General features: G+C 39.8%; 5 protein-coding genes and 4 long non-coding RNA genes across 23 annotated transcripts; 3 read left to right on the top strand and 6 right to left on the bottom strand.

The window, feature by feature from the left end:
- Window positions 1-15,229: 15,229 nt before the first annotated feature.
- Window positions 15,230-26,692, top strand: LOC125321953 (T-cell receptor-associated transmembrane adapter 1). 4 transcript variants are annotated; one of them, XM_048295411.1, is made up of 7 exons: window positions 15,248-15,365; window positions 18,251-18,332; window positions 20,434-20,544; window positions 22,121-22,157; window positions 23,520-23,581; window positions 24,864-24,922; window positions 25,964-26,692. In XM_048295411.1, exons 3-7 carry the CDS (start codon window positions 20,442-20,444, stop codon window positions 26,222-26,224), a joined length of 522 nt encoding a protein of 173 aa, XP_048151368.1. In that variant the 5' UTR covers window positions 15,248-15,365; window positions 18,251-18,332; window positions 20,434-20,441; the 3' UTR covers window positions 26,225-26,692. The 4 variants fall into 4 exon arrangements, with proteins under 4 accessions (XP_048151369.1, XP_048151368.1, XP_048151367.1 ...); XM_048295412.1 differs by lacking the exon at window positions 18,251-18,332 and having other exon boundaries at window positions 15,230-15,303; window positions 20,432-20,544; XM_048295410.1 differs by lacking the exon at window positions 18,251-18,332.
- Window positions 26,693-30,613: 3,921 nt separating this feature from the next.
- Window positions 30,614-48,045, bottom strand: LOC125321952 (Holliday junction recognition protein). 4 transcript variants are annotated; one of them, XM_048295408.1, is made up of 14 exons: window positions 47,923-48,045; window positions 47,034-47,100; window positions 45,651-45,715; window positions 44,673-44,700; window positions 41,714-41,769; window positions 41,066-41,105; window positions 38,287-38,342; window positions 37,052-37,150; window positions 36,237-36,297; window positions 34,096-35,257; window positions 33,669-33,789; window positions 33,092-33,155; window positions 32,831-32,918; window positions 30,614-30,754 (listed from the first exon to the last, which is right to left on the bottom strand). In XM_048295408.1, exons 1-14 carry the CDS (start codon window positions 48,004-48,006, stop codon window positions 30,709-30,711), a joined length of 2,037 nt encoding a protein of 678 aa, XP_048151365.1. In that variant the 5' UTR covers window positions 48,007-48,045; the 3' UTR covers window positions 30,614-30,708. The 4 variants fall into 4 exon arrangements, with proteins under 4 accessions (XP_048151365.1, XP_048151361.1, XP_048151362.1 ...); XM_048295404.1 differs by having other exon boundaries at window positions 33,669-35,257; XM_048295405.1 differs by having other exon boundaries at window positions 33,669-35,257; window positions 36,285-36,297.
- Window positions 48,046-63,752: 15,707 nt separating this feature from the next.
- Window positions 63,753-104,199, bottom strand: GUCA1C (guanylate cyclase activator 1C). Of its 2 annotated transcripts, none has more exons than XM_048295177.1 (4): window positions 103,892-104,199; window positions 72,061-72,210; window positions 69,306-69,393; window positions 63,753-66,266 (listed from the first exon to the last, which is right to left on the bottom strand). In XM_048295177.1, exons 1-4 carry the CDS (start codon window positions 104,093-104,095, stop codon window positions 66,136-66,138), a joined length of 573 nt encoding a protein of 190 aa, XP_048151134.1. In that variant the 5' UTR covers window positions 104,096-104,199; the 3' UTR covers window positions 63,753-66,135. The 2 variants fall into 2 exon arrangements, with proteins under 2 accessions (XP_048151134.1, XP_048151136.1); XM_048295179.1 differs by lacking the exon at window positions 103,892-104,199 and adding an exon at window positions 89,662-89,941 and having other exon boundaries at window positions 63,950-66,266.
- Window positions 104,200-115,124: 10,925 nt separating this feature from the next.
- Window positions 115,125-145,266, bottom strand: LOC125321857. 8 transcript variants are annotated; one of them, XR_007201712.1, is made up of 11 exons: window positions 144,405-145,266; window positions 143,263-143,379; window positions 138,982-139,107; window positions 137,788-137,993; window positions 136,224-136,465; window positions 133,340-133,469; window positions 133,121-133,260; window positions 130,984-131,040; window positions 123,841-123,934; window positions 122,443-122,484; window positions 115,125-121,114 (listed from the first exon to the last, which is right to left on the bottom strand). It is a non-coding gene; the product is annotated as an uncharacterized LOC125321857 (long non-coding RNA). The 8 variants fall into 8 exon arrangements; XR_007201708.1 differs by adding an exon at window positions 137,017-137,242 and having other exon boundaries at window positions 122,443-123,934; window positions 144,405-145,262; XR_007201707.1 differs by having other exon boundaries at window positions 122,443-123,934; window positions 144,405-145,261.
- A 2,831-nt stretch (window positions 145,267-148,097) lies between these two features.
- Window positions 148,098-151,091, bottom strand: LOC125322092. Its single transcript, XR_007201833.1, has 2 exons — window positions 149,862-151,091; window positions 148,098-149,688 (listed from the first exon to the last, which is right to left on the bottom strand). It is a non-coding gene; the product is annotated as an uncharacterized LOC125322092 (long non-coding RNA).
- Window positions 151,092-152,685: 1,594 nt separating this feature from the next.
- Window positions 152,686-154,169, top strand: LOC125337837 (collagen alpha-1(I) chain-like). Its single transcript, XM_048328025.1, has 3 exons — window positions 152,686-152,707; window positions 152,875-153,547; window positions 153,853-154,169. Exons 1-3 carry the CDS (start codon window positions 152,686-152,688, stop codon window positions 153,857-153,859), a joined length of 702 nt encoding a protein of 233 aa, XP_048183982.1. The 3' UTR covers window positions 153,860-154,169.
- A 4,164-nt stretch (window positions 154,170-158,333) lies between these two features.
- On the bottom strand, window positions 158,334-235,254 carry LOC125322029. Its single transcript, XR_007201814.1, has 4 exons — window positions 234,727-235,254; window positions 187,845-187,945; window positions 185,443-185,534; window positions 158,334-158,430 (listed from the first exon to the last, which is right to left on the bottom strand). It is a non-coding gene; the product is annotated as an uncharacterized LOC125322029 (long non-coding RNA).
- On the top strand, window positions 180,555-190,973 carry C2H3orf85 (chromosome 2 C3orf85 homolog). Its single transcript, XM_048295552.1, has 4 exons — window positions 180,555-180,641; window positions 187,764-187,912; window positions 188,116-188,201; window positions 189,980-190,973. Exons 1-4 carry the CDS (start codon window positions 180,593-180,595, stop codon window positions 190,077-190,079), a joined length of 384 nt encoding a protein of 127 aa, XP_048151509.1. The 5' UTR covers window positions 180,555-180,592; the 3' UTR covers window positions 190,080-190,973.
- A 22,370-nt stretch (window positions 235,255-257,624) lies between the features above and the next one.
- LOC125321615 lies at window positions 257,625-268,452 on the bottom strand. The gene is made up of 5 exons (XR_007201611.1): window positions 268,367-268,452; window positions 267,983-268,144; window positions 267,138-267,314; window positions 266,116-266,236; window positions 257,625-260,155 (listed from the first exon to the last, which is right to left on the bottom strand). It is a non-coding gene; the product is annotated as an uncharacterized LOC125321615 (long non-coding RNA).
- Between the last annotated feature and the right edge of the window lie 19,906 nt (window positions 268,453-288,358).

The raw sequence follows: 288,358 nt of genomic DNA, 5'->3' as shown, positions 1-288,358 counted from the left end.
TTGATCCCCAAACTTCCCAGGAGTAGCTTATAATAAAAGAAAAGTAATTCCTAGAGGAAATTCAAGTTTCAAGACAAATTTTAAGTTTTGCGAGTCACTGGCATGGAGCAAATGACAAATACACAGCTAGACCACTTTTGTGTTTCTGTTTAGCCTTACTTTGTTGGAGTGTTATACCTTACAGGTGAAATCTTTCCTTGCAGTTTAAGACCAAACCCTCGAATCTTACAGAAGAGAAGTGTCATGAAGTAGATTATTTCACACTGCTGTGCCTAAAACATCACCTTTGCTTCAAGATCTGCCTGAGCTTCAAACCTGAAGAAAGAGATACAAAGTTAAAAAGCCCCCAAACAAATGTGCTTTTTTTATTTTTTACCTACACACGTTTTTTAGGATAATGAAACAGTTTTAAAAATTGAACTATATCATTAATTCCTGCTAGTCAATATGCAAAGATACAATAGCTGCACTACTCATTGTAAAAAACAATATAGATCACAAACTCTTCTATCCAATCTGGAGATCAGTTTCTGGTCCTAAATATATTTTGTTGTGAAATATTAAATTATTCTAGCTATGGAAACTCTCACCAATTGTCCATTTGATTTTCTTTACTAGAAAAATCAGTTACTACCACCAAACTATTTCGTACAGAAAAAAGAAGCAACAAAGTCTTCTTTCAGTTCACTTGCTGAGTAAACAGGAATCTGCAATGAAGTCTTACAGTAAAATAAGAAAATAGCCTAAATAAAGCACAGAGCAACCAAATGATGCTTCTGTCTGGCAGGTTTTGCCAGATAACTGTGAGACGCTTAGAAACTTTACACTGTTGCATCTCCACTCTTCCCTACTCTTGTATGAAAAACAGAGGGTATGATGATAGTTGAAACCAGGTGTAAATAAATAATTATATAAGCATAAGGGCTCTTCCATAGTGAGTTACTCAGTACTTTTGAACATATTTCCCTTCACAGTGACATAAAAGGAGCCAGTGCTTTCCTCAGCTCGATGCATTTTCATAGATGAAGGTAGTTAGGCCCTAGTCCCTCACTGATGCATGACTGCTGGGCGCGCTAAATGAGAGCAGTCTCCTTTTCCCCTGTGCCCTGATCCCAAAGATCTTGCTGTCCTTCTGCAGCTGTCGCCTCTGTACTTTGCTGTTTTCTACTACACATGGGTACCAGGCCAAGGAGGCTTTTGGAGAGGACAATGGAGACTATTGGCACTCACAAAGCTGCGATCAAAACATCCGGATATTGTCCAAACATTTAGAACCTGGCGTGCCACAAAGAACAATTTCTGCTGCCTGCTATTGGGTAGGGGAGCTCTGCTCAGGTGGCCTGTGCTCCCTCTCCCGGTTTTCCTTAGGCACTACTGCTTGCAAACAAGCATTAGCTGGCGTTTCCTTGTTCAGAAAGTGACCACCCAATGCTCTCTGTGACAATGAAAGAAATAATTTTCTATGAATAATCTCAAGCCTGTATTCAAAGTGGCACATTTAAATATGTAAGTATTTATTAAGCCAGAAGTATCATTTGGCATAAAACCTATGATGCATAAAATCTTACATATTTCTTTTTGCTCATGTTTGTTTATATCTTGGAGCAAGGCAAGGCGGCAGTAGCTTCATCCAAGTCTCACATTCCTCTGACATTAGGAAGAACATGTTCAGAAGAGTTGAATGGTTCACTGGTTTACTTATCCCTTTTTCTCCTAGGAAATGCGATGCCACTATGGTTCCAGATACCTTTTTTAATCCAGTTCAGAGATAATGGACATAAGCAGGTAAAAAGATCCTTGCCCCTCTCTGTAATCATCTGCACTAAACTGAACTCACCAGATTGTTCAGTTTCTGTAAAACAAGGTTTGTAAGAAGAAAATCCCTCTACTAAATCAGCTGATTAATGGAGGAATAAAAACCCAAGCTAAAACAAACTCCAAGCTGATAGCACTCCACTATCCTGAAGATCACTTTTTGGTTTTTTACCAAAGAGAATAACCAGTTCTAAGATTCTCTCTCCTTTGCTAATATTCTGACTTTATTCAATCTGTTCATATCTACTAGATTTTACAGAAACTTAGAAACACAGAACACCCAGAATCTTTAAATTTGTAACTGGCTGATAGCTGGCAAGGGGTGGCCCAAGACATGAGTTGTACCCTAGATTCCAGTGAATAAGCTGTGTACTTGCAAATATACCGCTCCAGTAGGAAAAGGTGCTGTAATTTCTATGAAGTGGAGGTAGGCAGGGAAGAAAGAGCAAAGACAGAGCTAAAAATAGTTGACTGATAATACAAAGCCTCACTCGGGCTTCGCTTAGAAATTGAATATGATCATATGTGAACATATTTTTCTATTAGTGACCTCTGGAACATCTCAGCGCTAAGTGGTGCTGGTGTACAACAAAAGAGGGAGCCTTGTGCTTCTGTAAAATAGGAAGCAAGGCCATGCTCCCTCTTCATACATCATCAGGCAGTAACAGGATAGAAAGATTGCAACACCTGAGACACAGACATCTGTGCAGGTCTAATAGTTCCTGTCAGAGCTCCCTTAAGGCAAACTCAAATTAACTAATTTGAGATTTCTGAATGATGCAACTTCATGCCCAATCTAACACTGAAAAAGAGGCCCTGATGATGGAGCACTAGTCAGTGATGAGGAAACAAGATTGAATATAGACTTAGTCCTCCCCAGCAGAAGGGGTAAGATCGGGCTGACTGAGATCCAGAGGAACAAAAAAAGTGCACTTTAATTTTAAGATGATTCCAAATTTCTCAGGTGTACACAGCATAGTCTGCCTAGGAGCTGACAGCAACAGGACCTTCATGATCCACTCCTATGCACAACAAAATGTGACAGTGTCAAGTCCCTAAAGTTTGTGGAGTGTTCCAAGCATGGAACACATAAAGCTGTCAGGTAAGGTTGTGACAAATCATTCAGCTCTCAGCCAGGAAGCTGAGGGGAGCTGGCACTGGAAAGAGACCATGATGGCCTGTGGGAGCTCAACGTGCTTTTCTAAGCTGATACTGAAAGCAACTGCCATGACAATAAGGACTGGGCAGCCAGCTGATATATTTGGCACACATACCTATGCATATCAAGTGTGCTAACAAGGCCCCTTTCTTTTCTGGGATTGCTGAGTGTCAGAACAGACCACGTACAAACACACCCTCTTCTCTATCAGCACCATTAGCAAGGGGAGTCAATAGTTAAAACATCTTGCTACTGACAATCAAAACCCAGAATAAAGTCTGCATTTAAAAAGCCACGAACAACTGGTCTAAGGTGAAGGAAAAGAAAAAAAGGGCTTTGTATACAAATGGTTCATTTTCTTCTGCATCAGTAGATGGTGCTCTTCATTTTCTCTTACAGGCTACTTCTAAGAACAGTGCTTCTGTGCCCGGGGGTGAAATCTCTAAGTGCTTTTTCCAAACACCCTTCTTCATCTCCTTAAATTGCCAGACCTTCTTCCCTTTAAAGTGGCTGGGCAATAACCATATTAGTGCTCAAGGGGTTCAGTCAGGAACTTCAGAATTATCTGTCATGGTAAATAACCAAAGGAGACAAAGAACATGTAGGATTTCTATGCCTTTCTGGAAGGCTACCACTCAGTAAATACTAATGTGATCCTTCTTTTGTAAGTGCTTCTGAAGGCGTCTCACCATCCTTCTGTCCATGGCTGTCCTGGCAAGAATGTACTGAGCAGCAGAGTGACACCACCTCTGACAAGTGCTTGTGGGTGCACAGTGTTTACAGCCACCATATAAATTTGGCACACTGGAGGTGCATGAAAACCACCTTGCACACTTCTGTAACACCACTTCCTCCTATTAGGCTACTCAGAATCCTAAACACTGCAAACAGTCACATTCAGATAAAATTTCCAAGTGCAGAATGAGGGAGGACACATCCTAGGAAAGCAACACAAATACCATCCCATTTTCTGATGCCCAAAACAGAGACATCCATGATCTATCCAGTAGCAAAACCAGCTGTCTTCATCTCCACAGGCAGGCACAAATGCCCTTTCCTTACTCTGGAAATGGAGCATCTGGGCATTTGTTCCACTGCATTCACTGTAACTCAGGCAGGTGATGGAATATCACACGGTCTGTAAAGAGGCATGACAAAAGAGAATCAATTTCTGGGATAATAGGAAGAAAATAACTCCAAATATACATACACATAAATCAAGGAAGCTGGTACACTTACATAAAAGTGCTATAAATGATGCAGTACTGAGCAGAACTCTGTCCTTTCCAAGTCGCCTTTTAAGTCTACAGACTTCTATAAACAGCATTCTTTTTTTTCATGGCTTCCTTCTGAGTCTGGCTGTAGAAGTTGCTCTAAAGGCAATGTGTTGTATGAAATGATGTAAATTTATTAAGAATATTGCAAAATTCAGCTAGCCCAGAACAACAGTGGTAAGACCACAAACCACAAAAAGTGGCACTGACACCGCTGAGGTAGCAATACACTGCAGTACTTGTCCATGAGTTTCCCCATCAGAGGGAAAACAAACTAATAAACAAAATGGGCCAAAAATTTCATCCCTACCCCAAAAAATCCCCAAACCTCAAGGGAGTATCTGTAACCTTTACTGCTGCCTTAATTCCAAAGCACACCTGGTCAGAGGCCTGAGACTGAGTCTTTAAATCTCTGGCACTGTAGGTAACCCACAGCAAACCACACAGAGAGTATTAAGACTTGCTCAAGAATTAGCTCCTCCACAGCTGCTCCCTTTTTAAACCCAGAAAAGCCCCTCTTTTTTTTTTTTTTTTTTGTTTGTTGTTACTCATTGCCATTGTTTAGAGCCTGCTCTGTGTCCTTGGCAGGAGGCAGAGTATTTCCTTACAGTAGGTGAGGAGTAGAAGAATGTAGTTGGAACATGGATCTCTTTCTACAGTGGCAAGATTCAACACTGCCACAGACTTCTTCCACATAAATGGATATGGTTTATATGTCCATTACCTGTTGCCCCTGCCCTTATGTAAGGGCTCAGTTTTGCTCTTGCAGCAGGGCTCCCAAAGATTTCAGGAAGGATGCTATCCAAGAGCTCCACCACATAGCTCAGCACCATCATCTGAGGCTCAGTGCCTCTGGCTACTTTACTGAAGCATGGCTCACATCACAGGGGCCTTTGTTATCTTTCCTCTACTGAAATGATTAGAGTTCTGTTCTTTCACCCACATATCTTTCTTTATTTGTTACCTGTTTCTTGTCTTAAATCTTGCCTCTCTTTTCCCTGCAGTATTGCCCAGTTGTCCTTTCCAGTATGACTCATGATCCCATTCAACCTTTGATGTAACAGAGTCATCGTTGAACTCAAGTATCCATAACCTGAGGAATTTCCTGAGAGCAAAGGAATTCAGCTTCAAAATGTGCGGCTGAAAAGCATGCACCGAGACTTTGGAACTCGCTGTCTCAGTCTGCATTCTCATGATTTCTTTCTGAGCTAGAACAGTTGCCTTGAGAAAGCACTGAATATGGCATGAAGATAAATACAGCTTTGGCACTCAGTGCACTCTGCTTTTTCATTTGTTATTCTAATGAAGCGACACAAACCCCAGTATTTTTCTCCTGACAGAAGCCATGTATCTGAGAGCCCAGAAAATCTCTTTCTGTACCTTAAACACGTCTCTAGAAATGCCACCCTGCTGTGGTAAACTGAATTATGTATCTTGACCTGATGTTTACTGAACATATATATTGGTTTGTTTTTGCTCCATGCTCTGCTCTCTCTAGATAAGACATGCTTTGAAGAGAGAAGGGAAGAGGAAATGGTAACAAAAGATTATAAGAATTTACTGACACTGGGAAGGCTCTAGCTCCTGCTGCTGAGGGCATGGGACAAGTTCTATTCTTAAAGGTAGAAAGATAAGTACAGAACAGAGCTGACCTGAAAGAAAGGAGCTTGAAAAGCTCTCCAAATTAAATCAGATGTCTGCTGGAAGGATCTAATGCTCTGGCTGCTCAGCTTATCATCATAAGAAAATCTTTGCACAGGACAGATGGATGTATTTACCACTTTAAAATCCACTAATTAAATCTTAGTTAGGGTTAAGCTAGCAGAAAAGTCCTTATGCTTGCCAGAAATCACAGGCATTGGATATAAAGTAACACAGCTATTGATTCCACTCCAGGATAACAAACATCTCCATCTCTGAGCTACAGCAAGGCAGCTATCAATTAATTGACAGCATCAGTGTGCTGGTGAGGGAAGGGAAGGATATGGCTGATCTGAGCAAAATAACCCTGAAATGAGATAGGATCTCTATGACCACTAAAGAAATCAATTGGCTCTAAGAAATGCTAGTTTCATAGGTGACACCTCGCTATTTGATCCGCATTTACTAAGTTTAAAAGATTTGCCAGGTGGACTCCCCTCCACCTTCTATTAGGAGACATCAGTGACATGCTGCTAAAGGCTCATGCATGCAGCCAAGCCTCTGTTCTTTTTCCTATTAAGGCTGTCAGGTCTCACATCTGAGGTAAGACAACCTTGCCCAATTTTCTCCCATCATATGCTTCACTGTCATCAGAGCTTTCCTTTGTGAATCAGTGCAGGAGAGACACTCCAGCTCTCCTCTACAGCTAGGGAAGCAAGACATGTCAGGAAAGACAGTGCTCAAAATGTAGCCTGCCCATAGCAAACTACCAGCTGTTCAGCCCAGGGTGAGTCCCTCACCCACCTCAGGATGCTCAAAGCAGCAGGTGTCACATCAGAAAAGCAGAGACATAAAAGGATGGTACTGTAAGTACTGCCAGCCACACATTAGCGAAATGCCTGATAACAGTGCTCTGCTCCCTCCTTTGTTTCTCCACACCTGAAATTTAACCATCTAAATCATCTATATGACATCTTTAAAAACGTTGGCATCAAAGTGAGAAGTACAGGTAGTATTTCATAGTTACTTTGTCAGGCTCTCTACAGCCACAGGGAAATATTACCAAGTCAATACGTAAGTCATGTTATAAACCACAAGCCTGTTAGGTAGGGTAGAAACTGCCTCACTCCAGGAATTGCGGAAGTACTAGTACAATGCCCTCCTGAAAACCCCCACACGCCTATCTATAAATGCATTAAATCTTCAGATTTCTCTAGTGCTGAATTAGACACGAATTAATGCTCTCAGCAAGCCATTGGAGACCTGAACTTGCAAATACAGTAATGCTCAAGGGAAATGCAGAGCCAAGACTGCATATATACCATAGATCTGTTTGCACAAAGAGAAAAAAGCTACTCCAGTGTGTGAAGGAAACTGTGTGTAATTACCGGCACTCAGCAGAAGCCAACCTGCATTCCTCATTGGGTATCACCCTCCCATCATGCCTTTAAACAACCTCACAGAGCTGCTGCTGGGTAAGGTGTGCATTCTAATTCAAGGTTGGGTGTATGATCTTACTCTGTATGGTGCACAGTATTTATTGATTTCACTTTATGAAGAGTTTTGATACATTTCAAAGACAGACAGTCCTGTAATTATACCAGGTTTTAAAATGCACTTCAGTACAGATTCTTTTTTGTATAGCTCGTATCTGGATTTCATTGCCTAAAATAAGCAGGCACATTAAAAAACCGAACTCCATTATATGATAGCAGGGAAAAAAATTAGCTTCAAGTCACAGCATTAGCGCATGAATCATGCACCCAATTATACATCTAACCAGTGACATAGAAAACTTAGTGAGGCCTCAGAGCTTTTTTCCTCCAAATTGAAGAAAAAATAAGCTATCAACAATTTCTTTAAAAGAACCTCCTCAGCCTCCAGTTATGGAGAAAGAAACTGGGTTTTGGTGTCAGCATTGCATGTTTGTTCAACAACGTTATCAGTGCAAACTTTTGATGTATACTGCAAGTTAACAATGGTTAAAAGAAAACCAGTTATGTATATATGGAGAAAATTCCAGCTTTTCTTTCCATGCCTCAGTTTTGCTATTGCTACTGAGCTGAGCACCACTCCAGGAAAACTAGTGCAAAGCATATCAGAACCTGTCATCTCGGTGTGATCTAGTGACCCTCTGTGAACTGTCCCATGATGTAAAGTCATGATGTGCAAGGTTTCAAATGCAGAATAAAAGCATTCAGTAGGAGAAAGCCACAAACCAGAATGGTCAGCCTTTACCTCATTTTTTTTCTCCTGAAGTGGGTGAAAAACCCAGGCTGTGACTGTTCAGCTAAAATGGATATTTGCTTTCAAAACGGACAGAAAATAATTTCAAAACGGACTCTTCTCTCAATTTTAGCATGGCGCTCTAACTCCTAAAAAATGTTTCACTTCAAGTAAAGGGTACAGCAATATATGAAACCAATGCTTTATCCAGGATGCTTGAATCACAGCAAAGATGAACAGTTTTAAGCATGCATTTAGTTATGTGCGGAGAAGAAAATAAAGCTCCGTGTACAAAGATCAAATACTAACACTAACACTGTTCTCTTGCTTGTTTCCCTTCACTTTCAAGCTTCAGGCATGCTGGTACTTTTTTTGTTCCCTCACTGAAGTGTGGGTACAGCATTTAATCCACTTCCCTATTCCTCTCTATCCCCCTATACTACTTAATAACATACTACCTCTTTATTAGGGAGGTGTGGGTAAGGTTGGAAAATGGCTTGATCTACCTGCCTCCTCTGCTTGAAGGGAATACCATCAAGATCCTGAGCTCCATTGAGAAGAATCTTTCTTTTCAGCAGCTGCAGAGCGCGACCTAAGGGGTATTCTATGAACTACATAGCTATGGCATATTTTCTGCTGAAATGACAGCCAGTTTTAAAGATGGAAATGCCATCTATTTCTGCAGCGCTCACACAGAGGGATAGCATTGCTGGCTGCTTTGAAGTCATTCAACTCCCATCTCAGCCACAACCATCTTTGCTCCCCCTGGCCATATCTGACATGGAGAATGGAACCTATGCACAGGTGTACATCAGTGGTGATGTAGAAGGATGTGCATTTTATTTTATGCATCAGTTACATCAATATCTGAACAGAAATCTCTAAATAGCAACCAAATCACACAATTTGCTGTCACCTTTAAATATTAAGTAATTTTGTTCTTTATATTATAAAAAGAGAAAATCCACTCATGCAACTATTTCTTCATTCCTGGTGTCTTGGTTTTGGAGACAAAAGTTGAGGAGGAAGCGCTCAGCAATGAGCGCCTCCTCCAAAGGGACAAGGGCCTCCCCTTTTCTTCTGTCAATGAGACAAATGGGTCACAAGAAGTGAAAGTGGGAAATAAAACACAAACAAAACAGGGTAGAACAGGATTAAAAAACCCCTCAAAATACAACAAATTCCCAGAGAGGGAACAGACACAACAGGACCAGCTGGGGCCAGCTCGCAGGCCCACTGAGGCCACCCACAGGCTCCCTGGACCGGTGAGGAGGGAAGCGAGGCAGTGAGGCAAGGGGGAAGGAAGGGAAGAAGAGCAAGAAGAACCAACAGAACCTTTTTCCCGCTAGCTGGAACACAAAGGAAACCCCAAAAAGCAGCACAGCGCTCCCGGTGCAGTCCCTCCCGAGCCCAGCCGAGCCCCAGAGCCCCCGAGCCGTTGGGCTGAGCCGTTCAACCGCCCCGCACTCGGTCCTGTGGCTCCGGCCCCACCCCCGGGTCCATCTTAAACAAACAGCGTCCTTGGGCACTGAGCGGATGGTTAAGGAATAAATAACATCATAGGCTTCATAACATCAGCCCAGGACACCTGGACAGTGCTACAAATAAAGCACTGACTAAGCAACCCAGCAAGAATTTATTTGCACCAATAATAGCACACAGAGCAACTCTTTCATAATCAACTACGGAAGTGGGAGCTGCACATACACAATAAAGAAGACAGAAAATACTCCCGAGGAGCATGTTTCATAAAAGAGAAAAACACCTTTCCTAACTAGTCTATCTCAAAATAAGACTTGTTAAGGACAGAACATGAATAGAAAGAACTTTAGTAGCCAAGATTAGAACCAAAACAAAAACTGAAGTCATGGGATTATTCTGCTAGTTCAAGGTAGCCACAACAGAGCTTGCTTAGAGCTTATCCGTGTTTCAGCAATGCCAGGCTTCTGAAAGTATATGGTCTTGTTAACCAGGAAGCTTAGTGAAATGTGTCATGACATTTGGGAAAATTCTCTCGGAAAAATTTGCCATAGAATCATGGAATGGTTTGGTTTGGAAGGAACATTAACGATAATCTAGTTCCAAACCAAAGTCCTTCCTTTGCAGCTGCAGCATTTGTGCATGACAAAGTAAGGCCCCCCACGATACCTAAAGGGGTCCATGACTGCATTTTTCAGCTATCACAGACAGAAGTTCTGTCCATGCCCTGCTTCCTTCACTTTAATCCAAGACTCTCATGCCCAAAGAGAACTCCTAGAACAGTACCTACTTTGGCCTCTGAGAAATGCCAAAATGTACATGCCAATGTAGGACAGTCACTTCATAGGCTTTCAACATCTTGTGGGACAGGACAGCCATTTCCCATGCACCTGTGTTCTTACCTTCTGTAAATGCTAACAAGTCTCTGACAGTTTAAACTACAAGAGAAGCAGCACACATTTTGCTGTGCCCAAATGTGCTGCTCAACAGGAAGTAGTAAGAAAACAATGCTTTAACAGCCGTGAATGTGGCAAGATGAGCACCTTTTATCTGCTTACCAGAAACTTCTTTAAATAGAGATGCGACCACAACACTGTTAAGCTGAAAGGTTCAGTAGTTAAGTGATTCAGTTCAATTTCACTACTCCAATGCATCACTGACCACTTTTCAAGGCTTAGCTTAGCTTCACAGTCATTATTTCAAATCTTACTCTTAACCTACACACAAACTAATTAGATCTAAGCGGCCATTAAGCTGCACTGCAGAGATACCTTGTCTTACTGGTAAATATTTGCATTCACAGATTAAGTTGAGGCAGGCTCATACATTTTTTCATTTCCTTGTCACTGTTTCTGACTCGGAAGACATGTGCATGACCTGCACTTGACTCCCAGTTCAGTGGCTCTCCTACTGCCCTCTGGCAACTGTGTCATGTGAGGGAAACAGTGTCCCTCTGGATATAATGCAGGAAGGATTTTAGAGGAGAAAACCACGTGCTTCAAGTGCTTTCCCCTGCAATGTCCTGGCAAAGGGAGGTGGGAGCATTCACATACACACCAGTCTGACTTGTAACAAGAACCCTCAACAAGACAGCCTAGACTTGGTCTCCATCAGGTTTTAAAGAGCTCAGAACTTTTCTTGTGCCCACAAGGACAGGCCAACATGAACCATGCTGTGATAATACAGGCTTGAAAAAGTGGTGGAAGACACAGAGTTCAAATGCAGAGACAGCATCCTGAGTTACAACAATTCATTTCCTGAAATACCAGTCACTCAGTAGAGCGCAGTTGTTTTGCTCAAAGCAAGGGCTACTTTCATTCAGAATTGTGGCTGGGAACACTTCACTCAAGGTAGAACAAGTTTGACTCATTGTAACAAGGAGAACAAGCTTCTGACATTCTTTTAGCCACGATGAGAAAGTCCACTATGAAGGCTAAGCTGGTTAAGGACACACTGCAGAGCAGGAGTCAGCTTCATCACTTCAGCAATGAGGACAAGTGTGGAGTCAGTTTATTAGTTCAGGCCACAGCAAGGGGCTTAGACTGTTCAGGGAGATTCTCCACAAGGCTTCAGGCCACATGTACATGAGTTTGGGTTTCCTACGCTAGCTCCAACAGAGCCACATGGACATGCTTGTGGTAGTCCCAAGAAACTTTTAAAAGAATAAACTTAGTATTTTAGGGTCACTATCTTGCTCACAAATTCTTCTTGTGCTTCGGTCAAAGTTGATAGAGTTGTAAGCTTGCTACTAAGCACAGAGAGGGACCTGCTGGCTTCACTAGGGTGTCTCACATGAGGAATAGTTGCAGGGTCAGGTCTTTGGCTGCCCAGGGGAAAGTATTTACCCGCAGTCTTGTATAAGTGTGTCAAGAGGGAACTAAAAAAATCCTAAAACCAGGTAAATGGATTATAGCACTTTAATAGGAAATTCATTCTTCTTGTGGCTATTGAAAGAAAAATCACTAGAGATTACATCTCTCTCAGCATATATTGTCTATGTGAACAGAAAATAAAATCTAGAGAACTCAATGGAAAAGCCACACTTTATTTCTGCAGGTTCTGATGAAGTGGCATCTGGTCTGTTTTCTCTCTGCTAAGTACACAGGGACTGCTCTGCTATCTTAAATCATCCAACACAGAAAACCCCACCCAAAGCCTCACAAGTGTGCAGTGCTAGCTTTCAATGGAAAATTTTCAGTGCAGAATTATCAAGATAAGAAATTTTCTCTTTATAGTCCTTGATAATAAGGTTTTGTAGCATTCAGAAAAAAACCCACCCAGTGGTTTCCCCACAGGAAACCCATGATACTGCTTTTAATAGGAGCCATAATTTCAGGGACAGTTAATGAGACAGCATTCTGCTTAACAGTGGTTTAAGTGAAGCGGTGATTAAAGACAGACTTTGTCTACAATGCACAAATGACCCTGATTAGTTTTCTAATTTTATCATTAAGTACAAAATTCACTGTAAGAGATAGAAGAGCTGTCTGCAGCATTTGAAGCTCACTTGAAAGGCCTCACGCTTTCTGGCAGCTATTTTAAACCAACCTCTCTCCTGTAGCACTGTTGCTCATTTGTGTTCACTGCACAAAGAGCACCAGGTCTGCACCCGACATCGAAGTAAAGAGTCACGTGCTTGGCTTAAAAGAACAGTTCTACTTCTCCAATATGTTTGTGAGACTAGAACCAGCGCAGACTCCACTTCAGCATAAACCAAATTAAAAACATTTCTGCTGTAGTTACTTTGCCCAGAAAATTCTGAAATCTCATGATTAAAAATAGATTTCCATTTCAGACAGAAATAGAATTTACATCTTGCAGGAATACCTATTCTTTCCAAGACTTCTACTACAAACAGTGTCTTTCACATTCTTTGGAAGGGGATTTCCACTACAACACTTAGCAGAGAAAATGATATGATTTTTCAAAGAAAGGTTGTAATTTGAGTAGTAATAGAGAAAGTAGACATTTGACGCCTGATGGTGTTGTGAGCTGTGCAACTTATTTCACCTTCAGGAAGCCAGAAGAGACACGCATTCTGCGGTCTTAGAAAAGCACTACTTGCTGGCACCTTGCATACATTACAAAATGTACTTACGTACTGTTTGTTTGACTCCATTTCAGCACAGAATTATTCCTTCATATTCATCTGTGCACACCAATATTTAATCATGCTATGTTTACTGTCTCCAAGCAAGAGCTATTCCCAGCCAGTTAAGCAGGCAGTAGTTCCCAGTAGTTAAGCAGGCAGAAATACCTTCCCAGAGTATGCACCCAGGAATATATAGCTTGGGGACTTGCAAAAGAGGAGGAAATGCTTTCATATGCAATAGATGGGGATGAAGTAGCATTACCTTATGTCCTGTCTTTCTAAATATAGTCATGATTTGTCCTTGTCTCTGTTATCCTGAATAACAGCACTTTAAGCAGACTACTGGCTCCCTAAGTTTTTTAACATAGCAGTGATACAAAAGAAAGGAAAAAAAGAAGCCTCATATTCACAATGGATTTTACTGCCTGAAGCAAATATTTTCTTGCTGTCTAACAGAGCTTTCTGTCTCTTGCAGGTTGCCCAAAATAGCATACCAAGTTAATGTTCATTCCAATAGACTTTGCTTTTGCAGCCACTCAAAGCTGATACAGTACAGCAATGATTTGCTCTTGGAGAGCAGATTTATTAACACACCAGCAGGACTACAAACCCAGAAATTCCCCACTGCATTCTCAGGATTCACCTTTCCATTATGCTCTTAATTATCTCTGAAGGAATTTATTTCTTGTAAGCTTCTTGTTCAGGCTGATAAGCATTTTATTCTGAATTCTCTGCAGATCTCAGATTTACTCCTTGTGCTCTTAGCTGAGAAACGAAGCAACTGCCTTCATTTTTGCAATGCACATCTTCCACCATCTCCAGTTTCTCTCTCAATTCAGTATCCTTCTATAAGAATTCCCACCATTTTGAGTATCTTCACATTAATTCCTCCTACTCTATTCACTTCATTATGATAAAGCTTTGAGTAGTTAAGTCTATATCACCCTTAGACTTGAATGGAAGGATATATTATATTAACCAAGACTAATCCGTTATTTCATGTTCAACTAAAATGCTAATCCAATAAATTATTTCTTAAGCATTGATCTAAGGCAGTTAATATAAAAATAATATTTCAGACTTATAGCACCCTAAGTAAATATAGATTGCAGAGGACATTTTATCACATTAGAGTCTTTCTTGAAGAGCAGAGTTTTACATTGCTTCTTAGACTACACTGAGGGCTATTTCAATTCATGTATTCCAAAAAGACAAACATGTTCATGTGATTCACTTTTTTCATAAGAAATGCTTCCTATTTCTACATTACACACAGTAGGAAATAAAACCGTTTGCTCTGAAGAAAAACCCCCAAACCCATACTATACCTAAAACATCAGAAGTTAACAGAAGGTTTCTTTGACAGTACTCAGTGTGCAAGCTTCCTCTGGAAGAACCTACTCCGATTCTGAGAATAAAATGGCTTCTCTGCCTAAACACAGACATGTTTCATTAAATTTTAAAGACAAATACACACAGCAAGCCACATGCTGATTTATCCTTTCTTTCCACAACTGTACAGGACTGTGGCCCCAGATTCATAAACTCTAAGGAATGGAGGAATCACATTATGTTATTCTGATCTGACCTTCAAGAGCTGGTGGTGTTATAATTCCTTCATCATGCCTCTGAATCCTGTTGTTGCTAAACTGTAGGCTCTCAGCAATGGATTTTCAGACTTGGCTTAGAAACTTCAAGAGAGGAAGAGTTATGTAGCACTCCTAGGTAAAATAGTTCTGTAATTTCGTTTAAGAGGTATCAAAATACTTCTGTTGAATTCAACATAACATTAAACCAAAGAAGATTTAGAATATGAGTCTCATATGAATATTACAAAAGTAAGTTTGTATCACATAAATGAAACTAATAGTCCTGTACATGTTCTTCTGTGGCAAGACAGGTGGATAATGAGTACAAGGGTACACATAAATACTTTAATTCTCTCTTGGAGGCAAACACTGAAGAGGAACGTGAGTTTGCTTCTTAAAGCTGAACCACATTTCCTGTTTGTAAGAAAGGAGACGAAAAAAAAAGACTGGAGGGATTTGAGATTGACGACAACTAGAGACAGGTTCATGCTGCCGGGTCCGAAACAAAAGAGTATCCAATATCTGCCAACATAACTTGATTTCCTGTTGGATAAAGGGGAGGGGAGTATTCCTAGAAACAACAAAACCAGGTAAGCCTTATTTTTTAAACTTGCGAACATAGGAGCAGTAGAACCACACTATGGTACATTAGCAGTCTTCCAAGAAGGTGGCTCACGGTGCTAAACCTTCATTAATTAAGTTTTGATAATGAAGACTAAGCATTGGCATTAGTTTTATGCTGAAAATACTGTGCTGTGGGCCTTCTTATTTTCCAATGTGCTGTTTCCCTTCTGAAGTATGAAGTTGTTACCTTACAAAGCAATTAGTTGTGCACTAATTAATTGCAGTTTAAGGAATCTTTTTTTCAGAGAATTAATCCTGTAACAAAAGCTCACAGAGGTGGAAGCATTTTTAATGCTAATTAAACATTCATCAATCTCTTAATGGGTTTCTTTTTCTAAGGGCCATTAGTACAAAATATTATTTATATCAAGATTTAATTGGAAGAGGGGAGGAAAGACAGTTTTATCTCATCTTTGACAAATTTGTAGACAAAAACAAGAGGAAAGAAAGGAAAGAAACCATTTTGTGCTCCAGATCATCCCCATAAATCTGGTAGCAATTAATCTGCCTCTGTGGCTAATGCGTTGATACCACAGATGGCATGTCCAGCTAGATGGTATCTATATTCCTTGCCTCATGTTCCTTTTCAGTACAAAAACCTGTTAGATGTATGCTATCTTCCTGTTATCCTTTGTAATGGATTGTCTAAACAAAATACATTAGAGCAAGGAGGAACAAAATGTAGCACCCCTGCTACCTATTCTTATGTTGTTAGGAGGACAAATATCCAACATGAATTGTTAAATCTGGCTCCTGTCCCTGCAGGTAAGTACGTGATTATGTCCACTCCTTTGAGTTGCAATAAATTGAATTGCACAAGTTCATCTGGAAAGATTAGAATGTTTTGGAGGCTTTTGGTTTTTTTGGTTGTGGGTTTTTTTTGCCTCTTTTGCCTCACAGCCCTCCAGTGACAGTATAATGCACCCCATAAGGAGAAAACCTAAGAACAAATAACCAAAACTCTGTATTTATTCCCATGTCTTGTCTCTGTTGGTGGATAAAGTTGTCAATAGATTTTTAAAGAGAAAAAGTACAATTAACTACGCATTTAGAAGGTATGTTGTTTGTCTGTGTTTTGTGGTGTGAATATGGTAGCTTCACTTTATAGCATTGTAAAAGATACTAAGAGGTGGAGAGTAATCCCATCCCTAAAGTCAGTAAAGTAAAAACATTATCCAAATGAAGTAACTTACCTATGTTCTAGTTGGATGCTACTCCAAGTTTAACCTGGTTTTCAAATAGAAATGGAAGAATAGGAGCATAAGAATGTATCATTAATACTAAAGAGAAACTGATATTAGTTAATCAAAATACTGTAATCTTTTAAATTATTTAAATATACTGCTTCTCCACTCACACATCCCAAAGTCTTCTAACGATATAACAAGAATTGTTGTTCCTCTCATGAAACCTTTGGGTGTATAATGAACTTTTTTCCTTTCACAGAGGAGCACATTACTTTAAGAATATTTCAGTATTATTTCTTTTAACAAACTACTACCACCCTTAAGTTTTCCTATCGCAGATAGAAAACTAGTCAGATAGACTGTCACAAAAAACCGTGATGGAATTTGAGCTTAGCGTATTAGAATCATAGTGTACTATTCCCAAGGGGCCTAATTATTCCATATGACTCTTTTCCAAAGATATAACAATTAAAAAAAAAAAATCAGTTTGATTGCTTGAATGAGAATGCCCTTGTGTCATGGATTCTTTGGACTAACCATATAATATGTAAAAAAGAATAATCTGGTTTTGCTCCATTTGAAAATAGATTACTTGAATGAGAATTAAAATTAGAGAATAGAAGACACCATTTCAAAATAGAATATAATTAATCTAATAGACTTTCTGTTTATTTCTCACTCGCCATCTACAATCTCCTTATCTTATTTTTGTCTTTAGCACAACCTGTTAACTGTGAGAGGTTGCATCTGCTGTTGTACATTTAGGGACAGCAGTGTAGCTATCTGTGGAGACAAATTGTTCTTCACACAGTCAGTCAGCTTTCCTTCTAATGCTGCTGTTGTCGAAGTAGTTAATATTGATAAAATGCAGTTATAAATATAAGTGTCATATGGGAAACACCTATAACAACAAGAAGACATGGGAAGATCTGGGAGTTGCATATCTGTAAAGCTAGGATATAAAACCAAAATTTTTCATATTTTGTATCTGGGTAATAAGATTAACTTGAAACTGATGTTAGAATGGCATAGAGCTCTCAGAACAGCACCATTACATCTCTGATCAAAGTGTTTACTGTGGTTTTATGGGCTAAAAACTGTTGTTGTTTCTCCAGTATAAGTAGTGTTGTCTGACAAACAAATATCTAGTATTGCAAAAACAAGCAAAAAAATTGAAGTCACACATATTGTTTGTATACATTCTACTGAAACACAAGCAGATGTTTAAGTCAGTGTTGTGGAAAATGAATTTAAAAATAAACTAAATAATGTTCATCCAGGAAGAAATTTAAATGTTCTTCTCTTAATCTACCCACACCCATGAAATTTCCTAAATTGTGTTTAAGAAAGAACTATAGATTGTGACATTTAAAACATTGGTATAGTTTATTAGAAATCCAAGTTTTATATGGCTTTTTTCCTAGAATGTTTTTAAAGTTCTTGAAAAGTGGGATTGCTCAAATACTATAGAATTTAAATCTGAAAACTGAAATGAAAAAAATTGTATCCAGCTTTTACTATTTCCCAGGTAATAACTTCAATTTAAATCAGAAGTTGAGACAGGAAAATAATACTTGACAACAAAAAGTGGGTCAGTTAAGGGTTGAAAATAGTCAAATGGAAACTAAGAGTTTTCCTTCTACTCTGGAAACACCATGGAAAAGTTGGATTCCTGGATCAGAGAGAAAAATTACAACATTCTATATGAAGCAAAAGGAACAACGTTGGATCCTAACTGTACTTTAGGTACCTGCTAACTCTTCTTATTCTAATGAATCAGAGTTGTAGCTTGTGGAATGGGCTGCCCAGGGAGGTGGTGGAGTCACTGTCCCTGGAGGTGTTTCAGGAAAGACTGGACGTGGCACTGAGTGCCATGGTGCAGTCGGCAAGGTGTTGTTCAGTCATAGGTTGGACTCGATGATCTCAGAGGACTTTTCCAACATAATTGATTCTGTGATTCTACCACAGTCACATGTGCTTCCCTTCTCGCAGACCACAATACTGCTTTTGCTTTGAAAAAGTGTTTGTAGGAAAAGAAATATGAAAGGAACATGAGAAGAATGGAAAATAATCACATCAGAAAAGATAAGACAGGAGAAGAATGAAAGATGATTCTGATTATTTAGGGACAACAGTGAGACTTGAAATTTCTTGTCCTGGACAGACTTGTAGTTTTGGACAGGTTGCATGGGATGCAATATTGAGTGACTAATTGCACAGTAACTAGGTTCCAAAGACTGGTGATTCTTGATGTAGCTTGATAACATCTTTTCAGTGTAGGATTTCCCATTCTTTTAATTCCCTTCCTGAAAAATTAGAATGATATATAGCTGCTTCATGGGGGTGTTGTCTCTCCTCAGGAATGTCAGTATCTCATTGCAAAAAAAGTGCCTTTCAACATGAAGAGGAGTATTGCAGTGATAAACAATCCTCAAACACCTTTGGGAGAACTCAAGTGGTAGAAAGGAAGGGAAACAGGACATTCAGTTCAAAAAGAAGGATAAATGGCCACTAAAAGCACCACATGCAAAAAAAAGTTAAAAGCCTGTCAGAAAGTTACAGCTTGTTTGTTCTGCTTTGTTCCTTTTAAAAGAGAGTTCTGGTCAGGAAAGAAACCTACATCCCAGAAGCCCAGGTGATCTGTGATTTTTGCTACCACGGTTTATCTTGTTTTGTCAAGACAAAGAGTTGGAGTAAAACAAAACGAAAAGAGCTTTGTCAACACCAGCACAACAAGGGAACAAAACCTGTAAGGAGGTTTTGAGCCGGTCAGTCACGAACAAACATTCCAAATCTCGGAGAACATGAAACATGTCTGGGGAAAGTGAAGAATCAAGCTGCAAGCTCCTTTCACTCATTTATTTGGCTAAGTGTTTTTTCCTCTGCCAAGGAAGGGTCCATATGCAACAACGCTGATAATTTCGGCCACTGGACTATCACAAACAGGCTATTTTCCTCAGCATGGTTTGTGATGGAAAATTTGTATCAACTAGGTTAATCAAAGAATTAATTAAATGAAAAAAACAGATTTTGTGCTAAGGGGGGTTCTTTCCTGTCTTTCTTATTGCAAGGAGAGGCAAGTTTAGAGCAAAAGAAGACTTTGTTCAAATAACTGGACCCACCTTTTACCAAGTGATTTTCCAGGAGCTGTTTGAACTTTTCTCTGCAGTAGTACTGGGGGCTTCATTGGTTCCCCCAGTGTCATTCACTGGCGATGATAAAGGATGCTTGTCCTTTATCATCACCTCCTCTCGTTTTTCAGGCAAAAAAATGAGTACAAGTAAGCGGTTTTAACAGCTGTAAAACAAGACAAGAAAACACAACCAAATTTTGACATATTTTGCAGGGATTATTAAAACGTTACAGTCTTAGGTATTATTCAGAGACACATCCAGTGAATTTGTTTTGACTGAATTCAGAACTACTTTCATGAATTCTAGAATTTAGCCAAGAATTTACTGAATTTACTGCAAATACTAAGTTAAAGACAACTGCAGAAATAATTTCACAGCTATCCAGTAAAATTACTTTTTTCTTTATTAATATCTTATTTTTTACTACAGCTTACAGGCAAACCAATAGCCTAATCTTTGGCTGAATTCCTATGAAAAAGTATTTCTGCTAACAGTTTATTATAATTGCTTTCTTATTATTTAGCATCTGGTTTTGATATTAATTATTTTGATATTAATTATTTTGATATTAATTATGTACCTTGTATAGCAATAGCTGTCAGAGAGTAAACAACAAAATAGCAGCTTCAATTACAGAAAGCAAAAATCAACCAAGCAAAAGGAATACAGTAAAACTGTTAGACAACACAAATGGTAAAATTATTTTCTTTCAGTTACAGAAATGGACTGCCATTTTTCTGTCTGGGGAGTTTTGGCCTTCCTGACTTTGGCTCTGGTTGTTTCATTGACACTGAATATTTCACACTGTATGAAAAAGAAGCAAGGTAAGTAATGTCTCTTTGTAAGGAATGGAGTTTCAATATTTAAAGTCATCCCTGCTCAGAGATATCAAGTCGACAAATTGATTCTTCTGAATCTTAAGGTACCTTTTGGCAAGAATGATTTTACTAGAGAGCATTTAGCTTTTGAAAAATTTTAGGAGAGTCAGGTATCATTACAGAATGATTGATAACTGCCCAATCCACTGCTAAAAACAGCTACCCAAATCCATTCTCTGAAGGCAAACCAATACAACAAGAAGAATTTAGTTCTAAATTTTTACTTTTAAAGTATATTTTTAACACCTGCAATTTCCTTTCCTAGGAAGTACACTTTTCCTCTAACTGGTTATTATCTATTCTTCCATTTAAAAATTGTTTTAAGTAGATGCACTGATACGAAATACATCTGAGAAAATTTTCTCCCCCCCCCAAATTCCTGACTGCTCATTTGAATTTCAGATTTCATACAGATTTCATGCCTTATCAGTGTATTTTGGAAAAACATTCTAATTGCTTTTCATAATGGGATCCTACTGTATTTCTTAAACCAATGTGTCACTCGTATGACTACAGTCATACTCTGGTTTTGGTTGAAATTAACTTTTACTTTTTTGACAGATTATGCCAGTGCAACCTCTCTTACGTGTGCAATTCTATGGTTAGGAAGTTGTACAATCCTCACCATTCCATTCACACAGGGAAAACTGCACCTGTGCTGTACATGTAGGGGTGGGCAGGCCAACACTGGTGACTTCAAACCAGCTAAATACACCTATGTATATAATCTACGTAAACAGAAGGCCCATGCTTATAAACTGCACTCACCAAGTATTAGAGAATCAGACAGTCACAGGATATTAAGAGAGTTGCTGGAGTGTTTTGGGATGGGTGTGGGTTGAGCTTTTTGGTTCATTTTGTGTTTTAGGACTACTAGGCAGATATTTCTATGAGGAAGAATCACAGTCATTTACAAAATTAACCTGACCAAGGTTTAGGTCAGAGGGGCTGATGCTGCATTTCTCATTGAATTGGAGCTTACTGAGCTAAATTCTGGAGTCCTGGAGCAGAGTTTAGAAATTCAGGCATTCCTGAATTATTAATCAAGTTCTAGCAAGAAATCTCCTTGTAGCCATTGCCTCTCTGCTTCAGTTTCTTCATCTGTGTGGATCACAAGATGTCTTTTTCAGACGTACACGCAGAACTAATAAAATAAATAAACCTCTCACTTTGTGATATAAACACACGATGCACCTCCCCAGACAGGGAAAATCTGATGAGAGAAAAAGATGAGGGAGAAGCAGAAGGTGAAGGAAATCAGGAATGAATCACATGTGTTGCAATACACTTTTTGGATACTGCAAACTGACACAGACTTTGCAGCCACAGCACAGGGCCATAACACAAACATTTCTCATATTTGAGAAAAGTAGAGGGACAATTGAAGGTCCTGAGAGCCAGAGCTTTCAATTGTATTCTCTAAAACAAAATCAAAAGCATGTCTGTTGAGACAATTATCTGAAGTGTTCTAAAATAGCACGTTTCATTTTCTCTTAATTTTTTTTTAAAACAAATTTTCCAGCTAAAATGCATAAAGATTACGAAGAGAACAATCCAAGGTAAGTTGTACAAAAAGTTTCTTTCTGGCAAGGGTGAAATAAGCAATAAATAATGACAGATGGCTTGGGAGGGATGGCATAGAGGAAAATTCAGTATCTCATGCAGTCTGCCTGGAAATGTTGGTGGTGGAAAAAAGTTTTTAAGAAAACACAGGAAAAAAAATTCATGTGGGAGATACATCCTCCAGTCATTTTATCAACAATGAAATAATTGCATACTAATACTATAATTTTATCTGAAAGTGCAAGATATTGAGCTAAAGCACCATTACCTATCACTTAAACTCAATAATTCCATAATAATTTAAAAGAACTCTCAGCTCTCACAAAACAGTGAAAAATTATAGTGTGATAGTTAATACTTGTGGAGCAATAATTTACATGTATTTACATTTCATAACCATCTTTATACATGCCATCCAAAAGCAATAAAACAGTCTGTTTACAGCTGCAGGATACCATGAGCTGTTACACAAATCTGTTTCAGGTCTCTCTCTCTTATGCCATACAGAAAAAAACCCAACCCAAACCCAAACTTTAGAAAACAGAGATGGAGAGTCTCATCCCAACCCAAATATAAAAGGCCACTGAAATGAAAATACAAAAGACTGCACCTGTTACTCAAAACCAATTCTCAATTACAAATTTTCTTGAAGTTGGGAAGTCTCTATTTGTCTATTAGTGCCTGTTCAGATGAAAAATACCACGGAATGTGGTGTTAGAGCACGACTTCAACCCCTTGACGAGAGGCAATATAGGGATGCAATGGAAAGGTTACACAGTGCTTCCCACTAAAAATTCCCATTTTACAAACCCACTTAGAAGCATTTTCAAGTAACACCAGGTAATGAAACACAACATAACATTAAAAATCCAAAGCTGAACTTGTCTTCTTTGGTCTTCTCTGTTTGTATTGTCATGAGTATTTTAGTTGAATCAAGAGGGGACCTTTTAAGAACATCACTCCAAAAGACATATATAGTGCTTTAGTTTGTATTGCAGAGTGGTCTCAGAGGACATCAGTTGGGTTCCTTTCAGTGATCATCAACATTTCTTAACCTACATCAAACTGTAGCTTAATAGTTTTGAGATTAGCTTTGTGCTTAATGAAGTTACAGGAATGGAGAGTTCAGTCCTGGGCTAGGTGACAAATCTCTCTTGAAAACACCCATATTGCCATTTCTGCCCCCTCCAAAATTTTTGATCTTGTTTATAAGATCACAAACAATCTGCTATATATAGATATATACACACAATCTGCATATTGCTACATGTGCATAAAACATTTGCTAAAATAGAATATTGGGGTGCTAAATAAAGCATATTCTGTGAATTAAAAGTATTTTTTCATTCCCCTTGTAGCTATGATGGCTATGACACAGAAGATTATCCAGTTTATGGCAATCTCAACCAAGATATTTTAGGTAAGCTTCATTTTAGGAACATGTGTCTATTCAGTGGTTATAGAAATATATGATTAGAAACTGGCTGACTGACATATTTTGTGTTTCTCAAATGGCAAACCTGAGAATCTACATATTTTAACTATTAATTAAAATTATTAATAGATACTTGGGATAGAAATGCAGACCTTCATACTGCACTACTATGTATAAGAACAGACCTCATACTGAATTTGATTTTTTACAGTCCATATGGTCCTGTTCAGCTAAGTATCTCAAAACAAAGAGCTTGTCTAAATGTGAAGCTCACTAACTGAAATAACAGCTTGGTCCATGTCTCTTAAAGCAATCTAAAACACATATTACTCACGGTCCAAGGTCAGTGCTCCCACAGAAGCAGGCAGAAACAAACACATAGCAGTTCTCTGCTGTGGCTATCCACAGATCACCAGCAATACTGACAAATGTGCTGAAGCCCAGCAGCTGAATGGTGGGCAGACAGCTTTGCTTTGCTTTACTGGGCTCAAGTTAACAATCCTTGGCAGAGAGACACCACATTAAAGGCTGTAGCATCATATAACTGCAGCTAGAGATAGGTGTGCCGAGGGTTTGTCTTTTGAAGTCTTTCTAGAGTTAAAGCAGCATTTTTCTGCATATAACTTATCCTGCAAGCTTTAATTGGGGTTAAGCAAAACTAAAGCACTTTAACTGAAGGGGAAAAAAAGCCCAAACAAACCGTACTTTTTCACACATAGTTTGCATAAATTTAATCAAGTCAACACTCAAATGCATTGACATTGTAAAACTTTGAAAACTGTAACGAAGTAACCTGTTTTACTGGTGGTTAAAATGAGATATAAAATGAGAAAATAACTAGAACCATATTTACAGAACACTGAAGTAGACTCAGGAAGAGAATTTAATCCCCAGCTGCTGCAACTCACAACCTCTTTCTCAGCCAAAGAAAAGGCTGCCTATGCTGAAAAATAGATCAATATGTGGCTACCTCTTACTTGCAAGAAGTCCTCCCTGCACTCTAAAATAATGCCCGGTTAGTGAATAATGAGAAACCTCCCGTCCATATGAACAGAAAATGATTTTTTCACAGTGTGTGTTTGAATTTCTTAGTTATTTGCCTCTCTATAATTAGAAGGAGAGATCTGTGTGTGATTTCAAGACAAACATCCTACCAAATAAAACTGGGGGGAGTTCATTCTCTAAAAGAGAGGATCTGTTGGTCTGATCTTTTAAGACTCAGTAGAATGTCTTAATAAAAAGATTTTTCTACTTTGATAAATTACAGAAGAATGTTGTTACGAGCAGATGAAGTCCCAGCCTCAAAGACCAGTTAACCAGCTACAGGTATCTTTCATTTTAGTTATGGATTTCTGAATTAGGGTAACATGGTCTGTCTCAGAGTTCCTTTATTTATCCTATGATAAAAATCTTCACACTCTCACAAAAATTACCATGCATATGGCATGATAAAGTTCAGCCACAGGCATGCAGATCACATGGAACTAAATCCACATCCATGGCCATAGCTTATCTAAAGAAGTAATTTTATTTGGTTTAGTTATCAACCAAGTGAAAACACAAGCTGCATCACATGATACTCATGAGTTTGACTGGCTCTCTCCTGTCCTGTGCAAAATCTATATGCTTTAACCAGTGAAAGTTTGTTTTCTATTGGTTCGTATTTTGTTGAGATATCTGTATGCCTAAAAGCATGAAAGCTTCAAATGAAATTTTCCTGTAATTGAAGCATTCCTAGCATCAATTTCCCAAGTAGATTGCCACATATTTCATAGGGATCGATTTTCAGCCTCTCTCTCAGGGTATTTCCAGCAGGTATAAGAATATCTTTTTTAATCTAGACATTCCAATGTCAATAGTCATTGATGGTTTGGCTTGAAAAGCACTAAGAACCAAGGGAAAGACACAAAAAGCATGCATTTTGCACTGGAAATGAGATCGTATATACAGACAAGAATCATCCCTCTTTGGTTTTCTGCACAGACAAAGCCTGTTAATAATGTTGTTAATAACTGGATTCTAACTAAAAAATAAAAAAGTGAAAAGAAAACCAGATCAAATAATGTCTTGCATCCCAAAGAACCTGGACTGATTACATAAGCTTCCCTCCTTCCCACAGAGAACCTTTCCAATGATACCTTGATGAATTTTTCCATATTGCCACTATGAGTCATTTACCATTAGGTTATATTGATCTGTTTTCCATTCTCCCACAGTTTAATCATTTGTACTTTTAATGAGTTGTTTTACAGCTAGCTTAGGCAAACTATAGGCAGAATTATGATTACAGTGTAGACATACTCGAAGTCTTAGATATAAATTTAAAGCAAGGATAACTACCGGATGTTAAAGTGAATTTTCTTTTAGGTGGAATCTACCAATCAGATGTGTTATGCCTCACTTGATCACAGTGTCAAGGGAAAATGCAGAAAACCAAGGAGAAAGAAAGATCCTTCATCAGAGGAAGATGAAGAAGAAAGATCATCTAACCCCAGGGTGGCTTCCAAAGTTAGCATTTACCTTAACAGTGAGCAGCTGGCTGCTGAAAACATGGCAAAAGCAGAAGCCATTCATGATGATCCCATCAGACTAATGGGCTTGATTCATAATACAAAAGGAGAGAACTGAATATGTAATGAACAAAATACGTAACAAACCAAGTATGTAACCATAAAGTGAGATTTGTTTTTTCATTCTGGAGGAACAATGAATGATTAGAGATAATATCCTGGAAAACTGACATACTAAACAAAGGTATGAAATGTTCCAAACTGTCTTCCAAGCATATTTATAGACTAAGCAAGACATAGGTCCAGGCTGCCACTCAGATGGATCTGCCCTTCTGAAGATAATTTGAGAGTTGCAGAAGCTGGTAGCTCAGTGTTCGCATGGTATGGATTCCAGTAAAAATTGATCCTGTTTTAAACAATCATCAGCTTTCAAGCAGTCCTAAAAGACCCCCTCCTTGCCTGTAGAGCTCTAGCAGAGTACAACTACTCTATATTAACTTCAATACTTTTGAAATGAGATTGTGTTTTGTACTTGCACTCTTGGTGATTAATTGTTTTACCAATTAAGAACTGATCTGCTGTTCCACACTGTGACTGGTCTATGGTAATGACTGGAGAATAATTCAAGAGCTGATTTAAATTTCACATGATTTACATCTCACAAGACTTAGCAGTATCTTCATATATCTTTAGTTTCCTTTAGCAATACTAGAATACATCTCAAATCTCAACTCCTCTGCTAGTGGAATATTGTATCCAGCTGTATTCTGGAGTCCACACAGATATTATCAAACCATCTGTAACAATAAATCTTCTGGGGAGGATTTCTTCCTTCTAATACTCTATGTTATGCTTACATTCCTATTGGGTTTTCCATTGCCATCCTTACTAACTATTTTACAAAAACAAAAAGAGGTTTTTATTTCCCCAGACCCTTCATTTACTGTGGGCACATGCATCTGAAGACTAAATTCTTTAAATGGTAAGTTTTATAGAGTGGGTATTTATTTCTATATTCTGGGAGTCATTATGTAGTTGCAGCAGGAAACAATAAAGCAAGTTGACATAATATGCCTGCTTCTAGGTGTCAGACACTTCTGCCTTCTCAAAAACCCAGGATATTGGTGCCTTTAAAATCCACAGAGCAGCGGCAAGGAGCTTGAAACTCTGAAGGACACAGAACCCTACAGCTGTTTCAGGTCCTGAAAGAGATCGACCTGGAAACAAAAGGCCCATAGTACAGAGAGCCAACATCTCTTCTAACAGAAATGGATGAATACATCAAGGGATGAGACAAATTTATGAAAAAAAAATATATAAAAGAAATAGTTGTCTGACAGCCTGGTTAATGTTTAGTTTTGTTCATATTTAATGCTCTTATAACTTCCATGCTGGACCAAAAGGGGCTGAGTCCTGCCAGTGCTTATTATCCTGTGCTGGCACTTGCTTTTGTGTGCAGAACTCAGGTCAGGGTTCTTGGCTGCTACATCCCAGAAACAAGGCAGACATGGAATGAAAAGTCGTGGTATCAAGGTCTGAGCCCAGCTCCCACCGGATTGGCAAAAATAAATACTGCTGAAGAAGCTACAAAAACCACTCTGAGGGAGAACCGTATTAAATCATGACACTGAGGAAGGCCCTAAGGGGGGAAAGAAGGTAGACAAATCCAAAATCAAATATCCAAACATCAAGATACAAGTGCATGAAACATTAATTTAATTAGACTGGGAGGAATTGTACTTTGTTCTGTAGCAGGGACTAAGTAAGTAATGAAATGCCTATCCATATACTCTTTCTTTCATGTACATATTGAGACTGAATACAATGCATACACAAAATACTTACATAATGTATTTTAATTTAGCTGGTACCAATCAGATGCAATATTTACACCTCTCAATTAAAGAGAAAGCTTTCTTAATCTCTCAACCAAATAAGCATAGGCTCAAGAGTCTATTTATTATTATTTTCCAACATATACATGTACCAATGGATACTGTATTTTTAATAACTTGTGCACACTTTGTACAAAAGTTAGTTTCCTAATTTTCTCACAGAATTTGCACTGTTGATTATGCCTTACTTCTAAAAATTTAAGAGTCAACTTGTACGAGATGCCTAAATTCAACTTCTCATTTCAATCTGGTAATTAACAGAAATGAAGTACACACTTCTCTCATTGTGTGTACATGTAACAGTAAGTTCACTTCATGGGATTTAGGTACAATTATTTTCCTTTCTATTCTCGGTCTTCATTGTTTAGTCCAGCTATGTGCTTATGCTAATATTCATCAGCTGCTTTCCCTTGCAACGCAGTTTGTTCGAAGAGCAGGGCATTTTTGTTAATATTCTCCTCTATATATATATACACACTTCCTTTCCATATTTAATCACTGCCTCCAATAACTTATTGATTGTGGCTCTCAGACAGGATGATCTTTAATGGCTTATCAGCTATTTTCAAGGCATTTCTAATGATGCCACATTCAAATTTAGCTTTATTCTTTTGGCTCTTTACCCTCCATCTGCTTAAATAAGCAACTGAATGACCTATTTTTTTTTTTTAATGAGTGTTGGGGTAGTTTTCAAATGACTACTGAATCCTTACATGAAAAAGCATGTTCAATATTGTTCCACTGTCAAGTCATTAGAGAAAGACCTACATAAACGATCATATACTAGTTAAATTCTTTACATATAAACCAAGTTTCAGCTAATTACAACGTAAGAGGAGGTGCTAAGTTCTAGGTTTATACTGTCTCAGTAACCTCATCTATTTTTCCAGTGTTCCTTAAAAAAAATATAGCAAAGAGAAGCAGTGTAAAGCTGTTTTTATTAACAGTAAGTTTAGCATTCAAGTATCATTTCAATGGAACAGTAAAGAATGAGTAAACAAGAAGAAATATGGTGGAAAAAGCAAAACTGCTTGGAAGGGAAGGATGGAACTCAAAACACAAGAGAGATCAGGTACCAACATGACACCTTTGTAACCTGACACAGATATATTCCAGCAGTAATTATAGCATTTGATAATCACTGCAGATGTACCTGGCTTAACAGTGGTGTTAGGAAAAACAACACAGACTTTTGCTTATACCATACTTTTAAGAGTCTGCTGACTCACATGGTGTAGGAAGATCAACTCTCCCTTTTTTGCTACTGCTAGCACTCAAAACATGGCACAGGCATGATCTTATCTTCCAACACTGCAAGGTTTTCCAAGAATGACTGCTTGAAATTATTTTGAAGTAATTTTCATGGAGACAATTTTGCTATGTTGTATAAACAAATTTACCTTCCTGTGTGAGCTGCATTAAAGTTGCTGCGTAGAAGTCATATGTAGATTCAAAACAGGTCCAAAACCCAACTGCAGTTGACTTCTAAGTTACTTTGGAACAGAAAACAATGAATTATGCAATCTCTCAGTACTGGTGTATCAAGAAATATTGGGAAGTAATTACCTCAACAAATCCAAGAGGAAAATACTTCATAAAACATATTCTCTACAGTGTATCCATGTTTGAAAAAGGAAGAAAAATGAGCCCCAATACCATTTCTAGAAGACAATCTTTTGCTGCTGTCATTGAAAGAAATATAATATCCAAATTATGAAGAATGGAATGTGTGTGCAGAAGTTCTTATTGCAGAGAAAACCTTAATGGAGCTGGCTCCTTGTCCTATTCAAGAGCAATACTTAAGACAACAAGATTTTGATTTTAAGAGCTAAAATAACATAAAACCCTCCTGTGCATCCAGAAATAAAGTAAAGCCAAAGAAAACCAATTTCTTCCTTTTCTGAAGCTCAGAAAGCTGACAAGGGGCAATGCTGATAAAACAGCAAGTACTTGATCTGACGCTCACCACTAACACAATCTCCTTGCCAAGGAAGGCCACAGCAGTGAAAACCTGTGGGACACTCACACCTCATTCTCCTGGATTTGCTCATGTAGGTACACAAACTCCTCCTGAGAATTCACATAGGTGAAATAAAAATGTTGGAAGCAGGTATTTGTTCAGAACAGTTTTTTATTTAGAATATATATTGTGTCAGGTAGAACTTTGTCAAAACACAGAACATAACTATCAAATCCACTAAAAAGTACAAGATTTTATTGAACAATCAACTTTGGTGATCTACTTAGAAAATTTTAACATTAACATTGCATAGCAGACATAAGTCACAGCATACAACAGTGAATTTGGGTCTGAATTGATACATCCAGAAAGCATGAATACAGCAATTTAGGTAAATGAGCTTGTTCCTTATTATTAATACTTTAGGAATCAAAGCTTATTAGCAAATCAAAAGAATACAGATTACCTTCTGTTATTATAAACACTGTCAAATATGTAACTCCAACTTAGCCATAAATCGAGTAAGAAGTGCCCTGTCAAAAGGGACGAACCCTTTCCCAAACATTTCTATTACAAGAAAGTATAAACCAGAACTAGTTGTGTATTTCCCACATATAACTATAAATCCTTGATCTTGGAAGAAGAAACAACACTGAATAAAACCCAACCCGTGTAAAACTGTTTTATCTGTAGCAGTCCATGAATGCTTCTTGGTGAGCTTTAACCAGGGAGTCATCCAAGGGATTCCTACAATTGGTCTTTCCCATCAGTGTAGCTTAGTTTTCTGTATACCCTAAGGAAAAAAGCCCAAAACCCCTGTTTAGATGATGAAGCAAATTACACAAAAATACTATTATTTGCTGAAACTCCAATGAACAGAATGGAATTGAAACAAATTGTCAAAGCAAGATATCTCAACATCTTGATTGTGAACAGCAGCAGGGCTCACTGTCTGCCTCCCTATGTGCTTTCAGATGGAGAGGAAGCTTCTCATACTATGTCATTTTAGTGTCTCAGTAGTGCTACTACATCAATCTGTGTATATCTATCAAACTTTGAGATGCAATCTTTGCATGTATTCACAAATAGCTAAAAGTTAAAGACACAAGTGAGAACACAATTATTTACTTGCATATTACTTAAGAAATTGCATAAATTTTCTCTCATATATTTTGAACTAATTTGGTTTACATCTGACAATTAAGTATAGCAGTAAAGCTGTAGGACAGCATTCACACAGAGCTGAAGAAAAGTTCACTAGTTATGAACATTTCCTTTTCAGAAATCTCTTTCATAATCATCTTCTAGATAAAGGCAATCTGGTTCAGACAGAAAGACAATATTCTTTTTCTTTTCACAACCATTCATAACAACATACAGCATTTTGCCACATGGCTTAGGCATAAAAATTCTGAGGGATCTGAAGCTGTTGAAGAGCTTCACTGCTGGGAACCAAAGAAAGCTAAAAATATCACACCACAGGCCTAAGGAAGCTTTCCAGCTGACAGTCCATTTTGGCTACAAATCAGCAAACATGTCTCTGTGTAACTAAAGAACAAAGAAATAGATCTTATTCCAGATGACTTGGAAGAAAACGCTGAAATCTTGATTTCTCTACTTATATGCATTAAAGAAAGAAAAACCTTTTCCTTTAGAACAGTAACTCATCTTATAGGAATGGCTACTTCGTATGGGGAGCCAGGATATTGAGGAAAAACAAAAGGTAATCCAAGAACTGAGCAGAACTTTGCTCAGCTAAGTAGGCATACTCAACATCAAAGAAATGCCCTAGCATACTCATCAGCTTGTCTCCAATCCTCCAATTATATCAAAAATAATCCAAATATAACCTTTATCAATATTGTATGTATTTGTAATACAAGCCTCTAAATTTCAACTCCATCTTTGCTTAAACTGAAACTTTTTTCTTTACATCATTAAGCCTCTTTTCTGGTTAAATTCTCCACACAAGTAGTATAAAAATGCTTTCAGCCTTCCTTTGAAGTTCTAATTCAAACACTGTCAGAAAATGTTTATATCAGCTGTGTGATAATCTCAAGCATACTGGATGTATTTCTTGACCGAGTTTGGGAAGCCAGCATAACTTGTGGTGACAAACTTGACTTTATGGCAAAAAAGTGAGTCAAAAATGTTTTGGTAAATAAAATTAGGACTTGTTTAGAGAGGTTTTAATGCTTTTTAAATCCTGTTGAATATTAAATGTTTGTAATTAAAAATCCAAGAGATCTGAAACCTGATAATCCTTTAAAAGTTACGTATTTCCTAAGAAAAACAGACATAGTAGGGCAGTATTCAGGGAACCGGAAAGAGTGTCTTGCTTCCAGAGATCTAAATACACTGCCAGTAGTGATAACAGCAGGAGGAGAGGATCTCTGATATCTTCCAAGCAGAGCCACTGCTTGTTTACACAGAGCCAAAATGCAGGTAATGATGCCCAGCTGCACAGGAGCTAACTTTTGAAAGTCCTTTTAAATGACAGTATACTGCACTCTCCACACTCTGCAGATCTGAGAGGACTTGTCAGCTGAAACACACAGCCACAGTCAAACAATTCTACAACATATATAAAAGAATAAATGCCTCTATAAAAACACCAAATCAGGACTACAGTAGCTATTCAGCTAGGTCATTTTACTGTCTTCTGCTCAGCAGCTCTCCTTTCAGGAATGTGGCTAGTTTTGAGCACAGACACTTGTCTCTAAGTGTTTGAGCCTGCAGGTGTGATTAGCTTGGGCTCTCCCATCCTCATTTTCACTCTACAAGTACACGTCACCTCCATATCTTTAATACAGGCGTAGAGGAGTAGGAATTCATTTTGGAATCTCTTTTTTCAAGAAGCTATTATTACCTTTTGTGACACTTCCTCACATTTCTGGGAGAGCTGCAATTCTCCATTGCCCCAGGCCAACCAGAGTGTGCACCTGCACTCCCAGATTCTGGTGATGAGAAATGAGAAACAGTAGTATGAAAAGGACAAGAATAATGTTGAGTAGCATGAACATTACAGAATGTTAAAGTATTAGCCTCTTTAAACATTGGATATACTTCAGTGGACAAATTTCTTTAAGAAAATATTCTCATGCAAATTAATGAAGTGTCTGAAACTAACCTTGCAGGGAAGTGCCAGGAATACCAAGAAAACCTTTATCTGAAGAATCATGAAATCCAGAGTCCTGAAGATAAAGCATTGACATATAACATTGATGAAAAAAACCATGCTATTTCACAGCTTGCCTCAGAAGAATTAACTGTGAATGTGAAAATAAGTGTCTGTTTAAACCAACAAGTCTAATGATTCCAGTGAAACCCAGAAAAACTTAATTTGTTTGCTTCATCTTGCCCATCCATAAAATTAATGTCACCATTTCAGGACAACACCATAACTGAGTCACTATTTGAGACCATTTTAACCAGTGACATTGTCTATTAAAATGAAATCAAATCTTTAATTTAGAACCATTTCAAAGTCATTAAATACAGAGAGCTCCTCACATGATCCAGGAGACCTGATACAACTTGTATTTTATCAAATAAATATCCCCAAGCCCCCAGAGCTGTAAAACCTCCCTACTGACCAAAGAGCACCAGAAGCATGCTATCACTAGTTCAAACAGCTCTAGTCCATTTTTAAGCCCTTCTCCAAATATCTAAAGTGTACAATTTTTTTCCACAAGGTCCTTAAATACCTGACAATGACAGCTGTGACCTGCAAAAAAGCTGGGGTTGCTGCAGTTGTATGTGCTCAAAAAATCCATGCCAGCTGTCTGAAGATTAACCATTTTTCTGTGGGAAAAATCTTGACATTTCCTTGAAGAAAAATAATGTTCTGGTATAAGTTTCAGCCGCTTTGTTGGTGAACAAGGAAGAGAGTTTTGAAAATGTCCTGCTCTTTTAATTCTGGAAATTGCAGAATAAGTTCGAATAGGAGAGTTAACAAGAGCATTTACAGTTTCAGGCATCTGTATTTCTTCATATTTCCTTAAATTTGAAGCTCTCTGAAACCCAGGAAATTTTGGAACAGACTCCCTACCCAGCTGCTCATAGATCCTGTCAAATTCTGTATTACACTGTTTAGTGGACGTCACAAAATCACTTAAATTACTCTTCACTAACCTTCCTTTCTCTTCAAGGTCCTGTGAGTTTAAAAGAGGTCTTGTCAATGTCAAAGACTTTTGGAATTCTTCAGAACACACTTTGTAGTAGAGTTCCTCAAATGCATCTTCATATTTATGGGGCATCTTTGAAGGACTCTGATTCATAAACTGTGAGGAAAATGAGTGTTTGTGCTGGAAAGTAGTTTGTCTTTCAGAAATTATTTTTTCAGGATATGTGAGCACAGTATTTGATGATCTTGCAGGGGAATAGTTTGTGATAGGTACAGAATTGTTACTATTGCCACGGGAACTGCAAGCAGATGAACACAACTCTGAGGTATCAACACAAGAAACGTCACTTTTCTGAGTCTTACTCTCTTTTACAAGATGAAGTGCTCTTGAATCTGAACTGGCAGGTGATGTTATAAAACTGTATTCTGAGAAATGTTTGCAAGCCATTTTTTCACTTTCTGTGTATTCTAAATTCTTTGGTGAGGCAGTAGTCAGTAATTCATCTTCAACTAGAAACGTTTCTCCCATTCTAGCCATAACATCAGGAAAAGCAGTGTTGTCTTTGGAGACTATTTGGCCCTTTCCAGATGCCAAATGTTGTTCCAGACTTGAGTCACAGTAGTCCATTTTGATTGCATTTGTATCAGTATAAGGTGCCAGACCAGATGAATTACTAATGAGGCAATTGTCATAACAAAATTCTCCGCTCTCATTTCCAAAAGTTGGATTCTGCTCGTCTTCACTTCCGTAGCTACATATGCTGTGAAATGGTTTCTTCAGTTTACAGGCTCCTAACCTCCTGGTATTGTCCACAGTGACATTGAGCTTTGGTCGTCTAGAATGCCTCTTGCACCTTAAGTGTCCAAACATGTATTTTAACGCTTTTCTCTGAGACCGCTTGGCCATGAGCCTTGTAAATACCTCTACCATTCCTGGATACAAGTCTGCAAGAGTTGTATTGCTCCAGGAGCATTCCTCATCTGCAGATTGGTAATCTCCATGGATACTATCACTCAAAGTTTTGCTCAGTTCTGAACAAGGTTGATGCCTGGGTGTGGTTATTGTATTTGATGAAATGGGAACATCAGAATGTTGTAACTGTAGATACTTGGATGAAGAACATTCACCTGACAACTTTAGTTTCTTTCTGCGAACAACAGCTTGATCGTCTATTCAAAAAAAAAAAAAAAAACAAAAACAAAAAAAACCAAAAACCCCAACAATTGAGTCAAAAAACAAAAACAGCAGACAGAAAAAAATCCAAACCTATTAAGGCACTTCCAGTAATACATTGTATGACTTAAAAACAATTGCATGTGATACAGATAGTCTTATTGTAATAGCATATTTCACTAAGCTTTAGTGCCAGGCTAAATAGATGATTAACATGCAATCAATTAGGGAAAAAATTAATACACTTCCATAACCATATGGAATTCACAGATTATAGAGGACAGAAATTAAATATATTGGAAAAAAACCCACTATTTGAAGTAGCATAATATACAGATATTCATTGCAGAGGAAGACTTCTTTGCCCCTTCTGACTTCTGGTCAGAAGTAACAGCCTTATCCAAAACATTTGGTTACTTTTTTCCTGTGTTCCTTTAAAGCTTTGTATTCAGCTAGTGTGAGTGCAGCTTTAGCTTTCATAAACCATGAGGAAAATAACGCTTTGTGTAGCTGTTAAGGTTAAAATAATTACACCAAAACTCTTAGGTTTGCATCAAGTCCAGAAAGCTTCTGAAGAAAGTTTGCTAGTAAAGTACCACTTTGACTACCAGTTACCAGCAGACTCAAAGCCACTGTATTACATTCCTTGAATTTAAAATAAGTAGAACTAAAACCCACTGCTTTCAGTGAGCTAAATGCTGCTGAAATTTTCTAACTAGGCATATTTTTTCCTGAGGTTACATCAGAAAAGCTGGATTTATGTACACAAGTTATTTATTTTCTGTTTTTCAAATACATTTTGCCATAAGAAAATCATGTCTAACTTCCCTTTAAAATCCAGCCTATTGAACTTTTCAGATGGATAAACAATGCCCTTGTGTTTACAAAAAATTAAATATTTTTTCTAATAAATGTTAATAAAACCACATTTTGTAACTAATATATTTGACCAACAGACAGAAGACTTAATTGTACCAATCAGTTCTTGCAGTGGTGAAGTTAAATGCTGACTTTTCAACAAACCTGGAGATGTTACCTGAAAAACAAATAAAGAAAAAAGCAACCTAATATTCTGAGCTTTTTGCACATTAAAGATAACATCAAAACCTTACTTGTGACTCCCCCTCCTCTTGCTATTCTAGGTGTCATGTATAGTTATGGTCTTTAGGGGCTCAGCCAAGTTCAGACAAAGTGGAAAACATCTAGTCTAAGACTTCAGTAAGAAGTTTTAGGAGTTATTAGTTTAATCTTGGAAAGCTATTAATCATTTTTTCAACTTATACATTATGTATCATGTATTAATTCCTTTTCCAAATATAAGAATTTAGACATGGATATATATACACACACACACCTGGATAATCTAGACATCTCTGGCAGGTCCAGCAGAAAACAGAAGCTGTACCATGTATCGTAACACTTCACCTCTGATCTTCCTCAGCCCCCAAATCAAAACAAAGCTAATTGTTTTTTTTCTTTACAAAGCTCAGATTTAGACTTGTTGGAAAACTTATAGATCAAAGATCAACTTGCGCATCAGGATTCAAAGAACAAAGTATAAAAGTAAAAAAAAAAAAAAAAAGTGAAAATAAATTTGTAAATAATTTTCTCTGTTTCTTACATACCATTGCTGACAAAACCCCAAATACTATAATATTTTACAGACATGAAGCAGAAGAACAATGGGAGAACCACAGAGAAGTTGTGTTAGAATTCATCGTGCTACGCAGTTAAAGAGTTCTTATTTTACTCTAACTAGCTAAAAACTTAAAATAGAAGACATATGTTACCGTTATCCATTTGGGAATGTTTCTCTCATCACCTTGTACTATCAGATCCACTTGAACTATCTCTTTCTTTAGGACTTGTCCATCATCTACATCCAGATTCTTAGAGGAAAATAAAATTATTAAAAGACATAGAAATTATTGGCACAGACAACCCCAAACTTATTATTCAGATTTATTGCAAACTAGTATTTTTCAGATGAGGATATGCAACCAGCATAAACTTATTTTTAATGTATACATTTTATGCAAAAAAAAAAAATCCCCCAAAACCCCAAAAAAAGCCACAAATCCCAAGAAGAAGCTATATGTGAAGATATATAAAAAGAAATAATTACTAGTTTGTTCAGGGAAAACCACACATTGCCTTGAAGATTCACTGATAAAAACAAACAAACACCCAAATAAAGAGAAAAAAAGGAAAATGGTTACAAAGCTGCAATTACAGCTGCAAATCTTTATGTGTATTCTTAACAGTCCATGAGAACTCATACAGGTCTACTCTGCAATGCCCCTCTGTGTAAAATCTAAGAGAATTTGGTAAGAAATGGTAATTCATTAGTTAAACTGTCACTTTCTGAAGCAGATTGTATTAGCTGTTGTCAGAGAGAGGACACCAGCACTATGCTAAACAAGTAAGGAAAGCAAATCACATTTTTGGTAATGGTATTTGAGCAAGCAGAACACAGGATTAAAATGGCTGCACACACAAAGTGTGTTATATTTTTCTTCAACAGTGTAAATACTCATGGTAATCCTGACAAACATAGTCCAGGTCTGGGAAGCGAGAGCAGAAGATTCCAGTCTGCTTTTGTTATAGCAACCATTATTTCACATTTACCTTTTGCTTTAAATCACGTTATCTATTTATGCTAGACTCTCAGGTGAACGACCATGTTTTTCATAAGTATTTTCACTTTATGATCTGTCTGGTTACTGTTTTTCCTTACCTATAAAAGCGTTTCTCAGGGTTGCCTGTTGACACAGTACATTGTATGGCTTTCTCTGGCCCACTGGTATTACCAAGACAGTATCATCACTTTCTATTGGTCTTCGTGACATTATTTATTGAACCCCTCACTTGCTATACTTGCTAAAAATGTGCATTAAGATGCAGACTATACCAAGTCTTCTGCTGACTGTATCAACTCATCAGGCACGTATAAACTATTTAAATAATTAATAGTTTCTATTGAACACAAAACCACTACATTATATTAGACACAGGAAATTTTTACCTGGAGGTGAATGTCTTCAAATTTTCTTCTTACTGAAACTATATCACTTTCTTCACCTGCAATTTGAAGGTAAATATTAAATAAAATATAGTTGAATTCAAAACCAAAATGTTTTTAAACACACGCTGTGTTAAGTTATTGACTACAGTTTTCATTCTAGAAAACAGTTTTTTACACTATAAATTTTAGCTGTATTACCTTTCCTTTTCAATTCCAATGGAACAAACAAAATATTTTGTCCAGGGAATCTGAAAGTGTTTTTAAAAGCCAAAAGGGAAATTCAGTAACACCTTTGCACCTCAAAGGCAGAACAGAGAGGAAAAAAAGAAAACTTCCACCTTTCTCTCTCAAATATTTGACATATAATACAGAAAGCTATTTCACTGGAGATGCACCCAAACACTATTATTGCCTAAGTTATAACTTATTTATCCCTTTCTCCAAATAAATTCATTTTTCTGTGATCGTATCCTGCTAGATACAAGTAATTGTTCAGATATACTCTGCCATGCTACTTCCTGTGAGAACAAAGAGGGTAACCCTAATAACTCTGGTAATGTGATATATTTACTGTATTTTCGTATGTTCTCTGTACCCTGATGGTTCATCCCTACCTTCCCCACTTCCATTCCCAGTTGGTTTGTCCCATATCCAAGCCGCTCCCCCGGTGTTCCCTATGGCCGTTCTCCTCCCCTTATTCTAGTTGGTTCCCCATCAATCACCCAAACGCCTCCCATTATTCCCGAAAGTTCAGTGTCCATCACCTAAGCCCACCCTGTTTATCCTTATATGGTCCTTGTCAATCCCCTGAGATCCTGCCCCTTCTGATGCCTCCCCTCTGGAAATCCCCATAACCTCGACGCCCCATTGGGGCATGTGATCCCTTTCCCTCCACCCCTCGAGGCTATTGGCCTATATGAATGTCTATCCCTGTCCATAGCCCTCCCCTAAAGATCCCTATAGGTCCCCTATTAAGCCATCCCCACTGTAGTGCCTTCCTTTACAAGGTATTGCCCCGAGCTGCAGCTGCTCTGGGCTTGTCCTCTGTGGATATCATCCAGTAAAGTTGGATTACCTCCCGTAGCAAGCCTCCTTCCTCACTACTTTTTATCTCTCCCTTCATCGGGGGCTGCTGACTGCTACAGTGCCTGGAGCCTGTGCTATGCAGGGTAGAGCAGAGGCTTCAGAAGAGCAGCTTTAAAGCTCCGTGCCTCTGGCTGCTCCCCACTGCTGCCGCACACCGCTGGAGCTAGCCTGGGCTGTGGTCAGTAGTGGTCACTGCGACAAATAACTTTCCCTCTTACAGGCAGACTAACACTTGGAGGTCCAGGTGAGAACTGTTCCAGTTTACTTTTACCTGCTGTAGACAGGCATTGCATACTTTCAGCACAAAAATAGTGTATAATACCTGACAGAAACACTGCCTTCACTAAGAAGTGCAAAGTATTCTGTATGAATACTAAAATGGAGAACACCTGCCAAAACTAAAGTAAAACAGCTAAAAATAGAATTTTTTCTTAAGTTAGTATGCCCTATTGATAACCTTTTATATATTAAAAAATACCAAAACTGAACCAACAAAAAGAAGCCCTGGAAAAAACCACCAAAACAACCAAAAGCCAAAAAATCCCAAATCCCAAACAGCAGGGTGAACTCAATTTTTTATGTGAGGCATCCAATCCCATATCTCTTAAGAATCTAATTTCTACATCTTGCAGTATTTGGAGATAGCTGGGACTCATAGAGGTTTCTATAAATCCTCTCCAGTCTCTTCGTAGACCATTCATAAGAGAAGGAGAAGTGGATAATCATATTATTGTATGCTGCTATGAAGATACCAGAGTCTGAAGCACTTCATTCATTTATCCCACAAGTGCAAAAAGACAAAGGACACTTACAGAAGCCAAGCTACAAATACCTTTGAAATTTTTTCCTGTTTCATTGAGTGGGTTGAGAAAAAAGTAGTGCTTTCTAAATTGGAAGAAATGATTTTATCATTCAGTTATTTGAAGTTATCCTCTCAAATGATAGTAGGAAACATTTCCCTCAACAGAGAATTAATTGTCTACCTCAGAGGCAGCTATGGAGATAAACAACCTAACAATACCAGTATACCTAAACCCGAGCTAAACATATTTTACTGCAAATGCTACTGCTGGCTACCACCTAGACATAGTTTAATTTATAAAAGATGCGTAAGTTTTTATTTGCTCAAGAATTAAAAATGTTAAGTAGTACCAGTTTTAAATACTTAAAAAAAAACCAGTCTGCTGCCACTAAGAAATATAATCAAATAATTATTTGGGAATACAAGGTCAAAACCTCCCCAGAAAACTTTGCAGACCAGCCACAAGACTAATGCCAAACCGTTTACAAATGCTACTGAAGAATTGTTGCAACTGACTGCAAACCTCTGTTTACTGCTCCCCTAATATTTAATGCATCTATTTTAACTATTAATAAAATACTGACATATTGGCCAAGGTTTTTATTTCACTCTTCCTTTCTTTATTAAGAAAGGATAGTTGAACATATTCCACATCAACTTTCCAAGGTATCAGGGAATCAGGACTGAAATTTCAAAGAGGAATATGAATATTGATTTCATAGAACTACCAGTACCTCAGGCTCTTGCTATTCCTATTCTTTTGCTTTCTGAAAGGATACCGGATATGCATAGAAACAAATTTTACTATATTAGAAAATGATGGAAAAGTTATTTGCAATTTTCTCAACAAGTTAAAAGAAGCATAGCCAAGTAGTAAATTAAAAGACCCACCTGCATCAGATGTATCCACACCAGAGTTCTCAGAAGATTCCTTAAAAACACATGCAAGGAATTTTAATACATGGTAGATTAAGCTATATTAATTAGTCTGTAGAATTTTCTGCTTTCACTACAATTTTTTTGGGGGGAGGGTGGTGGTGAAATAAGCACAGTTGCATTCCACAAATTCTGTCCAAATCACACCATCTTTATTAACAAATCTATACAGAAACTTATTTTGAGTCAAAAGAAGCTTTTGACTCAAAATAAGAGATTTTTGGTTACAGATACACAGATTTTACAAATAATATAAAAAGTTAGACCCACATATTGCCTAACTAAAAAGGCAATTGATGGTTAAAAGCCTATATCCAACTGCTCTCTCTCCCCTTCAAATAAACTTAATAATTCAGCTGAAATCCATGACTGATATCATGGTACAGGACCACCTGCTCATAACTGATTTCTTAGTTTATGACTAGATAAATCCATTTTCCTAAAGAGGCTGTCATAGAATGGTTTGGCTTGGAAGGGATCCTAAAGATCATCTAGTACGAACCCCTCTGTGATGGCCAAGAGACCTTCCAATAGATTGCACAAAGCCTCATCCAGCCTGTCCTGGAACACTCCATAAAAGCAGATGCAATGTGGTGCCCATACCTGAGGTACTGTTGAGTGTTCATCTTCAAAATCACTGCTCTGTTGCTCTGATATTTCTTAGAATGAATAGGAGGGAAAAAAAAAAGTTCTATTACTTTCATAATCTTTAGCTTCTCTTATTCTTTTTTTAAAAAAATTCTTCTGTTTTTCTCTCTATTTATGTCCTATCAGTGGCTTTAGTAATTGGTTTCTTTTTCTGACTGACTCCACCCAGTCACACTACTATGAAATACAAACCAAAATACTACAGCACACGCTGTATCACTGTTGAACAGTGCAGAAAACCTGTTTTGTGTGCTTTACATTCAAGGCACCTGTGCAAATCTTCTAGCACAGTGCGCGCTACTTTTACAGCGGAGTGTGATGTCCTTGGCTGGCTCAACCAGCTTTCAAAATTGTCTCTTCCTGCATTTGATTATTCCCAAGTAAGGCTGTTACTTTGAACTTCTTTGCATGAAATTACACAAATTTTACTTTTAAGTTTTAGCCCAAATTTGTCAGACATCTTTCTCAGTGGTCAACCCTACTTGGTATCATCTGAGAGTTAATTAAGGGTATACCCTCTTTTACTATTTACTTAAATAAAGTATAAACCAATAATGTGCACAGGACAAATCCTGAAAAAAAATCCCCTATATTTCCCTCAAGTTTAGACACAGACCATTGATAATTGTTCTAAGCACAGTTTTCCAACCAGCGGGCTATAAAACCACTCACTCATATAAAATTCATAAAGCATGTTATATAACTAGAAGGGTCTGGCTATTGTCATTATTTTGCAAAATACTACAGTAATACTACTTCCTTTAGAATATATTTTTTTAGAAGCTGCATGGTGCATTTTCCAAACATATCTGGATTGGGAACGCAGGAAATTAGAATAACACAGTAGTGTCCAGTTGAAATCCCTTACTGAACAAGGTCTATGAAACACTACAGAAGATGTTTTGTTTCAAAAAAATTTCTCAAGGAAAGAAAGCATTTTAAGTGGCTAATATGACAGAAATATCACTTCTCTTGGAGGTTGAAATTTAATATACCAGGTCCTCCCTTATTGAGAGCTGCCACATATAAAAAAAAACGGCCACCATGCAAAGGATTGCCCTTTTAATCAGTAAAACTCGATGAGGGTGCTGGACATTCTATTCAAATAGTATAACTCAAGTCTAGCAAAATTCAGAACTGTGAGTTGGAAAAAACACCACTACTTATATTTCAAGGGGAGGGGTTCATTGATAGATATTTGGTTTAATGTTTACACTTAATAGCACAAAACTTTATGTATCTTGATTGAAAACACTTAGGCCCACTTAAGAGTAAATGAATAAGTAAAATTTGTACATTAGCTTTAATAAATCCATACTCAGAAGTAATTTTTTTGGTTGAGGGTTTTAGCTGTGGGGGTTTCTTGCTGTTTTTTTGTGTTTTTTTTTTTTTTTTTTAAGGCTAACAGCAGCCACAACCAGACAGTTCAAGTGTTTACTCACGTGCCTTTGTGTTTCAAATAAAAAACTCAGAGCAAGCTATGGTTTAAGCTGGATAAAATCTATGAGATTCTATTTGGTATGGAATACGTAAATATACATGTAAAAACACAAATCTATGCAGGATTGTTTTTTTATAAGAAAAGCTGTTCACCCAACTTTAATATTTAGTTAAATATTTAATATTTCTTCCCTAGGATAACAAAATAAAATTAAATACTAAAAAGTTCTCTCAAGTTATATTAGAAGCTGAAAAAGGCATATTACCAATTTTTCTGCTCCTCTATGTCATCTGTAAGGCAGTACACTAAATTCAAAATCAATAGATCAAGACTTCATAGCATTAAAGAACTCCAAGTAAACTCCTTTTTTTTTTTAAGAACTTATAAGACATTCAGATCCTGAATTGAATTAGCAAAATATTTCTCCTAAAAGACCTCAAATACCGTATCTTCGAAAAAACTTACTTTCTTTCCAACTTTTACCACAGACTATAGCAAAATTTTTTGTACTACTTGGCCCCATCAGCTGAACGGAGAAATTAGAGGTAAAGGTCTGGACCATCTGAAACTCATTTCCCAGCCCTACATTTAAATTTCTTAGGCTCATTCAAACCCTGTACCTGACCACTGTACAGACAAATTTTTTGGTGTTGTAGAGGAAGTGAGGTGCTAGGCAGTGTTTTGTCCTCTGATGTTCCAAATAAAAGTTTCTCAGATGAATGTCATAAAATAACACCAAAAAACCCTCACTTCAAAACCTTGAGAGAATAGAGCCCAACATGCCTTCACAGTACTACACTGGAAATTTCCCCCCCCCATCATTTATCCCAGTAGAAATATATATTTTATTGGAACATACAGCTCCTGTTCAGAAGAATGTTCAGATGTTACACACCCCACTGAGTAGTATCATATTTACACTTTGGTGTACAGACTAGTTTCAATTTCCGTCCTGGAACTTGATTTCTGAGGAAGTAACTGTATGCTACTTTTTCCTGGAGGCAGCCTGATTCACTGAGTATACTGAAAAATCTCCTAAATTTTGATAGCTCATTATGCATCTTCATGAGATTCTTTTAGTACATATTTTTTAATATGCCTACATATCTAGTAATTTTTAAAAAGCTAACAACATTCATATTTCTCCAGTCCATGCACAGAAGGCAGGGTTGGACTTTTTAAGATTCCATGATTATCTGACAAAAACAACAAAAAACCCTTTGTTGAATTGATAAGGGGAACTTATTTTAATCAGCTTATGATAGCACCATCAATTATGATGTATTTATTAATCTTAAATATTTTAAATTATATTTTTGAATCCTTATGAACATAAGTATTGCTGATTTATTAGATGGTTCCTCACACAAAACCCAGTGAGTATCCTAAAGGGTTTAGCATGAACGCGAATATCTTCCATTAAGACTCTTTGGACAAGGTAATTTATAGCAGAGTTTTTTTTAAACACTTTACCTCTATTCCTTTGACTTTGTCTATTATGCTGCAATAAAAAAAAAAAGAATAATCTTAGAATAGCAAAATTATTTTAACCATTACCTTTATTTACTTTGGTATAGCCCACAGCTACATAGCCATTCAATTTCCTCAGGTTTCCCAAGGCCCGACCAGAAAAGCCATAAGTATCTAGCAAAACTTACCTCATCATTCACTTTTTCCTCATACTGTTGATGCTAAAATCACTACAAGAACATACCCTGGCCCACATAAGAGGCTAAGACAAAGGATTGCTCTTTCAGTCCGTAATGGATTTAATTGGGAAACATGTGAAGCAATGCTTAGTAGACTGTGCACAAGGTATTACCGGGAGTGGAAAGGGAATCATAAATACAGCCTTTTTTGGTCTCCATTAAATCCACTCTTGCTCCCTCAGACTGAATTTCATTCCTCATCCCCTTATTCTGTGGGGCTCAGAACAGCTTCTGTGTTAACTGCCCAGGCATACAATACAGGCCATGGCTTTACCTGACACAAGGAGTGCTAAGACTACAAAGATTCTTTAATTACTTTGGCATTGTTTTACAGGGGAGAAAAAAAGAAACTAAAGATGAAACCAGGAAGCCCTGTGGAATTGAAGAACTGATTACCTGAACCAAGATAAATTGATTCAATGCAATAACTTCACTGAAAACATTCTGATGAGTTCCAGAAATACACATTCCCAACAGAGAGCAATTAAAAAAAAAAAAACAGCCTTTCTCCTGGTTTACAAGTGGTGCTAACCACTGATTAATGGTCATCTATTTTAGTCTATTGCATTTGAAAATCTTAAACAATCCTAAAACCCTATTTTAATGAAGATACTGACCTCATTAATACCTCTGAAAATGTTATATGGCACAGCAAGATTAGAATATAATCCTTTTTATCTATACATATATAAGGAAGTACTGCTACATTTTAACTGCATAGTGTGACTGTATTATCAAATACCTTAAATATTTTCTTCTTCCATTTTTTAACATCCTTCTTTGACACTTGTCCCCATCGTTTTGGTCCTAGAAATAACAAAAAGTAACACTATTAACACAGGTTTTCTTATAACACCATCTATACTGAATATCACTCTAACAAACAAATATTTAGGAAGAATATATTACAGAATAACAAAGCATTATCAAATCTGAACAGTCTCCACCACAATTGCTGAAATAAAAATTTAGAGGAAAATAAACCATGAGAATATGGTAACTCAAATTAATTGAGAAGTTAGGCAGGGCAAAAAAAAAAATCACATGCTGAGTCTAACAAGACTGAGCTAAAATCCAAAGAGCATTACAGCCCCATGTGCTACCAAGAGGAGAAAAAAGGCAAATACTTTTAGTTTTTAGATTTTATTTAATGAATGCAGACTACATGGTATCTGAGGTTATTTAAAGCCATAATGAAGGCTCTACAGGTGTGAGATCCATATTCATTCCATATTGAATCGAAGTTACTAAACCAAAAGCATAACCAAACCTTTATAAATCCAAAGCTGTCTATTACAGTACTGTATGAATATTTCCTCCCTCTCCCAATGCACAATGTATATAAAATGTAAGCCTGCCAGTCTGTAAAAACCTTTGGTGCACAGCTGGTAATTCCCCTGTATGTGTAAATTACAAGAACTGATATGGCAATTTATGTATCATAATCCTCACTTAGGTGATAATAAAACCTGCCAGAACATTTCATTTCCCAGAAAAGCCACCAAGATACTAAGTCACAAGTCCCACTAAAACCCTGAGCAATACATTTTAAAACAATAGGTTTTTTCTTCAATAAGCTTTCCATAAGCATTACTGCTTTGTAATGGATCAACCATTTCAATGCAAGACTGGATAAATATTGTCACGGGCCCACATGGTGTAGATTTATGCTAACCACATGGGAACAGTCAGTGAAAAGCTAGAGACTGTCTACCTACTCTGCCCTGATATTTGGCATAACAGAAATTTGTCAGAGCAGTATTCAGAATACTAAGTGGAGATGAAAATACATGACCCATTCATGCATATCACCTCCTCCTAAAATCTCCATTCCTTTGCTTCCTCTCAGTCTTTTCCATTTTGATTCTTCTAACAAGTCACCCAAACATTACGCATTTTTATCCTGAACTTTGCTAATAATTCTTGTCTTGTCTAAAATGGAGCATGCAATAGACTAAAACTGCACACAGGAGTAAACTCTTGGTATTGTACCGAAGTCTACATATGAAATGTCATACCTAAGTGAACAAAATTCAGTATCTGTTGTATTTGAATGTTCTATAGCTGTCAACGCATGCTTTACTAAGTCTAAACATACAATATTGTAGCTTTAAGAAGTTCTTACCGTCAGGTGTATCATAAGTGAGGGTATCCATGGAAACAAGTAAGTCATCTTCAAACGGATGATTATACTAAATAAAGAAAAGTATTAAATATTAGAATAAACGATCAAAGCAATGTTTTTAACGTGTATTTAACGTATTGTTTTTAGGACAATTTTGCTTTATCCAAAACATGAAATTATCAGTATGTTGTTTTATTGGCTAAAGCTAGAAGTCATCAATCTGGAAATACTAACTCCTAGAGGAAATCGGTATGTTTTAAGCATGTGTGCAAGCCATTCAACCTCAAGGCGTAAGCCAGCCAGTGCCAAACCAGCGCTCCAGAGTTCTCAAAAGCAGCTCTCTTACACTTTCACCCGAACTTTCTCTGTAGTAACTAAAAGCAGCCCTCACCAAAGACCAACAGCTCATGACATGTAAAAATATCCAGTGTGGCACTAGACGAGAAAAACCTTCTCGAGCCCGCCTTAGGCCGGTGGCAGCCCCGAACATCTGTAAAGGAAAGCCCGCGTGCCGGGATAAACGCATGCGTCGGGGCACGGAGGGGGACCATTCCCACACCTCCCAACACAAAATGACTCTCGGGAGAGGAGGATTCACGGAGGGAGTCCCCACTTTCTGTACTTTCATTGAAAGGCCCCCGTCTAACGCGAACGGATCGGGGTTAAGGACACTATCAAGTCAGCGCGCACTTGTGATTAAGTCGCTTATCCAACACCGGCAGTGCGTTTTGTGGCTGTATTCCGGGAGCTGGCTCTTGCTAGCTCCCTCCTGCCAAGGCACAGGAGTGCGCGGCTCAGCACAGACGGCACCACTGCCTTCAGTCCCCGCTTCCCCGCCCGCCTCAGGACGGCGCCCGGAGCCCGCGGCCACCCCGGCCCAAGAGCTCACCCGCTCCAGGATGCTGTTCATGGAGGCCATGAAGCGGGCGTTGCTCCGCCGCAGCCCCTCCTGCACGGCCGCATCCCGCTCCATGGTGCGGTGCGGGACCGCCGCCGCCGCGCGCCCCCGCGCTCGCCCAGCGCGGCCGGCTACTCCCACCCCGCGCCAATTCAAACCGCGCGCCACCACCCCGCTCCCCGCCTCCGATTGGCTCGTGCTCAAATCAGTTCCGGCGCTGCAGCCAATCGAAGCGCGCGGTGGGCGGGCTTTATAGTCTGCTGCGTGGCCGATCACCCCGCCTCCAGTCCGGGCTTGAAACGTGAAGTCGCTGTTCTACCTGGCAACAGCGGCCAGCCGCGGGCTCCCACTGGCCGGGGGCTGGCTGCAGCGGCCGGCCGCGGGCTCCCATTGGCCGGGGGCTGGCTGCAGCGGCCGGCCGCGGGCTCCCATTGGCTGCGGGGCGCGGCGCCGCCTGGGCACAAGGCCCGTGCCCCACAGCCAGGATGAGCCGCCGGCGGGGAAGGAGATGCGGCGGGGCTCTCTCCGGCCTGGGCTGCTCTGGGCAGAGCTCTACAGAGCGTTGTCTCTCTGTGGGATTCGGCACGGACGGCCAGAGGAATCGGGGCTGGGAAATTTGGTGTTCAGTGGCTGCCGGCAGTCACGCTCTCCCCAGTCCCGCTCCAACCGGTCCCCTAAGGCTGCAGGCTGGAGGCCTGTGAGGAAGAGTGGAACTGGCAGAGACAAAGCGTTACCTGGCCACTGGCACTGGGCATTTTGTTCCTTCTCAATATTATTCAAGTAACCATTGATTTTCTATAAATAAAATTTTTTAAAAAGCAAAATACTGTTGTAAACGAGGCTGAGACTTTTGAAAGGAAAAGTCAACTCGTTTATTTATTAACTGCTGAGAGCGGGAACGCAGGATAAGCCCAGGCTCCTCGCGACAAGCCAGAATAAAACAATACACCAACAAGACAGTGAGACCCACTCGGTACTCGCTTGGACCCCAAGTTCCGCAGATGAACCCCTCGGTTCAGGTGGCTTCTAGAGTCTTTGGTGCCACCGGACTGGTGCCTTTCTTAATCCTCGTGCTGATTGGTCCCTTTCCTGTTCGCTGGTTGGCCTATACCTCCGTGCATTCCTCACCAATCATTTCCAAACAAGTCCACTTCATTGGTTGGCTCGTTCTCCAATCACAGTCCAGGGCATCGTCCTCATCCCTTGTACCCTACGAAGCAATGGACTAGAAAGTTCCTTCTATTAAACCCATTGGGTCCTTGATATATCCCATCCAGTGGTTACATTGCAGCTTTACACCCGTACAGTCTCGCAACTTAATTAACATGTCCATCTATTCCACCTTCAACTCCCCTCTTTTATATCTCATTTAAGCAGTAATAACCAACACCCTGAAACCAATTCATTTATTACAATACCATCATCACATCAGATTCCTTGGAACCTCCCATTACAAAAACATTTGGCGTTTTGGTAATGTAAAGACGGATGCATTTTTCATAATCCCTTATTGTTTAAAGCTGATCTGTATTTACTTACTATTTATTCAATTGTAGTAAACGTTATTTTTTCAAATGGCAGGACTTCAGAAAAATAGATAGTTTCATCCACATTTAAGTATTCTTACTAGTGTGTGACTGTGAAGTTTTCACAGCTGACAAGTTCTGCACTAAAAGGCCTTACCCTGTTTATGGCAGGTCTTACCCTTTTTCTGGTTCTTTATTAAGGCCTTACCCTTTTTCAGGGTATGATTTTTCTGCCACTACTGCATGAAATACTGTGCTCAGTGGTTAAGTCATGTGTGGTGAGCAAGCTAGCTAGAAGAGTACTGAAGTGTTGATTTCAGTTTGCAGGAAGAGAAAAGATGAGTGTCATAATTCCAAGGTGACAAACCAGATCCCGCTCCTACATTTGTCACTCTACTACCACCAGGATGACTGCAGGACAAGTCTTCTTAAAAAACCCAGGGTCTCACTGAGGATCACCTAACTTCTTGTTATTTCTGGATACATACCTGGGAGTACATTTGCAGAAGCTCTCAATGCTTTCTCTTTATGTTTACTTTGATGGAAAGCGTGCTTTGAATATATCAAAGCTTATATAAACTTCCTAAGATTTAAAAATAGGGGGGGGGGAAAGTGTAACTACTCTGAATAAATTAGAATATCTGTATCACAGATTGACAAAATTGATGGGCTCTCAGTAGTTTGAAGCAAGTCCCTTTAATCCTTCCTTTCTCATAGGTGAAATATACTTCTAATTTTACTCCCTTGAATAGATGAAATATAATTTCTGTGCTACTTTCAACATGGTAAAATATTGGGATAGTTTGGAATAGCAGTAGGGATTTTATTAGTAGACAAATAAATCTATACATATTCAGGGCAAGCTTTACATGATGTGTAGAGAATGAGACCTGGAGCCCCACATTTAAAGAAGAGTAAAAGGAAATAAGAGGTAACTAACTATTCAATACTTCCAAATTTCAAAGTGCTAATCATATGGAAAAAAATGCATAATTAAGTCGCTTATGGGGAAAAAAGAAGCATCAGAATATCTCTCTTTTTTCACCGGAGGGTTTAGGGTCATCATGGCCTTTGTTGTGGTGTTCTGTGATCCCCTTGCAGTGCTTTGATAACTGAAGATTGAAATACAGCGCACACAGGATGAGATTAGTTACTTTCCTCTGACATTTCCTAGCTTAGGACTTACTCACTTTACAGCCTTAATGTCCTTTAATTCCTTTATATGTAATTTTATACTAGAAATAATAGAAGTAGTCCCTGACTTATTTTATATTTGAAGTAATGACCAACCTAGGAAAGCAAGGGTATGATCCAGTTATTTCAGTTTTATCCACAAGTTACTTTTGCCTGTTTTGAATTCATGGTACACCTCAGTAGGGTGACGAGAGCACTCAAATGCAAATAATTTCTTTTACCACCTGTAGGAGAAAATGAGAGTGACATTCAGCAGTTGTGCATGAAAACTGTCCTAAACCAGCAGCAACTGGTACATTTGATAATGTGTAACCAAAAAAATTCAAACTGCATGACCTTAAGAACCACAAAGTCAACAGAGATTAGCTAATGCCTGGGTGAATTTATGTAGATGGCAAAGCAAGGTCGTGGATCAAACTGTTGACAAGCTAAAGAAAGAAAACAAGGAAGAGCTATAGTGTAAAAACACTGATGTAAGATCCATATAGGAAGTAGCATCTGTTAATTTGTCTTTTGTGACCAGAATGGCCTATCTTTTCTAACACTCTTCTGTAGTCCTTTTTGTGTCTGCTACTTTTCATCCCTTGTTTAATAGTTGAGGTTGTAAATTAACAGAGACTTCCCATTTGTCTTCTATTTATGCAGCACTAGGCTTAACAAAACCCCTGTCTCAGGTTCTGCTCCAGTAAAGATACTTAATAAATCATTAAACTATTTCTGAAGCCATGAATAAGCTGAGTCCTGAGAGCAGTGGTTTGCAGTCCTCATTTGGGTGGGGATGCTGGGGTTGTAAAGGTGTAGTTGTGCTGTGTGCCATGAGGAAGCAGGGGCCTTGGGCTGTTCCAGTGGGGAGATGGAAACGTCCTGGTTCCACAGGCAGTACACAGCCAGACTTCTGAGTCTTGGCTCTTAGGTTGTCACCCTTGCTCTGCCACTGGGAAAGGGCACACTACTGTCGGCAAGAAATTTCCTATGGTATGAAGACAGCCAGCATCTTTTTAATCTTATGACTAAGTAAACAGTGAACATTGTGCCATTTTTTGCTAGAAAAGAGAATTCATTTCAAGAAAGAAACAGACATTTCAAGAAGAAAACCTCTTTGGTGCCTGTGTAGCACCAGAAGCTCATCCTCTGTTCTGTCCGAGCTCTACATCTTCTGCTTTTCCATTGAGTAGGTCTGTGCAGAAATGTTTGACAGAAGATTTAACTTCAACTATTCTTTGATTAGTTTGACTTGTAGAAGAATAATTTGTGGCTCTGAGTTGTGTGTGTCATTGTTTACCCTATGGTTTACTGCTATGTGTAATTGTTTTATTTGTGGTGTTTATTCATATTTGGAGAGGCCTGTGTCCTCCCTAGCTCATTGTTTAGTCTAGCCTCAAGCTCCATTTTATCTCTTTAATCTTTTCATCACTTAAAAAAAAAAAAAAATCAAAACATCTGCACTAAGTGATCATTTTTACTCTTCTGCTCTGGACTCTTTCCAGTTAGTCAGTATCCTTGACTACCTAGGCATCTGGAATAATAAATAATTTTCTGAAAGCAACCTCTGAAGAACCATATAAAAAGCCATTTACACATCTATTTTCAGTAAATGTTGATCTTCAGATAGAGCCAAAACATGACATTGACTATGGAAATGACAAACTCCTCTCTCTTCAGTGTATTTCTTCCGGATTGCATGCTGCTCTCTCTCTTTGTACAAGGGAGTATGAAAGCATAAAATAACTGCTCCTTTCCAGAAAGCCTTGCACAGCTCAGCTTGTGTCAGGCCAGTGAATATAATTAGAGATTCAGAGACTGTAAAAAAACACTGAAGAGAGTGGAGGGGGGTGTAGCGGTAGCCATGCAGGAGAGCTATGGAAAAGGGAAGTGTGAGCATTCCAGGAAAACACCAAAGTAAAAGAGTCAGCACAGGTCAGGTGCTGCAGCAGGCACTTTGTATCCTCCCCTCTGCAAGGAGCCTGCTCTCCAAGAGGTAGGAGGGAAAGCTCTATTTTACTCCTTTTATGTACAACTCCATCCAAAGTCATAAATTAGTTTCTTCACATAAGGCAGTCCCCGCATGAGTGTCTGTTAAACAGACAAATGTTTCCAAACCTTATCATAATTAAACACACCCAACCACTCCATAACTCTGCTTATATAAAGCATAAAAGAGACGAAAACAAAAAAAGCAACCACGCTTGGCCATCAGGAAGGCATCAAAAATCTTGCTTGTCAAGTCAAAAACTTTGCTTCCAAACACAGTCCTGGGCTGAGTAACATTATTTAGGTCTCTATTTCTGAAAATTGTGTGCAGGCCTGCTGGAATCACATTTGGAGCAAGCTCTAAGGCTGCACTTGCTGGATTGCTTGTTTTCTGAAGGCTTTGTACTGTCCTCAGTTGTCAAGAGCATGTGTACTTTTCTTTGGGAGTAATTTTATTAGTTCCAGTTTAATCATTCCTCTGCCAGAATAGGTGCTTTGCTATTTTCATTGTTTTGGTCCTGTTGTACTGGATCTGGCCGGGATGAAGCTAGCCCTTCATAGCAGCCCTTTTGTGCTAAGTTTTGGGTTTGTGGCTAAAGAAAGTGGTGTTGGTAAGACAATAATTGTGTGGCTGTTGCTGAACAGTGAGTACAAACACAAGGCTTTTGCCTTTTTCCCCGCTGCGCTGCTCTTCCCCGACTCCAGTGAGTATGAGTAGGCTGGATCTGTGCAAGAATTTGGGAGGGGACCCAATAAGAAATCTGACCTGAAATGATCAAAGGGATGTTCCATGCCATACAACGTTATGCTCAGCAGTAAAACCTGGGGTAGAGGAAGAAGAAAATAAGGGCTTTTTTCTTTCATATTGGCCATTGCTTGGAGACTTCTCTTGTGGGAAATAGTGAGTCATTGGCTACGCATCACTTTGTTTTCACAGGATTGGTTTCCCCCTTCCGTAACTTACTCAAGTGTCTTTATCTTGACTCCTCAGTTTTCTTACATTTTCTCTTCATTTTATCTTCCCTGTCCTTGGGTGCTTGTGGAGGCTTGGCTGCTGGCAGGATTAGGCCTACAGCAGGTTATTTCTGCTGTATAACCTGGTTATTTCTGAAGCTTTCTGATCACTGAAATGTGTCTGACTGCCAGCTCATTTATAAAGACAGGTCCCAAGTTCACCTCCCCTGTCTGTGAAGAGAGGAATAAGGAATTACTAGGACAACAATCACCATGAAATGGTGAATTCTTTCCCCATCACATGTGGGAATGCAGAAGTGAGAACAAAAATAATTTTTAATCATTTAGGACTCAGGGCACAAAGCTCAGGAATCTGACCTAATAGGATTGTATTACCATTGAAGCAAAGGATGAGAATTTCCTTGAAAAGGAAAGAGCAATTCTTGTCCCTTTCACTACTCACCACTGTCCTCAGTTTTCAGCACCTGTTGAAACTGTCCAAACTCTTCACTCTCTCTGGCATTTTGTAGAAGTAGCTCTGTAGCTCCTGCTTGGGTTGGCTAAGAACTGAGTGTCACCAATGTGCTGAACAAATGCCACAACTCAACAGTCACATCATGCCTCTCTCTTGAATAGATTTTAAAGTGCTTCACAAAACATGGCAAGAATTATTAACCTTGCCTCAATAGGCAGAATACCTAAGGCACAGTGCTAAGTGATTTGCCCAAGGTTGTGCACATGCTGTTGGCTCATCAGTGAATAGGCTGTAAGCGCACCCTAAATTCTAGTCTAGCATCCCCCTGCTTGACAGTATTAACATCTAAATAATCATAGCCAATTCCCCTGGGTGGTCCCACAGACATCAGTATGGAAGGCTCAGGATGTCTCCCCTGGATGCTTGTCCTCCTGAGGCATCCACGGCTGCCTGTCGTGTCCCTTTCAATCTGCCTTTGAAGGAAAGTGTGACCCCATTTGTTCCTGCCAGCTTGCACAAATGGATGATTGCAGTTGGATACATTGGAGGTGATATAAAAGCACATTCATCTGTAACAGAGGCCACTAAAAGATGTGCTGTAATCATCACTGCTACCTAACCTCTGTCCTGCATGAGCAGATTAAATTGTTTTAAAATGTTTGAACACAGCACTCATTGTGATCAATGTCATTCTGTTGATCAGATCAGTGGGAATGAAGAATAAAACCCCATTTACTGAACAACAAACATTGGCAGTGTTTCCAAAACAGGACAAGGGCTTATTGAAAAGAATATTGATTGAGCCAAGAAAACATTGAGCAGTTATAAAAGTTTAATCATATTCTCATTCAAGCCTGCCTTCAGTGCCAGGAATTAAAATTCTCCCATCTCCTGAGGATGGAAGATACATTTCCATAATGTTCTGTAAACTTCCAATGCTTAGCATCTGTGCTGAATGGTGGAATTATTCATTGCAAGTGGTTTAGCTGAGATGCATGGCACTTTCTGCACCAAGTGTACAAATTATGCACAAACGAGCTGTGATTTCTTGAATGTTTCTCATTTGCAATTGTTTAACAAAGAGCTGGGCAAGCCAACGTTAGTCCACAAGGTATTTTTGAAGTGGCCAGAATAAATATTTGATCTTCATGATTGAACAACATATGCCTGGTCCCTCAAATCAGATGAAATTATAACGATTCCTGAGCTAGAAAAGATTGGTTTCATTGCAAGGATGTGTCTATGTCTTTATCAGAAAACTGCTCATAAGCATTTACAGTTGCCTGAGAGAACTGCTGTATGCAGGGAGTGAAAGGCCATGTTCAGAATGGTACAAGTGCTGTGGCAGTGTCTGGTTATAGAGGCTGTGTGGGGTTATAGAGGCTGTGTGGGGTTAGTTAGTGTTTGCCAGGAGAAAACAGGAAATTGTTTTTCTGGGCTGTGGTTGTGAAGACTTACACCTTTCTAAGCTGAGCTCACTGCTGTGGAGAACAAAAACAAAACAGAGCTATGTCTGAGCTAATATTTCCCTTCTGCTTTCAATCCTCTGCTTCTCTTACAGCTGTGGCAATCTTTATGGAAGTCATGTGTTGCTGGGTCTGCCCTGCAAAGGGAGATGTGAGTGTAGCCAGGGCAACGGTATCTCAGTGGCTTCCAAATAACTGAGACTGCAGCATTAGCAAGGATGGTAGGGTTACACAGGGCATGGACACCATCTCTACACACCAGAAGTCCTCAAACATGCTGCTGTATTTTCAGGGATTCTTGTATAGGTACCTGGCTAAGTCAGAGTTATGTGGCATGTACACCTATGTGTTGTAAAACTGACCTATATCCTACCCAAAAAAGCGTGTGCTGTGCATCCTTCCCCCTTTGCAAAGCTTGTAAGAATTCATGGCTACAAGGTCAGTGGGCAGCATAGCTTTACAGACGTGTCCTGATTGTCTTGGAGGTCTGACTTCTGATGACTGTGAACTGCAGAATGAGGAGTTAAACCTGTCTAGACTCAGAGGCTTCAATGTTCTTTGTCTGGCCTGTCACTTCTGAGATGCAAAGGACAGTTGCATTGGTGCATGGAGTTCTGAATTTCTGTCCTTTCTCTTTCTGCCCCACCCTTCAGTTGCCTTCTTCTGTGAGATCTCTTCAAGAAAGTGGAAGGAAATTTCATACTCGAAGAATACTTTAAAATTAAGATAGGGTCTGTGTGAAGGTAGCTGAAGAATTGGGGTGCAAAAAAAAATATCAAAAGGGATAAAAGACCTGGCAGCAAGTGCTAGGTAGAAAATAAAAGCCTGTGATGCCTTGGTAGGGGTAGCTTGGGTGCAGGTAGATACAATTAGGAGCAAGGTCAAGAGGAACAGGGAAAGCCTTGAAAACCTCCTTTAGCAATCAACAGATGTACACAGTGTGGATGCATGGAGGCTCTTTTCTCAAGGCAAGAAGAAGGAACAACCTTTCCCTGCTTGAGAAAAAACCAATAAGCAACACAAAACCAACAAGAAGATATAAATTAATTCTTCTTATGTTTTATCTGGGAAGGAAACAGTCAAAGTAGCAAGTCCAGAGCACAGGGCTCTGCAGAGCTGTGTCCTGAGGCACCTTGCCTACATTCACTTGTCCAATCCTGCGTCTAACACTCATGGATTCGTAGTAGAGTACCTCTCGCTGCAGCTGTACACCTGCTTCACAAGCCAGTATAGTGCTTCCTAATGGAACCTGTGCTTGGAAATGCCCCATTTGAGGACATGTTCCCAGTCTACACTGTTATACCATGGTCCTTGACATCATCCAGCACCCCCGGTGCCTTTTGTGTAACTCTGAGCTTGCTCTGTATGTGTTTGTTGTGCTGCTTTGACAAGATGAATGTTGTGCTCCCCATCACTTAACCCAGAGATTCAGTTTGCTTTTTGGCACAATTAAATCAAATAATTTAGAAAGCAAACAGAAGTATTGCTTTTTCTGCCTTATTCTTATGGTGCATGAGGTTAACATTTATTTGCTTGGACATTCCTCTGTGATTAGAGGAGGTCTGGTAAGGTCAACACAGACCTATACTGTGAGGTTGGGGGGTAAGATTGTCTCAGTAAGGAGACAGGTGCTGGGAGGGAGCAAAAGTGCTGCTAGTGAAGGGGTTGTACCTTTTGCTTTTGTGTTTTAAAGGATTACGTGGATTAGCAGCATGTGGAGAAACAACAGCTAATCAGGCACCATTTACAGATTATTTATGGAGGGGAAATTAGAGCTGGATTTATACAGCTCACTGTATCTGGTCCCCATATTACTACAGAGGTTGTAGTGATAACGAGTCTCAACAAAATCTCCTTTAAGAAAAATTTGTGATTATTTGGGCTGCTCTATCTCTGTACTCTTTTCGGTATCACAGAAACATGTGGAGATAGACTTGTAGCCAAATACTAATCTCACAAACTCCACGAAAGTTAACTAACACCATCTGTGGCAGTTTTTACTGCAAATTACCACAACATGTGAAATGCTTCTCAGTGATTAGTAGAGCCTTGTCATGGGAATAGTGTCACAAGGCCTCCTTGCAGCATGGCTCTCATTTCCAGATGTCTTTGTTTTAGATATATGGGAAAAGATGCTTGATTATATCTCTTCAGTAAAAAATAAGATTCTTCTTCTCAGTGTGCCTTGAATGTTAATGCAAAGCAGAAATGAAAGAAATTAAATCAAGCAGTGCAAGTAGCACATAAGTAAGTAAGAAGTTTTCTCCATTACAAAGCTACTCCCCAGATGCTGAAAAGCCATTTTTTTCTGTCCCCTCCTGCTTGTTCTCAGGGTCTGATTCCCTCTCCCTTGATCTTGCAGTAGTACTTTTGACAAGTAGAAGAAAGCAGAAAGGATTTGGAGGGGGAAAAACCCACCTCAGCAACAAGCAGACCAAAACAGTGGGAACAGGAGAAAAGACACGAACAGTCAGTGAGTCCATAGGAGGAGCCACCAAAATTCTTAAAGGGATGGATCACATTTTCTAGGGGAAAAGCTGAGAGAATTGAGATTCTTCAGCCTAGAGAAGAGAAGGCTTTGAGGTGACTTAGCTGTGGCCTTCCAATACCTGAAGGGTGCCTACAAGAAAGATGGAGAGAGACTTTTTACAAGGGCAGGTAGTGACAGGACAAAGGGGAACGGCTTCAAACTGAAAGAGGGCAGGTTTAGATTAGATACTAAGAAGAAATTTTTTTCTGTGAGGGTGGTGAGACTCTGGAACATGTTGCCCAGAGAAGCTGTGAACTTCCCTGGAAGTGTTCAAGGCCAGGTTTTGTGGGGCTTTGTGCAACCCGGTCTGGTGGGAGGTGTCCCTGCCCACGGCAGAGGCGTTGTAACTAGATCATCTTTAAGGTCCCTTCCAATCCAAGCCACTCCATGATTGTGTGATTCTGTGATTGGTTGGACTGTTACCCTCTAACTTTTATACCTGCATTATATTCTTGCACGTCCATCCTCCTTTTGTTTAAGATCATTGATTAGCACTTCCCTTTAGTCCTGGCAATTGCTTCTTGCCTATTGTGCACATTTGGCTTCTCTCCAAAGGTATGGCAGCATCTGGCACTTTTATAGAGAGGAGGCTGTGAAGGTGACAGCAGAACGCATCCTGTATCTGAGTGGGCACAAATGTGCTTTCTACAACAATCAATACCACTAGGAAACAGCAAATTAAGATTTATAATTGTGTTCTCCAGAGACATTTACTAACTCTGGCAGACAGAGCACATCTTTCTGGGAGCTTCCCATTTTGGGGAGCAGCACTATGCTTTTATTTTGCTTGAGTTTTTTATATCAGCTTCTCAAGATGCTGGGTCTCGTGTGCTGACCTACCACTACAAGAACTTCCTCTTTCTGCTGATAGTTCCTAACTTGGGTACTTGAGAATCTCACCATCTTAGATAATGAAAAAAATTGATTGATCCTTTATAAGCTTGGATATTTTTGTGTATTTTTGTGTATTTTTTCATGACTTAGAAGATCACTAAGTTATTATAGTCTTTCCTAGAAGCTGATTGCTAACTGACACTGCCATTAGAGGCTGAACTCTTGAACAGGATATGAAAGGGAAGACTGACCTAATTAAAAAATAAACAAGGACAAGGGAAAAAATATTCTCTTTTGATAAGAGCACCCTTAGTATAATAAGAACAATAAAAACATGTTTAATTGCAAATATTAAACTTTTTCTTCTGTTAGCAGCTTTTTAAAAGCGAGCTGTGTTTTAAATCTGAGGGGATTTGAAATCCTCCAGGATAGAAGCAGTTTGTCAAATATTTGTAATTTAAATAAAAAGAGAAGGAAAAGTGCAAGCTCTTCCAATATTGTCCAGAACCATTAAAGCTAAGTGCCGGAGGTATGCTGCAAGTGTAAAAAAAAAGAAGAAAAAACCCACATAATTTTTATTGCTTTGGGAACAAGGATGGAAGGGGCATGTGAATGGATGGTAAGAATGAAAAGCTGTGCCTGAAGCCTGATGGGAGTTTAGTCTCTTTTGATACCCTCAAAACTGTGTCAACCCTTTCCATGAATATTTCATTGGTTTTTAAAAGGAAAATGATAATGATTCTAATACATCACCTGTTTTTAAAAAGTGTTTTCAAAATACTTATTTCATTCCTTACATGCATCCTTCAGCAGTAGCCCACAGAAATACATAAAAGGTTAATAAAAGTGCTACATAAAAGGTTAATAATAGTCTGAATAAATCAAGAATTTCATATATTCTTTAGGTGTTAGTGAAGAAATTCTGTTCTGGTTTGCAATCAATGGGATCATTGACTTATATGGGACCATAGATGGACCATAAGTTCATATTCATTTATCATTCTGAGTGTACTTTGAGTTTTCCAGTAAAGGTGAAATTTAAAACATCTATAATTGCAAGGTATTTACAAGTGACTAGATGGCTTATGGGATAGGAGAATAAAATACTAACCATTTTCTCTTTATATCAGTTGCTCAGACTCAGCTGCCATTTGCCATTCAGAGCTCATGCAGTGACTTGTGAGGAAGAATTTACTGTGTTTCCTAAATAAATAGCAGTTTTCCACAGCATGGAAAATTCTGCATGCCAACACATCAGTTGCTACCTTGCTAACTTTCACAGCTAATGAAAATAATCTACAGAGGAACAATGAAAAGTACCTTTGTTTTATTGAGCTGTTGGACATTCTCTGCGAATAAAGAGAAGACATCTTGAGTGGTTAGTTCCCTTGGTATTTGAGAAATCAGGTGCAGTACAAGTGCAGAAGAAACTGCTGGAGAGGTTATCACTGTTTCAGAGTCTTTATTTGTAACATTGCAAATCTGATTTCTTCTGAATGCTAGAAAATTTCAGAAGACAATTTTAGTTTGTACCCTTGTGCAGGAGATGATAAAGAGATGACAGGCTAATGTATGTGACCTCTTTTGAGCTTTACCTTCAGTGCATTGTTGGAAGTTCTTCAGTTCCATTAGGGCAGCAAGGAAATCCAAATTTTAGACAGACCCTCAGATTAAGTACCATATACTTTCTGGTTTTGTTGTGTAGTTGTTGTTAGGTATTATCTGAGGCAGAGAACATGAACATGCCTCTTCATAGTCTCAGTCTCTTCTTCCTTTTCCTCTTTTCCATACTTTGACATTTAGACTTTCCTTTAGAATATGTCTCTTAGGGACAGAGATTGTCACATCATGATATTCCTTTGATGACGCCTGATCTTTGCTACCTCTTTTACTTTTTAAGGTTTCTTGCCCTGCTTTTTTTCTCCTGTGGTCATTTTGGGTGTTCTGTGACTCCATCCAGTCCTCTCTCCCAGCGTTTCCACTATTCTGCATAGGACATGAGTTTTTGTAAAGAGTGCAGCTTGAAATGAGACAAAAAATTCAGGCCTTACTTTCAAACTGGAGCCAGATGGTTTAGCAACTCAAAAGTTATTGTTTCAATACAGTGGTTTTTTTAAGCACAGTAAAAACTGCCTAGCAAGGTGTCTTAAATTTTCTTACATGTTGTGGATTCCCCGTCCTTGGAGGTGTTCAAGATGAGGCTGGATGAGGCTCTGAGTAAACTGGTCTAGTGGAAGATTCCCTGCCCATGGCAGGGGATTTGGAACTAGGTGATCTTTAATATCCTTTTCAATGCAAATACTTCCATGATTCTATGGCAGAGGAGGTGGAAATAAAAATTAAGTAGTGATACAGCAACGCCTTTACATTAACTGTCTAAGTTACCTTTGATGGCTGATTCTTCTCTCACATGGCTGCTGTAACACAAAAATCAGTGCAGGCCTAAGCAGAAGATGTCACTTTTCAGGTTGATCCATGTAGCCCAGTGATGATCCATGTAGCTGAAGTCCAGCCCCTGGCCCTGCACAGGACATCCCCAAGAGTCCTACCCTGTGCCTGACAGCATTGTCCAATCGCTTCTTGAGCTCTGTCAGCCTTGGTGCTGTGACCACTTCCCTGAGAAGCCTATTCCAGTGCCTGACTACCCTCTGGGGGAAGAATCTTTTCCCAATATCCAACCTAAACCTCCCTTGACACAACTTAAGGCCATTCCCTTGGGTCCTATCCCTGGTTACCAGAGGAAAGGGATTGGTTCCTGCCCCTCCTCTTCCCCTCACAAGGAAGTTGTGGGCTGCAATGAGATCTCCTTTCTTCTCCAGGCTGAACAGAACGAGTTACCTCAGCTGCTCTTCAGATGGTTTCCCCTCAAGGCCCTTCACGAAGCCCTCCTTTGGACACTCTCTGATAGTTTAATATTTCTTTTATTGTGGTGCCCAAAGCTGCCCCCAGGACTTGAGGTGAGGCTGCCCCAGTGCAGAGCAGAGTGGGACAATCCCCTCCCTTGCCCAGCTGGCGATGCTGTGCCTGATGCCCCCCAGGACATGCTTGGCTCTCCTGGCTGCCAGGGCACTGCTGACTACATTCAACTGGCCATGGACCAGGAACCCCAGGTCCTGCACAGCACTGATTTGCAACATCTCATATCCCAGTCTGTACCTATATCCAGGGTTGCCCCATCCCAGGTGCAGAATCCAGCACTTGCCCTCATTAAACTTCATACTGTTGGTGATTGCCCAGTCCTCTGAATATTCTACCATATTTAGCAGAAGTTTTCTGAATGGATTTTAAAAATCCCTCCCTGATATCTTCAGCAAATTCTATAATCATGGAAGACTTATAGAAATATCTCCCTGTGAAAAATTTTATCAAGTAAATGGACATATGCCCTTGCATGCAGGGAACTCCAGCTTCGAGTATTTAGCTGTTGTGGTTTGTATGGTACAGCTAATCTTACATAAGAGCAAAAATGAAATTCAGCTATGAGATCTCTTCCACATCACAGAAAGTTATTATCCCACTTTGTCATGAATGCATAAATATACCGCAAGGTTTAATCCTGCCTGTTAATGCTGATGTCATATCTACAAGGAATGCAGTTTGCTTGTGGGTTTGAATTCCCATGTTTCATATTCTCAGGAAAAACAACCCCAAACAAACCTATTTATTTTCTTAGCATATTGAGCAACTAGAAAAGGAGATAGTTTTATGACAACTAGGAATTGTTTGAAAAAGGAGACTGTCAGGCTAATTACCCCTAGCAGTTTGGCTGCAATGAAACATAAAATCATAAGGATTTCTTAATATTAAAAGAGATTATATTAGAAGAGAAACTATCAATTATCCTGTGGATTGGCAAAGCTCACCCAGCTACACAGAAAGAAACATGTGATTCTTTCCAAGGTGAATGTATTGACAAAACGATTAGCTGTTCTCAGTGCACATCTGTCTTTAATTAAAGCCTGATGATGATGCAGGCAGTCCAGCTTCTCCAGACAGTCACAGCTGGCATCTGCATCAATCTTGTTGACAAAAGACACTTCTTGAGAGCATGTGCTTTAATGTCTTTTCTTCTAAGCAAAACCACCCTGTGGACTCAGGCAGCCCTCAGGATCATCAGGTCAGCAATGCCCTAAACCTCTGAAGTGAACCTCTAAGGTGTGTACGTAACATGCACTAACAGTGGTCTTTCTTTTTCCTTTTCTGCTCTCTGTTCAACCAGCACTAGGCATTCTGATAGTCAGGTCAACTTACAGTATACCTTTGTGACTATAAATTGCCTCCAGAACGATGAGTTGCAGCTTCATGTTGTTTCAGAACAAGGTTTAGGGAGGAGGGGTCACACTTGACAGGTTTTCCATGTGTCACCTGATTTCACTGATACACTTGACAAGCAGCTGACAAGTTTAGGTAGAAGTTGTGGCCATATCGCATTTATCTCAAGCAGCTGTTTATCAAATTGTGTTTAAGTCATCAAAGGAAATGTATGTTAATCAACTTACAAAAAAATTATTGAAATGATGTGCCACGGTGTTTACATTAAAATACACAAATATTTGCTTCTTAATTACACAGGTTTCTGCTAAATGATTTTAGATTAGTATAGGAAATGAGCATTTCAACTACACCTTCTTAATTTGGTCTAACAAAATTTGGCCAAGAATTTCCTTACACACATCGTTTTTTAATGCAACACAGAACTGGTAATTCAGTTCATATAATTACAGTTACGCAGAAAAACTAGGTGAATTTAAATGGAAATAGTCTTTTAAAAATACACTTATAAAAAAAAGGAGTCAGTGTACATAGATAGTAGCTACTTTTCCAAGCCTATCACTTCATTAGTTTAAAACCAAAAATCCCAAACACAGCTGTTTCCATATGCCCAATCTACTTAGATTGGACCATTTTATTTTAAGTATTGTAAAACCAGTTCGGAAGGACACCACCCTCCTAGGCTCTAAATACAAAAGCATTAGACTAAGAAAAGTGACTTTCTGAAGTCTGGATGTGAGAAAACTGACAGTGACGTATTTATGTGTCAAAGATGAATAAATACAAGAACTTAAAATTCAAAGCACCAGCAATCTCATACATAATTTTATTTTTTTTTATTAAGGACATAAAAGATTCAAATGTCAGAACTATAATGTCAGAACTGTTTATAATGTCAAGTAATGCATGTTGCATATTCTTTCTCTATTCCATTGATCAACCAGAACCTGGGATAATAATTGTAGATGATGGAGTATATTTCATGTGCAAATGGTCATGGATTTGAAGTGAATTTGGAAGAAAAACACTTTTGTATTGAAGTCTTAATAATGGTTTTGTTCAACCTGCACCAATCCTTGCACTATTTATTTTGCATAATACTAATGTTTCTAACAATAATTAGTGTGATGCCTGCAGGGCATTGTCAGGCAAGGAGAACTTAGTCTTATGATATAATATAGTAATTTTGTTACAGACTTGAGAGAGAATCAATTGTGATAGAACCAGAAAGAATTACAGTTTTCCCTTTGCAGACATTTCATGCCATTCCATTTCAGCTCGTAGAATTAATCTTGTTATTTACAAAGTAACATTGTGTTGTTTTGAGCCTAGTTTCCTAAAAAAAAGAAGAATATGTGATCATGCCATCTGCAAATGCCTTCCCTGCACTCCTGGCTACCACCTTCAGAGATAATTGCAAGCCAGTTTGACAGGAGGTAGAAGTCTCAGAAAGACTCAATTGCTGAAAGCTTTCACCCAGGTATTTGGGCAGGGCAAACAGACCTAAATTAGTCAGGGAAAGGCTGTCTGTTTTGCAGAAGTACAAGTTACCCTATACCTCTTACCTTTTGTCTCATGCAGCCATGGCAAAGAGTTCAGTAAAAACACTGTTTTGCAAAGGAGGACATACAAGTTAAAGGATGCAAATCTCTGGGAGTGCTTACAGAATGATTCGGTTTTTGCTATTCTTTGAACTTCTAACTTTGCATTACAAAGATAACAGAATTTAATTCCACCACTTTAATAAAAGGTTAATTTGAAAGAACAGTGGCTGAGCTCTGGAAAAAACATCAAAATATCACATTATTTTAACTTACAAATGTAATAAAATCAAGAGTAGTAGAGAGCTTGTTAAGGAGGATACACATCTTTGGAATATCAAGCTAACTGAGGTGTTTCCCAGAGAACTTAACCCAACTTTGAGTACTGATCAGAGCAAATGTTAGGTTAATACAAAGCAGGCTTTGTTCTTAATTCATGTGGATAGAACCAAGTCCTACCCAAAAGCTTGTGTCCACACTTTAGATAGTAGGTTAAAGAACACATTATTAAAAGAAAAAAATTATTAACTTTGTGTCTTCTAGAAAAGTTGCAGTTTGTGTTATATTCATTATTCTATTGATTAATCTGAACAGAAGAGAATGTGCTGGTTTCAGTTTGGATAGTGGTAATTTTCTTCATAGTAGCTGGTGTGAGGCTGTGTGTTGGATTTGTGACCAAAACAATATTGCTAAAACCAAGAAGTTTTCATTACTGCTGAGAAGCACTTGCACAGTGACAAGTCCTTTTCTGCCTCTCACCCCACCCCACACCGAGTGGGCTGGACATGCACAAGGAGTTGTGAGGGGACAGAGCCAGGACAGCTGACCCCAAGTGACCACAGGGATATCCCATACTATGTGGAGTCACGCTCTGCTGTGTGAGAAGAAGGAGGGGAGGGGATGTTCAAAGTGATGGCATTTGTCTTCTCAAGTCACCCTTATGCTTGATGGATCCGTGCTTTCCATGGAGATGGCTGAACATCTGCCTGCCTGTGGGAAATGGTGAATTAATTCCTTGCTCTGCTTTGCTTGCGTGCCTCTTCTTTCTGTATTAAACTGTCTTTATCTCAGCCCACAAGTTATCTCACTTTCACTCTTCCAATTCTCTTCTGAATCCCACTAGAGTGGAGTGAGTGAGCAGCTAGCCAGGGTTTGACCACAACATGTTCACAGAACCCAATTAAGTTACTTTTACTGCATGAAATACTTTTTCTATTATATGCAGGCAAAGTTGGTTTTTTTTTCCTGTGTCTGCCACAGTCATTAGCAAGGGAAAGAATAAAGAAAATAAAAGGATATATATGAAGAGTGAAAACTGTTACTCCTGGAGAAGGCTGCTCAGTATTGCCTGGGCAGGCTTTGACAACATCAAGCTCTCTGAATAGATCAAATATTTGTTCTTGAAATGATGACACAGAGACCACCTCCATGACTGGATCCTTCAGACACTGTTTCTCCTCCCGTTCTGTATGACTTTGAGTACGTTGGAAAGGTCAAAACTTTTTGTAATCAATTCCATTAGGTCCTCATCTCTTTCCACACCATTGATAAACTCTTCTAAAGTCAGCTCCCCTAAAAGAAAGTCAGATACTCCTTAGAAAATGAGAAACCAAGCAATCTCTCTAGCCAACACAAGACCATTCATGGGGGATTGAATCCCTTATGAAAGTTGCTGATAGGCAAATGCAGGTAGAGTATTTGCTAATGTTTTCTCACTTTGCATCAGTCAGGTCCTAGAACTCAGACTCACTTGTTTTTCTGTTAAAACAGGTCAAACACAGCTTTCAGTGAAGTCTGAGACAATTATAAGTGCTCTTAAATGTGTGTAAAGGGGCACTAATGAAGCCTGTACTAGGGCTGAATTTAGATGTACTGGCCACTTCTCTCTGAGCTAACTGGAATTTATCTTAGAGCTGGTTTTAACAGAGATTAGGGTGTGCTTTGCTAAGGATTACTGGGCATAGTCCCTGTGTTGACTAGTAGGATTATTTAGAGCCATGATCAGATGTAGGGAAAAAAAAAAAAAAAAAGAAAAAAAAAAAAGAAAAGAAAAAAGAAAAAAAAAAATCAGCTAAGTGGCTTGATAGATAAATTCTTCCAAGAAGTGAAATGGCCATTTAGAGTGTGATTTTTTTGGCTCATATCAAAATCAGCTAATAACTTGGTAGTTCCAAGACAACGATAAAATCTCTTTCATTGAAGAGTAGGGATATTGTTTAGTGTTATTCCTGCTTTTTTTCCTGTCAGCAAAGCCAGTTCTAGGCATGTGTCTGTTTGCATAGTACACAGAAATGTACACAACTCTCTTTCTAGGGGTTATTCCAGTGATGCTGCTTTGAGAAGAGAAATAAAGCTTGGTTTAATAAGAAGAGCCAGATTCTTTCTTCTGAGAATGGTTTAAAGTTTCTTATTAAATTCACAACAATGAATGGTTTCTCAGTAAAGTAAGAAATTACAAGGGCCAGGCAAAGAGGAAAATAGCGGGATGAGTTAGGGCCCCAGGGTGCAGGGGAGCAGCAATTCAAGTCTGTCTGCTGAATGCCTAGCTGGCTGACTTTTGGCTGGTTTCAGATGTAAGTACTCCTTGTAGGGTTTTTTTTGTGTCTTGGTTTTTGTCCATGGCAGCCTTGGAAACTTCATCTGATATGAAAAAGGAAAATTATCAGCATTCAAAAAATGTGAAAACCACTTTCCTAGCCATGGTCAGTAAAGGTTGCTTTCTGTTTAGTCACTATGTCCTTGCTGCACTGGTGACAGGCTCATATAAAGAGGAAGGTCATCATTTGACAGAAGTCCTGGTTCTCAGGCTTCACTGAAAGTACTAAGACCCTCTCCAGGAGCTTGCCTACAGAGCCCTGAGGAAGTTTGTACTTCTTTTTTCAATAACAGTGGCCTTAAATAATCATTCCACAAGCATAGACAGAACAAGCCATCTCTGTACACTTGCATGCATCATCCTGCTTTGGCACTCATCCACTCACTTCCTCTGAACTCTCCTCCTATCCCAGGTACTCCTCTAGTTCCCCTCTCCTTCCCTTTGTATTGCCTTTGATACAGGTCTTTGGGTGGATGAGGTTCCTGGACTCATCATGTGGACATGCTGCACCATTTTCCTGCTCATTCAGGTCAACTGGTTATGGATTGCCTCCTCTTGATCCCAAGCTGTACATTTTGAAGTACCAATAGCCATCTGCAGGCATACAAACCACATCTGTAGTTGCCAGATGTTTGTTACACTGCAGCCCAGACTCACTGCTGCTGTGACGGGCCTCAGGTTTCCGTGAGATAATGAAAATAAATTGCAAAACAAACAGGAGATTGTTTGAAGAATTGTTCTTTACAACCCATGGGATTATTTATTGTATATTAATGTAAGGAATGACTTTGCAATTTATTTGTCTGTTTGCGCTTTTCTTTAGTAAGCTACAGGGAGGTAGCATAGTTGAAGCTAGACTTGGTAAAACTTGGCCCATTCCTCAGGCTGAGCTAGTCCTGTTGCTTTCCAGCAATTTAAAAAACTAAGAAACTATGGGAAACAGTTTGAAAGGGAACTACTGTGAAGATAATCCTGAATATGTGATGTTCTGGCTTTCCCTTGCTAAAATGTATGACACAAAAGTTATTTTTTCAGCTGATGGTCTAGCTCAGATACAATTATTACTTGCAGTAAATGTATGGCCAAAACCGTGAATAATCATAGAATTTGGGCTAGATTTTGACTTTGTTATTTGGACTCCTTTCATAATTTGTCTTCACCCAAAGACTGGGCCAAGGAGGTGGGTCAAAAACATCCTCCACTAGTGCATCCTCCACATGCATCACAAGACCACTGTTCATACTCTGATTATATATAGCAAACAACTTTTTAAAAGAGTAACCTCAATATACTAAATAAGACCATAAAAATGCCCCTCCCTTTGCCAAACTGCTGAAAATTCCTGTCTGTGACCTGACTTCACTCTGTTTTGCTTTCCGAATATTCCTAATTTATCAATGATCACAGCAATTGGTGTAAAACATAGTTGCCGGTGGAAGGAGGATCTTCATGATTGGAAGTATGCAAGGAAGGTGGGGGCACATTCATGTGCAACAAGTTTTCAATTGGAAACAACTCTGAAGCAGTGAAATGAAGTTTTCGTTTCCAAATGCAAGTCCAGTTGGCTTAATGTAGTATCTTGAGGAAAAAGCAGGAGCATGTGTCTTAGCATGTGTTGATGGTCAGCCCTCAAGGAATATCCAATATGCTGACCAATCTTTAGAACATGCTGGAGCATATGCAACCATGCATCTTATTTGTTTTTTTAAATTATTTTAAATAGATTATACCAACACAAATATATTACACCCCCACCACCAATCATGCTTTCATTTTGCTGTGCAAACAGAGAACTGGCATTTTGGATGAACAGTGCAAGACCTCTGTTTTAGCCCTTACTGCATGTGATTCCTATGTCAGTTGATTTACACTCCACTGTAAAGCTGAAGTAATAAGGGCAAAGAAGAACAGATTCAGACTTTCAGTTATCTGAACCAGTCAGTCCTTCAGTTGTGTCTTCAAATCCTTTCTTGCAGAGGAGTCCCTGCCAATGCCAACAAAACCTAGGTCCTTACCGTCATTGTTCACATCTATCTTCTGAAATATCATGTTTGTGAACTCTTCAGCAGTCATGTTGGTGTAGCCATTAATAGCCTGGATAGCCTGAGAGCGGAAACACAGGAAGTTCTTTCAGAGTTTTTTCCATCAAGTTGTGAAAACAATACACTGGCAGCAGCACTACTTGAAATGCAACTCTTTAGTTCACCAACCCTTTCAAAAAATCACTAAATAAACAGCTATTTCAAGTAAATCTTCAGTAATGAGGATTGGAAATTTAATTAACATAACACAGCCTGGAGATTACAGAATAATTTGCATATCTCTGAAGGTCTGAAGAACCATGTGGCATCACTGCTCTGTAATACACTTTAGATTCCACACCAGCATTTTATCTGGCCCTAGAGAGTTCTGTGCCTTCAGAGAGTGCCCTATGGTCTGTGTGATTTAAATGCAGTATTGTTTTTCCCAGCTGAAAGCACATGCAGAGAAAGCCAAAATCATTTCTATGTTAAGACATGTTTAACTTAGTCATTACAAATAAAGTCAGACCAGCAGTCCTGGAAGTTGAAAGAGTTTACTTGTCCTCCAGAGAAGTTAAGAAAACCAGAAGAATGCCCTCTGCTTTTTTTTTTTTTTTTGGTGGCGAAAGGACTCAATATTTGGAGTAAAGGTATAAATGCATGTTTGTGCAAAATTGTATCCCATTGCCTGGGAAAATATGTGTATGTATAAACATGCATATACATTATATAAAGGGCACACTAGAGAATTTGTTTTTCTTCACTTGAATTATCTTGAGGTGAACTGTGTTGTGTAAGATAAGTCACTGAATGTGCCACTTGTTTCTTTTGGTGTCTCTTTCCTAATTATATTAGACCTCATTATATTTTAAAACAATGTAAGGTATACCTATTCAGCACTGATGTGAAATTCTTGATTGTCACTGTCTTTATTTTGCTTTTCAGCTTTTCATAAAAGTAACCTTAATACACCAAATAAGACCATAAAAGTGCCCCCCCACCAATGCCCAGAATTCTTATCTGTTTCAAAAAGCAGCAAGAATTTTATAAAAATAGTTACATAAACTTTTTTCTATTACTAATTTGTACTTTAGGTACTTTTGGTGTTTTATATGTCTGACCGTCCTGCAGTCTTCAGTAGAAAGTTGTAGCCCTTCCACGGTTAAATTTTTTGCAGTGCTAAGAGTAAAGCAACACTGAAGTATTTGAGTCACTGACTACCACAGAATCCCCTTAAATAGTAAAATACTGGGCACTGAAAGGGTGTATAGTTGTCTGGAAGGAGTTCTGATGATTGATAGTGATATGCTGGTCCATAGTTCGCATAGCTGTAGAGACAGATTTAATTTTAATAGGACTTCTGTGTTTCTAAATTAACGTCTCAGATATGACACATCTTTTTGGACAAGCCCTTGTTTACTGATGCTTATTATAAGCTGGGCACCCCCTAATGGCTGCAAGCCCGTTTGTTCTCTTTTAGAGCCCACCATTTTTAATCTAGTCTAGGTCAATGACTTAGGCAGGCTTAAGTTAAAGTTCTTATGCTCCAAAAGAGATGAAAACACACAGAGTTTTAAACTGGTTTTAAAACCAGATAAGTTGAAAAATAAATCTTCTTTACATTGAAAGGATTTTAATTTTAATTCTCATTTTGGATAAAGCCCCAGACAAAACATAATTGACTCATTGGCTCTGGGTGAAAATTAATGAAGAATAGCTGCGAAAGAAAGATTTCATTAGTCTCAAAGGAGAAATCTGGAAGATTCAATCTCTCCTTCTACCTGTAGAAAGCTGCTCTTTAGGTAATAGCTTTATTTGTTTGACCCGGTAGCTCCAGTTTTTTTTAGTTTTGGCAGCAGCTATTTAAAGTCTCTGACTGTGACTGGCTTGGCACCAGCAGTAATGCAGAATCCAGGAAAAGTACATTCCTTATTTGTTATGACATTAAAACTCTATGTAGGTCTGATGCTCCCTGCAGCAAAACTTTGATCTGTAGTGAGTCCTGTACATTTAGGGAGCAGTGTTGAGTCATGTATACTTGTAAGGAGCCCTAACATACCTCTTGGATGAAAGCAGCTAACGAAGAGCATGTTATTTCATTAGAGAAAGCTGAAAATTATGAAGATCGTTTTAAAGAATGAATTGCACTTCTTTGGTTTTATGGGTTTGAAGGGGACCCATTTTCTGCAAAATTTTGAAAGTCTTTTTATCCAAATGTCACTGCATGATTTAATAGTAAAATTATATTTCCATGATTTCATTTTAAAACAGGGGTCATGGTATTTGTAGTAAACAAATCTAAAAGCCTTCAAAAAAGTTAAAATATCATAATATTTTGATGACATCTATATTTTTCTTGCTGCAAGTTCAGTTTGAGTAGCCAGTTTTCCACAATAGACTGGCACATATACTTGTAACCAACTGTTTTATTCATCATGCTGCTACAGTTCTACCCTGCCTCATAGTATAGTTTATCACAGAAATGTCTCTACTGTTTCTGCAGTATTTCACTTTCAGTAAAGTATTTTATCTGTAGAGCTGTGGTTTAAAGTAAAATACTACTTAGATGTGTTCAATAAGGAAGAAACTAATGTCAGGACTGTCACTACTAGCCACTGTTAATTCTGGTTTTACAACTGTAAAACAACAGATAAAGTACAGACAGTCCATTTACAGCACATGATGAACCACTGTTTCAGGAGCAATGCACTATATCAAATGCTCTTGCTATTGGTCATAACTTGCTTACCCTGAATATGCTTAATAGCTCCTTTTTGTCAATGCATCCGTTTCCATCAGCATCGTACAGCTTGAAATACCATTTCAATTTTTGGTCAATTTTCCCTCGTATAACCAAATTTATTGCAGCTATGAACTCCAAGAAGTCTATAAATCCATCCTAAGAGAGAGAGAAGGAGAGAAAAAACCACACCTATTTAACAACATTGGTTTTCTGTTCTTTCTGGCAATTGCACAGAAACAGGTCATCAAATTCCCTACAATACACATTGATTTATGAAGCACCTTAGCATAGAAATCTCCTGTGGTATTAAAAAAGGATAAAAGGGTGCACTCAACTGGAAGAACTTTAGGAAGAGGTGTTAGGAAAGACATTTTTGTTCTCCCCTGAAATCTGGAGGTAGTGAAGGTGAAGGGCAAATCTGTTCCGAGCAATTGTTATTGACAGTTCTTAAGAGGAAAAGAAACATTTTGTGGCAGACTGCCATGTGAAAAAGAGGAGTCTGAGATATCTGATTTGGTACTAATGAGATATCTACAGTGGAGTTGTTTACATCTATACTGCAGAACTGTGAATGATCTCCAGTGCCACAGAACTGGTCCATATGAGACATCATGTAGTATGATATAATTCATATGAGTCATCATGTAGTAAGTGTTTTAAAATTGTAACCAATACTCTGGCATGAACCCTAAGTACTGTGGTTTATCCAAATAAACATCAAGTCTCTTTGATGGACATTTTGCATGGGATATAAAGCCTTCAAATCATAAACTAGTCTCTAAATATTGAGGATTGGGGATATTCATCGGGAGAGAGCATTTCGGATTTATTTAATTCATTATTTTCTGACTCCTTCACTCAAGCTACTGATAGAAGCCTGTCAAGGACAGACCTCCATAGTCAGGTTCTTCTGTTTCTGTAAAAATGTGCTTAGGATGGAAGAAATAGTTGCTGAATTTGGAGAATACTTGCTCCAACTGTTTCTCATGTGCATACAAAAAGAATTAACAGCTGGTAAATTTAGTCTTGTGATCTTTACATTGGTCAGAATCCAATTGCTTGGAAAACCTTGGAAAGACTGTTGTCAGTTTCAGATGGCCTTTGACTGAAAAGAGAAGGTTGGATGAGTATCCAGTAGGTTTAGCATGTTAGTTTTATTGTCATATATCAACACACATCTTGCCAGTTGAGGTTTACAACCAGCAGGCATTAATGAGTCCTCAATATTGTACTTAAGGAAAAGAAGACCTGTCAGGATGCGGTTTGACTCATTGCCAAAATCAGAATCCTGAAATCACTTAGGTTGGAAAAGACCCTTAAAGTCATCAGGCCCAACACTTAACCCACAACTGCCAAGTCCATCACTAAACTGTGTCCTTTAGTGCCACACCTTACATGTCTTTTGAAGACATACAGTATATTTTTGTGACAAGGAACCAAACATGTGAGCATGCAAAGAATGACGACAAACAGGAATTTATAAGGGCTAGAATATACTGAATTTGAGAGCTCTGCTGACCAACCTTCCATTGAAAAAAACCCAAAATGCCTAAAACCATCCCCACACATCTACCTGCCTAGATTCAGTCACGGCAGTTTGTGGAAGTGAATGTGGGTTCTCAAAGACTGAATATATAATTTTAAATAGGGGTCCATCCTCTTGTTTTTCTTTTCTTCATTCTCTTTTTATATTCCTCACGATTGTGCCCTCATGATGCTGATCTGGGTCAGAGCTCCTGGGAGCCCCCTGTAGTGCTTGTTTTGATTTCTGTGCAAGGCTGATCAGCAGAGTGGCACCTAAGAGATAAATCCAATGTATTCAAACACACTGGGTTCAGCGTTCATCCAGAAATGGTGTGTGCGTAACTTGTGCAGACTGATCATTGCATCACAGACCCTCTGCAGGTTCTCCGGTGGTTGCTTGTTTTACTCAAATTGCAATCACAAGCAAATGCAGCAAAGACACCATTCAACCACTGTTTAAGATTAAGTGAAATTTGACAGTAACTACATATAATTTTCAAACAAAATTAGGCCCAGTATTAAAAGCAGATACTTAACCAAAAATGACATATTGTGCACCACAAACATAATCTTTGTTTTGGCACACTGGCATAAATTTCCATTTTGCAAGTATTATTTCAAGAAGGATCTCATAAAGTATTTTGCTGGAGGGCAAAATGTATTTTGCTGATTACATTTCCATCATCTGAATTGATAAATCTATTAAGAATGTAGTTAAATGCATTTCACATTGCTGCTTTTTTACTGCATTTCATACTGCTTATTGCAACTACAGATTAATTTTAGGATTGTCAGATGCCCATGGCCAGATTAATTTTCTTTTTTCTCCCTTACATTTCACTCGGGATTTTGGAAAATATTATTTTGTTTGCTTTCTTTCTACATCTTGGTGTCACTATGGTTGCTCTGACAAAACATCAGAAGTTTGGACAATGTAATAACCAGCCTAATGTGTTTGGGTATGTAATTCTGATCTGGTGGATTATATGGCCTATCTCAAACAGGAAAGGACCGAAGGCCAGGGCCAAAAAACTTGCACCTCTGAAAAACACCTGGGAGAAATTGTGATTGTCAGGAAAGCCCTTGCCAATTTCTGCAGTCGTGCAAAAACTACTGGTGACAGGGTAGCCAGCAGCCAGTTTCTATTTCTCAGGAACAGAAATACTGAGAAGGTAGACATGTTTGTCTACTTGATGTGGAACCAGAAGCATTTCATAAAAGCATTGATGAGAAATGTACTGTTTTCCTTTCTACACCAAAAACCATACATTGTAGGTAAAAAAGAAAACATTAATGGAATGCAGAATGCTACAGGGATCTTGTTGCACATACACAGAATTTTCTGAGATAAATAGAAATACTGCACTTTTTATAGTAGCATCTCAAAACACTACATTAAACAATGAAAAACATCATAACAGTAACCTGTGAAGATCATCCTGTGGTTCTGTGAATACAACAAATAATGCAATAAATGTGTTATGATGTTATTAAAAGAATACTGCTGTGCTGATTTACCCATCTGCTGCTCTATAATCATTCTCAATACAAGTATCTAGGTAGGTCTTTATGTGTCTCTGGGCTCTGTAAAACACCTCTCTGCAGCATGCACAGTAACGTATCTGTTGTCTGTTAGGAAGTCATTAATTCACAAAGGACTACCAGAAGAATAATAAAATAAATTTTTAAAAAATGCCTAACAACATAATAAGCAGAGCTGATTACCAGTGGCGGAAGATATAAATTATTTACTTTTGTTGTTTTACTCTGTAATTGTCAAAAGGCATAGCTGTAATATTTTTATTAAATGGAATTAATGCCAATGAAACCTGCTTATTCATCAGCTTAGGATACAGGACAAATTTGGGTGATGGACAGATTGTTCTGTGTGAAGGTTTCTTTTCCATGTCTGTATGGTGCTGGCTCTGCCTTTCTTGTCTGCAGCACATTGCCATGGGCACCTGTAGGGATGGTGAAGTCCTGCACCCTCCCCTGCCCAAGTGAACAGAGGCACATGAAGTCAGTTCACAGGGTACCCTTCTGGATATGGTGTGAAACAGAGGGATAGAAATCTCCCAATGTAGTTATGAGGAGTGGGCTGGAGAGATACCAAATGGATTCAAAATTTCTTTTACATGCCCCATACTCATCTGTACTTTTATAGATAGTAGGCTTAATAAAAAAGTATTTTTTAAAAATGTATTTTTATTCTTTTAACAGCTTGTCTGAATGAACTAGAAGCTTAAGGACACATTAGGGGCATGCATCTGTTTGTGCCCTTTGATGTTGTGCTTTTGTAACTTGTTTTTGCCTTCGCTGATGAGTGATTTTTTTAAGTCACTTGCAACAGATTGATTCACACAACAAAGACAAAAGGAGGCTCCAAAATTGGAAGGAGAGCTTGATGATGGTATGAAATTGGTCCTCAGGGCACTACCAACTGTGACTGTCTAGGGCCCAGAGCCCATTTCAGTTTTTCATTAGCTACTGGATCTCCTGAGGAAAAAGGAATTTATTTTTGTCTTTTTCTGAGAGGTTTTTGCTTCAGGCTGTCAGTCTACGTGCCTTTGCTGCAGGCTGCTCACCATTATTTGGTGAGGACAGAATGTGTGTCCCCTGGGGCAAAGCTGGGCAATGAGGGATTGCCACATTATACAACGGCCATTAATACCCCAGCCCTGGAGCTGTAGGAGGGCATTACCCTTTGGCTCCCAGAACAGCACTGCTAATCTTCACAGATCCTTAAAAACCTCTTAGGACTTCAAAATATAGAGATTTTTAAAAAGCGACTTGTCAGCTATGAATACACACCTGATCTGAAACAGCATGGTTATCCAAGGTTGTGCCAGGGTGATCTGAACTTGGTGTTTCGGCTGCCTAACTCTTCCCTGAGAGTGATTTCCTGGCACTGACAATGCTACAGGGATAGTGAGCCATCTCCCACCACACGCTGTGGCCACGCATGTGGAAAGGGACAGTTTCTGTCCCTGAAAAACCCTATGGTGAGTGAACTCATTGTCTTACTTGGACCACTGTGGGCTCTACCAGGAGTCTATACACAATAAACAGTGTCTTGTTTCCAAAATTTGCTCCTGAAAAATCTCTAAACTCTATCTGACAGCAGAGGAATAGCTCAAATTGTTTGTCGGGATTAATGTGTGCAAACATAGATGGTCCAGGTATTTCAAACCTAGGGCTTAGGTCATTAAGCCACCTCCCTTCCCAACCGCCTGTCTTTCAGAATAGTCCTTAAACCTCTTAAGGCAGAGGGAGGAGGCATGGGTCGAACAGCTCAGAATAACTGTGAAATTTATATCTAATCCTGTGTGCTTCTTTCTTTCTCTCTGGCCTTGATTTCAAATATAGCACTGCTTTATCTGCCCTCAGAAGCCTAAAGGAGGATTCAATTCACTCCATTTAATCTTCCCCCATTTCATGGAATCAGAGAATAATAGAATCATGTAGGTTGGAAAAGGCCTCAAAGATCATCAAGTCCAACCATCCTTGGTTTGTTTTTGCTTCTGAGTACTTTCAGCTGTTCCTCAAAGGTTGCATATACATTATTGAAGAAATAAAGAGCTACTTGTAACTCTGTTATTTTGATACATCCCTAAGATCCAATATTAGAGTTTGGGCTTGGACGGAGCTGCAGATACCCTGCAGGCTACAGCCCGACTCACAAGTTTCATAAGTAAACAGAGCTGGCATTTGTCATGGGGCAGGGGAGACCTCAGCAAGCAAAGATTATTAAGTAAGGATGAAGAACAAAGCAGGAAATTAGGAGCTGCAGATTGTTAAGGGGTTTTGTAATCATTGCGTTCTCACTGTTACATAAAGAGATGAGGCTGTATTGACCAGATTGTTACACAAGGTTCTGCTTTGCCCAGATGAAGAGGATCTGCGAGGTTTGGGGACTTAGAAATTACCAGGACCTTTGTGTTGGAGGAGTTGGAAATGCAGAGCCAGCTATGTGTCCCGGCTCTCAGACTTGGAGGCTACCCGGGTAAAACCTGGTGAAATCCAAAATATTAAGATGATGAACAATTTTATTTCTTTAAAGTTAACAACTACCCCCTAACTCCCTGCCATCATTGACAATTTTCTTTCAAGATTACTGCAGAAGACAGGGAAGTCACCAAGGCATCAGGCTGGCCCCTCTACCCAGGAAGGCTGTACTGAAAAGACCTAGCCTTCTGCCCTCTGCCATCCTCTCCTGGATGCTGGGGTTTACCTTTCTGCACTTCTAATTTTGAGCCTTTGCCTGTGCTTTTAGGATCATCTTTCTCAACTTAAAGCAGTAGGCAAGAAGGAAAAATACTAAAAACACAGCCATGACAACATAACATATTTTCCAGCAAATTCCTTGCTAATAATTCTAGCAAAATTATCTTGTTTGACAAATCCAAAACCATAGCAGGACAAACCTCCAGGAAAAGTTGGCTTGGTTTGAAAGACAGGTGTCTGTCAAGGAAGGCAGGAAAAAATATGACCCACTTCCGTCTGAATTATTATAACTTCAAATTACGGGGCTTTCAGGCAGATATATAGGAAAAGGAAGAAGAGTTCTTTACTAGTACATATATGTATAACAAGGCAAACAAACAAACAACACAACCACCGGCAGCAGCCACAAACAGAACCAGGAACCCAGTGCCAGCCTCTCTCGGCTGTCGGGCCCTTTCCCCCTCGGTGCAGTTCCGCTCACAGCCGGCAGGGGCGCTGGTGGCTCCCAGCCGGGCAGGGCGGGCGCGATGGTTCCCCGCGCCTGCAGGGGGCGCTGTGGCGCGAGCTCAGACATGTCTCCCTCACGTGGTCTAAAACTTTTAGATCATAACTCAGAACTCATAACGTTAAATCCTACAGTCAAGAATTCAACTGTACTTGCATTAAGCAAGTGATGATTTTAATGATAATGTGGGCTTTTAGTTGGTAATGACACTATGTTGTAGCGTAAGTTTGTACTATCACAACAGTGTTGGCTTCAGACCCTCTGTAACTTCAGCTCCAGAATCCCAGTGGTCGGCCCTGAGTCTCACCAGGCACCTTCTGCCAAAGGCTCCAGGACAGACCCTTGTTCCCAGCTGCAGAGTAGAGCACGTTCTTCACCTCCAGTCCCGTCCTGACTGGGCCAAGGGCTACCACATGAGCCATCTCCTGCATGATCTGGGTGAAGGCTTGCTGCTGTTCAGGACCCCAGTGGAAATCGTTCTTGCGGGTGACCAGGTAGAGAGGGCTCACGATCTGGCTGCACTCAGGAATGTGCATTCTCCAAAAACCTATGGTGCCTAGGAAAGCTTGTGTTTCCTTTTTGCTGGTTGGTGGGAACATTATGGCGATCTTACTGATGACCTTGATGGGAATCTGATGCCATCTGTCTTGCCACTTTACCCCCAGGAACTGGATATCTCAGGCAGGCCCCTTGATTTTGCTCTTCTTGATGGCGAAGCCGGCTTCCAGGAGAATTTGGATGATCTTCTCTCCTTTCTCAAATACTTCCGTTATCGTGTTCCTCCACACAATGATATCATCAATGTATTGCAGATGTTCTGGAGCCTCACCCTTTTCTAGTGCAGTCTGGATCAGTCCATGACAGATGGTGGGACTGTGCTTCCACCCCTGGGGCAGTCGGTTCCAGGTGTACTGCACGCCCCTCCAGGTGAAGGCAAACTGAGGCCTGCACTCTGCTGCCAGAGGAATGGAGAAGAATGCATTGGCAATGTCAATAGTGGCGTACCACTTTGCTGCTTTGGACTCCAGCTCGTACTGGAGCTCCAACATGTCTGGCACGGCAGCGCTCAGCGGTGGAGTCACTTCATTCAGGGCACAATAGTCCACAGTCAATCTCCATTCCCCGTCAGACTTGCGCACAGGCCAGATGGGGCTGTTGAAGGGTGAGTGGGTCTTGCTGACCACCCCTTGACTCTCCAGCTCACGGATCATCTTGTGGATGGGGATCACAGCATCTTGATTTGTCCGGTACTGCCGGTGGTGCACTGTCGAGGTGGCAATTGGCACTCGTTGCTGTTCCACCTTCAGTAGCCCAACTGCAGAAGGATTCTCTGACAGCCCAGGCAAGGTGTTCAATTGCCTAATGCCCTCTGCCTTCACAGCAGCTATTCCAAAAGCTCACCTGAGTCCTTTTGGGTCTTTGAAATAGCTGCTCCAGAGGAAATCTATGCCCAGAATACACGGGGCCTCTGGGCCAGTCACAATCAGATGTTTCTGCCACTCCTTCCCAGTCAGGCTCACCTCAGCTTCCAACAGGGTCAACTGCTGGGACCCCCGTGTCACCCCAGCAATAGAAACAGGTTCTGCCCCCACATGTCCTGATGGCATTAGGGTATACTGCGCACCAGTATCTACCAAGGCTTCATATTTTTGTGGCTCTGATGTGCCAGGCCATCAGATCCACACCGTCCAAAAGATGTGATTTTCCCATGCCTCTACTTGGCTAGAGGCAGGGCCCCTCTAGCCCGGGTTATAATTTCCTCCCCGGGCATACATACTAGAGGTTCCTTCAAGGGGATCTGACATATCATCTTCCCTTCTGTAATACCTGGCAGCTTGGTCACGGGAGGCTGAGGCTACCTTCACTTTGGCAGAACTCCCTCGGTTAGTGTTTTCCTCCTTGACTTTGTGCACCCGCGCTGCCAGGACAGAAGTGGGTTTCCCATCCCACCTTCTCATGTCTTCCCCATGGTCCCACAGAAAGAACCACAGGTCAGCTCATGGGGTGTACCCCCTCTCCCAAGCTGGGGGATATCAGGCTCTGACATTGGGGCCTGTGACTTGCAGTGGTGCCACACTGTTCTTCCTCGCCTCCTCCCTCACCTCCCTAATCTCCTCTTCAAACTCCTCCTTGAGGTCCTTAACCACAGCAGAGACGTGGGCCTGCATCGGGCCATTGACCATACTCTCATAGTACCTGAGCCTGTTGGTGATGGAACCCACTGTCTTGCGGTTGTCCTCAGCATTAATCATTGCAATGATGGTGGTGTACTGGGATGGCCCTAGCTTTGCCAGGTTCCACGACATCTGCCCCGTGCACCTGACCTTGCTGGGGTCATTATCATGCTGTCTGTCCCTCCCAAAGAATACCTCTAATACTGCTACCTCTCTTAGCTGTGGGATCCTTTCCTCAATGGTCTTCCAGGGCATTCTATGATGGTGATCCTGCATTCTGTGTTTGTGAACAAACGTCTCTCTTACACCTGTTAAAAGTCGCTCCCAGAGAGAAAGGGGGCCTAGCTCCCTCACAAACACCTGATCAATACCCGCATCCTGGGTCAGGAACCCCAAATACCTTGCCTCACCAGTATCCAGTTGCACACCTGTGCCCATAAGGTCCCAAACCCAAAGCAGCCAGGTTGTATAAGCCTCTTGCCTCCATCGCACAATGTCTTTTTGCAGATTGTGGAGACTGTCGTACGACAGGGACTCAGCGATGATTTCAGGCTCTGGCCCCCCTGCTGGTTCCCCAGGGTCCCCATCATCATTAACTGGGCATACTGATTTGGTCTTACACTTCCTCCTCTGCACAGGAGCGACTGCTGCTGGGTGTGGGTCACTACTGGAGAATTATGTTTGGTCTAAAACTTTTAGATCATAACTCAGAAATCATAATGTTAAATCCTACAGTCAAGAATTCAACTGTACTTGCATTAAGCAAGTGGTGATTTTAATGATGATGTAGGCTTTTAGTTGGTAATGACCCATTATTATAGCATAAGTTTGTAATATCACAGCAGTGTGTCCTGTGCAAACCACTAGAAAACAAAACTAAGATTATGAAATTGCACCAATAACTGTGGGAATTACTTATAATATTACAGAATCCTTTTTTTTTGGAACCAATATATACAATTGAATGTAAAAATTTGGGAGGTAGTTTAGAATGAGAAAAAAGGCATTCTTTAGTATAGTCTGTAAAAAAATAGAGTAGTATTTGCAAACAGGTGAAATATTTATAGAACATGGAATTTTTTATCAGGGCACTGCACCTTTCAAAGGCACTTATGCATACTGAGAAAAATTAGGTAACTAACACTGCCTTGAACACAGCAAAGCATAATTTAACCTCCGTATTTACAGTAATCAGGGTAGTTACTTTACATTTGAGATAATTTTATGCAACATTACTCCAAATTAAGGAGAAGCAAATGATTTGGCTTTGTTGCTTTTGTTGGATTGTGTCTGAAACTAATGGGAACAGGATTTTTATATGTTACCTTCAAAAAGTCCAAATATATCAGGAAGTAAGAGCTGTAGATTTTTTTTCTTCTGACAGAAGAATACTTGCTGTCTAAGACATATCTAGAGCCTTATTTTCTTCTAGCCCTTGGTTTAGAAGCTGATTAGTTTTTTGACATACAGGCTTTTATTTCTGACTACAATGTGATCACAATGACTGTCACAAAAATAAAATAAGTTTTCTCGGCTTTTCTTGTTGTGGAGACATTTATGAGAGTAACAAAGCCTTCAAAATCAGAAAAAAGCAAGTGTTAGACTTCTCTGGGCAAAGTAGAAGTGCTAGCTACATGTGCTGAGCCAATACAAGAACCATGGAAAAGGGATAACGTAAAATATCCTGCCTCAATACAATATCAGTTTATATGGTTCTTGGCCCCACAGTGTAATGCAGATGTTTCTGCTGCAATCTTGTTGCCTTGGCTAAGCTGGTTGGTTAGAATAGGCTAAGAAAAATGTCCAAGGAGTCGTTTCAGGCTGAAGACATCCCTAAAGTTATGTGTGTTGGTGAACTTATGTTTGCACAACTATTCAGAGACTTACGACACAAAAGAGGAGTAGTTCAGGAAAGCTTGGGAAAATATATCTCCGATTATCATCCTTACTATCTATTAACTATTTAATTCAATTTTATTGTGTCAGCTTTGGTAAAGCTTGCAAACATGTACGGATGCAGCAAACGGGCTAAGTGACTCCTTAGGCAGCCTGACAATTCATACCACAGCTGCTATTCCCCAGACTGTCAACAGAGCAAGACAGTATGGGAAAGGAAGGCCAATTTAAGATTATATTTTCCAGGAAAGGGGACTCAGCAAAGATGTCCTGAGCCATTATAGTTAATCCCACAAGAAGTGGAAATAATTGAGATTTAGGTTCCAGGTAGTTTTTGAAGCATTGCTCTCTAGCACCCATTTTTTTCATCCTTTAAGAGCTCTTCATACCCTCTGTGATCATGTGGAAGGCAGCTAACACACCGTGCTAGGTAACAATTGCTCAGCTGGGCCCTGCTGTCTTTAACAAAATTATATCTTCACTAGAATCTCTAGACTAGTTGCTTCATAGAGATGAAAATAATATTCCTCTCTCTCTCACAATTCTTAAGGTGGGAAAAGTAGAAGGAAAAAAACAACTGAAAGTCAAATGAAGAATAAATTACAATAATCAGCAAAAGATCTCTGAAAAATATGGCATCTTTCTTTGGACATTTGTATGCTTTTCATGGAATATAAGGTGCAACCACTTCATGGCCAAATGAGTCTCATTTGCTTTTACTACAATACCAAAGATGTTGTACTTGGCTAACCACATTCATGTCCATATAACCAAAAGAAGATAACATCTATTTATATCCAGAACATAAAATCAGATGCTGAAAAGACTACATGAAAATCTGAATTAAAGACACAGAAACACAGTGGGGAAGGAGCTAGGATGGGAAAAAAAGAAAAGGTGGTCTTCCTCCCAACACTTATCATGTTTGTTCAAAGTACAAGAAGTGAAGGGAATCCGTTACTCTTCAGGAAAAAAAGAAATGTGAAAAAGAAAAAAAAAAGATTTAACTTGAGATTTAGTTTACATTGCTATGTAGTCATCCCTACATGCAACAAAGTTCTATTGAAGTAACATATTTTTGCATTTCTTATTATCTGTTCTACATCAAACATCCTTTTAAAACTTTCTTCTTTATATTTTAAATGGATTCATTTTAAAATCTTTTTTTTATCATTCTAATTTGCATAATGATGTCAGATGAACTCTATCAAAGAACGACTTTACATTTTAAATGAAAAATACAAAGTAGAAAAATGATTAAAGGTTGACATCAGCTGGTGGCTCCTTATCTAAAGATTTCTAAAACTGCTGTGGAGTGTCTGTGTGCATCTACCAACTTTATCTCTGCATAAGAAGTGTAGTAGGAAATAGTGTTCTCTGATGTGGTCTGTCCAATGCTTTATAAATTTTAACAGAAAATCCTTGAATTTGTGTAATTTTCCTTCAGTGCCAATTCCTATTAATCTTCTTTACTCTTCACAGTAATCCTACCTTTTAAAATCCAATTTTCTTACAAAGCAACAGACACTTATTCCTGTAGCTAGTTTCAATTAATGCCAAAAGAAGCAGTAAGAGACCTACAACAGCAGCATCCCATTTTCTGTACATTGCTTCATGTATGCAAATGGCTATGCAAATTTTGTCCTGCAGAGGTCATAAGAACCCAATCAATCAATCAATGTGTTTGATTTTCATTTTTAGTGGTGTCAAAAGCTATCTGCAAACTAGCAGGAAATGAATGACAGTGATCTGGGTTTCTGATTTAAAGAAAGAAAATATTTTAGAATAAGTATTAAATAGTTGCAGTGATAACCGTAGAATTTTTCCTTATTTTTGCCTAGAGCAAATAACACTTCCAATGTATTATGGATACACCAGACATTATTTTTCTATTTCCATATTTCTAGATATGTTTTCTCCTTTAACATCTGTGAAACCTTGTTTTGACAGATATAACAGCACTGAAGTATGATACATAGTCTCCCTGAAAACCAAATATACATCAGTATACTTGGCAACTACTGAGATATTTTAGGTGAACATAACTATTTCCTCTCTAAAATTCATCACTAGGATGCATGGACTAGGACTGCCAGTTATGTGTGGACTGAGATGCAGGGGGAGGAAAAAAAGTAGGAAGAATTAAATGTATTTGTATGTGCTTGCAGATTTATAATTTTTGTATTACAAATAGCTTAAGGGCGAAGAAGACTGAGATAATTTTTCCCTAAGAGGGGACTCTTCAAGTCTAAGAAAGGGAATACTTAAAAAAATTAACTTGGTTGCACTTATATTTTAATAAACACATTATTTTTGGAAGTTTTCATTGGGAAGCTGTGACAAAAGATAAACCTTCCACTTATTATCCTGCCAATGTCATTATATAAGTAATGCTTACAAGTGTTAATGTATGAGTCATCAATAAAACGTTTCCTGAAATGCTACCTTCTGCACTCCTTGTGATAATCTCAAGGAAAGTGAACTTTGCAATTACAGTTCCAAACATTCAGCATCTTTATTTTTCAATGCTGTTAAGAATGATGAAGAACAGCTTTCAAACTTCACTAGCATATTTATTTGCTTGCTTGTTTGTATGTTTAATTATTAGCAAAGCATCCCACAGCGGGCAAGGAAGGGCTGAAAATCTTCACATTATAGCCCCTGTTTTTAAGGAACTTAAAAAAATTAAAAAGATGACTCTGTTCTTGGTGTATAAGGTCATTTAATTATGAAACCACTGGTAGTCTGCACAAGAGACACACTAGAAAGGGTTAGTGCTTATTTAGTATGTTTCTGAGAAGAAAGCTTTTCAGACACAGCCTTGGTCGCTAACCTCACACAGAAACAGGCCCTGCCTGGAAATGTCCTTTGTACATTGAACAGGTGCACTCTGTTGAGCTGGAGTCACGAATACCTGTACAGTGCTGATAGGTGTACCTGTACCTCACAGGTGTAACTTACCTCACAGGTGTATCTGTACCTTACAGGTGTATCTGTACCTTACAGATGTACGTTACCTTACAGGTGTACCTGTACCTTATAGATGTACCCGTACCTTACAGATGTACCTGTACGTTACAGATGTACCTGTACCTTACAGGTGTAGTTGTACCTTACAGGTGTACCCGTACCTTAGAGATGTACCTGTGCCTTGCAGGTGTACATTACCTCAGGTGTCCCTTACTTTATAGGTGTACCCGTACCTTACAGGTGTACCTGTTACGATACAGGTGTACCTTACCTTATAGCTGTATCCATACACACATTAGCATGTCAGATAACTGAGCCCAAGAAGCCAAACAGCCACAGCACCATTGCCTCTTTGGCATGAAATGTTCTGCCTGCTGCCGGGACCAGAGGAGACCTCAATCTCCACATGGCATTAAATTGGTCTGTGAAGATGTCCCCTTCCCTGTCATACGTCCTCTGGCCATAGTGACTTCCATGAGTGGGGAGCTGAACTACTTTATTATGTCCAACTTAAAGAAAGGCAGGGAATGATAAGGTTTGGTTTGCAACTGAATTCCTGTTGGTATTTATATGGATGACTTGAGTGAAATGAGTTTTGACTGAGCTTTCAATCTATCACAAATTGTCAAAAAAAAAACTTACCATGCTGCTATTATTCCTTTTTAACTATTTTCAGTTTACTAGAAATTTGGGGTTTTTACTGGAAATCCTAAGAGGGAGCAGGGTGTTTGTAACAGGCTTCAGCTGGAAGCAGCAAAGGCAATGAGAAGGTGAAATGCAATTCACAACTGTAATTACATCCCCTCACCACAGTCCCACTGGCAGCCTATGAGGTTAGTATTCCACACCTTACATGCTAGAGGTTTTAAACTGAGTACACATGAAACACAGAGGGGAAAGTCTATTTCACCTTTCAAGAGTGTTTTATCATCTGGTTATATACCTGCAACCGTGGATGTCCTCAGATTAACTCGAGGCATTAGGCTGCTATAATTGGAATTGTAGATTACTCACAGGACTAACTCTTTAGCAGAGCTTTCTGAGCAGATTCCTATTTTGAGAAAACGGAAGCCTACATGTGAAAAATATATTTTATGCTTAGAAGACCGTATTAGATGACTCAAGTTTTCCATAATGAGTTTCTCTAGATTTAGATCAACTGTAAAATAGTCCCTAAACTATATGGTTTTTAAAAGCTTCAGCAATAGAAGTCATAACAATTTTAAACTGTAAAAGTCCACTATTAAACCATGGTTAGAGCAGGAAAAAATCAGGTCATAAATGCTTCCCCCATCAGCTGGGGGAAGCATGGGAGAAGGTTCAAGTTTGCCAACCATCTAATTATAACAGCACTTCTGTATGAAGGGTACTTTTAAGAGAAAGGAAATAATTTCCATCAAGAAGTTTTGTATACTCTGCCACTCACTGAGATAATGACCCCTTTATTAGAAAGCAAAATCCAGAAACAAATGCAGTAGAAAAGGAAACAAAATTTTGATCTTCATACCTCAGAAGCTGTTAAAGTACTGAAGGAACTGAATGCAATCAAAAATGACCAGATTATTTCTGAATTTGTGCATTATGCACTTGCATCCATTAATTTCTGTGGCTTGGAGATGAAAGATTCTCATCTGTTTAATACAGCAGAGTGCCTAAATGTTCTGCATAATGTCACAGGCCCCTTTTTTGTACAATAATAGTTGCCATTTCAGAGCCCACAGTGTGATACCCTCAGTCAGCCATCCATTGGCCACTCTTCACGCATTGGTACTTAACTAAAAACTTCTCAGGATCAAATCCTACATTTTTGCCAAAAATCCTGGGGTAGAGAAAAATCTGTAGAAAGGTTATAGAACAAAAAGTGAGTATACGGAATAAAGAGATCCTCCTATTTTATCTCATCAACAACATGCAACAGTCTTTTTTTCCTGCCCTAAGAAGCTGTCTGTTGCCACTTTATTCTCATCTTAATCACATAAAAAACATCACAGCCATGTACTTGAAATGCGTTTGATCGATGCTACTTGTTTCTAAAAGTATTCCTTAAACATAGAGGCCATTTGTCTTGGTAATAAATGAAAAAAAATTCAAATTTATGAAAACAGAGTGCCTTTAACAATGCGAGGAAAAGAAAAGGAATACAATCATTATACTGAATAGAGATTAAAATACGGCAAATCTGTAAAGCTCTGTAAAAAGTTGCCATGGGCACAGGAGCTAAATCTTGCATCTTACATCTTAAATTGCTCCTTCCCATTTTTTTCTGAATAAAAATATCTGTTGGTCTAGAATATGCCAGTGTTAGTTTCATTTGCCTGACATCCTTCCCTAGCAAGGTTGATCTTCTCAATATCTAACATACCTTTACAAATGCTCACAGGCTATTGATCAGCATAGATTTCTGAGCTTTGCTGCACTCTGGCTTGATTCCCAGATGCTCTATTGTTTAATACCTATTGCTCTACTCTGTTTTCTTGGGACTTTATTTCCTCATTTTTCTTTTAGCTTGGGAACTGATCTAAAGGTTGGGATGTCCTTGCTGTAACCACAGTTCAACTCCACATTACATGGAAAGCTGAAATTTTCAGTAAAACTAGTTATGAAACACCTGAAAAAAAGGGATATCTGTAGGGACTGGTAGAGGTGTCATACTAAGACACCATCTGGACATATATGGCCTTCTCTGACAAAGGGACTGCATTCCAACCACCCAGTTTGTTTAACCAAACAGGTCACCCCTCATTGGTCTGGTATCTGTGACCCCAAGAATTATAAAATACAGACAAGGGAGAAGGAAGTGGGGGGGAATGCTTTCTCCTGTCTTGACTTTACAGCCATACCCTGCAGTCCCCCAAGGATATGTTCCTGAAAGTTGTGATGGTCAGCAATATGATGGGCAATGAAGCGGTTTTCCTGCAAGACTGACTTCCTAGTCATTACCCTGCTTTCCCATTCTTTAGCCTGTGTTGATCTTAGCTCATCTGAGGAAGACAAGGATGAAGACAAAAGTTCAGAAAGATGCAGCAAAAAAGTTCCTGATAAAAGAGGGAGTTCAGTCACAGAGATGAGGCAGCTGAGATCTTTGAGGACGGTGATTCTGAAAGCTGTGCTGAAAAGGCAGTGTGTTCTCCAGCTGACAATCCTGGTGCAGCTCTTCATGCCTCTCTGTTCTTGATGCTATACATACAGCCCATCTACATTTAAAACGCGTATTAAGTCCCTCCAAGCATCTATCCTCTACTTCTCATGAAAGCGGTTGCTTTAATATCTGGCAGCTTAACCACTTCATGTACAGGTGATGACAGCCTGCAGAGCAGGGTGACACAACTCTGTAACACCAGATAGAGAAGCACCAAATAACCGATGGTTCCTATTTTAAGTCTTTGGCCATTGCCACAGCAAAGAGTGAGCAAATGCTCTTTCTGTAACCTGCTTTGATTCCACTCTCCTCACTTTTATATTAATCCACAATCTGAAGGTCTCAACAAATCTGAAGGTTTCACGGTACTGCAGAGTGTGTGCCCCAGGCCACAGAGCATCACAATGAGTGGAGGGCTCAAGGTGGCCAGCTCCAGGACCTTACAAGCATGAGGCGGTGCTCAAGACAGACCTAGAAAAGGGTGCTACACGGAAGTACCAGATGACTGTGTGTTCAGCCTTGTCTGTACTACTAAGGAAAATATATCTTGTCTGTCTGGGAGCCAGCTACATTACAGAGAGCTGATTGCAATCATAAGCAGTTATTGCAGTAGAAAGGAGGGTAAATTAGAAGTGTAGCCTGGAGAAACTGCTTGACCATTCAGTAGTATTTGGTCTTGTGACTTGTACACTGCATGTGAACTGATCATCTGAGTTTTCCTCTCTGCCACACATTCAATATAGTACTCTGAGAAAATAAATTTAAATCCATTTATATACACTGCCCTTCATCTTCAGTTAAGTGCGGACCGTATTTCCCCTTTGTCTAACATTGTTGTAAGAACTTATTAACTTTGAGCACACCAACGTTTTCATATGCTTATATACAAGCACAGGAAAAGCAACAAATAGAAGAATAACCAGTGAACTGGAAATTACACCTCTTTTTAAGAATTGCTTCTTGACTTTTTTTTAAGTGCTCTAGAAGGTACTAACAAAAATCCTAATGCAAACCCTCAAAGCACAGTCCCACTTCTTTACCTCTAGTGCACCTTTATGGCAAACCTGTCCTCAAGAGCAGTTTTGGGAGCATAGCACAAAGAAGAGCCTGCAGGCTACAACTCACTAACAAAGCAGTTGTATGAGATTAAAAAAAATAAAGAAAAGAAGGTTTACCTGATTCAGATCAAAGATATCAAACACTCGTTTAATGTATAGGTCTCCCTCTGGATCCAGCCCTTGAAGGCCCAAAAGCTTCTTGAATTCGTGCAGACTAAGCAGCCCAGACGGACATTCTCTCATAAATTTGCTGTAATAATGGTGCATCTCTGCAGGGGCATCTTGCAAGGGTGATGATTCTTGGGAGCCCATGTTGTTACACAGTAAGCGTCCCTTTTAGTCTGTTCACATTTCTATCTCCCAGGTTCAAAGTCTTGCTCATAACAACCACTCGGGTTAATATGGCTTTTAAATGGCCACGTTAATCATCTTACACGTAAGTCTCTATTTTTATTTAGTGCCTATCTCTACTCATGAGATTACCTTTAATGCCCATGTCTAAAATAGAAAGGATTTCAAATTGTGGCTAAAGTAGAAGCAAAGAGCACCATAGTCAAATTATAGTTCATCACTCTCCCACTGACTACAAACATATCTGTTACAAAAAGAGGATATTCTAAAAGTGATTGATTTTGAATTATATACAACCCATTAGCAACACATAAGAGTCTAATCCTGGAATAGCTGTAAGGAATAGCTATAATTTTTGCGGCAAATAAGGATGGAAAAGGTTGTCAGTGCAAACAGAAATGACTATTATTACATCTTCTTTGCTGTAAGTGGATTAAGCCTTTCTAAAAATTGAGCCCTTTGGACTCCTCCTTGATGTACTTTTTATCATAAATATGCTGTGTGGGATCTTGTATTTGTGTGCAAATCGCATCCTATTTCTTCCCTCTCAGCATGGGTTTCCAGATATAACATACAGTTTTGGTCATCAGCCTTGTCACAGAACTTGACTGAAAGAGGAATCTTTTACAGTAACTTCCTTAAGAGGAATCGACTTAGTCTGGTAAATAAATTAAAAACAGGTTTGCTATTGGTCAGTGCTGTAGTCCTGCTTTTTATTTTACAGCTTTCAGGAGCTGAATTCCTTCTTCCTTCATAAGCTCAGGGAAGGGGTTAGGTATCAGTAATACTTCTGTACTGATTAGTACAGAAGTCCTTTTCTACAAGGAGATGAGCGGCTCAGGAGCCTTACTATAGGACAAAGAAATGTGGAGCTATAAATATCAGTGTAAACATATAGGATTTTAGTGACTCAGAAACAAGGCACTGCCATTCATCCTTTTCATTTATAATCACACAGTGGAGTTAAAGAGCACAGTCCTGTGAGGTGGTGAGTGCCCATGAAAAGTGGCAATCATCCTCCAGCCCGACTTCAGCCAGAGAGCAATCAATACCTTATAGGATCAGGTCAGTTTCTGAGAGGGACTCCCATACTCCTTTGCTACAGCTCTCTCCACAAGGACACCAATAAGTTTATCATCATATACTTCAAAATATGGCATACAAGTAAGAAAGCTTGAACACTTTCCAGGTGCCCATGAACCTCTGAAAATCAAACAGAAAGACACAGACATTGCCATCAGTTTAGCCAAAACTTGGTTCAGTAGGCAAAGAACATAGAGCAAAGTCGGATTGTCAGTGTGTTGCCTTTCCTCTAGAGACCACATCTGAGCCCTAGAGATGCTGTGTGGTCGCAGTGACTGAGGGAGAATGGAAACACACCCTGTGCAGGCATTTCATCTGCAGATGTGTGCTGGCTAGAACAGTGAGGGTGAATGAAGAGGATGCGAGGACAAGGGAGGTGAAAGGAAAGCAGACAAACATCTTGACTATGCACAGTCTGACAATAATCCTGAATTTTCTTCTTCAGCCATCATGCCCTGCTCTTTAAGGATTGACCAATGATTGTGTCAAACAGCAAAAACAGGTGTTGTGGTTTTATCCCAAGCAGCAACTAAGTACTGTAGACAGCTGTGCTCTCACTCTCATCACCCCCACCCTCCCCCTGGTGGGATGGGGAGGAGAATAGGAAAAAACTCGTAAAACTCATGAGTTTAGACAAGAATGGTTTATTTATATTTATATAAATGAAATAAAATAAATAACTACTACTACTACTATTACTACTACTAATAATAATGTGAGAGAGGAATAAAACCCAGCAAAACCCAGTGTAGTACAATACCATTACTCACCATCTGCTGAGTGATGCCCAGCCCCTCCCAGCCAGCTCCCCTTAGTTTATATACTGAGCATGACATTCTATGGTATGGAGTGTCCCTTTGGCCAGTTTGGGTCAGCTGTTCTGGCTGTGCTCCCTCCCAGCTTCTTGTGCACCTCCTCAGTGGCAGAGCATGAGACACTGAAAAGTCCTTGACTTAGGATAAACACTACACAGCAACAACCAAAGCATCAGTGTGTTATCAATATTGCTCCTACTAAATCCAAAACACAGCATTGTACCAGATACTAGGAAGAAAATGAACTCTATCCCAGCTGAAGACAAGACAACAGAGTACCAGGAACAAGACTTAAGCAGGCTGCAAATTTGACATGATATGGTTAGGTTAAGAACTGTCCATCAATAACTCACCCAGTGCTAGTCATCCTTCCTCTTTTCTCTCTTTCACTCAGGCAATGACAGCTCTCTCCCATCTCTTCACATGACCTTGTGCAGACACTGGTCACAGGATTTCACTTAGGCACAGGGAACTTGGGAGCTGCTCACACATAACTGATCCCCCTCCACTCCCTCCTCTTTTCTCCCCCTTGAAAAATCCACACACTACTTCTGCTTGTTGCTTCCAGATAGCAAGTCTTGGGGAAGTGTACCCACAGTGATTGAGACACAGGAGAGACTGCTGCACTGCCTTAAAGAAGGGCCTTTGTCAGATTTTGTACATTCTAGCAAAAGACTTATAAGAGAATGTTAAGTTAAAGTTGGAATGCTTTTAAAGTAATACCTATTGTCAGAATCCCTTTAGCTTAATAACTAAAATACCTGTAAAGACAGCAAAAATGCCTGGGTAAAAAATCATCTGATTTATAGCTCAATCTCACAGCATCTCTCACCCCTAGAAGGGAACTAGAACAGTATATATTGGTTGCTATAACACCTGACATAAAAAGAAAGGTGAGTTTTATGGGGCACAAAAAGACTAAAATTTATAACCCTCTGCATAGTTTGACGACACTTAATGAGCTGCAGACAAAGCATGTGCTGAGATAGTAGAAATTCTATAGAAATCACCTGTTGCAGAAGCCAAAGGCATCAGAGCATTTCTATTTATAAATAAAAATAGAAAAATTGATAACAATGTGGAGCTGAACTGAATAAATTAATATAGGAAAGCCATTTCAAAGAATGCTGAAAAAATGGCTGTAGAAACTAGTGTGTGTATAGGAAACCCAGTGAAAAAATTCCTAATGAGCTATCTGTACCAAACTAAGCTGATTCTAGAAGATGAAGATAAAATTATCTATCTGAAGATAAAAGTATCTACTGAGATGCCAAGAAGCTTTCTGGAATCTGTACAATATTCTGGGAATAAAAAAACCCCATACAAACAGGCAACAGTGGGACTATGCACTTACACCAAAAATGACAGTCCTGTAATAAAGATTGCTGGTTCAAGGACAATCAATGCAACAACGTGGGCACACATAAAATGCACATTGCAGGTAAAGCAAAACTGTCTCTGTAGGGAACCATGAGAAAAAAAAGATCAGTTTCCTTAGTTCTGCTCTGAAAATGATATAAAAGCTCTTAGTTTTAGAAGGGGTCATGTAATTTAGATTTCTTTAGAAGTGAAAAAAGGTAGTTTTTTGATGGAGGTTGAGAATAGAGTTTGAGCCTTTTAAAAAAAAAACAAACCACATCACAACAAAACAAAACTTCTCAGCAGGGTGATCAGGAACTAACTTGATATATAAAAAAGCAGAAAAATAAAATAATAAAGATGACTTTCTCTTGGGTATTGTGAAAACAGTGGTACCTTGGCAGTAGGCAGGCAGCCCTGTGTTGTGAAACAAGGAGGCCACACATCTTTGTTCAGCTGCATCTAGATGCAGCTGAACGCTACCTCTTTGAAGTGTAATACAAAAAAGAGAAGTGCTATCACTTGAAGTGGCAAATGCCAAGTTTTACATGTATTTGAATAAAAAGCTTATCTACAGATTTTTGTCTAAATTTATGTCATCTTTGCCAATTAAATTTTTGTATCTGCTCCAGCTCAATCCAGCCCCACTTTCTGTTTCCTTCCTCAGCAATTTCTGTGTGCCATTTTCTCCGAAAACAGCCACTTTTCTCTCGAGTTACTGAGTTCATGCTTCTATACGTTGCCCCATTTCTCTCTCTCCATCCTGTTCTTTCCAGCACCCCGTTGCCATCGGATGCTGGATCCTACCAGTGCTGGGTGCGCATGGAGATCTGCCACTGCTCATTTCAGTTGCAGAGGGGAGCTGTGTCAGCAGGACCAGAGGAAGCAAGGTTGCAGGCATTCCCATGTCCCTGACTTTAGAGCGTGGTTTCCTTCCCCTTATCCTGCCATCTCCCTCTAGTAGCTGCCTTGCCAGCTCCCCATAGACATGTGGCCACTCATCATCTGTAGCCAACTTCAGAGTCCATTTATGTCTCTTAAGGTAGATGCAACCTACCTCCCAGCTCAAGCAGACCTGGGTGAGGTGTTTTCAGAGAGACTACCTAGCCAGTCCAAATGAAAGAGAGTCATCTGGACAAGACACAAAATTTTGGAAAGAGAAGGTTATCTTTCCAGAAGAGCTGGAACGGCTTATCCCAGTCAGAAAATTTATCTATGAAGGCTTTAAGTGTTTAGGGTTTTTGCTTTTTTGTTGTTTGCTTTTTTTTTTTTAAGATCCAAACTATTAGGTCCCAACCATCAACATCTTCTCCCTATGGACCACTCTGCAGTTTTCTAACTATTTGAATGAGTGTTTAGCTTCTCAGTTCTGCATTTCTTCTCCTATGCATGATACAAGGAGGAAGACCAAGCTGGCCTTTCTTTCTTTTATCTTCATCAGAATGCAGGTTGCTTTTAAGGGCTGTATTCCTCTCCTTTATAAACCAGAAAGGTTTTGCCCCAATGAGACAAATTTCTAGTAGGACACAACCCCTAATCTCTCTGTCTGACATGAGAGGACTCACAAATTCTTGCTAACTCAAGCATGGAGATGGGGAAAAGAGAGGTCACTGCTGCTTTCTGTGGTGTTTAAACCCTGGCACCATTGTGGGACACACAATTGCTGAATTACTCTCTCACTGAAAACACTCATCAAGCACTGGCCCAACTTTGCTAGTTCACAGCCACATTCCTTGTGTGCCTGCTACTATAGTTCTACAAACAATTAACTCCTTAAGTTGTTGTATAGCCTTAAAACTGAAAAAGAAGGCAGTGACCATTAAAACAATACATCTATAGGAGCCTGTTATGTCTGATTTCTTTTTGTACTACTGCTTCATTATTGCTGATGTGGAGATTATGAGTATAGCTCAATGATACACGTCTTGGTGATGAGAAAGTCAACTGTGCTTATCTTAGTTGTGCAGAGCCTGGTCTAGGAGCTTTTTTTTTTGTCATTAACCCAATGACAGACGTAATTTTGTGGGTGTTGTTAGCCACACATGCTACAGTGCACCCGTATCTATAAATAACCAGCAAACCATGCAGAATGAAATAACAAGTCTTATCCTTCCCACAGAACCATTTGTAGCACGGTTCCTTTAGTTTTAATGATTATGGGAAGTGCCCTGAGATACCAACTTTACATTTTGCATTTGGAGTTCATGACTTAACACAACAAGCACCCACTGATGAAGCTGTTGTTTTCATCAGGGTTTCTAGTTGCCTTTGTCAGGAGGATAAATCAGGAATACTTTCTTTCAGTAGCTATTTTGAATTCACTGATTTTCCTAAACTCAGAGTGGGCAAGAGCTTGGCCTGCACCTTCTCTGGTAGGCATCAGGGAACTGCAAGGTGGACTAACAATCCCTGCTAATGCTAACATGCTACGTTTCAGTGGTCTTGTTAGAAATGAAGGGAAAGGGTTCTCTCATCCAGGGAAAATCTGAGAGGCCAGTGAAATGTCCTGGCTCCAACCGGGACAAATAACAAGAAAAGCAATCATGGAACTTTTCTATGCTGATGAACTAGATGGGAGGATCCCCAGAAATCTTCATGTTAATGGTAATAGTTCCAAATTAATGCTCATCCCAACATTTTAATGCCACAGGCTGTTTTCATGAAGGATTTCAGCTTAGACAAATTGGATTTTTCCAGTTAATAATGCTACATATAGATCCTTAAACAACTCTAAATCCTGGCTTCCTGTTTTTATCTGCCTACACAGCACAGCTATTTGGAAGAAATTTTAAATTTTTTTTTTCTACTAGCAATAAAATCCCCTAAGTACCTTGGAAAAAGGAAAGCCAAGCCAATAGATTCATCAGCAAACATTTAATTAAAAGACGAGGCTGACTTCCCTAATTAAGTGCTGTTGTTTTGATTGGAGATGTTTTCCTTCCTGGTGCCTGAAGTCTTTCCCAAGGTGAGCAGACACTGAGCCACTGGCATCTCCTAGTGGCCTGGGTTTGCAAGACAAGGGCTGGCGTTCTTGCTAAAGAGCACGGTGATATTTCTGTCCAGTAATCCCTGTTTCAGTGCTTTTCTGGGACACTGGAGAGGCCTTGTGGAGAGACACCTTGAGGGATCTTGTGGCTGCCACTGCCAGCCCCCTCTCCCTGTCACTGCAGAGAGCAAACAACCACATTTATTCCCGTATGTTGTTTCTGTCCAATTAGCAGCTCTCTTTCTGATGGAGAATGAATCTCTTGTTAAGATTTTAACTATCTTTTCAACACTTTTTCTCCACAACTGACATTTCAGTTACATAAGGGTTTCAATAAACGTACAAAGAAGGGATGAGGCACTATTTCCTCCTTCCAGTCCTTGAACATTTATTTCCATCTCTTTATACTTGTGCTTTGATCTTTTAAATTTTGCTTTTTGTTTTACATTTCACTTCTTTCTTCCTTCTCCTCAAAAGCTGTTATCTACTTATTTCTGTCTGTTCCTGTGTTTTTGACTGCACTTTTCCCACTCCATTTCTCAATTCTTGCTATTTATCTGCTTGAAGTACCAGAATCTTCTTTCTGATCTATGCAATAATTGAAGTCTTCCTTCCACTACCTAGCTTTAAAAGTTGTTTTTTATAAGAGGTGGATAGGGAAGTAAAACAGCTGTCTAACTCTTTTACAAGCTTTACAAATAAAAATAAAAATGGCAATGATAAAATAAAGAAGAAAACCAGAAAAGATTAATTGTAATTGTCTGACAATGCAGCTCTGAACAGAATTTACTTTAGAAATGGTGGGAAAGTAATTTTTAAAAAGGAGAGTGAAGACAAAAATATTCACACAACCTACCAGTAGTGAAAGGGGAAAACCTGAGGGTTTTAAGGCTCTCATCCAGCCCCACCTCCAAGGAAACAAACTCATTTAGGAGATTTTTGAAGAGCTTGTCAATAGGCGGGTCCTTCCCTTTGTCTGGAGTGACCTTGACGTGTTCTCAGGTGCTTTTCCATGGTCTCTCTTGAAGACAAGACGTTATTTATGCTCATGTTGTATAAGAGCTTTTGCCAGGTTTGCAGCCTTGGTACTCTTGCTAAACTTCAGATAGACCATACCACATCATTAAAATTGGGGAAAAGTGTTCAGATCTGACAGAACTCTCTCACAGAGAAGATCAGGTTATTTAAATACAAACACTGGTGAAAATCACATGACAGCACCTGAAGAAAAGATGTAAATCAGAGCTAGTGAAATTCAGGAAGGGGACTTCTTACTGAAAACAGACTCCTCATGAATCTCCAATTAAAAGTACATCCTTTGAATTAACACCACATCTAAGGCAAGCATGGGTATAAGTACTTTTCCTAATACAATCCTAAAGTTAAAAAGAACTAGCAACATGTCTTTATGTATATAATTCTGAAACTGTGGCGATCTGTTCACCCATTCCTTTTCCTATCCTGCATTGTTTCCCACCCTGTTCCTTGCCCCTAGCCCTTGCCACTCCCTCAGGCCCTCCCTATTGGTTCCTGTACCCCAACTCTGCCCATGTACCGCCCTGGAGCCCCCGAGAAAAGACCCCTGCACCTGGATCATGAGGTCTCTCTGCCTCTGGAGATCACGGAGACAAGATGTGATTAAAGTCTTCTCAAACCCTCATGGAGAGACCCTTCTCTGCCTCCTTTGCCATCACTGGTTGTAGCGCTGCTAGCTGCTGGAGCAAGAACTGCGGGGCTGTCCGAAATGGACTACAGGAGCGGGACCATGGTCACGCTGCCCTAAGCATCCCTGCTGAGCTCCCAGGAAAGCTGCAGCCTGCTAAGCTAAATCTAGCGACTACAAAAATGGTGCACCAATGTGTGGCATCTGAGAAGAGGTGCCCTGGAGAGCCTAATCGCCTTTGGGAAGCCATTTCCCTGACACAAAGCTTGTGTTTCAGTGAGACGACCAAAAGGACAGCCAGTAGCCTCTTGAGAAGAGTAGCACTCTTAAAAGATGTCTGGCAGTGATGGACCACATCAAGTGCCCTAATTTGATTCCCCATTCTGGAAAGCCCTGAAGAGGAGCCTGGCGGGCCTGGTAAAAAGAGTGTACCAGCACTCTTTGTGCTGGTAAGCCTCAGAAGGGAGCCGGCTATTGCCTGGTTCGGGGGATCATTTTTCTTTTAAGTTTAATCCTTTTACCTCGGTTTGGGTGGAGGGTTGGGGGTGGGTTCTTGTCGAGGTGAAGGAGGTCGCACCTCATGTGAAGCCCTGGCAAGAAAAAACCTATTCCTAACAAGAGAAGATGCAAGTTCAGTGCCCCCAGTTTGGGAATTTAAAGATTCATGGTGTGTGGGGGGGTCCTTGCATGCGAGAGAACTAACCTTTGTTTCACTCAGTCATCTGGAAACAGAGACCTCCGATCCTCTCCCTCCGACCCTCAGGAGAGATCAGAAAATGTTCTGGCCCTTCCGTGTCTCCCCTGTCCCCTTACTGTGCTAGGGCTGATCACCCCGGCCCAGGAGCTGCCCCTAAACCCTCATCCCGACCCCCCAAAACTCCCGCCGTGTAGGCTCTAAGCAGCAGCCAAGATGGCCGCAACTGCGTATTCGGCTCCGCCATGTTGCCTTCTACTGCTTGTACTCCATTATTTTCCCGCGCGCACGAGAACCCTTGGTCCCTCCTTAACCCCGCCCCCTGTGTTGTTCGGTGTTGCTGCAGGCTCTCCCCCTCCGAAACACGGAGTGCCTTTATGCCAAGTCCCTGCTCCACAGGCGTGTGTGCCTCCGACAGCCCCTCCGCCCTGTCACCACGTGTCCATTCCAGCCGTGTGCCCGCCGTGGTCCTGCCCCTAGCCACCCCCGCCTCCCTCTCCGCCAGCTGGCTCCGACCGAGGCACGACAGCAGCACCCGCACCGAACGTGAAATAAAAAGCCGCAGTGGCTCGGCAAGAGGCGCCCCAGCCCCCGCCAGGCCGTCCCTGGCCCCAGGACTGGGCCGGGAGGGCCCAGCCCCAAGTAGTATCACAGTGGGAGCGGCAGCTGCACCGGGGAAAAGGCCCAGTTCTGGACCAGACCTGTGGGGTGGGCCTGGCGTGGGGACTGTGCAACCCAGCCTGCCCCAAGGGTATCCGCAGCTCCGCACGGCTGAGAGAAACAGCAGCTGCATCCCCCTTCCCCGTTTGCCACGCCACCTGGACCGAAAGCCGCAAGCAGCAACCGAAAAGATGCCATCCCAGCAGCCCCAGCAGAAGAAGCTACAAAAGCAGCTGTTGTGTGAGAACTCAGCTGGCACCGATCTCCAAAGCCAACAACAACCAGCCACCTCATCATTTTAATTAAATTATTTTGCACTGTTTTACCATTTTTTCTGTTGTATAAAAATTAAGCCCTTCCCTTTTCAATTTAAAATGAAAGGGGGAGATGTGGCGATCTGTTCACCCCCTGCTTTTCCTATCCTGCATTGTTTCCCTCCCTGTTCCTTGCCCCTAGCCCTGGCCACTCCCTTGGGTTCTCCCTATTGGTTCCTATACCCCAACTCTGCCCATGTGCCGCCCTGGAGCCCCTGAGAAAACCTACCTGCGCCCAGATCACAAGGTCTCTCTGCCTCTGGGGATCACGGGGACAAGATGTGATTTAAGTCCTCTCAAACCCTCATGGAGAGACCCTTCTCACCTCCTTTGCCATCACTGGTTGTAGCGCTGCTAGCTGCTGGAGCAAGATGGCGGGGCTGTCCGAAGTGGACTACAGGAGCGGGACCATGGTCACGCTGCCCTAAGCATCCCTGCTGAGCTCTCAGGAAAGCTGCAGCCTGCTAAGCTAAATCTAGCGACTACAACAGGAAACAGTAAGGGCATGGGGAGAAACTGAAAAGTAATCATATTGCTTCATTTGCATAATCCACTTAAAACACATGTTCTGTTCACAGGCTCAGTGATGAGTTTTCAGATAATAAAGTGATAGAAATTTGAATATTTAAAGCATAGCACTTTCATTATCACAGAAACTGGAAGCTGACAGAGTCCTCTTCAGCAATTTAAGGTTCAGGAAGAAGCTTGCAGACACCTAAGTCTGTTGTTTGCTTGGAATCTCACTTCCTAAAATCTAAACACATGCATGCTGCAAGGAATTTAATCCCAAAATCTTTTCCTCATACACTAATGTCATAGATCTGACAATGATTTTTCCACCATGGCAGCAGAGAAAACCTGATCCTCTATCAGAGGAAAATTAATATGCACGATTCAGGCAGGACTGTGTTTGGAGGGGACAGGGTGAAGAAAACAAAAGAAAGTTAATGCTGCAATTTTCAATGTCAAAAAAATAAAATTGCATTATGGCTTTTTGCATCTGTACGTGTTACGCCACTTCAGAACCTAGATTTACATGTAGGATGTTTTCACAAACTGATTAAAAAAATACCTGCTTTTTCTGTCAAGAAAGAGTTAGTTTCCACTGACTCAATCAGGTAGGTTGTTATTTCATTGATGTATAAGGCAGGGCAGAGAGACTTGGTTCATCTGACTTGGAAAGAGCTGAGCCATCTTGAAATAAGATCCTTTGTCTCTGCTAAGCATAGAAAGGAGTCTTGAGCTGGATTTCTGCATTAAGACCAGAATCCAAACGACAAGTGCTTTTCCGTTGTAGTCTGCCTGAGCCATGCTCTTGTTAGAAGGGTTGATGCAGTGGGAATGACCAAGAATGCTATGAGGATACTGTTATTGAGAAAGCCATGCCAAGCCATAAAACTCCCAAATGCATTTCTATTGGCAAGCTGGTATGGCCACAGCTCATTCTGCTTGTTACGTAAATCAGTCCCCTAAGACAGCCTGAAGCCCCACAGAATGACTTCACAGGAAACATACATTACAACAGATAAATATACACATCATATCTAACTAAACAGAGGCAGTGTGAATGCCATAGAGGAAACTTATGAAATCCTGGCACATTATTTGAGAGGTCCCGGTTCTCATTTGCCACAGGGTTTTCAATGAGGCTTCCACAAGACTTTATTCATTGCAAGAGAAGAATAAAACTGAGTTACAGCTTATCTAGATGCTATGTGCTATATCTGAATAATGTAGCTGTTGCAATTTCATTAAAAATGGTACTGTTGCTGTTTAATCAAAAATAGATTTTTAAAAAAATTATTAAAAGGGAAAAAGTAAAACATTCAGGTAAAACATTCTGGTTCACTTGATTCAGTTCCCTAAGTGTTTAAGCCTTTCCAAACATTAAATTATACAGATAGAGTGGGCAGGGATTAAAACTTGCCAGCCTTTTATCTTGGAATAGATGCTACATTCTTCATCTTATTTCCATATCCAAATGAATATAGACTATACAATCTTATGTAATTGACAATTCTAAACGTGCTATTCCTGTTCTGCCTTCTAAAAAACTTTGCTTGGTCCTACTGCTGCAGCTGAGCAACAGCTCAATTAAGAAAACACACAATAAAATCTATGCCTCAGATTAGCAGTAGCTAGTAGAGGATTGCTACAACATCTTGCAGAACAGGAAATGAATATCAGATATTTAGTGGGAGCACATTATTAAATAATGAGGTTTTAAGCCCAGCATAAGCAGTTTTATAGTGGATTTTATGAAGCCCTAAAGGCCAAATCATTGTTAAATTTCATTAAAATGGGGGAAGACTTCCAAACTGATAAAAAATTGAAGCATCTTTTTCTGTCTAACACGGAACATTAATTAAACAAGCCCTTCTGGGAACAGCGAAACAAAAGCCTAGACCCATACAAGCTATGTCTTTTGTCCCCTAAATCCTCACATCCAGGTACCCCAGCACCACCCTGTATTTTCTCTAGGCAAAAGGAAACAAGTGCCTGATCATTTTGTCAGCCAACTGTTGCCTTAAACGATGAATAAAAGCTTAATTCTGCATGAATGGGGCATTCATTCTGGGTGTGTCCCTGCTACCCAGCTGCCAAATTTTATGAAAACATTAGGAGCTAATTAACTGAAATTCCTGCTTTTTGAAATTTGATGGAAATATACCAATTGATTAAAACGTTGTGGGGATACCAGAGAAGAGGATGAGAGATTGGTAGTAAGAGTCAAACTCTGATGTGTATATAACCTGACAAATTTAAGGCATACATCTTAATATTCCTCAGATAACTTGAGCAGACTACTCCAAGGGTGATAAGCTACTTGTAGTGGGAGAAGGCAATTAGGAATTTTTAAAATGCTGACAAACCAAAAGACGTTCTCCCATTAGAAAAAAAGCCAAAATCCCCAACAGCCAAAGCTCCCTGTACTTTTCAAGTGCACTGAAGTCAAGGGCTTTTTGCAATACACATTAATGCTAAACTGGAATAGCTCTTAGGTGAGCTCAGACACTGTCTGTGTGCATCAAATTATTAATTGAAAAGAACATAGCAAATTAACAATTTCTGCAAGTCAGGTTTCATGTTTGTAGACTGGAAGTTTGCTCATCATCTGTAATTAGCACATTTATTGAGTTAGGTGATGCTACTTAATCAAATTTCAGTATGTTTAACCATCTGGTAATTGGCTGTGGGAAAAAAAGAGCATGCAATGAGCCTGATTTTATAGGAAGAGTCCTTGAGGATAATGGAAGAAAGAATTACATAATTCCAAAAAAAGCTAGCTGAATTGGGGGTGGAGGTGTGTATGGAAACACAAGAAAACAGTGTAATAGAGGTACTGTTGCATGTAAAAACACATGGTACCTTATACTCTCAGCATTTTCTGAAGCAAATATAATTAATTCCATAAAGAAGAACAGAAAGTCTATTTCTAGAACGGGAAACTGTCTGGAGTAGTTATGGCTACTATTTGGACCAATTTTAACCTGCTGTTAAAGTAATTTGTGTAATGTAGTAACACTTTTTTCATTGCATCTCTGAACTCATTGAGATAAATGCTGTGGGTAGAGAACGCTAATGCTTTATTGTTTTTTTAAATATTTTTTTTATACCATGATGGGCCCTTCTGTTCTCTTATCTGAAAGCTGAATTTGTATTATTGACAATTCAGCCTAAGCCTAATTTCAGTCACTTTTGTAGGGATTACAGATGACTCTTCACTCCTTTTGTCACATTTGGTAGAAGGTGTTGCCTTGGCTTAAGGGGAAAATAACTCTGGCTGAGTCTCGTGGCTAGAAGGAAGCTGTATGAACACTGCATTGGAATAACAGAGACAGCAATGCATCTAACAGCTGCTGGACATGTCTTTAGGAGGACCTAGGATGTTAAGCAGTAAAACTGGGATGATGGATCAAAACCAAACAGATGTGCCTTTGGAAAAGGGGGATTGACTGATACCGAATTAAGCCACAGAAGGTGTTGAGAATTAATCCCGCGACAGCCAAAACATATTGTGCCCATGTTGCATAATCTGAAAGCATTAATACCTATGGATCCAGCCTAACACTTTCTGCTTGCTTACTTACTGCTTTAGAAAGATTTTTCAAGCAGCTATGTAAATAAAAATTTCAATTATTAATGCACACTGAAAATAATAATAAAGATCTGGCTTTCAAAGATGAGAAACCGTCAGCATGTATTAGAATAACTGTATGAAACTTTCAAATTGGCAAAATGTGCTGGGAACAGAGCATTCAACATTTCTCGCCTCCACTCAGGTTTATGTGTTCAGGGTTTTCTATTGAATCACCTCTGAATCACTTCCATTACCTCTGTGTAGGGAGCTTGCAGCTCTCTGAGACCTGTCTCAAATGAGACAGCCGTAAGAAAGCCGGGAAGTCAAGAATGAATTCTTACCTTATTCATGTCAAATGTGTGAAATACTTGTTCCACATAGTTGTTAGCTTCAGGGCTAAGTCCGTGTAGATCCAGGACATGTTTAAATTCATGCAGGCAAAGTTGTCCAGATGGGCACTCCTTCATAAACTTTGTGTACCAGTGGTGAACTTCCATAGCATTAATGTCATCCACTGATCCAGCAGCACCCATTGCATCAAACATACCAGGTAACCTTTTTCAGTTTTTATTCATCCAAATGTTGATTCTTGCTTCCCAACAATGATCATTCAAACACCAACTCTGCCTTTGAGAGCTACTTTAAACCTCTTACAGATCACTGCCAAGATAGACTAGGTAAATATAGCACCCTAGCAAGATTACTGGCACACAGTTTTAGTGCCCCGTGGCTTTATCAGCTAATTACAGTCTTTGTGCACAGTCAGTCTGCAGAGTCTCAGGTGAACTGATTATACTGGTTCTCATTTTGAACTTGCATCTGTGGTGCTAAAGGCATCTAAACTGGATGAATATTGAAAAAGAAACATGCAGGAACTTTGAGGCTAGTTTCTAAACCTTAATTTTAATAATTTATAAAGTTTTAGTAGAACTTAGAACCATTTTAAAACTTGGATACATTTTGTGCAGCTGCCTTGGAGTAACTGACTTTTCATTTTCATTATTTCTGTATATACAGTGATCCAAATCTTACCTTACAAGTCAAAACTGCAACACAGTTTGTCTTGGATAACCTGAAATACTGAAAGCGGCCGTACACCAAGCACAAAAAACTTGTTGTCTTTAGACAGCAGTTTTACAAGCATCTGAGTCTCCTGTAAGCCAATGTTGTCCTGAAAATCACTTCCCTTGAAAATTACTGCCATTGCTCTTTCAATCCCATCCTTTCCCTTCCTTTAGGCCAGCAGAAATGTTTGTGGTTGCACTTGGAAACAGGTGTTAGAACAGATCCAGGCAAAAGCTTGCAATAAGATCAAATACCAAAAAATAAAGCTAGCTTTAGAAAACATTGCTTACATTTTTGCATTTCCTGGTGCCACAATACTGGGTTGTACAAGAGAACGGATAAAGTGAGGGTGGAAAAGGGTGGCCAGCAGTACAGGGGGTGCAGGACTGCTGCTTCTGCTGCTTCAAATTGCTTGTGGAAACTTGCAGTGTCATAACGTCTGTGCTGTATTGCAGGGCATAGCAGTGTACAGGTTTACAGCATTTAAGCCCTACAGCAGCATGCAATAGTTAAAGACTAAACTAGTAGAATTAAAAAAATACAGCTGTTACCTCTAAGCCTACTGCAAAGGTGGTGTCCCACCAGTGGCACTGCAGTGGTGTCTCACAGGAGGAAGGTGAGCACCACCTGAGCAGCTTTGCTCTGCAGAGCAGGGTGCAGTCCCATTGCTCTTGAGTGCTGTGCAGCTGCATGAGATGAATTTTCCTCTGGCCCTAGGCTCCTGCTGGTTCAGTTGCAAAAGCAGTGTCAACAGTCAGGAGAGACAAATTTGGTTTTAGGACGGCAAAGGAACTGAATGCTACTGTTGGACATGTCATGCAACCTGGTTTTCAGGTGCCAGGAGCGATGAGCATCATGGTGGTGCATCCATGGGGTGTGCACTGGTGGCAGAACCAGCAGGGCAAGCTGCCCCTGATACATAAAGTTTAGGGCCATGGCACGCAGGTTCATGTGGTCCTCCAGTATTCTGAAATCATTCTTTAGGCACTTAAAAAGCTGTGACGTGCTAATCATGTAAGATCAGAATTGCAAGGTATTTTTCAGAAATGGGTACAAGCCTTCACTGTAAAAAGACAACAAGCTGGGCTGTTGCTGGAACAGTCTTTCAGCACATATTTGCACCTACATTGCATAAACCAGAGTCTGCAGCCAGTCAGGGCAATGCTGCTGAGGGGGGAGAGATGGGGGAGAAAAGTGCACAGGGATGCCTGGAGGACTTCAACAGAGACATATACTGTAGATATTATTAAAAGGTGATTTTTTCCCCTAATCTCTAGTCATTCCTTGCATCACTTTTAACAGTCTCCCCAGAGCAAAAATAGCTGCCCACTAACATCCTGTTAGTTATAAGATCAAGACCTTCGGTACTGAGAAGCAGCAGGGATTTTCTATATGAAATACTGAATAAAACCAGAATCTGAAACATGTGAAGTGGTATTTGGAAATACTTAACTTCAAAATATCACTAGCAGGCAAAGGATGCCGAATTTTTAATAACAAACAACAGCAAGCAAAAGAAAGGTAGCTTAAAACGGCAATCTTCAGTATTTTATTGTTCTTCATCAAATCTAAATTTTCAGTAGTTAGGAATTGGAAATGCTGACACAGAATTTCCCAAGTGTATATCTACCAATTTTCTTGTTCAATGAAAAGAGGAAGTTTTAAAAAACTCAAATGTTACTCAGCCTTCCTTTCCCCCCACCCCTCAAAATCACAGCAGTATTCAAAGGGAAAAAATCAAAGGTTTGAACCATAGGTTTCAGAGGCTGTAGACAATTTTTTTTTAGTAAATAAAGTGACCTGCAATTGGTTTTGTACATTTTTATTTTCAAACCTTCTTCTGAAAAAAGCAACAGCATAAATGGGAATATTAAAAGTAAGCCATCTCAGTCCTTGAAAATGTGCATATTTCTTTCTATGGCATGGAAAACTCTCCTAACTCTTGTTGTCATTTTCCTTCTGGAAGACAAGGTTAAAATGTCAGAAAAATCTACATTTTATTTAAATAACTATTCAAGATAATCATCAAGCTATTCTAAATTATGTATTTGATGAATCTGAAAAAAACCCCTCAACTTTTACACTGGAGAATTTGACAAAATAAGCATGTGAACAAGCATGACATGCTTATCAGCAAAGGTCATAATTCAAAAAGAATGCCCAGAAGACTTGAAGAAGCAGTGCAAAAACCCAGAGTAAAATGGAAACATGGAAGCTAGAATTAGGTGCAAGTAGGAGAAGAAGCTGCTTTTCAGGGAGTTCTTGTTGGCCATGTTCCTGCTAGGAGTACTGAGGGATTATAGTGATGAAGTGCACACAGATTAGAAGGGCTATGCTGGCAACACTGTTCTTTTTAGCCGTTTAATATCCTCACTTTCACTCTGAGGAAAAGTTACTTTTCTATTTAAAGCACAATTTTCTCAGATTTATTACATGTCCACATCCAGGTTAGCTGGGGAGTACATTTTTTCATGTGTATTACCCTCCAACAAAGTCCAGAAGTAGAATGAGGGAGAATGTAGAAGCAGAGAACTCACATTGTAGGTCTGCAGGCAACGTAATACAAAAGGGAGGAAAGGCAGATGGAAGAAGAAAAGCAATACCTATCAGAGGGACTGACAGGGCTTTGAGAATGCAAGGCACTTCAAGAAAGGATGAAAAATTATATATTAAATTCTGCCATAAATGTGAGGCCTGAAAAGAGAAAACTGAACTTATGCATTACAGTAAAAAACAAAATTTAATTCCAATTACTTAAATCTAGCATCAACAGTTACACACAGAAACCTATTGCCTGAGCATGCCTCTATCAAAGAAGCATGTGCTTATTTGCCTCTGAATATGATTGTAAAGGACCACCCAGGTCACCTGGAACCTCCTAGCACTGTTCCAGATGGTACCTGCACTTAGACCTTCATATGTGATGGTGGGGACACATGGCTACTAACATAGGTTATGAAATATAAACCTTTGAGGGGATGGCAGACTGTATCTAGGACATTTCAAGTTTTCTATGGATGATGCTATAAAATATAGGGGAAAGTTTAATGAAGCATTTGAAACTTAAGAATTGCAGACAATGAAGACAACAATATCAGGACAGAGAAATCCACGTCTCTTTTAGGAAGAAGCTTCAAAGGACTAAACTCTGACCCCAGCTTTTCCCCAAAGCAAAATTCTCGCTAAGTCTCTCTCACTGTTATATATTAGCATGATCAGTCTTAGCAAGCCACAGGAATAAAACATTTGGACTTAAAGATGTAGGAAGACAGCACCATTTAGAAGTTTTATCTGATACCCTTACTACAGTGACAGGCAATGATCTTATCTGTAGCCATGAAAACCACAGGTCCCTGAAATGAAAAGTCTTATTTTCCTTTAACCTCAAGGCAGTCTTTCTGCAACTCTTTGAAATACTCCTGCAAAATAATCTGAGAAAGAATTAGATTTCTTAAAAAATAAAAACAAACCAGAAGAATGTGTGATTATAATGTGGAACTGATTATCACTGATGGAGGCTAAAAGGAAATGTAAGTTTAAAAAAAAATAGATAATTTTGTGGAGGAAAAGCCCATTTAACCCATTCGTTGAACCTCTTATTTGAATGATTGGCCATAGGCTGCTGGAAGCAGAGAGGGTGACTGAGGGGTACCTGTCCCCTAGGCACATGCTCCTGGCTTTTGCCAGAAACAGGAGAGTGGAGACAGGAGAGTGGACCTGAAGTATCTTTGTCTAGTGAAGTGTGGCTATTTTTATATAACAGACATGACTCAGAGAGTGTTTAACTGGCTTATCTTTATCCAACCAGTGGTCAGACTGACTGACTGAAGATCAATCATTTTGGAAAAATTATGGTGTTCTGAAGGTCCTGTCTTAGGTGGATGTCTGGGTACAATGCAGGCAAATCCACTTTATTTGTAAATTGCATATTTATCATAAAAGCATTCATGTAAATTATATTTTCTGTACAGTTTCTATTTGCATCTTCCGATAATTTTTTTACACAGGTTTAATGCTTCTTTATTAGGACACTTTCTGATTTAATTTGCTTGTAAGTTTCTTAGTGTGCTTGCATGTGACAATACACAACTCTGAATACACAATAATAAACCTGTAAATTAGTTATTTACTGCCTTGTTGCTGTCTTAGGTCCTGTGTCTGTTTTCTTATGTAACAAAATAATACTTATGCAGAAATCTGTCTGCTACCAAAGTCATGACACATAAAGGGACAACAAGGTTCTACTGATATCAGCTAATAAGAGAATAATTTTTTGTGATAGCCTACACTGAGGAGATGATTAGATGGCAACTAAAATTTAATTCTTCCTCTTCTCTAGTTATCATTAATAATAATTTTTTGTGGTTCTCAAACTTCATTAGATGCCTTTTAAAATTAGTTTTCTAAGTAGGTTCTGAATTGTTTTTAAGGTTACTTAAGTAATATTCTAATGCTACTAAAGCCCTTTATGAAGTCTTAAGGTGACACCATAATCTTTCTGGGACTCTTACACAACACACACTCCTCTGTATTAAAAAAAAAAAAAAATTAGGCAACCATGCCCTTTCCTCTACCTAGTAGAAAAAAGAGATAGGATAAATAAAACTTATTTCTTCTTCAGAAGGATAGTAAATATCATAAAATTCACCAAAAGGAATTAATGAAACAATTTAACAATTAATATTTGCTAAGTGATAATATAAACTCAATTTGAAGAACATCTATAACATGCTTACACCACTAGTCTTGAAAAGAATTCCGACATTTAGTAAGTCATAATTTGGTTTGATACCAGTAATTGCATGTAATCTGTCGGTCCCTCCCTGGGATAGAGTCTGGGATTGTCTAAGTGGCAAGATTAGTGCAGTGTGAACAGGCAGGGGAATTCATGGCACACAAAGCATCAGATTCTCTCATGAACCCAGAGGGACTCAGTGGGAAACACGAGCACATTCAAGTAGAGTGCAGCAGGGGATGTTTCCCTATGAAAAATCCATAGGTGAATATCTGTGCTATCTGTGTGCAGCTGTGCTTATAGATGAACATGCTACTAACTCTGGAAGCCCAGAACCAGCCACATTCTTCTTCTTTTGTTAAATAACAAGAAATACTTGAAAATTAAATGTAATTTAATGTAATTTACCCTGTGAAGGGACTTTAGTAATTCTGCCATCTTTCCCCTCAGACAACTAAGTTTTCCTGGAAAAGCTATGTTTGCAGTTCACAGCTTTGCTGCAGTTTGCAAGCATAGTCTGCTTTGTAGACATGGCAGTGGATAGAATTTTTCTCTTTCATTTTTAAAGAGTATGAGATCTTTTCAATCTAAACAGACTGTTTCATTTTATATCCTGAATATAGGCAATCCTAAAGTCCCTTTAAAATATATTTCTACTGAGAACTCCTTTAAATATTCATTGGCACGTAGAGAATTACTAGCTAATAACTCACCATGGTTAATAATCCCTGACAGAGGACATGCAAACAGTGGCCTGTAAGGTCCATCCATGGTTCATGCCTGGTCAGCAGCAACCGATGTAGAATGGACTCATGTAATTCCAGTAACTTACTTAGTACCATATCCAAAACGTTTGGCCAGCCACGATGCCAATTTTTTACATTAGTGAGTTCAGAGTGAAAAAAACTTGTAACTTTTGTTACTAATGTTTTTTGTCTGTCAGAAGGACCCTGAATAGTGGAGAGCAAGGTATAATAATGGGATAGGACAAAGAAAACAAAAAGGAAAATAATATCTTTTTATCTTACTATCAGCATTTGGTATAACATTCTGAGAGGCAATGCACAAAAATAAAACCAGCATGGAATTTAATTTAAAAGAAAGATGCATGATGGTCTTTCAACCCTTTATGGTTTATATTCCTCAAGAGGAATTTCATCACCACTGTGCTATGCAGCTCTGACTGTGCTCTAAAGTTGTCTCATGCTGCCACAGCAATCTCGAGGTAGTTCCTGGCTGCTGTAATTCTTGACAAACTTTAGGAGATGAAAAAATACCAGTAGGCACAACACTTATTCGAGTGGTTTTTTAACCAAGTATTGAGAAAGAGTATTCCTTTGTGTTTTAGTCTGAAAAACTGATAAAAATACACATTAGAGAACTTGCACAGAGAAGCTGCACTCTGAGTAAGAAGGCACAGCTCCAGTGTATTTAGAAGAGGAATGTACGTGCTTAATCAGCACATGCAATTAAAATAAAGGCAAGCAAATCTGTTAGAGTTTAGAATGCAAAGATCATTGTTTCCAGACAATTTTGCTGATGTATTGCAGACTTCTTTTTTTGCGTTTTTAAAGTGTTTTCATCATCATGGAACAGGTCATAATATCAGCATTCACTATTAAGAGTAAATCACTTGAACTCTAAGCTCTGGAAAATTTGACTCAGACTTCCAATCAAAATTTGAAAAGAAACTAAGGGGAAAAAAGATTGGGGTCCCAAAGCTGTCTGGAGGTTTTATTTAATGAAAAGAAATGTGCTCTTTAGCTTATGAAGTAGGAGTTTCATATTCTGTTTGTGAAACCAGGTATGCTCCCACAGCTGTTAGACTTAGACCCTTTAACAGACTAATTTTTCTTCTATCACAATTCTTAAAAATCACCATGTTGATATGATTTGTCTAAAACATAAGATACACCTCTTAGAGGATTTCCTCTCAGTCTGATGAGTTACTCAATATTAATCCTTGCTTTTGCATTAATGAGTTTGAGACCAAATTTTCCAGGCTGTTAGCAAAGAAATTAATGTATTCACCCCCACCCCCCAAAAAAAAAAAAAAAAATCACAAAACCTAGTTAAGTGAACTAAATTTTTCATTAATCTTTTGCTAGTTTTGACTGCGAAAATATTTTGCAACAGTAACAGAAAGCTAAAGCTGCGCTCAGATTTTCTGAATTAGGCTTGACCTGTTTGTCTACTTCACATAATTTAAGAAGCCTCTTTGAAGTATTAAACATACTTTTGTTAATAAATTCAAGAATATAAATAAAATCATGCTCTTTTTCTTGGAAAGAGCATCCACAAAGTATTATACCACCTATCTAGTAGCATGTTTTTAAAGAAAAAATTTTACCTGGATGTAGCATGATTTTAATTGTTTAGAAGGAATGTTATTCAGAGAGAAAAAATAATTAGTATTTACAAGGTGTTGCATGTGTATAAAAGGAGTCAAAAAAAGTTTGTAAAGAAGAAATAACTGAACAAAAGCTAATACAGAAAGGAGAGAACAGTAATTAAATTCAGGAGGGTATAGAAGCCCTAGCTGAGCAAATTAACTCTTTATCATCAGTGGGTGAATAATGACAACTGATTTGTCCTCTTATGCCTTAAAGGCGACATTGGAGTATTTAAAAATAATAAGTCTGCAGTATTGGAGTAAAAGGCCAGGACAATAGATAAATATGCCCTCTAGTACTATTACAAGTTTCCTATCCTTTGATCTAAAAGGAAACTCAAAAGAAGAAGGATAACAGGGTGTTTAATACTGTAGATCAGTTCCTGGAAAAGTTTAAAAGCCTGAAGTTTGTTTCTGTGAAAAACCTCTAAGAATGTGAATGTGCACTTTGGACAAGCAGCTGCTGGCATCTCCCAGTAACATAGGCTCCTAGTAAGCACACACAGGTAGTGAACTTTCCTGATGCTTTAAGGCAGCATAGGACAAAATATGAAAAGATCCCTGAAAACAAATTCTTGTGTCCTTGATGGGGAAGCAATTCAAACTTCACATGCAAATGTTTGATCTTTACTTTTCACCTTAAAGGCATCTGAAAGCTTTTACTTCTAAATTGAATTAGCAGTTTGCAAAAACTGCAAAAAAGCAGCTTATTAATGGGAACAGAGTGACCTGCAGCTTCTCTGAATGGTGCTGTAGCCCTGTCTTCTGAGTTCATTGTACATCTGCACAGTTGTAGAAACAACTGGGTGGCAATTTGGCCACAGAGGAAAACATGGCAACTAAGAACATGTAACGTGGAGTGGTAAAAATAATCAAGCTGAGTAGCTGTACTTACCCAGAGTGACTCCACAAGTGTAACGATTTCTAAGTGATTGTGGTGGGTTGTCTGTGTCTGGCTGCCAGATGCCCACCCAACTACTCCCATTCCTCCTCCTCAGCAGGACAGGGGAGAAAAGAAGATGAAAAAGCTCAAGGGTTGAGTTAAGGGAGGGAGTTTGCTTACCAATTACTGTCATGATGAAAACAGACTTGACTTGGAGAAAATTAATTTCGTTTATTCTCCATTAAAATAGAGTACCTTGCAGAGAAAGAAAGACAAAACAAAACCTTCCCCAAAGCTCCTCTTTTTGACATGCTCAACTTTACTTGTTCATTCCTGACTCCTCTACTTCCTCCCTCCAAGCAGTGCAGGGAATGGGGGCTGTGGTAAGGCCGTAACAGCTCCTCTCTGCCTCTCCTTCCTCTGCATTCTTTTCCTCTTCTGCAGGGTGGCTCCTTCCCATGGGCTACAGCACTTCAGGATCAACCTGCTCCAGCATGGGTTCTCCATGGGTCACAGTTCCTTCGGGGCATGTCCACTTGCGAGTTGTGATCTTTTCCTGCAGTGTGGATGCCTGCTCCAGTGTGATCTCCTACAGGGAGAATCTCTGCTCAAGCACCTGGAACATCTTGTTCTCTGACTTTGGTGTCTGCAGGGCTGTTTTTCACAGCCTCCCCCTCACTCCTCACTGACTGTGCACACGGGCTTTTCCTGGGGCACTGCCATTGTGGCTGCAGGGTTCAGCTGTGCCTCGTGATGGGTCTGGTGGAGCGAGCTGGAAGTGGCTGTGCTCAGCACAGTCCCTGCCACTCCCCATCAAGGCCACCTTGCAGCCCCCGCCACCTGTACATTGCTTCAACCACAATTTCAGTGCAGCTGAGGATTGGGACAAAACCAGACATTGTCTGCATGGAAAAACAGGATAAACAATCACTTCCCATACAAAACTCACTGGAAAAGTTGTGACAATGCCACAGTCAGGGTAACCATGGTTTCCCATGAAATGGGAACTCTGCATTCTGAGTGAATACAGTCAGGCAGCTGTAGGTTCCCAGACTGTTAACATAGATGTAAAACCCCTCCAGGTGTGCAGGCAAACTGTTCTCCTAATAGCCTATGTTTGGAAAACAATAATGGCAGATCTCTGAGAAGTTCAGTGACAGTAAAAGCAAATACACATCAGTGATGAAGATTTTGAAAGCACCAAGGCCATGTCCTGGTCACTCACTCAGGGCACCTTTACTAAGAACCACAGCTTGTAGTGCAGCTATCCCCTCGTAGAGTGGAGGGAAACAAACTGTATGCAGCAAATGAAACCAATGCTTTCAAGTGCTGCAAGGCTTTAACTTCTTGTAACTTGGTCAGAGCCTTTATAGAGAAGGATTAAAATCATACATACAAAGTCTGCTTACAAGACTTTGGTGCACACCATTCCACTACAAGAAGTAGCAGAAAATTTCCTTAATGGGCAGTGTTTAATTTAGTACACTTTTAAGTAGCTGAAAACTTCTCAATTTTTCTGATAATTAATTCTGGGTTTTTTTTCAACCAGCTGTATAAAGTGATACCAAACCATCTGGCCACCATAGTGTATAATTTGCTGTGATTAAAATTAAGAAACTGGACTGCAGGCCAACTCTCTTTGCTATCCCATGTGTCTTCACACTCTATCTGTACTAGCTGACACCATCAATGTGTCTTCCACACAGTGCCAGTAGCAGAAGAGAAAGCTTTTTAATTTTAATTTTACTTCAGTGAGGGAAAGACTCCATGATTTTAAAAACAATTCCTTTATTTCAGATAAGAAGCTACAGCACAGAAAGGGATTTGTCTAAGAGCTGCAGGAAAGCCACGCTGGTGCCAGAATGTGTGCAGATCTGACACCTGACTTAGTCACTTGGCATCTTGGGGATGAGATCCCCTCCCACAACTCTGTCTCCATCCATGGAAGGGGTGATGAAGAGCTGCATTCTGCTGCGGGGCTGCAGTAGCCCCCACTGGACATTTTAGGCTGTATTTTCTCAAGGCTCTGCTTGCACAGTGGTTGTGAGTTCAGTCAGGAGGGTAAGAATATCAGCAGAGAAAAGGGGTGAAGGAGGAACTTCTTTCAGACAGAATATTCATGTTGCCTAATCTGCATTGCTTAATAACCCTGCTTGAATTACTGAGTGTCTTGAGATGGAAGCAAAGAAATCATGGATGTCATTTCAATAAATGAAGTGCAACCAAAGCCACAGATAGAGACTAAACGCACCTAGAAACTGTACTGCAAGCTTGTGTGACACCTTGCCTTACACACTGAATTATTATGCCACTGCACTCAGAGTAAGGGAAGTCAGCTTCTTGCAACTTAGTGTTACCTGCAACAAGTCTGATGCTGGTAGCACCTCAGATCCTGTGATTTTGGCCTTAAGGCTGTTGTCCTTTCCCACAGAACTCTGTTGAAAGGCTGGGTCTAGTGCATTTCTCCCTTTTGGCAGAAAAGTCACTTTAGGGAACCACTGGTATTTCTGGCAATTTTATTGGACATTACTCAGTTTCAGACACATAATAATGATAGGGCTGCTATATCATGCTTATAACACACATTTGAAGAGACTGCTTAATGCATGAACTAAAATCTGATGGTTCAACTGCAGAGTGCTCTTGCTCTTCTACGAACTGCATTTACTGAATAAAAGAGTAACAAAACAAAACACAGCTTTTCCTCTGTCAAAATTATGAAAATGTTTTTGAGCGACTTCAACATTCTTCTAATTAAGAAATTGTTTTTCTCTCTCAGAAAATAACTTAGAGTAATTATTTTAACAATCTAAAGGAAGTAGTTGCCACCATTTTGCTATTATTTACCTTTAAAACTTATTAATATCTCCACTTTTTTATTTCATAAGTTGATAGTCCTTAAATAAAAAACCTGGTTAAGTTTTAACATTTTGATCTTAGTTCCTGACTATGTTTTTACTTCAAGAAGAGTCTACTAAACTATCCAGTGGTTGAATGTAAAAGACTCCCGGAGGGCAGAAACCTACTGTGAGACTGGGTACTCTTTAGACCTGACTTAGAGCTTCTTAGTTTTGATGGTCAGTGTTAACAGAAGTGTGGAATATGCCCCTAATTCTGACATTTGCTTAGTATACCACCCCTTTTTTCTCAGGGAGTAAATGGGCTGAATATATCTAAAACTCTTATTGCTCCTGTCTTCAGAACCTGACTTAACACTTTGCTTTTTACTACAGACCAGACAGTCTTATGAGACCAATCTGCCAAGTGAGTAAGTTTGGTATTTTATCCCTATGCACATGTAGTGCATCACAGGCTAAATTAAAAATGCAGTAAAAAGTGAAAGAGAGTTACAAAGACAATTTAGATAGCACTGCTGCCACAATGCATCCATTTTAAATTCTAAATGCAATGTTTCAATCGTATATTCTCAACTCCTTATTCCTCCTCCATATCTGGTAGAAACACAATATCTGCCAAAAACTTACATATTCAACTTACACCACTTCCTGAGCCCTGAGTTCAACAATAAACCAAAGATTTCCTCCCTCATCCAAGGACAAACTACTTGCAGCTTCACTTTTAATTCAACTCACTGTCCGGAAAAAGGAACAGTCTTTTGGCCCCTAAACACCAGTCCTGAACACCCACAGGGGGCATGACTATTACTGGCTTCAGAGACAGGCATAAGAAGTAGTAAGAGATGAAAATCCTCACTTCACCCTGCTAAATCCACCATTACACTGTGGTTATGTGACAGGAAAAGAGCCAAATACCTGCCACTTTCATCCTGCTGAAGTGCTGAAACAGGGATTAGAGTTATATAATGTTGTAAAATAGGAATTCAGTGTGCTAAGGGAGGAATGTCTCAGTTCCCTTCCTTATTAAAATCACTGCTCACATGGAGGAACAGCACTGCCCCTATAGGAAAAAACGACAGCCAAGCCCTCAAAACTAACTCTCACCAGAGCACAGTGTTACAAAATCACATTCCAGAGTGATCACTGTGTGCCTGAGAATTTCTGCTGAGAGTAAAACTGTACAGCACGTGCCCTAGACTGGTGGAAATGTGGTCAGAGGTTTATTATGTTCTGGGTATTTTTCACAGTGCTCACATTTTGTTTATATTTGTGCATAAGACTCTGAAACAGACTGAAAAATGATTGAAACCAATCTGTACACAAGGTGAGCACAGCAGGATTTCTAAAGCATTTGCATAGAATTTGCCTTGGATGAGAAGTTGGCATTTCCAGTGTTCTCCTACACTTGCACAGGGACTTCTTCATAAATAAGCAGAGAGCAGAAAAAGAAGAAATTAAGGACTGAAAGAAAGTTAGAAGTCCTCTTCCTTAGCAGTTCTTAAGGCTTCTTAGCAGTTAACATGCTAAAGCTACCACAGTAGGTGTCAAACTAAAACTTGAAATCAGGGAGACCACACTGTCCTTACTTTTGAGTCAGGGCTCTGGAAGCAGGTGAAAGCTCCAGTGGGCTGAGGACACTGTTCACAGGGCTCTGGACTAGGGAACTCTGGTTTTCTCCAACCCTGCAGCACAATCCTAAAGCCCACTTGGTCCAGAAAGCAGGGAATAATGGATGACTATCCCAGCCAATTCAGCCAGGCAGAACAAAATTAGGCATCACAGCAAATTGAAAGCAAAGAGCTGACAGAAAACTTGCTAATAAGTTCAAGTAGGTTTGAGCCCTTCTACATGATGGTGGCACTAATACTTCTCCAGAAGAGAAAGGGTTGGAAGAGTTTGGAAGAAGTGGAGTGAAAACAGCTCGGGTATTAAATGTCTGCTTGTGCTTTGGGAACAAGAGGATATGTTTCTTGGAAAAGCATGGAATCCTTGACAGCCTGGCTGTGTAGGGTAGAGTGTAATACACACAGTGCAAGCCAAATAAATGTTGATTAAATAATCTGTTTTGTCCACTGGAGTTCAATAGTATCAGCCAGGGATGAACAGAAGTCATCCTTCAACATATTCCTTTTGTAGCAGGGAGACAAGTGAATTAGAGTTGCAAATTTTATTAAAGAGCAAATAAGAAGTGGTTGGTGGAGTGAAACTTTAGAAATTAATTAACTTAAACATGCAAAATCAAACAATTAACAGGCACTTTTGCACAAAAATAAGGAAAAATTGAAACAGACTAAAACTTTTAAGAAACACCTAGTGTTCTGTATTTTGGATTTTAAAAAAATGTTGGATATTTTACACTAAAATATCTAGTATTTCAGTGCTGGCAAGTCAGTATTCTGACTGGTGCCATCTTCAGAAATATTACATTACTTGAGAAATCTGCTAAAACAAAAACTTTATTCGGTGGGCTTCCTTTCAATGACTTTTAAGAGAAGCACATGAGAAAATTCAAAGCACCAATTCCCAGTTTCCATACATACTCTAAAGTACAGAAATTGATGCTGCACACAGCAGCAGTTCAAGATGCCACATAAATGATTGAGGTACTGCAGGAAAATTATTTGTCCAGATACTACCTCATTCTGATATAATATTATTTTAGTACCTGCATTAGTGTTACTGAAGTGCCATTTCCATTTATCTTACCTCTGCACAGCCACACTCTACCTGACTTTACACTCATCCATCCAAAAAAGAACAAGACAGTTGGTGGAATGCTACATTGCATTTAACCACCCTGACAAGAGCAGGGTCAGACATCCAACACTCCGGTCGAGGGAGTCTTATTATAGCAAATTTATGAGAGCAGATGTTGCTCCAAGCCTTGCAAGACTACGTGTTGTATTTGGCACACTGGAGTTAAGCAGCTACATTTTCTTGCAGCTGCATGAAGTAGCAATTGTACTGTTCTAACTACATGCTAAAAATGTACCACTGAAGCTAAGCTAGCATGATTAAGGGATCTGAAACCTTGGACAAACCCTAGATTTTAATACACTGGGTGAATAGCAGGGTCTTAGAATAACCCCTTCTTTTGGGTTTTTTTTGGCAGTTTAGAGAATAGGTGTTTAATCACTTCTTTTAAAGTCTTCTTTCTGAAAATAATTGAGGCTGTTTTCCATAAACAATGTCAGATTTATTGTCTTAACCCTATATTTATAAAATAAATTACCAGTAAATGAAGATGAACAAGAATAAATGAGAATTCTGTAGATATAATTTACATCGAGGCATTTATTTACAGAAAAATGTGGCTTGTAAAATTATTATTAGTTTTTCAAAATTGACTGCACTTACGATTTAAATCTTTAAAACAATAAAATAATCATTTCAGTGGGTATGGAAGGCAAAATCCCATGCATAAGATTCAGTTAAGATCACACTCAAATCTAGGAAAAACCTCATGCTGAAGTAAGTCTTCAGATTCATCTTGAAGTTTACAAAATGCCATGTACAATAAATTCAGGTTTTCCATGTGTTAATCTACCCTACTTTTGATTAAAAACAAGACTGTAGCTAACAAGTGTCAGATGCTACTGGTTCATCAGGTGCAACTGTCTCCTACTTTACCTTTGATTCTATTTTCATCAGAAGCAGGTCCACTGATGTTAATGGGTTTAAAATGGTGGAGCTGAGCTAGAAATATTTCCTTATTATTTATTTCCCATTTCAATCCAATACATTTTCAAACAGCAGCTCATTGTTATTATAAAACAGATTATGACACTGTCGTTATCTTGAACCACATATTTTTCTCACTTTTACTCTTCCTATTCTTTCCTCCAGCTCCTGGGGGATGGATGCGGTGAGGGTGTGAGAGAGTGGCTGGTGGGTAGCCGGTTGCCGGCCACAACTGCAGGAACTCAGGCCTTCTGATCAATGAATCAATATGATTATGCAGAAGCATCTTATTGTTTAAAATATACTCCACTAACACATCTCACAACTTTGACATAATACCTTACTTATACACTTTGCTTACTTATACATTTCACTTGCTTATCTTATGTACTTATACATGTACGTATCACTCTACTTACACATTTTCTTACTTACACTTTTTACAACTTCTTTGTAACACAGTACTTATGCATTTTACTTACTTACACATCTTACAATCTTTACATAATACACAACTTACACATTTTACAACTTATCCATAATACAATACACGTACATTTTGCAACTGCTGTGCATGAGATCACACATTGCTTGATTGGTTTCTCTATTTTGTCCCTGAGCTCCGCACGCACTTTTCTGATAATATGATTGGTTTTAATCCAGTGGAGCACAGTCCTTTTTAGCTATTCCTTGCTGTCTTGGAATTCAGTTTTTCAGCTTTTTCTTTCCCAATTCAGCATAGTTTACCTTTCAGTCCTTGATGAATTCCTGAGGGCTCTAACAGGTGGGGCTCCTGAGCCAGGCAAGCAGCATCAAGATGATGACAGCAACAAAACCCATCCAGTGATCAGCAATCAAGTTAGTCCAGGAAACCAAAACATCAAAATCTATACCTATCCCACCCCCAAAACCTTCAAACTGGAGCTTAAAAACCCTTTTGGTGCTGATGTGCTGCAGCTGAAGGTGGAAAGGGCAGGTGAAGCCAGTGAGAGTAATTCCAGCCTGGTCCTACTCTGAGGGCTCTGGTAAAAATAACTAAAAATGGTTTGGCTGGGGCACACTAGCAAGCGTTGTTGTGTGTTACAACATGCAACATAGAACAAAGGGATGTATATATGTAAGTACATACAAAGCATTTTACTAGATCTGGTGAAAAAGATTAAACTTTTTGCAACTGCTTTGACTGACTTAATTATCTTGAATTGTCTGTCTGCTGCTGGTTACTAAATAACATCATAACCAGATACAGAGACCTGTAAGAGAAATGGCTGAACTAATGAGAATGGAAGAACCCTGTTCACAGCTGCTGTGAAAATCTGAAGAAACAGAAGCAGCTTAAGCCTCCCAGGGCAGTGCGTGGTCAGCCTCTTTGCTCATTCTGCCCTTGGACATGCTAAGTCCAAAAGGAAGAAGCAGAAACAAGACTGATTTTGCAGGGAAAGCACTCAGTGGAGTGCAGGCTGTCTACTGGAGACAGAAACTGAAAACCCTGCTTGACCAGAGGAACAGATTCCTACCAGCCTACAATTTCCTGTCATTTACGTATGGCACATAACTGCTTCAACTGCCCTGTTTTATTGCCTGCTGGAAAGTGAGTGGGTAATTTCACACTTGCTCTTGGATATTACATTTATTATACAAAGCTTTATCTTAGAGAACTGTTATATATTTCAGAAGAACAGGGATTTGTAACAGAGCTTGTAGCAGGCCTTTATTACAGAGGTGATAGAAGTTACCATTTGAGAATAGCAGAGGCTTTTTCGCAGTGTAATTGGCATTGATTATCTTCTGTCCATGTGCACTGTTGCTTATCAGTACAGATGCCCCAGAAAGATGGTTTTATGTAGTTTCTTTGTGCAGTACTGTAACTTTCTTTGCCGTAAGAGAAAGTTGATTATCAATCACAATGAAATCAGACCAGCTACAAAAGTTAATCATAGAGCTAGATGTCTGGTGTAGAAGTCAAGGAAAGTCAAGAATTGTTAGTTCACAAAACAAGACAGGCAAGCTTCTAACTTAAGGCAAAAAAAAAAAAAAATCAAAACAAACAAAAAAACCCCACTCCCCCACCAAAGAAAACCAAACCCAAACACAACAACAGAAAACCAAACCCAACACCAAAACTGCCCTCAAATCCCCCAGAATTAAAGAAAACAAAGAGCTCCTGAAGAGCAAGGTGCTGTCAGGGGATGCAAAGGGCCCAGCATGAGGAAGAGCATGAAGTGCTCTTGTTCCTCTCTTGTGGCCACAGTGAGTTTTCAAGTGAGTTTTGACAAGGCTTAGCTATGCCATTTCCCCAAGTGTGTTGATGTAGCTATTGCCAACAAGGCCCAACAGATGATTAAAGGGATGAGGAGAGGAAGCAATGTCATGCTTTCCAAGGAGGGAAAGGATCAGGACAGATGTAACTTACTCCAGTTCTTAACAACACGTTCCTACAAATAGAAAGCAATACTGAAGCTATTACTGTCACCACTCAGGCATGATGAGAAGTGTTAAAAGTAATGAACTACCTATCTGAACACATAAAAATGAGGTAAAGCATGGTATAATGGTTATCAGACATGTCAGCTAGTTCTGAAACAGGGATAATATGTGTTCTGCAAACTATCCATCAAAGCTATCCTACATTATTCCATGTGACAGTTTAAATGGCTGATCTCAGTGCATGCAAAATTGCCAGATATCCAGGAACTTAAGAAAACCCAGGCCAGCTTTAACAAAGAGCCTGGGCTTAGCAGTAGTAAAAATTACTACCTTATTTTATTCTGCCAAAATGCCAGAGTTTGCATGGCTTAAAACATAAAAATGAGAGAAAGACTCTGTGCAGACAACCAGGCAAGGAAAAGCAAATCACAGTGTAAGATGTGTATCTATGTTTTAAACAGAGGCAGTGATAAAGGGCTAAAAGAAACTCCCATGGAATCACAAAACATAAGCATTGTGGGGGTGGCATACCTGGAGAGAATTATGCAGTAATTTTGAAAAGTTAATGTTTAAAGCATAACCATTTGGAATGAGTTTATAGCTATTCACCATTTACAGTACAACCAGAACAGTATCTAAGCAGGAATTAAAGACAGACTGGGATTGAATGATACAGGGTGGGTAAAACTTGTGTTATGGTGAATGCTTAATTAAAAAAAAAAAAAAAATAGTGTAACACAAAAAAGTGTCCTCAGGATGTAGTTGGTTTCGCAGCACCAAGTATTGTGTATAGATTCAACTTTTGTTTGCACATCAGCAGGCACAGGGGCCATCTATTACAGAAAGGATACAGCTAAGTGGGGAATTTCATTTGTAACATGATTTGGTAAGACCTGCAAAAATCAGGTGAGATGATACTAATTTATGCTGCAATTCTATCATTCATGCTGCCTCTTAAAAATGAGTTTATTTGCATACAGACAGGTATTCAATTGAAGGAAAAACATGGAACAAAATGTAAACAAAAGTAACACAACTATGGTTCATCTTGACAAAAAGGACTGCAACCAAAACAGCTTCCTGTGATACCACCCCAAAATGGATGAATTCCAAGGTCTGATAAAAAATGTAACATACCCTTGGAGCCTTGCTCAGTGCCAAACTTTGTATCCCTTATGAGAAACAGTTGTGGGCTATAAGCACTCAAAACTTTGCTGACATTTAGTTTGATGGACTTAGTTTGCTTTCAATCAACTCAGGAATGTTCTGCTCTTAAATTAACTGCTAATTCCTAATGCAAACCTACTGCTACTACTTCTTCTTGATTTGAATGTCCTTCTCTTTCTCCACCAAAGTTGCCAGAAATTGGTGCAGATTTCTTTTGTTCAATTAAAAATGACATTAGGATTTTTTTATGCTCTTTGTACTCTAAAAATCCTGTTTTGTACTGTGGTGAAATGCTACAACTAATTAATGAACATAACCTGTTAATACTGTCTAAGCTTTGCCTGATTTAACTTCTTCCTACACTTTGTCCTCTTGATTCTGGAGCATTCAGTTCTAAATATTTTCAATAAATTACTTTTGCAGTATTTCTTTATAATTTTGGAAACTGGCCTCTGCCTATCAAATTTCCATTTCTGAAAGTTCATACATTTTGGATGTCTTTATCTCTGATTTACTGTATCAGTAGCTTTTCTTTTTTTTTTTTTTTTTTCCTTTGGAAAGGGGGGTAAAGAGAGAGTAAAAGATAAACCTGCTATTTTGAGGGTTTGATATTTTTCTAAGTTGTTTATATTTGTGTAATTACTTGTAAGAAAATATTAATTGAAGTTATAGATCAGATTTTTCAGTTGACTTTCACTGCATCACCAACCTTATGTTTTCAGGAACAAGTCAGCACTTTAAGACAGATGATCCACAAGTAATTAAGGCAAATGATACCCCAAGCCAGAGACTTAGAGTGCTCAGTCACCATATTAAGAGTATTACTGGCTTTTAGACTTTCAAAGTCCATCCGTGTTACTTTTCCTGCCACAGCACAGCCTTTTGTCATGGTTTACAAGAACCATGGTAAATTCATATTTATGCACAAATGCTTTCAACCGGCAATGATAGTACAGCACTGTAAGACACCAGTTCAAAAAATGTTTTTTTAAGCAGCAGGAGGTTTAGCATCACCCCCGTGTTCAATTCTGATACAATTTGTTACCATACAACAGCTCTGGCGTTTTAAAGAAATTCCTCACACAGATAATTTCTGGATCATTGTTTTCCACATCAATTTTAACAGCATCCGCGGTTCACAAAACAGGTGATTTCCTTGAGATTGGGAAGAGGTACCTGCAAAATTACAAAGGAATTAAGCTAGGTTGGAGCTATTTTTACCTTAAAAACATGTATCTTGATAGCCTTCACAATCTGAAATCAATCCCTGGGATGTCTCCTTCTCTGTGTCACATTACAGAATATGTTTCTTTTTGAAAAAGTCTTGAGATTTCTAGAGGACATTCCAGATGTGACTTACTTCTATGCCTGGGGTGCATAGAGATCTTAAATACATTTCTGGGTAATGAATGAACACATCTCCATGCTAAAAAAATCCCAGTTCACAGTTCTGAAAGTGACAAGCTTTCAGGAGAGAGGCATTTCTTTAAAGCACCATTTTCTTGTGCAACATCCTGCTTGCAGTTTTCCTAGAAAAACATTGAGTGAAACTGGATGCTTTTACATTTCACTGATTGACTACTATCGGAAAAAAAGTTTTCAATTAACAGCTTATTGGCTGGCAAGCCTTTATCTTCTTGGTAGCACTTAGGTTAATGACAGGTTAATCTTCCTAAGACAGATCTGACACACCTCTTTTTCAGGAAATCAGAAAACCAATAAAACCCTTATCAGTTCACATGTGGCCACATAATGCCTCTCTACTACTTGCTGCTAGTATGACCAGGCATTATTTTATCAGGCTAAATCAATATTTCTCGTAATCTTCAGCTGGAGTCAACAATAGGGAAAAACAAATAAACCAGAATGCAAACAATCATGCTCATACTCAATAAAGTTGCAGTGAAAGGAGGATAAATTAAATGCAAGGGGATAAATGTTTCTCAACCTTTTTGAGTGATCAATGTACATCCTGAAGCATGAAGACTAACAGCATCTATAAGTTTTTACCCCAGCCAGTTTAACTAAAAGCATTACTCATGCCATGCCTTATAATTTAGACTTGTATTAACATACAGCTTTATTTACTGCTCTCTGGCATTCTATTTCTTCTAGCACAACAGAGAAATGTGGGGCAAGGTGAATTATAGGAGCTGTAACATCGCATTATTTTCCCAATTGTATATACATTAACGTTCTGATCCCTTTCAGGAATGAAATCTGTAGTGAGAGAGGCCTGGTCTCTATCCAAGACAAAGCCATTTGCTTAGTTCACACAGACACCCTTCCCCTGTCTTTAATTGTTCAAGATGTATGTGTGGGTGGAGTTTTCAGCCATGTGAAATAAAAGCACTTCTATCTTTTTGACACTTGAGGGAATGTGAGAACAATCTAATTGAAGAAAAGTTAATTTTTTGTTCTGAATAAAAAAAGGCAGCAAAGTACAATGAGCTGTCTCTAAAATGGTTTGGGAGCTTTTCTAATGGAAAAACATAAATATAATAAAACCTTCACAGATGCAATCCAATTAGTCCTCTTGTCAAAAGCATGACCTGCAGTAGTGTAAGAGGTTATTGCCAAATCTAAGAAGCTTTAATCCTGAGTTGATCCAATCACCATAATAAAATTACCACGGCAGAAGATGAGCTTCATCATCATTTGTGTGCTAAAAGATGAGTGGAAGTATTTGTGTTTCAGCAAACAAATGGCCTTTTCCAAAGCACTTGCTAACTATACTCTATAAGCCATACAGGTGCTCCTGAATTTGGTATTTCACGCAGCCTTTGTCAACAGCAGTAAGAAAAGTAAACGTCTTGCTCTCAACTATGAACTGGTTTCAAAATGAAGATGTTAAAACATGTAGCCAGTATCTATAATTACAAGAAAACTTTTCACTGAGAAATGAGATACAGTAACATATATCACCATATTTGCAATTTTAAGATCAGTATACAGGGTAAAGGTCCTAGGAGACCAGTTTTTTAATAGACACCAAATTCTGCATGCTTGAGGGAAAAATATTAATGGCTCCCTGAATGACCACTATGACAATTGTGTTTTGATGTGCAGCAAATGTGAGTGAAACAATAGAGAGTTACATGAAAATAGGTGTGTAACAACAGCAAAAGGAGTACACACCTCTTTCTGGGAGACTTGGATATTTTTCCAGGGAAGTTAATGTCCATTGAAGTGCTAAGAAATGCCATAATTTATACACTGAAACCTAACCAAACCAGGTCAATATTAAATGTGTTAATTCTTCCTGTAATGCCAAATACCACTTACAGAATACAGAAGTTTCTGCAACTGCACCTTAGGCTGCTCTTTGTTCGATCTGATTTTTTGGTCTTCCCTACGTGGTATTTAACAGAACAGATTTAAAAAAAAATTTATTTTACTGTATTTCCTCTTCCATGTGCCTCCATGTGTCAAATGACAAAGGGAAAAACTTGTGTTTCAGTGACACTCTGGCCTGTGTACACAAACGATCCCCTGGGAAAAATCAGTGGTTCTTTAATTATATAAAAATTACCTCAGAATTTGAAATGAGGTTTCTCATGTTCTTGGAAAGCACAAAAGCATTTACTATACACACTCAAGCAGCATTTTAAGGCCAGGGTTTGTTTTGTTTGTGCAAGAACCCTTTTAAAAATACTGAGAACAATTTCTCTTTCAAAAAACTTACTCTTCAATGAGTCTGAAACAAGCAAGATTCAGTACATGGGGCCTCCTTACATCAGCCCCTGCTTTGTCACAAATGCCTTTTAGAGGTCTGCCTTGCCTTAATCTCTCAGTATTTAGTGCACGAAGCTTTAGTGAAGCTACCATGGTGGCCCAGCACCTTGAGAGCATCACAAAACCCAGCTCAGTGGCAGCCCAGGAGACAACTGTGGTGTGCAGACCTGTGTGACTCTCACCTGCATGCCTCTTCCACAAGGTGCATGTGTCAGCCATCGAGCAGGGCTCACAAAGAAAGAATTTGCCAGACTTCTGATTAGGTCTGGCAAATCAGTTTTGACAGCATTTGCACAATCTTCACTGTTTCAAAACCACGTTTGAAACTGCTTGGTTACAAAAGAAACACTTCGCCAGTGCAGAGCTAAAGGTAAGGTGGGGAATGAGGGACTGCAATACTGTATCTCAGGAGCAAGGGGATGATCCCCACGGTTCAAAAAGAAAACACAATATGCTCATCATCCAGGTGATCTAGTTTTCTTTGGAGATGGAAAGTCTCTATCCTGACTATGGTACCTTTTAGAGTCCACTTTTTGCATGTGGCCCTTTTTCCCTTACATTTCTGGGCAGAGAAATGACAGAATTGATCCCTCAAGTAAAATTCGTTTGGTGCTTGCTTTTGTGACCATCCATGTACTCCTCAGAGAAAGGAAGAGGCCAGCTATGCTGAGATCTGCACCACTTCTGCTTGGTTAGTCTACTTAAGAGTTATCACTGTTTGATTTTACAGAGTAACTCATGAATAAGTGCAAAGTTTGACTTTTTCTAGTTCCCTGCTAACACTAAATGGGTTTCCAACCAGGTAGACAGCCCCTGTGAGACACAGCATGATTTTTTCTGGGGACGAGTTTCTATTTTGCACAATGTAAAGCCAAAAGCCGCTTGTGTGCATGGAGTATTTTAATTTTTATTCTAGCACTGTTTCGTTAGTATTTGTCAGAAAGCATGAAACCAAACAAAGACATTTGTTCATGGGGCTATGCTGCCTCCAGAATGAAGACCTAGCTGTTTGTGGCCCTAGTGAAAAGCCCTCTAGGAAAAAGGTGCACAAAATTTAGGCACTTAATTATGTATGCCTGTCGTTAAATAGTAAAGACTCACTGAAAGACTGTTCAAAAGGTTAGTGAGTGACATTTTAAGTTAATGCTCAGATTCAGCATGCCCCCTGATGTAGCAGCACAAAGAAACAACTACAGAAATAAGCTGCAACCTGCCTTTCCAAACGTCTAACTACCCTTATAAAAAAAAAGGTCACTTCAGCTGTGGACACCTGCTTTCTCAGAGATCATTCACCCTGGGTCTGTTCTGGTGACATCAAACCACCTTTCCCCTGCAGGGCAAACATACAGACTGCAGGCATACAATTTCCTGGGCATTACCACCTGAACTCTGTATTTTCTGTTTTTAGGAAACTTAGGAAATGAGATTATGAAATGTCCCTTCACTTTTTCTTCTCAAAGGTCTTGAGGTTGGCTGTTAACTAAACTCTCCAGAAGACTGGAGGATGAGCAGAATGAAAATTTATCAAATAAAAATACTTATCAAAAATGGGAATAGGACATGAGCAGTTTGAATGGTAAATTTTCATAGATCACACTAGTCCAACACTAAATTATATCTCTCCTTGGGATTCCTTAAGAGCTATTTTGCATACATTTTCCACACATAGAAAACACGTTATGCGCAGAAGGTATTTCTGTAATATTCTTTGCATGAAGAATACTGGCTTTGTAAGAGTGGTCACTCAGCATAAAATTCTATTTGGACTTTCTTGATGGAACAAATGCATGTATCAATTTTGTAAGTGTAAGGCCAAAATACTACAGGTAAATTTGTGATCTGGTTCAGCCCAAGGGCCCTTCTCACCACCTAGTCTGTTCCCAGAAGTGCTATAAGAAAATTCTAAAGGGAGAACAGGAACATATTACCATATGTAACATTGCTGTAACAGCTTTCAGCTACTTTCAGCTGATTTTTTTTACGTGAAACTTCTCTCCATTTAAAAAAAAAAATAGCTAAAGTATGTTTATACATGAAAATGAACACAAATTCTCAAAAATGCGAATGCATTTTTACTTCCTTTCTGGGAAAAAAGTTAGTATCACTTAAACTATGTGCTACAATGGCTATTGTCTCTTCTTTTTTATCTTCTTCTTTCCTAAGAATAAAGGTTTGCACTGCATTTTGAAAAGTATATATTATGCATCACTTTTCTGCATTGTGCTATCACTACATTTTAGGAATTCATTTACTATTCTTTGATAAGTGATTTAATTCCAAGAAGCATGCAATAAAGAGCTTAACCCCTCTTCACTTGAAAATCCTCAAAAGATTTTGTCATTCAAGAGAGAATTTAGAAAAAATGGACTCTAGCAAAAGCAATGATTCTTTACTTGAAAAGGCTGTGTGTCTTGGGGTGACTTTTTGATGTATATCCCATATCGCTGCCCTATGCCCAGAAATTAATTTTTGTGCCTTTCTATGCCTTTAAACTGAGCTTGAGAGGGGGGAAGAAAAACTGAGCAAAATTTTTTCAAAGCAGTTTGCAGCTTGTTCAAGGTCACACAGAGACAGAGACTTTTTTCAACTGTGGCAGGACAGCGAGAGGGAAGGGAAGCACCCAGCTTGCTTTCTTTCCAGCCAGCTTTCAGCAGCCTTTTTTCCTCAGCTCCTTTTCCTCCGGAGAGCTAAACTTTTGTCTTCCTGGGACTTTGTTTTTTTCCTTTTCTCTCTGCTGGACTGTTTCAACATCAGAATACATTGGGAGGACTTTCCACCGAGTCCTTGGCCCTGGAGGTGGGCCCACCACCCTGTCCCAGCTCCAAGGAGGGGGGAAGAGAGAGACTACAGAGGGACTCTGAAATTTTCCCAAGTTTCTCTCAGCAGAGCAAGAGGTTTTATTATTTAGCATCATAATCCCTTTTCCTGTGTGTTTGTTAAATAAATAGTTTTTATCTCTTTCACTTTCCTTCAAGGAAAATTTTTTTTTCTGAACCTGGGGCGGGGGGTGGTTGTAGCCTGCCTTCTCTCAGAGGATATATTTCTAGATTTTGCCAAACTGGAACACTGTGGTATAAAGAGGTAGTATAAAGCCACCATGATAAAATGCACACGTTTGTCAAAATTCCTTTGGATCCATGCACAGCTGAAGTGTTATTCCTTATTCCTTTGTACAGTGGAAAAACCATTTATCTTAACTGCAAGGGTCCTTTGAAGGTATTACCACCAAGATAAAGGGAAATTCAGAAGATGTAGTTATATTTAGATTTTTCAAGAGCAATTGGCAAGGGATTTCAATCAAAGAAGGTACAATGGAATATGGAATAAAAGAGCTGTCCAAAGAACAAAAAGAAAAGCTTCATAGCAGGAAGCTTTCAGTTCAGCAGAGGTGGCTCCAATACCTGCACCTTTTCTATCCTCCGGAGAGGCAGTTCTAGGAGCTAGAGACTGCCCTCAGACTGAAAAGCCAATAGTTTATATAGTTTAGATAAATGTGAGATATACTAAGAAAAAAATATTCAGTATGGCAGTAACACAAGTGTATCAAGTTAACTTTTAAAGTAAAGTTTCAGCACTTGTATGATAGCTGGTTCTTGGTGATTCATGAAACCTTTATTTGCTTCATTTATGGACCATCAGTGCATTCCTGTATTCTACATGCTCTAAACTCTTAACTTTACTAAATCCTTCTTTCATAATTCTTTTGGGAGAGCTAACAACTTGGCATAAATGAAGCAGGATTGAGTAAGAGCTGCAAACATTGGGCTAAATAGAATGTAGAGATTATGCTACTAGGCAATTAAATACCAAGATACAGAAGATATGCACAACAAAACCAAAGTAATCAATGCTGGAATAGACAAACTTCAGAACAAAAAAGAAGACTAGATGAAGACAAAAGTAATCTGTTGGTTAACTTGGTGAGAAGCAACAATCCCGAAAGAAATTTTAAGGAAATAATACTAAGAACAGAAGAGGTGTGCATTTGGTAAACTGAAGGAGAAATTCTGAAATACAAATAATTTGACTTGTAACTTAATTTATTGGTAATTTCTGATCAATGTATCAACTATATAGGGAGATGTAATTTGTTCGAGAGAAGAAAGAAATATAAATGGAAACTTTGATATTGAGGAACTTGTTTGTAAACCCCTTAAGAAGAGCAGAAAAATTATCAAATATACAGATGAGCTGAAGGGATAAAAGAGAAGAGTATTACCAGCCTTGCAAAGAACATCACAAGAGCTGGAGTCAATGTGCTTTCCTGTAGCTGGAGTGATTTCAGCTTTTCTATTAGAAACAGATTCAAAAATAATCAACACAACTACTGACCATTCTTATGTGAGCATATTTCTGGCTGACGACTTGTGCAAGACTTGAGATGTGTCCAAGAATCTGATTCTTATATAAACTGTAGTCAGAAATCCTTAATAAACCAAACAGATTTTGCCCAGAGTGCAGTGGTGAAACCCTAAACAAAACTAACTTACCTGAAATGACATGACTTGAATGGAAAATCTGACAAAGCAACAGGTAGATAGATGTCACTATGGAGATAAAAAACACATGGGCTATGAGACTGAGGACAGGCAAAAAGGGATAATTCAAAAATTTAGGATAGCCAAAAATGCAGTTAACAGTGAAGCAGAGAGAAGCGTCCATGATGTAGAAGGAAAGCCTGATCTTCTGAAGTGAGGCATAATGGAGTGAGTGGAGTTGGGAAAGAAAATGAGAGTGAGAAGATACCAAACCATACCCTGCAGAACACCTGCAAGTCATGAGTAATGGTAGAATGGTGCACTCTTTAATTCCCACTTTACCAAAGAGCTGGAAAGAAAGCAAACATTTAAGAAACAGTGTGCAAAATCCATCTTCCTCAACTACACATGTTCAAAGAGATAAAAGCATAAATGGGTCCCAGCAATGGAATAAGGCTCTTGAAAAGAGAGTGCTTACTGCTCTGGAAAGAGAAGTCCCTCTTTCTGAAGGAAGCTCCAATAGCTGTCCCTCTGTCACAGAGCAGGCTGCGGTGCTGAGACCCAGGCTCTGGAGGTGCAGCCCTGTTCAGCTAAAGAGCAGGTGGTGCCAAGGCACAAACACTGCAGCTCCAGCTGCTGCAGGGGGCAGAAGGGTTTGTGTGACACTGCACAGCTGTGAGCAGACAGTGCAATGGACACAGGAGAACTGATTTCATATGGATTAACTAAATCAGCTTCATATTCGCTTGTGAGGCTGTAAAGACAAATAAAATATGAAATATTTTCCTGTCCTTTTATCGCTACCTAGCAATGGGTAGAAATTACCTGAGGTGCTGTGTCTTCATTGTCTTCATCTCTGATTATTAATACCAACTCTGTCAAGCATCTTCTTGGAAAATAGCAGAATAGTTTGAAACAGAGCATAACATGACAGAAAGATGGAATGAGGTAGTCTAAAAATGAACATGCTAAGTAATTTTTAGAACTATGCAACCACTGCATATCTAGTCGATAAGGAAAATTTCAACTGTTAAGACAGCAATTAGACATTAAATATATTTAAGGAAAGTCTTATGATCTCTTTTTCCCTCAAGAAAAGACAGATCCAGAAATCAGGATTAAAAAGAATGGTATTATGCATCACAAAATTATAATTTGACCAAACAGTAATTTTCTGTTCCCTAAATATGGCAGAAACAAGCAGATGTCCTTGTTCACACTATTAGAAGTTTGTTGATGAGAACAAGAACTTTGTCATCTGAAAAACACTAAGCTGTACAGTTTTGTGATGCAAATTCCTGTGAACAGCAGATGTTTATTTACCCCTTGTCCCTTCATCTAATGCAACAGTTCTTAATGGAAGAATTCTCCTTGGAAACCAAATGCTGGGCTTAGGCTCAAGATCCTGAAAGACATACTTGCATTTGAACTTTTTTTTGACCACTCCAGACTCAGGAAGACAATTCCATAGCAGCATTTAGGAAATGGCTTGGCTGTAAACTACTAATATATCCTATTCCTTAAAACCTAAAATCCCTAAACTTATTACTACTTTAAAGCAAACATTGACTTCTGTATTTCAGGTTTAGGAAGAAGAAGGTCTATGTCTTTCAAACTGGTCAACATCTGTTTCATTCCCAGCAAACTTGGTGTTTGGCAATAATTTCAGATGTTATTAGCATCTGCATTGCATTTGGATAAGAGGTTACAGCAGCTGATTGCACGTTCCTAATGCCTATATGAAAACTCCTGAGTTAAGAAAAATTTCAAAAAACATTCATACATTAAATGTAGTATCATTGTTTCAATGCTTGTACAATCAGAATATTTTTTGTGGATGGATTTAGAAACTTTTTGTAATTTTTAAAAAATTTTATTTTAATAAAAGGTGTGTTCAAACAAATAACCTTTAACTAGGCAATGGTAACCCCACAGTTGCCATGGTACAAGTACCATGTGGCCCACAATCCCTTTAATCATGCTGCTTTTTTATCTTTTTTTCCCAGGAGATAGGGAGGGAAGGGAGCCCAGAAAATAAACAAAAAAATTCTGGTGCTCAGTTCTCAAATACGGACTGCGTTCAGCAGAACTTTTCAAAGACAAACCACAGATGAGTCGAAAGCTGGATAATCTTCAAGTAACAGCTCACCTGGGACTGCAGATTTTCCAGTTGCTTTTGATGTATCTCAATTGACTCTCTTAAGATGATTCTTTTTGTCATTTGACAAATGTAGTAGTTTCTTCAAAGTGCTCAGAGGAATAGAGTGTAAGCACCCCAGTCTATCACACCTACAGGATATAGCCAATCAATACATGAGAAAGAAGCAGCAAGAGAAGAATATTATGTGCTATCATTATCTCGCATTACCTGGCAAGAAGTTATCTTTAATGATTTAAAGCACAGCACTGTTCTCACACGGTATTGTTCTCCAGAGTGACTGGAAGAAAGGCTTTGTTTTATACAATAGATCCTTCTCTGAATGCACTCCGCATCATTCCTGTTAACATCAAATGATAAAGCAGGCATTTTTAATTTTAGCTGTCAGCTCTAGGAAGCATATGCTTCTCAGAGACAGGCACTGCATGCACAGTACCACTGGTTACTAGGTCTGCAAGAAAGGCTAGTTGTTAATTGCACTGAAGGCAGGTAAAGGTCACTTTTTTGTAAAGATGGTGCTAAAATTATACAGCCAGAATAAAGCACTGATGTGAAGAGACTGGTTGAGCATCACAGGGACAACAGCTTTTCCATGTCACTTAGTTTCTTTTAGTAGAGCAACCAGAAGCAAGGTTTCATATGATATTTTGTTTGCAAAGTTAATTTTCAGACTAGAACTACACCATGCATACAGGTCTCCATCATGACTTTGTACCCTCTGCCCAAAGAAAAGGGTCCCCAGCTCTCGCCGTGGACAAAAAACGGGGATGCATGTCTCCTCCACTTCCCACACAGAACAGTTTTTGATAAGATCCCACAAAGCTGCCTGGTTTTCAGTCACATATCCATTTACCCTCAGCAGAATGAGGCCCTGGGAACTGAAACTATGAACATGAGAGAAAGAATTGGGTGACTCGAAAGTTTAAGTTCACTGTTAGGCTGGGTCCAACAGCAGCCATCAATATTTGGTGTATGTTTGCTGAGATGGAACAAAACCACACCCTATTATTAGGTCATGAGAGTGAACTCATCTGAGGGAATTTGCTGTCAGCTGTGGCTTGTCAAAAGATGCTGTGTATTTTACTCTCTATAGCTATGTATAACGGTATATGTATGCATTAACAGAGCAAATCAGAAACACAAAACGTCATTGAGCTTCCACACGTGCTTTTACTGGGTGTGATTTATTACTGTAGCAACACTGAAGGTAACCAATGGAGAAACAGCTATGTCAAAAGGACTCAAGTGATGAATTAGAAGATTCATTTCCTCCAAAGCCCTGGGGATTTTTGCACAAGTCCTTAGAACCTCTGCCTTCTACACTAGAGGAGTATGTTTGAACTCTCCATGTAAGACATTAATCTGGGGGCAACCAGAGAGAGCAAACCAAAGCAGTTACCAAATTATTGTAAATGTGGGAGCTAATATCTAACCCTGTGCCCCATTTTTTTATTTCTTTTGAATAACATGCTTAACTGCATCCTTCATGACCAATCATTTCTTGAACTTTGTATTAATTTAACATATCAAGATGAATGTAAGCAAACAGCTTACATTCAAAGCTCCAGAGTAGCCCATCAGAGAGGAGCCTGTTTTTCATATTCCTTGACCTACTACCACATCCCACAATGGGTAACATTTAGGGTGGATGAAGTGCCATGACTTGAAGTGTGAGAGATGATGATGGCCCATCCAGGAGTAGGAATGACTGAAACCTGCTGTCAGCCTTCTCATTAAAAAGCCAGGAACTGGGACCACAAATCCTTCGAGGACAGAAAATATGGTGCCATAGAAATGACATGACATATAAAAAACTGGCTGAAGTAGTTCCAAAATGTTTCCAAGAGTGATGTCCCCAACAGGAATCACATTACTAAAGAAGATAACATATATAATTCCGTAGCTGGTGCAGTGTAGCCCTGGTGCCCAGTACATACTGTATTGCCATGCTAGCAGCACTATTGAGTTTGCAAGGCCTCAGGACAGCAGCTTTTCAAGTTTACTTTGTCTCAACTTCTCTTGATCTGCCTGCAATTTCCCAGCTTAGCTATAACAGAATTTCTTCTAATGACCATGTGGTGATGCTGAATTTGCTGTATTTTTTCTTATCTTAGTATGGTACAATTTTTTTATCCTGATATTCTCTGTAAAAGACATGGCACGATAGCAGAGACCTTGGAAAGCAGGGACACAGGAGATGGTCTAGAGAAGTGCAAGCATGGGATGGTAAGAGATGGGACAGTCTCACACAGGAGCCCCAGCACTATACACAGCTCACCAGTGCTCAGCTGGAGAAATGCAGACTGAGAGCTGAGCAAAACCTCATGCAGAGGCACAAAGAGAATGGAGAACAAACATGCAGCTTGTTGGAGTAGTGGAGGGGAGTTCACTGCTTTTTCCCTGGAGCGTCTCTGGCAAGAGTTCGCTTCAGGTGCAGCCACATAGCATGCTAGCAAGCTTCTCCCTTTCCCCTGTGTAGCTGTTCAGGCGCTGATATCACACACACACACACTCAAGCCAGATGGCTCAATATTACCAGAGACAAAGAGTCAGGAGGGCTCGCTGCATGGTAAATTCCTCGACTGAGGTTTACTCCGTCCTCGGCAGAGGAAGCCAGAGACGAAGCCGAAGCAGGCTGCTCGTAAGCAGACTTACACAGTGTCACAGAGCCAGTGATGTGAGGGCACGGGGGCGGTACAAAGGCGGGACCAGGGAAGGGAACCAGTGAGGGGAGGGAAAGGGCAGAGCCGGGAAGCAGGTCAAGCATGCAGCCGCACAGGTCGCTGGGAGATGGGCTTTTCCTTTAACCAGGGTCTGGGGTGTGTAGGGTTACAATTCATTCCTAAGACATTGTGGGAGAGGCTTTTCCTTTCTTTACAGAAGTAAGAAGGCTATTTCAAACATCTGACTTTTTCCACCAGCAGGCCTCTGCTACCTCGGGGCTCTCCAGTCCCTCAGCCATCACAGCTGCTGGCTCGGTGACCCCAACAGCTTGTGTGAAATAGACCGTGGATAGGAAATTCAGCTGCACCATGAACTACTCAGTAAAGAGGAAGCAAGGTGCACGACACATTAGCAAACACAGAAATATTACCTCAAGAAGCTCCCAAGATGAGAAGGGAGAAATCAAAAATATCATATTCTTCATGGTCAAAGATTTGAGCTGCATGATTCTCTCTTACTTCTGAAAGCTTCAATGCCCAAGGGGCACTGGAAGGCTGAGCATAATACCAGGAGAAGTAGCAGATACTAGGAAGCAGGAGTATGACAGGTCTATACTATTCAATTTCTTTCTTTTAAAGTACTTATTTTTTCCATGATGACTTCTGTGGGCTTCTGTGGGATAATAAACGTTATTTAATTAGACAGGTAATTTTCCATTTGGACTTAAAATAAATTCTTGGCATTACACATAACGTGCTTCTTCTTTTGCCCTTAATTAAAATGTGAGGGTAATGATATGTAGGTATGGTTTTGCTTACAGAGGCGATTCCATGCCAGGATTTTGCATTATTAGTATGTGTTATTCAAAATAATAATAATTTCCTTCCTTCACCCATCCAAATTTAAAAGCAAAACTGCTCAAACATGTGATTTTTTTTCCTGGTAGATTTTTTGTAAGTCCACTGATATCTAGCAGTAGTTTAAATGCCTACACTCTTCTGGTTTCTGCTTGGTCAAAACTGAGTTAATTTGTTGTTGCATACAGTCTGTTTGTGTGACTTAAGCAGTAATATAGGGAGCAGAATATTTTCTAAATATTTTATTATATTTAAATAAAATAAAGTATAAAATATTTTCTAATATTTTTCTTCCTATGTGACAGGAAATCAGTATTTTTCTAATTATCAGTCCAGCGTCTTAAACATACTTGAGAAATGACTAACCAGTAAATCTGCTGTCAGAATGTCATATTGCAATTCACATTGCTGGCTTTCATTTCCACTCCATTGAATTCCAGCACTCTTAGTGTCACAGAAATCACAGAAATGCACAAAGAATTGTGCTACTGTTGTGGAAGCAGCAGCTCAACAGCTTCAGCTCTGGCTAACTTCCTGTTCCACTGGTTTTGCGATCAATTTTTGTGATTAATTACATTTGAATTCAAGTGCCCTGGGAAAATCAGACAGATATTAAATGTTAGGACTTGTAATTTGTTATTCAAGTCACCGTGTCTTTCTGAATCTGAAAATGAGTACCTTGCATGCTGCTTTGAGGTTGAGCAGTGTGAGGTTCTGATGATCTACGGCAAATTCTGGTGAGCCCTGTACATTTAATGTTTACCAATAGTTTTTCTGTGTCACAGTGGAGATTTTTCTGCCACTGATCCAGGCTGAGCATTAAGTGCAAGTACAAGTCAAATATTCAGTTCTTCTGTAACAACTTTCAATCTTTTGTGTATGAAAATATATGTATCTAATGGATGAAGAAAACAATTTTATATTTTGACTCTACACTGAAGCAGAGGACCATATATGAGATAGAGACATTTAAAATTTCATACACCATCTGTATCTTTTTCCTTTTTAACTGTAAAGGCAATTTAAATGTTACATTCTTCACTCTTACTGTTATTACAGTAGTCTCCTTCATGAAAGCAGATGACTTAACCAAGAAAATACTGTATTTCAGAGACATTGAGGGGAAAGAATACCTACCCTGTTACAGGAGGTTTTCCTTGAAGATACCTCTTATTAAACTTTTGACTTGGAACACCTGTCTCCTCAGTTCTTCAGAATGGCTTGGGCTGCACTTGTTTATCTGTGTTATGATAAACTGAGACATAGGAATAGTTTCCTATTATAAAGTCAGTAGGTCAAGCTGACCATCTGCAAAATAAACATTTCCATGGGATGGCTGGAAGCTGTAAAAAAAAGAGGTTGAAAATTAAACCTGAACAAAACTAGCAAGACCTCTGTTCACAGTATGTTGCTCATATGAAGAGTCCATCCTTGCGTGCCCCTGCTAGGCAAGGAAGGAAGAGTGAGACAACTTTAATGGGAGCACACTTTGCAAGATAATACTTGTAAGAAGAGTTTAGAGGGTTAATTTAGAATGATGATTAATGTTAGATTTAGGTGGTTAGACTTAGATTAAAAATTTTGCCTCTATTCTCCTGTTCTTGAAGTAATGAGTCCTGGTACACTACAATGCTCTGAACTGCTGTGGTCTCTCGTGTGTCTTCAGAAGAGAACAAACAAAAACTGACAGAAATGAAATCAGCAAATTGCCTTTACAAAATGTTGACAAAATTTTTTAGGCAGGGATGAAAAATGAAGAAAGATAGCATTAAGAAATAGAACATAGCCTATGTTGAAAGAAGCAAACAAGAGAGCAGCACTGTATTCTCGAGGTGCTGGAAAGAGCAGAAGCAAGATGTTTTATTTTTATAATTTTTAGGGGTACTACCTTGCTAGATTCTATCTCTGTTTCACTTTATATAGTTCCAATTGGCTCACCACAATGAGCAACAATGGGGACTGCCTGGCCTCATTAATACCGAGTTGCCTCTGAGGCTTTCACAGACCATTTGTCACTTAAACTGTAAACATGTTCCAGAATGAAGCTACCCCCTTTGGGTTTAAAAAAACCAAACAAACCAAAATCCCAAAACCAGCCAGTTATCCTGTACCTGAGGAACATGTTTGAGTAGTTTTCAGAGATTATGGTTGAAGAATGTACACATGGGAAGCAAATTTTATGCATATCAAGAAGCATACCTGGACAAGAGGCTAACTGAAGCAAGTAGCTGCCAGGACACAGGCCTGTGTGACATTATGCTGCCCTTCAAGGGCTTTCTTCCAGAAGCTACAAAAGCATCAGGGTTGTCTTTTTTTCAGTTAAATACTTACCTGATGTAAGGGTTGCAGCAAGACTGATTATCTCATTTGTGCTACGTTTGCTGAAAATCCTTAAACACACAGGAAGCATCTCTTCATCATTAAACTCCACTAGGTAAGTTGTGAACTCCTGCATACCTGTAATTTGAAGATGTGCTTTAAGTGCCTAGTGTGAAACAGAAATGGAGATGTATGCGTAGTAGAGCACTCTCCAGAGATGTGTTTTTATTTCCTTTCAAAATGACAGCCATTCCCACCTGCCCAAACCCCAAGGCACAAATGTAAGCAAAAGAAGACACTTTAGTATCAATTTGTAAAATATGTTCCCTAAAAACTCTCCAGTGCCATGGGAACTTTCAATCTACATTTTAACTAAATCATTTTTCTTGAAGCTAAATATATTCCAGTCTCCTGTGATGAAAAACAGTGGCAGACCAGGCAAGGTTTCCAAATGCAGTTCAGAAAGTTTCTGAAAACCTTTACTGAGGCATTCAAAATAAAATTTTGAGGCATTCTCATCAATTTAATAGGCATGTCTGTATCAAAGCAATTAATGAGTCCTAAATTATGTAAATACTTTGTATATTTAATTTAGGGCTTAAATTCTACATATTTTAACTCCAAAAAATTTATAAACCGACCCACTGGCATTTAGGTTTGGAAAATTAATTGTTGAGAATCTCAAGATCACAGAAAACAAGGGAAGATTTACTGTCAAAAAATACAGAGCCAAGTAAACTTCCAGAAAATCTTTCTCATCTTCCCATTGTGTCCAAGAGAGTGTGTCTCAGAAGAATGAAGAGATAATTTTGTTTTGGTGAAGATATGGAGCACATAGCACAGGAAGTGTTGATAAGTGGTATGGCATACACAGGTATAACATGTTTTCTTACTCTAGGTTTGTAGTTCATTGAGAACTGCTCAAAATTCTATCCTGGTCCCAGGTGAATGGACTTGGCTGCCCAGTTATCTGGATGTCCAGACAGTTCTGTCAATTTATGTTCTGCACAAAAAGTTTGCAATTGCTGTACAGCATAATGGGTCAAAGGCAGGAAAAGTTAATGACAACACACCCGCTGTGACTGTTTCCCCTGCAGTTACCACTCTTGCTCCTTGTGACAGCAGAACTGGTAGTTCATTGCCCCAGTCCAGCCCCTCTCCTCTTAAAACATCCTTGGGTGCTGCACATATGGCCAGGTTAGCTATGGGCCTCTGTGCATCTTTTGAAGCAGGGACTTTTGCTTAATTTTGTGCTTTACCAAAGCCAAATTGCTTTTGAGGTGATCCATATGACTCAGCAACTCTCACTAGTTTTCTAAATCCCATAAGCAACCAGCAAACAAGCCATAATGCTGCACCCAGTGTTAGTAATGCAGCCTAAAAAGATGAGCAGCACCTTCTTCTCCACTCCACATTACCGTCCCTGATATCCCAGGGTGTGCTTGGCACAGGCGTCCGGACTCTCAGACACAGGTCAGAGCTGTGGGGAAGGCACCAGAAGTGGATTCTGATGCACTGAGATGAAGTAAGCAGGAACCTCACTTCAGCTTTTATGATTTATACACTGGAGCACTGGAAGTATTTTATTCCTCTCCCCCTTTTTTGCCAGCTACTGTTGAGGCCATGGCAATGATAATTGTCTTTTTTTTTTTTTTTTTCTCCAGAGTCAAACTAACAGATGAAAGTGGACAAGAGGAAAAAGGTAATCAGCCAGAGAAACAGACTAGGGCTGTGTTTAGTGGGTGGAATCAAAAATACGGAGACTTAAGCCTATCAATATATTTTCAGACACTTGTGTAATAATAGCAATTGAGAGCTTTTATAGCTACACAAATCTGTCAAACAACTACTTCAGTGATATTTCAGGAGGGAACTGGGCAAAAAAGCTTTTTACAGAGGTTTCAGGGAGTTCTGTCACACCTGATCTATGAGATACTGCTTTTAAGTATTGCAACAGCACCTCTGTGCCCAAGGTGGAAGAGGGAGGGCTGTAAGGGAAACCTAAGCTGAAATAGAAAAGACAGGAACTCTTCTGAGGCAGCCAAAAGCTCCTCCCCAAAAGAACACTTTTGATGGTAGTGAAGGATGAGGAAACTAGACTCGGCAAGAAACAGAGCTGGGTGATGCAAGAGGCTCAAATGATGAAAAAAAAATTATCTGAAACAGAAGAAAGTTCCTTTTTAAAAGTGACAAATTCATGCTTATATTGAAAAAAAACCTCAACCTTAAAAACAGAACCTCATTATTCCACTCACGAGCATAGAGCTGAGGACTTAAGACCCTAAACAAAACCTAGTAACATGTTTTATTTATAAGAAAGCCATACTAAGATTGTTCATTACTTTCACTCCTGAGTTGTTATGAGAAAGCTCAGGTTTTATTCATACTGCATAAATTTGTAATACACATTGGAATTAAGAAATACTACAAAAAACAGATTACAGTCTTTAAAACATTGCTTTTACTTGGACACACCAAGGGTTTCAGCTAATTTGCATGGATATATAGGCAGATTTTATTTAAAATTTACATCTTTCTCTATTTGCCTTTCCTTTTTTCTTTCCTTGCTATTGGAACAGAAATGGCTTGATTTCACTGATACCAGAGCATCATATTGAGCAGGGAGGGTGTTCTTTCTCTCATTCTTGCCTGCACCTTTCTCCTCTCTTGATCAAGGGTACAAATGGGTTGCCCTTTAGGGTGACTCAGCTTCAACATCACCCAGCAGCAAGCTGCCCATTTAGGTTTGTATTTGCTTATCCCAGTCCTTCTGCTTCTTAAATTAAACACTGCTTAGGTCAAAAATAAACTGTCTGACCAGACAATGACCTTTCTTAGATCCCAGTTTAGCTTTTGAATTGCTAATATCCTTGTACATGAAATATGCCTCTTAAGAGGTGTCAGGGCATTTACTGGTCTTTGTTCCTACATATATTCCCAGGCAAGGTGACAGCTGCACAGCAAGTACATCGGTTATCTGGTTACCATTTATGTTCAGCACTCAAAAATTATCCAGAAATTGCCACGGGTACCATTTTTGACTTATGCCCTCTCCCTGTGCTTCCCTGCTACTTCACCAGGTATATTTAATGGATTAGCAATGACATCCAGAGAGAAAAAACCAAACAACATGAAAAACAAGAACCTAAGAAACCCTGCTCACCTGGGCCAAGTGACCAGACTTGCTTGTGGCTGTGCCCTCCCAGTGTTCGACCTGCATACATTGCAAGGATGACACCGAGGGGCTTAATTGCCAGTAAAATCTGTGTATCAGGAGTTGCTCACATTACATCCAAAAACCCACCCACCTTAGCTATTACAGGAGCTCCAAACCCAAAGAAAACCAGCTGGAACCCAAAGCACTTGGAGCAGTGAATAAAGCAAGAACATGAAAATGTGTTGCAGATGAGAGAAAGGAAGAGTCTCTGGAGCCTGGGGAAGTAACAAAGATGCTACCTCTGCTTTTGTCTTGCCCAGGAAAAAACCCCAACTTGAAACAGCATAATCAGGAGTAACAACTTTGTAGGCAGGATGACTTGGAAGAAAGCAAGAACCAGTTAGTTCTTTTTTAGCTCTCCTACAATAGATTTTATCCTGGTATAATTTTAGATATCCCAAATTTTAGATATTCCAAATATTGGTAAATGTCTTGTCACCAACTAAAAATTGCTGTTTCCTGGGAAAGCACATGTAAGTTTTTTAGCAAGGTCTTATTATTAAAAAAACCCCAAATATAAACCTTGCTAAGATTGTGGCTTATTTTCAGGCTGTAATTTTTCATGCATTCTGATCACACAGATATTTTTACAATTTAAATATCCACCCTAAATTCTGTTTTCTACATTTATTCTGAATATTTGATAGCACTTCTTTGACTTACATAATTTTCTAGATAGTGAAAAATGAACACTTTTAATTTTTAAAAATATTTTTATGTATTTCCTGTTTAGTGGCTGTTGCCAAGCTGTGTTTGGAAAGAATTTGTTCACTGACATTGAATCGCTGTCAATGTGTAGGAGAAAATATTAGCAAAAGCAAGGAAAAAAATTACTAATCTACCCTTTCCGATAGCAAGAAAAGTCAGAGGCATCTGAATACTGGTAACTGATACAGAGAATATGAACACCAAAGAATTCCTACTGCAATCTTGATGAAAAATCAAAGCACTTGGCTGAAAGGGAAGATAAGTAGAGTTTTTAACAGATAACTGAGATAGCTTTAGATTTCAGGTGTTCTTCCAGAGAACACAAAGTCACAGCTCTGCTGAGGAGGAGATAAAAAGGCTCAGCATACCTACAGAATACTGGTGTCCTCATGGTATTCCCAAGGATATCTGAGATCTACTCTGAAGATGATCTGGCCAAGGAAGACAATCCAGGCTATTTCCTCCATGCTTTCCAAAAGAATACACTAAACAGATAAAAATATTCCTGACATTAGGGATTATGAGCCAAGCTTGTAATCGTAAAAATTGTTTTTTTAACAGAAAGTTGCAGAGAAGCAAGTACAGGCTGCACCCAGAAACCAGTACAGGAAAATACCAGCTGGAATCTAACAGCAGAATATTCCGCTCAAACCCCCCAGCTTTATAAAGTACCAGCGGCCTTGCCTGTTGCATGCTTGCTCTCCTAAGTGGCTTAGTGGCACCTGGGGGCTCCAGAACCTACTTTGACATAGTTTTGATTTAATCTCCCAGGCACAGGGGAAGATTTTCAGCGACACTTCTAACAAAGGGAACCAGAATGTAAGACATTGCTTTCTTTATGCATTACAATTATCCCAGAGCATTTTCCCCCTGTCCCTTAGATGGAGGAACCAATCTTTTAATATTTTGCATCCTGTCCTTGTTTCTCTCCAAGTTCCTGAGACATTCTTTCTGCACTTTCCTGTACAGATACTTTCTGCATTTTCCTGTACAGCTGAGCAGGCTATTTTTTCAAGGGAAGAAAAAGGAAAAGAAATGTAATTTTGCATCAAGTAAAACATAACAAGTTACATCCTCCTGTAAAAGAGAAAACAATCAGGATCTCATGGTGCTTGCAAAGCTACCCCATTTTCTGAAAGCTGACTCAGTGCTTGTTCGTAATGTTTGTAAACTGGAAGCTGAATCAAAATAAGTTTAAAAGGCTGCCAAGTCTTTGCTCCCACCTTTCAGTAGAGGAGACGGAGCTGAAAGCAACAGCAGGATACACTGATGTTGGCATATTGAAGTAATTTTCTCTCCACAAAGAAAAAAGCAAAAACAGTCCTGTGAGCTGAGAAGATGAGAAGAAAATTGAAGAAATAAAACCAGTGACTTTGACAAGTAAATATAAAATAAACTGTAAAACACAGGTAGAAATGGCAGACTCCTTCCAAATACTGAGAAGTGTGAATACTGTGAAAAAATAATTTAGAAAGTAATTTAGTTCAACGCTTAGCAATTGTTTACCTACCTGCATCTGTTGCTGTTCCTTCTTTTCCATGTTTCTATTAATTCAGCAAAGTCGTATATGTTTGCAGAGGAAAAAAGCCTTGCTGTTATCACCCCTAGAGAAACTGCAGAGAGAATTCTAGTCTGTGTACATAAACAGACAGGAGACTGTGGAAAGAAGTAAATAGGGAAAAAACCCATTTATTTGTTTTCTCCCACAATACAATTGATTTAAACATAAGGAAGTATGAAAAATTCAGTGCATGTAAACTTAGGGAAGTATAATCAGCCCAATTGCTTAAGACCTTGTCTTGGAGGATTGACAGAATTTGATCCCAAAGCTACTTTCAGCTTGGTAACAGTAAATATGTAATTAACAGCAAACTGCTCTGTTGATCTTCTCTGTCATTTAAGTCTAACAGAGGGATAATGTCAAAAACCTTTCCTTCCACTTGATATGGTTTGGAACAATTAGATTAAAAATAAACAGAGTGTTTTTCCAAAAGCCTGCCATTGTTGATTTTCCACAGGAATGTCCTGGGTCCCATAAGGCAGGTGTTGCTGCAGTGTATTAGAAATGAGAGGCAGCAGCTCAGGGTTTGTGTAAGGGACATTATGTACGCTACAGTGCCTCGCTGGGTTCATGCTAAAGAGCCGCTTCCCAGAGCTTTAATTGGCACTTAGCTTCTTTTACAGCTTGTTCGCCCAGACAACCTGCATCGTGTAGCCAGTTAAAGTGCAGCTGAGAGTATTACAAAGTACATCTTTACAGGAAATAGGAACATTCATTTGATAATTGGCATGAAAACTTGGCCATATTAGATTTAAAAGTCATTAGTTTTGCATCTGTGAGATGCTGAGTGCTTTTTCACCTCCGGGCATGCACAGCCACCAGGAGCACTAGCTAAACTGCCTGGAGGGACCTGTTCCATGTGAGCTGCTTGGTGCTGAATGTGGCTACAGCCACTGTAGATGGCGAAGGGGCATCACCACCCTCCCAGCCCCGGGCATCGCCACCCTCCCAGCCCCAGCCGTATGCACAACCCCAAAAACAGTTAGCCAGAGGTTTCTGAGTGGTGTATTCCCCATTCATGTTCCAAGATATCTCACAATAACTCCAGTTTGAGTGAGAAAGTGCACTTTGGTTGCAGACCTAGAGATGCAGGAAGAGTACCAAGTAATGCAACCTGCAACAATCAGGAAACACTTGTTCAATAAACCCAAAGTATTCCTTAGGAGCATGCTGACTGCTGAATGAATATCTTGGACAAAAGTAAGAGGGGAAGTGCAGGGAAATGGGATGGCAAGCTTGGGTATGTACAGATGAAAAGATGTCTACCTCCCAGAGACGGGACTTCATGGCTTCCAGACTGTGGGGGATTAACTACAGTGTGTTTTGGTTCCTTGAGAATTATTGCTTTCCAATTCTTTCTTCTAAGAAACTTGGAATTAAATTCTTTACTATAATTACGAAGTAATAACATGTTTTTTATTTGTAATTCATACACATGTGCATATATATATATAGATATACACATTTCAAAGAGAGGTACTTTTGGGTTTTGTTATGGTTTTGGTTTGTTGGGGTTTTTTGTTTTTTTTAAGGATGAGAAAAGTGTTGGGGAAAGAGAGAAGAAAATAAATGTGCTTCCACAGAAAAAGCAGTTTTTCACTGCTGCTATTAAAATTCAGGTACATTCCCATGGAGAAATTAGTGAAAAGTTTGCTTTTATTTTTTTAACTGAAAATATACAGAAGAACTCTGTGCATTAATAAATTGATATATTTAGTAAATTTTCATTTTGCTGTTTATAGTTTACATTGAACCACTCTCTCTCCTCTCCTCTTGCACTTACCAATTCCAAGAGCAATCACTACAGTCTTGCTTGCTAAGCAAGATTCTTCTTTAAAATAAGGTATCCCTAAATAGTGATTGCTCATCACTATTGATGATGTTTTTAAAAACTCTGGAAGTATAGAGAAGATCTATGAACAAAGTGGGAATAGTCACAAGAAAATGTTACTGAGTTTTAATGTCAATTAAGCTTAGCTTGCCTGAGTAAACCACAAGCATGTATTAAACAGCAATATGAGAGTGCACACTGCAGCAAAACAGTGCCAGCAGGTTGATACTGCATATCAATCTTCAGCTGTTTCTGCCTTTTAACTTCATTCACTGCAGCCTTTTTACTGATGATTGAGGTGAAGGGATATATGTTATGAAGGAGTACAGCAAATCTTTATAACCTTTTCTTCAAAGGGTGGATTTTACAGACCCCTCAAGACAGTTACAAACTGTTTCTTAATACATTAAGGCCTGTGTAATGGATTACCACAGTTTTGACTAATTTACCTTCTGACAAAGCAGTAACACATGGCTTTACAATGCACAGCCCCTGCTAGTTAAAAAAGTTCCTCAAAATGTGGTCTGCCACCCAACTCCAATGTAGAATCCACCCTTTTCTCATCTCTGCAGTACTATTTTCAAAAGGATTTTCAGAAGCATTTGTGTATGATGAATTTCATCGGACTGTGGCACAAGAATCGTGATGTCTGCATCCAAACTATCCAGCACACATACCTAATAAATATCATAAACAAGTACACCAGGGCTGCAAGCTTCTCTGTGATTCATACAAATGGATTTGCTAACTCAACCTGACAACTCAGCTGATTAGACAAATAAAGTGTCTTGTGTAACACCAGTGTCAATAATTACATTTTCCAAATGGGACAGCTATATTTCAAGCTGAAAATGAATGTACAATTGCTCTTAGAGATCACAAAAAAGCTTGTACAAGAGCTAACAAGAAAAAGCAGGTATTTTATGAAAGACTGTCTCTTTTCTAGTCCTTGTTTATACTAGAGGTTTCTAGGGGAGGCACACTTTAGTCAAGAGACGTGTCAATGTACAGGGCTGCTGAGCTCTGCTGGGCGTATGAACTCTGGAGGTGGCAACACAGGCTAGCCAAGAGAGACACCAAACCTGCAAACAAATCCTCCTCTCTCCATCCCTCTGACCCACCCCCTAAATTCCTCCCACCCCTGGGAAGCACAGTGTGCCCAAGAGACAGGACTAGGATAACGGGCCAGTGCGGGAGACATTCATTGCGGCAACCTCGCCACGCATCGAGGGATGGGGGAGTGCATGGGCAGGGCAGAAAAAGTTATGGACCTTAGAAACACCTAGAAAAATAAAATGTACAGAAAAATGTTAGGAACTGCTGGGTTATACAGTGCACTGACAAAAGGTGTGAACAACCAGCCCCCATCAGAGAAGCTCTTGGAACTCAAAGGAGAGAAGCCAAAATCTGTAATGTTTCTGATGCCTGCTTGAAATACTGAGCTGCAGCCAAAGAGAACTAGAAAGCACTCAAACTGCTCAAGGGAGAATACTAAAATGAAAGAAGATACCATTAAGATAATTTTGCATACAGGAGATCTGTACAAGACAGCTCTTCCTCTAAAAGGAAGTAGCAATTTTGTGATCTTTAAAATTAATTTGGATACTCTCATTGCTTTTGCAGAAAGCTTTCCAGAGAAAATTGAAATGAAAAAGGGTTTTTAGAATTAAGAATGATTTGAGATGATGTGACAATGTTCAAATGATGCTGTAACATTTGAAGAGTGAATTAGTCTCATTACCAGCCTCTTCTTTTTTTCCCTAGCACTGAATTTTTAAGAGCAATTTTGCAAAAATTATCACAAATGTCCATTTATTTAATAGTGTCCTTTTATTTAAAAAGCTTTCATTGGCAATATAAAGAGTAAACTACTCGAGAACATGAAAATTTTGTCAGTGGATTTGATATGATTCTAAAATTGAAAAAAATTAATGAGATGATTTCATGAGTTCTCAATTGTTCCAAAGAGTCTGTTTCAAACCAGTAACTAGCAAAATAAGCAAAATGTACTATGTTAGAGATTATTTTTCCCCAAAGCCCAAAATATTAAAATTGAGCCTACACATGTTTTGTGTTCTTTTGAACAGTAGAAAACAGCCATCAAAGAACCGATGACTGCATATTAGAAACAGAGACTGATTGCTTTTCTCAACTAGCAGAATGAGTGCAGAACTTGAATTTCCTTTTTATGTGCCATTTCAATATGATGCAAAATGCCAACTTGTATAAAAGGGATAAATATGCGCAGTGCTGGGAAGCGAAAGCTGTGCTTGTCAGTGCACCAGCCACGGCACACCTTGGCCAAGGGAAAATCTGAACGTCTTACAGCTCCACCTACTGAACCAAGAAGAAATTATTGGAAGGGGTATAATTAGTCAGTGTAATGAACTGTAGCAGCTGAGGGTCTGTGTAGACCCTGGAACAGATTTGACACTGCAGTCTGATCAGCACTTGTACTCCTGCTCAGTATCAGGGAGTATCAGATATAGTAATTCAAAGTCGTGGAAGTCAATCAACTTGCCCTGTTTGAAGCAACAGCTTGTTTTTGAAACTCCCAGGAATTTTAAAGAGCTCATTCCTGCCTTTTCTTATAGTGATTGGTTAGCACAAAAATCAAGGCTTGTCACTTCAGAAGGATGCTGCTACTCTGGTGTTTTTGATGAAGCAACAGATACTCTGTTTATTCAAGGACCATGAAGTGAACAAGCATTTGCTTGTATTTTTTCATGTATGACAAAAGCTAATGAAAAGATCAGCCAATGTGAAGTTCACTTTGAACTGGAGGAATACCAGGGAGGTTAAAAAAAACGTAATGTTTTAAAGAAATATAATCATGTAGCTACACTTTTAGCAAAAGATTAATCTCTTTAAGGACAGTAAGCATGAGTTAAATAGGCTATTTCAATGAATGCTGGTCTTTATATATATATATATATGCATATATATATGAGCCTTGTGGGTTCATAAAGTGGCTCAGAGCCAGAAATTCTGGTTATTGTAGAAACCTTTAAGACAACAGGAGTTCAGACCAATATTTCCTACATCTTGAGACCATGTTGTCAGGGGAGAAATAAGTAAAGATGGAGAAGCAGAAGTTCTTAATCAATAACTTGTGTTTAGCACTTACTAAGAAAAGCACAAAGGAATGTGCAGCACAGCAGAACAAGAGTATGAATAGCATAAATGTTTCATGCTACCTGAAAGATTCCTACAGTTAGTCAAAATGACTCTCTCTGAGTCTGAAAGCAGGCAGATCTAAATACTGGACCTGATGCAATGCAGCATTCAAGAACATGTCAGATATAATAGGTGAATGATGAGGCATTTATTTAATCCAGAGGATTACCAGAGTCCAAACACCCACAGAGCACTGGCAACAACACAGCACAAAACATGTGGAACCTGGAATGTCAAAACAAAACGGTATTTTTTAAAAACAGAACCTTTGTGGAGCATAAACCAAACAAGAAATGACACTGATAATAACTGGAAATTGAACATATGCCTAATGTTTTCGTGCTGTAATTAAACAACTTAAGTGCTGGAGAGATGATAGCTAAAAAGAAAACATTTACATCAGTGGGTAGGGAATGTGGAGTCAGACTCCTTGAAAGGTAGACACAATTGTGAGCATCTTGATCCTGCATATAGCGTGTTTTTCTTGCCACTTGTCTGTGAAGGAATTTTCTTGACAAACATAGTCTGAAGTGCAGACTTGGATCCCAAGCCAGCAGGAACGTCAGGTGTGGGAGGAACGTAGCTCAAAGGAAGCCAGTCCTGAAATAGCAGAATGGATGGAGATGGCAATTTCTATGGACACAGAGAAACAATACTTATAAATTCGGTATTTATACCATGAGCCACCCCTTTCTCATCTTTGATTCTTATGGACTCAGCAAATGAAGAAAAAGAGATATAAAAGCCAGGAACTCAAACCTCAGTATTTGAGTTGTTGAACAGTAATGACAGCATTCAGCAAAGACTCTTCTGAATGAACGTGTTTCATGGAGGAGCTTGAAGAATGTGGAGAGCAGACTGGATTTAGCTGACATGAACAACAAACATGACTCTTTGTGACATTTCCACTACTGAGCAAGTTACAGAAACAAGTTATGAATTAAGCGCAATCAGGAATCAGCTGGATTGATAGTTTTTTGTCTCACAGCTGCCTCTTCCCACTAAATAAAAAGATTTTGAAATAGCACATATTGTTGGAGGAAAAAAAGGAGCAGGTAAAGACCACCTGAACAGAGCTCTAAAGTCTTGGGTGAGAGAAGTAATATATGGAGTTGATTAGACCATATTTAATTCTAATATTGCTTTCTCAATTTGTAACAAATGTAAGAATGTAGCAGCACATTATAAGATCTGAAGAGATTCTGATTTCATAGTAAAAGGAAGCAAAAAGGGGAAAATCAAAAATGATACATTAAAAAAGAGAACTGGCAATAGGTACTTAAAATAGAACAACTCACAGAAAAGTCCATTAAATATGGCTGAGAACCAAGATAATGGAATTAATATTTAAAAACTCATTGAACAAAGAAGGAACATGCAAATGAAATTGATGCCTTTTCTTGGTCTTAAAATCAAGAGTCTAACACTCTTAGAAAGGAAAAAGGGATTTCACCTTTGTATTTATTTTAAGGATCCTTAGGTGCACTATGTCCAGGTTGAATGCACCTCAATACAATGTCCACCTCGAATGCACACCGCAATGCACACCCACAAAAGATCTGGTATAACATTATAGGTTGTCATACATGAAATCCCTAATTAGCTTGGTCTTTGCATGTTAAGTGCTTTAATTAGTTAATTTTGAGTTAAATATGTTTTAATTGAATGTTAAAATTAACCCATCAGCCCAGGTACAGAAATCAAGTTCTGTTATTAGTGTTTTCACTTGTTCAAAGCAATTTACACCAGTCCCAGTTAAAATCCCCCAGTTAAAAGTTTCCCAGTTAAAAAACCCTTTTCAAACTTTAAGCCACTTGTACACTATAAGAGTTATTTTTCCCAAGTTCATTGTATACTTTTACAAATGTTTTAAGATGTATTAGATGTATTTTAATTTTTTTTAAGGGTTTCTACTTTGCACCTTAGACCGAGGACCAACTCCAAAACCCCAGTTTCTAACAGCCAACAGCTATTTTTAGCCCCATCGCCGTTATTCTGCAAGCAAACTCCAAGGCAACCTGAATCTTAATGAGGGCATGTTAGCACCCTTGCTTCAGCTGTTACTACCCCCCTGACAACGACGAGCTATAGGTAGACAGAGATGATCTGTCAAAAGGGAAGCACCAATCACTTTGGACCAAAGGGGTGTGCTGTGGGCGGGCTGTGGGCAGGCTGTGGGCGGACGGGGGTGGAGCAAAGGCACTATAAAACAACGAGGCAAGCTTCAGAGCAGCACAGATCACTGCAGAGTAGGTGTAGTGGGTGCTAGTGCTTGGTGTTAAAGCCTTACTCCTATTGAGGCGCCTTTAATAATTTTTCCTTGACTTTTGGATTAGCTAAAAGTCAGCCCAGCACTGCAAGTTCTTCCACCAGAGGTCCAGTGCTGTCTAAGCCTGAAGATCTCTAATCCCTGCACTCCTGGGGCATACCTCCTGAGCCACTACGATCCCAAATTTTTATATTTTTCTACTTTTTGTAATTTTTCAATTTTTCTGCTTTTAATAAATTATTTTAATCTTTCTAAGAGTTGTCTCATTTCTGACGTAGGTCTTACTAATTAGCGTATCTATCAAAGATTCCCCAATGAGAGGTTGAATCAGCCCCCCTCCTGAAGGAACTGTCCCTGGATGATTCTATCTTAGTTTAAAAATGTGTTCTGGAGGGGATCTTGGGGTCTGGGGCATTTTGATCCCTAACTACGAAGCTTATAAAATATTTAGTCACCTACTTTGACAAGCAAGTTGAAGAGTGTACGCAAAAAGCACTAAGAACACGAAAGTTGTAAAAGGATATAAAAGGGGTAAAAAAGAAATGGCAAAAATCATCATGGCATCACCATCTCGTCCCATGGGAACATGCCGATGGACAGGAGGGAAGAGGAATAATGGTTTATTAATGGAAGAGGGGAAAAAAGGTCCTAAAGTCACACGTGCGCCAGAGCCTGTTCCCACTCTCCTTCCACTGCCATGACGAGGACTGGCACGTGGCCAATGTGAGGCTGCCGGGGTTCCCCTGGGAGGGGGCTCGGCCGCCTCCTGCCCTGGCGCCGCATGGGCTGCAGCATCCTCCTGGCCTCGGCACAAGGACACGGGTCCTGTGCCCTGGGCTGTGGTGCCATCTCCCGCTCTCTGCTGCTCTCCAGGCCTCCCGGGAAACGCTGCATTGTGCGGCCGGATTCCTGAAAAGGAGGGATCTCGAACCCACGCTGGACGTGGCTCAGACATGGAGGTTCGGCGAGGGCCTGGTAAGGACGGCCTGGAAGCCCAAGTCGCAGCCTGGAGAAGCCCCCTGACTACGGTGCTCCGTGTGTGGGGCTGGCAGCTGTGCCCCCCGCCCAGTGCTGCAGCCAGGGGCTCCAGCCTGCGCCCCACACGCTGTTCCCTTCCCTGGGCCGCGCGGGCTCTTCTCCAGGCTCTTGTGGCCCCGAGCCGGGTGCCCACGGAGCCCCGGCCCCGCTGGGCTGTGGGGCGGGGGGGCACCGCGGCTCCCCGGGCAGCGCCCGGCCCTCGGCCCCCTCCAGAGCCCGGCGCCAGCGGCGCTGGCCGGGCCTCAGCGCTGTGCAGGCAGGGGAGGCCAGGGCGGGCCGCAGGCAGCGCCCGGCCAAGGGGCTGAGCCCGCGCCAACCCTTCCCTCCTGGCGCTCTCTCCACCTGGCAGAGGACAGGAGCCGAGCGGCCGAGCACTCGCGGCGGGCCCTGCCGTACCTGCGGAGCCCACAGGAGTCCCTGCGACAGGCGGCCATCGGGTTCATTGGTGAGCCACGAGCCCGGGGCCCCTCCCCGCCCCGCCGCAGCGCGGCCCCAGCCCCGGCTGCTGCCCCGGCAGCGGGATCCGGGCCAGGGGCCGTGGAGCCCCGCCTGCCCCCGGGGCTGCCACCGCCCTCTCGCAGCCGTGCCTTCGGGCGTCGGGATGCGGCGAGGGCCCGCGCTGAGCCCTGCCGGGGCGAGGAGAGCGTGTGGCCGCAGGGCTGGCAGCGCCGCTGAGAGGGAGCTGTGCCGCTGGGGCCGTGACAGGCTCTGTGTTCCCAGGCATCGCCGGGCGGCACCTGAGGGGCCAGCAGGAAGAGGTCCAGCTCATCTGCGAGGGTGAGTGAGTGCAGCCGGCTATCAGCGGGGGCTGGCGGGGGGAGCTGCAATCCCTGCCCCGGCTGCGGAGGGCTCTGCTCCCTGCGCGGACGAGCGGCGGCGTGGGCAGAGCACAGAGAGGTTTCAGGGGCGCGTGGGGGATTTGTGGCCAGCACCTTCGGATGTCCAGGGGCCTTCGATCCCGTTGGTCCCTGCTCCCTCTTGGCCATGGCCAGAGCAGGCTGGGATGGCCCTGGCAGGGGGGGGTCTCCTCGGGTCGCCGCAGATCCGGAGTCTGACCGTGCCTCTGTTCCTCTCTCTTGCAGCCCTTGAAGACGCGTCCCGTGACATCAGCCCTGCCGTTTCCAGCCTGGCGCGTCAAACAGCCTACGTCCTGCGGGCCCTGGAGAGAGCTCCGCGCTCCATCTTCCAGGTGCTGCGAGATGGACTCCGCAGGGCATGCAGGACGGCCTCGTCTGTCGGGCCGTGGCTAGCTGCAGTGCTGGAGCTCTGCAGAGACCTTGTCTGGGAGGCTCTGTCTACTGGGGCCACCTGAGCTAGCGGGCATTTTTCTTTTCTTTAAGATGGTTCTTTTCTTCTTTTGGTTTTTCCTCTGTATGTAAATATAGAATGTGTTCTAATACACAGCCTCCCAGGAGCTTTCTTTTTGTGTCCAGTGTCCGCAGGGCACAGGGGAAGAGGGGAGAAAGGGTGCCTGTGCTCAGCAAGTTGCCCAGGCGTGCGGTGTGGAAAGGAAAATGGCCAGAAGCCCCCTGGCCTTTGGTGGTTCTGCTGAAGCCTTAACACTGCCAACAGAGCAGGTGGGCAGGGGCCAGAGCTGCAGGGATTGCTGCGAGACCGGTGTCTGGAGATGGCCGCAACCCCTGTCCTAGGCAGGAACTGCCGTCTGTGTTCTCCTGCCCGTGCATTGCTGGCTGGACTGCTGAGGGCTCCGAGGTGCCTCTCGATCCGGCCCCTCTGGAGCTCAGTCGGGGCTGCGGCGCTGCCGGGCAGCTTGGCCGGGCTGGGGCAGATCCTGAGGGGCCGGGGTGGTGGGAAGGCCTGAGGAACCGGGTGTCAAAGGCCATAAGCAGTCCCCAGGCAGCCGCCTCGTTCCTGCCAGCCAGCTGCTCCAGCGCTTCCCCGATGCGTCTCCCAGCCTGCGGCAGAAGCCCTCGAGGCCGGGCCTCAGCAGGAGGTGGGGAACACCCCAAGGTGCCCAGGCTGGGCCGGCTGGGGACAAGGAGGGCAGGGGGGCCATGCCGGGGCACGGCCACTGGCCGCTGCCAATAAGGGGCAGCGGGCAGAGGCAGGGCTGGCGGCCAGCCCGGGCCCCCGCTGCTGCCCAGGCCACGGTGCTGTGACCGAGGCCCCCCTGACACAGAGCTCTGGGCCCGCACAGCTGCTGCCACCATGGGGAGGGTGGCGATTTCTCCTCGAGCAGGGCTGCCGAGTCGCTGCTGCCAAAGTGGCTCTAGACACCGCAGAAACAGCACCAGAGCGTGCACAGGAACAGCAGCAGCCCGAACGCCTGCTCAACAAAGCATCCGCACCAGCCGGGATGCCAGACGGGGGGATACTGTGGGCACAACTGCACGTGGCTTGGCAAAAGGCTTCAGCAGAATTGGCCACAATGGCTTTCTCTTGCCTTGCCAGCCTCACAGCGACGCTCGGCAGCTTCGGCTGCAGCCCGTGCCCTTGACTGACTTCAGTGGCGGTGCTTGAGGGCAAACTTGCCTTCCACAGTCAGGTGTCTCAAGGCAGCGGCATTGGTGCCATCGTGAGAGAGAGACTCTGATGGGACACAAGCCCTGCGCTGCAGCTGCCATCCCTCTGCTCCATGCAGGCCCCTTAAAGACACATGCATGAGCTTCCAAACTAACTTTGGACTTGCTTGGAACAAAGGAAGAAGCAGCCGGTGCTGAAGAAAAGCAGGGAGTGGTGGCAGATGTTCAGGGGTGGAGGGAAGCGCTTGGGTGTCTGCTGAGGAGATGGCCCGGTTCACAAGCTCAGGCTTTGCTGTATTACCGCAGGCCTGGTTCCTACGGTATATCACCGTGTCCCGCAGCCATAGGGAGGAGGAGGAGGAGGAGAAGATCCAGCAGGCAGGAATTGTGCAGGAAGATTGATTTATTTAATTATTTTACAAACTCTTTTATAGACTTTTTCCTTCATAGTCTAATTGGACAAAGGACCAGCCACCCTTTGGGGGTGATTGGCCAAAATCCTAAAACATCCATTATCAAAATATTTTCTACTATACCATAAACAAGACTTTCCAAGGTTGCAGGTGGCGTGGTTGTTTACGTTCCCTGCTACCTCTTCTGTGAGAGAGAAAAATCTCTTACAGACTTAGAAAATAACAAGAAGATCCTCACTAACAGCATTTTTGTAGCTACATTGCTGCTAGAGGATCCTGCTTTGCTCTTGCTGGAGGCCATTCCCTACCAATGCATGGCTCTCCATTTTTCCCGGATCAAGTCTGCTGGACCTGTGGCAACAAGCGTGTCCTGTGTCCCTGTGAGAGCAGAAAAGGGCAGGACACGTCTGCTTCCAGTGCCTGTCTTGGCTGCTCCTTCAGGATGCTGGCACCATCATCAGAGACACCCAACAGCGTCTCCTCCCCGAGCTATCCCTATCCTCTGCGCTTCCCCAGGTGTCTCCCTTGACGTTCCCTGGGGAACCTCCCTGCTTGTGGCCGTCCATTGCCGTGCTCAGCAAGGACGCAGTTGTGTTTGGACGTGAGCTGCCACAGCCAGACATGCAGCAAGTAGAGCGGAGAATATCAGAGGCTGGGCCGATTCTTTATTCCAGAATGCAAGAAAGACAGAAAAGCACAAGGAAATGTCACAGTGTCTCTCTAGAATCTCTTTGTCCTGTGAAACTTAGCAGCTGAAGCTGTTCTGGTGCTACTGCTAGTCTCCTCCATGAAAAAATTCATTCTAGCAAGGAGCAACATCTCCTGTCAGATACCAAGTGTTGCCCCCAGTCGCTCCAGCTGCTCCTGCCAACAGCCCCCTGCAGGAAGGAGCACAGACCCCAGTGCGCGTTGGCTTTGGCTGCCCATGGGCAGAGAAGCCCCCCGGGGCACAGGTCTCTGGGGCAGGAGACGGGCGCCAGTGCTGCCAGGGCTCGGGGGGTGGCAGGTCTGCTTCGGCAGGGACTCTGCCACACCTGCCGATTGCAGCGTTCCCCGGGCCCCAGGGGTCAGAGCAGCATTCGTGCCCTGGCCCACACGTTCCCTGTCTGCGTCACACCCCTGGGCTTAGGATGGCCACCGGCCGGGACGCGTCCCAAGGAGGCCGTGCCAGCTTCTGTGGAAGGCCCCGTGCCCTTCCCGCCGCGGCTGCGTCGGCAGCCGTGGGGGCTCCTGCTGCTGCCCCGAGCCCGCAGAGCAGGGGAGCGTTTGCTTATGGTTGGAGCCGTTGCTTAAGTTCCTGTCGGGCTGTCTTAGACACTCGGGGCAAGGGATTCCTTCCAAGCTGGGCCACTTGGGGCGGGCTGGGGGCGGCCCAGGGCAGGTGGCATTGTGTGCAAGGGCCCTTTGTGACACGGTGCAGCACGGTCACCGTGGGTGTCCCAGGGCCCTTTGTGACACGTGCCGCTGACATAGGTGCTGGCGGCGACGCGGCCACGCCACAGTGCTCGGAGCACGCGACGGGACAGGACGGGACAGAGCGGTGCCGCACAGCCCACTCGTTCCTTGCCGACCCGGAGCTTTTCCGAGGCATTACTCCTGCAGTGCCCTCGAGGCCAGACTGCAGGACTTGGTGACTCGGAGCTTTTCCGAGGCGTCTCCCTTTCCTGCGGCCGCTGCCCTTGAGGACAAACCGTGGGATTTGGTGACCTGAATCATTTACGAGGAGTCTCCTGTCATTGTGGCAGAGCCCTCTGAGAGCAGAGTGCAGGACTTGCTCTCCTGTAGCCTTCCTGAGGCTTCTCTCTTGCAGGTGCCTTCTGCAGAAGGCAGAACTGCACGACTTGCTGAACCGGAACTTTCCGGGGCATCTCTCCTGCGAGTAGCCACACGTCTACTCAGTGTCATGGAGCAGAAGGCCCTGGAGCTGCCCCAGCACAGCAGCCTGCAGAGCTGGAGCAGTTCCAGCAGCCGCGGGAGGGTGAGAGGCAGAGCTGGGCCGCAGGGCTGGTGCCTGCAGCCAGCTAGGCCCCATCCCGTCCCGTCCCGTCCCATCCATGCCTTTTGTTGGTCTTAAAATCAGGACTCAAACATGCTTAGAAGGGAAAAAGGAATTTTACCTTTGTATTTATTTTAAGGATCCTTAGGTGCACTATGCCTAGTTTGAATGCCCCTCAATGTATACTTCAATGCGCACCCCTAAAGGATCTGTTATAACATTATAGGTCTTACTAATTAGCATATCTATCAAAGATTCCCCATTGAGAGGCTCATGTCAGGCCCCCTCCCCAAGGAACCTTCCCCTGGATGGTTTTATCTTAGTTTACAAAATGTGTTCTGGAGAGGACCTTGATGTCTGTGGGCATTTTGATCCCTAACTACGAAGCTTCTAAAATTTTAATCTCCTAGCTTGAGAAACAAGTTCAAGAATTTAGGCAAAAAGCACTAAGAATACAGAAGTTGTAAAAGGATATAAAAGGGGTATGAAAGAAAAGGCAAAAATCATCATTGCATCAAAATGAATACTACCCTAAAAACCGATACGACTCTTCAAATGATGGGAAAAGTTATTTTTGTCACTATTCCACATATATAGAATAGAAGAATAGTTTATTTTCAGAAGGAATGATTTTTTGGTCCCTCAAAAAGTATTTTAATATTTACCTAGCATCTGCAGCAAGGGTGGCTCTGGATGATTGTTGTTCCAGGAGACTCAGATCGCAACGCGGCACGAGCTGTGGTGGCATTGAGCACGGGCTCCAGCCTGCTGAAGAATTACAAGTGACTTTCAGAGGTCATCTAGAAGACAGTCATTAACTTGCTGTATGCTGAAGAAACTGAAAGGCTTAGGTTCCTGCAATCCTTTCTGATCCAGAGTGCTTTCCAATTCAAAGCAGGAAACCTGCAGCGACTCATTTTTTGACATTACTTAACAGGCAGCCACCTCGAGACTTCAAGCAATGAAAAGCAACTCCTCAGGGCAGGAGCTAAAGATTTCACTTTGTTAATACCACAACTCTTGAACATTCACTTTCTTCACGCCAGTGGTCTTTAATGTACCTCTTTATCCCTATAAGTTTGTGCTCAGCATTTTCCAAAATGTCACCCACACTTTGATATTGCTCCCCCTACCAAATGTACTTTTCAAGTTTTATGTGTGCTGCTTTCTACTGGGCTCAGCAGTTGACTTTAGATATCTATTTGCAGCTTAAATGTTTACAAAATTCACACAAATACTTGGATAAGTTGTGAATTTACCCAAATAATGGTAGCAACTGTACAAATTGTTTACACCTCATATTGGAAAAATTTGCCTAGCAGGAACAGTTACTTTATTATTCTTAAGCAGTTATTATAAATAAGTAGTTATCACAATTAGAAAAAGAAGTAGGAGAAATGCTAACACTGCTAGATAGAAAGTCATTATCATTAACCCAAATATTTAAATATATATATCTCAAGCAAGGGAAAAGAGCCCTTAGTAAAGCTCAGCAGGATACAAAAATGAAGGCACAGAACAAGAATTACTTGTGACCGTAAATCCACTGGGAAAACATGAGACAGGAAAGAGGAAAGCCACGAGTTTGTGATCCAGTTTTTATAAGTTTGAGCTGCAAAGGCAGGTTTTGTAATTGAAATCAAGTTTTAAGGACAGGCAAGGTCATCATTCAAAAAAACCTGCAGACCCGTGGTTTTTTCTGATTTATATTGTTGGACTCATTGGCTTGCTGGGTTTATAAAACACCTACTACAAGGACTTTTATGAAAAGTGCACTTGTTTGAAAATAGGTGTGAATCATTTATGAAATCCAGCTGTGTATATGACAGGTACAATCTGCACCTCACCCTGCAGCAAACAGGCAGATTACAAGCAGCGGGCAGGGAAAGAGCACTGGCCAGACACTATTAACTTGAAAAGACAGAAATAAGGTCAAGGTTAAACATTCTGAAAAATTTATTCCTGGACTCCACAGCTACAAAAGATGCAAGAAAATGTGCATCTAAACAGCAGTAAACTTAATCCTGATAAAAACGAACAACCAGATCAAAATAAAAATCAAGTCTGCTCATACATCACACAGGGAACAGCATGTCAACACTTTTAATTTATCACAAACAAAGAGGACTGGAAGCAAGTCTTCCTAAGGATTTACTCAAAGCTGTTACAGAAGCTGTGCCACCAGCATCTATGTGTGTTAGACCTGAATTTATCTGACAAAGGCTGAACACCCAGAAAACCCAGGACCACACTGTGCCGTTTGTCTGGGTTTTGAAATTCTAATATCTTCTTTTGGATGAGCTGCATTTCACGCAAAGGAAGTATTAGCAGAAGCTTTAGCAGAGCCCTTTTACTCAGACCTCTTCTACAAGGCTCAGCAACATTTTATATATTATCAGCTGTGGTAAGACAGATAGGACCAATGATCAGTCTTTCCATTAAGGACCTGTATTAACAACTTAGCTGCTAAATAATGAATTACTTCAGCTTGTACACTTAAGAGTCTCTCTATGCTGATATCTGAGAGAGCTGGATCAGGTCCCAGCAGGAGTGGGAATCTGTCCACTAATTAGGCATAGAAGTGAGCAATTCTATGTAAATGACATATTAAAGATTAAGGGTCCCTTTTAAAAGGTCTGCGTAAGTGACCCTATAATCTTATGTGGCAACTTTTATACACTTTGGAGACAAGGGGAAAAAAAGGGGCCATCTTAAGGTGGTATTTTATACCATGTTTGCTGCCTTACGTTGCAGTGACTGCCAAGCTTTTTTTTTGTCACAGATGGTTATGCTTAAACAGACTTGCCTGCCAATGTGATTTGAACTTTACTTAAATTGTAAGTCACCCCACCTTCTAAGTCAATTCCCACCATGACAAAAAAGGTTATTTAAGCTTTCAAGTGCACTGGTTTGAAAATTAAAATATCCAAGAGTGCAACAATAATGCAAATCTAGTTACCTGAGTCTAGAGAAAAAAAAAGAAGGCAAGTGATTTGCAACTGCCTTCTTAGCTTGAAGAAATGTTCTCATCTGTGGGTCAAAACCCTTATAGCTACCTGGTCTTCCAGTGATTGTCATCCTGGAAGGCTGAAATATTTAACATGTAAATGAGTTTATTTACAGATCACAAAGTAAAAACTCTATTATATAGCGAATATGAAGTGCATAATAAGCAAAGAAGACACAATCATCACAATTATTAGACTGAAGTGTCCTAGGTGGCCTGCACGTGCTTTGTGGAAAATTAGAGGGTTTTGTAAATTTTCCTTGCAGTAAGTTTCTCAGATCCTTTCAGTTGAGCATTTTCACTAGAGTTGAATCTAACAGAAATAAACACTCACTATACTTGGCTAGAAACAAGATCTATAAGGGAATACTGGGGCTATGCAGGATGGAAATTTACTGGTTGGAGGGATTTAATGATAGATGGGCAGGTCCAAAGCATATAGCTGTCCTGCAGACTTACTAAATCATGGAGCAGGAACTGCTGTCCTGTGTGAGAAGAGTTGTAGTGGAAAGCAAGTTGGAAACAAGCACGAGTTGCTGGGAGAGACAGAGGCAGACTTGCTCTTCTGCCCTGCTTGTGTTGCTTTGTTAGCCCTTTCCTGGTCACAGTTCCTGGCCAGATGCTTTGGGAGACTCACCACAAAGGACAAGGTTGTGTTTCCTGCCCACTGAGTATGGCTTCAGGGAGCTCTTCTCCCATTTTCAGGGTGCTGTGCTCCAGGACCAAAGAAAGATTCCGCCCCCCTTTTCTCCCCGTCTATGTGCTCACTGGTGCTCCCTGCTGAAACCTGCCACAAAGCATGGGAGATTAGCATGGAGACTGTGCACAGGGAGTACCAGCAGCTGCCACAGCTTTTCCACAGATTTGTCTTTCATAACCTCAATTCTTTTTATTTTTTCTCAGCTTCCCTTGGTCTGCAGGTACAGCCTTTCTGTTTAGTCTATTTCTTCTCCTTCTAGGCTCAACATTTCTAAGAAATTCCTTCTAAGAATTGAGAATCAGGATTTATTGTCGTCTCTGACATGATCTCTAAAGAAAAGAACTCCCAGCAATTTTGAACTTTCTTCTAAAAACATCCAACATGGTTGATGGTGCTTTACAAAAACTATCTGAAACTACATTTCTTATGGGTCTGAAAACACAAAAATACTACCAAAATAAATACAAAGATTAATCACTAAATAAAGCTTTCCCTATTTCCAGTGTGGTTTCCTCCTTTTTAAAAACTGAACTTGTCTTTTTTTAATCCTCTAAGTAGTTCTTGTCAAAAATTCCTAGCTTACACAGGCAGTAGATTTATTTATTTTAAATATTTTCTATAGTGTTCATCTGGCTCCACTGAGAAATGATAGTATTGCCATAATGCTGTCCCATTTAATTTCCACAACAAAGCCTTGTTACTGCCTCCATACGTAATTTCATGTTCACAACCAAGCCTCCATATTCCTTTTTATTAAAAAGTAGCACAATTTCTGTGCTATTTTTCACCTCCAGAGGTGTTATTAGCTTGCTGTAATAACAGACCATGCTCCTGCTGTGTCTGCTGAAGAAATGATCCCAGTAGCCCAATGAAGCCATGCCACCTGCCCAGAAGCTCAGCATTCAACGTGTTTCTGTATATAGCTGGGCTCTCCATTGCCCCAAAGTTTAAGCAATAAAAGAAATAAAAGCTCCTAGAGAAAAATAATCATTTTTCAAACACATGCAAAGAAGGCTGTTATTTTCTAAGGTCTGCTTCTGTTCAGACAAAACTGTGGAAATTAAGCTCATAGTTTTAGGTCCCAGTCCTGCTAGGAAAGCCACTAGTGGTGTAAGTACATGTTTACTGCTGCAGAAGTAGAGCTGGGGGGGGGGGGAATACACTCCAATCTCTCTTTCCAAATCTTGCCTCTTTTAGATGCCTGGAACACCATGACTGGGATAACACCCTGTGTTGATTCAGGCCAAGGCAATGAGAGAAGAAGTTGGGAGAAGTCATGGAGGACTTTGAAGTGTTTGTGAAATCAGAACTGTAAAGGTCGGGGAGAAAACCCAATAATTTCTGTCACTTGTGTAAGGCACAAGCTAAAAAAGAAGGTTCTTGCATCCTATGTAAAGACTTTTTAAAAAGCACAACCCCAAAGGCAAGTGAAGGACAAAAAAAATCCCTTAATGTCTACACAGCGTCTACCTGAATTCTTCTCAAAATGTAGTAGTTCTGGCTGACTTCTGTTGTAGTGGCCTGAGTCACTTAGCATGGCTTTTGCTGGAAGTATTTTAACAATGGTAAACCTGGCCAAAGAGAAAATTAAGGAACTGGACAGTATAAAAAGCAACAACTACATGGCATCGTAAATGATACTTCATTGTTACTGTACATTAAAATGGCTGCACATAAATGATATTTTAAGATAATTACATAGTTATCACCATTAAAATGGGAGCTTTTTGTACTTACTGTTTACACCACAGAAGGCACCCAACCATTGCATCAATTTAGCCTCAGTATTTAGAAGGTTATTTAAAAGTGAGTGGCACCTCCACAACATGAAGAAACATAATCTGTGATTGATTCTTTGGCTCTTGGTCACTCTAAAAGCATTAGGACAACTATCTAAAATAATTAAAAGTGTACTCCATGCACTGGTTTGATAATAGGAAAGAAATGTTCTTAAACTTTTTATTTCTTTGAGAAATCACAAATGAAAGAATTATTCTCAAGATATTTAACATCAAAAAAGAAAGGATGAGGAAAGTGGCATTTGTAATGAGTTTTTGTTCAAGAAAATAAAAACAGAGACATCTGCTAACAGTTTTCATTTCATTTTCAAGACATGTGATTAATAGTTCTGAAATATATGTTGCCAACTACTATTTCTGTGGAGATCTTTTCAAGGAATACCTCTGAAAAAGGTAGCAAAATTGGCTGATCACCCAGATACCAACCTACGGATACCAGCTACAAGCCTGTATCAGCTACATGCCTGAACTACTTTGTTATTGTAACCTTGCAGCCTAAAGAACTGGGTTCAGATCTGTTTTCTACCACACATTCATTGAATGACTGCCAATAAGAAATCAAGTGCATGACTAGAGATCAGCTGACAGCGCTGTCCTTCCCACAGGGTGCTGTCTTGGAAGGCTCTTCTAAAATTCTTGATACACTCTAACTGCTATTTGGCCTTCACTGCCAAATTTTCAAAATCTGTAAAACATTAACTAAGATAAGGAGATCTGGAATGCTTGGAGCTGCTGCACTACTTCATTACTTCAAGGAGAAATGACTAAACCAACAGCTGAGAGAGAGATAATTTACTTTTCCAACAAAGAAAACCTTTTTCTCTTACAAAAAAATGCCAAACCAAACAAAACTGAAAAAATAAAAACAAAACAAAACAAAAAAACCAAGGAAGAAGACTACAGCGTGCTTCCAGGACAAGATCAACCACAAATGGAACTCATACAACATTCCTTATCTTTTTTGGCTTTCAGCACTGTCAACAGAACTGTTATTACAAATATTAATAAAACAAAATTTTGTGGAACGCCCCAGATCACATTTGCTGCTATCCACAGTCCTTTCTCATTAGAATTTATCAATAACCTTATTACTGAGCTATATATTTGGAGTGGGAAAGTTACCAAAGGAAACACAAAAACACGTAAAAAGCACATCTGAAATTTAAGTTCCTACTTTGGTTTATTGCAACATGTGACATACAGCCGGGCAAAAAAAGAACATCTAAAAAGAAATTGTTCTTCTGCAGTCAGTTTCCCACCCTTGGTAACCGTTTTACAGAAGTATGATGTTTATTTTGGGGTTTTTGGCTTATTATTTTTTCCCCTAACACATCTGAAATATTTTTTGAGGTTTTTATTTATTTTTTTTTACAGCATGAAGATGTTTGCCCTTTTTTTTTTTTTTTTTTTTTATTGTCGTGCTGGGATTTCCTCTCTCCTCAGCAGATGCAAATCTGCATTTACAGCTGGAGAGCACATGCTGGGAATTTCTTGGGTTTCTTATTTGGGGCCTTGAGTTTATGAGAAAATATCCAACAGCTGTTGTTGGTGGCCACTACTTATTCACAGGCATTTAAACACACCAGCACATGAACTGCGAGGATGTTGAGTCTCATCTACAGAGAGACCAAATTATTTGTCAGACTTCTGCTCCACGGGAGTTTTCACAGGGACACAGACCCACAGAGAGAGAGGCTCTCTTGTCTTTGCCAGAAACATAAAAAAATTCTTGTGAAAGTATGAGACTTTATACTACTGTATCTCTACTACCTTTCTCTCTTCTTTTGCACAAAGGTCAGACACAACCTGTTAGATCCAGTTGTTTTTCCCTCCTCAAACAACAGACAGGAAGCCAGCCCTCGAGCAAGAAGGGTTATTAGTAAGAGCACTATTCAAAACAATATAAACTGTTGATTTAGAAACATCACTCACTTAAATACCCATGAGTGTTAAGTTCGATCAGATTGAAGAGATAGTTAACTGAAAGCTTTACCCAAACTGCTTATGTGGCAACTAAAGAAAATCAAACTGCCTCATTAAGATCTGCTTTCTGAGAAAAGATTTAAGGGTAGTATTTATGCCATTGCCTCTTCTTTTTCAAAGAATAATAGTTACATGCAATAAAATTAGGAAAGATCTGATTACTCTCAAAAGCTCGTTATCAAGATGTTACTCTATTTCAAAAAAGGTGGAAACACATCTGATGCATTTACTCTAACGTGTCGAGGTTAAATTTGCAGTACTAGTGCTGTTGTGTTCCTGATAACTCAAGGATAACCAAAGTTTCTGGAGAAGGGAACAACCATTTTAATCCCAGGCTGCTCTGTGGAATTTGTGCACCAAGGAAGTTGTCTGTTTTTCCTACCTAGCTCAGTTAGTAACTCCATCCATACAATGCAAAAATATGAGTAACAGTTGACATCATTCTTCTGAACACGTGTGAGACAATGGGAAGGTGGATGACTAGGAAAAATACATTTCTGAAAGATTCCTTAGAGATAACCAGAAAATAAGTACTACAGAGCTTCATCTGGATTATTAGCAACAACTGTAATCTAAACACTGAGTTAGACAATTCATTAGTTTTTGACTACCCACAGTCATATACTTCATTCTGCCTGATTTTTGGAATTTGTCACTAAATGAACAAGTTTTTAAGATCAGAGAAAATTGTAGCTAATAATCTTGGAGGCTCAAGTCCATTTAGAAAGCTTTCCAGGATAAATGAAATAATTTGCTTCACCTGAAATGCAAACAGGCTTTTCATTTACTGAGCTGTGCCTATGAGGCATTCATCAGATAATACCTCAAATAGTATTTGCAATACAGAAGTTCAAAAACATAAAGTAATTTTCTTAGTGGTATTATCATTCATGATACTTCAAAACAAAGCAGCTATCAGAACTTAAGTGTATATTATTATCTGTTCAGCTTGGTGGGAATCTAACATATTTTCCTCCTGCTCAGCAAACTCAGTACAGCCAACATGTGCACCCTTCCACCTGTCCCAGGACACAGACAGAAGCCACAGAAGAATTTCAGAGACAAAGGGCCAAATTTGAATGGCTGGATCCACTCTGTATTCATATAAAAACATAAATATTAAGCTTTAATTACAAGTTAGCCAATATTTGCATTATATTTGACACAATGCTCTGGATACTTCAGGAGCATGAGTATATTGATCTTCCATATTCACAAGAAGTAAGGGCAGTGTTCCCATTTATAACATAAGGAGAAACACTGTTAACAGCAAGTGTCTTCTTATACTTGAGGTCAGAGAGCTGAGTGACCACACAGAGACTAGCCTGACTCGCTGTCCCACGGAAAGGGGAACACGAGCATGCTGATTCAGGAACTCTGGGAGGCACTGGTACCTGCTGAAGCTAATGAAGAGCTCTGTTACTCAGGAAAATCTACATACTCAATGTCTTTCAAAGGCTTAAATACAAAGAGCTGGCTTGTGAGAATACCTGGAAACACCATTTTAGGAACAGCTTATTTGCAGCCTGTGTCAAATTTAAAGATACCAGGAGACAGGTTTTGCATTATCTACTTGATGGTGGTACAAAACAACAGAGGTATCAAATGATAAAGATACGTTTTTGATTACAACACTATTTGGCTACTAGAAAAAGGGCAAATGTTGTCTTAGAAAGAGACATATAAATAAAGACACAGCAAGAGAAAACCAGAAAACATTTTTAAGACAGCTAAGGACTCCCCACTACAACATCATGTACCTTCTTCTAGAGAGGGGCAACCTGTGAACGAGAGCATTGTCATACCAGAACACTTTAATGGTATGCTCATGTGTGCTTGCAAAACACAATGGCAAAATTATGCACATTTTTACCACAGAGCATCCAAACCAATCAAAGTTACCACCATGACAGCCATTTGTAATAAAGGATTTTTTCAAAACTCTGCAGGACCACGTAGAAAATTATAATATGCAGCGATGCAAGTTTGTGTTGACTCTTTTCTCACAGAGATGGTGATGTTTGCAGTTTCCTTTAAAGTACTGGATTTAGATCATATCTAGCCTTGTCCAGATAACTGACCTTCAATGGTTACACTTTACCTGGTTTAAGCACAATACAAGGACTGGAATTCAGGTGCCAGCCACACCTCAGTAACAATTAAAGCACATTAATTAATGCTCAAATCATGTTTCAATAAAATTCTACATATTTTTCAGGAAGTAAATGAGAATTCCTTGCAAGCTTCTTCCCTCATTAGCTTCAAAGCAAAAGGTCATATACATTCATTTATGCCATAATTATTTTTGATCCTCTAAGTGCACTGCTGCAGGTCAGCTTTCCATGGCACTAACTCTACAGCACGAGAGAGATGGAGAATTCAGAGCAAAAAGCACTCCCAAGTGCTCTTCTGATTTCTTACTGTGGCTACCTCTCTAAGAGAGCATGAGAGTCCCAGACTTAACTCTTACACACCTGGGAGTTTTGGCTAGATTTTCACTTTACTTCTGCCAGAGGATCCCAACATGCACAGTTAAACATAAAGGACAACACAGCAAGGGCTGCAGCAAATAAGTAGTAACATTTGGATTCTGGAGACAGGGCAATGCAGCAGCCAGGGAGGACTCTCTGCCACCTTATACAATTTAGCCAGATTATAAGCAATTACCTAACACTGAGCGAAGAAGGAAGAAGAATCATAGGAAGGATATTTAGCTGGAAAATTATCCTGACTTGCAAATAGGGACTAATATCCTGTTTTTATAGAATTAACAAAAACTACTGAATATATTCCTTGTAGCGTACTGTTATGGGTTTTTTTTTTATTTCTTAATCATAGGATTAAGAGTTAATATGGTATTTTGGACCTCTGGCCACTTCCTGACATGTGGTGGTGCTGCTGTTTAAGGCAAGTCAGATAGGTTTCTCTAAAGATCAATCTGACATTTAATTCCTTTAAAAAATGCACAGTCATCTTAGAAACAATAAAAAGCAACCCCCCCAGTCTCGTAATATTTTTTTTTTCCTAATAAAAATAATGTACAAGTGGTTATTGATCTAGACATATTTTTCCTTTTACAATAAATTACTCTATGGGTATGGTATTCCATTAATTTAAAGAAATTTACCTCTCAGCAGCAGAGAGAAATTTACCTATGCAGCTCAGCAGTTATGTAACTACCTTACTTGTGGTCACATGATATCTATTGCTATTAGTTCACTTCTAGACACTGGGAAAAAAAAAATTCAGGAAATTAATGGTCTTTTGGTTAAAAGTTTTCCTTCACGCCCACAGAAGAGAGCTGATAAAATGTTCTGATGTGCTATTCTAGTTCAAATTTTTGCTGTTTACTGCAGTTGTGTTTTACATATGGGCATATTTCATTTTGTTCCAAGCTGTGCAGAAAGGAAACTTGTTGTGGAATCCCTTTCAAACCTGATGAGAGCTACCCAAATGCTGGCCTGCGTTCAAGGCCACATCTGATGCTCCTGCAGCATGCGAAGGAAGTGACACACATGGTGGAAGAAGGGAGGAGCACAAGTGAAGGCTGGCTTTTGAGACACCACAGCACTACAAAACCAGTTATTTTAGAAGTCTCCTGTGTAGTAATGAAAATAATAATAATAATAGTAATAATAATAATAAATTATGGTTGGATCTTTATTGTATGAAACTGGTGCTGTTAGGGGAATCAGATCAGCTCAACTGCAGTTTCTAGCAAGATAACTGACAGAACATGTTTGAGAACACTGCTCTGTGGACCTGATGTTCCTTTCTACCATTGACAAAGAGCAGAAAGGTTAGTGCAAAACAGCTCACCTGGAACCAATACTTTCACAGGCTTATTGTGTCCATAATAACAAGAAATTGTCTTCATACGCAAATGCAAAACATGCAGTTTTGCATGCCTTCTATTTGAAGCATGAAAACAGTTTAGAGGACAAAAAGGGAAAAAAAGCTTCTAACAGTCAAGATCCATATGACTGTGGGATAGTTTTCAAAGTGAAATGAAAATGTCATCACCTGACATTTCTGAAGCTGAGCTTTCAACTCCCGAGACAGAGTGCCGGCAGGAGTGTTAAATAGAAGAGCTGGTCACAGACCAGTACACTCTCCATATGTTTCCCTGGGGCAATTAGTGTCACTTCCCCTATGAAGGGGCTCACTGTGCTTACCAGAGAATATGTCAAGTCTGGTCACTCTGAAAATAAACACTACAAAGTCACTGGCAGGACCTTTAGGTTGAAAAATGAATCCCTCTAACTTACATATTCTCAAAAAAAAAAAAAAAAAAAAGAGTTTAATTGAATAGTCCTTTGAAAGAAAGTTCTCTGCGCTCCCTTGTGACATCCCCAGAGAAGAAAACCAGAACATATTCAACCAAAAATGTGTCTCAAGGCAGCTTTTGGGGTGCCTAATCTATGCCCTCCTTTCCTGTTGCACAGCTGGATTCTTGAAGCAGGGGCAGAAGGTTTCCCTTTCCTGCAAACACACAGGCACCATGCCACAGAGGCCTCTCCTGAGGAATCTGAAAGCAACAACCCAACACTAAGGTGCCCCAGCCAGCAAGATACCAGGAATTGCCCCTTCCTCACTGCATTCCTGAGAGTGCCTGAGGATCACACCAGGCTGCTTGGGGGAGCTATTTGCCAGTGCTGGTACATGGCTTCAAAGGTATTAAAATTCTCAGCAATCCACAGAACTATTTAAAATTATTTTCATTTAGAAATCCCTCTTTTGGAAAACATCACCACTGAGGAGTTGTGTAGATGTCAACACTAACAGAGTGTTAGCAAGCGGAATTGGAGCTGAAGACCTCTCCCACACAGGAGTAATCAGAACAAACTCCTTCCCCTTTCACTCCCTCCTGAGATGCAACAGTCGGGGAAAGAGAGCTATTTCCTCCTTTAAAGCCTGATACTGATGATTGGGTCTCTCCCCTTTGAGGAGGAGGGAAGCAGCAGTGAAGACAGGTTGGGCTTCTTTCCATGTGCACCATCCTGGGCCTGTCCTCAGTAAATTGATGGCATCGCTTATACAAAAGCTGGGACTGGGCCAGCTTTGGCCAGGGGCAATAGCAGGAGGGAGCAGCTGGGATGCACATGGATGTCTGGCACATCAAACCACTCTGCAGCATGGCACTGTCAGCACCCGGTGGCCACTGACTGAGGCCAGCAGTGGCAGAAAACTCTGTGGCTGGCTCCTCCAGGTGGGGAGAGATTCCTGAATAAAAGTCCTCATTAAAAGAACAAAAAGGCAAAAAAGATTTAGCTTTCATTTTACAAGTCATCTGCGGGAATGGAATGAAGCCACTCCAAGGAAGAAATGTAATTGAAACTTCAGAGACATTTCTACCCATCTGTGGGAAGCTCAGGGATGCTGACCACTTTTAAGCAAGTGGAACTGACCAAGAGTTGTGAGTACTGTGTGTCCTTCACAAGATTTGTAGAATTAAGTTGTTGTTCAGGGAGTAGTTTGCTAGGCTTTTTTTTTTTTTTTTTTTAGCTCTGGGTAGCAAGGTCTTAATGCAATATCTGTTTACTACAATTCTCCAAGAGCAGAGATGTTTCTTGGCTTTTATCCAAACCATTTAGTTCACATATATATTAGAAAAAGCTGTCACATCAGCAGCTAAGGTTGATATCAAGAGAGACAATGAGAGGATTAAGAACTGGAAAGCTTTAGAAGGCAAGCTACTGAATATTTCACGAGAAATGAAGGAGAGAATGCCACTGATGCAAGGGGAAGGTCAGAAAACTTAAACATCTCAGGGACACTTAAAAATAATAAAATAGCCCTTTGGCCTGCCAGATGTTGCTATGCAGCTTTTAGGATCCTGATATTTCAGTCTGATTTTCATACCAAGGCGAGTTCTTCACTAAATGTGCATCAGTGACATACAGCACGTGCCAAGGCAATTTGCAGGGATGTGTCTACAGCATCACAGGAAGGATGTGACATTTGAGGGTGCCTTTGAGGGCTGATACTTCGTCATTTTATTGATCATTTTTATTAACATCTGAATGCTGCTGATGTGGACGGAATTTCACATTTCCAACTGCAAGAAGCTGGTGAGATCCAAAATGGGAAGAGATTTCACAAAGGCAGATTCATCACAGTTACTTTTTCCTATTTCATCCTCTAATGATAAGTTTTAACAGATCTTCTCCCTTATCTCTCACCACCATCAAGACCATGTAGTCTGGGGGGAAAAGTGGACAGTAGAAGAATTTTACAAGGCATTTATTTCTTAGGAAAGGGACAAGGCAGAGATAAGCCCAGGTGTTTTCTGTAGACTTGTCAGTGACAAGAGGCAAGGCACAGCAGGAAACTCTCTCCATTTTCTCCATTCTACACCACAGTGGTCTCACTTATGAACTTCAAGACACAGTCTGACAAGGGGAAACTTGAAGAACACTAGCTTCTTGCAAACAGAGAGGTATTTAAGTATAACATTGCTTACACTGTCCTTTATTTCACAAATACATCTAAAATGAACCTTGTTTCCCTCCCCTGCCTCCAGCCTACCAGGAAGGCATTATGAGGCATGGACAATTTTTTCGATCTTTGAGCTCATGGAGCACACTGATGAATTAACACCTTGTCAACATACTGTTTCTGTTTACCATGTTTTCATGGCACGTTTTACTTAATGATTTTCTGGAAATACTCAGTTATAAGAAATTTCTCTCACACCTCCTGTTTAAGAACAGATACTCTACTGTGAAAGTTAAATAACACTTGCTACTTTCTTTTATCTTGACACGATATTTCAGTCTTGCATCCGGGCACCTTGCACTTTCAAGGTGCTTGAAATACAAAGAGTAAATTTCTAGATTTTCTGACTTAAAAAACTTGTTTAATGATTAAAAAGAAAACGGATATAATTAAATTTGGAACTATTTTGGTTGTTTTTAACTTACACTGAAAATTATTTTCAAATTCCTATTGCCCCCTGTACTGCTACCGAGCTATTGCACTCTCATGTTATGAAGTAACTTCAGCTAGTAACTTGCACACTGTGATTCTTCATGTACTCTTGGTAGTTATGTTATTCTTCTCATATAATAACAAAATGGAAAACAATAAATTGGCATGCACAGCAAAGGAGTTTTAGAGCTGTATGCTGTTTGGTCATTGGAGATAAGAAACACATTACACAGAACTGCTTCTTTGAGGAACTGTGCTAAAAGGGCAAGTTAGGTCAACATTAAGTAGCAACTAACAGCTGTGTCTCCTGTACATGAGTTGAAATGACTGGTGGCTGCTTCTTAGTGAAACAATTGCAAGAGATTATAGATAAAAATTTCCTACACAACACACACAATAAACAGGAACATGGGAATCAAGATTTGAGACTCAGAGACCTGCATCTCCACCATGCCAAAGTAGATTATACCTTCCCAGATTTAGTGCTGATAATTACTGTAATTTCAACCAATCAGACAAATCATAATAACATTGCAACAGTTACTTTTCCAAGCTCTATTTTCCTATGAAATGCAGAAAATATCTCTGGTACTTCCTTGAGATGGAGTAGCCACAGACACCAGTCACTGCTGAAATAGTAAAGGAAACACAGTCATGGGGTTGTGACCCAATAAAATCCTTTTTCTCATTAGGAAACAATGAAAAAAAACCCCAAACCTGAAACCCAAACTCTCTGAATTACATTACTTCATTCAGATCATTACCATTTCCTGTACCACTTTTGTTAGGCATGGCTGATTTTGTCAAAGCTTTTACCAACCAGCTGACAGTTAATATTTTCCTCACTCCGATGGTCACTGCGGATTCCACAAATATGAAAAATATATCTTCCTTAAAACCATAATAATTTCTAGGCATTATTTAACATCTCTGCAGTCACTAAGGAAGTAATGAGTAGAGCTAAAATAAATAAATGTGAATGTTTTTAAGAATTAGAAGTAATTAGATGTACTAAATAACTGGGCCATGTTAATGAACAGGAGCAGTATCCTCAGTTTTACATATACTGAGTCAGGTAAAAGCTGCTTTTTGTGGTGATTCAAACACTTAGTTGTGAAGGGTTCTGTTAAGGATTTCTAAACAGAAAAGCGCAGACCAAGGCATCTAATCCCCTATCTCAAAGTACCTTTTAACTTTTTTTTTAAGTATTGCACTCTGTACATCCATTTACAACCCTTTAAGTAGTGCTGCAATTATCAGGGCTGTTCTCTACTGAGTTGTATGGCTAATACATATTTTTTGGATCTAGTACAGCTCCCCTTTTGTGATAGTGTGACAGAATGATCTATGAAGAGCTGGATCTATGCAGACTTGTGGTACGGTAGTTAGAGAGATCTAACCATGTTTCATACCTGTGTAGCTCCATTCCTAGGGCATCTATCCCTGTTTTACCAGTATAATGAGATTTAAACCCAAGTCTTATCTTCCAAGTGCACATAAGGATCAGTTCACCCCACATTTATCAACAGCAGGTGACAGGATGATCGAAGCCAGATTAACAGATGGACTTCACAGAACAAGGATTTAACTTGACTGTGTTAAATACACCTGTGGCATGTCACACCAATAGCAGTTAATTCCTACTGCAGTCTCTGACAGTGCTAAAATGCTCCTCATATTGCTCCAGCAATAGAATTTTTCATGTTTCACATTGGGACAATAATTTTCCCAGTTGTGTGACAGGAGTATGAGAATACAGGCTACGGTTTGATGCTCAGTCGTGTACATCAAAGTCAATTCTTCTGGCTGCATGTTATTCAGCCTTTAAGAAGGAGTAATAAAAATTGACTCTATGACAAGCTAAAACATTTGTTTGTTTATAGCTGTTAAAAATTTCTGCACTACGTAAGTAAAAAGGAGGTGACAGCACAAGACACTCCCAACAGCTTTATTGTTTTAGCTGGGAAATGGTATCCGCATGCTCTGCCTCCAAGGGATCATGTTAGATGGAGCAAATTCATGAGGTCCTGCCCTGCCTAGATCATCTTGACTTCATAAACACCATCTCAAATCTGTGCAGGGGAAGCAATATATATGAATTTCTATGAGAGGGGGAGGCTTAAAGGATTCTGCATTCAAAATTGTTTCAAGTTGCAGCTACCACAGTTCCTACATCACTGCTGGCAGAAAGGCAAGAAAAACATACAGAAGATTCTGGATGTGGTTTTAAGCTACATCAAGAGGATCATGGGGTGTGTGTTTTGTCTTTGCAAGCCAGAGTTGTTCTATTGTGGATCAGGAGTGATGGATTAGAATGGCTCCAAGAGCTGTCAGCTAATATCTACACTGCAGCAAGATCAGACAGCAGCAACCTCTCTGGAATGCTGTGGCAATTTCTGGCTGCTGCTATGAGAACTGCAGGTCATGCTACTATGAGAGGTTTTAAAGTAGAAACCTGAAGTTTAAATAAAAAAAGGCACCCAGACTGCATAATCCTCTGCAGAATAGGAAGAAAGCATTCAGAAGATAAAGCACTGACAGTCTCTTGGAGATTTTGCACACTCGTCTAGTTTCTTGGGCACTCTGATGCCACTGTATTTTCGTGTTGCATTGGAACATCTGCATTCAGGTGAACTGAGAACAAGGCCAGTGTGTCAGTCATCAGTGAGGGTGACTAAGCAGGGCACTCGATTACACCTTGGGACCTGTACTTGAGTTCAATGTTTAAAAAAAAATCTAGGCCATCTACAGGCTTGTAGCTCCTCTAACTTCACTCTGCATTGAAGACACCCATTATCCCATGAAAATAAGGCACTCAGTAGGTACCAAATCAGTAATACTGTGAAGCATAATGAAGCTGTTGAAATTCTAGAAAAACACTGTTTGTACCATAGGAAATGTTCTGCGAAGAATGTTAGAAGTTCAGTTATTACAATCCCAGCAACAAGAAATGTACTTCTTAAGCATTACAGTCAGGTATGAAAGCTATGACTTTGGGAACTAGATGACCATTTAAAGCAGTGATTAGCTTTCTAGTCCACTTATCTGAATGTTGTCATCCTTTCTTAAACTTTGCACCAATAAGAGGAAGGAAGCCACAATCTCTAGTTGTGCTAGTCACTTGATACGTGTTACAAAAAGGACTACAAACTTGAGCCTGTGGGCAACACTTGTAGGGGGCTTGAAATGCCTGTGGTCATGGAAGGAACAAAGATGTAGACTGTTACCTACACCCAGAAACCCAGAGGGAGTGCAGACCAGTCTGAGGATTCTGCCTGAGACGTGTTTGCTGCACAAATACTGGAGCACAATCTGCTCCTGGAACTGGCAAACTGAGTAGTGCGTGCCATTGAAAGGTAAGATTTTTGCACAGTGCAATTCTGGGAAGACAAGTCAAGATAAAGCGTTCATGCCTTCTCCCACCATGAAGAGAGAATTACTCATGCCCTCGGCAGTTTTAAATGTAAGAACAAACATGCTCAAGCACAAGAGCAGCAGGATGGGACTGGTGGTGCTGTTCAGCACAGGCAGACACAGGCTTATCAATAGCTATGGCTAGTTGGAATAAAAAACTGAACTAAAGCACACCTCCGAGCCAGAAGGTGTAAAGTGCACAGTCCTGCTGTGCTAAATACCTCACCATGTGCCAGTAGGCTTAGTTCAAAACATGACAGATATTTGAATAAAAGATCTGTTAACTTGCTCACATTAGGCTTCCCTGTAGGTTTTAGCTCAATTCCATTGCACATAGACTTATACAAACTGCCGTTACACCATCACCTTGGAAAAATAGGAGATAATGAATTTCTGTAAGGAAGGAATATTTTCTAAAGGTAGGTCAGTCAGCAGTGATGACTCCAGAGAGGCATCCTCTCCTGCACTGCTTGCTGTCGCTGGAACCAGAGTGCTGCCCCAAGTTCATGTGTGGATATGTGCCTTCAGCGCAAGGCTGATGACAGGTGTCTTTTGAGACTTACACTGCCCAGACGCTCCAGGACAGAATATAGAAAACATTAACTGGACTCTGTGACTGACCTAAAATGCTGAAAATCCCAGAGTACGTTCTCAAAATTCCTGCCAAGGATCATCTTTTCTACTGAACTGCAGCAGCACCCACAGTGATAACAGGTCAAACTGTGGCCTTCCTGCCTTTCCACCAAGCAAGAAATAGGATGTGGAATTATGTAGCCAGGCTTTTCCCATGAGACAGAAGTGACAGAATAAATGTTGCTCAAATAATGGTCAGGGGCAGAGTTCAGTGGTTCGCCTTGTTCATCTATGGATATTAAAAGTGGTTACAAAACTAAGGTGTTGAGAATCAGTCAAGAAACACTAAACACTAAGATACTGCCTCTGATTTAAAGTCCTGAGCTACAACATGGTGGTTGTATAGATCATGGTGTACTGGTCACAACAGCAACGGTAACTATTTTCTTCTCCCTCTCCCCAGTGCTTTTTTTTTGAGAGAGGTTTTTCCATATGTTTTATATCCCTTTAAATATTACCTAACACTTGTCTCATCACTATTCCAAAAAGATACCACAGCAACACAACAGGCATTTTCAGATACACGAAACCTGAAGTTAAACACTGGTGTTGGCATATCTACTTAAACCAAAGATGTCTTAAAGATGAACAAAGAGAAATGGTAAATGTTAGACAAGCTGAAACAAATGAGGAATTTGATATTAAATACATCAGAAGATTACATTTTTCAACAGTTACATAGGAGTTTACAAAATCTGAGAGATCAGCATTATACTTAGATGGCAAAATTGAACCAAAAGAGTTAAGTTTCCTAGGCAGATGAGAAGCTGGTGCCAAAGAAGAGAAAGAATGTGGATTTCCAGCTCAAGTTCTTCAGCTTTTTGTTCCCAACCAAACTAAGATTTCCTACCTGCTTTCTCCTTCCCAATAACTTTCTATGTTATCTGATATCAATCAACTTGAAGCAACAAGTAATCTTATGGATATTCAGCTACCCTCTCAAGTATTTTACAACTATTCCACCTGTGAAAAATACATTAAAAAATAATTCAGGAGATGGAGGCCTCATTGTACAGCCAGTCACCATCATCTTCCTTAGGATGCTTTTAAGATGAGTCCAACCTCTTTTTTACCTTTTCTTGCTTAAACTGTTTCAGCTATAATCAGCTAAAGTTTGGAGTTTTACTCTTTCCTTAAAGAAAAATAATTTCTACTACTCGGGGAAGAACACAGATCTTTCCCCTGAAGTTATTTACTGTCTAAGGTTAGGAAATGTAACAGGAAAAACGGTCTGATCTTTCCCTAACAGAGTTTTGCTGTTTGAAGTCTACCTTACCTTATTGATAAGACTGGTAGCATTGTAGATTGCCTAAACTATCCCTTCAGATAATCCTACTTTCACTTGCCTATAACTTGTTTAAACTTTTATAATTTGGTCTGAGCTTTTTACATTTTTTTTTTTTACTATGTCAGGTGTCTGCATCAAGCTGAAATTTTTTTGAACCACTTTACCCAATATCTCAATAATTTCTGCAAATGAGATAAGGATGTGTGTAAGTTTAATTTGCACTGAATATTCTAATGACAACTCCTTTGACTAAGCTTTCTGTGCTTTAAAGTAGGAAATAAAAGTCTGACAGAAGAGGGAGGGCATCGTATGAGAATGATACAATGATTCATTCCTCCATATGAAAATTTGAGCCATTGGGCCAAGTTACAAATCTTCCAAAAAATTGCAGCCTGCATATCTGTTAGTGATTAACAGCTAAAATTCTACATTCATTGAATAAATTCATGCTTCTCATGGGTTTTTAGTGATATCCAGATTGCCTATATAATGCCCTCAAAGAACTGCTAAGAACTCATCTGTCTTCTGAAAATTTTTGCATGTGAGCCAGTAGGGCATATGCAAGCCCCAAACTACGTATACATTACAGGGCTTCAGGAAAAACACTGGCTGTTGTGAGCAGAAGTGAGACTTGGCAATAGCAGGACTGGGGTAGGGGGTAGGGAGGGATTGAACCTCGAGCTGTACACCCCTTGTAGATATGGGAAACAGGACACCAAAGAAAGGAGGAAAGGGAAATCACACTGGAAAGCTACTCTCCTCATAAGAGACCTATAAATTCTTCAATCTAAAGATGTTGGGTTTTATGGGCATAACGTCATTTTATGTGAAATTGCAAAGAACACAAGAGGGAAGACATGTCTCAAGGGAAGAACACAGAGTTGGGCAGCCTACACAAGACACAGTGTGGGCCAAGAGCGAGGCCTGAATCAGACAAGAAGCAAACATGACAGGATAGAGGATGAAACAAAGGAAAACTGGAGGAGTGTTCAGGTGTCATAGATCACTATGTCTTAGGGAACATGCTATCTGTAATTTAGCTACTTCCCAGATCCTGTATCATAGCTTAATCTGGCTGCCCACTGTTCACTCTACAGCAGAGAAAGCCTTGTGTTCTTCTGAACTCAGAGCCTGAGTCCAGGTATTGCAACATCCCCACCATGTTTTGTGACCCTACCAGAAGATACTCTGTGCCTCTCAGAGAGGACTTTTTCTATAACAAGAGTCAAGGCTTCATCAGTAAAGGATATAGACAAGTCATATTCTCCAATCTGTGACAGGTTTTATTTGCAAATTGTGAGAGCAAGGCTTTGTTTAGCTTCTGGGAGCCTGGACTTAGGTTACTCAGGATCAGTTGGGATCTATGGCCTCTAACTGTTTTACCATTTTTTCAACTCCTGTTCCTGAAAAAACCTTTCTCATCTCTTCCTCTTGCTTCAATAGGAGGAGTAAGTGACTCAGGTCTTTGTTGCCAGTCAAGCACACCTCCCTGTGATCTGCTTCCAGGTAGCAGTGTTCTTTCTGGCTGCTCTCATCTCTCCACCTGTGCCATATCAGTAGCAGTGGTCTCTTTGAGTGGGCTGCACATGAAAGAAGACATAACTGCAATAAATATAAAATGACACACCAACATGTTCTTCCACTCATTATATCAGGAACTGTGAGGAAAAGCCTGTGAGAGGGAAGCTGCAATAGAAAGACAGGCCCATTTAAGAGGGAAGTGTGGAAAAGCCTAGAGGTGATCGTCCACAAAGTTTGTGAGATTAAAGGATAATCTGTATGCTTTTCTGGAATTTATTTCTGGGGGATCTACAGTTCTTGAGAGCTCTGTGTTGCCTATTAGCAAATATCCCAGTCATTATGCCCTTTTTCCTAGTGCACAAAAAAGCTGACATCTAACATTTAATATAGTAGCTCAGAGGTGGGGAAACTGATCATAAATTTGGATAATTAATATTTGTTGTTACTATGGCACCAGAATGCAGAACACTTGCCTCCACATTTAATTTGCTACCTGGGGTGGATGGATTGATTTTTTTTTTAAAACAATGCTAAAATAATACTAATTTGTGACATGACCTACAGCAAGGTTAAGAATTGCAGTGTTAGACCTGCTGTTCAGTAGTCTCCCCTCCTGCCCACCCATGTGTAATAAAAAACTATTAGGCTTTGTAACAACATAACTAAATGCTCTTTTGCTTCCCAACAAACCTTTACTCCATGCACTCTCTAGACTTGATGGTTCTCCCTGTGAGTATGAGAATGAAGTACTACTGCCCATCAGCATGGAGTCTGGTCCCTGACCTGTAACGTCAGCAGGGTCTGATTTCCTGACATAAATAGCTCGGAGTACACGCACGCCTGTGCTGATGGACTGTGGATCAACACGCGCCAACGTGTGACAGAGCCCATCTTTTCTGTGGTCTATTATCATCAGTGGAGGTGAGCTTATGAAGATAAGCTGGTCTGCAGTACAGCAACTGCTGCCAACAGGTGACTTGTATATAAAAAGGCCACAGCTAACTGGACAGGTGGGACAGGTAAGGCAGCATGAACTCATAGTGTCCCACATTACAGAATCCTAACACCAGCAGAAGACAACAAGGCACCCTGGGACCTCTGCCTGGTTCAGGTCAGAACCAAATTTCTTCCTGCCTTCCCTGATTAGTGCTTTTTCAGTCAATTTTATCATAGGTTTATTTCCTTAACCCACCAGTATGCAGCTGAAATATATGGCATACTCTGGCACTGCTCTCAGTGCCAGAGCAGGTGGATTCAAACACCATTCATATTCACACCAAACTATAAACTGTTTGTGCCTATCACCAGGATGAGGGGGAAATAATCATGCAAAAGACTGACTGACTGAGCCTTGCCTGTTCAGCACTCATAGAACAAGCCCAGTGTACTATTTTGCATCATAAAACTTACGGAGAATTGAATGCATCCACACGATAATGAGCATTATGGCTCATTAGAGGCTCAGCTTGCAAAGTCCAAAGTCTACAAACAGAAGCATATAGGAGAAACCTGAACTAAGTACTGTACCCTGCCCTCTGTCTGCACCAACCCTTTACACGTATCTGGTAAATGATTTATAAACCTAAAGACAACAAAGTATAAAACTGTATCGCTGTCTTCACTTTACAAAGGAAACCCTTTCTGAATAAATTGCCATGTCTCTGAAAATATTTCAAATTTTGGTGTCTGCTCTGCTCTTTACAGGTAAGTGCCTGTATCCTACCTCATGTCATTCCCTTCAGGCTTGTTAAATAGTCAGCTGGCAAAAACCCTGTGTTACCACCAGAACAGCCCTGATGGAGTAGTATTAACTGGAAATCACTGCAGCAGAGACATGCAGGAGAGTGGGTGAGCACAAGATTGCATGGCAGATTCTGTGAAATACAGTTTGATTCTGCTCCTCATGACTATTTTTGAGTTTTTTACTGCTCATGAATAAGGAGGAAGGATGCATTTCTGACTGAAAGGCATTCTTAAAGGATGATTTCCTGAACTGTTAAAATTGTAAAAAAGAGCTTGATGCTGTTTCTATGAAATCTTCTCTAAATATTTTTCTTATCTCAACATTTATTGTTTGTAGGAAAAAATTTCACATGCATTTATAAGGGCCCAAAATATTCTATTTCACAAGTGATTTCTGGAATCCGACTTGAATTTCTTTAGGAGACTGACTGTTTTAAAGCTCTCAGGCTGTCTGAATGCTGATCCTTCACAGTACTGTGTAACCAGGGCACCTACAATCAAGACTCAACTTGTAAAACCTGGACCAGAGAGAAAATGGATGGGGTGGGGTTACCACATGCTCTTCCCAAAGCAGCACACACTGGTACAGTCTATGATCAGTGATCCACATGCTGCAAGATTGATTTGTTTCTCACAAAATTGAAGCAGGCAGTGACAGCTGACTTCCCAAGTGATTGCCTGCATCTTGACAAGATGCTCCATCCACATGCATGCATTAAAAGCATTTCTTAGATTTGAGTGCTCCAACACACATGCAGTAAATACATGATGTGAATAGCTAAGGCAAAATAAGGGAGACATAATTAGCCAATGATTAATTGTGGATTAATGAAAAAGGTTTTGTGAATTGGGACCACAGTCAGGTGTAATCTCTCTTATGCGTTGAATTCACTTCCACAACATATGAACCTGAGTTTTGGCTTCAGTGAGACTCTGTAGGGAGATAAGGAGGTGGAAAGGGACTTTGTCTCTTCTGCAGGTTTGAGCTCACCTATAAACCTTTTCCCCTTATTGGTCCTTCCTGATCTGCTGTGCACCTGAACTGGGACAGTTCCTGGGTACTTGCCTACCTTCTTGAACTTCACCTCCTTTCCACTGAAGGCCATTATAGAACACAGTGTCACCTGAAGCCAAGCTGGGAGCAGCTTGCAGCCCCTCCTTTCAGAAGACTTTACTTTCATCTCCTTTATGTCTCCTGTCTTTTTTACCCACTTTCCCAGGTTTCTATTCTTCAAAAGACATGAAGAACTACTTATTACTAATTTTTAATGAGCTCTTAAATGTTTAATTGATCACAATCAGTTCAGTTTTCCATTAATTGTGAATCCTTTCAGCAACAATGAAGGTGGTGGTGAAGTAAAACAGAGACTGTAAGATTCTCATGAGAACCTTATTCTTCTTCATGCCTTCAGCTCAGTTGCTATAAATCACTCCTCATAGTAAAACCACAGTCACACCTCTGGGAATAAGCTTTCTGGACCTTTTCCTTTAGCCTCTGGAGAGTGCAGCAGCAAGGGATGGGGTACCAGTGCGATGTCTTGGCACTGAGATAATTGCTGAAGTCTCTCAGGTGTCTGATGGGGGTGTTTTGCCCATTCACTCGAGCTTAAACTGGTAGCCACATGTGGATGTAGAAAGGAAATTTCAACAGGACCTGCTGAGTGGACCAATTGACCAGTGCTTTTCCTAATACTTGGCTGGAGTGGAAGTAGTTCCTTCCCTAGGATTATCTAGGATTTTTGCGAAATCGCCTTGCTATTTACCCATACCTGACAACAGCCCTGACCCCTGGCATCATCACACATATTGAATATGTTCAATAGCTAATTCTGCATTAAGTGTCTGTAAGTTCTCTGCCATTGCTGATGAGGGAATGAGGCCGATGCTGTAGCTCTAAGGATTGCTAATGACATCTCTTGAACCAGAGAGCTCTTCTGTCCTGTGATGTAAAATTAAGAATTTTCAAAGAATAAAAACTACTTTAATTCAAGCTTTAAAAATAAACAGATGAGACCAAAATTCCAAAGACTGGGTGATATGGACAGAGTTGACGCACTTAAAAATCAGCAACTTTAAATCTTGCTGTCAACAGCAAATCTGACTGATTTAATTCTATTCTAAGGCTTCTTACCATCCAAACACTCCAGCATACAAAGCCTATGTACATACAAACATCATTTTTTATAATGTGAAAAAAGCAATGGGCAGGTGTTAGACTTTAATATAATTGCACATTTCAACTGAAAAAAAGTTGATATGTGGGCCAGAGGTGTCCTGCAGGATCCACAAGTCTATCCTTGCTGCAATTCAGCCATGCATGCAGTGTACTGACAGATAACCACATATTGATTTCCATGGAATGCCACGTAATCTAGAGAAATACTTGAGTGAGGAGAGAAGCAGCTGCTGCCACATTTTTTCAGCATTTGCACTGTTGCACTGTGGTATCTTTGGTATTTTGAGTCCTCAGACTGAGTCCTGTGGTCTGACCGTGTGAATTTATATGCAGAAAATTAGATAGCTGAAACATGGTGGGGAGGTGGTCCATTCTGGCTCATTTCTAGCCTTAGGAAACACAACTGAACTGCAGACTTGATTTACTTTTTCAAAGTTCCCAACACGTCAGCACCTGCCACCTCAGCAAGGTTGAAGTTTAGCTCTGTCCAAGTTTAGCCTCTGTCCGAGCTCTGTCCTAAAGAACTGATAAGGCTGGCAGTCTTTTCTCCATGAGCTGACATTTTGACCAGAGAATCACCGTAGCCAACAATAAGAAGAGTTATTAGACTTAAAAGAAGGGAGCCAGAGCAATTGCCAACTTTTGACATTTAAATTCCATTGATATTAACTTAAGCAATATGTTTTCAGGTTGTCAGAAACTTGCAAGTCTTCAGAAACTAGGGAGAAACAATAGTGTCCACAGAGAGTGTTTGAAGTGCTGCTAAATAATTGACGGTTTCTTTGCAAATATCATAGCAAATTAGAGATGAACCTCTTTGACCTATGGTAGATGCACACCAGGGATAAATTTTGGTCCTAAGCCTAGAAGTTGCTCCTCACCACTTATACAGTACTAATGATCTGGATAAAAAAAGGCTTTGGGGTAGAGAATGGGAGAAGGACAAGCATACCCTATATTAAGGCAAGTTTGAAGATTTGTCTCCTTATCATTAAACTCTGCCATTAGAGGTGCAAATGGTGGCCAGCCTGCTCTCCCCAGACTACTAAGCTCACAAAGGCTCATGCTACTTAACTTTTACAAAAGAAAATGTATATCAATTATAGGTCCCTAAGCAGGCAAATGTGTCAAAACTTAATCCCATACTTACCTTTTTGATTGTGTGATGAAGTGGATCATTGCACACTCAGCTGATAGAAAAAGATGTCTTCCTGGGAAGATTTTGTGGCTGCAGCCAGCTGAATATGTTGCTTTCTAGTAATCTATCCTTGCACAAGATGCTTTCATTCAAGTCTAGCATGAAGAGATTTTAAAGCACAGATCTATCCAGGTTGATTTTCTATTCTGAGTGCAGTTTGCTTGCTATACTGTGATACTTTTTTATTATTACTTTGACATTCAAGATATTTGATATGCCTTTTCATAATCAGACTTTTTTTTGTTGGTTTGGGTTTTTTTTAATATACTCCATGCTGGATTAACTGCGCATTTGCTTTTTTTGACAAAGATGACAAGGCTGTACCACCATCTCCTCTCAAGTTTAGTCTCAGATCATAGTAATCCAAAATTAGATGCTCAGAAGGCATGGTAGCAATAATGACTATGATTAGTTTTTCCTCTGGACACTGTCTTTAGGTGCACAGGACAGACAAAACTATCTGCTGAAGGCAATGACTACATGAGCCAAGCATCTGCTTGTTAAACCAGATGATTTTTTTCTATAATTTGTATTTCATATGAGAACACTGAGTGAATCTTCAAGAGACAATGAAAGGAAACCCTCTAAGTGGTAACAGCTGATACAACCTTGGCAATAGTTCACCCTCCACACACATTTCTCCTATTTTCCCACTGGGACATTTACATCTAACAGTGCTTTTCAAAACACATATTTATCTAAGAGAGGATAACAGTATTGAATAAAACCATTAACATAAAATGTGTCTGGTTGCTCTTCATAGTGGGTTAACTGTTTCAGTACAGCTTGAAATACTTCATCTTTTTGCAGCTCAATTTTATGCACTGTGAGCCATTTTATTAACATCACCCATCTGCTCCTAACTCCGTCTAGTCTCACATCAGGTGCTCTGAAATTCCATTCTCCTGGTTGGTATGCTAATCTCCTACAAGATGCACCCCTTCAGGAATAGTCTGTGTTTATAAAGCCAACCCTTCCACAATATTTTGCTAAGCTGTTTGAAAGGAGGGGGAAAATTACACCCAGTCTGAGAAACTTAAATTGAGGCAAGATATTGCTCATTTGATGGAGACTCTACGTTGTATTCAGAGGGGCTACTTAGATGGAGACACCTGGTCTGATGACCCCAGGTCTACATTAGAGCTAAGTAAAGACCTTCCTTCATCTGAGCTCTGCCAGAGCAGAAGCAAATGTACAACCCTGTCTGTCTGTGCAGCCACAGTGAAAGACCAACAGGGCTAATTCTGCTTTTGCTAGAAATGATCTCGCTAGAGTTTTTCCAGAGGTGAACGAAGCTTGCCATGTTCAGAGACTTATAGTGATCTTTACAGCAAGGCAAAGAGAATGAGCAGAGCCTGAAGGAATAGCTGATATATAAAGGCACTTACCTGATTTTCTTTTGTTACTTATGCATCTTTGGAGTGCCCCAGCAGCTGGGGACAAGTCCTGCAGAGACAGCTCCCAGGAGGTGAAATAGCAGCTAGAAAAGAATAAGAACTGGGTGTCAACAGTGACAAGAAAAGCCAAGAGCAGAGCTGGCATACCTGCCTCTCCTCAGAGCAGGCAAGTGCACTTCAATCAAAGTGAATACCTCGCATAGTTAGGGGTGGCATTTCTCATTGGATACAGATGCAGCCAGAGCAGACTGTATATTCAAAATTGACATATAATACCCTGAAGATGGAGCTCTCTGCACCACAGTAGCCAAGATAACACCTCACTGTCCCACTAGAGGAATGACAAGCTCATTTTTGAAGATGTTGGCAGCAAGAAAAAAACCCACAAGAAACATAGCTGCTTAATGATCTTTTTTTTGCAGCTTACTTTAAATCTGGAGGGCCAGAGCACATATTAGTGATAAAATTTAATGTTTGATGGCCCTTACTAAATATATATACATTTAAAGAAAAGTGTAGCCTGTTAATGAGTCAGTTTCTGATCCCAGTTCAGTTATCTCCATCCAGAAATGTAATCATGAGCTTACAAAATATTTAGTATAAAAAGAAATCCTGACATTAACTAAAGAGAAATTAAAAGCTCATAGATTTTTCTATTGAAAAATAGTAAATTGCCAGAGAAATACTGAAATTTGGCACAAGCTTAGTTTTCTCTTGTGCAGCTCTAGAATACAAGTATACCAATTTAATAGACATATGCATGAAATATATTTTCTTCTTTCCCAGGCCAAAATCTTGTTTTCTGAAGTACAGAAATTGCTATTCCTGTGTTTCCTAAGGGAGAGAGCAGTTCACACATGAGTCTTCTCACGAAATGTCTGAACTTACTTTTTTCCATGCAGTTGGTAACTTTTTTGAAGAGGGTATTCCTTGAAAACTCCCTACCCTAAAATTTCTACCTCCAGTTTATGATTATAGTAATTTGCAATATGAAGAAACTGAAGTAGGAAGCAATTACTGGGACTATCATTGCTTGCTAAGTAACTTTTCTAAAGTACTCTTTGACATCTATATTAAGGGCAAAGATGACAACCACCATCACTTTTTTTTTGTTCATTACTCTATAAACAAGGTTTTTCTCATCCTCTTTTTAAGCTCTTTTGGCACTGAGAAGTAACAAAGTTAAACGGAGCAACAAACACTTTAGCTTACATATCTGCCACCTATATGCATTCAGCAAACATTTTCTTCTAGTTAAAAAACTAAAGAGCAACGATATTGTGGATGATCGGGAAAGCCAGCAATAATTACAAGTGAACTGGATTCTGCTGAACATTGATAGATTTTCCCCCTAGAAGTTTAGGAATCAGGGAATTGGAGAGCTGTCAGTGAAGTGATAGCTTGCCCTGCTGAGCTCCTACTCTAAGACATAATAGACAAGGACTCAAGTTCTTGGCCCATCTGTTTCAAGTATGTGCAGGTCACCCTCAGGTGTCCATTTAAACCCACTTCACTAAATTGGAGCCCAGCTGTTTACAGACTGGCCTCAGCTTGGCTGATGGATCTGAGCTCCAACTTAAGTGGTTCATTAAAAATTGTGTGATTCAGACTGACATGCTATTTTGGACTCTTTTAGCCTCAAATTAATGTCTCAAAATTAATTTATGTCTCAAACACTCAAGACTAAAAAGAAAAGGTTTTTTTCTGTACCAGAGCCTTTCATAAGAAGCTAAAGAGGAATTCGGACCTTTTTCTTCTGAAGAATATTTATTTCAAGATCTGCAAGGACTACTTCTGCATCTGTGGTGACCTCAGAAGCTATCTGAATCAATGCAATAGCAAGATTAGAAGTGCAGTATCTTCTGTTCAGAAAATAATTTCCAAGCATGCAATTTCTATGCTGATACTAATGAGAATAAATATCACATATAAGCCAGGATGTTCAGAAACCACAGATAAATTCATAGGGTTTGCGTTCTTTTAAAAAATTTTAGGTTCTGAGCACACCTGAGACTAGGGCAATTACAGTCTAAGAGGATTTTTGTAACAAAACTTTGCATTAAAAATAAATTAGTGCCTTAATTACATTGTAGCTTTATTTACTTCAGATTCAACAGCAAAATAATGATTTAGAGCATCTGTTTTATTAACTTCAGGCCTTAAAAAAAAGTTTCTTTCTGAGAATCTAAGGTAGGACCATCTTTGATTTCTATTAAATAAACTACAGATTCAAAACCATGTTCTGTGGGTATAAGCGTATTTTTGAAGTGCACATTCTAAAATATTTTTCTGATATTACAAATATTTTTCAGCTTCTGTTTCAAGTGTCCTTGGAGCACCCTTTCTGACAGAAGAATCAGCAAATCAATTCATACGGCTCAAACGACATATACCATATTCTCCGAGCTACTGGGACTCCAGAAGCAGCCAGAACACGTGGGGATACACTGTGGCTGAACAGGTATCTTCTTCCTTCAAGAGGAAGCAGCATCTACTGAGAAAAAGAAAGCACGGGTCTGGAATTAACACGTAACATAAATCCTTTGGGTCAAGGGAGGAAATTTTTCTGATTTATCAACATGGGCAAAGCTGCTCAGTAGTCATACACGGTATTTATTCAGTATCAAAGCTCAGAATATTCCTTTCTCATTTGATCTACTTCAGATTAGCAAATCATGGGCAGCTTTTAGAGAAACAGCACAATACTACATGGACTTGGACCCTTTTGCCTTCGATCCCTCGGTAGCCGTGTACGATGGGGTTTCTCAACAGAGCATTTCGTAGACTTGGAGCATGTGTGTACCTAAGTAAGTAAAACTGACCCTTAAAACACTGCTGACAATTGGTTTATAGTGTCATAACCTGACACAGTAAAAAACCCAATTATATCTTGAAAAATTAGAGAAGATTTGTTTTAACAGTCCAAGTTTAACAGTTATTTAAATGTGGTCATTTTACTGTGTCAGGTTCTTTTTTAAGTATGTTTTGGAAAAGCTCATTAAGAGCTTAAAGAATATATATCCTTTTAAAAGTCCACAGAAGCTAAACTGCTTCCTATAGAGTTGATTTAAAAAGCAGACAGAAAGCAATTCCTGAGGAGAAAAATAAAAGATAAAAAACTCCATCTATTTCAGTAACAAAACTGTATCCAGTGTGGAATAAAGCCTCAGCAGAACAAAACAGAGAATGAGACATAGCAGTTGGTAAAAGCAGTATTTATAGATCAGCACAGGAGTACATGAAATGAAGTGTCACAATCTCAGAAGTTGCTTAGGACTGTGCTAAAATTGGACACAATTTTTGGACAAAATTTTGTCAAACTTAGGGAAAAATTACTAAATGATTCAGTTGGACAAGCACAATACATGCATTCCTGCGGAACACTTTTCCTGTGAAGATACTGCAGTCCTTAAAAATGGACAGGAGCAGGTAGAACTAAACTCATACAGTTTCAGTGCTTAAAATAGTTACTAAGACAGCATCTGTCAGTCTGACTGAAACCACCAATAAGAAAATGGGCGAACTTCTCACAATATACTTTGAATTGAATATGCTTTGAATTTTATTGACTTAAAAGTACCTTTCTTTGTGAAAATGAGTTTCATTTTGAAACACAGCTTTTGAAAAGATCTTTTATTATTTATGAGATAGGAATTTAGCTTGGAGAGTCTCAGAGTGAGTTTTCCAGGGCTCTTCCACCTGAAAGGTGACATCAGTTTCATTCACTCTGAGCAGAAACAAAGTAGGAGAGAATAGCTAAAAGCCATAATTTACCTTCCCTCCTGCTGAGCCTTCAGCTAGTGCCCTTGGGCAACTGGAAGGAAGCACCCAGTTATTCCCTCACAATTTCTAATACTGGTATGGGTGGATAGCAGCAATCACTTCTGCCTTATTACAAATTTACCTGAAGATACTTTACTCAGTTTTCTGAAAAAAACCCCACTGACTTTCCCACCAGAAAAATTCCTCACAGAGAAAAGCCCTAACTGTCTCTAATTATTGGTTGTGCATCCATGTGCCTGATGGCTGTGATCACAGCAGCTGCCAGGCAGACTCCAGGATGAGTTATGTTTCCAGAAGGATAATCCTAATGATTGTCGTATGACAGGACTAAAGCCATTTACATAAACACATTTACAGGCACTCCCACTGAAGTATGTTCATGATTTCAAAGCAAGGCTAGTTAACTCCCAGACTGAAATAAACTTCCCAATGCTAATGTGACAGGAATTGACATGCAGAGTTTTTGAGAAGGCATATAGTAGCAAAGAAGCATCAAGCTAGAAGTTACAAAAACTATTGTGGATAAAGTAGAACAATTCTTTTCAAAATTTTTGTTCCTGATTAGTGATAACTCTGAAATGGAAAGCCTGTACAACCTATGCAGGAATCTGGCTCAGGGGCTGTACTTCCAGAAGAAAATATTTGCAAAAGCTGGCAAATCTGAAGACTGTAGTTGTTGACAGGATCTTTAAATTAATTTTGTGATTTCTTTTTTTCTAAAATAAATTTATTTCATCTTTTCTAGCAACAACATCAGACCTTACATGGAGCTACTACAGCAGTCTGGGACTCACCTCCAGCAACAAGCTATTAAATCCTACACGTCTCATATCTGGCCATGTTAGGATATGGCATGTTATGTATTTGCCATTACATATTTGATAAGATGACTTTATCTCATCCCACTTAGGTTTAAACCCAAAATTAATAACTAATTCTCTGTATAAAACCAACCATGAACTTTTAGCAGGTTGGGTTTAAAAATGCCTAGTGTTTTCAGGTAAAACATTTTTTTGACTAAACAATTGTTTTAAGATGTACATTCCTGCTTCTGTGACTGAAAACCACACTTTTATTTCTCAGTATTTTCCTTTAGCTACATTTTTGAGAGGCTAGTGAGAAATGAAAATTGGTCACTTTGGATGGGTGAGAGAAGTAGAGCACATTTGCTTCAGGTATACTTCTCTAGTGCAAGTGCATTTCCATTCTTTCAAGTACTAGTAGTAGGTGTTGTGGTACACATCCATTCATGTCTATGCTTTTCTTTCCTCATTTAAGCTTTTGTACTTGGTCTTGAGTGCCAAAACCAACTGAACCCACAGCTACTACTGTATGTTGTTTTTTCTTACTCCACAGAGAAAGGAAATGGTGGAAACGTTCACAACTCGTTCTCTAAAAAAAATGGTGGTGACAAATGTTCTTTATGCCAAGTTCTTGACCTTGGAAGTTTCCTGGTTCCTATTCATTAATGTACCTTATTGCAGAACATCTTTGAAGAAAAGATTAGGAGTCCATGTTTCTTTTATATGTTATTAATATAATGCTAATTAAAAGCTTTTTCAACCTTGGCCAAAGTTTCTGCATGAAAAAAGATGATCTGTTGAGGAAAACAAAATGTGTGGTAACCTAATGGCAGGGTAGGTGAAGGAAGGCAATTTTTGCTCGCTTTTTATTCCCAAAGAGCAGATTCTGCATGTTGTGCTTTCAGGATTCTTTCTGAATATGGACTGTACTCTAACTGGAACAAATTTAAAGATAATGTTGGATTTTCTAGAAAGAAATCCACATTCTGGCTTTTTGGCAATCTCTACCATGCTCCTAGGTATGAAACTATCCTTAGGTCATTATTAATTTCCCTGCATAGGACAATGGGCCTGAAATTGCCATTATTCATTAGCTGAAGCTGAAAATTCATTAAATGCTTGAAAGAGATAAATGAGGTGCAAGTTCAGTATTTGCCATGTAGGATTTCACATCTTGAGTCACACTATTTAATTATGAACAGTTCATTCAAAGATAAGGGGTGACAAGTGATGTATAGACTAAAGACCTCACTGGTTAAACACAGTCATGGCCTGTCCCTGCTGCCCCCTTTCCCTGTGCTGCTCAGCCTTGGATAAGCTAGTGCTCCAGACCCTAAACATTCCACTATTTTCCTCAGTAGCAGCACAGACACGATAAGAGTTACTGAAAGTCTTCAATTTATAGCAAAATGCAGGACTGTAAGGGTAAGCATTGCCTTTTATTTCAAATGGATATGCAGTAAAATTCCAAGGGTGCACCTGCTCCAGCTGAGCACCTTGCTGGTCCCAGAGAAGTTGCAGCTCTGCAGGCAGTGATGCCCACACCACTTGTGAACCCGTTCCTGAAGCACTGCTCTTTTCTGCCCATCTCTCCAACTGATGTTGTTGCTGCCAAGGCAGGGGTTCGTGATCTATCTGTGCATTAACTGCAGTTTTCATGCCTGCATGGCAAGTTAAACCAAAATGGGGGTAGTTCAGGAGCTGGTTTGCAGATAGACAGCAGATATCCCTGGAGCGTGGATGACAAAGCCCATCAGTGAGGTGGAAGGCAAAATGAAGTACTCTCAGCTATCACCTGCTGTCAGCTAGTGAGGTAACTGCCCAACCATTATGAGCCATTTTAGGGTTGTCAGAGCCATAAAATTAGAATAACCACCGTCTGTTGCCATGAGGACAGTCTTGCACAAGGCCGGCTTTGAAACCAAAACATCAGACAAAGCCAGAGGATGCAATTTGACAGATCTGTTGTACTTAGACATGACTAATTCCTTTAAAGAAGTTGTTCTGAAAGCCAGAGACTCAATACTCAATCTGCAAATCCATAGCTTCAAGCTAATGTCAGTAATTCAGATAATTAGTCTTGCTGAATTAAATGGGAAGAATTGTGCACGCGTGAGTAGCAGTGAAGGATGAGGTGCTTATTTTGTGTTATCAAATACATGCCATTCATGACGATGAGCAAATGGCTTTCACAGCATCTGAATATTAAACACCTTCATCTGCATTTAATTATAACTGGGAAAAATATTTACCCTGTGAATTTGCTCCCCCTATTTCTCTTCACATATTGTTTCAGCACTTTAACTCATGTAACTCTAGACCCTTCTTCACTGACTTTTCCAACACATCTTTATGCTGCCACCTACAAGTTTAATCTCCTTGCTCTTTCTACACAGCACAGATACACAGGCAATACCTTAGCAATGACAAAAATAAAGAATAGTGCTAAACTAAAGAGAACTTCAAGTACATCTGTGCTGGTCATGGGAGTGGAATAACAGGTCTCAGGGCACAGGACCTTTTCTTCTAGTGCAATGGACCGCAGTATTTATTATTGGTTTCTGACTAATGCAAGTTTTTTGAGGAAAAAACCTAAGTCCCACAAACACCAGAGCTCCCTGAGGCAAGAGAGAACACAGTTCCTCTGAGAGAGGGGAAATGTTGGGGTGACCCAGCCCACTGTGGGGCTGGGGCAGTGTGATGCCAATCAATCCCAGCCCATTCCCTGGATCGAGTTTCCCGAAGGGGCAGACTCAGAGGGTGGGTCGAGGGGAGGCTCAGAAGCCTAAGCTGGACCCCCTGGGCAGTGCCTGGGTCCAAGCCGCCTTCCCTGGTTCGGGAAAATTCTCGGTTACTCGGTTGTTCACTGGTTCTTTGTTATAACTCCTGCCTCTTGGTTTCCCCCAGTGGTTCTTGTTAAATTGTATCCTCCCCGTGGCTTGTAACTCATTGGTTGTTTTCCCCTTTCACCGGGATTTTCAAATTCCGTATAAAACTGAGGACAAGGCTCCAAGGAGAGATCCCATCACAATCCCATCAATCCGATCCCACCGCATCCCATCACATCGGATTCCAGCTTGTTCGGGTTGCAAAACTTCTAACAATAAACCTGTTAAAAGCCAGACCCAAACAGCCTCTCTCTTCCTTTGTCTCCGAGCTAACATGAGCTGATCCCATCAGTTCCTGCCGTGTTTCCTCTGCCGAGAAGCCAGCTAGCCAGCCCAGCAAGCAGCCCTTTTCCTGATGCTGAAGTCGCTTCTGCGATGGACAGAAGTAACGCAGCTGGACTGTCTCTGACCTGGGGCACGCCAGAGCTCATACCTCGAGCACCAAACCCTGCGTTAGGGAAACGGGCTGAGAGGAAGAAGAATCACAGGAAGCTGGAGTTAGGTTTGTCTCTGTATAGATGTTAACTGGATGGATGCAGAACATCTGCCAGTTTCCAACTCTTTCCTGACTCATGTGAACAGGGTGACTAAAATCAACAGAACGACAGAAATCAGGATGTCCAAGTATCTCTTGGTTGATATCCAGCTCCAGCAGCAGCTTTTTGCCAGGCAAGGCCCTTACACGGTGTCTGTCCCATGGGAGTGCCAAGTCAGATCTGAACCATGCTGCAAATCCTTCCTCGGTGCACTTGCCTGTTCCACCAGATCCTTGTATCCCTAATTTTCCCAATCTTAGAAGAATCAAGCTGTCTTTGCAATCTCTCCTACTCTGTCAAGTTGAATTGAAAACAGCCCACAAGTCACAAAATTACAGTGGCTAGACATAGGGGATAAACATCTACCTACTTAGGCAGCATGGTTGTAGGAGCCCTGCCTTGTCAGGGAAACAGAGGAGGGATTCAGTGTAGTTAGACATGACAGGAGAAGTAAGAAAACCTGTCTTTCCGATAATAATTGAAGAAAAAGATTAATACTCCATGGCTTTCTTTTAATAAGAAAAGCCAGTCATTCTGAACACAGCAAATAGGGAGAGCTGAGGAGTCCAAGTAACCTATATATAACCTACTTTACAAATGTTGAGTATGGGATAGGTACTAAGATGCAGTTTTCTATAAACTCAGCAGGTGAGTATATAGAGGTAATGAGAAAGAACCATTTACTTTATGACCTGAAATGGTTTCTTCAAACAGAACAGTGACAACTGGTATTCAATGAAAGTTCTACACACTACTTCATCACTGTTGTAATTCATGTGATTGAACCTGGTCCCAGATGATTTTACTGCATAAACCTTTTGAGCTTGCATCACACTACTGTTGTGCCTTGCTTTACATTTGATCTTCTATTGTCTTAGTTTAAACTAGAACAGCTGAGACAAAATACTCATCTAATCTACACCTGCTGCTGGCTGCCAGCAAGTGTGAGCTGTGTTCAAAGCAATTTATGTTGGCTGATTAAGTATATAAACCACCCACCTGAGGCAGGTATATTGCCATAACCACTTCATGTAGAGTGCAAAATAAATTATTAATCTTTTGCATCACCCATAGGAAAAAATGAGCTCAGTTGTTAAAATGTAAACATAGAAAGTTATCCAAAAAACAAAAAGTTAAGCCAGGAAATAAGCAGTCTTTGTATGTGATTATTATGTTAAGCAAACAAACATCAATAATTACTGTTCTGCCTCAAAGACTGTTGAAGAGAGATGTATTTCAAACAACATTACATCAAACCTGCAGAGTCTGCTTTCCACCAGCTGCAAAAAAGAGGAACAAGTCCTTCTATGAGAGATGAGTGGTATCAAGCTGGATGTCTGTAGAGGTGATCAACACAAGGCAACACAGCAAACATCTGTTCCCTTTGAGCCCAAGCCACATCCCACCGCAGCCCTAGGCAGGCTGAGTGCTGCAGCTGACTACATTAGAGATAGAACAAGTACTCATTGAGACCTGCAATGCAATTTTAACCACAACCTCCCAAGGGAAGCGAGCTTTCCCTATGCCAGTGTCAATCCAGACAGGGATAGGGAAGGAAGAAGGGACAGACTGATGAATTTCAGCCCACTAGGGTCAGCCCCTAATAGCTTCTTTCTCTATGAGGCATTACAGGATAGTCAGCTTGGAGTGACACTTCCTATTCAGCTCCTTACTCCTGGTCATAGCAGCCACTGCTAAGGTGATTTCATGCCGTTCCCTGCCTCCTTGGCACAACTGAATAAGCATGTGAAATCCGATCTGAATAATTCAACTGTGTCCTGCTTGTGATTGAACGCTGCTGTGCAGCAGGGAGCTCACTTGAGGAAGGATTAAAAAACATCCTTACAACTGCTGTCAATATTATTATCATAAATTCAAGGCCCGACTGTGCAAGGTGCAAAGAGAAAGCAGTTATTGTGCCGTCTTCAAAATGAAGGTAGGACTATCTAAGGGCAAGAAAACAACCACAGAAAGAAAGCAACTAAAAAGACAACCATGGATGTTGGTGGTGGCTGCTTAGCGCTGAGAAAGAACTGATTTGGTAGTTATTTAGAAGAATGACCTAAAAACCATCTTGTTTGTAATTTCAAACTGGCTTTGGTTGAACACAGCTCTGAGAACTATAAAGTGCTGCTTCCTCTTGGTGTCTCTGTTGAAATATTTATGGTGCTACCCTTGCTGTGGAGTTCAGGCAGGAGGCTCAGTGCTGAAAGATCTACCACAAGCTTCCTGATGGCCTGGGACCTATACATCCCCACATTACACTGTGGGTAGGATGCAGTCTGATTTTTGCTATTGTACCTCATAAAGCAACTACATTATAGCAAAGCTACATGTACTGACTTTTGGTTTTTAATTTAGAAGAGTTTGCAGTAATGAGGAAGAGCCTATTTAAAACATTTACCATAGTGAAATTAAGAGGAATAAAAATTTTACAAAACCCATGCTTTTACTCATAAATCATTTGAAACAATTACCTTTTGCTAAGTGTACAAACTATTCAATCAGAGATATTATACTTTGTGGACTACAGAAATATTTTTTCTACAAATAAGAAAATAACCTCCCTTCTCGTTATTCAGTACTAAACAGTTCCCTACTCCTTTCTCATCCTCTCTGCTCCAGGCTAAGGTCTATTTTCATTCCCTTAATAATTGCCAAAGGATTAGATCTATCCCAAGTGCAACTACAGGTACTGTTTATAGCAACCAAGGATTACTTTGTTCCTCACTAAAATGTCCAAGCTACCTTCATTTATCCAGTCAACTGTATCAGAAACAGCATATACAGCAGCAATTACAAAATAAGAGAATTACAAAAAAGTCCTTTCTCTTGAAATGATAGCTTTTGTAATTAAAGCATGCTAGCCTGAAACCAGAAATGGAAGCTGAAGGATTTTCAGAGAATTGCTTGTCGGCCGGATCCCTCTTTCCCACAGTGAAAGCTATGAAGTTTATTATGAAGTTATTAGTGGGAGCACTGACAACTGAGGACAGGAACTTATTTGACAGAGTCTTCCTTTTCAGGTCTTAACTAACATGTAAAATTGCACTCTGGAAATGAAGGGGAAGTCACCAATGCATGCTGAAAATTTAGGCACACCCTCCTAAAATCAGCTTCTGAAAGAACAATAATGAGTTAGCAGACATTAACACAGAAAAACACTGCATCATCTGCATTGTAGCCAGAATTGATTAGAAGAAATGAGTCTCAGAAGAACCAGGAATAGATAACTGTATTTTTCTCAGAAGCTCACTAGACAGCCTGGGCAAGCCAGGTTTTCTCTGAATCTTCTTCAAATTGAACTAATCCGCCCTGAAATCTGCTAGCTTGAGACTGCTGTTACTAATAGTCCAGAAAGGGAACTCTCATAGAGAAATGCTTTGAAATTGTCAGTTCTCATTCTGAGCAAAGATTGAAAGTAGCTCATCTGTGTCAATAAACTGTCTGGCAAAGACTGGATCTGTCCTTTGCATTTGACCCTGGTACAAGTGATATGCCTTCTCATACAAGTCCTGCAGCATCAGGACTCAATCACATTAGAGAGTTGATCTTACCATCCCCTAAAATTGGACATCCTGAAACGTGTGTGTGTTTCAGGCTCACAGAAAATGGCTTACAGCACTGAAGAGGACAGATGTGAATTCATTACCTTTCTAGTACAAGATCACTCGATGTGCAACAGCACTACCAATCATTATGTCCAATGCAAATAATGGATTGTAAGTGTTTCTGTCTCATTATCTTGTGACAGGACTGTTATTAACTTGTGACTAAACAACAATTTTAAAGAAAGTCTCCTCAAGGACAGGCTATATATATATGTGTATATATATATATATGCCTGATAAATTTTCTTCTTTTCCCCACTGCCTAGATTGCATAGCAAGCAAGTGTCCTAGATGGAATGGACCAATAAGTGGTTGCTAAACTGTGGGCTTTAGAGTTCTCCAAGTTTGCATTAACACAAGTAAATATATACCACAGATCTTTTTCAAACCCAGAAAAGTTGGCTCTTAAGATGGCATAACTGTTCACAATGAGAACATGGATTTCCCAAAAAAGGTTGCAAAGTGCCATCGAATTACTAGGCGATATTGAGCTCTGAGGTTTTTCCAGCATGTATGGATGTCCTGCTTACTTGGTATGGCAGTGCCAGACTATGCCTCCAGAAATAATTAACAATAGCGGCTGTACAGGTACTTCATCAGCAGAAACACTGGAGGGTGATGAATCCATGCAAAGATTGCCCAGGTAGAATAGAGAGATCGCTACAATAGACAGGTATAATAATAGGCTAGAAATGTTTCCTTAGGGTCTGAAGCTCAGTTTTTTAGTTTTATCTCTTACCTGGGCTCAATGTCACTGAAGAAGGTTTGAGTAATTTCAAGAAAATCAGAGTTATGATTTTTGTCAGTGGGGTTTATGTATTTATTTTAATTTTACAGCTTTTATACATGATTTTAGAAATTACAAATCGTATTTTATCTTGAATGCCTAGATGCAATTTTTACAGCAGATCCTGTTGTGCTGTCTTTGCTTCTATGAGGAATGAGCACAGGTCCTACTGGGTATTCACCTTATTGACCAGAAGAAAAATAATTAAAATTTTCAGTCCACAAATATTCGTGGATGGATACTCATGCCACTTGAACTCCAGCTGAAAGCTGAATGAAGACAGACTACTTGTATTTTTACTTGCATGTGCAAAGATAACCATCTGAATTACCTGAATTCCCTTCCAGTTCTAGTAGAGATGCTCTTTAGCACCAACCCTCAACCTTGTGCCCACACTTGGCACACTTACAGAGGAAATACTTTAAGCACTTTTAAAGGGCATCAGGTCAGTCAAAAGGATATGAAATTAATTTAAATCTGCAAAATGGCTTATTGAAACAGCTTTATTAAAACTACAGTCACCACCAGTGATTCTCTAGGCTACAACTTCTGAACAGAGGTTTCATTTTGTCCCAAAAAGCTCCAGATAGTTCGAATTAAATTCTCTGACTTTTTCTGCCTGTGCATAGTATTATCATAACTGTGAGAGAGAGAGCTTCTTCCCAAAAGAGCCTCAGATTTTTAAAACTACATGGGATGACTCAAGAATTTCTTCATGCAAGATGATACCCGTCCTGAAAGTCATTTAACACATCATCGAATAAAGCCCAAGCCTCAATATTAACACCTTCTGTAAAGCCCCAAACACCTCTCAAATCAGACAATAATCAGCCTAAATCAGTTGCTTACCATCATGCCTAGTGGTAAGAGTTAGTAATGAACTGCATGTATTTTTCTGATTTAGCTGTTTGGACGAGGGGTTTAGTCAATTTTTGAGCTGGTATGCACTAGAAACTTTGGAATATAAACACACTTCACATTCAAAGGTTAATGTTGATATGTCTGGGAAAAGAACAGAGGAAAATGAAGGTGTAACTCCTTGGTAACTGTAGAAACAGTTAAATAACATAGTTAAACCCCAAATATGGGTCATAATTTGCAACAGAAGTACTCCCTGAGCTCCATCAAGGAGAGCAAGTCTTTATTTAGTGGAAACACATCTGCCTGAACACATTGGGAGGAAATATGGCTTGGAAGAGTAAAACTGAATCGAAAAATAAGCCTGCCTCCTTCCAGGGGAGCAGATCATCCATGGGAGTGAGTTTGGCTGGGAAGAGCTCATGTCTGGCAGATGCAGCCTGGAGCTGGAGCATAGAACAGCTCAGGAGGGCAAGTGTCTGCATGAGGCAGCTGGAAATAGTGAAGTGCAAGCACAGAGTGATCTTTTAGATTTAGTTTCAAGAGAACTGCAGCAATTTCCTTGCATTTCCTTGGAACTGGCTTTTATGTATATTTGTACCAATGTTTCCCCTTTTGGATGCTGCAGATGAACCCTTTCATTCAGGTGAACGTGGTTTGTTGGGAAAGTGACTGCAAGATAATGACCAAGTGTCCAGGCAGCTCATGAAAAAGGGCACAGTGAGCAGGAGGGCAGAAAAGAGAAAAGATGACACATGTCATGTGCAGGTGGAGGGGAAAGGGTCACAGAAAAGACTGTGATTCTCATCCTGTTTGGGAATTGGAAGCTCATGTGGCCTCAAGACACAGAAGAAACTAGATAGGAAAAATTAATAAACTAAAAGGATTGGAATGTATTTCTCTTTAAAAAAAAAGTCTGGATTTTGAACTAATACCTTTTTCATCCTAACTGTTTCATAAATATCAAACTTTGTTGCATTCAAACTCCTCTTCATTTATTCCTTTTCAAGATAGTGAAACAGCCCTGGCCTTTGACTTTTAATTTCACACCAGCTTGGAGCAGGGCTCCAAGTTTCCTTTGAGTGATGCTGGGTTGCAACTTGCCACAGTCCAACAACTCCTCAATGCCAGAACTGGGACTGTGCCTTTAAAACCTTCATACTTTAAGAATCTTGCACACAGAGCATTCTGTTCCAGGAAATAAGTTTTGCATGCTGTCCCTCTTAGAGACTTGTTTTCTTCTCCCTCTTGAGACTTGCATTATTTTTATTATTGGTTTTTTACTGTTTTTTTGCTTAAGGCTACCATGTGGAAGACTGAGTAATTTAGTCACCCAGCAGAGTATTTACCATTACACAAGCCATGATAACAGTGTGTCACTGTGCTGCTTCCTTCCTTACGTAGGGTTAGTGTAAGGAGGCACGCCTGCTGAAAAGAGACCACAGAGGAGACTCCAGCCTTTATCCCAAAAGGGCTCTCAGGTCATGCTCTGGGATTACACGCATGGCCGTGGCTGTTTCTGTAAATATCTGCCTTCCTGGCAGGAGGAAGCAAGAAGAAATCATAGAATCACAGGATATCCTGAGTTGGAAGGCATCCACAAGGATCATCAAGTCCAGCTTCTGGCCCTGCACAGGATAACTCCAAAAATCACACCATGAAGTGGGAAGTGGCGTCATCCCAAGCTGTACTTAATGGTGGAACCAGGGCAGGGCTATGAGGTTTTGCTTATTTACAGGCCTGGCATGGAGTGGAAACAGGCATCACACCTCCTTGGACAGAGGAGACTGGAGTGGGGTCAAACTGCGGGTTGGTGTTTTTTTTAAACAAGGGGCAGGGTGTTTGTGATCATGTGGTGTACGTCACCTCTGGCCTGGACAGGGGAGGGGAAGCCAGATGGGGGGCTCTGGAGAGGCAGTTCAGACTCAGCTGGGAGGCCCCACAAGGTCAGAGGAAGTGGAGACCCTCCACTCTTCATTTAACTTTGCAGGATTTGTGCAGAGTCCAAAGAAACCTAGAGGGCTTGTAGGTGTCATTGAGGAGGAGACAGCTGTGATTGGGGCATCACTCCTCTCTGCTCCTGGCTTCCCTGCTGTCCCCCACCCAAAGGGCTCCAAGCAGAAGTCAGGAAAGCCTCCCCGAAAGCATCTGAGGCACAGAACTTGGGTTCTAGGAGGCAGGAGTTGGGTGGAAGAGGAATCATACACAGCACATAAGTCGGTTCTCAACAGGCTATTGATCATGTAGTAAAAATTTTAAATAAATATTTTTTAAAAGGCCATTTAATAACTCTTGCTATTCTCTCCTTTGGAAATCTTTGACAACTACCATTGCTTAGCTCTCAGAAAGCAACTCCACCTCAGAAATCACTTCTTGAAAAAATGGTTGCAGCAAAGAGCGAACTCACTATTTCTTCTTACACCTCCCACACAGAAGTGTCAGGAAGGTAGGTAGTGCCAAAACATTTTTTACGATGACTGGCAACTTGCTTGCATGCCAAGAGAAAGGAACTTGTGAGAACATGCAAAAGTGTAATCTTGCAATTCCCTGCCTTGAAAAAGTTTTTAAAAAATGGTAATTACTTTTGAGTTTGAAGATGAGAGCACTATAATTTTTATTTTAATCTAAAGCAACTCACCCATGTCTGAGTCTTCTAACTAAAACAGGAACAAGAGACAGAATACAGCATGCACAGGTAAAATTTAATTAGCTAATCCCTGCTCATTATTCTGGACTGCCATTTGTAATCCTCACGTCCTATTTAGGAAATTATAGTTTCTTCTGTAGTTCAAGTGTTATTATGTACAGTCCCATCATCATTTTGTCAAAAAAACCTGTCTGAGGTGAAGAAAGAATCCTGCACAGTACTAATTGCTCATCAATAGACTAGTCAGGTTTACCAGCCTTTTTTAAAAGGAGTTATAAGACACCTTAGATCAGTATCAGCATCCCACAAGACCCATTTTAACTATTTCCTCCAGGTGATAAGCAGATTTCTCACAGAAGAAAGAGCAGCTGACACCCAAACATTCAGATTTTTTTTTTAATAAAAGCAAAATATTTTATATTTGAGACCACAACTGTATTGCCTTAAATTATGTTCAGAGATCGGAAAGATCTGTGCTTCACAAGTGATGGCAAAGTCAGTGAATCTTATGTCAACGTCTTTTGTCCAAATCTAATTTGATAGTGATGAAAAGGTGTCACTTAAGTGATCTCTCTACTTGAAATGAATTTATGGTAAGACACTTGATGGACAGGTGCTTAAAATAGAAGTGCTTTCTTTATACCTCTGCCAGCTTCAGCTGCACCTTTTTCTATGGATAAATAGAATACCACTGGTATCAGTTCAGACAAATAAATCAGCCCATACTGTTTCAAAGGGATCAAAGGAACACAAAATGCCCACCAAACTCAGAGAACCTCTTCACCCCACCCTTTACTGGTGCTGTTACAATAGAAACTTCTGACACATAATTCCTTCAGTAAACCACATTTCCATCCCAGAAAAACAGCAATCCTTCTTCACACCTCCTCACACAAAGATGGTCTCAAACAACATCAGAGGAACATACAGAGAAGTAACCTCAAATTATTTGCTTTCCCGACCATAATCACAGTGTTCTCTTTCTTCTGAAAATTCACTTCACCTTTGAACTCCCATCCAGCCCTTATATTTTTTCCCAGCTCTGAGGATCTTTTAAGCAACAGACACAAATCCACTGCAGGCTGAAGAAGGCATTTCCCTGAACCATAACATGTCAGGGATATGACTTCAAAAGTAGGTGTTTAGACACACCTGTATAATAAAGCTACAGGTGAAGAAAGTAATGCAATACTGTTCTTGATGGAGGCTTATCCTTGGCTTTGGAGAAGTTAAGATGCTTTGACACAGGTAGAGCATGAGACAAAAGCAGGAGAGGCAACAGAGGTCAATCACCACTTGGCTTTGGTTTGCAGTCCCTCCAGCCTTGCCTAACTCCTCTGCAGGAGACACACTGAAGCATATAAAAAGAGAACTAACCATGTGAGTAAGTCTTCATCCTGCCCTATTCAAACACCACCTCAGGAGTTAGAGAAAACAGTGGAAGTGAGAGCAGCTTGAAATTGAGGTGTAATGAAGCTACTGGTGCTGTATTGATAACTTAAAAAATATCAAAACAAGAAGGGAAAAAAAGCTCATTGTAGGCCACTGGAATAAACATGTTCCTCACAACCCTGTTCTCTTTTCTGCTCAGGGATGTTATTTTATTTAAATGAGTGGTAATTAATTGAGGGAAGAGCTCCAGGATACTAGCTAGTGCTTGCTGCCTCTCAAATGTTGGGGAAGAAAAAATACAGAGCATCCTTCTACACACAGCCAGCAGCACTCATGTTAAGTAGCCCCTGTCTCTGGTCCCTTACATAGAAGTCTATTGGAGAGAAAGCTGACACGGAAGGCAGGCCTGATGGAAACTCAGGAACAGGATATAGCAGGTGTTCAGGTATATGAACAATAGGCAAATTATTGGCTCTGACAGTGGTCACTCTACACTTGTTTTGTCTTCCCCACAGGATTAATTTTTTAAATGGTTTATTTTCAGGTCTGACTTATATGTCTAACTGCAGCCAGTGAATTCCAGTTCCCGAGTTTACATGTGTTTAGTATTTTTATGCTTCTTCACATAAGGCATCCTGTGGAGACAGAGAAAAAAGAAGAAAAAATTATTCCAAGTAGATTGCCTCTCTGAAGAGCTGCTTTAAGATCTTTTTACTGTACAGATCCGTATATTGTTAACCATCATAGTAGCAGACTGCTATGACTAGAAATTTCTCCCTGATTTTTTCTAGCTTGCCAGTTAACTGAGACCACACTACAGACTGAAAGATGCTGTTGCTACTTGCTCATTCATGACCTACATAAACATCAGGAGGAAATCAGTCCCACCCAAACCCCACTGTCAAGTGTGTTTGTACAGGTGTCACTAATTAGGGCAGAATTTGTCCTGCAGAAAATGTCCAGGTCTAGATGCTGGAGAAAACTGACAAGTTGGTTTGGGATCTCACAGGGATGTTTGTAGAGCTGGCTACAGATAGCCTCAAGGTCAGGGGAATGAGCTATCTATTTATTTTCTTTGTGATCTGAACATCCCAGGTTCGTGTACTGGGTCTAGCTGAGGGGAGTTAATTTCCTTCATAGCAGCCCGTACAGTGCTGAGGTTTGGATTTGTGACAATACCTCAATTTCAAGTTCTCATTTCACCCTTTGCCCTGCTCCAAACCCTTTCCCAGAAGCTGCACACCATGGAGCTGTATCTCCTGCCTGTCCAACCTGAGTCAGGGTTCCTCTTCTTCTCAGCATTTCAGAGGAAGTGGATGAGCACATCCACTCATTGTGGCACCCTTTTGTAAACAGCGAGGAGGAATGTGTGGCCACACAGAATGTTGTGCTGTGCTAACAGACTGGTGTGAATCCTGTTCTCGGAAGCCAATCCCTCTGTCAAGAAAAAAGACAAAACAGAGGAACTCAGCAAACGTGCATCCAGGTTTCTCCAGATGATAGAAACTCAAAATAAGTGGCCCTACTGCGCATACGCTGCGTGTAAGCACAAGGACTTTTACCTCAGGATGAGGTACCCACTGCCTGTAACTGCTCCAGTTGCACAGATGGATTTCAGCTGTGGAGAGCTTTCCTTGGGGTTTTGCTGATGGACTGGAACTCTCAACCACAAGCAGCCCTGCTCATTTCAAGGACCACTATCTTGCCTGCCATAAGTGATGATTTTAAATAATATTTTAAGTGTTTTTTCTCATTCCTAGTGCTTATCAAAGAAATAAAAGGTGACCATGAAGACCTACAGGGGCACTTGATTTACAGAGAAGAGGAAGAAAAAGGATGCATAAATCTAGGAAAAAAAGTTTTTAAAGACGGGATGAGACTGTAAAATAAAAGGCTCACATGAAAGATGCCAATAGTTAACATATCATTGAAGGAACTGTGGCTTTATAAGGTGGAGGGCAGCAGGGAGAGCATTGCTAATATTTCAAAATTAGCTCATAAAATTTAAAATGATGATGATGATGATGATGATGATAAAACAACACATGGAAAGAAGGGAATTTTAGGTAAAGACAGTCTTACCAGCAACTATCCAATCTGTTTTGAGTCATACCATAGTAAACCATCTAATGTCACCAAGCTCTTATATTTGTTACTTCTTTTTTTTTCTAACACCTGTGCCGTTTCCACCTGCAAATTATTTATGAGACCCACAGACTGCAGCCAGAAAGAGCTGTAAAAGAGCTTTTTAAAACAGATATTTGAGCAAAACACTTACCATATTAGTTATTTCTGGTAAATGCTAAATTATCTTCATATTTCATATTTTGTTAATAATTGCAGTAGAATTAGAAAGTAAGGGTATCTTTAATTGCATAAATTCCATTTTCCACCATTCCTCTGCTGGCTGTCCAGTTACCAGCTTCTTCTTCAGATAAAGCAATTCCCTTTAGTCAGCAGACAAAAATTAAATCCTACAAGTTTCCATAGAAAACCCAAAATCTCTTTTACTTTTAAAATTAGGAGAACAATCTCTTGCATTTTTTCAACTGTATGAATAGTATCTAAGACTCAGAGATCAAGAGAAAAACCCTGAACAGATGCATCTAAGAGTTCAATCTAATCTCTCACTTTTGTACCAGCATCCTAAAAGATTGTTCATTCCTCACAGTGCACAACTGCAGAATCTTAAGGTCATAAACTTGATTGTTTCATAAAATACTTGTGTTTTCATGCCCTGAAGACACAAGTAGACATCCTTACTTGCAACTCTACACTTACCAGGAGGAGTCATCCCCAATGTACTTCTCAAGAGACTCCTGCCACATTTTGGCATGAATACCACAACCCAATTTTATCGGCTTCCGGAATTGGAAGCCTTCTCATCTTCACTCTGTGTGGCTCATTTCCTGTAGCTGTCCTTTTTAAAAATCAGCCTAACAAATCTTTACCAAGGCCAGGCAAATGACAGAAAAAGGCAATTTAAGGAACAATACTGCTTTGACCTGCAAAGAAGAAGGAGTGGAATGGATCTTAATGGCCCTTTTCTATGTATGATTCTGAGAGCTGTGAAGGTATAATGCAAACATTGAACTGTCCTGAATTAAATGAAGTCAAGATAATTCAAGGACAAAAATTTGTTTGCAGCCAATATAGATGTCTGAAATCTTTCCAGCAGTTCTTTTAAAATCTCATTACGAGCTGAAATGGGTATTTCTTGTGGTGCTACTGCAAACCCTGAATTTCTTCATTGTTTCATTAAGCATGTTCTGAATACAGAGACAGGATTTCCCACAGATAAAATACAGAACAGCATAACATAAATGATACCCATAAATAATTATTTGCTTAGTTCATTCACTAAAAATATCACTCCTGCTTGAAATGTATAAGTCTGGATATCACTCCAAGCCAGGAACATTACACGTAGGGCTTCGGTGAGTTCTGTAGCATTACAAGGAAACTGTCGCTACTTCAAGTTCAAATTCAGTGTTAGAACTTGATGCTTAATTTTTTGGAAGAGGATGGGTAAACTAGAATATATCTTCTTCTTTCATCACTTATCATAGCTACAAATATCCCTCTAAGAAGCAAAGTTATGCTTTGAAATAAATTGCTGGGATTCATATTATGGATCTTAAAAAAAAAAAAAAAGAGAGAAAACCTAACCCACAAAAGTACCTGTAAATAATTGAAAGTGCAGTTTTGCATTACCAAATGACCTTGTCTCACATTTTATAATCAGCAGGATTACCTTAAAACAAAAAAGGTCACTAACATTCTGTCTACCATGCCTGCATTCAGAACTTACTATTACAGATGGGCTCAGGGAGGGATTTTTTGTGTTTCCTTTGGCTGTACTGCTCAAGGGAGGGCTGAGAAAAACAGCTGTGAGTTGGGAGCTCAGTGGAAGAGAGTGGGAAACCTTCTGCCCTGTAGATGACTGGCTTTTGCATATCATCTTAAACTAAGCTCCCAATAGGGACAGAATATTCTGTGGCAATCATTGCAAATTGTGTGACATTATTAATACAAATGTTCTGCAAAGATAATGGACAGACCTGCTTATCTGCCATAGTAACTAAAAAGGTCTAATAAAATAATATTGAAATAAATTTCAGTGCTTTGTATGGTGGAGTTCCTCACAGGAAAGTCTTTCATACAGCTTTAACTTCAAGTTGCTACTCATTTTTGAAAGCTAATGCCATGATAACTTTTAATAATATGTCTAGTGCACATTTCTATGCTGCATTAATTATACATTTACAACGTCACAGAAGAACACCCACAAAGAGGAAAAATACAGGACGTATCATCTGCAATTGGAGACAAATGAAAACAGTGCCTATCACCCCAGCAGCATTTTCATTAGATATAACTGTTCTTGTCCAGCAGTTGTATGGATTAAATAATCATCATGCTTCCCTAGCTCTCCTCCTTCCCTGGAGAGGTCCATGGATCTAACTGACACTCTTGTAGGACTTACCACTTCTACAGAATACTAAACAAAGATCTAAATAATTTCTTTCCCCTGATATCCTGATTAGGACAGTATGAAGTTCTACACTCTCAAGTCCTAAAGTCAGTGAAGAAACAGAAAGAAGTCTGCTACATTCACATCAACAATTAATTACTCTTTTTTTTCCCACATAACTTTTTCACTCCATGTCAGTTAGTGCAAAATCCTGCCATAACCAAATCTGTGCAAAGATCTCCATAATCAGACTGGAAGATTTTTTGTTGCTAACACATAGTTGTTTGGATACCCAATCTCCTTTGTTTAGAACACTCCTGTTGCTAGAAAGCCTGGAATCTTTAATTTTTCTTGGCCGGTTCATGAGTAGAGCTGTGGCAGGGAACAGAAAAAGGCATTAGGATACATAGGGAGGAGGAAGAAAATATAATCTCAATGCCAGCAAGAATATGCTGCTGATACAACTGATTTTAAAGCTTCTTTTTAGGTGGGAGACTAACAGAAAACAGATGAGATTTTCACCTTGAAGAATGCTATTGAACTGGAAAGAATATTACAACAACAGAAAAATAACACAGATTGCACTTTGCTGATATGGAAATATGCAACAACAGCAATTAAATTAATGAGTGTCCCTACTGAAACAGCTGATTTTTTTCCTTGCTTGCAAAATATTACCTAGACAAAGTTATGGAGAAAAAGGGACATTTTAAAGAAAATTATATTAACCAGGGACCATTTACAAGATAGTCTATTGCCCCAGTTCCTACTGTGAATCTATGCATATACACACAGTTTGCCATCCTCAGGTTTCATTTAGAAATTAATGCCAACACTACTCTCTTCTCTGTGGATCAAATCTGTTCTTTGGATTAGGTTGAAAATACAGAACAGAAAATGAATAACTCAAATGTTTCTATGAAACTAATTTATGATCTCCTAGTGAGCTCTACTCACAAAGGACACCAGAAAAGTTCAAAATGTTGAGAACACAACTATGAAATTTTGTCCGTGTGTTTTTGACACTGTCCTTTAACATACCCCAGTTTTGGAACTGTGACACTAGAAAAACTCCTCAGTTGCTAAACAAGTTTTTCAAATCAAAATAATGTTGCAGTGACATGTTGTAAGCAGTGGTAAGATTACAGATCACGAAAGGGCAGCTGAAGTTTGCTAACAAACAAGAATTTTTACGTCCTCAAGTGTTTGCAAGCTGGGCAGGGTTTTTAATTCATGTGAACCTAAGACTTTGCACAGCTTTTCAGTTTGATCAGGTGCACTAGGAGGAATAGGGGTTATGTGTATGCACAGCTGAAAATAATCTGTATGCAGGTACCTGGGCCAATCACTAGCAATACATAGCACACAGTGTAAGGCCCCTCTCCACCACACTTCAATTCTGCTGATTTCCCAGGCTACATCTAATATTGTGCCTGTCTCTCTTTCAAGTGAAAATTCCATTGTGGGCTGATAATTATCGATAATACTACTACTGGAGTGTTTCAGAAAAAAAAAAAATTAAGGAATGTTTTAAAAACAACTCAGCAACTTATAATTATAATTTAAAAATTGAGACATTTCTGACCAGCCCTAATTATAGTGACAAATTGAAAATACAAGAAATTTCCTCTGGGAAACAAAAGACAGGAAGATCAATCTGCACATGCAAACAGTAGATTATGACTTGTTTTTTTTTTACTCTCATAGACCTCAAATGGACCTTCTGGATCATGAAGTCTGGTTCCCAGGCATGCCTGTGAAAGCACTATCCATCTAATGAGGCTCAGTGTGTAGACTGGAGACCCATTCATGAAAGCAAACAGAAAGCACTTTTTCCCACCATCAAACCCTTCATAGAAAATTGGGAAGAACTCAGAAATCAGATAAAATACTAAATCACCCTTCAACACTGGGTAGAAGATACAACTCATCTCTTAACTGAGTTCACTTTTGTTTTGGCTGCATTTTTTTCCCCTGGTGAGTGCTTAATTTCCAACTGGATTCGAACCATGACAGTCGTGCAGAGAGGTCTACAGTCCATTATAAGATAAATACATTCTTGAATTTCCACTGCCATTCACCTCTCATAATTCTGATTACTGCCTGAAGTGCACCTTTGCAAAATCTAATTGGTGTAAAGATTCAATCATAACTTACCGTATCGCATTGCTTCTCCCAACACTCCGTCTCCATGCAGTCTCACTGCAGTCCTCCCTCAAAGTAATTAAGTACTATATATACATAAAACCAGAATCTACAGTGAAAACCTGCTAATTTTGTATGTTTTTTGTATTTCAGAGTAGCCTTGCACTCTTTATATATTTACCCAGAGGTGCATTTTACCTGCTGACTGTGTTCTTCCCTACATCCTTAGCATTAGAAGACTAATCACGCTGGATAAAATGCATGCACTGCCTTCTATTTTGTCATTATTCCATTTGGCAGGTAACAGTGAACAATAGCTGAGACATCCTCAAAAGCTTCCTTCCATTAAGTGTTGATCTCATTTTTTTTCACACAGACAAGTGTATTTGTGATAAATAAGAAATAGAAGTAACATAAATTGAATATGGATAAGCTGGAAACATTCCCTGATGTGATCAAACCCAGTATATTTAAAAGGCAATGATGCGGGCATTATCGGCTTTGATTTTGAGATGGAGGAGCAACTTCCATCTGTGTATCTGGGGAAGTTCATTAGCAGTACCACAGGGTTATGTACACAAGTCCCTGTGCTCAGACTTGAAAGGGCATGGATGACCAACTGCTTGAAATATGTATGCTGACGTGTATGTGCTGAAACACCAACACATCTGCTGCTGTGCTGGATGCATGGTTCTTATCCTCTTTGAAAGCCATCATGGTGCACGTCATAGTTGCTGCCTGACTTCAGCATCCTGGCCTGTGCTGGTTTTTCATGTGGACTCCTAGTCAAGCACTTTGGGAGCTCTGGAGGGTAAGATTTGAACAGAATCATCTGACAATGACTTCAAGGGCAAGCAGAACCTCTAGGCACCAAAGGAACAAGGTTTACTGCTAGTCTGACTGACAAATTGCTCACAAGGATTAAAAAGGCAAAACCAAGAGGAAAATAAAATGAGTCTAGCAGAAAAAACATGGATTATTTTCACACTATTAAAGTCCACAAAATATTTGGGTCCTGACTGCTCTGCATTTGGAACCCAGGAAAAATATATTTAAAATGTTAGGGACAATGACACTGAGCAAAATTGCTTTCTTTTGGGCTCACATTGTACAAAATGGTCCTAGTGCTCCAACTGCATTTGAAAGATTCAGGGCTTCCCTTTTCTCCAGAACATTTGGGACAGGCGCCTAGGTTTAAGAAACATGTTATCATTACCAATTTTAGTTGAAACGCATTTTGCTTCCAAACCCCATTAGCAAGAGAAAGGAGGTAGATTCTCAGAGAACAGGTTTGTGATGGAAAATTAAAAGAAAGGAATTTTGTAAGGACAGGAAAGACAATTCATGAAGAGTACTCCAAGAGTAGCTGCATTTGAGATGCCTTCTTGAGATTAATGAATCTGTTGTACATGCCCGTAATTATTTCCATTCACATGGAACAGGTCCAGCTGCTTTCAGCATCCACAAATGAGAAGCAGAAGGAAGCAAAAAAGAAAACAACCATATTTTGCTATGTCCAACAGTTAAAATCACTGGATAGCAAATAAATTATGCTAAGCACAATTAAACACAGAATTAACAGTAATCATTTGTAACATAACACAACAAGGCAGCCGAGATGAATGAGAAAAGGCTTTTATTGCATCACATTGAGAAACTGAATGATACGTTGCCAAGATACATGTTTACAGAAATATGAACCTGAGGTCAAATATCTGGTTGGCTTCTAGCAGTACATGTATTCATCAACGCCTTGTTTGTGCTAATCCCTTCTCCTACTTTTGTGTGTGAGGAAAACTCCTACTCTTATAATAGCTGCTATGTTAGCATTACAAGGGGCAGGAATGCTAGTTCAAATCCAGGCTCATGCAGCTGATATTTGGTTATTAGTGAGTGGATTAGACATGCCCCGTGCCAGGTGAGAGATGGCACAGCAGCCACCACTCCGCTTTAAATCCCTGTGATCTTCAGAATGCTGCTGCTGACAGCAAAACAAGGCAAACTCACCCAGGGCATGCCTGCACAGCAACTCATGGGCAGATGGAAGCCTGGTCCACACGGGCTCCAGAGCACTGTGCAAATGACTGTATTCCAAAAACCACATCTCAGTTAGAGAAGACCATGGACTGGGCTGATATATCCAAGGCTTGGATCCTCAATGAGTCTTGAAAGCTTGGGTTTACGATGACAGTAATACAGGCACTCAGCTTTGGTCAGCCTGGAAGTGCAAGTGCAGCAAACACACATAAGGCCAAGAGGCCATTTAGACTTTCTCACAGTTACAGCTGTGCTAGGGTTTCAAGGTTCAGGTGCATACACTTGTTAAAAAAAGAAAAATCTCCTACATCTGTTGCTATAACAACTCTCTTGGTTTTCTATTCAGCAACAGCCTTGAACCAGACTTAAGTCTTGTTATTTCTTTTATTGCATTCTATGCTGTCTTTCAAAGATATTTCCACTGACCGTGCTGAAAGAGCAAACTATCACCTTTCATTGGACAATTATAACTCAGCCATGGAAAGGGACCATAGCATGCCCCAGCATTCCTGGAAAAATTTGGCCCAGGTTTACATTGTGTGGATAATTGCCTAAAAATACTAGAGCTGGGTTACTGCTGTAGTGTGCCTCCAATTCTAGGAGCTAAGGGGTGCTCCTGGGAGCTACAACAAGCAGCCATTGAGTCTGTGCACCTAACATGCCAGAAAGATGATATGGATAACATATCAATGCATTTAAAAGCTAGTGGGTGTGATACTTCTGCTTTGCCTTCTTAAGTTGCAGCAATTCCTGCTCAATGCAAGAAAAAAACCCACCACCTTTCAGGACAAAGCTCTTGGACATTATGCTGTGGAGGAGGTGGGGAATCTGGAACCAATTACAGCCATACCAGGCTCACTTCTGGCAGTCTGTGGGATGTTCCTCTAGGACGTGCAGAGGAACCACCTTCCAGCTTTCCTGCTTCACTGAACCTCCACCAAGGCGCTGCTATTCCCATAGCAGATAGAAGGACTCTTCAGGCTCTGTCTTTCAGCAGCATTTTACCTCCTGTGCCAGAGACATAGAAGTGTACTCTCTCTGTCAAAACACAGCTATGCCACATGGTTTCCATCATCTTTGAATGATGGACCAAATATAAAAATTGATTTCTAGCTCCTGATGTGAAAAGACAGGCAGAAAATTTCCATAGTAGATGAGTGAATGAAACAGTAGGTCTGAAGGAGGGGAGACAAGCAGGGCCACAAGGAAATTGTTTCCTTAAGGATGCAAATATAACACTTGCCTATAGATTTCAGTGGAAAACCTGGTTCAAAATAAGGAAGCCCTAAATCTATTTGGTTTCTCCCTGCTCTCTTTTCTCCTAAAGAGTACCTGACAGGTGGAGACTAAGCCAAAAGAACAGAGTCCCTCCATTAATCGTTAATGGAGACAAATGCCAGGTGTAGATGTCTACTGCAATTTTTCATTCCTTGCTGATAGCACAAGGTTCCACAGAGTAATGCCAAAATGTTAGGGTAGAAAACTCACTCATGGCTCGCCCAGTCCTTCTGTGATTTTTTAAAAAGCTTTCTGTTTTCAAAAAGCAATTTCACTCTGGTACTTCTATCACTCCGTGTAGCTTTGTCACAGTTGATCTTCATTAAAACTGGAGACTCTATAATAGAACGCACAATATTCGAGTAAAGGTAATTGTTCTGTAGTCTGATCCACTGCTCATGCCAGCATGCAAAGTAGTGTTGTGCACTCACACATGCTGTGTAGTGTTAGACATTGACACAACAGCAATGTATTTCCCAGTTTGTTTTGATTTAGGAATTACAATGAAATCACCTGCTAGAGCATCTGTCTACAAATGCAGAGTCACAGACAGAACCAAGACTTCAATTCACAGACAGGAGAACCTGGAAATCTTTCAGGGTTTAGCATGAAGATGAGACTTATTTCATTTTGTTGACCTTTTCAATAGCATGCCTTGCTGGAACGATCCTTTTATTTTTATTTATGTTTCTGTGAGTCAGTATGATTCTACTTTTGTTCAGGGAAGGGGACCTAAAGCCACAGGCATTTCTGCCTCAACCATCAAATGGGGTATTGCACTTAAAGCCTCTGCAACTGCATAGATCTGAATAGTTTGCTGCGATACTCCAATTCTGTATGTTGACCAATCTCTCAGTTAAGGGAAGACAGAGCAATTTAAGAGCACCAAAGTCCTCTCAACAGTTGTCTTTTGGCATTATAACTCCTCCTGCCCAAAAACATCAGCTATGAGTTCCCTCAGCTGCAAGACTGTCTGCCTGAAACCCACTGAGTGCCATTCTAAAGTGGCTGATTTACAGAGTATCTGTTCTAAATCAACAACCAGTAATGGAAGGCATGTGCTCATTTAATGAGTATTATTTGCCTAGGGTACATCTGTCCATTTAGTAGTTGATAATAAAATGCAATGTTCAATGGCCTGACATGTTTCACAGTGAAATGCACTTGCCGAGAGGCTGTGAGAGTGGGGAGCCAGGGAAAGGTATTATGCCTTTAATGAGTTTAATAGAGGCAGTCATGTTCAGAGGATAGCACCTGACCTGCCAGAAGTTGCTTTAGTCTTTCTAAAGGAGGTAGATATTCAGTAATCATTTCCTAGATAAAGGGCTAGATTCTTTCTTTATTACATTAGTGTAGACTTAATGGGGAAGGAGAGGAGAGGTGGATTTGCATATAAGTGAAAACCCAAGAGACTCCAAGGAAATAAGTTCAAAGACAAATGCAGTTGACTTGGAAGGTCCTGCATCTACTGGTATTCATGAGCACACAGGAAAAGAATGCCTTCCTGAGAATTTGAGCAAAAAACTCCTTATGTGAACAGGTTGGGTAATACAGAAGAAGGATGTTTTCTTTTTTGGTTAAGAGATTAACAGAACAACTTCCTTTTAACCACATATGCCTCTTTTGTCAATATTTTAAATTGTGCTGTCTGTTATGAACATTGTAAAAAAACTTCTCATCCATCTGGACTTGATCTGGCTTAAGGATAATTCCTGGGGTTTTGCTTAACAGCAAGACACTCCTTATAGCATTGTGATGATCCTTTAAATGGGAATATCTGAACACTAGCAAGAAAACCATTTCTTGAGGGCCTCCAAGGGAGATCTAACTGTGCCTCCCATGGTCTTCTACCGGCTGCTCTTTGCACAGTTACCATATTCTTTTTGAGGGCAGAGAGAAGGACAAATAATGAGAATTCTGGTAGAGATAGATCTAGCAAAGGTTATTATTAATAGATCATGTGCAATGACTAAGGAGAAGGAGTTTCAGGGATATGTTGGTTCTTCATCCAGCTTTGCTTTTAATAAAATAACTGGGCCTGCAACCTAACATGTTAAGTCTTTCAGCCCTATTTACTATTGAAAACTTCAGTCAGGCAAAGAATACTATAACTACGGATGCTATAGGCAACATTAAGATACAAAGCTTGGCAGAAAACTTGTCACAGTTGTGTACCAAACAGAAATGGCACATGTCAGGAACACACACAGCATCTCAGCTTCTGAGAAGCAATTACTCCCACCTACATATCTGGTTTTAAAGTCCAGTCACTTAGAATGATCTGCTTGTAAAACTTCTGAATGAGAAAAAGGAAGGAAAAGAGAGATAAGCTTGGATTACAACTTCATAGAGCGAAAAAGAATGAAGATCTTCAAAACCATCATCTTAATTTTGTAAAAATACATATTTATAAAGCTAATTAAGCAATGAGGCAGGCCAGGATTTTATGCTAGTATCTTGCCTTTGACTAACACAATTCCAATTTATCTCAAATTGCAGTTGTCTATGTCAAAAGATTAATTTAACTCTAGCATTGATGTAATAGATTGAGATGACCAAATCAAACTCATAATCAAAATACATAGTTATGTGTGCATGTTTAATGAGCAAGGACAGCTTAGTAACTAGTCTGAATAATAACTATTGCATCCTGCCTGCAGACAGCTCATTGTCTCTGAAGTATTGCAGATTTGAAATTTTCTGCTTTGTTCATCAGAATTCAGAATGGTTACCAAGTATCATCCAGGAATTACAGATACAGTCCATAAATGACAGGTCAATTAAGAAGGCAGCATGAATTCCCAAAAAGGTTGAAGAACAAGGGTTGCAGAGAATACATTACAAAGAAATTGCTGAAGTGACTTGATTTTTGAAACAGAAAATCAGAACAGAGGATGAGAAGTAGGAAAGTGCAGAAAAATGAAGATAGAGCTATAATACCCTCAGTGAATACTTACCTCCTACTGGAGCTGAAAACCTGTCAAATTCAGAAAATAAAAAACTTGAAAGCCATGAGAAAATATGTAAGTTGGTAGCAACATCTAAAACTTAAGCATCCTCTGATTTTGTGCAGGCAGAGAGGATTTATTAGGTTACTGTGGCAGTACTATAAAACACAGGACTGTGAAGAAGCTACAGAACAGATTGAAACAAATAGCACAGATGGATCTAGAAACCACTTGCCCGCAGATGACAGCTTCAGCAGAAGGTGGTACACACTGGCTGTGGAAATCAGCCACTGCCCTCCCACCACAGAGGTATGCATTGTTACTGTCACTTTTTTCATCCCTGGTACCAAAAGAGGCAAAATAATTCACTTACTGGGTTCAGACTGGACCAAAGAAAGAGATCTCCCACCTCAAATAATTTGAGCTGAGTGAAGTTTTTCTGGTAAATAATGTGTTCTGAAATATGCACTTTTGAGCAGACCAAAACATTGCATGAGTTTAACTAAATTCCAAGGAGTATTTTTGAAACAAGATAACTGGGGAGCAAAAAAAAAAAAAATAAAAAACCAAACCAACTTAAACCAACTTAAATAAAAATGTTTATTTAAAAATTATTGTTTTGAATCAAGTGCTATGATTGTCAATTTTGTGTTTAGAAATCAGATTTTTAGTTTTGTTGCTGAGGTCAAATAATATTATTGAAAAATAGGATAAATAACATTAACCAAAGAATTTTACTACACAGCAAAATACTTGGTTTCTAATCAAACAATATATTTGGACTTGTTTTGTTAATTCAGCCTTACCTTTTTTTGCACTTGCCACCTAAACTTAGTTGTGAAATACAGTGATTTAAAATAACTATAAAAAATCCAACTGGAATGAACTTCAGAGTCATAGCTCTTGTGTTGCCCTGAGGGAGAAAAGGCAACTGCCCCTGGGAAAAATCTAGAAGCAGGATTAAGGAACCTGCTTCTGTACCTGTTCAGAGCTGAGGTACAGGATAACTCTTGGTGTACCGCTTTGCTCTTTGCACCTTCACTAGCCTGATAAAGGAACCAGTGTCTTCAGAGATGACAAAGTTCTGCTTCTGGCTTGTACAGCAAGTGAGTAACTTACCCGATACACAGGGAGGACACTTGCTGTGCGTTGTCCGACATGTAAGTAGGATTAAACAAAATAAAAAGCTGTTTTGACTTCTCTGTCCTGTAGCATTGAGAGTAGTCCAAAGTCACAGACTGAGATTGGTAAAAATCCATGGACAGAGGCTGGGCTGCCTCAGAACTACAGGTTTGACATTTTTCACTTTTCTGTCTATAAAATGGAAATAAAACCAATTGAATTTTATTGAAGTAAATATGCAGTATTGATTTCAAGGCATTCAAGGGCACTATAATAACCACTTAAGGTACTATAATAACAACAGGCTCTATAATAACCATATGAAAAAATATAAAGGTACCAAGTTGGCCAGAGTAGGCCTTTTCTGCTAAATGAAAGAAAAGGAATTATTTTAACATGGGCATAACTAATGCACTGTTGAATTATTAACCTGCATGATTGTGCCAAAATGATTAGTTCATTATTAGGGTTTCCATCTTTGCAAAACTGTATAAAATATTTCAATAAAATAATTTTGTACTTTCAATCTAACTTATTAAAGAATAGGTAATAACAGTAGTTATGCAGTAATGAAAGAATAATCAGGTATGCTCACAAAATCTAGAAAAGAGGAACAAGAAATGTTCCAGGTGTGACATTCTTATCACAATCACAATTTCCCAAGGAACAGAACAGTAAGACCCTGATTGAAAATGTTTTCAAACCTATATTGCAAGTATCTCTACCAGCCTCAATTACACCATCCATACACAATAATACTGTTCGATTAATGTATCCCGGGCTCTTACTTAGGAATATAAAGTTTAACCAAATAACCATATTTCTAGCAAAAGGCAGACCAAGAATGGTATATTGTTGCAATAAATAAAAATAATAACAGGATCAAAACATCCAAGCCAATGCAACACCTTTGAGATGGTTTAATTAAACTGGATCAAACTGGGATTAATTTGTTCCTATTCATCAGCTCAGGTAGGAACTCTGAAGAAAGAAAATATGTGAGATATATGTGTTTTATTTAATGTGAAATTATTTATTTAATATGTGTTTTATTTAATGTGAAAATGGCAATAGATGCTCTAGGGATCACCAGAGTGGTAAAACAACTTCTTAATTACTTCAGTAGTCTTGTTTCACCATTGCTTGGAGAAACACCCTGCCAATAGCCCCTTGGCTATTGTCTCAGCAAAACACCTGTCCCACATGGCAGTGACAGAACCGCACTGAGATATCAACCCTTGGAGTTTCATGCATCCCTCTGAAACACCCCACAGCGGCTGCTGTCAAAGAGAAGATGTCAGTTTAAGGTGAGAACACCTTTTTGAATAATAGCACAGACCAGGAAGATTCTTAGGGAGAAGAAAAAAAGAAATAAAGGAATTATCATCCCACCTTCCTGACAGCTAATTCCTGAAGGAGTGTTGGTGAAGAAAAGGTATCCAGATGTTTCACTAACTGGCACCCAACTGTAATGACATACGTAAGATCATTTATCTGGTGTCACAGATGCTGTGGCTGTTTCCCTAAGTATTCATTGCATGTACGGAACCAGGACAAGTGTGGTGACAACAGACCTGCCACTGGAACAATGGGGCTTCTGGAAGGGAGAGGAGTCCAGGACTCAGCTGAGCAACAAGAAGATCCCATGAAGCTCAGATACAGGCTGAGAGGAGAACGGATTGAGAACAGCCCTGCTGAGAAGAACCTGGAGATGCTGGTTGACAAGAAGATCAACATGACCCAGCAAAGCCAATGCATCCTGGGCTCCATCCAAAGCAATGTGGCCAGCAGGGCAAGGGAAGTGACTCTCTCCCTACTCCACTCTTGTGAGAACCCATCTGGACTGCTGCATCCAGGTCTGGGATCCCCAGCATAAGAAAGAAGTGTACCTGGAGTGACTTCAGAGGAGGGCCATGAAGATGATCAGAAGGTACAGCACCTCTCTTACAAGGACTGACAGAGAGAGACTGGGTTTTCCAGCCTGGAGAAGAGAAGGATCCAGAGAAAACTTATAGCATCTTCCAGTGCCTAAAGGGGCCTGCAAGAGAGCTGGAGAGGGACTTTTTACTAGGACAAGTGGGAAAAAATTCTTTACTGTGATGGTGGTGAGGCCCTGGCACAGGTTGCCCAGAGAAGCTGTGGACGCCCCATCCCTGAAAGTGTTCAAGGCCAGGTTGGATGGGGTTCTGAGCAACCTGAACTAGTGAGCAACCTGAGCAACCTGAGAAACTCTGAGCAACCTGAGCATCTTCCTGACCATGGCATTTCTCCAGGCCTAAGGAGTCAAGATTAGTGAAACAGATGCAGGGTGAGCAGGGACCCTTGCGGAATGAGAAAATACCAGGTTGCATGGCTGCAACTTCCAGATCATTTCAGGGGGTCAAAAAGTCCTTATTCCAATCAAAATATTATTTCCAGAGTGAGAACAGCACCCCAGGGGCAGATCCCATATCTGGGGCAGCAGTGTGTGCCCTAGGACCTCTCTGCCCACTTGTGATGTACTGTCACAGTGAAGTAGATTGACTTCAGTTTTAAGAACAACATGGAATTTCAGAAATGAGTCAATAAAAACTTAGTATAGACTTGAGGATTTGAGCACAGCAGCAGTAGCACTTAGGTACAGCTATCTTGCAGATGAAAGGGAGATGTCAATAGACTTAGCCAGAGTAAATCCCACTTAACAAGATACATTACGCTCTCTGCTAGACTGCAGACAAAAGCAAACATACATCTGACCTAAAAGATCCTTTCCAATCTCAAAAGTTCATCCTCTGGGACTCAGCATGGCACACTCAAAGGACTAGAAGTGCTGAATGAAATATTTCTGAGATTCAGTTCTGTGATAGACTCTTGACACAGATTTAATATCCCCATTTTATAAAAAGAGCAATTTTCACAACCATGCCATCTTTGATCTCACAGTTATGATCTTTAAGGATCTCCAAAATGCCTTCCAGAATGTCACCAGAAAACAGGGATTCAACAGAGATACTGATTGCATGGCACAGTATAATTTCCTTTCCCTTCCACTAACTGTTCCATGTTCCACAGACTATAAATTATTTTTTCTTTCTTTCCCTTAGCAAGGTAACTGCCCTATCAACTGTCTCTACTCCACACATACTAATGATGTTTTCTTTCTGAGATGGATTGCTTGGTATATAACTGAGCAATTGCTTTCATTTTCTGCTCAGCTTTGAAGTCTGCATACTTTGTTTCATACCTGAGGAAGGCTGTTGTGCCTGAAAAGAAGTCTTTAGGTAAAAGATTCATGTGCACATGCACACAAATGGTTCTACCTGCTCTCTTTAAAAAACTGTTGCTCAAAAAACCACAGCTACATCTGCTTTATAAATATTTCTAAAGTTGGCAGGTTAGGAGAATACAGTAAATAAAGCACAGTAAGTTAAGTAAGATATGAGACATGATGAGACCCTATTAAACTAAACAGGAAAATGGATCAACATGTAGTTGTGGAATCGTAAATAATCAATATGGAGAACACTAAACATGGATGCTCCACCTGTTGATTCAGGAAAGAAAGGATCTTCTCTAGGCTCTGTGTCACATCAGACAACATTTTGTGGTTGTCTTGGAAGCCTGGTGGCAATCTAAAAGGCACTCAATGCTAAGAAAATGCAATCGGATGTAGGAAACTTGTATGTGGGGAAGGGCTCCATCAGGTTCCTCCTTGCTGGGACTCAGAAAAAGAGCCAAAGTATCTCTGAAATATTCTAAATAAATGCTTCCTGGGGACAAAGTGCCCAAGACAGGAGTGAGTACTCTCAAACTGAGAATACCAGCCCACTTCTCAATGACAAAGACAGCCATGATGTAAAGGATTGGTGCTCCCAGTAGGACCTGGATGTTAGGCTACACATTCCCCTCTTTGCTGACCTAATAGGATCAAAAAATGATGAAAACAAGTGAGACAATAAAAATAAATTCAGAAAATTACATTGTCTCCTAGAATGCAGACAAAAGCAAACATACTTAAAAATTCTTTCTAATATCAAAAGTTCCCTTGGAACTCAGAGCTTGTAAGATCTTTGCATTTATTTTTTAGGAACACTGATACTTATTTTTCCTCTTACTAATTGTTTCAGCTAATCAGTAATAAAAAATGATTCCCTATAACTTCATTCACAAGACTAATGCCTTTCACAACAACCATGATGAACTTTTGCTATATTTTTGATCTTTCAAAACAAGTGAACATTTGCAAATATAACACAAATGGAAAATAAAAGAATGATATATAATAATCCCATAAATCTTTTTTCGATGGACAGTATCCTTTCATACATAGACATGTTACAGTTTACTACATGAAAAATATCAAACATCTCATAATACACTATGACATGGTTATGATAAAATAAAGCTTTGAGCCAACCTTGATATTTCCAGAATTCAAAACATCAGAATTACCAGTGGAATACACTTCCCATTTTAACTTTTTTACATGTTTTAAATCCATCCTTTTCTGCAAGTATTATTTTTGCTGTGCCATTTTTTTTTTTATCCTTCAGGAGTTATTCACAGAAAGTGAACACCAGAAGCTGTGTATGTGTTAAATTACAATTTATGAATGCAGGAAGCCAGATTTTACATTACCTGGCCAGCACAGTCAAATGGGAAACTTGAAAGCTTTTAGCACTGTGTTTTGATATCAGAAAAATATTTATTTTTAAAGAGAGCAGTTACTTATGGACATTATTTACTTTTTTAAAAGAATCCTTTGAAAACCATAGACTCAAAAAAAAATTACATCCCATGACTATAACCTATTCTTCCTTTGGATTAGTAAAAAAAATTTATACTGCATATAAAGCGATTTTAAAAAAATTATATTACTATGGTTTTTGTACCTCTAAAGAGAGTCAGTGGAGGGACTAATTAGCAGAATTATTGACCATCCCATCAGAGAATAATTAAGGAGAACAAGAAAATGGTAGAAAAGATCTTGTACTGGTCAGAATCAATCTACCAATGCTTTGAGAAGGGGCTATTTACAAACAAAGAACTAAATAGAGCTTTGGTAATCAATGGCTATTAATCTGTATTCCAAAACATCTTTGGCTCATGGACTCCATGTCGCGGGTTGGGTTTGTAACCGGGTGGAAACACCAATTTAGTGTAGTGGTTTGGTCCAAAATACTCATTACTGTTTATCTTCTGTGAGATAAGAATTAGGAGAAATGCAAAGCAGGCACCAACCTTGAAAGAATATAAAGAAGTTTATTAACAGACCTAAAAGAAGGAAAAAAATTATACCACCTTCAGAACTCTCCTCCTCCCCCCACCTTCCTCCCTTCTCCCACTGACAATGTAAAAAGACAACCCTTAAGATGTTCAGTCTGTTTACCACTTCCATAATAACCTTGTTCAGTCCATTTAGAAAGAGAAGTCTCTTCTTGCTCATGCTATGAAAACATTATCACAACGAGACAGCCGCCCACTTCCAAATATTGTTCAGTCCATTTAGGAAGAGGAGTCTCTCTGCTCGCGATGTGAGTCCCTTCCCCCGACTTGCAGCTTTTCCCGCAACTGCTTTCGAGGGTCCGCTCTTGAAGTTTTTTGGGGTACAATTTTAAGGTTGAGCCGTTCAGAAACAAAAACAGAGGCCCTTCTCCTTCCCTGGGAGCAAAGGGTCTTCATCATCTTCATCGTTAGGACTATCTCTGGGAGCATCTCTAGGAACTGAGGTTTCTCCTTTCCCGTTTGGAGCAAAAGTCCTCATCTGGTCCATCTCTCCCTGTCCAAACTTCTCATGAAGTTACAGCTGCATCAGCATCTGCCTATCTCAGCGCAGGTGCTTTTGCTTACGAGTTGAACACTCCACCCCCCATATCTTCATGAAATTACAACGGGATACTCTGATATATCATAGCTTCACAACAGAATTTCAGCTTTAAGCATCTCCTCTCTCTCTTCCCTGAGGTTTTCAGCTCTTCACAGCAATAAAAGGGTTAATCTCACCTCGGCCTTGCAGCTTTGCAGCTGGAATGTTGAATTTTTCTTATCGCAGTGGAGAAGGGGGAGAGCCGAGCCGCTCCGGCTGCCCACGGCAAGGCAGTGGGGGGGGTTCCATGGCTGGAACAGGTCCATGGCTCCAGGATGGCCGTGGCCCGGCCCGGCCTGGCCCAAGCAGGGCCTGGGCCGGGCCCGCTGGCCCCCACACGGGCCCCGCAGTCACCTGTCCCAACGCTGGAAACGAGAGAGAGCTTGGAGGGGGAGTTTGCCTATTCTTAAATGTGGATCACAGAGGTGGTCACAACTTTAAGTGGCTTAGAGAATTGTCCATATTCAAACTGGCCAGCTGATAGGCTCTATCAGGTCCCAGAGGAAACTGTAAGCACCCCTTAGCAAGGACATCCCTTCCGGGACTATGCTTGCTAACTAACCTATGACACTCCATCAGAAAAAAAAAATTAAGTTATTACCTTTCATCCTCACCACTCATGGTGTAAATAAAAAGCCAGTCATTTATTGATTTGAGTGTAATATTAACTTGCAGTGAAGCAAAGCCTTGACTCTGCTGCTGCCTCAGTGTTACAGCCAGGGACCAAAAGGAGGGTTTGCATGACACCTGCCTGTCCTCTGTGTCACCTGAGAGCAGTTTGCCACAAGGCAAAGCAGTGCTTGAAGTTTAGGAGATAACTACAAATATCACAATTTGTAATAGAGTGTTATTCCTTGAAAAAAAACCCAAACAACAGCCCACTGAATTCAGTTCTAAAGCTCATTAAGAAGCTTTATCAAGGGATTTCTGTGCCCTGAAATGATCCTAAAATTTTAGGAGCATCTGGGAAATCAGTTGGAAGTACAAGTTATTTAAACATCAAGGCACAATCAGAAGTGACTGCAAGTCTGCTCACCAGCACATGCCTACTTCCCTGTGTCAGGTCATCCACGCAAAATTACAAAGTGTGTAACTTATTTGTTATCTGCCACACATTTTACCCCACTGATTCATCTACTTATCATTCATTACATGAAGGAATCAAACTGAGGGGAATAATCTCTTTACTTAGCACGCTAGGTGTCAGCTGAAAAAAACCCTTGTCTGTCCATCCATTAGTAGTGTAGGAGTGAGATGCATAATTGATCTGCCTTTTCTTTCACATTGTTGAAACATAGAAAATAACCCTGCCGCCATCAACACACTACTCAACTTCTCAGATTTTAATGACAGACACTGATGCAGCTGTCATCTTTCTTGCTCATGGTGGCCTAAAGGAAGCTTGAATTGGAAAGCAAAATGAGTTGTCCAAAGCTCAGGGTGGCACAAACAGGAAGGCTGGTCACGCCCGTGCAAACCAAGATGCATAATCTTGGCACTCCACCACCAAAAACACTGGATAATTGATACAACAGGCTCACTGCTCATAAACTGAATGTAACACTCTTGCTTTCTGCTGACAGCTCTGTGAAAAAAAAAACTTCCTCACTGGGGAGGGATCAGACTCAGTTGAATGTATTCTTTAATTTCTCACAAGAAAATCAAACACCTCCTTCATCTCCTGGTTTAGTGGGTGCCCACGTAGGGCATGGGTACAGGAGAGAAGAGGAACAGCTCTGGAAAGTGGTTCACCATCTGTACACCAGCAGCTCCACTATGCAGGGCCAGACAAATGTGCTGGCTGAGCAGATTTTAATGCCCAGAGTTCTGCTTTCCACCTTGCTGGTATTCACTGCCTCCCTAGCACAGAGAGAGAGCAGGAGACTGTGCCAAACCATGCTTGGACGTTAAAGTGATTGCACAGGCACACAACTGGGTTTTAACATCAAGCTGCCACCACTAACACACCCCCAACCTTACAGTCCAAAAGGGAAGGGATTCAGTGTAACATCAGCAGATGCTGTCAGCCCTTTCAGAGAAAACCCTTTGTAGTGTCACTCATCTTCAATAAAAGAACCCTGTGCTTCCAGAATAGGGTGAAATATGAACACTATAACATCAAGACCTTGTCTGCTACTGAGGGTGCAAGGACAGGATCTCAGTTACCGTTTGTAAAACTGCTAAACCCTCAAAGTTTGCTTCTTTTTTCCAGAAGCAAAAGCTTAAACACATAGATCATTATCTGGTCTCAGAAGCAGACATCTTAGCACTCTCTTTTAAACCTATTTTCCCTCCCCAAGAGCTTTTCTAGGACTGGGAGACAAACAAAGGAATATCCATACCATGCTTTTATTTCCACCTTGTCTCTGACCCTGCAAACTGTGGGAAAAATCTTGGACACGCACTGCCACCCTTCCCTAAAGCATAGATGAAAACTGCTTCACTTCCTTGGCATTACGCAGGACGAAATGACCTCACATACACCTTGATCCCTCAGAATGCTGTTTGGCTCTGACTGCAACAAGAAGGAACGCAGAATTTGTGCCCACTTTTGCCACAGTTTGTAAGTATTCATCTAACATGTGAGAACAATTGACACAAATCTAGGGAGGTGGTAAGGTGGCACAGCTCTTTGGGGCACTGTAAGGGAGATATGGCTGCCTAGACCCAGAAACAATTGTTTAACTTCATTAAAATAAAAGGAAAAGATGTAGTTGCAGCAGCACTTGTCCAGCCACACAAGATGTATCAGACCCACAACATTACAGTAACTTTTAGCACAAAGGAACATGTTTTTCTAATATGTGTGTGCATACACATATATATGCTTGCCTGTGTGCATATATATATACACACGCAGACACACAAATGTATACATAGGCTTGAGGCCAGACAATAAACAAAAGGGGTAAGCAGTGTTCATATATGAAGGAAAAAACCTGACCAGATTTAAGAAAAATTTGCTGGAGTGATGGGAAGATAAAAATGAATGGCTCACCCATACTATATAATGTGAGGGAAGAGTCTTGATGTTTTACCTGTTACAGCATCCTGATTACTTCTAACTGCCTGCCACAATAAGAAGGTTATTTTTGCAGTTGCCCTGCTCTGTTGTATGCCAGGGAATGAGCTATGCAGCCTCACCCCCGCAGCCCTTTGGCATGTTACGCTACGAGCCTTCCCCTGGTTCTTGAAATGTGTCAAGGAAACACATTCCAGCTTCTGGGATGCCCAGATTCATCTGGGACTGCTGACACCCTGATGGGTTTGTTTGAAACTCTAATTAATTTAAATCTATTGTTTTGAAGAAAATAGGGGGCCCTGGTGCCTGTTAGGCTTCATTTTGAGATGCTTAAAAATGCAAAACAAGTTAATCTCAGTGAAGCAAAGGGTTTACGCTGAAATAGTTACAGACAAAGAAAAAAAAGGCAGGGAAGTACAAATTACTAGGCTATCCTTAACTCCTGTCTGCTACCAAGGCTTAGAGAGCTGTGGTATGCTGAAGGCAGTCAAGACTGGCGCCACAGAGGCATCTGTGAGATACAGACCTCCATATCAGACTGGAATCAGGCTAAAGGGAACTTTTCTCCAACATCATCTGAATATGACCAGAATATCAACACAAAATAATTTTCAAGCACATTCCCCTTATTATTTAATTTTATGAAAGTGTAATACCAATTGTGATGAGCCTGTGAATATGCAAAGAGAAATATTTTTCAGGCCTGTCTGAGGGTTCACAAAAACTTGACATACTGATTTCTCATGCTACAATGGAGAGAGAACTGAGCTGAAATCTGCCTGATTTTCTTTGTCCCAGGCACCATAACTTTCATTGTTGTATTTTTTGTAACCTGATTACAATTTATAAATATGTCAGAGAAACCACTATCATTAAGATGCTGTGTTTCTACGAAGACCACACACTTTAAAATAAACCAACAGTACATATTACTAAGTTGGCACATGGTATCTCCACTTTCCAATGCAACATTGCAAGCTGGAGCCCACCATACTTAGCACTTATCTGTTTAATTTGAATCAGATTAATGAATTTGAAACATTTGAGGTTTAAAGTGGTAACTCATTAAAATAAAATTAAGAGATAGATGAGCTTTATCTCAGATGAGAAAAATCCCACTGGAAATCGAAACAAACTATTCCTTTATCTTCCAATTACAATGTGCAGAACAAATAAGTTGTAGCTTATTTTAAGCTGAAAGGTTGTATTTCACATCTCAAAAAGCTGGAATTCAATATTTGAGTTTCAAAAGAGAAAAGAAAAAAGGAACAGAGAAATTTCATACTAAAGGGGCCTGCTTTTTTAATATAAGTTGACTCAAATCTGAATTTCACCTTAAGGGGCAAAAAGGAAATAAGCATTAACCAAAATTTGTCTTCACCCATTAAAGAGAATCATAGTCAACATGTACCTACACTGTGAATCCAGAATATACAGTTAATCATAGTCTATACCCTGGGGAGAACTTAGAAAGCCATTTCTTTCTCACTTAGAATAGTTGCTACCCGAACTACTAAAAACTTAAAGAGCTACAAACTTGGAATTACTGATAATGCTACTGGAAACCTCCAAGGCCCACCATTTTATATATAGAGGAAAAAGGAAATAAAAAAAGCATTACCAGCAAAAAAACCCCCATCCTACTGACAGGGAGACCTAGTAGCAAGAATATAGAGGAAATGAATATTTAAAGAAAGGAAAAATTGGAGAAGCAGCTAAGTCATGTGAGCAATGTACGGCAATTTAAAAACTCAGCGAAATCTCAACAGGCAAAATAATTAAGAACAATAAGATGGAATTTTTAATAAGAAATGCCTGACCAAGGATTAAATAGATTTCAAGGTAGAGAGAGATATGATGAATAACACCAGAGAAACTTTAAAATGTTCACTAGATATTTACATTCTATAAAGAGAATTATAAAATGAGAATGAATCTATTTTATATAATACAAAACATTGTAAAATAGTTTAAAAAGGCCACATCTGCCAAGATTAAGCATGGGTATAAGTAATCAACAAGTCTGGGCAACTTACTTGCAGTCCCACAATGCCTAAAATTGCTTAGCTGAAGGGTTCTCCAATTCATTACCATTTATAAATTATTTATATTATAATCAATCATGGAAAACTGGAACACTTCCAAGAGATGGGAGTACTGCCAAGAAAAAGAAAATTCTGGGGCTGGAAAACCCTGCAACATTCAGTGTCAAAAACACATCTCAGTTTGTTGAAGATCAACTCAGAAATGTTGATCACTGTGGAAAAATTATCTGACAGTCTGCAGATTTTTATTCTGTAACAATTTCTAGCATGAATAAAAAAACAATGGAAAAGCTAACAACACGGGCTAAAGGATGCTCTCAGCATGAACGTGTCTAGATGTTGGTTTGGTTTTTTTCTGAGCCGTGTTCCTTACTGCATCTCCTTAGGCTGGGAGTCTTTGCAGTCAAATCCTGCTGCTAGGTGGCAGGTCCCTCTGACCTCTGGTTTTGTGGAAACGGCTCCTAGAGTTTTCAAAGGCCTTTGACATTTTTGTGCCAATGGGCTCAAGAATGCAGTCATCTATGCAAACAAACCATCACCAGGAGGATGAAAGCAAGATTCAGCCCATGGAGATCAAATGAGTGTTTGCAGAGTCTTGTGATATCTCTGAGAACGAATGAAAAATATGAAAATTAATTACAAGCACAGCTTCACAGCTGAGACCTTGAACATGGCATTTCATCTGGAGCTAATGTTTATGAGTAGTTACACTCTCCCTACCTTGGCAAAAGGCTATAGATTCACAATTAATAATTCTGCTGCTATTAATCTTTAGATGAAGTGGAACAGAGCCATTAAACAGAGACAGCCTTTTACAAGGAGATGCATGCGGATGAGAACAGAATCCTTTCAGTGGATGAAAGGGGAAAATCGGCAAGAAATGTTTTTAAAGGGTTGTTACAAAAATGATCCTATTCTGGTCACAAATAAACACTTGAGTCTCCCCCAAAAGTCTCTCTGAATCAGCTGCAGCATAGCCAAGACTGTTCCAGACTGCACCCTTCTGAAGCCATGCCTGCTTTCAGTTAGATCAGAGCTCACTGTCACAATTTCAGTTGTCCCCATCAGCAGCTCAAGCTCTATCCTCTGGCATTTGTACGAGCAGCTCATGAGCTGCAGCATTTTCCTGTTGCCACTTTTTGAGGCTGGGGGTATAGAGACAAGGGCAGTACTATATGTAGTCTGGAGCTAATCCAGCATCACAGTCCATCCGGGATCTTAGTTCTCCCCTTACACTGCTCTTGGTCCAGAGCTGAGGCAGCCTCAAGAAACTGTCTCAGTTCCCACTACCAAGGTGGTCAGTGAAGATCAATTTCCCAGAGACCACCTACCTAAATTATCTCCTTTTGCTATAATTTCCCATTGTTTGCTACTATCAAAAACAGAGGCATGAGGCCCTCACACACAATTTGCCCTGGAAGCCCTTGCAACAGTTAAGGGCGGACACAACCGTTAATCCAGGTTTGACACCTAAGGTCCTTGTGACAGCTCTTAAATCCAGTCTTTCCTGGTATGTTCTTTTTCTCACTTATAAAGTAACCCTCCTGAGCATCATCTTCATGAAGCTTCCTTCAGAGATGTAATGGGCTAGAAAGAACAAATTTTCTACTTTAACCCTAAGTATAACCCCCAGATTTTCAAGTCTCCTTAAAGCTTTCTGAGTCAATTTTACAGGTCCTATTAGAAACAAGTCTCTTGTGCAGTGTGAAGAGGAAGCAATTTTATCTACTTATTATCTTCACTGTTGCATGATGTGGGAAAAATACGCTGGCTTCTTTAAATGACAAATGAGTGAGAAAATAAACCTGGCAAGTGGCTAAGTTTAGCCATCCATAAACCTGTAATTTGGCTACATCTTTGGAACCATCTAAGTAAAACAAGAACCTAATCAGGTGACACACTCCTACAAAACTTAATGGGGAGCAACCAAGCACAAGTGAGTTCATTAAATGGTGCAATGGGAAATGAAGTTAAAAATATTTATCAATCACTTTCTGGAATATCTTGGAGTAATGGAAAACTTCCATGAGTTTGACAGGCATTAGGTTTCAAAAGGCAATTTATTACCTAGAAATGTGTGCTTTCACTGAAGAAATCACTTCTGCTTTTTAATGACTTCAGCATTAGGCACAGCATTTTGATATATTTACTACAGTGCCAAAGATAGGATCTCCAGATTCCTGACGCTTTAATAGCTTCCATGTTTCAGAGCCTAGAAAGTCCTAATATTCCCTGATAGTACTAGGAGAAAATCTTTTAACATCATGTGTAAAATAACTTAGTCATTCCCCAGTGAACATCACAAGTTATCCAAGAAATATCTAATGAGAAAATGATTGAGTAACCTACATCAAGACCAGTAGCAAATGAAATTTTCGTTTTGATTGATTTTGCCGGGTAATACAAATGAGCCTTTAGTCTATGATAGGAATGTTTTATTGACTCCCCCCCTCTTGAGGCAGCTTGACAGGAGTTAGAGAACAATGTAACTGTGGCTATAGCATTGTCATCTCTTCAGAGGCAGCCTATCTCTTTGTGTTCATGCCTTATCTGTGTTGCCTGAGCTGTAACCATTTCTCACTGCTATGGTTAATTTGATAATAGTTGGTAAGGACTACAATATGCCTGTACAGAGGATTCAAGTAAATCATCCTTCCCAATCCTTCCACGAATGGATTATAACACTTCAACAAGCTGGTTTTCCACACTTTAACAGAAGGGCTTTGTTTCCTCCTGTTTCAAAAAACTTGTGAGCTGAAATGAGTGCTTCTACTTTCACGTACTTATTCCTTAGCATGCACTGGTAGGCAGTTAGTAGTTATTAGGCTGCATCCTGCAACTTAGAACTTTAAAAAGACATCTGCACAGGACTAATACAAGAGTAAGGGTGTATAATTTCTCGTCTCATTTGTTAAGATATAATAGAATATTATTATGAAGATTGATAGAGATTATCCCCAGTTTAATTGTTAAAATCAAATTATCATTGCACACTGAGGCATAAAATACAAGGTGTATCAAGTCAGGAAGTATGTGCACATTTTGCAAGGCCAGAGAAATCACATTATCTGGGGAGAAGCAATTGGTTATTTTTACTGACTGACGTTCTAATAAGATTCAACTTTCACCTGTGTACAGTCACATAATGACCATAAATTTTTTAATTCCTATCCTGACTGGACTCTATTAGTCAAAGTAATAGTGGAAGACAATTAGAAGAGCAAAAGCAAGTTGGAAACAGCAGAAAGCTGATCAGTAAATCATAGATCAGTTCTCTGAGGAAAACTGGGTAAACACAGTTAATTTCTAGTATATGTTCCTGACATCTGCACGTAAATCATCCTAATAGAAGAGAACAAAAGGGAAAATAACTGCTGCTAAGGACTCAAAATTCAGACTGTGCATGTTTTGTGGTATTTTAGTTTGCTCTAGTTTGCATCTGTGGACAAAACACACACTAATTGCTGGAGAGCATCTTCCAGCTAGGTTTCAGCTGACAGGAGTTCAGTTTCAGCTGTCACACCACTTGGCAAGGGGAAGCAAAGCCTGGCAGGGAGGGATGATAAAGTCATTCACCTCAAAGAGGTGATCAGGAACACCTGATCCAAACAAATGTGGATGTTCAATGTGTTGCTATACAGGGACACAACATAGAGTGTAGCAGAACAAGGATAATGGTGCACTTAGCCATCCATGTGCTTCATGGCCATGATTTCTGCAATGATGGTGACAGTAGTATCTGCCCTGCATGCTTTATCTTTGCTTCCAGTCTGCTGGCACATGGGCATTAGCACCGCACAGCCTTGCTCTTCTGAGAAAGGGGAGCAGGGGGTGCTAGAGACGCACCAAGTTCTCACTTCTTCTTTCTGCCTTTCTATCAAATGCCCACGCTGGATTTGTGTCCAAAAAAGGCACAGCACAGCTGCTGGTTGGGAGAACAAGCCGAGCTCTTGAAGGGAACTGCCATCTGCAAGGAAGTCCCATACTTGAAGGGCACAGGAAAGAAAATTAACCGGCTTCTACTTTCTGCAGAAGTGAGCTGAGATTCCTCCTCTTGCTAAGAACCTTTGTCTTCCTGGGCTCCACAAACCCCAGCCAGCCCAGCAAAATGCCCACCAGAACAGCATCATGATGCTCTGTAGTGCTGTAGCCTGGGAGAGAGGCAGGAGTGTCACTGTCACAGCAGATTGCAGTAGCAATCTGGGGACATCGCTGGGGGCACTCAGTCTTCCCCAAGCAAGACTTAGACAGCTCCTGAGAAAAAACCAAAAAGACCTGGCTTCTGTTGAGCAAGGCGATTTTCTTACATTTATCTAAGCTGTGTTACAAACCACCTGAGCCAGTGAATACAGCTGATGTCTGCAGAGCACTTTCTCTAAAGCATTTAAGTAACCCAGCAGGTAGCCACAAATCACAGGGAAGTAAAATTTAATGCAGAATCATTCAAAATCCATTATCGGTTTTTCTTGCTGTGCATACCTTCATCTGAGGAGGAAGTGAGAGGAGGGCTTAAAAGCCATTTTATTAAAGATGAGTGCCTTTTTATGTTTACCTTTCTCTCTGGGCTTTCTTCTTGCTCATAAGACACCACAGTCACACAAAACTTATCTGGCCTTCTTACACAGTTCAGCCTGGAGTAGCATACACATACATACACCTGGAATAGAATTCCCTGGATTTACACTCTGATGAACCTACCTCCTCCTCCTTTTAAAGACTCTGTGAGTCTGGAGTAACTGAGGTGTCTACCTTGGTTTTAGCTATAACATCCTTCTTTTGAGATAGAGGCTAAAGAAGTCAAGGAACAGCAATCTTTCAGGGTGGGCAGTGGACTCTGGGTAAATGACAGCCTATGTAGAGAAAAAAATAAAGATGCAGTAAACAGAAAATAGATACCAAAAAGATATGTATCCCAAGCACCACTGTTATACTTCCCAATTTTGATCACACTGGTTATGATGGTTTCCATCAGCAATACATCTTGTAAATAGCTAAACACATTGGCAAATTTCCATGTGAACAAAATACAACCATCTCTTCAGCATAGCCACCTGGTTGAAAATGGCAGCTATGGTTGAAAATAGCATAGCTATTATTCAGCTGCCTACAATGAGCAGACTTATACTGGGCACTGCAGCTAATGCTGTTTTTTCATAATTTAAAAGGTACTACCTCACCAATTTGCCACATAAGGTTACAGTTCACCAATCTTGATGCATATATTAAAGCTGTAACTGATCATTTACTGAATAAAATTAATGAAATTACTTTCACACCAAGCCTGACACTGCTTTAGGTTTAAAACCCAATGTGAAACCCCATATATGAACTCTTTATACATTCATTTTACTGTTGTATATGATTAAAAAAAATTATCTCTGAAGGCTTTTGGAAAGAAGAATTTTCAGAATTGATTACAGTTCTCATGAAAGGGTCTGTGGCAATCAATCTGGAGTCTGAAAGTCCTTCCCCCACCTTTCTTCCAAAAATTAGGTGCAGTGTAGGCACCAGCTCCCTATGCACAGCCTTCACAATATTCTTTCCCAGGATCTTTGCCCATCAACTGGAATACCACATCTAGGCATGGGAAAATAGCTGGCTTAATCTCCCTGCACATTCCTGCCCTCTTTGCTTGTAAAGGAAAAAGGTTATAAATAGTGATGGGGAGTATGTCAGATGGACACCTGTGGGGCTAAGATCTCAGATTATTTCACAGATTGCCAAAGAGCTGCCTAAAATATCCCTTCTGTCCTCCATTTCTTTTTCTGACTCATTCCCCCAGAAATTTACATGGAAGAAACAGTCTAGAAGAGCTCTGAATCTTTAGAAAAAAGAAGCAGCACCACATTTCCTTAAGTAGATCAATCTACAAATACAAGATTTTCCTCTCTGGTGGGGAAAGCATATGGGGAAAGCCACTTTTTTGGTTAAGGGCTGAAGGAAAAATAGCACTAATTATGCCATTCACAAATAGCATACTTGATGTATCACAATGGTGATGTTGCTAAGGACAAAGAATGTTCAGTGAAATCAGTATCTAGCACAGTTGATACTGTCCATGCACTTTAAAGCTAAAAGACTCTCCCTTTCAAGAGGGTGCTTTGCAGCTGTATTTCATCCATCTTCCCCAAAGCTCCTAAGAGCCTCCTAAGGGATCTCTGTAGCAACGTGATCTCAGTGGCCACACCAATGTGCCCCAGTACTCACCCTCCAGCATGGCTTAGGCTGAGGCTGGGAGCAGAGCACAAAGCAGCAATTTAGCTCTGCAAACTGGAAAAAAGGGGAGGTTGAATCAGTTCTTCAGGGCCATGAAGCACTTGGATCTGTCTAAGGAAATTTGCTGCAGAAAGCAGATTTCATAGGAGAGAGTCACATTCAGATGGGCATATTTCTCTGAACTGGAGAGCATCTGGCATACCATCAAGCTACACTGAAATTACTGATGAGCTAAACGGAAGTTTTAAGTAGCACATATGTGCCTTTTGGAAGGACCTGGAATGTGACAACTGAAGACAAGTCACAGGATGTTTAACTACTGCAGATCCAAAGCTGTCCAGACAGATGCTCAAACTGCAGCTAGAACCAGAAGAAAACAAAAAAACCTCAAGCACAGAAACTGTTCAAGTCAAAATGATGGATATGATGGAGAACTGGGCCTGCTAATGTAAAGACAGAAAAATAATGCATTGCAGACTAGAGCACTCAAAGGCGAGGAAGAGGCTGAGTAACTGAGCTTTTTGTCATTATGTTATACCAGTGCTTTAAATTTTGCCCATCTCTAAGACCAGATGGAGCTCTGCTTATCCACTACCACATGATTTTGCTTATGGTTACAAATATTGGACAATTTCATTTCAATAACTAAATCTGTATTGTGGTTTAACCTCAGCCAACAACCAGGCCTCACACAGCTGCTTGCTCACTCCCCCTCAGTTGGATGGGGAAGAGAAAGGGAAGAATAAAAGGTAAAAAGTAACAGATTGAGATAAAGACAGTTTAGTAGGTAAAGCAAAAGCCCTACAAACAAAGAAAGAAAACCAAGGAATTTGCTCACCTCTTTCCCTGGGCAGGCATTTGTTCAGCCATCTCCAGGAAGGCTGGTCTCCATCATGTATCAGGATGATGGATCAGATGGCTCAGGAAAACAAGCAGCAGCATCCCCACCTTCCTCCTTCCTCCCCCAGCTTTATATGCAGAGCATGATGCCATATGGTGTGGGACATCCCGGGGTCAGTTGCCCTGGCTCTGTCCCCTCACAGCTCCTTGTGCCCCGCAGTCCAGATGCTGTTGGGGTGGTGAGAAAAACAGAAAAGGCCTTGATGCTGTGCAAGTGCTTCTCAGCAATAATGAAAACCTCTCACAGTTATCAGCACAGATCCGAAACACAGAACCACAGGAGCTACCGGGAAGAAAATTAACTCTATCCCAGCCAAAATCAATACAGACTGCAGTCCCCTGAGTCTTTTACATAGAAGAACTGATGCTTATGCTACTTTATAGAAACAGAGAGATGACACAGCATTTGGGCAGCTCTGGAGTCCTTATTGATTCTGCAACTCTCTCACATCCTGAGGAACAAGTGTCTCTGGATTTCTTTACTCCATTGTTACAAAAACCTCTAGCATCTTTATTTTTTTCTGGCGTTTTTTACATTTACTTCTACTGCCTTGTAAAAAACAGCCACAAAACCAGATGGACTGTGATCCAGTACGCTACTGATTTAGGAAGAGTCTGGCTTGGAGGAAGGTCAGTGTACTACATGAGGTAATAAGAGAACCTGATATCAGTTTAAGATCAATAATAATAATAACAATAATAATAATAAAACACCACACTCAGATTAAAATAATTTGTAACTAGATGTAGCCATGCTAAACGCATGGAAAACAATTGAAAAAATGGTGCAGGTAATGTGTTCCAGGATATTGCCAAAGGAGTGAAAGAATATTTCCTCACTGCTTACATTATTTTAAATACAACACAATTATTAAAACAAAGTTTTGGATAGAAAGAATCTCTGTTTGTAACCTGTATTTGTATTTTCCCTCTATTAAGCAGACTAACTCAAAGTTGGCTCTTAATTTGAAGACATCCCTCCCTTGCTTTTGTTGATTTGTGTTCATTTTGCCAGTGGTTAATAACAGCTAAATAAATATAATAATTACTCCCTGCCTAATAGTTAATTTTGAGCCTGTCTCATTGAGTTTCCAGCTATTGGTTCTTGTTCTGTATTTCTCTGCTAAATTAGGAGCACTTTTGTATCCATTTGTTCTTCCCTTGAAACATTTGTATACAAATCAAGTAATTTCTCAGTCTGCTCTAGTATAAAGAACAACTTGATTTGCAAGTATCTCATTATACAGCTTTTTCTCTTCCTCTTTAGTAATTATTATTGCTTTCTTCAGACTCTACAGTTTTTTATATCCTTTTAGAAAGTATGAAATGGAAACCATTTCCAGGTTCTAACTTGTACTCACACATAAAATTACATTGATGCTTCCATATTCTTTCCCTATTCCAAGGTACATGCCACCTTTCCTGTCATTGCAGGGACTGTCACACTGATCCAATGCCTCCTCTAATCTCTTTTTCAGAGTCACAACTTTTGTTCCTCCCTATTTTATGTTGTTCTATATTTCTAGACACATTATTTGGTTTCTTCTCATATTAAAATGCATATTAAATTTCATTTCATGTGCTGATTAGTATTCCCGATATCTCTGAGGGACTGCTTCTACAGTCTGGCAGACCACATCTCCAATACACTTGCAAATGTTGGGAGCAGGAATTTAACATTCACTGCTGAATATGTTAAATACTGAATTCAGTGCTGACCTCTGCACAGCTTCCATTTAAGAGTATCTCCCTTCACTAATAACTGCTCACAGGATTATATTTTTCAAAATCTTTCAATTATTTCTTATGTAATATTTCCTTCATTGAAAATAGGAAGGGTATTTTCTGCTCCCTTGGCAAGACTGGAGGAGACCATTTTAGCCGTCTCTCTTCATGGTGTTACGTATGCTGTTCTTACTGGGGACTATCCAGATATTTTCGTCTAAGGGAATCTCTCCTCTTGTGCTGAAGGAAGACATGGGCGAAGCTCAGTGTAAGACTTTCTCCTCTTCCACGTACCAGCATGGGCTTATGACATTTCACCCAGTGTCCAAGGTCCACCTGCCTCCAAGTATACGGACAAGGCTTCACAGTCTGAGTGGTCCCACTCAGTCCTTCTTTTATGGCTTAAGACAGATTCCTAGAAACTGTTTCTTACTTCTTTACCTAGTTTGTGTAGCTGAAGAGGAAGGAAGTGGAGATGTGTGAGAAGACCATATGGCCATTCTGGCCACCAAAGGCAGAATCATTCTCTGCCTTTCAAGGAGTGTGTACACCCCCCCAGGGCAGAGCCACACCAGCACTAAGGTGGGTCAGTACGGACTGTCACGAAACCACAACCCAGGGAGCTCTACTACAAAAGGAAACACCTACAGACACTGTGACCAAGGTTTGCTGTTATCCAGCAGCCAAAAAGTGCTGCCTAATCATAGCTGAACAGCTGTGAAAATAAACCTGGTGAGTTGCAACTTCATCTGTGGAGAAAGTCATCTTAAACCAGGCTCAGGTCTGTCTTCCACCGGGATCTTCCAATAACATGAAGTGTAAACATGTTGAAAGGCTCTCCTTAATTTTCAGAGCCAAATCTGAGTGATCCCATCCGGCCTGTCACCAGCATATGAGAAACACCAGGAACGAGACAGATGCCTTGCCTGCCAGCAGTCTCCTGCTCCCGGGTCATTCTCAGAGGGCTGTTAGTGCCACTGAAAATTAATGGAGTTACGATCACACCCATTCCATCAATCGTGGATATCGTAAGCTGTACCTAGAAATCCTCCACCTGAGCTACAAGAACAAACCAAAACCACGTAAATGTACACAGCTGCTTTTTAATGGATGGATATACCCATCAGAGGTAGATTCCAGGAAGTTCCCAGAATAGCCCAATCTCTGGATTTGGGAAACATGCCCAGTCCTGAGACTTTTAAGCAGCTCGCTTTATCACCTGTCAGCTATCCAATTAGTCTTGTACAACATGGGGTTAAACACCATGTTAATGGTATAGTTACATTTTTCTGACATCAAATCTGGATCAAGAAGTTCTTCTGCTGCTTGGTCCAGCTTTTGCTTCTGCATTTCTTCACTGTACCAGCGTGACTCTGAGGTGCTGTGCTCTTGGTGAGACTGCTGAAGTTACCAGAGTAAAAAACAAACCAGGAAAACTTCCTACATTGCAGTGTCTTCCTCTCCAGGAAGGAAAAAGGCATGGGGAGGTCAGACAGAATAGAAATATAAATTTGTAAAAGCTTTTCCAAGTATTAAAATAGAAGAGGGCAGAAAGTACTTGAACTGACTTTGCCATCCTTACCAAGAGCTCACACTTGTGACTGCTCATAGAGAAACACGTCTCAACAGGAGAAACCCTTCGCCCACCTGTGTTAAAGCACTGAGAAGCCCTGCCAGAAACAGCCTAGAAGACACCACACATTCAAACTGCAACAAAGCTGCAACTTAACATTCAGGGCAATTCAGTTCAAGATTTAGCTTAAGGTTTTCTCAGCAAAAAGGGAAAAAATATAGTTACAGGATGATAGCATAACTAAATTATTAGGACAACAGTCTGGATGAGAGAAGAGCTCCCATGTTGTTCCTGCAGACACCACTGTCTCTACTGACACAAGGCAACCCAGAACAACAGACTTTGAAACCATTGAGAGTGGTGCGGTTTGGCTTCACTGCACTAGAATTCCCACATGAAAAGTCTGTTTCAGAAGTCAAATGGGCTTAACCCAATTAAAAGTAGGGAAAGTGAACTGAATTAAGAATCCTTGAATTCAGAATAAATCCCCAGGTAGTTTTCATTCTGTTTACAGGAAGACAAGGGCAAAGTTGTTGCTGGCTCTTTTCATTTCACGCAGTCTCATCAAAATTCCCTGCTTCACTCATCAAGTAAGGGCAAAGCTTTGTGACCCCAGTGCTCTGCAACTTGCTGGAAATTTGTGTAATATTCATCCCAAATTAATTCATAGTTGATTTATCCTCATAACAACACTGCCCTTTTTCTTTAATGGCTCTTTTCCCTCATTGCTCCATGTATTCTAGGAAATATCTTCTTGCTGTCATGATTTTGCTAGATAAACAAGTCAACCTTTTTAATTTTTCATTTGAAAAGAAAATGCCTTTCTACATAACTTTTTCCTATAGTGTCTCCTCTCCTGCTATAATTAGAGTTCAGCTTCCTTGGGCCTGGATGACTAGCACTGCACACAGTGTTTCAGACATTGTTTCACTGTTGCCCTGGAGGAGAAATAAATTTTAAATATTAATTTAGATTTATGCATTGGATTATCACATTTATTATGTACAACAAGAAACTTAAAACCTATCAAGATCATTCTTACAGCTCATAACTCAGTATTTTGGCACAAATCTGGTAAAATTACGACTTGATAATGTTTTCCTTCATGCTATGTTCTGAGGCAACATGATCTGAATTGAAGACAAATGAAAACATTTCCCTCTATATATTATGTCAGGATTAAATAATTAATACAAAATACCTTAAATAATATAATCAACAAAGAAATAATATGCTTTTTAGTCTCAATAGTATTTTCTAAACATCCTATTCAATGTTGTGTGTAGGCTATAAAGATTGTATCTGTTTTCCAGAAACAGAAACATATGCTAAAAACCACAGAGGTTATGGAATGGACCCTTTAGCAGTCCTTATAGTGTACTTAATTTTATCTCTATACTTAATTATTACTTTTCAAAATTTTTACTAGGGTGTCTAATTTCTGATGTTTTTTTTCCCCATTAAAGTGATAAAATGAGTCAACTGTTACTACTCTAAATGTTGTTAAGCAGCCCCAGGATAGTACCAACAGTTATGCAAAGCTTAATGGCCAGAGTGTATTTATTTATCTGCTTTGTTTCTTTACTGTTATGAATGTAACCTGCACTTGTCATCTAAGCAACAATCTATAGACTGTTTGCAATGGAACAGAGCTTTGCTGTGAGGAGTGATGGTGGTGGCGTGTTTGTTGATTTTTCTTATGTTTTGTTGTGGGTTTTTTTACAACAGGACCTCTGGCTTCATATAGCACATATCTTCAGCTCAGGTAGTAGCTTGTGAGAAAGCAGGTCCCAGCTTAAGAAAGAAGGAAAGTACTATTCTGATTTATAACACTATGAACCTAGAATGACTACTGAAAAAGTATATGGATATAAAAACACCTACTGGTTTAGAATAACATGAATTCCATTCCTGTGTGACTGAATGGTCACTTTTTGAAATCTGAGATGCTGAATCCCAGGGCTGCCATTTTAAAATTGTCAGAGCAACTTTTATCCATGACCTCGATATTTTACAAATATTAGTTGTCAGAATGCGTGTGCGTAAGAATTACTACCCCATCAGCACATACATGTTTTTCTCCCTCAAACAGAGGAAATGGAGGCAGCCTATACACAAGCAAGGTAGGACAAGGCTCTTGGAGTTTTGTCTACCGTAGAACCAGCTCCAGAAAGAAATCCATCATGCTGTGTATATGTAAGTAAAATTATAGCATAAGCTACTTTCTTAACTTCAAAGTCTCAGCAATTGCCTGAAGGACTGTTGGGCCTCTTGAATTGCTTGTAGGAACAGACATCTTCAATCATCTAAATCAGGCAAAGAGAAATAAAAAGGTATGTTCTTACAAGCTGTTCTGTGAAGATATATGTGAACTCGGTTGTCTTACCTACAGCTCTGAGTGCATTCACTTATACAATATAGTTGAGTAAGACTCAGCAGTTTTAAAAAAAACCTCATAAAAATGAATATCACGACCTAAAAAAAATTTTTTTTTGGTTGCTTCTCCCATCTTCTTAAATCAGTTCTAGCCTGCTGGAAAGGCAACAAGGATGCTCTTTCATGGTTATATATCTACACAGGGCACTAAAATTCAGCTCTGTGAGCATTCTGAATAAGAAAAGACTACAGGTTTTGTTTGTTTGTTGGTTTGGTTTTGGTTTTGTTTTTTGGGGTTTTTTTGGTTTGTTTTTTTTCAACCACAGCATCAAAATGAACCATGTAGAATAGCAGAGACTCGTTTCTTCATGCTTAATGTTATTTACTAACTTTGTCTCATTTCAATTCGTGCATACTTTGCATGAAACAGAGGTGCAGACAACAGGAGCTCTATATTCACAGGTTTTCTTTTCTACATGTTAGATGGCTCTATTTAGAGTACCTGAACTACAAAAGTCGATTTATACCACTGTCTTGGTTTGCAGCTGGCTTGAAGCTTCAGGACCCAATTTTGGTGGCCTTCCAGACATGCAACTCTCTTACAAGTTAATGAAAAGTTTGATCTGAGAATTGAGATAAAATGCTGGACTTATGCCTAGCTTATTACACTTCAAAGAGAGGCACTTCAGCTAAGGGAGCAGAGAAAATATTCCCACTTCAAACACAGTAGTCATCTTCTGTTTAGTGGACCAGAACATTCACATCATTACAAGAAAATTTGAGCTACTGTTAGTAAAAAGGAAATAGCAGCATTGTAACCCCAAATATATTAAGTTTCTAACATGCTTAGAGAATGTAGCCAACAGTAGGCAAACACAAATAGTATATTTCTTAAAAAAATAAGTGTGGTTGCCATATATGTTTGTGTACATATATGTATTTGAAAGAAAACTTTTAAAAAAACATAAAAAAAGTTACACCCCTCCCCTCCCTGTAAGCAGGACAAAGATTGTGTAAACTGCTCCCAGTGCCATCAACCGTGGATGAGGAACAGGAATGCTGCTGACAGCAGTTGCTATTCTTTTGATACACCAGATACATGCCTTGCATTCCTGTGGCAGCTGACACCACAATTAGTCCTTGTATGGCCAAAAGGGGGTGGGGAAGGAGAGAGTTCTTCTGGAGAATACTTGGTTTCCATGGATAAGCCTAGTTTCTTCTATGGAAGTACTGTCAGCGGTAGGAATCATGAAGTCTTTGTACTCTAATGCCATTCATACATATCTTATGCCTTGTAGTAAAGATTTCTGAGAGGGGAAAACTTAATGAGCTTCAACCTTGTTTCGTGATACTGCGTGCCAGTAAAAATGGAGGGGGGGAAACAAGTTCTCTTGGCATCAAGCTATCTAGTACATGAATGAAATATCTCCTGAAATTTGGGAAAGTTTTGCCTAGTAAGATTTTTGGCTTTTTTTTTAACACTTTCCTTCCCTGTAAATTATTTCTGACTAAGGATAGTGCAGAAGACTTGAGAGTTTATTAAATGCTTGATTTTTGTACGAAGCTATACATGGCAGCAGAATTTCTGTTGATAAACAACAGGTGTAAAAATGCTAATAGACCTTGACACCTACTTTACTTTAAAAGAAACCCAGTCCAGTGGTCACAACTGTTTCATAATCTCCAATATCCATAAACAATTAAGGGTTTTGTCTGGTCTGCAGTAAAATGATTTGAAAATATGCCCATAACCAAAGTGTTTTATAGACTTTAAATAAGGATATAAACATATATACATATTTAAACAACTCACACTCTAGTGACTATTAACCTACCTTCAGGTATTTCTATTGCATTATGATGAATGGACAATTTGTGCTTATAGGTCAACATCTTTTCCATTCACTACAGTTTGAACAGAAATAGGTGATGCAGAGCTGCCAAGACTGATGTTTCCTCTGCAGGCTACACAATTTTTGCCCTTTTCAGAAGCCAAAAGGGAAGGCAGTGAAATCTATTGGTTGGCCTCCAGCTCAGAGCTCAAGATGCATTGGGAGTTTAATGATTTGTGTGCATTATGGAACAGCTTTGTCACTGATATGTTTTAAATAAAAGTCATGTTCTACTTCCCTGACTTGAATCATAACTTGATTATCCAAATCCAGATTTCCCAGGGGCTTTCATATGACATTCCAAACAAATATTTCACTCCTTTTCCTCTTATGCCTGTATTTCTCATGCTATCTTATTCAAGACTGATATTTGCAATGAGAACAATCAAAAGGTACCTTTCTGTCCAAGAAAAGAAGGAAATCATTTCAGTAGAATCCTTATCCTTCCTTGCAAACCCAGGCCCTGTTATCTCTAACCCTGGTGAATAGTCACACACAGCTCTTAAATAATTTGATCCTCTGTTATGTCATGCTGGAGGATAAACTAGGATAAAACCAACATTAATTTCCCTTCCTTCCCATTTATACCCTTCCTACTGACCATGAAATTAGAGAGAACCCTGTCTGAAATATAACATGCAGGTTTTATTACTTCTCATTTGAATTCTTACTTGATATGTGATATTTATATGCCAGGCTCTCCTTAAGAGAACATGCTTATCTCTACACCACTCAAATATAGAAATGCCCAGTAAAAGCTGGGCTTTGCACACTTTTCCCTCCCCCTTCATTATTAATATATTAAACAAGTGTTACTATAGAGTCATTATGACCAAATGGTAGAGATGCAGGTTACGTGTGAGCAATTTGCCATCAGATTGGAGTTGCACTGCACTGCCAGTGTGCTCCACCACTGACCGTTTTCTTTCAGAGACCATTTCCCACAAAGACTTCCTTCTACCTGAGCATCTCAAAGTGTTAATAAGAATGAAGTCAGTCAGTGCTCTCTTCCTTCCTCTTTTAAACTTGCTGTTCATTGAAAGAAGGTTTAAAGAGCTAAGTAAGTAAAGGATTTTCAGAAACACTGTACACAGGTGTAGAAAAGAGAGCACGAGTGACTTGCTCAGCGAATCTGTGGCAGACCTAGAAGACGCCCCCGCATTCCCCTGCTCCTGCAGTGACTCAGCCTGTATAAGCGGGTTCCGCAGACTGAACAGCAGAATTGGTATGAATGTTACCTGTGGAAGAAAGCACTTTGTGACTAATGCCCTGGGAGCTGCCCAGAGGGCCCAGGCAGCCAGATCCCAGATGCTCAGGATCAGAGCTCACTAGAGGGAGCACACACACCGCTGCCTCCCCGCACCAGCACTGCCACCTACTCAAGGAGCCCGCCTCAGATTTTCAAGTGTCCTCAACCGCTGAAAGCAAAATGAAAATAAAAAATCCTAATGAATAGATATAAAAATCACCATTTCAATTTCCTAGGGAGGGTTCTCATTTAAAGAAATTTGGTTTTAGAACCAAGCCTGATTGTTCTGATGGGAAAAATACAATACTAATAAAAAGGATGAACTTGTTAATGAATAAATCCCATCTCGCTTTCCAGAAACACAAAGGTAATTTTTCCAACCCTTTCCATTTTCAACATTTGCACTGGGATAATAAAATAATCTCATTACCATATGGTATGAGGAAAAAACAAAGAGAAACAAGGGAATCTTGACAGACTGTAAAATGAAGACTTGATTTCCCCCCCATCATTCACCAGTGTATTTTCCTAATCCTGTATTGCTCAGAGTTTCTGGTGTAAACAATTGCATAGCCAAATGATTCAATACCGTTGCCAGTTTCTGTTGAGCAGCAGCGGCTCTTCTGGAAACAACTGCTGCAAGTTCAGGCTGAAGTCATGAAAAGAGGAGATTGTGCTATGGAACAGCCATTCTCTGCTGTTCCTTGTACCCACCTTTCCAAAACACACCAGTGATGGGTTTTCAGGTGTTTTTTTCAGAGATGTGTGCAAAGGTGTTGTTGATTTGTTTAAAACACAAAGAGCCATTGCATTCAACTCAATATTTTTTCAGCTAGGAACTTTGCATAATGACCACACAAGTCACCTCAGCCTGATGGTGATGGCCGTTTGCTGTGGTCTAAAGCAGCCCTTTGAAGGATGAGATGCACATTAATTTTGCACATCCACTCTCTCCATTTCCTCCACCAGGCTGCACATGCTTTGGAGGATAGTTCCTTTGCTTTGGCTGCTGGTGTCTGCACCTGAAACAACTGTTGCATGTCCCAGTCTCTGCTTCTGGTTTCTCTCCTACCCTCTTCTCTTAATCTCTTCACACTCTCCCTTTCTTTACTTTTACTTTATAAATAGTTTTGCAAGAAAACTGCAAATGTCCTTCTAGGCCCAACTGCAAAGCCCCTGGTGAAATTACCCTTGATTCTCTCTTTGCTCTGCATTCTTCACAGGCTGTTTGCTTTTGCTACCTGTTTCGCTGGCACAATTCTTCAGGCACTCCTGCGTGAAGGAACTTCTCTCCTAATCCTTATGTGGTGTGCATCCCAGTCCTAATTCAAAGCAGTCAGAAGAGAGGTCTCCTCAGGAGAAAGGCCAAAGTCACACTTAGACAGTCTTGCAAACAGATACACAGAAATATTTACTGACCATTTCAGAAATGTCAGGAGGTTAATAGCGATCAGGTCTATTTATGGAGGCATGTAAGAAAACAACATGTATTTTGAGTATGTGTGTTGTTGGGAAAGAAAGGGAGAGAAGAAAAGATTTTGCAAAGGACTAAAACTTATCCCTTTGTTCTAAAGGGCCACAGAGAAATATCAAGGCAGCCTGCAAATCCCAGTAACGTGGCAGTGTAAAACCAATGTTGCCAAAGAGACAACCTTTAAAGAGAAACTACTGTAGCCCTCTCTAGTGGAGTGCACCATTTGAGCCCTGTCAGATTGCTGTAGGTCATGAGCTGAACATATTGAGGGTTTATTTCTCTAATAAAGGGAGTAAGTCCCTTTTCCTGCATCTGGATTAAAGTGATCTTTCAGCAGCTGCCAGAAAATCCTCACTTGGTGGTGGTAACTGGGAATCTTTCCCCTCTGCTGCTCATGAGACGTTTTTCCAAACAAATGCAGATAACCAATTTTTGAAAATATCAAAGCCTAGTCAGTACAAAAAAGAAAGGCAATGTTTTTCAATACTGATGACAGTTTTCTCTATGTGCATTTTCTCGCTCTTTTTTTCCACCAGTTCTCTGGCATTTTAAAATTGTCTTTAGTGCCAAACCTTCATTCTAAACAGATCAATCCAAACTGAGTGTGAGGTAAGAATCAATATGGCTTGGGAAGAATTAAACTCATCTGTCTCTTGAGTCTTTGAAGACTCTTAAAATGCCAAATATTTTTTCCATTAACTGTACCATAGTCAACCTATTAAGTAGCTGGAAGATGCTTCTTAATTTTTAAGCATTGCTTTGAATTAGTGAAAGATTAATCTTTAAACAGCATTGGCTGCTAAGGGAGCCTGAGAAGCTACCCACACAGGTATGACACAGGTATTTGGGAGACATCTTTATTAAAGGAATTTTCGTTGTTCCATTTCTAGTGTTGCACACTCCAAGACCTGACAGATGAGACACTTTTTTGTGGCAAAGATCGCACTTTAACTATCTCTGTAGGGAAAACAAAATGATGTTGTAAATCACAACAGAAGCAAATCTTTAAAGAGTGAAACAGAATTGCTCAAGTGTCCCTGAAATTCTTTGCCTGCTGCTTTAGCACTCATACAATTTCTGTCAGTTTTGATAACTCCAGAAATGTTTGTTTCAAGCACATCAGCTACTGAGTTGGCTGCATTGTTTTCTGAGACACTTTCCTGGTGATTCCCCTTCAAATTATGACAGTTTGTTACAAATCAAGAAGAGAACATGGGAAACCAGCATGATTTTGGGAGAGAATTGGATAAGAAAGCCAAAGATGGCATCATACAATTTAGTTTTCATGAAAAGATGGTCTAAATAGCTATAAGGTAGTATTCAAGGGTACATTTGAGGAAAGAATATAGTAGGAAACCAGTTTGTCTGCTAGAACCAAAATTTGAATCAAAGCTAACAGTAATAGAATGGGAGAAGACAAAGGAATAAGTGAAGGTTTTTATTTAAAAAAAATAACCAGTAACCAGCCACAATTAGGCCACCACATCCCAAAGATGGAAGATTTTCCTCCATCATGCAGAATTCCTTCCCCAGCAATGGAACAATTTAATACTCCTACCCTCTGTAAGTCATTCCAGGCACATCAGGACTATCCAGCCTCACCTCTGCATGTTGTTCCAGGGTTCCCCCTTTCTGTAATAAGAGGTACCTTAGCGAGCAACTTTCACTGCGTCAAACCTTTACGGCATCTCCAATTCAGTCAAAGTGAAAATGCACAAGGCATTTGAAAGGCAAGACCCACACAGCCACAACTCTTGTGTTGACCCCTCTCCTCACCTGAAGATGGATATTGACCTTTCCATATCAGCGTGATAATAAACCTTTGGTAAACACCACAAGCACCAGCTTAGTTGAGACCAAAGTTGGCTCATGTGGGGAGGGAGAGGAGAAACACCTTAGGAAGTTATTTTACTCTCAGTCCATTAGTAAAAGGTCTAGATAATCTACCACATGAGCAGTGTTTGGGCCACTGACATGCCTTTAATTGCAGCTCTCATAATTGGAGTTACTGCTTTAATAAAAGGGCAAATGCTTGATCTGGTTTGCTTGAAAAAATGAGAGTCCCATTAAAATTTAATCTCTAATAGCAGGCTTTATTTTGATAAGGGCATATTTTTTTCAGACTGATTTTATGCAGTGCTGATATGTTTTCAGTAAGGGAATGGCTTTTCCCATGGTTAATGTAAATGTGATGGGAGTAGGGAAGGTATCCCTTCTGGTACCTTCTAAATCTGGATATGGGCAGCTGTACATTGCTGTCTGGCTCAGTCTCTTTTGCATTCAAGATGATTATTCTGGTAGTGTTTGGACTGTTTTTGCACACTGTACATTGCTTGGCTAGGGGCTCTCTTAAATTCATTACAAACTAGCACATTCAAGTCACTTGCACAAAATTCCCCCAAGTCAGAGAGAGATGCTAACTCAAGAAATTTCCAGTATCACTCTACAGTTTCTGTCCTTCTGCTGGAGTTTATTTTGGCAAAGACAGTAATGTTATATTAAAAGAAGCAGCAAGGAAAATCCCTTGTCTCAGAAATGCATTCTGGGCTAGCTAAATGCATATAGGAAGGAGGAAGATGTAGAGTTGGTCAAGAAGTTTATCCTAAATAGACTTCTTCAAAACATAGCTTTCATAGCCAAGGGACCATATGCCCATGCATATTTTTTTACTGAAAGTATATATACCAACTTTTCCAGTCGTAAAGTAAAAACTGATTAAGACAGTAACAATGTAAAAGTGAAAAGAACTGTAAATCGTGGAAAAATAACTGAAAATAGTAAATATTATTGTAACATAACTTTTTTTTTTTTATCCAGCCACATCCTTTTCTCTCTTCAGAATACAAGATTCACACAGTCTGCTTAAGAATAATTTAAAAGATCTGAAGTTTGTCTTTCTCTCTGGTCAAATAGCCACTCTGAGAGTCTCTATACCCACCTGTTTCTTAAGCAAAATAGGTTTGCTCTGGTTCTGAAGTAATGCACTATAAGGCTAAAGATCATTCAGCTTCAGTGATCCACCTGGGGACTTTCCACCTGCCTCAGCCACAGGCAAGGAATAACTTCTGGTTACACATTGACCTGAACTACCCCACCAGCCATGATCAGTATTGATCACTGCAGTAGAGACAGTTTAGAACTACAGGGAAGACAGAAGAGCTCTTCTCAAAATGCAAGCATATCTCACTGAATTCAATGACACATTTAATAGAACACCGTTCACAAAATGAAGCTCTTGAGAGACTTTTATGGCAAACAGGAATCTAAAAAAAGACAAAAACCCTGATAGAATAATAGAGCAGAAGGTAAAAAAAAAATAGTTGAAACAGTGTTAGTCAAAAACTGTGAATTTTACCTCCTTGAAAATTCAGTTTAACAAACTTTTGTTCAAATTAAAAATTTCTATGTGCTAGACCAGAAAATGTAAGACATCTAAATCATTTTTCATTTATCTGTCAGATTTTAATAGGACACTGAAGACTTTCATGACAAATTGTGATGCAAACTCAAAATTTTTAGGCAAATAAGTGTATAAAGGACTCTGCTGTAATGCATAAAAATACAAAACCAGACTCTTTTCTCATGTCTATCAGTATAGTGTTATGTACTGAAAACCCAAGAACAGCCTACACTAATCCATGCCTAGGCAAATCTGAATGTGCAAAATAAATGTTTCTACTGTTCTGGCCTACCCAATTCCAACAATTCTTCTTTACAAACACCTGTGCTGAGTCCAGTAGCAGTCAACAGAGCAGCCTGCAAGAACATACTTGACATAGACCTCTTCACATTAAACAGCCTTCCAAATCTGGTCACTGCGTTTACATTGATCTGTTGTCAGTGCAGTATTTAGTCACAGATTTCCTCTGTGAATCTGGGCAGACTGCTGAGGGTTTTCTGTACATTCATTTCTCATCTATGTAATGATAAAAAGAATTTATTTGCTTACTAAATGTGTCCTGGGACCATACAAGTTAAAGGATGAAGCACACATGTACTCCAGCAGAAAAGATTGTGCCAGCAAAACAAAGAGAAAGAAAATCTGAAACTAATCACAGATCTATAAATTACACTTAGTATTCAGGCAACGGCTGGAAGCCATGAGCCATGCACCACATTTTCTAATTTGTGCTTTTCTGAGATTAGGGAAATGAATTTCGTGGTTGACAGGAGTTTACTCAGACAGTTTAGACTCCTCAGCCATGGCCCCTTGCGATCCTCAGTAAAAGTGGTATCGGTGACACAGTCATGAGGGCAGTCAGACACCATCAGGTCAGACCAATACTTAGATACCAGAAAAGGATTTTTAGGATTTTTTTTTGGCAGCAAATACCCTACTCACATGCAGAGCTTCCCCAGGAACATTTTCTTTATTATCTGTCTGGTGACAATAACAGTCACTTTGGAGAATCATAAAACCAGGTGACAAATACTGTCCTAGCAGAAATATCTACAGTGATGGTTATATAAAGGAAATAATTTGTTCCCAACCAGTCTGGCTATTTCCAGTGTGCCGTGCCAGGTTTTGCAGTGCCAGTCTCTTCACCCTGGACTTCCCTATGACTGACCCTTTTCTCACTTCCATGCACTATCTCCTGGTTTTCCTCCCCTCTGCTGATGGTGCTTAACTTACCTGTCCTGCAAACACGCGTGCATTTACCCTTCTTCATGCCTCCCTCCTCAGCTGTTCCTTGCTGCTGTGACTTTTTCTCCATTAATCACCAGAAAATCAGTCCACGAAGGACATCAATCGTGTGTGCAGCTATAAGGTTTTTCCATAAAATATCAAGACTAATTTGACAGGCACACATTTTCACCAATTGTCTTAGTAAATCACTGCCTTCCCACTTCCCTCCTTTGTCACTTAGCTTTGGCATTTTACTTTGTCAGCTCCACTTGCTGCCATGTCTGCTTAGGCTGTGAGCTCTTCGGAAATAAGAGACTTGTTTTTCTGTACAGCCAGACACTTATTAAGTGTAAGGTTCTCTGAAATAATGAAGATTTTTCTCAAGTCTCCCTTGATACATTGGTGAATTCAAAGTAGTTCCAAATAGACAGGCAGACATTGGTACTCTCAGCAAGGAGGTCAAGGAGTGAAAAGGCCTTAAACAGTAGCTATTTTGATGCATTTGAGAATAGTCAGCACAAAATTGGTTCCATTCTCTTTTAAAGGATTCAAAAAAAAGAGCACCTAACAGCAGCCAAACTCTACTCCCACAAAAGTCAAGAGCTTTGCCATTGATATAAAACCTTACAAATGTCAAGTCCTTTCCAAAGTTCTCTCCCTCACCTGGTTCATACTCAATCCATGTATATTTGTATCTTAATGACTGCACTTCATCTAGCATTACTAATAAAAACAAACTAAAGCCACAGAAGAAGCCAATATTTTTCACCTAATTTTTATGATATTGATTAGCCATGCAGTCCTGTAAGTGTTGCTGTATTTCTCAGTGCAAAATAAAATAAAAAAAATGTAAACATAAATGAAACATTAAAACAAAATAAATGAAAAAAGCAAAAAAATATTTTTAACTACTGAAATCAGAGTACCAACTCTACATGTACAGGCGTTGGCATTGCAGTGGTGATGCAGCAGCTAATTGCACTCACCCTGCTCTTTGTTGTGCAGCCCCCCTCTCTCTGGCATTTCAAGGACCATGGAGGTGTGTCAGAAGGTGCTCACATGTCCAAACCCACCCAGTGCCAGCAAATGAATGGACGTGGACTCAGTACCTGCACATGTTGTGGACTCAGCAGGAAAACAAGGTCTTAGCCCCACACATTCTCAATTGCAATTGTTGCATTTGCAGAGCAGGCAGGTATTGCATTAACGATGTGCAGAAAATACCCCAGGGAAGTGGAGGCAACAGCAGCACGGACTGCTGACTTGGGATGTTACCTGCCTGTTCCTTTCTTTCCAATGTTACTTTTGCTCTCAGGTCACTCCAGCTTTTGAAGTGAAGCATCATTTGCAGTGCAGAATGCTTCAGATTCATTACTCTGTTTTGGGTGTCAAGTAAATACGTGGGTCCTCCCAAGACAATCTGTTATTGGATTCCCAAATACAGGGAAGAAATTTTTACCAGGCCAATACACAGCCTACATGGCACTACTGCATATTGAAATATGGAGACTCAAGGGAAAAGGGTGAGAGACCTTTGGATGGCAGAGTTTAAAAGAAGGTGGTGGAAGTAGGAGGTGAAAATTTTAATTCCAGGTGATACTGGCATGCTGCAGTCAAATAGGTCTTGCCAAATTGAAAAGGTCTGCCTTTCCAGGAGCATCTTAAATTGCAGGCCACTTTAAAAGATCCCTCAAGCTAGATACCCAAATGTTTGTGAAAATGTTCAGCAGAAGAAAGCTCAGAAGAAGGCAGGCAGGGTGCAGGTACCTTGGCAATTGACAGGTAGGTAGAAAACACAGGGCAGAGGAACACTTCTTCTTACCATAAAACCCACTGAGAACCAATAACAAAACATCCCCCTCAAATGTCAGCTCTGCAGGACAGGGTTGTTTTTGCTTTCCAGCAAGTGCTGTTGCAGCATTTAAAAAGGTACTTTGTGATTATTTTCCCTTTCCTTAGCTTAAGCTTTCAGGCAGCTGTGATCTAACACTGTTTTGTGCCTCCTGTGAAGAGGCAGACATCAGCTTTTGACAGTACCTGCTGGGAGAACATGACATACTCTCCAGTAATCTTTTCTAACAGGGAGAAAATGACCCTTTGTGTAAAAGGCTTTCCCAGACTTATGCCTCAGTTTACCCAGTAGGACAAATATGATATTCAGAAGAAATCTAAAACCAGTTCTAACTAAGAAAGGACACCAGCTTAGATCCTTACCCGCTCAGCAAGACTCACAGCAGGAAGACTATGGAAGCTTTTGGTGAAGGCTCCAACTGTATTTCAACTGTAACCTGTTAAATTTCTTAGTGCAAGTAAGTGTGATAGTGCAAAGCCACAGGGTATGGCATTCTTGTCAGCTTGCAACATAAACTTGAACTTTCCAACTATTTTTAAAACATGAGTGAAGATATTCTGTCAAGAATTAACTGTAGTTTCAAGGACTGGGTTTGATAGGAAAAAGTTCACTATAAAACACCTGCCCCAGCCTCACCCAGAAACGGAAGAAAATTACACTGACCTTTCTGCTGCTTCACCAGCTCATTTTTATTGCATGAAGGCATCAATCAAGAACTGGGATTTTATGAAAAGCAGGAATACTCAAGAAAGGCATGTGATCAAGTTCCAGTATGTAATCATCAAAATTTTTTTCAGTCAAAAAAAAAAGACCTTTGTTTTTCTGGTGAAGCAAGTGCTGAAGCAGGAGGAGGTTGTGCGTCTACTCCCCCAGTGAGAGAATGGCACTGTAATGCTCTGCTCTCTGGCAGAGCTGGCAGGATTTGCTAAGCAGCAGGATTTGCTAATGCAGGTCCAGGTGCTGCTAGCCCTGCCGGTAAGCTGCTCCCTGCCCCTTCCACTCACTCCTATCCCTTGCTTCCACCCTCTCCCTTACCCCCTACTGGCTGCCCTTCATGCTCTACTCCTCCTTCCTCTGCTAGCCAAATGGTCAGTTATTTCCCTCATCCATTTATCCTCTTGCTTTTTTCTTTCAGAAATAGCCATTAAAATAAAGAAAAAATTTGCAAAATAATTATATTTCAGGCCTGCTCAATGCTTAATTCAAATGACTCTCACTTTCTCTCAATTAGAAGTCCAAAATCCTTCTCAGTCTCTGGACTCCCCCATCCCCAGCATAGGCCACAGTCTTCAGGCTTACAGAAGGCATTGCTTTTAAGTAAGTTTTTTTACATGATTTCTAACTAGCCAAAAGTGAGCCATCCTGCATTGACCCACAGCTCCACTGGGTCCATGGGCCCCTGGGCACAGTAATAGGTCCATCTTTAGATCTCATCTTCTCACTCCTTTTGTCCTGGCCTTCCTACTATTTAATTTCAACTCAGACAGGTCAGACTTACTTTTTAGAATATCATTAATTTTCATTGCAACAGAGTATTTTTCACTTTAAAAGCATCTCTGGGCAGTCAGAAGAACCACAGACCATGACAGTCTGTGGAAATGATACTGGCTGTGGAGTACAGCACTTCACAGCCTACAGCCACATGTGGCTGTGCATGGGGAGAAAAATGGGAACAAGGGGACAATGGCCTTGAACATGTAATTGCTAGAAGTTTAATGGGGCATGGAGTTAAAAGACAGTTCGGTTTTTGCTTTTTTCCCCTCTTTTTTATAATGTCCCTTAATTGCTTCACTTCCTGAAAGTCTTAAGACAGACTGGTGTCCCAGGGAAACATGCCAGTGAAGGGAGGCTTTGCTAGCTAAAACCAGAATATTTTCCTTCAGATCCCCAAAAGCAGTTCCTGCTCTACTGGGGAAAGAAGTAGCCAAGGAAAGTTTTGTAGCTGTCCTTACTAGTGAAGCAGAAATCAAAAGCAAATTAAAAAGAAATAAAAAGAGATTTAATTTTAAGAATTGTTAACTTCTAATTTATGTAGAGGTGAAAAGGCATTTTCTGGGAGGCTGAGAATTGTTAAGCTGTATATGTTGCCACTATTCATGAAAACTACCAACCTCTTCTGTTTTCCTGTTTCTCCCAAATTATGAACTGACAAATGCTTCAGCTTCCTCTGAGTCTTTGGGATCATTCAGGTGCAGCATTCAAAACTCCTCACACTAAACTCTGATGAAGAGATATCACACACATTGTATATACAGGCTTCAAGACTTGGGCAGTATCAGAACTGAGTACAGACTAATTTTATCCATTGATAACTCTTTATATTATTGCAGGTTCTGATGCTCTCAAATGCTAATGGAAGGTAAATCTGGCATCTGAAATTATTGTCTTCCATGTGGAGACTGAGCTTTGCAGTCTGCTTCTGGGATACACTTTCATAGTCAGTTGGGGACTTTGACTTCAGAATTAGAAAATGGAAATTTAATAATCTGGCTAGCCCAAAATAGAAAATAGTTTAAATATTAACAATATATTTAAAAAAACCCCAATCCTTCCATTCTTTTCAAAACCAAATTTTTTCACATACATAGTTAGCCACAAAAAGCTTAGGCCAAATCATTTTTCCTGTACTCTTCCTTCTTTTCACTCTCATGATGCGGATGGGCCAAACCATGACATCTTCTCTGGCTCCTCTCCACAAGAGCTCTGCTGTTTTAAGTTGTTCCTGTTTCTACCTCATGCTGCTTTTTACCACTCTATCACCAAAACTGGGCTAAGAAAACCCCAGAGCATTCCTCAGGCACCCAGGTGCCAAGTCCTACTCCTCCTCTCCCACCAGGCCTTTGACACTGACATGCCAAGCTCTGTTCACAGACCTCCATGGTGGGACATCAGCCTCTGGCACAGGCTGGTGCCACACACCTGCAGACACCCATCTTTCCCACTACTGCAGATGCTTTGGCCATACACAGCTCCCCTTGGCTCTAGGCAGAGATCCAAACACTGCCCTGGTTTGCCAGCTGGCTGCCAGAGACCCCTGCACATTATCTTCTGGGTTTTAATTAGTTGTTTGCTGTAAGTGCACAATCCATTCCCAGTGTAATCACCCAGTGGCAAATATTCTGCCTGGGGAGTTCTTTTCCTACTGAACTCATGCTAAAGATGCCAGTAAACACAAGGTCCTCCCTTAAATTTGGAGAGACCCGTTCTTGACCTGAGAACAACTGAATTTCACTGAGACTATATCAAAGGGAAGTGAAGCAACCTGAGACCACAAGCAAAAACTTAAAAAAAAAAAAAAGAGAGAAATACATGCCTTTTTCACATTTCCCTAATCCAGCTGCAACCTTAACACATTTACTTTTATAATGCTTACTGTGTACTTGAAGTGCAAAGGATAGAGTTCTTCTTGATGTTCTTATTCATATGCCATTTGTGCTAAAACACTAGGCAGCTGGGGTTGTGTTGTTTCTCACAGAGATCAGTTTCCCAATTTTTTTGAGTGGCAAAATTTCCATTTTTTTGATCATTTGTGTTTTAATAGAAAAGAACTGTATTAATTCCAGGTGAATTTACTTGTTTTACACCTTTCAGTTCTAAACTCAGTGGATTTGTCTTCTTGTTTAAGCCACAGTCAGACTTTCTATTTCACTGTGAGATCATATATCACAGCTGAAGAAGTCATTCTAAACTGACATTTGCCTTTTGTAATCCTGTGTGAAATTGCCTAGATAGCTGAACTTTGTTCAGCCTGTAACTGAAACAGGAAGATGCAGATGTCAACAAACGGGTGACTCAGTCTCAGATGGCTCCATACAGTGTTACATCAAGAGGAGCAGAAGTTTTCTCTGAATGATGTGTTGGCTTGGGTGCACTCCAAAGCAACAGAAGGACCAGCTCAGTGGCTTACTATTATATTATATTGCAATACCCTGGCTCTGCTAACATGAGTTTAATGACACATTATTTGCCTAAAGCACAACTTTCATTGACACTTACTAAATTTCAAGTAATCCCTTGTCTGGATACCTTAGGTTTGATATTTAAAACTGATGAGAACTTCAAAGACCGGCTGACAAAGTCACGCTGACATGAATCATCTCTGAGCCTTACCAACAGTAAGGCACTCTGAGAACTCACTTTCTAAGCGGCTCAGATTTGGTACCTGGAAAAAGTGGAATCTGATGCCTCTATCAGAGAGTGCCTTAGCCACACGTGTGGGAAAGAGTAGTGGCTGCACTCATGGCGTGGGACTGCTGCTTCAGGAAAAAGCAGGAAGGGACTACTCAGGCATTTGCATGGAAAGCCATACTGCAGAGAAAGCACCTGTTTTCTTAATCTTAATAAAAATCCACCAAACGGTGCAGACAGAAAAGCAATTATTTGCACTCTGGGTCTCTACACTAGGTCTGCAGAAAGAAAGGACTTTAAGGTATGATCTATTAAAGCACTGACAGCTTTTAAGGTGAGGTGGAAAGTTCAGCCTCCATGGATGACAATTGTCCTTTGTCACCAGAGACCTCAGAAGGAAAATTTATTACTCTCAGCTGAAAATTTAAGCTGAACTGGAATCATGCCACCAGAAAGACTGTTTGCACAGTTCTGCTTTAGTAGTTACTGTCTTGGCATTTGGGTGAGAGAGTAATAATATGACATGGTGTACAGGAGCTCTCTCCAATTAACCCACTTGACTTCTCACATCTTTCCTTCCCATCTGAAATCTTGTAACATTCTTAATCAAAGGTCACAGGAGACACTGATACACAGGCAAACTTTATATATGGCAAGGCAAGGTTATCACACCTGATAAATCCAGGCCTTCTCTAACACTTCAGAATCTCTCAGAAGAGAGAAGCTGAACTTGGGGTAATTCCCTTTTTTTTCAAGCAAATTCTTATATCTACATGCATTCATACTCCTATAGTTTTTATATGTATACTTACATACACTATACATAACTGTATAAATTTATACATATGTATTTACACACACCATATATACACATATGCACATTTCAATTCAGTAGGTTCTAGGCAGACTACAGCTACTCCCTAGTTAATTTTTTCAGGTAACTCAAAAACCAGTCTTGAAAAGTAAAAGAATAAAATTAATGCTTCCCATTTTCAATCCAAATGAATAAAATACCTCCATCTTACATTGCAAAACTGAATAATTCATTTTCAAAACAAAAACCTTTTCAAGTGTGTTTTGAAATGTTCATGGGAAAGACATCGTATTTCATTCTGCCCTAGCTTTTGCTGTCTTGCTCAATATGACAAAAGACACCAGCAAAAGAACAGGAATAAGCTGTTGTCTCCTGGAGGATAAATCCTCTCACATCATTGCTGTGAGCCATCTGCTATGCATTTTTAAGCATCTTGCCCCTAACATCAGTATTAAGTGGCTGCAGGGAGCACTCAGCATCCCAGGCAGTTACCAACCAATTGGAAAGATGTCTGGAAAACACCACTCTAAGAGCCCCTTGCTGGGGTGAATCCAGTAGGAATGGCTATGCATTTGGAAAAAAAAGGGTCACCAGGTGCTGTGGTTTTTACAACGGTGCCAACTACGGACTTCAATTATGTTTAGCATGTGAATATGTTACATTTACTACCTGAGGATTTAAAAATAATTTTAGTTTTAAGGGAAGTATTTAGCTGATGGATAAAATTAGGCATACAAAAGGTGAAAGAATCCCTGCAGCTGGCCTGCCTGGCTCTGGTAGACCTGCAGAAAGGGAATGAGGCACACAGGGCTATTTCTGCCACGCCTATGTATTGCATGATTCTTTATATAACCTCCTTCAGCCTCCACTGCTCTGTTCCTTAGAAAGAGCCACATGATGCCCGCAAAAGCTGGGGGTGCTCTTAATGCCATTACCACTATAACAAAATTGGGCTTGTACTAAAAGATCACCACTACAAACATCTCTTACAATTGGTAAAACAAAACTCTCTCAAGCTGAAACAGATAAATAATGGGAAAACCAAGCCTCTTCAGAGCAAAATTCTGACACCACCACATGAACAAGAAAACTACTAGAAGGTTTAAGAATAGGTAGTAATCTTTTGAGTCATTGTATCTAGTCTCCTTGTCCCGTCACACTTTATCATGCACAGTCCCTGTACTGCAGCTGTGCTCATTTAAGCTTTTGTGGGGTTTTTTGTTAGGCTTCCTGCTGTATTTGTTGCAGAGAAGCATATTTGTTTTTTTCTGTGCAACACTATTTCACCTTGTGTCCTCTATAGCTTTCCTGCTGTTTCTTTTCCCCTCACATTTGTTACTCTACTTTCCCTTCTACCCCTTACTTTTGGGCTTGTTCTGGTTTGAATTAAAAAGAAATGATAAATTCTATTGAGTGTTGCTATAAAAATGTTTTTTCTTGTATTCTGAGGTGTTGACCCCATTGTAGCTAGAGGCTCTTTTCAGATTTAAATGGTGCATTTCTTCCAATTTGACCTGCTGTCTCATATATGTCCTTTAGTAACATGATTTTAGAGCAGAAAAGACATCAAGATCCATGGTGGGATGTAGAAAAGACCATAACCTTACAAAGTGAGTTTCTTTCAATTGCCTTTGACTATGTGTGATTTTGGGGATGCTTCTTCCTTCACAGGAGCACTGAGTGATGCACAGGGTCTCACATTATGTGAAGAAACATTTCTCAGTAACAAATATCAATTTGACCTCTCTTCCTCAAAGAAATGACAAAATTCCAGCTGATATTGGCCACAATAGCAGAAGAATAACGTTTCAACACTTACACATAGAGAGGCATGTATAAAGACAGGAAATACACAATCATATTGAGAAGCACATAAAGAATGTTATAAAGCTCTGGCATAGTAATAACTGAGTTGCTGAGTTCATTTGTGCCCTGTCAAAGAAAAATACCGTTATATAAATGCATGCAAAGGTTCATGCAGGGGGACATCTGATCCCAGGAAGCTATCTCTGACACAATAGGTTTATTTCCTTCTTTTCCGCATTTGCCCCCATTTCCCAGAAAAAAAGGAGGATTTTACTTAGAAGGATAACCTGCCCATGGTATAATCTATGTCACTGATAAATCATTTCCCTTGTGAGCATAAGAGAGTTTTCACTCTCCTCTGGCTCTAGCACCTGTTTTCTAGGGCAGCTGCCACTGCTTCAGGAGGGTGCTCTTTGTCTATTTAAAATTTACTTGTTTACTCTTTAAAAATCCCATGCTCAAAAAAAAAGTTGAATAATGTAGTTTCAGTTTAGCTCCTGTTCAATTTCTTGAAATCAAAATGTCTTTCCTTCATACAATACCAAAAAACCTGCCATTTAAATACTGAATAAGAATAATTCTTAAAATTGTCTGAAATCCCAGCAGAGTTATTAGGTCAAACTGACCACACAGCAGTTGATTTCTGGCTGCCCTGGGAAAATAATTCCCTTCCAGCACCACAGTGATCAAATTATTTGAGCTTTGCAAACTCTATCTTTGCCCCAAGATGACAATGACCTGGTTGATCCTTCTCTGTTCCATCCCAAAGAACTGGTATAACCAAGCTGGAAAACCTACCTTCTTGGGCTAGAAATACGAGGCTCAATGTACAACAGGTTCATCAGTTCCCTCCCTTTTGACAATGAAGAAGGCTTATTAGTCAGGGGCTGAAAGACTAAAAACCATGAAAAATATTCTGCTTTCAGTCGCGTTCACAATACCTGACTACCTGGAAATAGGAATCAGCGGATGAAAAAGCACTCTGAAGTTTCTTTTTTGCTGCCATTTGTTGTTGCTGCTGGGAGATGACAGAGCTAATATGGTTAAGGGAAAGCTGTTTTCAGCCAGCAGAACTTTGACTCGAGCAAGATGCAAATCATAACAGCAATATTGGCCTATATTCAATAAATGATGTGAAATTTGCAGTTCAGATCACTGTTTCTTGTCATGTACGAATTCATTGGGATGGGGGGGTGAGTGAAAGAAACAAAAGAAAGGGCGGGAAGATGAAGAAATAAAAGGCTTAATTTTGTCACAAGCTTACTCTTGCTCTAGCAAGCAGCAAAATCTCTGTGATTCCATTACCTGTGGCTACCTTTCAAAGCAAAATTCACCATAATATTTCCTGTGTTCAAAGGTCACTACTGGCTGAGTTATGCAGTCAAGTTTAGCAAGTCAGACTCTGTTACCTCTTCTTAACATTGGTAAAATAAGTGCTTTGGAGTGAGAAACATGAAGATCTAAGCATAAACACATTTCTAGGTCCCAGACAAGATGAGATTAACTGTGTATGTGTGTGAGAAAGAGAACACCTTTCTCCACCCCTAGTTATTTCTTATCTGCTGAATATTGATTCAAATACTGTAATACTTAGACCCATTATTTTGGATGCAGAGACTGTCATTCAAAACCTCATTAAGCAGCCAGTAGACATCTCCATTGCAAGGAACAAGTAAAGACATCAAGAAAATCTGATAACTTGCCAAAGAAAAAGTGTACAAGACATGCAAGAACAGTGGCCTTCTTTGCTTCTCCATGACAGAGCAGGACTCATTATGTGCTCCCTCTTCTTTGACACAGGCACCTTTGTAGTCTTGGAGGGAAAGGGTGACATGGGGCAGAAGGGAACACCTGAAGAAACAAACCAAGTAAGAGACAAGACGTGGTAACGTGAGCATATCGGTGTCAATGTACATGCATTTTAAACAGCCAGTGGTGAGCCCTGAATTGGAAGGCAGAGCTGGCAATGCTTATGAACACACACATAGTACCTGCTGTCAAACAGAGCTGCACTGCAGAAGATGGTGGCAATCAGAGTCTCTTGGAACCAGTTAATGTGAGAGGCGGAAATGCAATATAAAAAGGAAAATAATATGGGGCAACCAAAAACTCACGTCAGGTGCTCTGGCAATGAACACTACAGTGATATGATTTCCAACATAAATAACTGTTTATATTAAAAAGGAAAAAAACCAACAAAAAAAAAGAGTTTAAGCTTTTATACATGCTAGAAACTTTTGTATGTGTCTTCCGTGTACGTCTATAGATATAAATATGTGTGTGTTAAATGCACCCATTAACATATGAATACCCCAAATAACATAAAATTGAGGTAGACAAAAACCCTCTTCCAAAAGCAAAAACACAAGCTTCTTACAGCCAATGGAGTAAAATCCAGAGGGGAATAAAGGGGTTACAGATGAGGAAACCAGTATGCTGTGTGTACCACTTGTGTGATACCAGGCCTACTTGTCTGTGGCTGAGACTCATATCAGTGTTTCAAAATGCATGTGTAGAACTGCTCAGACAAAATCTCTGTACGTGACGGTTGGGGCAGACAGTGGAGCTGAGCCAGCAACAGCATTCTTGTGTTGTAGGCTGAGCCACTTCAACAGTATTCCCAGAGCGGGAAAGGCCTTCAGATCTTTGTAACTGAATTCATTGTGGTAGGCAAATGGCAGAGGTTCTTGCACTGTTTTCATTCCTGGTGTTCTCTAATAAATTTATTGAACTTTTTCTGAGTGAGATAAAAAACCCTTTTGAAATGCATTTTAAAAAACATCTGATTAACCTCTCTTCTATTTCAGAGTAACAAATAGCTCTGATGCTCAGAGAGGGCTACAACCTTCAAGAGCGTTCACCCAGCAAGGAGATGACTCCCACCTTCTGGATATGCAAACCTGGATGCCAGAGCATGCAATATCCTCTCCTTCTTCCATTTAATTTAATGACTCTGATAATATTTTCACAGAATAGGCTAAACTAGTTACAGTGAAATGAGATGTTGACTTAGCTGTAATAAGGTTTTTCTTGATTTGAGACATGAAGACAAAAAAAGTTCCTTGAAGCAGAACTGTTCTCTAAATCTGCTCATCAGTAAATTTGCCTGATTCACCATAAGCGAGGTGTCTGTTTATTAGTTCATCAGCCCTTAACAAGGTTATGAAGCCACTGTTTGCAAAACGTGTGAAGAATCCCATTGACAAGGTAGCATCCTATTAATACAACTGATGCAGCTGGGGAAAACCCGACAAACTTGGAGTCTTATGCTCTTCTAAAACAGTGCTTTCATACATTAGAAACTAATTAGGAATGTACCATTCCTCCAAAACTTTTATCTGGCTTATTACAGCTTCACCATTGAACCGTGTCTAAGCCATAACAGAAGTACAAAGGTGTCAAGATGTGGGGATCTTGCTCAGAAGCATCAGAGTTTTCAGAGCTGTTCTAACCCAAACTTATTACTGAAAAGATGCTCTAAAAGTCATAACTCCCTGACAGGGAAGAAAAGGTTAAGATAAATAATTGGGGATATTTAACATCCTCAGAAAGCAGAAGAAAGGTGCAGAAGAATGACAACCAGTTTTATCATGGCCAGACATCCATACATTGCTGATAAAAAAATTCTGTCTTGCTTGCCTCATCCAGACTCAAAAACTAAGATGAAGTAACTACTAGCAGCCAAAGCAGGGCCCATTGTGTCTTAATATTTTTTTAATGATGATTATAGACTTGGAACCCAATAAATTTGAACCTGCTAGCCACAATGCCCAAAATTTCATCACAAATTAGTTAACAATGCTTTTTTACAATACAGCTGAGCAGATTTAACTGCAATGTGAAATTGAGATGTGATGATTTATTCTTGCAGACTCAAACACTTTTTTTATTTTATTTCTTTTTGGTAGGATTAATTTTCTGCTGCTTTAATTCCTTGAACTATCTTCCCAAGTGCCAGCCCAGCATTAGTGCCAGCGCAAGGGAAGAAATGTGAGTGTCTGGTGGAGCTGGGAATGAGTTTGTTTCTTCAGAAGAGCCCCTGGAGCTCAGTGGCCCTGTGCAACGGTGCCATCACAGCCCTCTTGGGATCACCAGTCCCAATGCAGTTGCATGCAGCCACCTACCCTCACACAATAGCGCTGGATCCAGGGGAGCTGATGTCATCTCTAAGGTGGCAAGGCTGTTTTTTGGAGCCAAACCTCTGCTGCCTGTGTAAGTCAGGGAACTGCATATATTTGGAATGTAATCCAAGACTCAATATTTTAAAAAAAAAAAAAAAAAAAAATTACTAATGGGATCTACTTGTGTCTTGAAGGTTAGTGCATTGCTGGTATGGTTTTGCAGCTAAACATGAAGGGACCCTAAAAATACAGCTTTGGCAAGGATGAGCACATGATTTCAGATTGCTCCTTGCTGCCAGAATATACACTTGCCTCATATTTGCAATGAAAGAGTTAATATAATTTTTGTCCTGATCTAGTCTAAGGCTTTTTTTTACAGGGCTTATCCATGCTGCATCACTTTCTCATTTATACTAGAACCCCCCAAAGTGTCTCCTGTTGCATGCCATAACCACACTCTGGAAAGTTATTAATAAAAGTGTTCATTGTTCTAACCCTGAGTGACCAAACCCAACTTTATGCCCTATACTGAGTGTTCCTCTGAACAATTCAAGGGAAATTGATGTTATTTATCCTGAGGCTGAGAAGCAACAGGAGAATTAGCATGCATGTCACTGTGTTCAAATCCCTGCAAAAGTTGACAATTCTATTTGCAAGTATAATTCCAGACTGTCCAGGGAGATGACAGACAAGCAGGTGCAGACTTGCCTGAAAAGGAAGCTGCTTTAAGGCAGCACACAAACAGAAGGAATCTCCCCACTTCCCTGGAAAGACTTTAAGGACATGCTTTAATGAATTGTTTGACACAAACCTGAGTATATTAAAGAAGAGAGGCAACAGAAGGCAAGCAAAGTATTAGCCTGTGCATCCTTTCCAAGCCTTCTGTTTGCCAAGGCAGGAATAGCCTTGTTGTCTCCTCTGGAAAACTGGGGAGCTGAACATTCACATTATAAAGCAATGAAAGAAGGGCACTTACTATAATGATTCAGGGAAAACATTGATGGTACTGGAATTCACTAGCAAGGAACAGCTCTTGTAGCTGGCTAAATGCAGGAGGAAAGCTTGACAGAGGCCGTTTTGGCAGAAAAATTAGATGTTATGTTCAGTGTATTCTGAACAAGTACTTGGCACACAAAGTGAACTCAGTTGAATGTATTCAAGAGGCAACAAGCTGTGAAATGTGTGTTTAGCTTAGCAGATTGGCAACAGTGGCTTCAGTCAAAGAAAGGACCACCTAGTTTCTCCTGTTTGGAGGTCTCACCTACTACAGTTTGTCACAGACACATTATATACTGTTCACATAGTTTATTTTTTTCCTGTAATTTGTCCATTAATAATGGCAGGGTTGATTTTCCAGTGGAACATTTATATTAGTCAGAAATTTAATAACTTGGCAAACCTCATTAAAAATTGTCACTACAGGACATGGTACATTTCTGCTTAGTCATCTGTCTAGCATTTGTTTTAACCCCTGACAGAGTCAAGAGCATGGCCGTGGAGGTTAAAAGGTGTCCTTGCTACCCCTAGCACGTAACTGCTGAAGATCTGGAAGCCGAGTAGAAGGAAGGCTTTACACCCCAACTGCTTGCAGTGAAACTTGCCTCTAAGGAAGAGACAGTCACAGCTCCTGTTCACTTCTATCCACCAATCTGATTTGTTTGGCTAACAGCAGCCAATAGAACAAACTGCAGGTGAGAGCAAACAGCAGTTCCAGGCTACGGCTCGCAGGAAAGCTGAATAAAGCCAGATGTTGCTGTGAGACCCTCAGAGCCTGTACAGTGCACAGCCTGTATGGCAGAGGAGCACTGGGGCTGCTGCTCGGAGCGTCTCTTAGCAGGGAAGTACACAGTGTGAAGGCAGCTTGATTCAGGGAAATGAACAGGTATGGGGACGTGATTTCCCCAGGACTAATCCTTAATGTTCTTCTTATCCATTCATTGAATAATACATTGATGTAATAACTTTTTTACTCCTCCTTACATAAAAGGAGATGCAGGTTTGTTTTTTGTTGTTGTGGGGATTTTTCTCCCAAAAAATCTCTATTGAGAATATTCATAGCAAAAGTTTGAGAACATTATACTAATAAAACAATAAATAAAGCCAAAGCCAGTCTTTCTTATTTAATGGCATACTTTTTAAAAAACATTGTTCTGATTTTTTTTGTTGTTGTTGTTCCTCTAAAAGAGGTAATTTTTTTCTTCAAAATTTTGCCTCAATTTCTCCAATGTTATGATTAGAGGCATTTCTTCTAGAGTTATCTATTGATTCCAAATTATTAGCTAGACTACAAGAACTAGCTACATCTGCACTTAAGAGGTAGACATTCTTCTTCAGGATAATATTTAACATTTTTCTACTGACAAGCAAGACTATTATATTTAAAATTTACAACAAATGAAATACAAATTTTGCATGTAACGTAATAAACTTGTAAACAGATTTATTATTTTAAATGGCATTTTATTGCCAAAGGTATAGGTTTTTTTCCACCAATTGAGGAGGCAAAATTATTTTATGACATGTAAAATATGACACAAAGCTGCACAAGCTTGAACTGTTCATTTGATTGCATTTTAAATGTCTCTTCATGCAATGTTTTCTACAATTTGTTTTTACTATCATGATAACTTAGCTTTGTCTTCTCTACTCCCCCAAAAAGCTTGAAAATATTGGCATAAAATCTATTATTTAAAAAGAAAAACCCCTGAAATGTCATTGGGATCCTTCACATTTGCTCACTAGCTTCTTTTTGTGAGCACTTAACTTCTTCAAGTCCAAAGACATATCTCTGTGGTCACTTGATTAAAACATATGCCACAATTTCCACTTCACTACATGACCCTGACATTTGACTCTAAGAAAAACACCTACTATTAAAAAAGATATGATGCTATCATGATCTAGCAATGATCAATTAAACCCAGGCCTGAATTCTAATGAATTTCAAGTGACAGGCACCTCTGTTTAATGCTGAGATACTGACTCAGCACTGCTTAGCAATGCAAACCTGACATCTGGATTGGTTTGCCACACTTTCATACACCCCCAAATTTAACATCCAAATTTGTTTTAGCTTCCTCTGGTAAGTTTCTGGCTTTTTAGTGTGTTTATAATACTGTTATAAACTTACTGACCTGCCCTACTAATGCATGCTTAGCACAATTTATTCCATCCTTGCACAATGGAAGTTATTTATTAATTCATTCTTTATTTTTGAAGATGATTACTACAAGTGGAATCATAGGACAGCCAAGAAGACAAGCCAAATCAGGCACCATTAAAAATCAGTGCTGTTTGCAGGTCTCTAACTGGTGTAAAAGAGTGCTGGCAACATCCTGTCACTTAAAATACAGTATATTAAGTATAAGACTAGAGCAAACCCCACAAAATATTCAGCACAGTGCATCTTCCCAGGAATTCACTAGACCTCAGTACTATTGTCATGACATCTTATGAAACTGAGTTATTTAGCACTCACAGCGGATTAAGTGAGAACAGAAACTCCAGAAGTAGTCCACTAACAAAAACCCCATTCACCCCATTGAGCAGAAGTTCAGCTCCTTTGTTTGAAACAAAATACAGTACTCAACCAAAAAGCAAACCCAGACTTGACTACCTCAAACAGCTGAAGCATTACTGAAAATTGTCATGTTAAAGTCCTCCATGACCTGCGCCAAGGGCCAAACTCACCCGTGGTGCAATTCCTTTGACTTCAATGGAGTTGTGCTGGCAACCACCTCAGCTGTACTTGGCCCAGTGCCATTATTTATGCAAGGCTGTGCTGTGTGTCTTCTCTTGATAAATGCCAGCACTGTAGAGCTCCGAAAAATAAAGAAAAAAACATTCTTCAATAATCACAACAAGACAAGAAACGCAGGCACACAAACTGCAGCACAGCAGATAAACAAGAGCTTACAGCTGTGCTATGTGCAAGCACTTAGAGGAAGCTTTTTCTTTTATTTTAAAGAAAAATTTAATGTCATAACTAGCATGAGCTTCTTTTTAGTAAATAGACTACAATTTGACTCTTTCATCTCTGCTTTGAGCCACAATTTTTCAATTAAGAATAGAAGTGGGATGAGACAGAAACTGACTGACTTTTTATGGACAGACCCTGGCCTGCAGTTTAACAGACTTGAGGGAGTGAAGGACTTGCAAATACACTTTCAACGTCTTTAAATTTGGAAATATTTAGCACTGCTACATGAGGTATGAAGCCAAGCAAAATCTTCAAGACTCACATGAGCACGATAATTAGTTTATATTCAGGTAACATGCCTGTCAGTTACTGTTACTAGAGGCTTTAGAAAGACTTTAAATATAAACATGAAGGCTCTAACCCACCGTTTTGCTGAATTGGTGTAGGCGATCCTCACACACTTGTAAGGCAGCAGAAGGCACTAAATAGCACCTACAAAGCAGGCTGCAGCACCTGCTTCTCAGGAGCTGACTGATACGTCAGAAATTCTGTGTCAGCACACAGCCTGGTTGAGGAGCAGTGAACGCAAATTCTCCCAGGAGCTCCCGAAAGCCAGCATTATCAATTACCTATATGCTGGTGGTTTTTTTAACAAATCAGTCCAGTGTGTGTATCTATATATACATATTTATGTATATATATAAGGTCAGCTTACTTTTTTCCTCAGATGTATCTGAACAATAATAATTTTTAAAAATTAGATGTCATCTGGAATCAATGAATGCATACTCACATGTCTTTCTTTTGTCTGCTTAAAGGCAATGCTTATCCTTCATATTTTGTTTCATCCACACATGCAATGAAACTGTCATGCCTTCCTGACATTGCAATAAATGAAAATGTGCAAGGGTAAATTAAAAAAAGAATCTGAAGAGTACATGAGCAATTGTATATTCAGTATTGCAGTAGTCTGTGAAAAAAAGAGTTGGCCCAGTAAGTTAGGATAAACACAGATTCTAAGAAAAAATATGAATGCATATTTCAAATGAGAAACAAGAAGGTTTAAAGCAAATATTTACTGAAATCTGATGCCACTAAATAGCTTTGTTACCTTAGGCAGCCTACTAAACTGCTGCTTACCCATTTGAAGTATGAGAAAATGTCTCCTTATTTGAATGATATCTGAATTTTCTTGGGAAGGTAGAACAGCTTATAACAGAAGGGACTTTTGAGGTTATTGTCTTCTCTATCTGCCCAGAGCAGGACCTACTTTGAAGATCTTAGATTCAACTTCAGGATGAAATCAGTTTGCTCTGGACCTTACCCAGTCAAGCTTCAAGTATCTACAGTGGTGATACTTGAACCTGTCCTAATTCTTTATGAACATTTATTTTCTCCAATTACAAATGAGAATTTCTTGCATTGCAGCTTGCATCCATTCTCTTATCCTGTCACTGTGGAAAACAATCTGTCTCTGTCTCCCCTACACACTTCCATCAGGCAGCAATCAGGGCTCCTTCCCGTCAGACTCCCCTTCCCCAGGCTGAACAATCCCAGCTCTCACAGCCTTTCTTTGCACACTCTGTGCTCCTGCCCCCCTGACCAGCCTGTGTCCCACTGCTGGGCTCCATCCAGTACCTTAGCCTCTCTCTTCTACTGAGGAGCCCCAAACTGGGCACAGTGCTCCAGGTGCAGCCTCTCCAGTGCCAAAGAGTGGAGAAGGATTGCTGCCCTCAGCAGTACTCCAGTAGTGAGCAGTCTTCAGCTGGGCTTCATGGTCCTGGTTGAAACTTGGTGGTCCTGCCAAGACATATTTTGAACTGCTCAAAGTCTAAAAATAACTGCAGAAATTGTTAGGTAGTATTTACGCAAGAAAGAATGACAACTTATGCTTTTAAATCCTACCCAAAAGATTTACTAAGCTAAATTATCAAAATTTGAACTTTATCTGACAGAGAGTTCCTGTAGAGAGATGTCAGAGACCTTTTAGAAAGAATATATTTATTATCATGATGTACTTACATTGCTGCCAGATGGAAGATTTAGTCAGGGAATAAAAAACTTAATTTCATCATCTGATGTGACAACTGAGTTACTTCTTCCTATTTAAAAAGAATAAATGAGAAGACAGTATATTTAATTAAAGAGTAAATCAGCATTTGTGATTGTCTTCAGTTAAAGCACAAGTCCCTCTCTCTCTTTCTTAATTTCTGTATTGCTATCCTTCACTGGATCACCTACCTAAAACATCACTATTTATCACTCCCTTAACACAATCATGCTATCACCACAACACAATTACCTCACTTTTTTGATGCTTTATCATTTTTTTCCACTAGCTTCCTTTCGACAACTTTAGCTCTAGCAATGTGCAGCTATTGTAAAAACAGATTTGTTTATTTTACCTCCTTTTTAATAAACCCCTGGAGTGCAGCCTTGCTGAGAATATTTTAGACAGTTTTGCCGTTCCCATTATATCAAACACATGTACATTATTCTTCTTCATCTTCTGCTGACAAGAACACAAATCTGCATTCCTGCAAGCTTTCTTTCCAGGGGCCGTCAAGGCATTCATACCTGAACTGTGTCAGATACAGCACCCTAACAACAAGTGAGCCGCTCAATGCTATCCCATCTACAGTGGTGTAATATTCTCTCATGAAACACACTTTTCTACCATATGAATTTCTGGACAGACTAGCAAACTAACTTTTTACATTCCCAGTGATTTTGACAGTAGTAGTTAAATACACCTCTGAGGATTTGTCCAAATATGAATTATACTTTTGATGGCTAAATTAATGGTAGCTTAAAAGCAGAGGACTAATATGAGATTTGCAGTTGTAGTAAATCTGGTCTCCCACTATTATAAACAAGGTTGGCATACAATCTTGCTCATAAATATATCCTATTTCATTTTACAGAGATTTTCTTTTTATTTTAAATCCCCCATTATCACGGAAAGGCATACCTGAGGCTTACATCCTGTTCTTCTCTCCAGTCCAGCTGTACTCAGAGCCACTGAAAAATCTACTATTTCTTGTATATAATCCTTTCCCTTAAGCCTTTGGTTTTATTCTTTTCACTCCTTTCATTCTCTTTCTCCTCCTACATCAAGTGATAAAAAGAGGGGACTTTCTTTTAAAGAGACACACTCCTCCCAAATCACCTCTCCACCTCTTTTGTTTTACAGTTCACCTTCCATGATTGCAGAGGATCAGGACTTTATAGTGTATCCCAAATGTAGTCTTCTCCATGGCCAGGCAGAAAGGTATTAATGACTCCGTTAGTCTTTTGGAAGTGTTTCGCCTGATACATGAGGCCTTTCCATGGACCCAGCTTGGGTGTAACTGTCTCCTGTGTGTGTTGTAACTACAATCAGAATACAAAGCCCAGCTCTGGTGAGAGAAAGAAGTCTGTGCTCAAAAGCATCCAAAGCTGAGGAACTGCTGCAGCTAGTGGGGGCTGAGGAGATTTTTCTTAGCACCAAAGTTGATGCTGGTTGAGAAAAACACATTAATGAAGTAGGAGAATAATTTGTAATACAATACGGCTTTTACATGTTAAGGTTCTTAAATTTCATGACAGTGGACATAGAGTCACAAAGCATTAGACTATGCAGTTCAACACTGCAACAACAACCACCAAGTATTGTTACCTTCTGACAGATGCCTGTCCAGTGGGCTGAGAAAGGCAAATCAGTCTCAGCCCAGTTCTCACCTGAAAAGTCATCTTCATTAAATGCTTCATACTATAAATTTGCACTAAGTGGTGATGGTAGAAGAGACAAAGATTGAATAGATATTTTGTGCCATCTCTTTCATGCCTCTAGGCAATCCCTCTTGGTCATGGTTGAGATGTTTTGCTGAGAAGTAAAAACAGGGGTGTTTATCTTCCCTCCCTGTACCCAATCTTCTGGGGAGGAGCAAATAGAGATTAAATGCTTTTCAGACAGAAGTTAGTCAGGTGAATTCATTTTGCTTCAAATTCTTTTTATATGCTTATGTCTCACACCATGTTTGCAGGGAGATATACACATTTTTCAAAATTTAAGATTGTTATTGCAGGTGTCATGTGAAAATTTTACCATTTACAGGCAAGACAGCCTAACAGACAGGGGCAGGGGGGAGAAGAAGGAAGGAAACTAAAATTGCAGAAATCTCATTTATGTTTCCACAGAAGCTGGACCCCAATTATTTACTTTCCAGTCTTTTAACACTTGTGAAACATTATTTTGTGCATGACATTACACTTTACTTGGATGCACACTCATTTCCAAATCAGACTAAGATATCTTAGCCTCACAAATTGTCTTTAAATACCAATTAAATAAATATTTCATTGCCTAAGAATTTATTTGTTTGCTCATCATTTGCTAGGTATTTGTGTGCCTAGAGAAGACAGAGGGGAGCTCTCATTGTGATCTTCAACATCCTCGTGAGGGGAAGAGAAGACACTCATCTCTTCAGCCTTGTGACCAGTGACAGGACTCAAGGGATTGGCATGAAGCTGAGCCAGGGGAGGTTTAGATTGGATATCAGGAATAGGTTTTTCACCCACCCAGAGGGTGAATGGGCACTGGAGCAAGCTCCCCAGGGAAGTGGTCTCAGCACCAAGCCTGAAAGAGTTCAAGAAGCATTTGGACAATGCTCTCAGGCACAGGGTGTGACTCTTGGGGTGTCCTGTGCAGGGCCAGGAGTTGGATTCAATGATCCTTGTGAGTCCTTTCCAACTCAGCATATTCTATGATTCTATGATTTTGTATTTTATACTTCTTCATACACACAGTTAAAATGCATAAGAAGAATGTAATAAGAAATAAAGAATAAGAAATGTAAAGGTTATTCCTTTGGGGTCCCTAGAAATATTACACACATTCAATTTAAATTCACGAGGAAACCCTTTTCCAAATTTCCTGGTTTATTTTCTCAAATAATATATGTATTCCTCATCCAGTAGAACAATAAAAGAGGCACAAAAATATTTTAATGCTTAATTATGATCTTTTGCTGCATTATCTGTGTATTTTCTTTCCATTCTTCTTTTTAATGGCAAATGCCTACACAGAATATCCCAAAGATTCAATAAACCTTCAGCTTCACAGTAACTGATCCGAAACAATCAGGATCCTAGCACAGGAGATGAGGAGACAGTGGGTAAATAGCAATAGTGAATCATGGAATGATTTGGGCTGGAAGGCAACTTAAAGACCCTCCGGTTACAACCCCCTGGCCATGGCCAGGGACACCTTCCATGAGATCAGATTACTCAAAGTTGCATCCAACCTGGCCTTGAACATTTCCAGGGATGAGGCATCCACAGCTTCTGTGGGCAACATATGCCAGTGCCTTACCCCGCCTCACAGGAAAGAATTTCTTCCAAATATCCAATCTAAACCTGCCCTCTTTCAGTTTGAAGCCATTCCCCCCTGTCCTTTCACTACCTGCCCTTGTCAAAACTCTCTCTCCACCTTTCTTGTAGGCTCCCTTTAGCTACTGGAAGGTGCTACTAGGTGTCCCTGGATCCTTCTCTTCTCCAGGCTGACCAACCCTAACTCTCTCAAACTCTTCTCATAGGAGGAGTATTCCTTCCCTCCAATGATCTTCATGGCCCTCCTCTGGACTTGCTCCAACAGATCAATGCCCTTCCTGTGCTGGGGACCCCAGAGCTGGATGCAGTTCTCCGCTGGGGTCCCATGAGAGCAATGTAGAGGGTCAGAATCTCCTGCCTTTACCTGCTGTCCATAAAAAAGCCCGACCAACAACCAAACCAAACCAAACCAAACCGAACCACAACAACAAAAAACCCCACCAACAAACCCCCCCCCCCCCCCCCCCATATTAAATTTATACTATTATAAGTGCTGTAAAAGAAAGAAGATTGGTCCAATTGGACTGAAATACAAAAAGCTCAGAAAGCAGTGTGTTTAACTGGAAAATCGATGTGTGTTGGCAATAACAGAAGTTACGGAAGAAAGAAAATAAAATAAGATTATATCACAGTAACTGAAGTTAGAGGGAGGGAAAGTGACATGGGGAAAAAAGAAATTACCAGAAGAAATTAATGTGTTGAAAAGGTTGCTACTGAAACCTGATTGTCTTGTTCTTGGTATGAAAAAGAATGCCAGTATTAACAATGAGAGTTACATGTACTATGAATGGCAAAATTATATGCAAACTTCAAGGTGAACTTTTTGAATTACAGGACTTGCAAGGAGCTGCAGCAAGTTGATGTGCCAGGCTTATTAGCATTCCACAATCCCTGCATGGGAAACATTCTCTTTTGTACTGTGAATTCAAACTTTTACACCTCCTAGAATGATTTTATTCAAAGAACTCTATTGCTGGGGTATTTTTATTATTTTTAATGGATAAAAGAAATTGAAAAGTAAAGGACACACAATCTAAATGAAAGCTAGCTAACAGGCTCCTTGCTAAGAAATGCATGGAATTATTTCTAAAGCGTGTTTAGAGAGCTAAAAGACTAATATTTTCAAGCCACAAGATCATTCTTAAATCTTTGTTAGACTGCAGATGAATATATTTGCAAGGGGAAAGTCAGAATGAACAAAGCATCCATACTGAAGAAATCTCCTATGTAGCAAGTCCTCCCAACTATTAATGAAAGAAGCACAATTTACCTCCCTTGGCAAAAAATAAAAATAAATTATTTTTGTGACTATTTTTTAAAAGAATTTTATTATTTTTCTGCTTCTAGAATTCTTTAGCTCATTTCCTTATAAACACATGTTGACAAGAATGTGATAAAACATTAAAAAGATGCAAACAAAGCATTTCTGATACTGTTGTATCACTGAATAAGTCAACAATTCACAAAGATATATCAAATGGGTCCTTCTTCTCCAGCTATATGTATTGGGATTTTACAGAGCACAGGCTTAAACCTCAATGCATTTACTGAAAAAGGGGGGGATGCTGAGGGGCAGGAAGAGTACACACATTCCTTGCATATTGAGTTTGGTCTGAACTATGGCCACATCAAATGTCTGCCAGTTTACTGACTCCTACTTGTGCAGTTCTGATCGCCACTAAGCGATGCTGAGCATTGATCATCAGGCCATTTCTCTGTTCTGAATAGGACTTTTTTTTTGCCAGATGAGTCTTTGGAGGTAGGCTGTGCACAAACAGGGAATGACAAAAGGCTGTTTAGCCGGTTTGGGCAGGGCCTGATTTTGGTTCTGGTTTGATTTTGCACCTAACCACACTGGTCATGACCTAATACTTGGTATTAATCAAACCTGTAGGGTTAAGCCCCCTTGAGCATTACTTAAAGATGTATGAGCTGTGGACTTCATATTACCTTCAGATAACCCAAGAAGATTATGGTTTTACAGAAATATCTATTTCACTCTTAGACAGATTAAATTCAGTTTAACTGGTAAAGCTTTGTCTTTAATTCCTACCGCAAGTCATTACCTCCAATCACAGGGTGTAACAATCTATTTTGCCAATTATACCTTTTTTCATTTCTCTGCAATTCTTCATTATTATTTGATTTTTAGGTATAAAATGAAAAGTACTAACCAACAAAATTACTTAGGACCATAATGACCTAGCACAATGAAGGCATTCATCATCAGTACCAAGTCTCACTCTGAATAGATCCTACAAATAGTTTCAATTAATAGCTTTATAAAAGTACTTCTGTAAAACATACATTAAACACTGTGCCTGATTCTGGGAGCTGCTGAATTTGAATTAATAACAGCTGGAAGTCTTTTATGCCACTCAATCTGGATCAGATGTAGCTGATCAGCCCAATCAGACCCATTTAGGAAAGTCTTCACCCCAAAAGTCTTTATGCATAGAAATGTCTCACACAATTTAGCAAGAATACATTGAATAACTGTGGCTCCCAAACTAGAAATGTCATCTAGGGCATGCTGGGACATAAGAAACTGAAGAGGAGGAAGAAGTTAATACCAATCATTAGGTACTGTTTCATGATATTTTTTCCATGCATGCATAATTTGCTATTTACATTTGTTTATAGTAAGGTAAGAGACATCCACAAGCGAGAGGACAACCTAAATGCAGAATTACCTATTGGCTGTCACAGAAGCCCCTCCTCCCAGCAATACTATAATGAAATCATATACATGTGTCCAGTTTGATAATTTTGGCAGCAATTCATTTCTTAAATTAATCCTGTTACCAGATCCCTGCACAGATTCCTTCTTTCACAGCACAGATAACAAAGTATTTTTTTGTTCTTCACTGAGACATGCATACAATTAATATATAGAAGCTTCAATAAGGATATGCCAAAGGCAAGCCATGACAGGCAACATTGCACATAGGCATTGAATTATCCCATTTCCAAAGTTTGTATTAAATAATACATTGCCCAGAGAGGTGGTAGATGCTCCATCCTCTGAAACATTCAAGGCCAGGTTGGACAGGGCTCTGAGGAAACTGGTCTAGTGGAAAATGCCCCTTCTTATTGCAGGGGTTGGACTAGATGGCCTTTAAATGTCCCTTCCGACCCACATTATTCTATGATTCTAGGATTTGAACAGGAGACTGCTGAAAGGGACATGTCATTTCTAGATGAGTGATAGCTAAATTGTATTTCAATTCACTGGTTTAAGCAACCAAATACATCTGCCACACTCCACAAATAGGTGTTACTTGACAAACATCATCTCTTTCACAACAGCGCTCCTGTCTTATACACAGTTACACAAAGTTAAATAAGTAGCTTTATCAAACCCTTATCTTGTTGGTTCTCAACGGATGGATTGCTTAATATCATTACACAAAGGCATTAGCAAAGAACACATTTTAATTGAAATTGCTGACTAGAAGTCCCCAGACTTTTCCTTAAAGATATTGAACATCCTCTGTACAACACCTCAATTTGTATTGAATACCTTACTGCATTTTGAAGACCACTAGCACATCCATGACATAAAATATTTACATATCAACATGTAGCAGAATACTTTGTAACCAATGAATTTTGCAGCTTTAATTTCTAGCATTTTCTACATGTACTGAAAGTCACTAGACAAAACAAGACATATTGGGCTGTCATCATGTAATATGATGGCCATAAATTTACACTGTGAGTGACTTAACATTTTTTTCTATTTTTATGTAAGTGGCTCTGTCTTTTTTTAGTGATGTAAATGAACATAACCATAGTATAAGCACTGTGTTGCATTAAAGATCTGGTTTATATGCGTATGTCACATACTTGGTCATAACTACTTTCATACCAAAAGTGGAAAAAATAAGCCTCTTCTCTTTTAGTGGTGATGTATCAGCTCCAGTAAAACTGTTATCATGATTTCAGAATTCAGAGGTGCAGAGAGGAGAGGGGCTCAAATAAACAGCCAGTGGTTAGAGTAGTTATTTGAACCAGTTTTCCCACCTCCAGGAATTTGAGTAATTCTAGAGTATAAATCTTTCTCTCATACCTCCAAGGAGTGAGTCTTAACCATGCAGGAATTCCATATTCTAGGCTATCCTTCACACTTTGAAGGAAAAGAAGTATCAAGAGCTAACTACTTTATCCCATTACAAAGAGGAGCCAGGTAAAGAAATCTCCACATACAAAAATTTAATTATCTGGTGACCAGTCCAAGTAATTCCTAATACTATGATTGAACTATTTCTAAGATCTATATACCAATAGAAAGGAATAATGTTCTGAAGGTTACTGTCATGTAAACCTGTCCTATTGACATGTAGATTGTGCTAGAAAGGCAGCTTGATGGCATCCTTTTATTTGTAACCTGCCTATTCCCATTACTTTCACTGAAACGAGCAGTTTAACTTTTTGTCTGCATGACCCTTGGGTCATCACATCACAGTTTGCCAAGCACAATGCACTTGCCAGAGCTTGTAACATTAAGGTTTCATGCATCAGCATTTCACTGCAGCCATCTCTCATCAACATTGTTCTTCCTAGGATGTTCCCACCCCAAAATTTCTTAGCTTTGTGCATGTGCTTGCATCACAGACTCCACAATGGAGGTTTTCAGTGATACATACTCAAAGGGAAATAAATAACCAATAGATGTGATGCAGATATTTTGGATTTTGATCAAAGAAATTTTGGGGAAAAAAACCAGTCAAGAAATTAAATAGAAGGATCATGAAAGAAATCCAGGACTTGAATTCTCCATGCACTTACAGGGAAATGCAAGTCAAGCACACTAGCATGGCACTCCTTTTTGCTTTGGCCAGACAGCATCGTCTCTGGAGTAAACTAGCAGAACATTTGCATTAAGATCAATTGATTCAAGATACTTGCATATGCCATAGAGTCCTTGTGATAGTTTTAGATTCAGTCTGTATGCTGGACATGCTCTGTGCCTTTCTGAGATCTCTGCAACCACGAGAGAAGAGTGATTTAATGTCTAGGCTGACCAGATGATGTAGAAGAATTAGGCACCAGGATGCCAGCATGTTTGTTGCCTGACTGAGGCTAACTGGTAGGAAATGTAGGAAAGCAGAACACACCTTTGCTTTTGCCATGCAGATAAAACAGGTTTTAGCCCTGTGTCTGAATTTGAGGGTGGGAAAAAGGCAATTTCATTTACAGAATGAAATGTTTTTTTTCTCAGCGTAGATGCCATCTTAAAGAAGAAAATATATAACAATACTTTGAAAGTGACACCACACATGCCACAACTTTGCTGTATTTTTAAAAGACAGTCTGTGCTACCACAAGAAAATGTCTTGTTTTAAGAAGCTCTGATTTTCTGATCCTTGTTTTCTGATCCTTGTCTTGAGAAACAACATGCCTGCTTGACACAAAGAAACCATTATTAATGCACAGAGGAAGAGGACAGCAGGTCTGCTGAATGACCAGGAGTGGATTGGCTCTATCTTTAACTAAAGCTCATAACTCTTGCTCACAATAATAACAAGTAAACAACCTCAGCTGTTAAACTGATAACCTGAGAAGCAGCCTAGCATGACTACACAAATCCGTTTTAAAACCCATTTAACTCTGGTGCTAGCTATAAATAAACACTGTAAAGTTTTATCTGAGGTCAAATATCTCTGAGAGTTTGTGTAGCGGTTGATATGGTTATAGCAGTAGAGGGTTCTCCAAAAGCACACTGCTAACTCACCACCCAGCTACACATTCAATGAAAATCACTACTAAAGCAGGTGCTGGTTTTCAGTGCAGTGTTAGCATTATCACTGACCTGTCATTGATCTGAGGTAGGAGAGTCATATTGAAAGAGAGTTCATCCAAAATAAAGAGATTCATATAACTTTCATTTTCTTTGTAAAGCATACTGGGTAACCACTCCTGGAGTTGAAAACATCTGTGTAATTTTTGAGCAGACACAAAAATAATACTGGTAGCATTTCTTTCTTAAACTGAAATCCACAAGATCAAGCTTTTAGCAAATTTATTTAGACTTTTATGTATGAAAAATTTCACTGGGCAACAAGAGCTTAAAAAAAGCAATTTTTTTGTACTAACCATGGATTTTGCTGCAGCCACACTACCGTTTACCAAATAATTTCAGAATGAATGTTATTTAAAATAGTCTACTATGAAAAATTAATCCAGGTAATAATGCAATGTTTCTGAACATCATGCTACATCAAATTCTGATATTTAAATACCCCCAAAATTCTCTATATATGTGGTACTCTTTATGAATTTGTGCTTTCCAAAAGAGACAGTCAGTACTTGTAACTCTGCAAGTGGTAATTCCCTTATCTCTGGTGGTGAATTTCTGAATACAGTACAGGTTAAATGTAGTTCATAGAAAATCCTTCACAAAGCAAAGGTTGCATTTCAAATTCTTTGTAAACTAAGGAAAACAGATTACAGATTTGCAGCACTTGAGAGCACTTACAAATAATATAAAGTACAAAAATCAACTATAAATTCATAAACTCCACAAACCCCAGCTTCTATTGCATTCAAATTTGAAACATGAAGGTATTTTACACCTTCATCCCCTAAAAGTCAGCTTATATTTTGTTTTTTTATCCAACTTGTTATGAATTTACAAGGTGACGGATTACTCTCAGAACCTTTGATGCATATTAGTTGTACTAAGGCAAGAGAAATCCCAACTGAAATTTCACAAAGCTGGCTGAGGACTGTAGACTCCAGAAGCCAAATGCCTGTTCCCTCAGTATATCTCAGCCTCTCAAAGGCACCATAGACTTTTCACTTTTCTCTGAAGCACTAAGCTCAGATGTTTGTGAGAGACAAGATATTAGAATTGATGGACCATCAGTGCTATCTAATAGGTAAAATCATAATTAAGAAAGAAACATTCAGGGCAAAAAGAAGTGATAAAAGTAGAAGGCTTCAAACATTTAAATATGTGCACATGAAACCATTTTACTAGTACAACCTTTTTAACCTGTTTCACAGCAAGGAATTTGTTACATTCTGACAGAGTTAAGAGGGACCAGAAACCACTTTTCTTTTACTCCCAGGAAGTACTTAAGTTATTTCTTACGATTGACTGTTCATTTTGGCAAGAAGGTTTCCAGTAAAAAGAATAGACTTTGAGAGGTTTTCTTTGAGGGGAGAGAAGAGGATTTGAACAGATGAAGATGTTCAGGTTTTCTAGTGGTGGTGGACAGCTGTATATGAGGAATTAAGGAAGAAAGAAAATTTGATGAAAAACTGATGTATAAACAGAAGCATGACGTAAAAAAGCTGCTTTGCTCTCCAAGATGTTAGAACTATTCCATGGTATGGCAATTCCAATATAACGACAGCTGTTTGAGGCACAATCCTTATCCTTTACAGGTTTGTGAGGTTTTGGGGTTTTTTTTTCTGTCATTCTTGCTGTGTCAGGTTTTTTTAAAAGCAGGCAGGAAGTGTTTTTTTAATTATTTACATATATAAAGCAAATGTTTCTATATGAAGACACACAGTATGTTTTAAGGAACCGATTATTTCATTTTTAAGAGGGTTTTCATCCTTTTGTCAAACTCACAGTGGTAAGCATGGTCTCCCTCATCTCCATCCTGAATGCTTTTCTAGTTCATCAAACTTGTTGAGAGAAAAGACTTGATCTGCTGTTATCCACCTGCTCTGATCCAGTATAACTTCTTTAAAGATGAAAGGATGAAAAAAGGGTCATGACTTGAGAGCGTACAACTTGTGATAAACAACAAATAGCCACAGAAATATGTATAATTCACTTGAAGATGGTCCAAAGTTGAACTTAATGAATAGCTGTCCCAAGGTTTAGAAAATGTTTGCTGAGTGCATAGTTACGAGTTAGAGAATATGCAGCTAACACTTGTGTTGTGACGTGGTTATAGGCTCGAAAAAGCCTTCCTATGTCACTGAGATTGTTCACTTCTTTATTGTCATTTGTTTTTGATGATGGAAACAGATCAGAAAACTAGTTCCTGACCTCTAGGAATATTTCCTTTCCTATATTCATGTAGAATGTACTATCTGACCAAAGTAGTAATGTACTGTAATGTCTAAGGAAAGATGTGGCGCCAGCCTGACGTTCTGGGCTAGCCAGGAATATTCCACTCAATTATGCTTGTTTGCAGCCCCATAACTGAAGAGAGAAATGTCTCACTGCACCCTTGTCTCCCAAATGAGAACCATTCCCTGGATTCATCACTTCTTTACCACATTCACCAAACACTGTCTGGCAATTTCAAAGCACTCTTACCAGAATTCTCATGGCCCAGGAGAAGTACAAAGTTCTGCATCAACCCCAGTAACACTTGCAGTTAAACAATACATTTAAACAATAATTAACAAATACCAAGATATTAAGTGTCTTGTGATGACAGTCAAACAGAAGTAACTGGCAGAAAACCCCCAGCATCTAGCTTGTCTTGATGACTTATCCCCACTATCTCCTGGAAGATTAGAGAGCATCTACTTTCTTCCTCAAGAGACCATCTTGAGCAGCTTCCCAGCAGGTCACCTGAACATTTCTAAAAGCATTTAATGGTAAGCTGAGAAAGGAATGGGAATCCTTGTGATAGAAATCAGAACCTAGTAAATACACAAATTAAAGAAGACAAATGTTAACACAATTTATAATCTATTTATCATTAAAATAAGAAGTATATGAAATAATTTGGAATACTGTGTGCAGAATAGAGCTTTAAGTAGATGAACACAGATTCTAGATTTTAGCTCTACTTTTTCTGATTTAGGTTTACCATTACTGATCTGAGGGATGCCTACTATGTAAAGGAAACTTGTGAAGAACTGCCTTTATTAGGAACCTAAATCTCCTATATGTACTCTGGAATATGATCAAGACCTCATCCTATAGATGTAACACAGACTCTTTTACCCTCTTCAAGTACGTAGTCCAACTGTATTTTGTTCATTGATATTTTTGGCTGTGTTATTATTCTTAGGAAACTGGTTCTTCACTGTTTGCTGACTTGGGCTGTGTGCAATAAACTAAGGACAGACTGGAACCAAGAATCAATGATATTCAATTCATTGAGCCTGTGGTAGCACACTTTTCCCCTTCTGTTTGCATTTTCTGACCTTAAATCCATCCGCTGCTGACAGCTGAGAGGATTCATGTTTTTCTAGCATCTTGAGGACAATATACAAGTGCTATGTCGTTATTAATAAAATGTCAGAGAAAAATATCTTTGCCCTTTAAATATTTTTATCAAAGGAGACTAACTCGGTGAGCCAGAGATAGTGTGCATCAATGGGACCAGCCAGAAAAAACAGGCATGCTCTCAGGCTCGAGCAGATCTACTCACCAGGAGATCTGACAATTAAAAATCTCCTGCAAAACACAGGTTAAACAAAGGCATTCGTCCCCTGTTTTAAGGTTTAGTTATACTGCTTTTCTGTTGAGGCCAAACACTGGTGTGGGTTTTTTTCCTTCGGATGGTCTAAATAAGAGATATTAACTGTTTCTTTTTTGGGATGCTGTTGCATCTTCAGGCCATTGTCACAGATACAAGACAACCAACTTTTATATATTCATCATCAATGTGAGTCTGATTAGAAATACAGATGGAAATGCCTAGAAATCAACAAAGGATAAACAAAAAGACATGACTGTCTGTCTAGTTTAATTTCAAAACAGATGTGCCAACTTAACACCCTACACTTAAGTTTTGATTAAACACTGAGTACCTGCTGTTTCCCTCAGCTTATGCTCTAGCAAATAGCAGATAAAGTCCTCAAGTTAACTGCAGTTTATGAGAGCTTTAATTTTACTTTTTGTGTAGTTTGTTTTAAGGGTAAACCTCAGGCTACTTTTGATAAGCCAATATAGGTCCTTTACATTAGACTTAAAACCCCAAACACAACAATATAATTAATAAAAATTCCTCTTAGGTATACATCTGGAGAGATGAATACCTCAGTCTGAACCCCACATTTCCTGTGATTGCTTTTGCATTGTTTGTAACAAACATTTAAGGCATTTTTTCAGCATTAGGATGTTCCACTTACTTCTCCTACCCTAACCCTCTCTTAATTTATAGAAAGGATGAGCTTGTATCTCAGGAGGAAATGTGCCTCACTCTGTTTTTTCCTGCCACACTATTTATTCTCTCATTGATTTATTTACTGGAGGGCAAACATATTGTGCACAGTTACTTGTGATGTTCTGCCACTGAGATAACAGTTCTGAGCATGATATAAAATTGTTAATGTTACTCCTAAGGGTCAGTGCTTGCCCTCTGTGCCAGTTTGGGCAAATCTTGAAATATATCCTCTGAGAGAAGGCAGGTTACAACCACCCCTCCCCCACCAGGTTTGCGAAAAAATAGATTTTCCTCGAAGGAAAGTGAAAGAGATAAAACCTATTTATTTAACAAACACACAGGAAAAGGATAATAATGGTAAATAATAAAACCTCTTGCTCTGCTGAGAGAAACCTGGGAAAACTTCAGAGTCCCTCCGTAGTCTCTCTCTCCCCCCCTCCTTGGAGTTGGGACAGGGTGGTGGGCCCACCTCCAGGGCCAAGGCCTCGGTGGAAAGTCCTCCCATTGTATTCTGATGTTGAAACTGTCCAGCAGAGAAAAGGGAAAAAAACCCAAAGTCCCAGGAAAACAAAAGTTCAACTCTCCGGAGGAAAAGGAGCTGAAAAACCGGCCAAAAGCTGTCTGGAAAGAAAGCAAGCCAGGTGCATCCCTCCGTTCTCACTCTCCTGCCGCAGCTGAACACAGAGAGCCATCTCTATCTCTGCATGACCTTGAACAAGCTGCAAACTGCTTTGAAGAAGTTTTGCTCAGTTTTTCCTCTCCCCCTCAGGCTCAGTTTGAAGGCATAGAAAGGCACAAAAATTAATTTCTGGGCATAGGGCAGCGATATGGGATACACATCATAAAGCCACCCCAAGACACCCTCCAAAGAAAAAGTGGTTTGTTTTTTAATTTTGGGCAGTTATGTCTTATTTCCTTACATTTTCTACACTCATGTTTCTCCTATTTACTAAGTTGCTGGGCTACTTCAAAAGTAGCACCTATAAGGCCAAGTTTATTTACTTATAGAATCTAATTCTACTTTGGAAATGGAAATCCCACAACTGCTCTTGCTTCTAACTATTTTGCTGTGAACATTTGTACATATATACGTGTGTGTGTATAATTTTATTTTAAGACTAATCTGTCTTCAGCAAAAACCTCTGTACTTCCATGTCAGCACTGAAATAGTCTAGTTAATATGTTGTACATTTCTGCATGCATTTTGCCACAAAAAATTGTACAGCAGCTGCTGCCTCAGTAATGTCTCTAGTTAAGGGAAAAAGGATTCCAGTCTGCATCATCTAAACATTTATATTACCTCAGAATTAAGGTTAGTAATAAAAATTAGATCAGAAGTCTTACGAGATGAAAAATTCCCGTATGTACTTCCAACAGCTGACATTCATACTTCCTTTAATACACATCCAGAAAACCAAATGATAACAAGTAAAAAGTTTTCAGAATTCTGCTGTGCTCATGTTTATTTACTCAAAGGGCACCTTTTTTTTCTCCCAATATATACAACTAAAGGATCCTGGGCCATGGCTGAGGCTTCTAGATGCTAATGAAATAGAAATAACTGGGGAAGGGAAGAGATTAGCATCCTTAAACAGAGGCACAGAGCGCACATGATCTTACAATGCTTGCCATAAATAAATATTTGAAAAACACAGTAATTGCTCTATACTACCAATATATTTCCTTCTTAGAACTGAACCTCTGTGAATCATGAAGGCTAGAGCTATTGAAGGCATGACCTGATAAACTGGTGGTGACAATTTTAGCTTTTAAAAAAGAAAGCTCTAAGAAAAACTTGTTTGCTTTTTGAGTGCATCACCATAGAAGAAATAAAAGCTGTAAGAAAGGGAGCACAATATGGCTAGGGAAAAGGTGTCACAATTTTAGGGCTGCCAAGTTTTAGAACAGGAGCTGGGAGGCAAGTGGAGGGGAAAGTGGAAATAAGGAAGAGTTTTACTAACTTTGTATTCATACAATGAAGCTCTCCTGAAATGACTAGCCAGTTGGAGAAGGGAACTGTCTGCCCTGAAAGTGGGTTGTGGTAATTCCAGCATGGGTAGATGGGGAAAGGAAGTTCAGGAGACAGAAGTCAGGAAGGCACGTACAAACATAACTGTATTCTGCTTTCAAGTGTGCTGCTGGCAGTTCTCCTGCTGCTTCTCACTCTGCCCTGCCTCTCTCCGGGGCCAAGCCGCCGGCTTCCCCGTGTCCTCTGCTGCTCCCGCTCGCATTCCCAGTGCACAGGCTGGAACGCTTCCTCTGCTCTGACTGCGCTCTTGGAGTCATAAGTCCCCTCAGAGGGACAAAGGGGCCAGGATTCACAGCAGGATGTCAACTCTATGTAGGAGTCTGATATTTGTGGGTAGGAATACTTTAAATGTGCTTTAAATGTGCTTTAAACAGCACCTGGTAGCATGCACAGGTGCAAACACTGATGAACATACAGTAATTATGGAGATGATTTTCCTGTGCCACACTCAAGGGAAGAAAACTTAAAATAATTTTTAAAAGCATGGATGAAAAGAAAAAGGGGATTTCTGTAAGTTCTAAAATCCTTTATTTGTTATTCTGAAAAAAAAAAAAATTACTTCTGCTTCACATCCTGCTCCTTAGAACCTCAACTAAACTGAAGTAAAATATTGGCACTGACAGTAACACTAATCAAGCTACAAATCAAGTGAAAAGGAGATTATTAATTGATTTTTGATTCTGATATTGGTATTTGAGTCTATCGTGTCAGGCATTACTTTTACGGAATGTCTATTAACACATTCAGCCTGTTAAGTGAAGTTATACCTGGTCCATTTGAGCTGGGAGTCTGATCTGAGAGGTAAGAAATAAACAAGAGAAACACATTAAGAGAAGAGAGACAACTAGCCAGACTGTAATCATAAGGAAACACGCAATTCAGAAGCACAGTCACTATTTCAACATAACACTGTAAGGAGGAGGCCCTAGCACATCCTGGGGACACCCAGGGTTCAGCACAGAGAACAAGCTTTGGTCTCTGATCAGATTATGCCTCATGCTCATCATAAGCATTTCTTACTAATAGAGTTTGTCTGTAACAGAGCCTAAGAGGACTATTATTAAAAGATTAGGCTGCCTCCCTCCTCTTGCTTAATTAATTTTTCAGAGTAAAAGGGAAACTCCACAATCCCCAGTCTATAGCTGAGGTAACATATTACAGTATGTGATCACAGTCAGACTACTGTGGACATCTGTGTGATGAACAAATCGTTCTGTGGCCACTTCAAGATCAGCCAAATAGTGGACACATTAAAAACTGTACATCAAACTAACCAGGGAAAAGAAAAGTCACACACTGGATTCTAGTCCTTTGAGATGAAAATAAAACCAATTTTCTTGGGGGAGAGGTCTTGTACTAGGAGAGTCTTTTTACACAAAGTAGAGAATAACAGATGAAAAATTTCCACTGGAATATTTAGAGAAAATTTTATGCCAAAAAAAGGGTTTATGTTGTTTTTAGATGGAAATATGCATTGAAAAAAATCTTAAGCATGGGTAGGAATGAATCAGGCACTGCATGTCGTCCTCAGATAGCCAATGACCCTGTATGAAGGGCATTACCTTATCACTCTTTATTACTTTACTGTCACTCAGGTGACATTAGCCAAGTTCTGACTCTCAAGCAATTAATTTAACTCTTCTTCTTCCCAGTCAGAGGTAATAGTTCTTCCACTAGACTGTTGCCTCCAATTTCTCAAAACAAGCTGAAAGGTCTTGACTTCCTCCTGATTTAGCATAGGGACATTTCTGAAAGCTTTCCATCAGGTCAGCAGCCCTTTCACTGTGGCTTCCTGGCCAACACATTTCACTGTGAAACAGAAGGGAAGGAGAGAATGAGAATATCTAGCTGCTCAGTGTCGCTATGCAGAGTGAACACTCAGCTACAGGCTGTGTTAAACAGAGAAGACTCCTGTCCCTGTGAGTACTGCCTTCATCTTTTATTCCAATTACTCAAGTGGATTTACTGGGGCACTTGGAGGTGAAACATGGGATCTGAAATTTGACAGCTAACCAGACAGGCATTCTAAGCCACGTGTATATAACTCAAAGAAGAAAATGTGACAGACATCAACGTTTTCCTGATACGTGACTTGGTCATAGCCACCAAGCAGGTCAGTAAGGAAGATGCTAGACAAAACCATTAGCTTAGTCTATATACCAACAAGGAGAAAAATTCCTTTTTGACCTTTTTGTGACACCAAGTTCCAGGTCACCAGCTATTTCAATGCACCAACACATTGCTCTATCAACAAAAATAAGTTAAAATTTAGAAAAAAACCAAATAAAGCTAAATTATTCCCAATTACATCTATGTAGCCTGAAACTATACCTACGTAATGTATGGCTGTCCACAGCTCCTTGCACTTCCTTGCCAGTACTTCATCTTCATGGACAGGCCCTTGTGCAAAGGTTCATCCAAGGAGAAGATCTGTCAAGTATACAGTTTTACTCAATCTAATAAATACTTCTATCTGCACCAACAGTTCCTCATAGGTAAAGCAGAATTAATCTTGATGAGACCCTTAAGTCAAATACTTAAATCTTTCCATTTGCCAGTTGCCCTTCTTCAGGCAAAACGATACTAATGTTTGAATATTCTCATATATTAGAGCAAACGATGAACACAGGAATTTCTACAGAAATGTAAATCTAACTTAACTGTCTTTCTCGATTCAAATCAAATATCGCTGACTATTCTTGTGCTCACAGATCAGCTCCTCTCTGCAAAGGTAATTAATTAATCTCACAACATGTACATAAAAATATAATCACAAATGTTACTATTGTATACTAAAATGTTAATGTTTTGCCATGAAAAATGTGTGTTGCCTTGGCAGCATTTTTATTATTTCTGTCCCACCATGTGTTTGTCATTTATGGCAGCTTTGCTTTTTATACCTGAAAATATGAAAAAGCCAGACTCCTGAAAAGCCACATGTAGAAAAAGGCAAAGCCCACACACATTTAAAATTTTGACAGTGCAACATATTGGGCTGTAGAATGAAAAAAAATGTTAGTCACCTTTCCTTCCCATAAAGACCCTTAAAATTGTATATGCACAATTTAAATTTCAAGAATATAGGGAGAAGCTCTTTCCACTATAGGCACAGGTCCTTGTAGGCGAGAGAGTTCTCTACTGGACATCAGGAGTGTCAAGAATTGTGTCTTTCTAATGTTGAAAATATATTTAATACCCATTATTTTCATGAGTGGAATTAAAAAAACCCTTCAACAAAAATTTCAGCAGCAGCAGGTGTCCATTTACGTGAAAATCCAGCAGGTATGTTTTACCAGCATTTTTGTTTTGCTTTGTTTCTTACTAAGCACAACTTCACAAAAGATGCTTTGACAATGAAGAACTTCAAAATGCATACTTCAAAAATCTCCAAATTACAAAAATGCCTTAAATTAGATTTTTACCTTGTTCTGAGTTTAACAATATTCTTCACTCATATTTTATAGTTTCCTTTCACAACTGTGATGACTAGAATTTTTTTCATTGTGAATTCTACTAAAACTTTATTAAAGTTAAGTTTCTGAAGAGGGAAAATTTAAAAAGACAACTTGATGGGAATGGTTGTGATAAAACTTCAGAACTACATACTTCCAATCTTTTGAGCAATGAAACTTCTCAGACCTTTGACCGCAAAAATCCATCAAATAAACCAAAACCAAAAAATGCTAAGGGAAAGAATATAAACAATAAGCAAGGGCAAAAAAATCTTCACACCAAATATTTCCTAGTACCAGTAATGAGTAATTTTGCTCTGGATCCAAAGACCTAGTTATAGTCTTCTATTAAAGTGCTTTCTGACAAAGCCTTTCCAAAAGCTACCCATTTCCACAAGCCATTCTCCTTCTGGAATGAAAACACCCCTTTTGTAAGTTAAACAGCTGTGCAAGTTTGGTTCAACCTAAAGGGGAAAGTCAGACTTAAAATTCCTGCAAGCAGTCAAACTAGACAGTCATGTCTCAAAATTGTTAGCATTTTCCAACTCTGCCAGCTAATGACAGACCATGTGATGAGAATATAGCCTACTTCTAGGAAGTGACTCACCAAAACATCGACATATGTATGTGTTCTCCCTCTAGAAGAGCTCAAAGCAATTTGGAGAGAGACTTAATCTTCTACTGCAATAGAGCAGGACATCACAGAGTGCGCTGTGCATTTGTTTCTGTCTGTTTTATTTCTTTTTAAATTAGGTTTACTGTATGTGAGTCATCATAGATGTTTCCTTCCTTTTACCTTCCTTAGGAAAAAAAGATGCCTTTTAACTATTTGAGTCTCTAAATTGGCAGGATTACTTAGAAATTTTAAAAGGCATTATAGACAAGTGTTTTTAAGGCAATGTGTTTCCTTGCTGTCCCAGATGAACACAATCATTTTGTCAGAGTCAAGCCAATAATAAATCCCCTAGATTTTTGATGAAGCACTTTTTTAGGGATGTGTTTAAGAGAAACAAAATAACTATGAATGCTTCTCTAGCTATGTTATCATTCTTTGCTTGGACAGCTGTGCTTA

Source organism: Corvus hawaiiensis, chromosome 2, assembly GCF_020740725.1.
Source record: "Corvus hawaiiensis isolate bCorHaw1 chromosome 2, bCorHaw1.pri.cur, whole genome shotgun sequence".
NCBI lineage: Eukaryota > Metazoa > Chordata > Aves > Passeriformes > Corvidae > Corvus > Corvus hawaiiensis.
The sequence above is the reverse complement of the archived record's forward strand: the minus strand, read 5'-3'. Positions and strand labels throughout refer to the sequence as shown.

Bases quoted from the DNA above. Each gene is read 5' to 3' on its own strand.
- LOC125321953 (XM_048295409.1), top strand. From the start codon at position 18,242: ATGGAAAAGTTGGATTCCTGGATCAGAGAGAAAAATTACAACATTCTA. The intron at 18,333-20,433 runs GTACCTGCTAAC...ATTTTCTTTCAG, and splicing joins GGATCCTAACTGTACTTTAG to TTACAGAAATGGACTGCCAT. The intron at 24,923-25,963 runs GTATCTTTCATT...ATTTTCTTTTAG, and splicing joins GACCAGTTAACCAGCTACAG to GTGGAATCTACCAATCAGAT.
- LOC125321952 (XM_048295404.1), bottom strand. From the start codon at position 48,006: ATGGAGCGGGATGCGGCCGTGCAGGAGGGGCTGCGGCGGAGCAACGCC. The intron at 37,151-38,286 runs GTAAAAATTTCC...TTTTCCTCTAAG, and splicing joins TTGAAGACATTCACCTCCAG to AATCTGGATGTAGATGATGG. The intron at 32,919-33,091 runs GTTAGTTTCAGA...TCTCATCACCAG, and splicing joins TCCTGGCACTTCCCTGCAAG to AATCTGGGAGTGCAGGTGCA.
- GUCA1C (XM_048295177.1), bottom strand. From the start codon at position 104,095: ATGTTTGATGCAATGGGTGCTGCTGGATCAGTGGATGACATTAATGCT. The intron at 72,211-103,891 runs GTAAGAATTCAT...TCTCTCTCTTAG, and splicing joins ACACATTTGACATGAATAAG to GATGGATTTATAGACTTCTT. The intron at 66,267-69,305 runs GTAAGGACCTAG...ACTTTCTTTTAG, and splicing joins GATAGATGTGAACAATGACG to GGGAGCTGACTTTAGAAGAG.
- LOC125337837 (XM_048328025.1), top strand. From the start codon at position 152,686: ATGGAGGTTCGGCGAGGGCCTG. The intron at 152,708-152,874 runs GTAAGGACGGCC...GCTCTTCTCCAG, and splicing joins GGAGGTTCGGCGAGGGCCTG to GCTCTTGTGGCCCCGAGCCG.
- C2H3orf85 (XM_048295552.1), top strand. From the start codon at position 180,593: ATGTCTCTGAAAATATTTCAAATTTTGGTGTCTGCTCTGCTCTTTACA. The intron at 187,913-188,115 runs GTATCTTCTTCC...GATCTACTTCAG, and splicing joins GATACACTGTGGCTGAACAG to ATTAGCAAATCATGGGCAGC. The intron at 188,202-189,979 runs GTACGATGGGGT...CATCTTTTCTAG, and splicing joins TTCGATCCCTCGGTAGCCGT to CAACAACATCAGACCTTACA.